At 42.1% G+C, this 258,845-nt stretch overlaps 13 protein-coding genes across 16 annotated transcripts; 9 read left to right on the top strand and 4 right to left on the bottom strand.

The window, feature by feature from the left end:
* Positions 1 to 36,630: 36,630 nt before the first annotated feature.
* On the top strand, positions 36,631 to 50,452 carry npffr1l2 (neuropeptide FF receptor 1 like 2). The gene is made up of 3 exons (XM_076731206.1): positions 36,631 to 36,964; positions 48,503 to 48,602; positions 49,525 to 50,452. The coding sequence occupies exons 1-3, from the start codon at positions 36,631 to 36,633 to the stop codon at positions 50,450 to 50,452; spliced, it is 1,362 nt and encodes a 453-aa protein (XP_076587321.1).
* Positions 50,453 to 63,360: 12,908 nt separating this feature from the next.
* Positions 63,361 to 96,687, bottom strand: hk2 (hexokinase 2). Its single transcript, XM_076730902.1, has 18 exons — positions 96,407 to 96,687; positions 93,834 to 93,996; positions 90,881 to 91,029; positions 89,945 to 90,064; positions 87,321 to 87,416; positions 85,144 to 85,243; positions 82,877 to 83,060; positions 79,353 to 79,514; positions 78,595 to 78,828; positions 75,798 to 76,102; positions 75,532 to 75,680; positions 73,426 to 73,545; positions 71,173 to 71,268; positions 70,662 to 70,761; positions 70,302 to 70,485; positions 67,091 to 67,246; positions 64,399 to 64,635; positions 63,361 to 64,161 (listed from the first exon to the last, which is right to left on the bottom strand). The coding sequence occupies exons 1-18, from the start codon at positions 96,467 to 96,469 to the stop codon at positions 64,017 to 64,019; spliced, it is 2,763 nt and encodes a 920-aa protein (XP_076587017.1). The 5' UTR covers positions 96,470 to 96,687; the 3' UTR covers positions 63,361 to 64,016.
* Positions 96,688 to 102,048: 5,361 nt separating this feature from the next.
* Positions 102,049 to 111,359, top strand: figla (folliculogenesis specific bHLH transcription factor). The gene is made up of 5 exons (XM_076730473.1): positions 102,049 to 102,237; positions 103,281 to 103,427; positions 103,548 to 103,637; positions 105,372 to 105,524; positions 111,291 to 111,359. The coding sequence occupies exons 1-5, from the start codon at positions 102,052 to 102,054 to the stop codon at positions 111,357 to 111,359; spliced, it is 645 nt and encodes a 214-aa protein (XP_076586588.1). The 5' UTR covers positions 102,049 to 102,051.
* Positions 110,933 to 128,993, top strand: add2 (adducin 2 (beta)). Of its 3 annotated transcripts, none has more exons than XM_076730064.1 (15): positions 110,962 to 111,360; positions 116,055 to 116,252; positions 116,803 to 116,944; positions 117,559 to 117,710; positions 117,891 to 117,971; positions 119,662 to 119,811; positions 120,150 to 120,293; positions 120,592 to 120,690; positions 121,200 to 121,376; positions 123,201 to 123,446; positions 124,728 to 124,844; positions 124,945 to 125,031; positions 125,143 to 125,269; positions 126,499 to 126,582; positions 127,579 to 128,993. In XM_076730064.1, the coding sequence occupies exons 2-15, from the start codon at positions 116,106 to 116,108 to the stop codon at positions 127,833 to 127,835; spliced, it is 2,010 nt and encodes a 669-aa protein (XP_076586179.1). In that variant the 5' UTR covers positions 110,962 to 111,360; positions 116,055 to 116,105; the 3' UTR covers positions 127,836 to 128,993. The 3 variants fall into 3 exon arrangements, with proteins under 3 accessions (XP_076586181.1, XP_076586179.1, XP_076586180.1); XM_076730065.1 differs by lacking the exon at positions 110,962 to 111,360 and adding an exon at positions 114,852 to 114,997; XM_076730066.1 differs by lacking the exon at positions 126,499 to 126,582 and having other exon boundaries at positions 110,933 to 111,360.
* Positions 128,994 to 129,604: 611 nt separating this feature from the next.
* snrnp27 (small nuclear ribonucleoprotein 27 (U4/U6.U5)) lies at positions 129,605 to 133,225 on the top strand. Its single transcript, XM_076730068.1, has 6 exons — positions 129,605 to 129,781; positions 130,929 to 131,061; positions 131,324 to 131,436; positions 131,580 to 131,659; positions 132,473 to 132,537; positions 132,891 to 133,225. The coding sequence occupies exons 1-6, from the start codon at positions 129,745 to 129,747 to the stop codon at positions 132,943 to 132,945; spliced, it is 483 nt and encodes a 160-aa protein (XP_076586183.1). The 5' UTR covers positions 129,605 to 129,744; the 3' UTR covers positions 132,946 to 133,225.
* A 926-nt stretch (positions 133,226 to 134,151) lies between these two features.
* mxd1 (MAX dimerization protein 1) lies at positions 134,152 to 150,793 on the top strand. Its single transcript, XM_076730692.1, has 6 exons — positions 134,152 to 135,083; positions 135,747 to 135,846; positions 141,850 to 141,879; positions 146,278 to 146,392; positions 146,640 to 146,799; positions 147,136 to 150,793. The coding sequence occupies exons 1-6, from the start codon at positions 135,017 to 135,019 to the stop codon at positions 147,330 to 147,332; spliced, it is 669 nt and encodes a 222-aa protein (XP_076586807.1). The 5' UTR covers positions 134,152 to 135,016; the 3' UTR covers positions 147,333 to 150,793.
* Positions 150,794 to 158,250: 7,457 nt separating this feature from the next.
* On the top strand, positions 158,251 to 167,314 carry neff1 (neuronal intermediate filament family member 1). Its single transcript, XM_076730877.1, has 4 exons — positions 158,251 to 161,375; positions 163,555 to 163,872; positions 164,304 to 164,428; positions 165,157 to 167,314. Exons 1-4 carry the CDS (start codon positions 160,629 to 160,631, stop codon positions 165,563 to 165,565), a joined length of 1,599 nt encoding a protein of 532 aa, XP_076586992.1. The 5' UTR covers positions 158,251 to 160,628; the 3' UTR covers positions 165,566 to 167,314.
* Positions 167,315 to 173,956: 6,642 nt separating this feature from the next.
* cds2 (CDP-diacylglycerol synthase (phosphatidate cytidylyltransferase) 2) lies at positions 173,957 to 184,964 on the top strand. Its single transcript, XM_076730625.1, has 13 exons — positions 173,957 to 174,169; positions 178,535 to 178,677; positions 179,124 to 179,220; positions 179,738 to 179,835; positions 180,305 to 180,444; positions 181,224 to 181,282; positions 181,941 to 182,023; positions 182,262 to 182,349; positions 182,534 to 182,602; positions 182,957 to 183,109; positions 183,443 to 183,562; positions 183,728 to 183,831; positions 184,691 to 184,964. Exons 1-13 carry the CDS (start codon positions 174,098 to 174,100, stop codon positions 184,824 to 184,826), a joined length of 1,362 nt encoding a protein of 453 aa, XP_076586740.1. The 5' UTR covers positions 173,957 to 174,097; the 3' UTR covers positions 184,827 to 184,964.
* Positions 184,965 to 188,904: 3,940 nt separating this feature from the next.
* Positions 188,905 to 200,617, top strand: arhgap25 (Rho GTPase activating protein 25). Its single transcript, XM_076730624.1, has 11 exons — positions 188,905 to 189,119; positions 192,170 to 192,372; positions 193,769 to 193,856; positions 194,298 to 194,411; positions 194,805 to 195,009; positions 196,118 to 196,250; positions 196,392 to 196,465; positions 196,707 to 196,828; positions 197,782 to 197,936; positions 198,872 to 199,395; positions 199,817 to 200,617. Exons 1-11 carry the CDS (start codon positions 189,056 to 189,058, stop codon positions 200,016 to 200,018), a joined length of 1,884 nt encoding a protein of 627 aa, XP_076586739.1. The 5' UTR covers positions 188,905 to 189,055; the 3' UTR covers positions 200,019 to 200,617.
* A 2,033-nt stretch (positions 200,618 to 202,650) lies between these two features.
* Positions 202,651 to 205,024, top strand: bmp10 (bone morphogenetic protein 10). Its single transcript, XM_076731272.1, has 2 exons — positions 202,651 to 203,448; positions 203,943 to 205,024. The coding sequence occupies exons 1-2, from the start codon at positions 203,040 to 203,042 to the stop codon at positions 205,022 to 205,024; spliced, it is 1,491 nt and encodes a 496-aa protein (XP_076587387.1). The 5' UTR covers positions 202,651 to 203,039.
* Positions 205,025 to 208,992: 3,968 nt separating this feature from the next.
* On the bottom strand, positions 208,993 to 213,240 carry ch25hl3 (cholesterol 25-hydroxylase like 3). Its single transcript, XM_076729874.1, has 2 exons — positions 212,545 to 213,240; positions 208,993 to 210,926 (listed from the first exon to the last, which is right to left on the bottom strand). The coding sequence occupies exons 1-2, from the start codon at positions 212,982 to 212,984 to the stop codon at positions 210,551 to 210,553; spliced, it is 816 nt and encodes a 271-aa protein (XP_076585989.1). The 5' UTR covers positions 212,985 to 213,240; the 3' UTR covers positions 208,993 to 210,550.
* Positions 213,241 to 213,997: 757 nt separating this feature from the next.
* On the bottom strand, positions 213,998 to 226,800 carry erlin2 (ER lipid raft associated 2). Of its 2 annotated transcripts, XM_076729871.1 has the most exons (12): positions 226,716 to 226,800; positions 225,068 to 225,175; positions 223,704 to 223,785; positions 222,274 to 222,320; positions 222,016 to 222,077; positions 221,694 to 221,819; positions 220,602 to 220,675; positions 219,285 to 219,343; positions 217,296 to 217,387; positions 217,116 to 217,205; positions 216,832 to 216,911; positions 213,998 to 216,729 (listed from the first exon to the last, which is right to left on the bottom strand). In XM_076729871.1, the coding sequence occupies exons 2-12, from the start codon at positions 225,172 to 225,174 to the stop codon at positions 216,550 to 216,552; spliced, it is 999 nt and encodes a 332-aa protein (XP_076585986.1). In that variant the 5' UTR covers position 225,175; positions 226,716 to 226,800; the 3' UTR covers positions 213,998 to 216,549. The 2 variants fall into 2 exon arrangements, with proteins under 2 accessions (XP_076585986.1, XP_076585987.1); XM_076729872.1 differs by lacking the exon at positions 226,716 to 226,800 and having other exon boundaries at positions 225,068 to 225,379.
* Positions 226,801 to 243,907: 17,107 nt separating this feature from the next.
* znf703 (zinc finger protein 703) lies at positions 243,908 to 247,464 on the bottom strand. Its single transcript, XM_076731749.1, has 2 exons — positions 246,821 to 247,464; positions 243,908 to 246,249 (listed from the first exon to the last, which is right to left on the bottom strand). The coding sequence occupies exons 1-2, from the start codon at positions 247,085 to 247,087 to the stop codon at positions 244,741 to 244,743; spliced, it is 1,776 nt and encodes a 591-aa protein (XP_076587864.1). The 5' UTR covers positions 247,088 to 247,464; the 3' UTR covers positions 243,908 to 244,740.
* Between the last annotated feature and the right edge of the window lie 11,381 nt (positions 247,465 to 258,845).

The following is a 258,845-nucleotide window of genomic DNA, read 5'->3' as shown; positions in this document are numbered from 1 at the left end:
TGTGTGTGCGCGCGCGCGTGTGTGCGTGTCAGTGTGTGAAAATGACACAAATGCATGGGTGTGTGAAAGAGAAGAGCCAAAGAGAGAGACTATTTGATAGCCTGGATAGAGTCCCTCGAGTCATTTTTATTTTGTCTCCATCAACCGTGTGACCATTTGACCGCTTCAGTTCAAACAGTCACATGGTTTATTTACAACATGTGTTGAAAATGAACGATAGAACTCAATACAGGCTGACTCCTGGCTGCTGGGTGGTTGTTTGGGTCGAGGCCCCGGTCATCTGTGAAAGACCCTGTTACCTCTCCCGAAGGTCTCCAGCTCTCTACCTCATGCTGTAGAGACACTGGTCACAATCACAACTTGCTACTGAGGGAAGAGAATCATGCATATGTCCATTTGTGTGCTCTAGGTCTCCACACTCATTTTACCTTGCTTTTTTTTTTTTTTTTTTTTTTTTTTTTTTACTCTTATTTATTACTACATGGTGATGATGATAATGATTGTCTTTGATGTTATTGCTCTTTTCATCTTTTTTTATATAGCTAATACAAATTGTACATAGAGAAGAAAAGATTTATAAAAGCACTTTTAATCTTGATTTTAATGACAAAAAGAAAGAGCCGATTATTGACAACTTGAAGCTTAAGTTTTTTTTGGGTTTTTTTTTATTTTCTCAAGAGAGAGATAAAAAATGTAAATATTTAAATATTTAGGTAAGATTATTTAACTGGTGAGGATAGTAACTAAACCATGAATGACAAGGGGGTATTGTGGAGTCTCTGACAGCCCTCAACAACAGTGAACAACACTTGGTCCCCAATGTGTTGTGTGTAAATGTGTGCTTAGTAACACTGCTGTTTTGCTTTCGTAAGTACTGTACCCCTTGTCACTGACAGAGACCTGTCACTTTCTAAAAACAAATTCATTTGTCCAATTATGTACCAAGAAACTACACTTGACTTTCTCACTGGCAGTCAAAATAACTGGAGGATTCCCCATGTTGCAGTTCTCTGACCAAAACCTCAGATCTACAAACTTTAAAGTTTAGAAAAGCTTGAATATTTTGACCTTGTACAATCTGAACTACGGTCAGTAAGCTAAGGACTAATCTAAAAAGGAAGCCATAAACCTGATCTGTGCTGTTTCTGGTTTAAATGAATAGTTTGACATTTGGGGAAATAAGCTTATTTGCTTTCTTGCTGAGAGTTAGACTAGAAAATTGACACCACTCTCATGTCTGTACTCTAAACATGGAGCTGGAACCAGCAGCCGGTTAGCTTAGCTTAGCATAACGACTGGAGACAGAGGAGAACAGCTGGTCTGGTTCTTTCAGCAGGTACCAGCACCTCTAAAGCTCGCTAACACATTATATTTTGTTTGTTTAATGTGTTCACGAAGCGACATCTAAAAACATCAAGCTGTGTGGTTTTACTGTTGTAACGAACCATTTCAAGAAGTCAAGTCAAGAACTGATCCAGCACAGAAACTCCTGTAGCTAACCGGCTGCTGGCTGCAGCTCCATGTTCAGTGTACAGAAATGGTGCAGTATTAATCTTCTCATCTTAGTCTCAACAAGAAAGCAGATTTTCCCAAACTGTTGAACTATTCCTTTAATATCAGTAGAGTTGCCCTTGATAAATTTAACAATAACCGTGTGCAGGACCCCATCCACAGCGGGTGGTGGTGGTGGTTAGGAACATACTGGTAGAGTCAGAGCCAGTCTGAGGTGAATCAGTTTAGTGAGCAATCTTTGTCAGTTGGTGTTAGACTATCAGGTAAGAGACTGCTCCCTGCTTGTTTAGACCTATATCATTATTATCCACTCTAGTTCTCATAATAGTGAGTATGCACTTAGCATTCATAATGCCCCTGATTAATCAGATGGTACACACATCATGGGCAACAGGTGCATGGGCTGGGGCTGGTACAGCAACAGGGCCGATTTTACTTTTTAACCATAATGCATGGCCCACATAACACACGCTCACACACACACACACATACATACACACACACACTTGCCTAATAACGGGTGCTGAGGATACAGTGTACATGATATCTTAATAACTTTGTAAATTTCTAAATGTGTCACGAGTTTGGTGGATGGTTCTCATGAGAGGTGCCGCCTCCCAAGCACGTACCAAAATGGGGGGGTTTGGTCCGCTGGTGCTACGATGCTACACCTTAAAATTCACTGTGTAATAATTGCGAGGGATAAATGATTACCACAGATATTTTTCTGAGCTCTTCGAATGTCAAGAGAACTATACTTTTGATTCAAGCAGTTTCACAGGATGGGAAGCTGCCCTGGTGCTGACTTTATGAAAAGTCTTTTGTTACAACTCTACAAATTTACATCTCTTTTAGAGGGCAGGGGGGCACGCAAACAGTTGATTACATTCTCTATGAATATTCATTCCATATTGTACTTGAACTCATTAAAACTAGGGTGAGATATAGAATCATATTATATGAAGACTGTTATCTGGGTTTCACATTTGGTACAGCGCAAGTACCAAAGGCTATTGAAATGATCTTTTCAGTATGTTGTACATGTCGATGGTAACTGAAAGCTAAGATACAAGAAGAGCAATTGTGTACTGCCTCCCTCTTCCTCTCCCTCGTCATGCACTTCCTTTTACTCCACCCCTCTTTTTCTCTGAACACCTTGTATATTTTGTCTTTCTCTCTCACACACACACACACTCAAACATAGATATACATATGCATCTCACTGTGTATGGCCCTCTTTTAGAAGTCTGTTGAACACCTCATTTAAGTAACACTCTCCAAGTTTGGGATAGAGACTTGGACCCTGGCCCATACAAAAATAAAAACGAACCTACACAACTGGCAGCTACATTCCTTTTTGAGTTTTAGGGTTGTTCTTGGTTCATTATTTTCATGTCAAGGATGCAGTATGTAAAAAAAAAAAAAGTGTTTTTGTTCAGTCTCTCTCTCTTTGTAGCTGTATGGTGTATTATGTGAATACATAGTGTATGTGGTAAAAATCCCACAATATTGTTTTATGTTGCGCGATAAATAAAAACATTGAAGTGAAAACATGTTTCGGTGAAGTGACTTCATTTCAAGCTGTCTCCATTTTGATCAGTAGCCGCTGGGTGGTCTCATCACAAGGATGTGAACAGTGGCTGGAGTGGAAGGCTGCAGAGAGGGCGCTGACCAAAAAAAGCAAGGCTGACGAGGAGAGCGCTGGACTGAAGAGAGGAAGTGGAGGCCAAGTTAGAACATACGGAACAATGCATCAGCTTTCTACTGTCTCCAAAGGGTCTGCACAGTGACACACTGGCAGTACTGTTAGCGTCATGGCCGACTTGTCTGTGAAAGGCCTGCGTCCTCTCCTGAGAGTCTCAAGCTCTGTGATTCAAAAATATTTCCTTTAAGTGGGTCAAGGTGTCTCAAATAAAGAATTTGTAGTGTAATGTAAGTGGAAAGACTGTTCCACAGGTATATAATACAAAAACAAAATGGCCTGAACCGGGTCATTTTCTTGACTACAATGAGGAGAGGGCTGTGCAGGCTCACAGTTAATGGTGTAATGTGGTCTCAAAGGAAGCCAGACGCCCGTCCATTCAGTGCTTTGAAAGCCAGTAATGGGTGCTCTGAAATCTTCTCTCTCATGTATGGGAAACCAATGCAGGTAGATTTTTCGGTGTGATGCGTTCATATTTTCTGGGTTGGATCGCAGCAGGTGTGTTTTGAACAATATGGATGAAAGAGAGAGGCCAGACAAGAGGAAATTACAGTAGTTGAGTCTGGATTATCAATGTCTGTTCTGGCTATGTTTAAGAGGTTTTGAAAAGCTATCTTGACAACAGAAATTATGAAAAATACCCTTATTTGCTTTCTTGCCTGTGAGTTTGTTTGGCTAAGCATGAAAAATTAACAGCTAGTCAAGTCAAGAAATAGAAGAAAAAAAACATGACTAAGCAGAAATGTCTCATTATTCTTTTAATGTTGGATTCAAATGATAAACACAAATCCAATATGCAATGAATATTTCAAGTGTAACCTTCAGAGAAAACATACAAACACTGGTTCAGTGTGCAGAGAGCAGTTGGAATGGTTTTTCCAACCATCTAGTTATACACAAGAAAACCAGATTTTTAGCTCTAAACACCAGAATCAATGCAGAACCACTTGCCAGAACAAGAATATCTCAAGAAATTGAGACATCCCAAGGTTTTCTAATCCTTCTCTCTGTCAGTCAGTCCGGATCCAATATCATGCTGAAGCGTGCACAAAGGTTACAGTGAGCCTTGAAGGAACATAGATGCAGTAAATTGCTACAGCAGTTTTGTTTTTCATCTTTGGAAGAGAAAGTAAGCGTATATAGACGGAGTAAATTCCTGCAGTGTGGATGTGGCCTGCCTGCTGAAACAACATCACTGAGTTGTTTTGCCAGCCTTGAGTCACAACTGCCACGAGCAAAAGGCGTCCATTAAGTCTTTGTCGTACATTTCACATTTGTGAAATACCTTAAACCTCCCTGTTTCATGGTAGTGTAACCTATATAGGTGCTGTACAAATATACTTACAGTACAGTACCACCCTTCCTCTAAAATTGACAGTATTTTATTACGCAGGATGTTCTTGCTCTTCTTGGGTGTTGCTTATACTTGTTCGACTGTGTGTGTGTCTGTGTTGAGAATGTGTGAGCTTGTACAGTTTAGTCAAATATTCTCATTACATGTCCAGTTCTTCTCTGTGCACTTTGGTTTGTCACATGCCTTTTCTATCATCCATGCAGAAGAAACATACCTAACTGAAGGGATTATTTTGCAGTTATCAGCACTCATTACACACTGCCCTTCAGACACTGGTACAGTGTATGTATGAGTCATCCATTATCTACTGTATACCCACTTATTCTTTGGCGAGGGGGCACAGAGGGGTGATTCTGGCTGACACTGGGTGAAGGCAGGGTACACCGTGAACAGGACTTGCTCCCAAGGAAAACTGCATGAATGCAGGAAAATACCGCCCAATGTCTCAAATCTCAATATTTGTACTGTGGACATTCAGTACTCAATATGGTTTTTCTGCACGCGTCTAATATGTCTGGCTGAGTTTTTTGTGCATGTGTATAAAATGATGTTTCAAACAAACAATTTAAAAAAAAACTGTAATGATGCAGCTGCAGCAAACAATCAAATAATCAAACTGTTTGTGTCAGGAATTTCTGGGAGGGGTCAAATGAAAACTTTCTTTGTGGGTCACTGCTCCAATAAAAGGGGACATTATAATTCAAAGCAGTTAAAATGCAGTTTGGAATGATGGGTTATTTTATTCTCTGCTTCCCCCGATAATGTTAACCCTGTCCAAATCGAGCTCAGCCTTTGTCTTTGCTCCTTTACATTGTTTTTCTACATGTTTCCATGACAACAGCTCTGGGTAATTTTCTGAAGAAGACTTGTGTCACCTCATTAGCGATGTAAATAAGCCTACAATGACATGACTAATAAAGAGCCAACATGCTTCCAATATGCATGTTAATGAGCACCTAGTCAATGGTGAATAGGTGTATCTTTGTATGAAGTTATGATTTATTGTATTTTCAAACATTATTACTTCCTGCTCTCTTACACAGCAGACATTTTTCTGATTCTCTCAGCTTTCCTTACATTCTTTGGCTGATACCTTTGTTTTCTCTCTCTCAAAAGCTTTGGAAAATGCATCCTGGATACTCATAAATCACTAGAACTTAAATTTATGAAAGATACAGAAGGTTACCACCATGTTCTTTATCACTGTTATTACTTCTTCAGTACAGTGCGAGTGTGACCGCCAAACGGCACAAGCCGTGTCTGTGACTTGAAACATGGATTAGGAAGGAGAAAAGACTGCAAAATCTGTGAGCTGCACCGACTGTGAACAACTGACTGTGAGAATGGCAGAGCTTGAAAAGAATAATGAAATGCTGCATCTGAGAATGAGCACTTCATTCACTCTGGAGTCAGCTACTGTACAAAGTGATGAAAATGGACAGCCTTTTATATGCGGGACCACATCAGCTGTAGAGCACGTCCGAACGCCACTGAATCAGCTGCTGAGCCTTCCCTAATGACGATTCTTACTGCGCCAGAATGAGTGCATCCACTCCAGCCAGGATTTGGTCTGACGTTGTGCTTCGTAAAGGTAAATCCAGCAAGAAATGAAAAAAGAGGGCACCAACGCTCACCACCGAAAACTGGCATGGACCACTGGCTCTGAATGATGAAACATGTGAAAATACTAACAATGCTGAGGCATGGGAAACTAATGACACCACTAGCATTAAGCCTGACTAAACCCCAAGAAATAGCCCCAAAACCACTAAGCTGATGGCCAGAAGTAATACTGCTAAACCCACACCTCATAAGCCAGACACCGCTCTGATTGGGGACTCTATAATCAAATATGTAAGAATGGCAAAGACTGAAGATCTCACCATGGCTGACACACCAGCCATTCTCTCCATATTATAAGTCACGTGGGATCTTTAGACATTCTGCAAAGGGAAACTGGCTCTGAGGTCCTGAAAAAAGACTTTTGTCTGCTACTGGAGAAACTGATCGACTGTCAGTCAGAACATGTCTTCAGACCGGGCCCCATTCCAACCTTGGGGAAAGACAGCAAATCTTTCAGCTGACTCCTTCCCTTGAACACATGGCTGACTTCAGAATGTCTCACTCATGGGATAAAGTTTATTGACAATTTCAATATACCTTGGAGCTAAAAGGCTCACTTAAGGCATGATGGTGTACATCCAAACATCACTGGTTGCAGACTGCTCAGCACCAACCTGTCATGCTCTCACCATGCATGCTAAGTTAATGCACAGATGCACTAAGGTCAGCCTGCACAGGCAGAAAGCATCACATGACCCTCTGCTTCACATCACACATGGCATCCAGAGGATGTTTCTGTTCCAGTCAGGGATCCAACACACCTGTCCCCCACTTCATTGCAACCCCCCTTCCCACCTATACCACAATCACCAATCAAAGAGTCAGTTAAAGCTGCCTCACTGAAGCTCAGTCAAATTGATGAACTATTGAACAACAATAGCCACAGACATCATCACTCAGGTATCTATTAGAAATCAGACAGACCCCATGCTGCTCCCTCAAACACATCAGTGATCTTAGACAGCCGGCGGCATGGTCAAACTCATCCTAGCAATCGCAGACACAGTTACCTGTCTCAGTAATCTCAAATTTGTCATTGTTCAGCCACAGCCAGTCTCCTCTCCTGCTGAAATGAGCTCTTCTTAATGTCAGATCATTGGCTAATAAATCCTTTTGGGTTAATGAAAAGAACAGTGAAAAGAATTTGCATTTTATGTTTTTAGTTGTTTGTGCAGAAATTGTCAGAGCTGATCACACTTAGTATAATTAAATATGACAGACCTGAATATCCATATCAACAAAAAGAATGACCCCAAAGCTATGGAGCCTGTGAATTTACTGGACAGCTTTGAACTCACACAGTATGTAAATGAAGCCACTCATCAGCTTTGGTAACATTCAGGACAACAGAGTTAAACACTGACAATGTTTCAGTATCAGAATGATCCATTTCTGCACATCATTGTGTGTTTTTTGATGCCAAGCTCATCTTAATAAAGACCAGAGGGGGATTTTTGGTTCAAAAGAGATTCCTGTATGGCAAGGCTGAAGAAAGGTTTCATAATATGAGATCATTTGAGTCACACAGCTATGACTGCTCTTTAAATGACAGGGTTGAACAGGTGGTTAAACAACAGCAGTGTTGATGTGATTAAGACAATCTGTTGAGCAGCTGAAAGAAAATGGAGGAAAACTGGGCTCACAGTTCACTGTAATGTATAAAAAGACGCCAAGGGAGCTGTCTCGGCCCTATTACTCACTAGTTTAAGTTAAATTAGGACAAAACTGAAATCCTACTAGATGCCTCTAAACAAAGAGAGAAATGCTGTTAAATTATCTGGAAAAATGAACTCCCTGGATTAAATCTGAGGTTACAAGTGTTGTTGTTATCCTAGATTAGGATCTAAGATTCAAGTCCTGCATCAACAAGGTCAAAAAAACAAATTTTTCCACTTCATGTACAACTATGTATAAATCAGAGAGATGCTGAAAAACTGATTCATGCCTTCATTTCAAGTCAACTCGATTACTGTAATAGACTATTTACTGGCCTCCCAAAAAAAAAAACCCCACAGAGACTTCTGCCCATTCAAAACTCTGCAGCTCGGCTCTTAACCAGAACCACGAAGAGCGAGCATGTTAGTCCAGTTCTAGCTGCTCTGCAAAGGCTGCCTGTAACATTCAGAACTGATCTTGTCTGTCCACGTGCTACCATGAGGCCACAGCTTGGCTGGCTGTGTGCTTTACCTTGAAGAGACATTGTACAGTGTTTGAGTCATGATGGAAAGGGCAAGGATCAAATTGATGTAACTGAACCAGATGTATCATATAATTTGAAGAGAATAGAGTATAAGCACTGTTGGGTTGTTGTGATTGCATACTGTGCTTATTCACTGACTAGACCAGAAAACCAAGCTCTTTACTGAACATCTTTCTTAGAAAAAAAAAAAACAAAAAAACAACCCAACTCTATATTCTATGCATTACTTCGTAGCACTGCCTCGTAGCACCTATGAAACCTAAGAAACTTGTTTTAGGGCACTTACTCTGGTTGTTCTCTCCTGTCCAGAACCTTGCTTGTGATGTATGAAAATCTCATATGTACGTCGCTTTGGATAAAAGCATCTGCCAAATGACAAATTGTAATTGTAATTAGAATTGTAATTATTCCATGTCATGCAGGTCTCATTGCATGGGTGCAATGTGGTCTCAATCAAAAATGTAAAATGCAATTCTTGTTCCAAAACATTTGCACCTGCATCATGTGTGGCAATTCATCAGACTTCGAGCAGCTCCATCTTGGGCCACAAAAGGCTTTATAAAAGCTTTCTTCACATATGCAGTAGTACCTCCACAGACCTGTAAAACAACTGTGATGTGTAAAATCAGCAGATTTCCCCTTTAATTCACAGCAAATCAGCTCTGCATAAGATTGCCAAGAACTGCATGATGGTGTACAAGTGATGAAATCCAGTTAGTTTGAGCAAAAATTACCTTCACTTTATTCTATAATTATAGGCTTTTAAACTTGTCTGATTGTCTGTGTGTTAGTTGAACCCCTTTGAAATCACATGTTATTCTTTTTCAACTGGTTTCTTCTCACTGGGAGCGAGCATAAAGCCAGATATCATCGATGGCTTCTGAAAATTGGAGTCCCAGAATAACTTCTGGTGCTCTGAATATGGGAGAAAAAAGAATTAAATAAAGAACACATTTTGTCACATTTTAACAATTAACAGGCAGTTACTAACTAAATAAACTCATCAGTATAAAATAAGTATGCAGTCCTGAACTGAAGGTGTCTCAGTTTTGATAATGATTAGTGTTTCTTACTGAGATGGAGGTGTCTGCAGAACCTTCTCCTGCTTGGCTTGAAACCTGAAAATAGACGAGCCAAAATCAGCTTCACTGTGAAGGGCTGTCTCAGGTGATCGATCATCACGATGCCGTCGCATTTCACATCCACACGGAGTACAGCAAGTATCTTCAGGGCACCAAATGCTGTGGCCATCTGCAAATAATAACATAATATTATTATTATTGATGGGATTATAAGAATTCTTAATATTATTAAGCTTTTTCTATTGAAAACTGTTGTTAGGGAAATGTTTATCACATAAAAACAGTAAGTAAGTAAAAGTTACTCAGTGCTTAAGCCACAAAAAGAATATTGTAGAAAAACAGATGATCTCTCTGATCTTTCACTCAAATTGGATTTATTTAGAGTGAAGGAAACTTGGTGGGTGCTTTTAATGACTGACTGATAAGGTCCTAATATTGTTTAATATTCTATGTCTCTCCTTCTTCATGATCTGGTTGGTAGTTAGAGGATATCTGAGCTGAAACACATTTATTACATCAAAGAGAACTTTTGATTTGGTTTGGTTTACAGGTGGATGTTGTTGACTCAAAGCTTGATTTAGTGCTACTTGTCTGTCCAGTTGAACTCAGCGGACTGAACAGACCACCAAAGGCTTTTTGAGTGACATTACAACCCCATTTCCTAACTGGAAGCAGAGTGTGATGATATGGAAAACATTGAAACTCCATATTTAATTGAAAATATCACAAGAACAGCATGTCAAATCTTGAAACTGAGAAATGTCATTGTTTCTGAAAATGATATCCTCATTTAGAATTCAGTGCAGTTTGATTATGTTTGGTACTCTGTTGCCTCACCTCGCCTTTTAACAACACTCTGTTAGCGTTTGGGAAGTGAGGAAACCGACTGGTGTCATTCTGAAAGTGGAATATTTTCCTGTTCTTTCTTCATGTACAATCAGCTGCTCAACAGTTCACACCCTCCTTTGTCGCATTTTACATTTGATAATAGGCCAAACGGTCTCACAGGGTGACAAGTTGGGACTGCTGACAGGTCAGTTTGGCACCTGAACTCTTTCACTACAGAGCCATGCTGTTGGTATACGTGCAGAATGCGGTCTGGATGTGTATGCACCCCTGCGTGCTGATCACAAGCCGTCCCTCTCCTCTTTAGCCTGGAGGACTTGATGTCCATGATTTCCATCAAAAATGTCCAATTTTGACTCGTCAGACCACAGTGACTGCACTGTCCGAACTTCTTTGAAATGTTTTGCTGAGATCAAATTCTAAATGAAGACATAATATCCAAAAAACCATGAAAGTTTCAACATTTGATATGCTGTCTTTGTTCTATTTTCAATTGAATATGGAGTTTCAATGGTTAACAAATCATCACATTCTATTTCTATTTACACTTTTTACGCACGTCCAAGCTTCTTTGAAATCAGGTGGAAGTTCTATGTTCATGTCATATGCAATTCTAAAGAGTCAAATATAGGCAAGAACTTCATGACAACAGTCCTTTACACAAGCAAAATGCAGTGAAGCATTTCTGAAATACGTGCATTTATCAATAATTTATTTTTTCTTTCATATCTGTGAAAAAAATCCTGGAGTGGCTCCTTAGGGGCTCTAGTGCATCAGTACAACATGCAAACACACTCTTATGCTCTTGTCCTGCGGCATGTGGATTATTTTTGATGAAACATTTTTACAGTCTATGCATGTAACAGGCACTGCCAAGGCAAGGGAGCAAGGACTCAAACCACAGTGGAGTCCTACCAGCTGTGTGTATATGTGGACGGATTATTGAAAGGGCACAGACTCAGCGGCTCCAAGGGATCAGAGAGCGCCTACTGTGTGACCCAGAGCCTGTGTAATGAGACTATTAATATTTCTTGACGGGCAGCCAAAGGATTCAGTCAAATCTTCCTGAAAGATATTTTCAATAAATGCAAAAAAACAAAAAAAAACCACAAACAGCATCACAGACATTCACACACATCTTTAAAATGTCTTAGACTCAGTATTAACCTGTACTGATGAGCAGTAGTTTCAAATTTGAGACGCAATAGACTGAGGCAGCTTGAGAGGGAGACATTTGTAAACAAATTATGATAGTGTATAGCCTTCTGGTTGCTACAGCTCCAAAATAATAAGCCACGTGAGAGTACAGGATATCTCCACAATCACACACGATGGCCAATGGTTCTGTGTCCTCAAGAGAAAAGCTGGCTTTACTCTGACTACAGGAACCTCGTTTTTGTCATCAGATTATGTGTCAGTTCACAGTTCAAATGATGTTGCTATCTAAACAATTCACAGATATTTACAAGGTTGAACAACATCAGTTTCTTTACCACGGGTTCTTAAGAATAATGCACATTCTGTCTCTTGCTGTCTGTACAGGCTCTGCAGAGATGTTCATAGAGCAGTGATGAAAGACACTGTATGGCTTGAGTTGGAGAAAGGCCATGTGCACAGAGGACGCATAAAAATGACATTAGACCATCAGCACAGATCTCTATATCATATCATATTATATTTCTATATCAGAGAAAAGCACGGCGTCGCAAGAGCTAATTAGTTGTATTTACAATCTACACGAGTCCAATTTGTCCTTCTACCGTCATAATGTATTTCAATCAGGAATGAATGAATGAAGTAAATGTAATGTGGCAGATGATGTGTGGTCATTTAGTCTCATCAGAAAGTCTTTGTTGCTTAGACTCTACAGGGAGATTTTCTAATTAAGGTGCATCGCCCTAAGCAGCAGCAAGATAAATCCCCCCATGGAGTCCAGACTCTGGTGGTAGTGGTGGCTGACGACTGAGAGGCTGATGAGGATGATGAAATGATGAAGCTGAAGTGGTGGGGAGGTGGAGGGGCTCGCATAAGGGCAGCATGAAATAACCAAAAGGCAGAAAGAGTGATCATATTTCAAAATACAGCAGCTCTCAGTGAAGGTGTGTCGCTCTGCTATTGGATAGATGTGACAGCTGATATCTGAATTGACAGCTCCAGACAATGACAGCGAAGAAATCGTGAATGAGCGTGCGTGAGAGGAGTGAATGCACGGTGTATGAGAGATAAACTACAGGCCGAAGCATGCCAAAGAACTTTGGCTGGAGCTTCATTAGTCCAACAACAAAACACATCCTTCATTTAGCTCAAGATTTCAGAGGCTGTTCCATTTCATGCAAATACAATTATCAATCATATGTGCTCAGTTTGTGGGATATCTGTTTCTACCCCCACCCCAATAAAAGGGAAGTGAATGGAATTTGTTTTTCTTAACGGCTCAAAGCATTTGAATACCCCATCGTATGTTATTCTTCGGTCACAACGGCTCGTTTACATGGACACCAATAATGAGATTATAATACGATTAAGGCCTTGGTGCAACTATGATGGAGCTCATGTAAATACCATACTTCAATATGTGAATGTGATTAAGCTCATAATCAGTTTAAGATTAACCACATTAAGATACCTTGAGTACTGCGATTTTACTCGCATTATTAAGGCATATATACGCCCTAATCACATTTCTGATCACATTGCACATGTACAGGAAGTGACACGAAAGGAAGTGAAACGTCACGTGAAAGATGGTGGCGGGACTGAATAAACAGCAGAGTACAGCACATTTGGTCCTTGCATGCCCCTGTCATTTTCATCTTCTTCACCCTTTTCATTGATAATAGAAGTATAACTTGCCGCTGACGGATGTAGAAATTGGTACCCACAATTCCACACTAAAGCCAAATAACAACAAGTAGCATGTAAACAGGATTTCAAAGAACTGCAAATCATGTAAACACCTTAATCAGAGTAATGCCTTAATCGCATTTTTGACCATAATCGCATTATTAGTGTCCATGTAAACGTAGCCTATGATGCGTCTGGCTGCCCTTGACTGAAGTATGACACATTCCCACAATAAACACAGGCCAACCCTGGACATTTACCAATAAGTGTAGACTTGAAGGATGGATGGATGGAAGCGTGTGCCTGGGTTTCCCCCAAGAAACTGATTATGATGCTACTGTTAAACTGAAGAACACCTTTAGGTAGTTAAGCCCTGATGTCCAAACCAACCTTAAATTCCATTTGTATAGACAAGGGGTTCTCAGACTGATTTGTGTTGGGCAATAACAACATAATATTTGATCAGTTGATTAACATCACATGGCTCAGACAGTTCGTCCACATTGCTTTGTGATTCAGGCATATTCTGATACACTTATACTCGTGATTGTGTCCTTGAGAAAAGGAAACACATTCTGCGTGTACGATCTAGAAGTTAATAAGAAATTGTCAGGTGTGACGTTAATGTGTGAACTCAGCAGCAACAACACCCTCTGCAGCAGGTAACGTCACCATGACAACGATGTCAATGATAGGAAGGTAAGCCTCATTAAAACCATGTTTATCTGTGGGTTGGAGATGGTGACCTTGGTGGAGTTTTAGTGGTTGGAGTTGGTGAATCTTCACGAGCAGTGGCCCCTGGTGGAGGATATGAGACATCCCCATTTTTGCTCTAGCATCCCTCATGGTTAGAGCATACAGGCGGGGGGGAGAGTTGGTTCTCCTTCATGTTTTGGTGTTTGCTGCTTTTGTTTGGATTCCTCTTGTCTCTTGTCCTTGGGAGTGGGAACAGTGTTACGCAGGAAGAAAGATAGGTTGGAGGCAAAAAGTTTTACTCCTGACTTGTTTAGGGAAAGTGTCACAGGGCGTGTGTGTGTGTGTGTGCGCGTGTGTGCGTGCGTGCCGGTGGCTGGGTTGCGGGTCTGCTCCTGCTCCCCAGTTGTTACTAAGGGCACCGATTGAATTGCAGTGATTAGGTGCACCTGTCCACAAAAACGGCAGCGACTGCGATTGGTGCACGGGGGGTTAGTTTTTCCCTTAAAAGACACAGGTGTGTTGCATTAAAAGGGAAGGGAGTCAGACCACAGGGCGATAGGCAGCCGCGGAGTCAAGAAGGAGCGCACTGGGGCGAGAGAAACGGAGCTGAACGGTGGCAGCGGGAGGACACAGTGACGACACACCGCAGGTAGAGGGACCAGCGCGTGGTGGACCCGAAAGATCCGTGCGGCAGGACCCGAAAGAGGAACCGGCGAGAGAGAGAGGGAGAGAGAGAGAGAGGAGGCGCCGTAAGGATGGTGGAGGAGTGAGGCACGCTTCACTCCTCTTCTCAGCTAAGTAACCTCTCTTTATCTTCATGACGTCAGGGGCACGCTGATTCCCACAACCTATACAAGGGGGACATTCATAGTTGTGTCTTCCTTCCCCCCTCCCTTTATCATAATTTATTTAATTAATCTGTCTTTATTAGTTTGGTTGGTGTGGATATTTATCCAAGAGTGTTTTCTTGTTTGTTTGGAATTTCTTTTGATGCTTGTTTTGGAGGGGGAAGAGACACTATGACTGTACCCCTGTTTATTGGATGGACCTACTGTACAGGCGGTTATCAGACTCTGAAGTAATTCAGCCCTTTTTCACATAGGCTCCTCGCTGCCATACCTGTGGATGCAGCCACAGGGCTAGCTGTCTTGCAAGACGAGGCTCCCCAGGACCCTGAACTCCTAGCGGCCGGTGAACTGTGGGCTTTTCGGGAGGCTCTAGCCCTGGACTATTTTAACAATCTTTTTTATGTGTTTTAATTTAAATAAATGTTCCTACTAAGGCTTCCTCTGTGTGCTGATTAGCAGATTGCTCCCCAGTAGAGCTGTAAAGAAAACAATTAGGGGTTTCAACCCCGTTACAAAAGTCCGTCTGCTTTGAAAAAATGTCTGCGGTCCCAGAAAAAGTTGAAATTGTCAATTAAATGCACTGAGTGGACATCACATGCAGTTGAGAGCCATCTGTTTACTGCCAATAATCTGCTTAATCTCTCTCCTCCTCCTCTGACTGGTGGTAAAGGTCCACTGAAGAAGACTTCAGCATTCAGAGAGCTCACTGCATTTAGCAGTTTACCTAAATCTTGCTTGAGCGCTTCAGATTGTTGTTTCGCAAAATCATTTGCCCCTGTGTGCAGTACAAGGTATTTCAAAGTTGGACTTGCTGCAACAATACTGAGGATTCTGTTGGTCATGTTGGAGACTGTATCATCAGGAAAGCACAACACTTTTGTGTTTCTGCTGTACATGCTTCCCACATCTTTAATAGCAGAATCACCAACAACCAGAGTCTCAGGACCAGTCAGTAGCTTTCCTTGTAGCTTTCTAGCTTCTGACTTCCTGTCAGGCCTTACCCTTCTCTGTGAGTCCGAGGAGTTATCCAGGTTTTCAGTTGGATCCAGGGTCCTGCAGTAGTGGAGCAAACCGATATTGTAACTGCACACTAGCTGGTTTGGGAGCTTTGTTGCTCATCTTCTCTTTAACTATTATCCACAGCTGTGTCTTACTCTGCATAGGTGTTGAGGAGGATGATAACGCAGGCCAGCCTGTCACATCACAGATCTCTGGACGCTGGGTTCTACCTGTTGGACGTCTCCCCATATCAGCTGATTTACTCTTGGGCTTTGCCCCGAGAGCATTCCAGGGAGGACTAATACTGGCAGATTTATTACCCGGTACACAGCCCTTTTGTTTCATGGGAGCTGTATCAGAGCTAATTAGCTGGATGTTAGTATTCTCCAGTCCGCTGTTTTGAGTCAGTGGCAAAGTGCTGTCATTTCCACAAGGTCCGTTCACTTCTGCTTTTATTTCCAGACGCTGAACTTTAGTTTCCAACACTGCAACCTGCTGCAGAAGTTTGTAGAGGTCATCTGTGGAGAAAGGAGGCATCTTGGTGCTAGTTAGCTTTAGCTGCCAGCAGGCTTTTTCTGTTGGTAGACCAGAGCAGAGTGTATCCGTGAAATATCAGAGGTCGCAAGGGTCATCCACAACTTTTACATATTTGTCCATAAAATATGTCTTTAGATGTCCAATTCAGCCAAAAATTAAAACTTTCAAGTTTAAGGAAAATTAAAAGTTTAAGGAAAATTAAGATAAATACAGAAACCAAGATGGGAAATCACGAGCCCAGACAGAAACCAGCTACCAGAGGAGGAGGAGTTAGAACTTATTTAAAAGGATTTTTATTATTGTAGCTACAATAAGGAGCCGCACATTAATGTAAAGTAAAAGCTAAGGTCAGGAAAAGTCGATCACAAGCTGCAGTCTCAAAATGTTTTCCACAAAATCCAGTTTTTATAGACTCCTTCAAGACAAAAAAAACTTTCTTCTGATTTGCTAACATTTCAGTGTTATACAGAGTTACCTTATGTTAAAATGCTAACTGTGATGCCAACCCATGGACAAAAGGTTGTTGATTGTCAAAGGTCATTGCACTGCATAACCTCACAAATACTGTGTAAATGTGTGAGAAAGAGGCTGAGTGTACCCTGCGTGTTCTTGGACAAATACATAAAACATATGCAGCTTGCATGGCTGAAAAAGGAACTGAGCTGGACTTTGCTTCTGGGCAGTATAGCCTACAGTCCTTGTCTATATGTGTTGCACCATCTCCAGTAAAACATTTTTCATCCTCTCTTCCTTTCCTTGACAATAATCATAATGACAATAGAAAAAAAGATTAAGAGAAAGATGTCTTGCAGATGTGTAACATCTAAATGTTTAGTGCCAGACTATGGATGAACTATTGCCTCCTACGCAAGCAAAAACTGATGGAGGAGGTGGTGAGAGGGCCGGGTATCACAGATCATGATGTGCATGTGCAAAAATGCTGATTTTGCTATTGAGTGTTCTTTTTTATTATCATTATTATTACTGATATTGTAGGAAAAATAGGAAACTCCAATAACTATATTATTTAAAGAGAAAAACATCGCACTCAAACGTATTTTGGAGAAATGTCCGAGATCAACATTCTTATCTGGGCGCACGGGCGTCATGGTTACATGCTTGTAATTACAAATAACTACATTACTTTGCAACAATAATGTCTAAAATCCCTGTTTGACTTAGAGGCTGTTTTTTTTTTTTTTTTTTAATTTCAAATTGATCATGCTGCCTGAAGCATACTTTGACTGTTAAACAGTCACTGACTGCCAGTATTAACTTGATGTATTGATTTGTACCACAATGCCTGAGGGGGGAATAAATCTGAGGCGTCTTACCTGGCAGCTGGTTCCGTCAAATAACTTAGCAGTAACAAAAACACCTTCCGTCGGCTGGGAGTGGGATCAGCACAGTTGAATAAACCTGATAATGAGAAGTCACACAAGCGCAGGTTTAAAAACCATCAATCAACGGTGCTCCACCACTAGCTGAGGCGATTGCAGCGATTCAAAGAAGCAGCAACAAGTCACCAACTAGTCACCCAGAGGATCAAAATGCATTTTCCTCTCTTCAAGGCTATTGTAATAAATGTGGGTCTTTAGCAATGTCTGCCAAACAAATGTCAGAGTCCTTGAACACACACACGGAAATGAGGGCGGTGTACAAGAAAACAATCTTTATTAGCAAGACTTAATATTTCATACAATGAGTGGGGAGCTGCAGCCAGGTAAAATGAAGGTCACGAGGGAATTCGCTAGACTCCCTTAAGGTTGCATCGCACGCACACACCCTTAAGGCACGCTATTTAATCACAGCATGCAAGTTGAGGAAACCACTGCACACAAGGCTAGTCTCACTAGCTTCAAGGCATAGCTGCGAACACGGCACGCTAAGTTGAAGGACCACTGCACACACGGCTAACCTTTTAGCATAAGGCAACACCACCCAGTCACACTAACACCATTGGCTGGAGGCACCTTAAAAATGAGGACTATACAGCATCCAACCCGTAGACACCCCCCCCCCACACACACACACACACACATAGCAGCTCTCCCACTTCACACTAAAGGTTAGGTACCACATATGCACATACAAAAGGTTTATAATGTTCATAAAATGTTCTTAGCTCGCCTACTCGGCGAGACCCTCCCCCGGGGTCTGAGCTCGTGTCGCCGTCCAACTCCCCGGGGAAACGGCTTTGCTGGACGGCGAGAACAGGAACTGGCTGGTGGCAATGTTGACGTTGCAACAGGCAGCAGCGATAGCGGCCCTGCACTCTCTAAAATGACCCCTGGCCTGGCTACAGGAGGCGCCCAGCCTCCCCTCCTAGCATACACACGATCTACTCCCCTTACTACCCATCTTCGTCGCCGGCAGCTCTAAATAACTGCGAACGACAGCCCCCCTCCTAACAGAGTGCTGTGCCACCATAAGTGTTGCTCCGACCCCCCCCAGCTGCATCTGCACCCTAACCCTAACCCTAACCCATTAGGGAGTCCTTGCTCCTGATGTCACCAGCTCGTGAATCTCAAGTCACATCACACTATCTTACTTCACCGTCTAGCTAAAGTTACACAAACGTCAGTTGGGTTGAGAAGCAGTAAAAGAGGGTTTTGCTCCTTAATGTATGCATTTTGAAAAACTGCTCTCTACCACTCTGCCATGAGAAAGCCAACAAAAGACTGCTCCTGAGACAGCACTCAACACCCAAGAGTCGACATAGGCAACATTAACCTGGAATCAAAGCAAACTAGGGAGACTCAAGAGCAGGTGGGCAGCTCAGGCAATATTTCATTGTAGCAGAAGGTGCAGTTTTACTGAGCAGCAAGGAAAAAAAAAACATTTGTCTTTGTTGAAGGTGTAACACCACATCATTTTGAATATTGTTGACATCTAATCGTTGTTGACATTTATAATTAAAAATTTAATCTGAACTGAAAAGGTGGCACAACTGAAAGACTTACAATGCCATCGCTAGTGTGGCCAAAAAGAGAAGAGCACTTGATGGATATCATATCAAGGCCTGCAGACGAGAGAGGGACTGAATTAGAAGGACTGAAATCAGCAGTTAACTGGAAACAAATGGAATCATGAAAATGTGGCTTGATGAGCTGGACATCGATTTTGGGTCATCGACCAACGTGCAGTAGAAAAAAGTCACTAACAATAACCCCATCACTCCTTATGTGTGCGTTTCATATGATTAAATGTAAGTGTGTATTAAATTGCCCTCCAGACATTTGGAGCAGTAAATCTCATTAACACCTGCAGTTTCAGAGGGTCAAAGGCAACAGTTTAATCTCCCCTTTGTGTCAACAGTTTGGCTGCCAGAGGCACTTAATAATGAAATAAAATATCCACATTGTATTTAACTGTGTGGTCGAAAAGACATGATGTATGTCAGCAGGTAGACTGTGAAGAACAGGAGGTAAACAAGAATTTAATGACAATGCGGTTGCAGATACCATTTTAAACAATAGTTCCCTTAACATGGACTAACTTTTTAGTCAACTTTCTACTTTCTTATGGTGTCTGGTGTGCTTAAGTCTGCCCCAATTCATTATTTTGGCATTAACAGAATACAGGAAACAGAAGGTGGTTAAAAAAAACCCAAAACAAAACAACTTTATTGGCCAAGAATGTAAGAGCAGCTGGAAAACAAATATATTACATCTATAGGTCCAGGTTCCTCGACTGACCCCTTCGCTTCAACCCCTAAAGCCATCTGTCCTTGGAGAAAGCAGCACAACGTCACAGAGTCAAGCTGGAGACCACCTCAGCTGCACTCATTTCACCTCCAGCTGCAAGGCCACCAATCACCACAGGCCCCTGCCTTGCATGAAGTTGGCTGCTTCTCTTTCTTACAAACTTCCTTCCTTCGCTTTCCATCCTGTGAGAAAACCAACATAACTCTTCCCTGGCCAGGCTCATCGGCAGCTGGTGGTGACCTTGACTCTGCATCTGTTTTACACGTGAGCGGAGACATGTGGCCAGGTTTCAATCCTGCTCCACTCTATCCATGTGAAACAGTGTGTTTCTAATGCTTCAAGGCGTTCACTCATTCTGTACTGTATTGATGTATGGAGATATATATATTATAGATTGACTCTCGATTTTATTTATTTTTTGGAAAGCTACATAATTGACATGCAGTGTTTCTCTTACAACAACCCAGTACCATGTTTGATGCTGTCTTATGCAAAAGGGCCTGCAATTGACTTTTCTTCTCCTCATTAAAAGCTGTTCATATTCATATCTATATTTCTTTGGGCTACTGGGTCAAGCCCGTGGGAGTGGTTCATAGGTTCTCCATCTTTTGTTATCTCTGATCTGCTCTCCAGTTGCGCAATATGAAAATCAACTCCATTCCGAATTCCTCCTCCAACAGGGGAAAGTTTAACGTTAAGCACATTAAAAGTCTTCTCAGAGACAGTCAAACAAATTAAATGTCAGTGGTGGCATCTGCACTTTGTGTGTGTGCGTGTTGGTCCTGTTTGCTCTTCTCATGTCACAAGATCAACTTCAGTGGTCCTTTCTAGTTGGATCATGGAAGGCATGGACAGCCATGTGTGTGAATTTTAAAGAGAAACTGAACACCAGACTGAAAAGAAGTGTTTCACCTCGCTGTGTTTTCAAGTCTGAGGCTGTGTCCGAAGTCACTCCTCTGTCACTCATTCACTACAATACACACTCAATAGTTCGCTCTATACTGAGCAGTTAAATGAAATTTCAGACACTTATTAATCATCATTATTTTGCATATAGGTATAGTCTCCCAAATGTAATTTCTGTATTTATAAAATGCAATGCGCAACCAACAGTGATGTCTTGGTGTCCTGACAGACCCTTGATTATCATTCTACATCACTGCTGCAAGGTGACATGGTGAACCACTGGAGGTCAGTAAAAACAAGGACGTCACCTGCTGTTCAGGCACATCGTAGTGTTGGAGTCCTAGTTTCCCAACAGAACGCAGAGCATCTGTCTTTCAGCTGTATCAAATGTGATGACTGATTTTCTTTCCACGTAAAACATTTCCAAATCCTTTTTGTTCGATATTTTAAATCTTACTTTGTCTACATCCATGTTAGTCTTCTTGCCTTTTGCTTTGGCACATTACGAAGTTTCTTTTCGAGTGACTGAATGTTGATCAATGCAATGGTGTGAAACCTGCGGCAGGACTGTGCATCCCGTCATTGGTGCACTCGATGGGCTGCACAACACAAACAAAACTGACACCCGATCATAAAGACGTGTTTCATAGTGCTGCTGTCCTCAGAAACACCACAAGCTAATTTGAAGTTCACCCTTAAGTAACTCTAATGTGGTTTCTTCTTGCATTGGCTTGGACCGACACATTAAGTTTCTGCTCTGTAAATAGAGTATTCACTCCTTCCTCCAATCACTTCAGCAGAAGTCTCCACTAGGAAATTTAAGCAGGAGTTTCCTGTTTTGGTGTAATTTCATCCAACTTTGACTCAGTCAGAGTTGATGCACTGTGTGTGGAAATATACAAGTCATTATTCTATCTTAAGATATTACACTGCCTGACCACTGCAGCATCACTCAATAAGTCTGATAGCCAACAGGACAAAGTGAGCAAATCCCTGGAGCCTCTGGGGAAAAAAGTTCCAGGATCACTGCATGTCTACTGGTGTAAATAATTAAATGCTTATTTTGTTAGCAGATTAGCATATTGTCTGGGGATGTCTTGAAGAGGGATCCTTTGTTAATATCTATTTTTAAGAGCTCCCTTATTTTAGTTTATATTGTGCTTACATGGTGCACATTCCAAGTGTTAAATGTTGTGTTAAATAACCACAAACTAACAAAAAAAAAAATGTATTTCCATTATAGAAATACTGGAGGCACCAGCCCTAATAGGGATGCACAGGAAACAAACTGACACACACATTGCACAGAGGGTGACACGTGTGGTCAGCAGGGGCCCAGAACTTATCTGAACAATAGTGTCACACAAACCTTTCAAATGTCCCACAGACTCTTTGGACTATGGGGATGCCTTGAACCAGCAGGTCTCTGTCTGCTGTGCATTTGAATTCCCTGAGGCACCCTACATTGCACTTGGCTCAGTTGTGTGTTACAGGTCATTCAAAGACGACAGCTAAAAACACCACACAAAAGAAAGATGGAAACAATACATTTGCAAGAAATTTTCACAAGTGCTTTGCTGCGCTGCTACAAAATATGGCACACATGTCTGGATACATCAGACTGGTTAGTTATAACTAGTATTTTAGTGTAGTTTATGCAGAACACCAGCTGTCTTCTGTTCATTTCCTTTACGAATATGCAGCAGATGGTAAGCATTTCTCAAATCAAGTTTCAAATCAAGACTGTCACACCCCCTGGCTCAAATGCAGATGAAAGAAGTAGCAAGTGGTATTTGTTTTTGATGGTTGTGTTATTTAACCCATGGAAATCAATACAGAGACGGAGCATTTTATCTTTCTTGTCAGCAAAGAAAAACCCACCACCGAGTGGAGAGGAAGAGGGCTGAATGATGCCTTCAGCCCAAGACTCACCTATGTTCTTCTCCATAGCTTCCTGCTCGGGTCTTGACAAACTGTACATACGAGTGGAAGGCGACAGAGCTCCCGGCAGGAGGTCTACGGAGCAGTCATAAGGTCTGTGTTGCTTGGCAGGGCGTCTAGAACTCTCCGCAGCCAAGGCTCGACTTCCTTTCTCACGGTGGCGCTCATGCAACCGGTTATCTAACCTAGTGGCTAGGGTCATCAGTGCCTCCAAGTCAGCGGGATCATCACAAGACATTAATTCATCTCTAACCTTTTTGCTGATCCCCTTAACAAATGCCGCCCTTAAAGCTTCCTCGTTCCAGCTCACATCGGCTGCCAGCATCCTGAACTCCACGGAGTACTCCGCCACAGGCCGAGGTCCTTGACAGAGATCCATGAGTTGTGCCGAAGCGTTGCCGAAGTGATCCAGGTGATCAAAATTGACTTACATTGCCCGACAAATGTATCAAACGATAGAACCCTGCTGACTGCACTGTGTCTCTGCCCAAGCTAACTCCTTACCCCTGAGTCACCCAACCAAAAACAAAATCATCGCCTGATCGGTGGCAAAAGATTGGGCACGTTGGGAAAAAATGAGTCGGCACTGTAACAAAAATCCCTGACATTTGTCTAATTCACCAGAAAAAGGTTTGGGGTTGGAGATGGAGATATCTCGAGCTGGGCTAAGGTCTGCCAGGGCTGAAGATTGAACAATCTGGCAGCGAGACATCTCTGCCATGCTGCTTAAATGGGGAGAGAATCAGTGGATGAGGATCAGGTGCGCCGTCTGCCCGCCGAACAGCCTGGCCACACCTCCACTGCAGAACTGGAAGGGAAACTCACACACAACACATTAAACAGAAAAACACAACAAAATAATAAACAACACACTGCTTAACAAAGGCTCAGTTCACAAGCAAGGATGGAGCGAGTGTGTGCAATGATTGCTTTCTGTTTTTGTTTATATTTCACACAATCTGAATCTGAATATTCAGACACTTCTGACAGTAGTTAAGATCCTCAGGAATTCGGTCCTTGAATGCTTCTCTCATCTATCTCGTTCCCACTGGATTGTAATATTGTTGGTAGCAGAAGTAACATCATACCAGACTTTTTTTTTTTTTTTGCTTAAATCAATGGGTCATTGAGGAAAGTGCAATTGAAACCTACCATGGGAGCCCTTCTCTTGACACCTACATGTCAGACATGCCTGCTCACCCAAGCCAGACAGTGTCTGACTCCAGTACCCACCAAGGGAGGAAGGTGCCAAGGTCTGCAGGTCTGATGATCAAGTAACGCCATTAGAGCAACCACAGATTTCTATTTGATGTAGCTGCAGTTCATTAAAGATCAAACATCTGACAGAATCTGAAGTCATTAATCAAGACATTAAAAACTATCTAAATTAAACGACATAATTAAGTGCGAGTGAAAGTGGAACTTCAAAGAAAAACTCCTCTTTATTGTTTACTAGCCTTGTTTATCTAAAAAGCGAGGTGCTTGCTGGATACCCAAATAGCCCTGCAGACTCTCACAACACAGCCAGTCTCTCCCAACGGTGAGAGGAGTAAGCGGAGGAGACCTGATAGCCCCTAGCATGCTTTCAGCTCGAGGACACACAGCGGGAGATGAAATCCCTGTCCTCATTAAAAATAAAACCTCCTGAAGAAGTGCCACTACTGCTCCCTAATGCACCTCATTTCCTCACCCACAGCAGCGTTAGAAATAACCCCCGTGGACAACTGTCGTCCTGATCCAACGTTTTTTTTTGACAATGATGTCATGAGAATCTGAAGTGTGGCTTCGTTGGGTTGCTGTCTGTTCACCATCTTCTCATCTCGGTCATGATTAGGAGGGCGGGTCGTGTCTGCGAAATCCCTCTTCTTCAGGATAATTGACAATTGAATGAGGAACCATGAATTTAGTACTACTTCCTTTTCAATCAAACTCTCACTCAAACAAATATTCTCGGTCACTTATCCTCTCAGTCTCTCTTACATTTACTTGCACGTGACGTTTCTCATTCACATGTACTGTTAATCTCTCTACTGTTTTTTATTTTTTAAATGTATTATTATCTTCTATTTATATAATAAGAGAACATGGCTTTTTGTGTTGTTAGTATGAGAGTATGATGATGAGTATATTGTTTTGTGTGTTGGAGAATAGTAAGAATAGTAATGTGCAGGGGAGTACGCTGGCAAATAAATGAGGTGTGGGGCCTCTAATAGAAATGTATCAGAGTTTAATTCATGTTACATGTAGTCATATTCACAGACTTCCTACTTCAAGTATCATCTGCTGTTTCCTGTATTTCCCTGGAAGTTATAGCTACTGGAGGAGTTAAAGAGAATAGGAAGCCACTGACAGATGCCAAAATGAAACGCACCTGTGCCTTGAATGATCACATTTTTCTGAGTTTGAACACTGGAAATATTTTGGATAATGTAAGTATATAATTCACCAAAATATATAAGACAAGTGAAGCCATTTTTATGTGGTTTAAGGATGTGTACATTCATTGTGAGGCTGGGAATTCAAAAGAGCTGTCTGGAGCATCCTGTCCGGGTGTGTGCAGAGTCAGAGTCATCGCTCCAGCGTGTCTGTGGACTATAAAGGTGTTCGACGCACCGTGTGACGGCTGTGCCAGGTCTCCCTGCACGGAGCCAGTCGGAGGGGAAACTGTGAGGCGGCGGACCGTCGGTCTTCACCGCGAATTCTGCATCAGCTTATTTTATTTAATTATGATCTTAAATTATATTTACACACTATTTGTTATGAGTGTTCATTGTTGAAACGCTGTGGCTTTATCCACAAAGGCGCGGACGGCATAGAACACCTGTTGCTTGCTTTTTTTTTTTTTCCCCCCTCGACTCCGGACATCTGCAAGTTAAAGACCATCTGAAGAGTAAAGGTAAGTGTTCTCATGTCCCACATGAATTCACCTGCGTCGTAGGAAATGAAATATATGATGAGCTATATTGTTCTTCATACCTGAAATAAAACGTATTGGTTTTAATTGTTAGGTTGTGTCAGTTTGGGAATGACATTTTCTAATTTCCTTTACATCGGTTGAAACTGTTTTATTAAGCATCAGTTCCTTCATAAATAATTGAGGAAAATAATGATGTTGTAGAGAGGACACACTGATGCATTTGATCAGAGTATCTATTTGATCTAGTTTTTAATCTAGCTTTTGTTTTACTCTATTAGAGTCTCCACTTGTTGTGTGTTATTATCAGCTTGTCAGTCATCAGTGAAGCACTAACCTAACTAACTAATGCACTAACCTCTATGAAAGGTGCCATAAGAATGAAGTAAAGTTGATTAATTGAGTGAAACTACAATTTTGTAGGATTAGTGGAGTGTAGCCCTTTTGGTATAGCACAGTCATAATAAGTGGCCCTGAAGAGGTTCTGGGTGCATTCAGATGTCCTGAGCAATGCTTCAGAGTCGCAGATACTTCACATATCAGCAGTCGCCATCTGTACATATACAGACAGACACACACATACACATTTTAATACTTAATGTTTGACCACATTTTTGAATAAAAAGCACAACATAAATAGCAGAGGACAGACTATTTGTCTGACACCCGAGACTCAATGTCTCCAATGAACACAGCAGCTTTTGTCAAATGTGCAGGTAGCAGCACCTCATCTATAGATGGCTGTGTGGCTGTGCTTGAGAAAGACGTTACAGTATGTCTTGACGGCTATACAGTACATGGCTAACAGGGTTCTCCTTCACTGTTGATGTTCAAGTTCTTTACTGTTATATGCCCAATAATTACACTGAAGTTGTTAGTTGCAGACTCCCTCCATCAATTCTCATATAAAACAGCAAGTATAACATGAAAGTTGTGCCAGCAAAAATGAGACTATAATACATTAATGCATAAAATAATGCAGTTAAAATATTGAAATCTAATACATATTAAATCAAATGAACTGTAGTATGCATATGCTTAACAAAGTGTCATAGTGATGAGCTTGGTCTGTGATAGTGCTGGTCGGTACACCAGTTCATCATTCACTTCACATATAATATGAATTTTTCATGTACTGCCATACCAGTGCGTAGTTGAAACAATTGCTGTAACTCTCAATGGGCAGCAAAAAAATAGAATATTGTTCACCACAAAGAGCACTATGGTTGGGGCAAGCTGTGTAGAGTGTATTCAGAGGGGCCCTGTTACGGTTTAGGTAAAGCAAGGCCAGGACCCAATGGCAGAGACGTCAAAACCAAAAATTTATTAAAGCAAATTTCAACCAAAAAATCACCTGAACCAGGGAATACTGCTTACAAGCAAAACAGAAAATCACCACAACGGGGAAAAAGGCACAAAAAACAAGGCGATAAGAAAACTAAGCGTTTGCAGGAAAGTAACAAAATAAAAAAACTCAAAATACACCAAGGCTGGGATGAGCAATCTACTAACGCTGAACAAAAGGCGACTGTGAAAAAAACCACAGTGAGAATAACTAGAGACAAGAGATACACAGGAGGCAGGAGGAGCGAGATGAGAGGAACGCGAGGAATACTCTGTGCGAGCTGCATGCGACCTGGAACTTCGGGAATAGTCCGGCACCGGGGTAGAGCATGAGGCGGCTTAAGAAGCCGAGCCGATGAGGTGATGAGGTGCAGGTGTGTCTCATGAAGCTCGCTTCTAGAGTAACTCGGCCCTGCCTGCTGAGAAGAGGAAAAAAAAAAACATATCAACCGGGAGAGATCACCTCGAGACCACAGCCCTAACAGGCCCTTTTTATTAACTTTTTAAGACTCATAATTTTACATTCACACAATCACACCGCCAAAGGGCATGCTGGGTACAGCTCTCTAGCTAACCAGGTAGCACAACATCTGTTAACAGCTGGGAGAAACAGAAAAGAGAGATGGAGGATGAAGAAATGGAGACTGGAGATGCACCAACACACTGATGAAAGCTGGAACTATGTATAGTCTCCCAAGTTGCAAAATGGAACCATACTTCAGCACAATGGTGCACTTCATTAGTTATGACTTGGTGTTGCACTGCCACTGTTGGCAAATGTTGAATTTCCCAGGTGACCAAAAAAGATAAATAATTGCACAAGCCTTGAGAGAGGTGCCTGATTCCTGGGGACGGGGAGAGGAGAGGCAGGTTGTAACAATTCTTCCTACTCATAAGAAAACCTAAGCGGAAAGGCTACTACGCTCTACTCTACTGTTGAACTCATTGAGTAAAGAAAGTGTTTCAGACAGTTCTGATTCCAGAATTTATTAATGAAAATCAAACTTAAATTGTCGCTGTGGGACAGCTCAAACAAAGACAGCGTGGCGCCTGCAAACAATTTCAAAACAAAATCAACACATACACTCAGTTAGAACATTAGGGTTTTCTACAGTTCGTTTATATAAATAAATCTCACCAGATACGTCCCGTTGGCAACTAGGTCCCGCTTGTGATGCTGCACAGGCCCACTTCAGACCCCCCCCAAAACAATCGATACCTCGGTTTTAATCCACAATTCAAGAAAAGTAGGTTGATTGTCCTGCTGACCTCCAAACGCTCTCCTCCTCTCCTTCTCCTCCACGTCCAATGTCACTTCCCTTTTTAACACTTCCGAAGCACTCGTAAAAATAAAATAAACAATTAATAACAAAGAGTCTCTTTCATAGTCCATTGTGCCCATGTTGCAGCAATATGGCCACTGATAATATTCATTACTTTGCATAAAGAAAGCCAATAAGAGATGACAATCAGAGAAAAAAAATTCCAAACATTCGCATTCTTCTCCATCTCAAAATACCTTCCACAAGGTGGACCTAGGCAACCATTACATGGTGGCCCAAACAACTGACAGGGGGACCAACATTGTAAGGTCAGTCCAGCTGAATGGTTGGAGAAGATTCCAATGCTTTGAGTAAATATGAACATTTGTGTAAATTAAACAATTTTTGAAGTAATTATTAGCAGCTGAACTTGAGGTAAAAAGAAAAAAGAAATTGTCCACCTTTTTCAAAAAGAAGGCTGCCAACAGCACAGCTGAGAGCAGAGCCACCCTGTCTGATGAAGGGACTATTGAAGTAGAACTGAGAGGGTACCTACAGTCCAAGGAAATTGACAGTGACGCCAGCCCTTTGAGCACCTGGGTGAACATTGTCACCTACCACACTGAAACAAGATGCTGTGGACCAGCTGGTTTCCCGGGCACAAAATTTGTAATGTGTTGTGAGGGAGATTTGTGCAAGTGATGTTCAAAATGTTTCCTGCATATGTACCAAGATGCTGGCTTCACGGGATACTGTTACTGTGAGTTTAAATAAGGATTGTTTCTTTTTCCAATGGAAAACCAAAAGAGCCGTTTTGATACTTCAGTACTGTAACTTGAAGGACAAAATTAATGCACGTTCACATTTGAAATGTTAAAAGAAGAACCAAGGGAATTGTGACCGAGCAACACAGATTTCAGTACTTGATTACCTTGGCTTGAAGGACAATAGAATGTGAATTCTTAGGCTCACTAACATCTCTCTTACCCGTTTAATAAATTGTTTGAGAGAAATATTTCTGAATAGTTAGATACTACAGTTTGTAGTGCTTATATGATCTTAAAATATTTTGTTTTGAAAAGGAAGCAATATTAAAATTGTTGGCATATTTATTTATTATAAATATCTGTATTTATCTATATATATATATATTTAAGTTCTGTTTTTACGATGTTGCAGTCTGCACAATAAACACTGTTTACATTCTTGAACTCTTCCATGCATTCTGATTCTTTCATATACTGCATCATTTTGTGGGGTCGATCAAACCCTAAACCCCAAGTCATCAGTATATGCATGAGAAAACTAAAATCTTTTTATATTTTATGTACTCCTGACAGTAGATGTTTGACAGTCAATGTTTAGGCTGCTTAGCCTGCTGAGTGATGGCATCAGTGTGGTGAGTCCAGGTCAGGTACTTGCTGATGTGAACCAGCAGGGGACCTCAAGCTGCCAATTCCACTGGAGTGTTGGGCAAGTTCACAGTTCACACGAGCTAGCTCAAAGTTTTCACATTCATTTAATCCCTTTTGTTTTTTTTTTTGTTTTTTTTTTGCTTTTTTTTTAATGGGCTGCAAAATCATTTCCCAATAAGCAGACAGACAAGTAGGTTAGAGAGGTAATTGGTCCTTTACAAAATGACTTGGGTGGAGGAACTTTGCGACTGTTTGCTTGTGGGTAGGACACCCTTTCTTGTGATTGTCATTCATTTGCAGATCTAAAGTATTTCCCCAGACTATTCAGATGCTTCAACTCAATGAGTTGCTTCAAGTTTGTTGCTGATGTGGCAGAAGTTCTGACTTGTTTTTCAGACCTGGTTTGGGCGGGTCATGCCTTCGCCATCCAGCATAAAATACAGCACATGACTGCAGTAAACACTTGTGGGGGTCAGCGCTGCTCACATTCACATTCGTTAGTTGTAAACAAATATGTTCTCTTCATCATTCACCAAAAACAGGAGCATGTTCATTGAACACTCTCTTAGCACATCCCTGTCACTTCCTGCCATCCACAATCACCTCCTTTGTTTTGCTGACATTAAGATGGAGGTTGTTGTCCTGGCTCCAAGATGTCAGGACTCTGACCTCCTCTCTGTAGGCCATCTCATCATCGCCAGCATCAGGCCAATGACGGTGGTGTCGTCACAAACTTGATATTGATGTTGGAGCTGTGGGCAGCCTCACAGTCTCACATGAACTCTGAGAACCGGAGAGAGCTGAGAATGCAGGCCTGAGGGGCGCTGGTGTTGAGAATGAGGACTGAGGATCTGGTGGTGCCTGTCCACACAGCCTGGGATCTGCCAATCTGGAAGGTCAGGATCCAGTCACATGTTGAATCCCAGTTCGCCAAGCTTGGTGATGAGCTTCGAGGACACAATGTTATTGAAATCTGAACTACAGACAGTGAGCAGCATTCTCACATTCTCCTTCACAGTCTTCCTCTGGTCCAGGTGGGAGAGGACAGTGTGGAGGGTTAAGGTGAAGGCATTGTCCATTGTTCTGTTTGGTTTGTATGCAAACTCTAGTGGATCCAGTCAGTCTGGAAGAGTAGATGATGAAACGTTTGACTAATTGCTCAAAGCACTTCATGATGGCGAATGTGAGTGCTGCTGGGCAGCAATTGTTCTTCCAGAGGACTTTGGTCTTTTTGGGGATAAGGACAATGGTGGAAGTTTGAAATGTGTGGGGACAACAGACTGGAGCAGTGACATATTTAAAATGTCTGTTAAGACACCAGTTGATCTGCATACATTTTGAGAGCTGAGCCAGAGAAGGCATCAGGTCCAGGTGCCCTGTGTGGATTAATCCTGTTGAAGGATCTGAATACACCTGCCCTGCATGGATGTTACTAGTGGGCAGGGAAGTTACTCTCAAGATACTGAACTGAAAGTAGGTTATGCAGCTTTAAGATGATATTCATACTTATTACGCTTTTTATGTCTAGAATGCCTCATTTCAACAGGCGTCGTGGTCAAAAGAAACTAACAAATGTAAAATGTGCAGATGTTTCAGTTGATGTGATTGCTTGTGGTAAGTCTCTGGTAAGGGATGAAATAATTCATCAAGGAGTACCTGCAGTGTGAACAAATAACCGCCAGGTGGCACATATGAGTGGTCCAGATTGAGTCTCTCTCTCTCTCTGTCTCTGTGTTCTTTGTTGATGTGTTTTAAGCATAGGATTTTCAGTCATTCTAAAGTGAGGTTTTTAATTAGGGAAAAATTAATGTGGGGTCTCAAATTCAAAGTCGAAGTTAAGTGACATAGTTCCTGTTTTACATGACGTTGTTTGTGTATCATAACTGCAAGTATAGACATGGCTCTTTAAGAATTGATATTGGGTTTATCTCTAAGTCATGAAGATTTTCTTTTCTACCATCGTACACTGTACAGTTGCTTCTCTCCGGTCCTCATTTACAGTGTATAACATCACAAGGACCTGACCTCAGCTCCCAAAGGCCTGTATTTTCTTCAGGTGATGCTGGTGGAGCAGGAGGCCTAAGACTTTGAGGGCTACACCTATGCTCATAGTATATGGAGTTACAATGCGTAACTAAAGTTCCATTTTGTGGGTTTGACCTTCTAAGAGCTGTTGCTATTGGATTAAGGGTGAAGGTAATCAGTGACCACCAAGGTCCACAAGCAGATAACATATGACAGTTCACAACCCAATAAACAGAAAGCAAGACATGGAAGCACCAGCTCTGCCATGTTGAACACCATGTCAGTCCTTTGTGCAAAAGGGGACGACATTGATTACATACCCAATGGTCCCCCATGCAGCCCGCTAATCCGTGATAATGGGATTAGGGGTGCATCATTTGGTAAGTGTGGAAAAAGAGCCAGATCTGACAACACATCATCTGACCCTCAGCATGTTAAAAACTGAATCACTGTCATCCCTCTGGGAGGGCTGTGGATAGGGATAATGCTCTCATGGAGTACATCAGGATGCCCTGTGGTGGCTCCACTCCCGCTGCACTGTAGGCTTGTGTGCTCTGTATTGACAGAGCCACACCTTGGGTTTGCCTTCTGTAATGAACACCTGCTGCGTCAGCCTGATGTTTGCTGTGCACAAAACATACTGAGACAAAGTGGGCAGAGTTGGTGAGACGCTTCTTCTACCTCATTTCTGTGAGGCGGGAGGAGGAACCTCTCGAGGGAAACAATTAGCAACCAAAAGGAGTTCGTTAGGAATTCAGGTTTAATGAGAGATTTGGCTTTAAAGGTGCTGCACTCCCATGATCTCTAACAGAAAGGCAGGACAGTGAGTCAACAGCACACATAGGTCACTCAATCTGTGAACTGACATCAGGGCTAGAGGAACACTGCTGTAATGGACGGAATCTCAGCAACTCATAGACTCAGTGTTGTCATCTGCGCAAAGTTTAATAGTATCTCTGTGCTGCTGTCATGGTAACAGTGTTAAACACTGATGTGGAGTGTATATGTGAAATCTGTGAACACTAAATTTCCATTTCAAACAGTCATTTATCAAAGACCTTTACTGTTGGATCAATGTACAAGTACCGTTTGACTGTTTACATTTTCAATTTCATGTTTTTAGGGCTACAAAGTGTATACAGTCAATTTAGCAACTCTGTGGGCCTGTAATAAGGCACACCAGTGGTTTGAACTAAATACTAACATCAGCATGCTGACACACTCACAATGGCACTACTGACTGATTTTTGAAAGATCTTATGTTTACCATGTTCACCATCTTGGTGTTAGCAAGCATATTAATATTTACTAAAAAGCACTACGATACAGCTGAGATGGTTAGGGCATATGATTAGTTTTGTTAGTATTTATTAAATTAGAAATTAAATTAGAGATTTGGACGTGACGATGGCGCCATGAAAATTCAGGTGATCCCTAAAATTACAATGAATCCTGAGGGAGACATGAATGTATATTATATATTCTCAAAGCCATATTTTGTTATATATAGAGTTATTATTTTAATCAAACCAACAGGGTAAGCAGGCCACAGGTAGGCATGACCCCCCATTCTGCCTCTGATTGGCTTACCCTACCCTAATCCTAACCAATCATCACTCCTCATGCCTAAACGTAACCTCCTCATGCCTAACTAACGCAACCAACAAAAGCAACCAGGACTAGCCAATCAGAGGAAGAGTAGGACAGGTCATGCCTTCACCATCCTCGACAAAAATTTGTTCACTGCACACCACTGCATGATGCGGATGGGAAGTGGGTATATGTAATGCTGACTGAAAATGATGCAGGTATGTGTCATATACCTGCGTATACCCTGCACTACACCACTCAAAGGCATTAATTGATATGGGTAAGATATTTATTTCTGCGTGATCATCTGACACAAGAGTGTGTGCAAAGAGAGAGTTTGTAAAAGTGTTTGTTTTCACATATTATTAGCACAAAGGCAGAACATTGTAAGTCACCAAATTAAGCTGCGTCTGTCATTTCGTTCTCCTTTCATGTTCCACAGGAAGCCATACATCAAGATCTGGTTGTCTCACAAAGAGAAAAATCAAGTGGCTCAATACAAAGCACTCCGTCACTCTATTAACATCTCTCAGTCTGAGCCTGAATCATAGCTTTATTCTTGATGTCTTCTTGTGACTGAGGAGCTGAACTAAATGAGCTATTCATGCTGTTTTTCTTAAAACATGAGCTGGTATAATTAGCTACCAGTTAGGTATATATCTATGAACTGGATGACCAGCATCATAAACATGCTTAGAGTGGCAGCGCTTTTGACTGTAATGAAAATGTGCCTTTCCTACTGTAGCGGAAAGTAAGAAAAGGCATCACAACCTCCCAAATTATGTTCACAGTCATATCTCGCATAACAACCAGCACTGTAGATACATGGTAAGTCCTAAAGTTCCTCATGGAAAATGTAGCTTTAATATTGATTTCTTCAGAGAGCAGTGGAAGAGAGGCATTTGATTGTTGGGGGTTGACAGTGATGAAAGGAAGGGCATGACTTGAAGGATCAACTAATGGAGCCACTCATACATCACAGTTGTAGTATAATCATGGCATTTCACTGTCTATTATGGATTCAGTATGTATAGACTTCCATCTGCTCAAATGTTCTGGAAACACATTAGATTCACTTTAATCTCTTTGTCCAGCAGACAGCAAATTATTTCTCCCATGAAAACATGAGCAATGTAATGTCTTTGAAAGCCTAGATGCTACAGGAGGAGACAAACTGTATGTGAAGACTGGAGCAGTTGATGCAGTCCATGAAATGTATAAATACATACGGACTGCTCATTACGCAGTTACCTGAAAGTCTCATCTAAAGTCTAGTCTAATACTTTCTTGCCATAATTGCTGATGAGCGTTAAACTTTGGGAATAACATTTGCAAAATGATAAACCAAACAATATAATTAAGATGTGTGAGCTAATATCTTCTGTTTCAGTTGAATATTTTTCAACTTTAATAATATAACAGCATTGCAGGTAATAAAAGTCCTTTACAAAATAAAACTAAATTGAATTAAAAGATGTGGACTAAATTCTTCAGTAAAGGGACTGATGCTGATGAACATTGCTGGATCTTCTCATATTGTGCCGTTACTGTAACAGTAGAGAGACTGAGGTTTGACAGCCTTTGACGCAGGAGACATGAATTATGCAGTTATTTACAGATGATCAGGGGTGAAGCCGGTTTACTGGTCACATGGATCAGAAACACTCTTAGAAATTCACCAATCAGAGCAACCAGATATGTCCATTTTTAGCCCACCCTAAGGAAGCCTTGCTGCCAGAGAACAAATTGCCTGCAGGTAGTGTGCCACCTTTGTGTGTTTGCATTGCCAGGGTGTTTGTGCACCGATATTTTGCACAGGAGTTGTGTTACTCCGTGAAGTGTGCTCTGCCTAAAGCACAGACTATGGTAATACATGCTTCTGAGTTTTTTCTGGCAGCGTTTGCTCTCCACATGGGTTGGCATTTACCACACGTTCACCGTCGGGATTGTGTATCAGTGATCAGTGTATCAGATCCTCTTAATGCCGCAGCCTCGCTCTCCAGTAATCCATGCTACTGATGTCTGTATGTACAGAGGCAGAAGATCAGTCATCATCGCTACTGCAACAAGTCTGAAATAATCAGATGTATTTGTGTTGTTCATGTTGCAATGAGCCTTTTATTGTTGAGCAGTTTCTGCAAGACCTTTAAATGAATGATGAAATAAATCATTATCTTCAGATATTTGGTGTCAGTACTAGTTGAGTCAGGTTTTCAGATTGTGTTCATCTCGTGCACTGAGATCAGTGCATCTGAGTCTGTATGTAAAATAACATGTATCACAATTATATTGCAATCACTTGCATGTATCTAATGTACCAAAACTGCACTGAATCATTGAAAAGGTGAATGAAGATACATGTTTTACTGTAGAGTTTTGTCTTACTTCCAGGAAACAAAATGCACTCTATGCAGATTTTATCCCTCAGCCTTATGCACACAATGAATGCATTTCCTACCTCCTGTTTTCAACCCTGCATTAACCAACAGTCTCCTTCTCCTCTCTTACTGTCACATTGATATGTTGTAGTAGATATAGTGCAGGTCTAGTTTCCAGCGAAAGGAAAAATGTCCTAAAACTATAAAAGTGGGAGGTAAGGGGCATATCGGGGACAAATTGGTTGAGGTGTTTTCCATGCACAGTAACTGCTGATGTCAACTATAGGGTCAAATTAGGGTTGAATCATCCCTGCCCAACACTGAAAGACCTTTCTTGAGAACTTCGGAATTTGCATGTGAACATAGTTGTCACACCACGAATGTGTCAACTTCCTTGTTTTTCACACACAAAATTGCATGGCAGAACAAGTTTCTCTGCCACTGAAAGTTCTTTAATTAAATCTCTACTCAAATAGATGTGACTGGCTGATGCAACTCAAGGTACAGTAAATAGACCAAAAGTCAGTTACAGAGCTATTTCCACTGTGAATGTTCAAACTCTTTAAATTACTGTCACGACAGCCACATGCACGCCACTTTGGCATATGAAGCAATCCAAAGCTTGACACGCTTGACATTATAGTTACGGTTGCTAGGTTATTGTACAGTTGCTATACATAAGGGGAGTCAAAGTAAGAGTCAGTTAACACGAGCTTTTCCAAATGAGACATCCTTGCTGAGTTAAGTGTTATTTACAGAAAAAAATCCGTTATATATGTTGAATGTTTTGTTTCAAGTGTCAAGCAATCTGGTGATATTTTTGGCACTATTTGTTCCAAATGTATTATAAATGATCTCTTCTCATCACTGTTTGATTTTCCCTGCAGTGTTGGGTCATCTAAAGGATGGAGATACTGGACAACGAGGACAAGGAGGAGATGAAGCTGGAGGGATCAGCAGCTCTTACAAACACCAGCATAGATTACGCGACAAACGTCACCAACATTACCTTTTTCCCCTATTATCAGCACTCTCTGTATGTGGCTGCCAGCTACATCCTGGCCTACTTCTTCATCTTCCTGCTGTGTATGGTGGGAAACATACTGGTGTGTCTCATCGTGCTGGAAAACCGTCGTATGCGCACAGTCACCAACCTCTTCATCCTCAACCTGGCTATCAGTGACCTACTGGTGGGCATCTTCTGCATCCCTACGACACTGGTGGACAACCTCATCACAGGTACTGCCCCGTCATGCATCCTCCCCTCTGCCATAACTCCTTACTGCCACAAGCACGTTGCAGGAGAGTCAGCTCTCAAAGGCATGTTGAAGAGACTTTTACAGAGTTATGATAGACATTTTGGCTACATATCAATGTTTGACCAGCTTTCATTTGATACTTACGATTACTACTACAGTGGGACAAACCGGTCACATCTAACTATGATGCTACAAAACACATGTTATTCAGGCCTCCTTTGGCTTTGGTTTAATTTACCCTTCTGATGTAGAAAAAGCAAAGTTACAGTAGTAAGATCATACACTGTCACAATTAGCTAATAGCTGCTCACCACATTTCAAAAACCACTGTAACAAAACATGTCCAGCCCCCTGCTCTCCATCCTCGTGAGCTCTTCAAGAGTTTCTAGCTAACTTTAAGGGGCGATATATAATGAAATATGAATTCTTTTCTGTGTTAATTTTAGAATTTAAAATTCTGAACAATTGATAACAAGACAGCAAGGTTTCATTACAAAGTTAAAAAATATGTTTTATTATCCAGTTAATTCATTTTTAATGTTTTTTTTCCTCACAATTTCATTTCTATTCTAACCCCTGATCTTATTGTTTGATGCTTGTCGAAATTTATTATGTATGCAAGTCACTGAAACACACAGAGTGGAAGGTGAACGAGGGGCTTTTGGTGCTATTCAGCACAAGACAGTCATTTGTTATCATTGCAAACCTATGTGTTATCATCAGTCAGACACACACACACACACACACACACACACACACACACACACACACTGTGGAAACCTTTTTTTTTGTCTCACATCACCCTTGACATTGTTTTCTGTAACAAGATTGCAGGTTTGATACCACAGAGCTGTTGGCAAGGCAGGCTCATTAATAACATTTAGAATTGATTGTATACAAATCCATTAATGGGCTAAGACCAAAATACATTGATAAATCCCCTGTTCATTATCTACCTTCAAGAACACTGCAATCATCTGCTGCTGGCCCATTGGAGGTTCACAGCAACAGTAGAAAGAAAATCGGCCATGCAGCAATTGCCAGTTACACCCCAAAGCTATGGAACATATTGCCTATAGACAGGGTGCAAACTATGGGGGAGCCAGGGGAGCTAGCCTCCCCTTAAAGAGACATGAGCTCCCCTGAAAGCAGGATTTACGAAATTTTGAGGGGGTCTCTCAAATATTGGCAATATGCTATTTTTGCCATGCATTTCGATCCCTCTGTATCATCATTGAACATGCGTTTAAGTAGGCTATTATTGATGTATGATTCATGCATGAGGTTGATTCACTGCTATTCTTGCAATCACCAGCGAAGCGTGGCGGCACAATATAAAATTTCACTCACGTTAACAGGTAAACTGAAGCTTCAGGAGCTCAATGGTGCAAAAGTAGTCACTGTACATAAATTGTACACTTGTGCGCTGAATTTATATTAACTGATTAGTGTACATCAGATGCACAATCACAGTAAGTCCTCTCCTTGAGGCACGCGCAACAACCCCCCCATAGTTTGCACACTGCCTGTAGATATCAGGGAAGTCAGCTCACTGCATATTTTTAAAAGAAAGCTAAAAACGTATCTCTTGACTTTAGCCTTCAACTAGATATGACTTCCCTGATACAGGCCTGAAACGTTTGTCCTTTCCTCACTTTGATGCACTGCTGCACTTCTTTTAAAATGTTGTATTTTACTTGATTTTATGCAATATAGGTACTCTATTTTTAACTTACTGTTATTCAGTGGGCGGCACGGTGGCACAGCAGGTAGTGCACGTGCCTCACAGCAAAAAGGTTGCTGGTTCGATCCCCGGAGGTTTGCATGTTCTTCTTCTTTGCATGCGTGGGTTCTCTCCGGGCACTCTGGCTTCCTCCCACAGCTCATTAGGTTAATTGGTGACTCTAAATTGTCCTTAGGTGTGAGTGTGAGTGTGAATGTCTGTCTGTATATGTGTGGCCCTGCAATCGACTGGCGACCGGTTCAGGGTGTACCCCGCCTCTCGCCCATTGACAGCTGGGATAGGCTCCCCGCAACCCCGAAAGGGATAGGCGGTACAGAATGAATGAATGTTATTCAGTGGTTTTATTTTCCATCTCATGTTCTACATTGTCTTTATTTTCTTTTTCCATATCATTATCAGGTGGGTTCTGTTCTGTTCCATCTTATTTTACATTCATTTTCTGTTCTTGTTTTTGATCATTTTTTTTTTGTCTTTTTTATGTGAAACACTTGGTGCACGTGATTTCCTTGCTGTATAGCACATTGATCTATGTTTCTTGTATGAAACGTGCTACACAAACAAAGTTGCTGAAGCTTATAGTTTTGCCATCTTTTATATCCAGATTTATATCCATAGATACATTTACACAGTTGTAAATACACTCGAGTGCAGGGGTGTCAAACTGAAGTACGCAGTGGGCCAAAATTAAAAAAATTGTTCCAAGTCATGGCCGGACTGGTTCAATGTTTATTGAAAACTGATTGAAATGATCTTATTGCACATATTGAAGCTTGAACTAACACAGCCTATAAAACAACATTAATCATTAAATAAATGAGAAATCAGTTGCATTCATTTCTAATGGCTTTATCTGCAGCTTTTCCAGAGTAATTTACCTGTCACAGTGTTTTGTTTCATAGTGTCTTCTTACGTTATATTCTTATGAAGGCCTTGAGTTTGACATATATGCTCTAGTGCATCAAATCCACTGCTGAAAATATAAAAAAAAAAAAAAAAAAATGCTTTATCCTCTCCAGTTTGCTAAATCTACAGCACCACAGCTGCTTGCTAAACCTTTTCTTTTATGTAATAAATATATTTGTGACCTATTTTTAAATATGTGTATCTTCAGTTGGGACCAATGGCCTTATGGCTGAGAGCAACAGGCAGACTGAGCAGCTGGGACAGGACTGAGTGATGAGAAACACAATTTGTTTGTCACTGTTTGGTCTTTTCATGGGAGTTTTTCACAATAAGAAAAATATAGATGATTTGCTGCCTTGTCATTTGAGTACCCTGTAATTTTTCAGCAACGTGAACATGAAGTTCAGGAATCAGAAAACAAGACAAGACATTTTTAACTCATTGAACAATAGTTTATTATGAAAATATGGGAGGTGACATGTCTCCCTGTCGACCCCTTAAAATAACACCTACAACACGGCTACCCACGTAATGACGCCTGTGCCAACACAAAAGGGCCTATCACACATACTTCCTGCATGTGTTTGAAATGTGACAATTAACAATTAACCCTCTGCGAGTTTGCAGTGATGATGGCGGCAGTAGTTTTTGAGACACTAAGTCTTCGATTCCTCACAGAAGTAAACAAATGCAGGCTGCTCATTTCTGGCTGACAGCTGTGGATTTTGTCGGCTAACTGTGACTAATGTGAGCTAATGCTTAAACTCAGTGAATTAGCTGAGAGGTTCGTCTCCAGCTGACATGTGACACACTGTTTAAAGAGAGGCCCATAAAAGGGTCTTAAATATGTGCTTGATATGATATAATGTTGAAAGAGTGAGGCTAAAGCTACATGTCCCAGGTATAACATCAGCATGTATGTATGTTTGCAGTGTTATTTGTGTATTTTATGTTCTCCCCACAGCATGGTATTAAAAATAAAATGCAAGAATTATAAAATATTGGCGAATTAACAAGTTATACGTAGTTGAGAAACAGAGCATTGCTCCTCTCAGAGCCTCATGGACACCACAGCAACATGCAGGGAATTGCAGTTTGTAGGTGGGGTTTGGCGAAGGATCAGTTGGGACATCAAACTTGTCCCTTCCTGACAACATTGATCTTATGTATTGATTTTTCCTCCCTGCTGCACACCAATATACGGCATTTAGGACAGAACAGGGGAGGTTATTTCTAATGGTACCCATGAGTCAGGGATTCTGCTCTGAACTGTGTGATTTGATAAACAAAATGATAATTAAATCCCTTCACTCATCTGCTCACACATCAAAGAGCTATAGTTTTGGATGGATCTTGCATCCTTTGCTGTACTAATGTGTGGAGTTCACACCAGCATGCAGCACATTATTTTTTCTCTGTTTTCACACACAGAGACAATTCAAGTCTCAGCCTGTCATCGGTGTATGGAACGGCTCTTATGGTTTCACAGCATTGCCTGAGATCTGATCACTGTCTCCCATAGCTCATCTGAACAGATTTGAACTAGCTTAAAAATAGACTGCATCAAGACCATGAGTAAAGTGGGAAAAGATCATTGAAACAAGATATGTGATACATGTAAATCAATATATTTTTCTGGTGTGAATACAAGACAACACATTACATGTACACAAAGAAGACAGATGAGAGGAGGAAGCAGCATGGAAAAGGTACCAACTGCCGCTACTCCATAATTCCAAGAAGCAAACAGAATCAGAAATTGCTTTATTGCCAGGTACGATTTTACACATACGAGGAATTTGTTGTGGGGAAGTTGGTGTATGACACATTTACTAAAAATAAGAGTACAAAATATACATATACAATATAAATATATATACACAAGTCTGTTTTTTGTTTGTTTTTTCTGGAAACGCAGTCTGTTTTTTTTTTTTTTTTTCAAGTCCAAACCGAACGTTAATGTAACGCATAGAGTTGTGTGTGTCAATGTGGCGGATGAGGCAGAGGTGGAGTGTGAAGAGTGTCGGGGGGGTTCCGGGCCTTGTTGATAAGGCTGACAGCAGACGGGGAAAAGCTGTTCTTGTGGCGTGAGGTTTTGGTCCTGATGGACCGCAGCCTCCTGCCAGAGGGGAGTGTCTCAAAGAGTTTGTGTCCGGGGTGAGAGGGATCAGCCACAATCTTCTCTGCACGCCTCAGGGTCCTGGAGGCGTACAGGTCCTGGAGAGATGGGAGACTGCAGCCAATCACCTTCTCTGCAGACCGAATGACACGCTGCAGTCTGCCCTTGTCCTTGTCAGTGGCAGCAGCGTACCAGACAGTGATGGAGGAGGTGAGGATGGACTCAATGATGGCTGTGTAGAAGTGCACCATCACTGTCTTTGGCAGGCTGAATTTCTTCAGCTGCCGTAGGAAGTACATCCTCTGCTGTGCTTTCCTGATGAGGGAGCTGATGTTCGCCTCCCACTTGAGGTCCTGGGAGATGATAGTTCCCAGGAAGCGGAAAGACTCCACAGTGTCAATGGTGGAGTCACGGAGGGTGATGGGGGCTGGTGAGGCTGAGTTCTTCCTGTTGTCCACAACCATCTCCACTGTTTTTAGAGCGTTGAGCTCCAGGTTGTTCTGGTTGCTCCAGGTCACCAGATGGTCAACTTCCCACCTGTAGGCGGACTCGTCGCCATCAGAGATGAGTCCGATGAGGGTGGTGTCGTCCACAAACTTCAGGAGCTTGACAGACTGGTGACTGGAGGTGCAGCTGTTTGTGTACAGGGAGAAGAGCAGAGGAGAAAGAACACAGCCCTGGGGGGATCCGGTGCTGATGGTCTTAGTGTCGGAGAGGTGTTTCCCCAGCTTCACGCACTGTTTCCTGTCAGACAGGAAGTCTGTAATCCACCTGCAAGTGGAGTCAGACACGCTCAGCTGGGAGAGCTTCTCTTGAAGCAGAGTTGGGATGATGGCGTTGAAGGCAGAGCTGAAATCCACAAACAGGATCCTAGCGTAGGTTCCTGCGGAGTCCAGGTGCTGGAGGACGAAGTGGAGGGCCAAGCTGACTGCATCGTCTACAGGCCTGTTGGCTCTGTAGGCAAACTGCAGGGGGTCCAGGAGAGGGTCAGTGATGTCTTTGAGGTGTGAGAGCACAAGGCGCTCAAAGGACTTCATGACCACAGAGGTCAGGGCGACGGGTCTGAAGTCGTTAAGTTCTGTGGTCCTTGGCTTTTTGGGAACAGGGATGATGGTTGAAGACTTGAAGCAGGCTGGCACATGACATGTCTCCAGTGAGGTGTTAAAAATGTCTGTGAACACTGGAGACAGCTGATCAGAGCAGTGCTTCAAGCAATTTCTGTGACCTTGTCAGATGAAAACAAATCTCTTTAGCAACAAAAAAAGGAGAATATTGTGAGCAGAAGACTCTCAGGTGAAATCTGAGTGGTACTAAGACTCCAAAATCATGCTTTCTGTGTGATAGTTGTGTGAAAATGACAGAGAGGTGTGTGAAAAGAACCAGAAAGTCTTAAAAGTGAAAGTCTGCAAAAATGTTTTTATTCACAGTAATCATCAGAAGTTAAAGCATGACTGGAACCAGCTTTTTGGGATTTTTCTATAAAACTGTTCTATTTTATACTTTGAATTCAATTTAGTTATAGTATATTCAGTGTTGGGAGAAACATGTTATAAGGTCAAATGTTACTATAATTCCACTACTTTTGGTTGTAACTAAAATGTAAGTCTTGACCTTTGCAAACGAAAAGTTAATCAACAGTATGTTTGCGGTTGTATTTGATGAACCTTTGATGAGAAGAGTTATGGAACTGTGTCAACTGAATCCGTCTCTAACTCACTATCCAGCATCTCTATCAGCCTCTACACGGCGACGAAGCACTAATTATCTCTGCCCTCGGCTCTATGGAGCATGTTGTTCTATCATTTTGATTCGGTCTCACCACTCTCATTAGTGTTGTTTCCAACAGCAGCACACCTCCGCCCTTAACACACACAAAAGGATTGGTGTGACTAGCTTGTCTGTAATCTATCAGCACATCCAAATTTCTGATAAGAGAAAGCACAGCTGTCGATGGCTGCATTTGCAAATATACCTAGAAAAACTATTATGAGGATCCTAAAAACTATCAAGCACTGCTACAGAGAAGTGAAGTGTGCAGAAGCACTTCGTAGCGTAATAATGGTGGCTGTGATGTGTGTGAGCTATTTTTGGAGAATGGTCAACTTTCCTAACAAGTCACAAGTTGGTGTACAAAGGCCTACATAACAGCTGAGTCACTGAATGCATTTAAACTAATTGTAACATCCAGTGTAAGTAATAACAGACTACACTTTGACAGTACGGAGGTGTCATGCATGCTTTTGACCGCCACATTGTACCTATAATTAGAGCTATATTTACTGCTATAGTTCTGCTATTCAGAAGAGTGCAACAACAGATACAGTCAAAAACTGCCCTCCACCCAAATATCACCTGTGTTGAAAAACCATGGAAACATCTGTTTTCTCTTTTCGTCTTTTCTCTCTTATGATTGATGAGAAAGAACTAAACTCTTAATGACACCCTCCATTGGAATTACTGATGGATGTTTGTTTCTGCTAAGTTCAGTGTCATGCATCAATTTGTTATTTGTTTTCTGTTGCTTTTTGTTGACAATATACATATTTATTCAGTTGGTTGCATAAATGGCATATGAGATGAAAAAAAAAAAAAAGTACAAACATCTGAAACTTTTGTTCAGATTGCAGCCAATGAACAGAATGGACGATGACTGTAGAGCAAAGTATCATTTAATATACAGCCACATCCTGAACTACACTTCACACATACATGAAGATGATGCTCATTTTTTATGTGGTCATGATGAGCTTCATGTGGAAAGGGAACTCCTCAGTCTTCCCTATAACAATTCACACCTGTCCTCAATTACAACTACACCATAGCCATTGGCTCACAGCAGTGAAGTCCCTCCACCGACACACCACTGCACACCCAATCAGTGCCCCTACACACACACACACACACACACAGGTCAGGTAGAATACAGGTGCTGATACACACTACCCTGTTACACCCCTGCTGTGCTTTCTGTCATCTGCTGATCCTCTATAGGGCTGAGTTGCTATAGTAACACCATAATCATGAGCATAAACCTGCTCACCCCATTTGAAAAAAGTGGAAGACAAACTGTATGCAGAGCCTTTACTGTACTTCAATAAAAGTATCAATAACAATTGACTACGAGTGGTGGAGGTAACAATACATGTACAGTCTGATTTAATGCATTTCAGTACAGCAGCTCTGCAATACTCCCCATTATTACCAAACCTCACTGTCTGTTCACCCCCCCCCCCCCCCTTTCAACACATGTTCACATGTTGAAAGAAATTACTCTTAGTTTCTTTTTTTTGTGATCAAATTTTTATTGAGCAATTGCACATCAAATTACAAAAATACAAAAGTGGGTGAGTAAGAAAAGCGTGAGGTCATCCATTTGTCACAACAGCAAGCATCCAGATTCAAAATAAAATACAGCACAACTTGAAAACTTAAACAAAACAATGACCCCTACCCACCCAACCCAGACAAAGACACAGACAATTACTCTTAGTTTTCGTACTTTCATACTACTCTGTGTGGAAGCTATGAGCGCACACATGAGCCATGAATCCTTGTAATGTGTGTAAAGCCTTCTGGTGATTTTAAGTGTTTTAACCAATACAGAAATATTATACAATGAAAATAAGAGTTCTCAGAGTTCACAGTTGGTCACTGGGAAATGTAGCTTAAGAATTCCTGCAAAAACATACTGTCACGAGTGGGAAGTAATGAAGTTGAAACTGTTTACTACTTTGACTGATGGGGTCATTTACATATCAATTTCTTGAGGTTATCGTAAACGCACACACACGGATAATGCATGTTTAATGTACTATAATGAGGTCCAGTGACCGTTTTTGTAATGCAAATAGTCATTTATGTAAGAGTGGGTCAGGAATTTTTGCAAAAGAGTCAACAACCAACAGTAACTATAGCAGAATGAATATATTAGTACTATTACTAATAACAATCTTATTAACTGTTGCTAGCTCTTCCGAGCTATCAGTTGCACTTCATGGTCTTGTTCTGTGAGTGGTGGTCTCAGTACTTCTGCATACAACACCAGAGGCACGTCAAGGCTGCAAGTTCATAGTGCTGTTCATTCCTGCCTGTTAACATGGCTGTTTCTGGACATTTTCGTGCTCCTGGGACAATTTTACTCCAACTAGAATAATCGTAGGATTTAAAATGTAGTTGTATTCATTCGGCTTCTGTGTTATCAGCATCATCTCACAATTAGTATCTTTACATGCACACTAGACCCTGTCATTTCTGTGATGGGGTGCAGGTATTTTCAGGATGGCACTTTTACTTTTGGCTGTTCTGATCATGTTTTGTGATCCAATATTTGTGTCTTATAGTGATCTCTCTAATAGACATACGAAGAGGATGTCAGTGGGAATTTGTCGTGGCAGGAAGGTCTGGACAGGATTTAGGCACTTGTTTACCTCGGCATGAACAAAATACTTAAAAGTACAACCAACAGCAGCTCTTCAAAGGTGTGGTTCACCTATAAAATCTCACTGACGTGGAAGCGAAATGAGCACTCTGCTTGCATCTCTCACTGCTGCTGACCATGATTAACTGAGCTCACTTCTGCTTAGAGACAGCACTGCCTGTTAACTTCCATCTTGTGACTTTATTCCAGGTGACAATCATATTGTTTGAATCATTCCCATCATGCACTCTGTGATTGGCAGAGCTGTAAAGGAAGGTGTCAGACAAGTAACGTGATTGGCTGAGAAGATGATAAATCATCACCACACCACATCTATTCTGTGACACGTTAAGGGCAGACATATAGATGGATGTCATGAAAGAATGTACTGTTGAAAGAATGTATTCTTGAAGTCTATCCTGCATGTCTTCAGTCTGACCGCCTCTTTAGCGCAGCAAAGTATCAAACTGAATGCATTGTGTGTGCACACAAAGTCTTTCGCTTTCTTTTCTGTGAATGCTATGAGCATGTGAGCCCCTCCTGCAGTGTTTCAGAGAACATTTTGTGCAGACCTGATGTCTCCTGCTGATTTTTCTGATGACACATTATTAGACACTGACAAATAGAGCAGATTGAGCCTCACATTTATTGGTTACCCCAGAGGCTGATGTAACAGAATGACACAGTGGGATGGAGCCACCTACAGCACAGGTATGCAGTGGAATTTATAATCTCAGATTTATTCAAAACAACTACAATAACTGGTAGAATAAGTACGTGAGGTCTCCTATTTGTACTCCAATGACTCGCATTCTGTTTATCAAGGCATGTATGACGCAAAATTCTCAAGGTGTTTACTTTGAAGGGATTGGCACAGCTTTGTCAGCAAGTGAGATTGTTATAAGATTAAGATTTTGAGTGCCATGTTTTACTGTTTTGCTAATTAACCAATCAACTAAACAAATATCATGAGGAAAATCAGTTGGATGCCAATCAACACCTGTTGGCTTATAACTCCTGTTCAATATTGGCCATTAGAGGAAATAAAGTCACACTAGTGCACAGTAACTCACTGAAGTTACTGAAAGCAGCTACAATGACTTTTGGACTGTTCACTGTCACCGCTCTCATAGTGTCATTATGGGAGCATTCAGAGTGTTTTCAGTGACTGTGCTCTACTTGCTCTGCACCAAAGAGCAAAAGCTGTAATATTATGTAAATATAAATATGTAGTAAATATGTTAATAGACAAAATATAATTCTTATGGTCTTTAAAGGTATTTTTGAGAGACTACACAGTAACACTCAGTAACCAGCGTATGACTCCATATAATGTCACCCAGGTATTTATTGTAGCAGTAGTTAGCAATGCAACTAGGAAAAGTGGTATATCTGTATTGTGGTGAGCAACTATTTTAAGATAATGGTTTAAAAGATAATGGTTTAATTGTATTGTTTCTGCAGTACATGCAGTTTGAGTTAGAGCAACACCATTAAATGAGGTGAGGGAAGCACAGAACAGCTGTCTCAACAGACACAGTTAAGCATATCTTATTGGAATATTAAACACTACTATCATATTTAGAATTTCTTTGATTTTATGATTATATTATCTACCATCTCAACTGTTAATGACAGTATTTATGAGTATTCTGAAATTTTAGGCCAACCATTTCATTGCCTTTGTTGGCATGTCACAATACTGACTGCTGCTTCTTTACTTCTACTATGTTCTTTTTAATTCTTTTTCATGTACAATATAGCTTCAAATTTTGACTGAATGTTTTTGCCGGAAATCCTGCAGTTTTACTGTGGCTTAGGAATGGGTGCTGCTATTGTCGTTGTGCTTGCAGAAATTAAATACTACATCATTGTTTTGCACTGTTTATAGATTGTTGCTGCAATCAGTAATCATGCTCCAGGCTTCCTCTGCATGGCAGTGCGTAGGGGAATTAGGAAGCTACTATATTATCTTGTAAGCTTTGCTATTGTGCTGCAATTGTCCACCACCTTGAGGTCAACATTCATGTTCAGTTTTTTTCACAGTGCCTTCTGCGACAGTCCTGTCATGGTCTATTCAAGTAATTTTCCAAGGGTATACTCAAGACCCCCTTTCCGCTGTGGCGGCGATAATGGAACAATGATTATGTAGAAAAAAGGGGAGTAAGGTGTGAAGTGACAGGTCCTAAGCTTCTCCCTGCCACAATGTCATCACTCTGTAACATATTATGCATGTTAAAGATGTCTGAAACTCTTCAAAGAATGACAAATGCCCCTGTATTAGTGCCACTTGCTTGCGTACCACTCTGTTGAGTGTTTGCAATTTTTTCAACAGGTTGGCCCTTTTCCAACACCGTGTGCAAGATGAGCGGCTTTGTGCAGGGAGTGTCTGTTTCTGCATCAGTCTTCACCCTGGTGGCCATTGCTGCTGAGAGGTTAGTGTATGTGGTTTAATAGCTCATGCTAAGACTAACCTCTGAGACACAATAAACTCAGGTTGATTGATTTTAGTCATTGTCATTTAGGTCATTTCTGTAACAACACTAAGAAGCTGTGAAGCTGTATTTAGGTACAGCAGTGCTTTGAGCCAAATGCTAATATTAGCGTGCTAACATGTTCAACATGCTGATGTTTAGCTGGCATAGTGTTTACCCATGGTTGTATTGTAAGACCTGACTCAAAGATAGCACACGCTCACTTGCATAAAGCCTCTAATTTCTGGGTTTGCTTCAGCAGACATTAATGCCTCTGGTTGCAGGTATTTGCAGGCACTGGATAAAAATTGAGGAATCACCAAGTTTAATACAATTTATCTGGATGTCTGTACCAAATTTCACAGCAATCCATCCAACAGTTGTTAAGACGTTTCACTGAAAACAGCAAAAATCAAGCTCATAGTGGTGCCGCTGAAAGTCAGAGGATCACCAAAGTCAGTATGATTCATCCTGCGGGGACAGTGAATTTCTTTTACGAAATTTCAGCTCAATGCATTGCGATGCAAGATATTTCAGTCCAACACTGCCCTGCCTAGAGCCACACCACTAGCATGGCTCAAAATTCACCTTCAACTTTGGTGATTGCAGTTTCTCACATAATACATAATCACACAAGTGTTTGCTTGTTTTACTTTCACCCACTGCATTTTTTGACTACTGATCAAACAAAACTTGAAACTTTAAAATATGCCTTGAGGCTCTGTTAATTTGAGATGGGAATTGTTCATTATTTTAAAAACTTTAAAAGATTCATGCAAAAAATAATTGGAAGATCAGTAATTATGCATGTATGTATGTATATATGTGTGTCTAGCCACACAGCTAATTAGTGGCAGTGCTCTTTTTTACTCATCTACTGCAGGTTTCGCTGCATAGTGTACCCTCTACAACCCAAGCCAACTGTACTTGTTGCCAAGGCAGCCATCGTATTAATCTGGGTGCTAGCAGCGGTGATCATGTGTCCTGCTGCTGTAGCACTGACTGTGGACAAAGTTCCCTTCCACTACATGGTGTACAATGACGACTTCAACCACACATTCCCTCTGTACACCTGCTATGAAAACTTTGCCAACCCTCAGATGAGAAAGGTCTACACAGCGGTTCTGTTTGTGCACATCTACCTTGCGCCCCTCACCATCATCACGCTGATGTACGGAAGCATCGGTGCCAAACTGTGTTCCACTGTGGTTGCTAACAGAGAGCCACAGCTGGCCAACGCAGCAGTCCAGGTTGGGGGTAGAAGGGGTGCTCAACCAATGATATCCCAGAAAAAGATCAGGGTGATAAAGATGCTCATCCTGGTGGCTTTGCTTTTCATGCTGTCCTGGTTACCACTCTGGACCTTATTGATGATGACAGACTACGCAGGCTTGGACAGGGACCAGCTGGACCTGCTGACCAGCTACATCTTCCCCTTTGCCCATTGGCTGGCTTTCTCCAACTCCAGTGTCAACCCCATCATCTACGGCTACTACAATGAGAACTTTAAGAGGAGCTTCCAGGCTGTGTGCAAGTCATGGAGGAAGATGACCAGTTGGGGCAAGAAAGAAAGGTCTGCGCAAGCACATTGTGGAGGTACTGCTTTAAGAGATGCCACTATGAATCGAAACCATCTTGTCTTAGGTCTGAGAAATCGAGTCCATAATGACAACAAACTCACTGACATAGCAGAGGTGAATAGGAGTGCAATGGTTGGGTGTGTGGTGGTCCACAGAGAGAGAGGTAATGGTGAAGAGTCACTGAGGGTTAACTCATTGGCAGCTTCAGTGAATCAGGCATGGGATAACTGAGTGTTCACAGTGAAACCCAGAAATGAACCACACAAAGCCATAGTATGTTGCATTCTAGTCCACAGAAGGAGAAAATCTGAGTCTAAGCAGTGCCTCATCTTTAGTGTTAAGACTTAAAATTGCTAATGCTCATGCTCAGCCAACCAGGAAAAGCAGAAATGACACAATCAGAGGTGGCAGATGCACCTTGGGGGTTTCTGGGTATTTTCTGACAATATTGCTTTGCTGCAGATTAGTATAGTACTGTGCACATCCCTACCACTGCAGAGACAGCAGACATGAGTGCCCCATTGGACTTCACCTTGGAGTCCAAGGAGGGCAAGGAAACACAATCCTTGGACAGCAAAGCAAATCCCAAATCAGCCCAACATTTAACAGCTGTTCTTTGAGGCAAGGAGGTCAAAACAAGAGTGAACATTGAATTCCCCCAATATATGTTGACCTGCACTCACTGCTGGCTTTTAACCAATGACAAAAGTTGGTCCAAATCTACATTTGGATCTTTTTTGCCCATTTAGTTAGTTAATTTAGTTTAGATTAATTTAGTTAGTTAACAGATTTATTTCACACATTACCATGGTTAAGATAAAAACTAAAGATGCCAATTTCATAATGGGCGAACCTCCAACCTCCAACATAGATGATTAAGGTTAGCAACAGGTTGTCGTTACCGCTCTCCTCTCGCTGTCAGCAAAACGACTGGCTGAGCATGTGCATGCATGTGCTGAGAATGTGGAGGCACAGAGAAAGTACAATAACATAAGCCTCCACACACAATGTCCAGTCAGTACTGATCAGGTTGTAAAGACAGATTATACTGAAAATGGACGTACTGTAGTATTAGACAGAGTTCATGTTCCCTGCATGTCATTCATCTCATTGTTTTATATTTTGTGCTTATTAAAATGCCTGAAAAGAGTGACATCCCATTTCACTGGACTTCAGTGGTGGTCTAATGAAAGGTCACTGACGTGTGCTTTGCCGCTGCTGTAGAAATCTCCTCCACCACAGGACCCACATATTTGGGTTTAGTCCTGTTTTAATGAAATCTGGAAGCATTTGGAGATTACATGTAATTCTTCTCAGCATGCCTTTGCTCATCATGTTTATGTGTGTTCATGCTGTTGCACTGAATGACATCAACAGGTGGCAACCAGCACAGAAGCCGTACCACGAAGTCAGACTATGTTATCATGTGCTTTTGCAATATGTATCAGATTTGACGTTTTGTTGATTGTTGACCTCAGTGTTAAGTTTATTAATGTTAATATTATTAATCTATAAATCTATTGGTTGACTTACAGAAAGTTAAAATGAAAGAAAATCAGTTTGTTTAGGTCAGTTACAGTTTTTCTCAGTCGCTTTGGTGCATCTCTCACATCACTATTAACATTTGCACAAAAGTTAGTGCATTTTTCAAAACATATAGTACAAACTGCAAAACCTAGTTGATAACCTGCGAAAGCATGTCACTTTCTCCAAATGGATAGTTCATTCCTCAAAAGCAAGTATTTATGTCAATGAAAGTGTCATCAAAATTAAAAGTCCTGATACCATTGTTTATGAACAAGATAGTCAAATGGCCTTGTCATGTTTTCATTATGAGTTTACTCTGTAAGTCAGATCTTGGAGACACTACCTGAAAATGCTCAAGATAGCACTAAACACTATTTGCACAGCCATTTGAAAACTACTGTAAAGTTACACATTACTGTATTTAGTGAGGTAACCAAGTACAAGACACTGAATAGATATGTTTCACATTTTTACTGCATATGCTCTTTGCAAAAAAAAACAAAAAACAATTATTTACAATAAACATAAAAAACACCATTTGGGTAGAGCTGTGCACAGCTGTAAACAATATTGCAGTACATCCTGGAACTTAACATAAACATACAGAGTACTATAAATCATCCATACACATCCAGACGTTCCTGTCTGTCTGGCCACATATTTTCACCTACATCACAACGAATATCATCCCTTGCAATGCAGCGAGGAAAGTATCTCCTCAAGTGGCGAATCCACCCTCTGCAGGACTCTGCTGTGATGTCATTGCATGCTGCATCCAAGGCCACTAGCAGGGCCACTTGAGTATGTGGATGGTGTTCATATACCTTCCACCTCCAGGCAGAGAAAAACTCCTCTATTGGATAAAGGAATGGGGAGTAGGGAGGGAGATATTCCACCAGCATCCTTTCATGTGCTGCAAACCACTGCCTGAGCAGATCTGAGTGGTGAAAACGCACATTATCCCAAACAACAACATACTTGTTCAGATGGTCTCCAGTTTGACCCCTTCTCAGGGATTATGTCCCTGTAAAGAGTGTCTAAAAAAGTCAGCAGATGTTGTGTGTTTTTATGGACCAAGGCAGGGGATATGGGTGAGGATGCCATTTTCTGAGATGGCTGCACACATTGTAACATTCCCTCCTCGTTGGCCTGGGACATCTATGGTTCTCTGTCCAATGCGATTTCTTCCACGCCTTCTACATCTTGCCAGATTGAAACCTGCCTCATCAAGGTATATGAATGTGTGCAGCGGTTCCCTGGCATCCAGCTCCAGTACACGCTTTATCCCAGAAAAGAGAGAGAGAAAAACTATAACAACTTTTCCTGTGTAACATAATGCATTTTGTCCAACATATTGTACAGTATGCACTGAGTACACATACACAGAACTGTCATGTAAGTGTATTGCATGGCACTACTCAAAGTAAACAGTTTGCAGCACTGATCATTAGAGTATGCATAGAACACATTCATGTTTTACCTGTACATACTGGTGGCGGATCTCTTTCACTCTGTCGCTGTTCCATTCAAATGGCACATTATACAATTGTTTCATGCACATTTCATTTCTCCTGACCACTCTGTCAATTGTAGTGATTGACACAGATTCAGTATTCCCAAAGATATTGTCATCCTGTATAACAGCACTTTGTATGTCTCTCGACCTTATGGCATTGTTTGCAATCACCATTGCACAAATGGCTTCCTCTTGTTGTGGAGTAAAAAGGGGCCCCCTTCCACCTCTGCGAGGTTGTCTTGCAATCCTGTGTGGTGCAGAGTAAAATTACAGTAATGCACAGTAAACATGAGATATACTGCATTAACCCATATTACTGTAGTGTATACAATAACAGTGCTTCCCACCTGTAAAATGCTGCAGCACAGTACCATACTGTAAATATGGCAAATCTTTACTGTAACACTACTGTACACTACAATACAGTAAATCTGTGCTGCAGCAAAGCTGTTAGTCTAAATGTAAAAAGTAACAAGTTCTTGTCCCACTGTAAGCTGTGCCGCATTTTAGGAGACTTTTCAGGAAACATGATAAAAAAAATGTATAAAATTTGCTTGACAGATTTTGACAACTAGTTCAACATTTTTGTACGTAGTGACTCAAGCAATGAAATGAAGACTATTAGTTTTATAGGGAATGACTATTCAGCATTCATAAGTATAGGTCATTTTGACTGACATGACATAAGCAAATGATAATGGTTTAAAACAGCAGAGAATTGTATGAAAGCAGTTGATGAATGTCCAAAAGCATCTGCAATTTGTTGGAAAGAATGAGAAACTGCTGCTATGATGTGCACAAATGACTAAATGTTGTGGATGTTGAACTAACAGTTACGAGAATTTTAATTCTGTTCTGAGAAATGCACCAAAGCGACTGAGAAAAACTGTATTAAGTGAAGACACAAAGATACATTTTGAGACCTGTTTTTCTGTCGCTTTGGTACATTTCTCAGAGCAAAATTGAAATTCTCAGAACTACTTGTTCAACCACATCATCTAGTCACTTGTGTGCAGCCATAAAAGCAATTTCTCCTTTTTTTGAACAAATTGCAAACGCTTTGGCACATTCATGCAAATGATTATGCACCATCGTTTGCTGTTTTCTACATTGTCACTTGCTTATGTCAGCAAAAAAACATCTAGGCATAACTTCATTGCATATGTCAGTACATGCGAAATGGTTGAACCAGTTGTAATAGTCTGTCAAGCAAGTTTTCTATCTTTCTATTTATGGCTTTTTTTTTTTTTTTTGAATGTGTCCTGAACTGATGAATAGCTCTCAGGTGAATCTTGACGTCACTAATCAGAGGGAATGTGTGAGGCATTAAATCAACCAGTTTGCTAAAACAGTGTAGAACGTGAGGACATTACATCAGACGCCTGCAGAGACATTCCAAAAGATCCCACACTGCAGTGGAAGATAAGATGGTGTGATGTGGATGAGAATCTGTGGCCTAACACAAAGGAACATCACATGGTGTAGATGGAAAGACTGCACTGTAGTTCTCCATACAGTGCTGTGCGGACAGTTTTGTCTCAGTGGTGTGTCCTATGTTCACATTTTGTGTGTATGTGTATGTGATGCAGTGCTGTAAAACAGGGTTGTCTTCTTCTTTGGCATGGTCTGTCAACAGACTGCATCACAAACAGTAAAGGTGAATTTGTGAATCCTGTGCAATTTCTTGCTGTCACTCTCCCACATGCAGGACAGTTATGTGTGCTATTTGCAGTGTAGATAGGTAAACGCTACACAAAGCAGTGCAAAGCATTGTCATTCAATGGCACGGACATGTTCGCTAAGGATTATGAGCCAGCTAGGGGCTTTTGCAGGTAATCCATTGTGTGATGTATGAATTGTTTCAAGAAATGCACTTAGTGTTTTGGAAATGTTTGGGGTGATTTATCAAATGTACCAAAGCGACTGAGAAAAACTGTAAGGTGATATATCTGACTGGATAATTTTATGATATTATAATATTTTATGATGCTATTTTTTGTACTTGCCATAAATTGTTAAGTGAATGTATGTTCCTGTCAGACTATCTATGAAAACTTTAACAAGAAAGCATATATACACATTAGAAAATAGAGCATACAGTGGAGCCACTCATATCTGTCATTTATCACATAATCACCTCACTTTCTTGTGAGATTCGTACTTCCTACTTCCTTCTTACTTCCCATGTAAGGAGCGCTTGAACTCCTCTGATGATGCACTTGAAGAAACGTGCATCAGAGGCGAGGTTGCATTAGGATGGAACTAAAAGAGCAACCAAGACACTCATTATTTGTTTGCTATACATGCTATCAAATTATTCTGCCTCTCACTCCATAACAAAAACTCCATTGTTATGCAGGTCAAGATTGACCCCTCACTGAGGTGTTCATACAGGAAAGACATCACAAGGCAATGATACCATTTCATAGGACATCTGACTTCTGATTTCAACTGTGTACCCCAGATTAGTTTGTACAGTGAGGTTGGAAACCTCAAAGGAAATGTAAAGCAAAAACACTTCTACCAATTGATGCCTCTACAGCAAATTCCTATGATGGATATTGTAATATAAGACATTCAGTCATTAAAAGCTGTGCCTTCAAACACTGATAAAAAATCTACCTCCAGAACATTGCAAACATACAAACTTACCATATTTTACATTTTATTACACAATGTAAAATAATTCAAACAAAATGTTGGCAACTACCTCGATTTACATCAGCATACACAAGAAATAACCTCCAACTGGATAAGTGTTTGGCTAAAGGCATATGCTGGAAAAGCACTAGGTCACACAAGGCTTCACCATCCTATTTTAAGCACCCCTGGCCATATGGAGATACTGAACATATATTTGACACTAACCTCTGCAATGGCCGGAACTGCTTCTCTTTGGTGAGGTATCTGATGTCAAATGGTAGTGATGATGATGATGATGATGATGATGATGATGATGATGATGCTACTTGCAGCTGGTTTTCCAGGTTTGGGTCAGTCAGTCTTGAGCTGAACTGAGCTGCTCTCAGTAATCTTTGAATTATTGCAGACAAACTGACACTTAAAAACAGTTTTACTTTGTCTGCTAGCAGCTCTGACGCAGCAACAACACACTCCTTCACAAATTCCCTTTCTGAATGAGATTTCAGCATAGCTATTATCTTGCTCACCACATAACCTGCTTGCAGAACACTGTCTCTGTCAGAATGTGGTCTTGTTAAAGTCGTTTGTTGGGCATTCAGACTCTTCCATTAACCTTCCAGTGTTAACGACATCCAAGGTCATTTGATTTTGCAGCTCATGCACTTGGCATGTTTGTCGCTATAATAATGCTCAAGATTAGCTTTCTTTCATCAATGCGAGCAGATCCCCACAAACTATCGATGGCTTGCCTTTTACTTGAGTTTGTCCATTTCTCTTGGAAACATTATCATCTGTCCACAAAACCAAACAAAATGTTGGTTCAGCATTTGAAAAGCAAGGCCAGCCTCAAAACTCATCAATAATGATAGAGCTGCAATCATATTTGCTGATCAGGCAAACAATAATGTTGCTAGCCATCTTTGTTACCGTAGCCTAGCAAACACCAGGTCATCATAACACCGCAGTCAGTTGCTCTATTGCAAACATAGAGCAGGATTCTCATTTTGCTCTCTCTCCGCAGGTTTGTCAGTTTGTCGGTTTATAAAGGGGTAAAGTAAGCAAAACTGTGAATGTGAGGCTTGCTAACTGTAGTTGTTCCTATTAACTCCAGGGTATATATACTTAGCACTGATATGATAGGGATGAAGGTTTTCCCATGATTTCAAAGTGACTACTTTCCATTTTCCTGGAAAAAAAGAGTCACCATTAAGGAAATTTCATTGTAAAGGGACATTTTATGCATGACGTTAACTATCAAAAGCAGTACCACTCAGCTTGTGACAACAGTTTTCAGTGACTCTGCAAGGAGCTTTACAAAATGTTTTAAAATATCAGCAGGCAAATCTTGGCTTGATTTTTAACAGAAAGTCTGTTACAAAATACTGAAGGTGTGGGGTTTGAAAGAAGTGGGCAGTTAAGAGACAGGGGAGGTCTAATGAAACATGTTTTGAGTTGCATTATAGCAAGCATAGGATTCAGGGTTTTTTGGAACTTGACACATAATTTGATGCTTTGATGCTTTGCAAATCACTTTAATCACAAAACTGTTTAACTGTGTACGTTGTAATTTTTTTGTTTTGTTTCTGATTTCATGCTTGACATTATGTGACATTTTGAATTGAACAACAATCTTTGAGGTGGAAAAAAGACAATGACAACCACATAAATCTTTGATTTGTCTGATTAAACCTGTTGCCTGCATAGTTCAGAATTTAAAAAATTACAAGGGGGGAGTAGATTTTGGTAAGAATTTCCACTGCAATAAAATTCTCAGTATCTACAACGCACATCCTCAGGTCTTACCTCTGCAGTTCTCTGCCAGCTGGCCAACAGATGGTGAGTTTAAGCTTTTGTTAGTGATATCTCAATATGTACTTAATTTTCAAAGCATTGTGGATGAACACAGGTTTGCTGTTGTTCACATGGCTGACAGGAAATATACTAAAGAGTCATAGCTTACTAACGGCACAACCTTGACTGGTAGTACATTTATGCCCAAAACCTTTGCTTGTCTCAAGCTGTTGTGTTGGTTGTAGATTAGAGGTGTGTGGTTAATGATCGTGATATAAAAAAAAATAAAGTGCATTTGCATTCAGGAGCTGTGGAAAGAATCCATCAGTTCTACATAAGATACAAGACACAAAATTATATATACGCAATATATGTGCTTTCTACAGATTTATCTAAGAGCCACAATGAAAAAAATGGATATAAAAAAAGAAGAGTTTACCTCTCTGCATAAAGTGCTTTGGTGCCATCGCTATTGATAAGCAGTCAATGGTGTAGTGTAACGTCAACATGTTCCTTAGTTGATGCCTTGTCAATGTGTGCAGCATTGTTATTGTACTTTGGCCGAGCCTTGAGCAGACCTATCGCACTCACTGTCAATTACCTGTTATATTTATGCCCTGTTATGCAAGTAAGCTTGCTGTTGAACTACTTTTCTGTGCTCATTCCAAGTGTTTAAATTTGCATTGACAGCATGTAGCATCCCAATTCAGGTTGCTAAGATTGTTAATTATGCTTTTATCATGCCGTGTAACTGGCTGTAATACTGTAGTTCTGTTTTTATATACGTATGTACACGGTTTGGCTGACATGGGTTTATTGAATGCTAATTCTATTAATTTTTTCCAGGGTACTGAAGCGCTTGTGAAAAGAATGTATGAGAAATGCACTGAAGGAAAGAAAACTCTTCTCTGTTCAGGTGCAACCTCAAACCAGCAGCATTCAGTTTTCCTGTCTATGTTTTAAAGTGATGGACGACGATGAGCCGGCTAGTCTTTTGACAAAAACCATCATAGTAAATTTGACTGCTGCAGTTCATTGGCGGAGCCAATAGCTAATGAGTATTCCACCAGAGGAAGACATTTCTGAAATATGCAACCTAAGTGGGTAATGCAATCAATAAAATACTGACCTCGATATATTTCATAAATAAAACAATCAATGCATAGAAATCTGGGCTGTGGTGTGCTGATTGGCAGATAGTGTTGCTGGTTGGACCATCCCATTCTATCTAAAGTGAAGTGCAAGTAAGGCCATTGTGTATGAAGATTATCAGCCATCCAGGTCATGCTTATGCAAGCAGGGCTGAATCTAAAGCAAGTGGATTTGGTTGTAAGAACTTGGAAATGTTTCGCTTCTCATCCAAAGGGCTTCTTCAGTTCTGTCTCGACCTCTGTGGGGTCATTATTACAGTCATTGAACCACTTGAATGTGGCTGGCTGAGTGAATGACAGTTGTTATGGTTGTTGGGAGGCCAACCAATTTCTACTGAGAAGGGAAGAAACGACAACAATGTAGGCTGGGGATAAGTGGTGTCGTAGACCTGCTCCAGTGTTGAGGGATGGTCTCTCTATTTTCACATTCATAGCCTCCTTCACTCCTCTTTCAATTCATCTGTCCTCCCTGTCCAAAATATGTACATTGTTGTCCTTGAATGACTGTTCCTTATTGTTCATAAGTAGGTAGACTTCTTAGTCTTGAGCTTGGGAGTTGGCCCTCCTTTGGCCCCGACCTACAATTAAGGCCTCCTTTGATAAGTAAGGCCATTACTTTTAATTCTCCTTAGTCACCATGTGAGCCCTTGCAGCGCACACTGGTTCAACTCAATTGAATGGTAGAGACTCTGCTCTCACAGCGGTGCATAGGCTAAATGCTACCATCAGCATGCTAACATGCTGACTATGACAATGCTAATATTATGTTAATCGGATGTTTAGCAGGCACCATGTTCATCCTGTTTTAGGACAAAGTGCAGCTATGCAGCTAGCTGAGGCTGATGAAGATGCCATTAGTTTTGACCTCAAACCAAAGTAAAGACGAACCTAAGTAATTATCAAAACCACAAATGTCAACCTCATGGTGGCGCTATAGGATCAGCAATGGGATCACCAAAGTCAGTAGATTCATCTTCTGGGCACAACAAATATCTGTTCCACAAATATCTGTGGAAATGCATCGATTAGTTGTTGAGGTATATCAGTCTAGAATAATCACGTAACCGACACCGCCATTTGCAGAAATCATTCTTTATGCGATGGCCATCATACTCTCTACCTTGTAGTATGCATGCATGCACATCAGCTGTAAAAGACAGGCACACTGCTGCATTTGGTTGTGGGTGTAGCTGAGGAGCTGGAGCTAAGTTATGTGTGACACAAATGGCGGTTAACCGTAAGCTGCTGTATTGGTAGATATAAACTGTGCTATTTCACTTCTGTGTTTCTGGGGATTTTCATGTTCATGCATATATAGTGTAAATTGTCCGTGTGTGTAATTGCTTGCAGCAACCTACAGCTGTGTTCATGTTTAATGTGGTAACTATTTGTGTTGTTTTGTATGCTTGTTTTTTTCATTTTCTCGTGTGATGGTTACCAAATAAATGATTTGCTCAAAGGACTTTTTGTTCGTGTGTACTCCTTATATACTGAGGCAGGTCAGATAACTCTACAGCCTGTTGCCTTCTGAGTAAACTGAACTCAGACTAACATTTGCAGGTCCTTACAGAGCATCATCAAAGCTCAGTATGAAATGTAGTTAATACACAGTTGGAAACAGGGTAAGCATTCTGGTGGTGCAAATATTTGCTTTGTATTCACTGTGAGCTGGGTTGACTTGGACTGTGCTCCATGCCAGGCTGACATGCTTACATTTACGAGCGTCAAAGGCACATCTGTGGCAACCCGTGTGGGTGCCTGACAGTCAATATGTCCTCCCAGCTTGTAATATGCCCCTGGCTCTTTAAGAACCAATCATTGCTGTTTATCAAGGCATTACATAGGCAGGACTTATGATGTAACAAGCACTTAACTTTATGTTTAACACAATGTAGTGATGTACAGACAGAGACTGAAAAATTCATTTCATAACCTTCATTGTAAGAGTGTTAAAATATCGTATTAACCCTTTTGTTCTGTCACCTTTTTGGTGACTTGGTTACTTATACCATTAAATAATTCATTAAAAATAAAGTCAATACATATTTAAACATAGTTCTATAGTTAAACTACATATATGGAGGTAATGTTGCTTTTTACATATGCTAGTCGACATTCCACGACAAAAGGCTCATCTGTTTTTATGCGTGAGATCTATGTAAAAAAAATCTAGCTTCATGAAATGTTTTGAATTAATATTTCAAGATTTTTCCATGACTATTGTGTTGAGATGGGATTTCTAAAATGAAATTTCTAATTTTGTTTTGTGTGTGTGCAGCTGTATAGGATGGTTAACCTCACTACTTTATTTCACTTCATTACTGTACTTGACAATACACAACAATGCATCAGAGAGTGCATTCAACTGGTACATTTTTCACACTCTAGGCTTAAAATCTATACTTAAGAAGGATAATATGACTAGAAGAAAGACACACAGGAACTCCCTGCTCATCGTTATGCATGCATTAGAGGTGTATATAGGCGTACAATTATATGTTAATCTTTGTTAAATAGTCATCATGGTGCACTGCTGCAATCATGGATGGATGACTGAATTAGCATAATAGTGCTTCTCTTCATCTTCAATATGAATTAGACATTAAAGTTCAGTTTTTCAACCAACAGCACCTGAAATTTCTGTTTCACCTACACAATGAAAGAAACACAGAATGGTTAAAAAAAGAGATGCAAAATGTCTGTAATAAGATGCAAAACAACAACAACAAAAAAGAGATGCAAAATGACGACAAAGAGACATTAAACCACCACAGAGACACAAAATGGCCAGAGATCTGAAAAACTTCAGACATCAAAGAGACTCAACACCCCATCAGAGCAGCATACAGAGAAGAAAAGGTGTAAAGTACTGTCGTTGTTTTGCCTACCCCTTGCCTCCAGATACAATTGTGTCTGGAGGCAAGGGTAGGCAAAACAACAGACACAAAAAACTACAGCTGTTTTTGTCACCTTGCACAGAGGCAAAAAGCAACAAGAGAAGAAAACAGACTCAAAACGACCACAAAGAGGTACAAAACAACAACAAAGCGACACAAAGAGACACAAAATGACTTTCTGTCTGGGTGTCTTCTGTACTGTGACCCCTCAGTGTGTATGGCTACATGCAGTTCCATCATTGGAAATACACAGCTACACAAAGTGTGGGGAGCATTCAACCACATGTGTTAAATTCTTTCATCTACAATTGGAGAGGCATGTAATTCTTTTTTTATGATGTCTGATAATACATTTCCTTTGTGTGGCATGTGCCATTCATAGAACTGAACGCTCATTATAGAGGTCTGCATAGTGGTTATGGTGTCAGGTAAAGTACAGAAACATTAATTAAGCTGCATATTATGCACTTTAAAATCAAAGGAATATATCTGAATGCATAGCACGCATTGTTGCTTGTGAATGTTTTTGTCTGCTCTATCAAACAGACTAACAAAAGTACAAATTATACTCAACATAAACAGGAAAAGCATACATAAATAATAGAGCTGAGGGTGAAACCAGTCCTTCCTTTTACCCTCTGTATTCCCTTAAAGCAGACACCTCCAGGAGTGCCACTAATGCTTGCTCTTTACATTTTTTAATACTGTGTCTTCATTAACTCCCCCCTCCGGGTAACCAATTAAGGGGTCCCTGTGTTTTCTCAAACTCTTGAAATCCAACACCAAACAAATGTAATTCTCTTTAAAAACAAGTTGGCACAAAATAACCAGAGATTCTAATCTGTATGTAGCAGATTTTGATGATGTCTTTAAGTTTCACATTTCGCTCATTCAGCTTGGCAGGAAAGACTTTTTGCACCCTCAAACAAAAAAACATGTTTAGTTTGAGGGTGCAAAGTTTAGTTCACTGCAAATCAGCCCTTTGGCTTCGGTTGGTGTACTGCTGACAGTGTCTACTGCTGAAAAGGGAGGTGAGGGTGGTAGCTTGTTAGAGCAAAAAAACAAAATGGGGGCACTGAATGGAGCGAGCACAACTATAAACTGACAATAATGGCAATTCAAGTCTATTTTATTGTGTCAACCCTTGTTTAATGACATTTTTGATGACCGCATCACTGTTATTTAGGTAATAACGATCAGACTTAGACACAATGAAACAGCTGTTGGTAGCTTGTCTCTAAGGCAAAAAACAGACAATCTGCTGCTGGCTGAAGAACTCTTTCTTTTAATAAATGTAGGATATGTTTTTTAAATAGCAAAAAGCACAGCTTAGTTTCAGAGCACAGGAAGGTTCATATGCTAATCAAACATTACGCTGTAATCAGTGGGGTACTGGATGCGGTAACTGGATATTTATGGTGTTTGTGCACAACTCAATAACACTTTGTTCCATAAACTACAATTGATTGTGACTGTATATACATAATATTTCAAGGAAAACAGATGTACTTCCTCTGAAATCTCTCTGAAGCTGCAGACATTGTTCAGACACTCATAGGACTGCTGTTTGTCATTTTCTTGCTCAAGCTCTACTCGCAATGAAGAGACAAGGAGTATAACACATTAATTTTTAATGGCATTTTGAAATATTTTACATTAATATGAGGATGAAATTGAAATTTGAAGTCAAGGAAAAAGTAAAAGTTCACGACTGTATATGAAGTGTTTCAATTCAAACGTTGTGTTTGATCGTTCTTTTTGTGAAACCAGAAATTCACTGTCATAAAATCCATTTTATTCTGGTTTAACTAAGAAAAGCACAATAGAACAAAGTATTCTGTATGCAAAAATCATGCAGATGTGTTTCGTTGTTGCCAAGGTCAACACAGATCACAGGCTTGGGTTCAAAAGTGCAAAAGAAAAGAAAAAAGGGGAGTGTAAAATGTGAAATCAGCATCACAATTTGTAACAGTCATTATTTCATAGAAGGTCCAAAATCTGTAGCGGTAATTTACCCTCCTCCTCTTCCATCCAATGTCAGTTCACACCATAAAGACGTTTGTCTATTCAAAACACAAACCTAAAACTCTAAAACTTAAATATAGGCATGGGGACACACATACACACAGAAAATGAGCTGAAACATTTCAGTACTACAGTAAGCTCTAACCTTAGGTCGAGGCGTGTGTGACTTTTTTTTTTTGATGACCGAGTACAGAAAATCAGTCATAGTAACTCTGGTTCTACCTGTCCTCCACTGCTCTGAGGGTTCACTGCTGCCCTTCGCTCCTGATCCTACAGGCCACAGCTGTGATCAGTGCTGCTCCCTTCCCGCTTCCATCCTCGGACTTCTGGAAAGTCACCTGACATTGCGGTGCCAAATCCTGCAACGTCTCTTGCATGATGCTGGAGAAGCTTTTGATAGAGTGAAGAGGAAAGAGGAGTAAAAAGGTTCAGTGTTCAGCAGTTAGTTATAATGTATGGATGAATATGAAGCGGCTGTGCTAAGTCCAAAATAAAAAAAAATATTGAAAATATCAGAATGCTTCTGATATGGAGGTCTTGCATATGGTCTATCCTTTATGATGACGCCCACTGTAAGTGTCTGCCATCAGAGGAAAATATTTGTGTTAGGGTGTAATTGCTGCTTACTGAGGATGTGTTTTATAAAGGGTGCCATCCACTCCCACGGTGATGGAAAACTGATTGAGGTTGCGGTTCTGTCTCATCTTGTCGACGACAGCAGCTAAACCAGCACCGCAGAGCTGAGCGGCACGACGGGCAACCACACTACAGACCTCCTTCACCAGCACGCTGTCATCACATGTGGAGCTGGTGAGGCCCAGGTGCTGCAGGATTGAGCGGACCTGCCGCATGGCCAGACGGTCACTTTGGGATCAGAGAGAATTGCGAGGGTTATACACAACGAGATATGCGTCTTTCAGCACTAGCTCACATACGCTGCAGCCTGAAGGAGCACGAGGTTCTTTTGTAATAGAAAAACTCGTGTGATGACAAAGGCGCTGATTGGATCTTCAAGCTACAGCTCATAATGCTTTACAGTAGAGCTTTTCTCTCAGGTTTTCTGAAACACCTACAGCTATCACCTTTATGTAAAGGTGTTTAAGGTACCTGCAAATTACACTGAAAGGTCACACTACTTGAGAATGAACCTGCTGATGAATTCATTTCTGCATTCACGACTGACAACATATCAGATAATGATTACTGAAACATTTCTGTTTGAAAGGTTCTGACTGCTGATCGAAATATGTAGCATCAAATGATTTACATAACGAACATGTTTACAAATGTGTCTGAGAGTAACACGAGTCATTAGAAACAGTACAAATCATATTGACGACCAAGGCTTACTTGACTGAAGACACCTGTACTTCTGTTTGAATTCTATGTGAAGGTCACATATTATTGTACTGATGCAGTCCGACAGAACAGCAGTTTTTCTCTGTTTCAAGACAATATCTAGCTGCAGAGACACTACAGACCACACAGTGGGTTATGGGTTACACACCAGAGACAAGTTTAATCTTAATGTTGGAAGTCCGAGTTTTAAGCACACAGAGATCTGTGCGTCAGCTGCTGTATAATAAAAATATATATATATATATATATTAACAATTTCCTTTTCATTATGTTCATCTTTTCATTTTCATATTTCAGCTGCTAAGTATCAGCACTCAGATGTGTCACTGGAGAGAACCTGGAGAGTGATCGGTGCTCGCAGCTGCAGGACTGTAACAATCAGTGGCTTGTTCACTGTGAAATATTACCCCTTTCAAGCAAGCTCTGTCCTGTCCTGGAATTAGACAGTGAAGGTTCTCCAAAAAGTAAGCCAGGATAAATCAGATTTGGACAAACAGTATGCTGACGTCGGCAGAGACTTACATTTCTGAAAGGCCTACTTAAGTGTGCACTGAAGCATATTATGTAGGAAAAAATAAATATTCGAGTAGGTTGAAGTATCAGCAGATACAATAGAAGTAATGTCATGTGGCCTTGGTCTCGCACACCCATCCTCCACCTCTCCTCCCGCTCTCTGCTCCTCATCCATTGTGTGATAAATGTCTCATATGGTTTTTTCTATTCTTAATACATGGTTACCAAGGTGAACAGGGGTAAGCTGTGGAGAGACACTGACTATGTTTACATGCACACTAATATGCCACTGATTTTCTGAACAGGACAACATTCCCAATTCTATACAGCTCATGTAAAAAGTAGATTGTGTTTGGATAATTTAATCAGGCCTTATTCCAAATGTAGCATTTTCAGAGCATTCAGAATATATGTCTCAGTTGGGATTTTTACCACATTTTGGCTTCTTGCTTGTTTACGGTCAGTTCTGTGTGTTGCTCAGCCAACAGTTTGCAGGGCTGGGGTGGAGATGAATGCACAAAAGAAAAGCCCAGATATTCACAGATTCACACTTTCTGGATCAATAACTCTTACGCAAAACATCGTTAAAGCACAAATGATGGCTCTTTCCAACTGCTGTTACGCAATCAATGAGCTACAACCTAAATGAGCCATCCTCCAGGACACATTACATCGACCTCCACAGGCAGACGGCTTTGAGAAGAGACTGGACTGTGCAACACTGAAAAGATACTACAAAAATATTCAATAACCTCACTGTTATACAGTGTAGTGTCCATCCAGTCCAGACTATTTTTCAGGTGAACACCCAGGTACTTGTAAGATTCCACCATCTAAATGTCCAAACCTGTCAGTGGCAAAAACAAGCACTTTTAGTGGACGTACATGGATGGTGCACAAACACCCAGAGGGATTACACTGCAGCCTGCTTCATAGCCACAGGCTGCAGTGCTCTCGTTCAACAATGGACCAATTTCAATACTTGTGGTCTGCGTTATTCAAAGACATTGAAATCTTCCAGGACACAACTGACTAGGAAGTGCAGTCCAGCGTGCTCCTCAGCACAATATTAACTGTTAGATGGTTGTTGGGCTGTGAACAGCAAAGTCTGACATCCCTGTGTTGCAGTATAACCAACCAGAGACCACTTAAGTCTGAAATGATTTTGGTGAGACTACTTTGTGTAAGAGTGAAGTTACTGAATGTTTTTCTCAATAAAAATTCCCTGAAATTATGCAGAAGCTTTTTTTTCTTTCTTTTTTTTTCAATTCAAGTGTTGCAGTATCACCAACAGGAGGCCAGTGATGTGTGGAGTGGCTGCAGTGTGGATGGTTGAATGTCTTTCAGCTGAGTGGGAACATTGTCTTTTTAAGAATAAGGGCAAGAATTAGACTATTCTGTGCATGTAAAGGGAGTCAGTAACACTTGAACAGTCTGTAATACTCACGTTTCAATCTGTGACAGGAACTTGGTCTCAAAGATGCCCCGGGTCTTCAGTCGCTCAGACAGTTTGCCTCTGAACAGCAGGCCCTTAGCAGTAAAATCCATCAGCACATTCCTCACTATCTCCCCGAGATACATGCCACTGATCATCTTCTCATACCTCAGAGAAAAAGACACACAATCTGAAAGCTTAGATACACAGAATAAACATGTATTTTACTGTACTGTCAGTACAGTACACCTTTAATCAAACTGATGCTTAACTGGAAATAAACATCAAATACAAAAAAAACATAAAAAAAAAAAAAAATCTTAAAAAAAAAAAAAAAATACAGAATAACTCTGATTTATTATTTTCAGGAATGAAAGCTCAGAGAGCAAACAGGTGTACAAAAAACCCAGATGTAACAAAGGTCATTTTAATTGAATTAATTATTAGGATGTGTACATAGCCTAGTGCAAGAAAACAGATGGAAAATTGGAGGGGGCCAAAGAGCAAGCCCTGAGGGACTGAACGTGAGAGGTACGTGGGGGTGGAGGATGAATTATTAACAATGACAGAGCAGGTCCTGTCTGTGATAGGAGAATGAAACCAGTCGAGAGCCGTGCCAGAGACTCCAACCGAATGATGCAGGCAGTCAATAAGCAAAAAGCAGTCCACTGTTTCAAGGGCAGTGCTGACAGGAGGAGGAGTGACCACCATCAGCTGTTACAAGGAGATCATTGGTTTCCCTCAACAGTGCAGATTCTGTGTCGTTTTGTGCCTCAAAACACAACTGAAAGGGTTCTCAAACATGTTACATGTGTAAGGAACGGTAGCAACCGCTGAAGGACCACTTTCTCCAGTACTCTACTCAAAAATGGCACCTTTGAAATAGGTCTGAAGTCACTTGATGTTAGTGGATCAAGACAAGTTTGTTTTTTTTGTTTTTTTTAAGTAGAGGTTGGGCCACAGAGTGTTTGAACCAAAGTGGGACATTCCCAGTAAGAAGAGAGCTGTTAATAACATTGAGTATATTCAAGCCAATTTCTCCTTCAGTATCCTCCTTCAGCAACTTATCTAACAACATCAAGGCAGCTGATAGTGGGCTTCATGCTGGTAAGAATTTTATCCAGCTGGGGCAGAGAAATGGGCTGAAAAATATCAAGCTGGTGGACTCCTGTGCAGAGCGACAACAGCCTCATCGGAGGTAGAGTCATTCAGGCTGATGTTTTCAACTTTGAAAAAGAATCTTTGTCAGTCCTCACAGGTGACTGTTGAGGGGTCAAGACTAAGTCTAAGAGGGGGGTTTATAACAGAGATACTAGTGGTCAAGAAATATCACAGGAGATCTGATTTGATCTTTATACCACTTGAGCTCTGCTTTGCTGTCCCTTCTAATAGATCTTGTTTGGTCATTGAGTCACACAAATATTTTTGTTTTGCAAGTTCTTTTTGTGAGAGGGGCAACTGAGTCTAGAATAAGGCTGCGGTTGATTGAAGAGAGTAATTCCTCAGTGATTGATAACAACAGGAGGATTCAATTCGGCAGGTGATTGGTGTGGAAAATAGACAAGCAGTACTTGAGTTTAATAAACGAGAGCATACAGGAGGAGTTTGTGAAAGAGCAGAGGGAGAAAGCTGTACATTACATGAGACTGATTTATGATTCGAAACACAGACATCACTCAGTTTAAAATGAGTGGGGGAGAGATCCGAGGCTTAACCGAAGTTCAGAATATGGTTTTTGTTGTGTAGGTGTGTGCATGTGTCATAATCTGCTTACCACGACCATGACTAACCCTAACCCATGTATGTTATTATCTACTGATTAAATGAACATTTTGTCCTGATTGTACAACACATTATGATGTGTCTATTGTGCTGACATTGTTCTGATGGTAAAACAAGTTCATCCTGTTCTGTGCAAGATATTGTATTGTATATAAAATAACAACTTCTCCTGCTCTGCAGCTGCAGTAGGTTAGCGTTAACGACAGACAACTGACACAAAGAACAGGCCAGCCAGGGTTCGTCTTTGGGAGAAAAAGAAGAAACAACATTTGGACACACTTTCATTACATAGAAGTGGAAAAGACAACGGAATGTGTTGTGGGAAAAGATGGGGAGAAATGCAACCACAAAATCAAAGGAAAAAACATTGACTAAAACTAAACTAAAATATCATCAGTTTTCGTCGACTAAAACTAGACAAAAAATAGTCACGGATAATTCTGACTAAAATAAGACTCAGACTTTTAGTCGACTGAAACTTGATTAGACTAAAATGAGTATAGCATGACTAAAACTAATAAGAACTAAAATGACAGCTTGACAAAAGACTAGACTAAGACTAAAATTAAAACAGGCCGCCAAAAATAACACTACTGATATTGAGACAGAACTGTGCACAGTTCAAAGGCAATTAAAAAAGATCAGCTGCATGGTCCTCAAAGGTCTGACAAACAATGAGACTGGAGACCAACACACATAAAATTGCATGTGGGCCCAAAGGACAAGCACTTCCTGGACTTGCACATCATTATTATTATTATTATTATTATTGTCATTATTCCTGCACAACAGGCCCAGGTATTTATGCAGCGCTTTGAAAATGCACTGCTGTAGCTCTAATTAGAGGGATCTAATATGCATGACTGTGTGAGCATATATGGTATATCTTACATGAATTTAAACTGGATATTGATAAGACAGTATTTCACTGTCTCACCAAGAACTGATATTGTGCATTGACCATGGAAGTTGGAATTTAAGGAGCGAGAAGAAAAGACAGGCAGGGAGTAAAAACAAAGTCACTATTACCAACATTTTGAGAGCATTTCAATCTGCAAGTACTCACTAGGCAGTGTAGCTTTAAAGGGTAAGCAATGGCTGGCAATGTAAGCTTTACTTGCCACAAAGGTATTTGCTTAAGTACTGTCATTAACTTGGTGTGAGACAGCCACTTTCAGGCTCTGTCTATAACTCACAAGCTACTCAAAGAAATGTCACTGCTGAACCTTTATTTCATTTGCTGCACAATTCTTTTTTTGTCACCAGTATTTTTGTCTCTAGACTCTCTCTTTGACCATCTGTCCTTGGCACCCTCTCACTTACCAAATTATACTGTATTTGTGACTAAATATGACGCTGTTTGATGCGACTTCTGACACTTTTTGGTTGTTTGTTAGACATTACATAGTATAACGAATGTCAAAAATCACCCATCCAGTACCTCTGTTTCCCAGGGTTGTTCGAGCATTCGTCAACAATGCGATCAAACTGGGTGCAGAAGTCATCAAGTTCGCCACTGTCCCCAAATGCTCCCCACTCCATATTGACACACATACGACCGTCATCACCCTCCACCAGTTCAATGTTCTGCATTTCCTCCATGTAGCAGGCATTGGTGCCTGTGCCTGAGTTAAAGACAAGTGGAAAGGTATTACGAATAGATTAATGGAAGGAAAAACATTTCAAAATATATTTAAATATATATACTCAATATTTTCTGACAGTAAATCAATTTCAATTTTTAAAAATGGGACAAAGAGGCTGAATTCTACAGAGGAAGGTGGGGGGTGGACAGACTTACCTACGATGAGCCCCACTTCACATTTGGAGTCCTCGTAGCCGCAGGTCATCATGGTTCCCACTGTGTCATTAACCACCGCTATGAAGTTCAAATCAAATTCCTGAAAGCAGTGACAAAAAATGTATTTCCAACTGTCCATTCAACTAAACGCATTCAAACTATGACAAGTGGTAAGTACAGTGATATCTTAACAAACCAACAGAAACACTGTTTTACACTGAACAAATGACACCAGAAAAAATGCCCATTGCACGCTCCCTGAAAACACCTGTGGCACTGTGCATTTTGATAAAATTAGGAAATTACTACTCAGTTTCTACATTATATGAAATAAAAAGCAGATCATTGCTCTTCTGAGTTCTTACCCAAAGACGTTTGTAAGCCAGTGTTTGTAAGTCAGCGTTGTTTATAAGCCGCTGTGGCAGCTGTGGGTATACTCTTTATTGTGTTTTTCAGGTTTCAACATTCACACGACACATTTCTTTATAAAAGTTATGATGCGTGCACTGACCTGTGTGCGGCGAACAGCATCTTTAAGTAATGTAATGACATCTTGTCCTTCACAGCCACTGGCTTTAAAACCCTTTGTCCACTTCAGAAGAATGCCCTGGAGAAATGACAGCAGTAACTTGTGCGTAACTGTGTGATTTTGTGTGTGTGTCAACGAAAAACACCATTTTCCTAAAGATACATGGAGGTCACTGCAATAGCGGCAGGGGATCGATAAAAGTCAATTGCAAAATACATTTTGTCAGCACATTCTTGTATTATCTTCTCAGAAATCTATAGTAAATCTGAAATCTTAAGTTTGTTGGAGCAAGTATGCAGTTTTTGAAGGACACCTGTCCATACATGATTGCACTCAGTGTGCAATCAAAATTTAGCGGTACAGAGAATGAAATCACTTATTTTGCCTGATGAGAGTAGTGCATCTTAATGAAGTGAATAAAAAAAAAAATCACCTTCTATCAGTCATACTTTGCTTCTGTACATTAAACCTGAACAGAAATGACAGTACGACCATCACAAAGCAAAACTGTGATTATTAGAGCACTCCTGCTGAAATTTTACCTGCACCCTGTGATTTTATCGTTGATAATTTTAACAGCATACTGAAGTCCACTCTTGACTCAGTAGCTCCACTTTTTACCAAAACAGTAAAAAGAAAACCTATACCCCCGTGGAGAAACAACAATAAAATACAAGAACTGAAAAGACTTTGCAGGAGTGCCGAGAGGTGATGGAGGAAATCAAAGTTAACAATCCACCTTGAGACTTTATGGCAACAACTCAAAACCTACAATAACGCAGTTAAACAGGCAAGAATTTCTCATTTCTCACAACTAGACCACAAAAACAACCCCTGGTTCCTCTTCTCCACCTTTGATATTTTAACAAGCACAAATGTTAATAAAGCTTTTAACATGCCATCAGACACTCTTTGTGAGAACTTTGCAGACCACTTCAGAACCAAAATCAAGGACATCAGATGTAGCCTTTTATCCCAACAACTTTTATCTGTTAACACACCTGAATTGTTGTCCTTGCCTGAGGAAACACTGGAGAGTTTTGCCCTGGTTGATGCGAGGACACTTGGTCCAGTTTTCTCCCAAGTAAACCCAACAACCTGCCTTTCAGATCCAATTCCACCATCATTTCTAAAATCACTTTATGGATTCTTTGAGGAACAGCTTTTAAACATTATGAACTGCTCTCTTCAGACGGGTGTCTTTTATCCATACCTAAAGCCAGAACTAAAACCCAAAGTGAGGCGTGTGGACGGCCCCAAAGGTGGCCTTTTCCCTGATCCTCAGTGCCTTGCCATGTCTCACTACTGTGTATGTGTGCATGTGTGTGTGTGTGTAGTCGTGGGTGTGCATATGTACATACGGAGGGTAGGAAGGATGGGTTTTCTCTGTTTTCCTTTATAATGTTTTTAACTGTTGTAAAGCACTTTGCGTTGCATTTTATCGTGTATGAAAAGTGCTATATAAATAAAGTTTGATTTGATTTGATTACAATGACCCTGGGAACTCAATGCACTGCACCTGAAGAAAATATCTTCACCAATATGACACGTGTGTGTGCATCGACAAAGCAATGCTACAAAGTGAGAAAACACAACCAAACAGAAACGATGCAGGTAGCACAGATGACAATGGAAGCGGTTTCCAAATGACACGAAAAAATTATGAACATGCCCGGACACAGCTAGGACACACTCCTCCCACCAAAAAAGCAAACAAACAATAAAAAAAAAAAAAAAAAACATACTTGTTAGATTGTATTCCTGCCATGTGCATCACTTCTTAGTGTCCTCTGGAAACAGCTTCCACTGTCATCTGTGCTACTTTCAACGTGTTCCTGTGTATTTGGTTGTGTTTTCTCACTTGCCAGCATTTTTTCTAAACGCTGCACATGTTGTCAAAATGGTGAAGACATTTGCTGTCGCAGTCTTATGCTGGTTTTGGCTAATAAATACACACTTCTTCCTAACTCATGTTGATGAAAGCCGTAGGGTTTACTTGACTGTAGATAAAATAGAATCTATTCCATGGTTGGGGAAGTCCACCAAAGAACAGGAGAGAGAACAAATGCAGGTGTTGAAGCCCTGGGAACAAATGCTTATCATTTCTGCCAACTTAATGGCATTCAAACCTAAAGTCCGGGCAAATGTGGAAAAATGCAGGTACTCCAGATTGAATACGTTATTAATATGTATGATTAGCTTTACACTTAGAATGAATACTGAGTCAAACAGTACCTGATCCAGTTTGCTTTGATGGCAGGGGAATGAGAATGTAAATCCCAGAGGTAAGGATGCTCCTTTCATGCCCATGTATTCCAGAAAGTCGGCAATGCAGTACACAATGTGGTTGAAAAGCTGGCACAAGAGACAGAAAATGGAAAAAAAAATGCACAACAATATTAAGTTACAAACAATGGATCATCTCCATCATGTATATTATCCTCGGCTTTGCCAGTATACATTAGTATTTGGCAAGCTTTACATAGTGCAAATGGAGAGAAAGCCTGTTTCTAAACAGTGACTACTGATTGTGTTTGTCTCTCTCTCTCGTTTTACTCTTGTGTATTGTGTGAAGCAAATCATAGCCATAGTACGAGAGTTCAATCTTTGCAACACTACAGAAACTATACAACATCCTCAAGGACATGTTACATATCCTCATAAGGAAACTGCACGCAAAATTACATGTAACAATAATCAGACTTGTGTTCAATGCAATAGATTGTTTGCAGTCACATGACATTATATTCAGACGGATGGCCAGAAGTGAAAACTGCAATGGATGAGAAGAAGGAAAGTTCTACTGGGCTAGTTTAGATGAAATTATGAGAGAAAGGTATAAACAGAAAATCAGAACATGTGTTGGATGTGACCCTTATTTCTCAGGGAAAGTGCGTATTAATAAACATTATTTATTATTGTAAATGTCAGAATTAAGCAAGAGACTAGTTTTTAACGGTAGTCCACAGCCAGGTGTGAAGCTGGCAATCTAAAAATCAGCCTAAAATCAAGAAATAAGTTTAAAGCAATAATCATATTGGAAAACATGTCAACTGCAGTGAACGCAGAACACAGGCAGATATAAGCAGAACACAGACATGGATATTTACAGATATTTACAAATACGACAAGGAGGCCAAGAATAACACTATGAACACTAATCTGATTTGTACTTACTCATTGCATAGCAAAGCAACTGAGTGGGGGAGATGATTGATCAGTTTTCCCCAGCTCAGAATGTTTATATATATATATATATATATTTTTTTTTTTTTCCCCTACTATGTGACAGTGGTGAAAATTATTAGATTTCTTCAACGGTTCAAAGGTTTTCATTGTTGGTTTATGCAATAATTCTAATAGCCTCAAGGTTGAACAACTTGCCCGAGCCCAGCTAGTTACAGCAGGTTTGGTGCGATATGACAATAGCATTCATGTACATTCTAGCAGCCTTGGTTGACATCCTTATCAATCTTGAATTTGCTAGGTTGTATTTGACCTCGTTGCAAACCTCCTCAGTCTGAATTCTGAATGAGAGATTGAGTCTGACGCCATCCCAAGGAATTCTTATCTTTGTCCATGTACTATCATGTGCAACTGTATTGCTAGCTTTCTCTGTGAGATGCAGTGCATGCTTGTGGTTTTTGATACATTTAGCTGTAGACAGCAGTGGTTTAACCATTCAGTAACATGGGTCATGGCCTTAGTGAGGATAGAGGTACCTTGGCTTTTTGCACTGCTGTGTGCATATATGTCAGTGTCATCAATGTGCATTTGAGTCTCTATCTTGGGGCATTCGGATCGCAGATCATTCAAATAAGCTAAATATAAGTGAGCCCAATATGGATCCTTGCGGGACACGAGTGGAGGAGCTGAGAGCAGTGGACTGATGGTTATCAACTGACAATTTGAGATCGGTCAGAAAAGGACTCTATGCAGATGAGGGCATCTGGAGAGAAACTGAAAGGTAGCTAACTTAGCCAACAGCATGATTTACAGTCTAAAGGGATTTCCTCAGATCTAAAAACATGCAAACACAGCACTAACATCACCACCCTTCTCCAAAAATGATTTAACTTTCTGTATAAAGAAGCAGTTAGCCATCTCTGCAACCCATCAAACAAAACTTTTCACATATAAAATGAAAACTTGAATAGATGCTAGGTTTTGAATTAAAATTTGCTTGTAATCATTAATTGAGACATAAACTTATGTCAAAAACCTTTTGGGGGTCAGTTTAAAGCAGAGATTATTCAACCTTGCAAACAGGGCCGAAGTCCCTCAGTGTCATCTTTTCAGTTGCTGTTATCACTTATGCGAAACACTAAAGTGATGTTTTACCTCTTCCCCTGTGCTCTGCATGGTTTCCTGCGGGATACTGTAGATCTTGTGGTGCATGTTCACATTGCGTCTCTTTCCACTTTGCACTTGCACCAGCAGCACCCGAAAGGTGGAGCCCCCAAGGTCCAAAGCCAAGAAGTCACCGTGCTCTGATGAGGACAATAAAGACAAGAATCCTGACCACATACATAGAAGGACTCTAGAAAAGACAGCATTTAACTCAAAAACGAGTCAAGTGGAAGGTCCCTTTTTTCTCTTAAAGCTACCTGTTCCATCTGGGGTGGATCTGACATAGGTGGGAAGCATCTTGACGCTCGCCTGCTCGTGGGTTTGCTTTGACAGGCCTCGCACCATCTCCTCACTCATTCGGTTCTTCACCTCCAGCAGCTGTTCACGGCTCAAACGCAGGGAGTCGAGGATGCGCTGACGCTCAGCATGCTGAGCAGCAAGACGGTAGGCTACTGCTGTCACCATGGCTGCACCCTTCCCACTGCCACACTGCGACTGCAAAAAACGCACATCACAATCTGGCACAAGTCTGCGTACCATCTTATGGAGCCTCCTGGAAAACCTAGAAAAAAGGAGATACGTTTTGTTAAATCACTGGTTTCGTTATCACTTCTGTTCCCCCATTTCTCTTGTACAAGTTCATTAAAGCTTAAAGGTGCAAAAATACTGATTCATGTCGTAAACTACCTACAGTGTCTGTAAGTGGATGTTATTTGCCCACACTGTGGGAGGTGAAAAGGAGAATGAATGAATAAACGAATGAATCACTGTGTTAAACTGTGAAAGTAACAATCTACTGGGTAGGTTTTATGGCCTTGTCTTTATTTGTTTATGCTTTCTCACTCTTTGTCTTAACTACAGTAAAAACCTTCTTTGTCTGGTCATCTCTCTCTGTCTCTCTCTCCAACATTCACTTCATACTTCATTCATATTGGGACAGAGCAAACTAAATTATAAAGCTGTTGTTTTAGTCAAATATCAGCTGCCCAGTTGATACTGGGCAAGTAGGAATGGTAAGCAACCACAACATCAAAAACAGCAGCCAAACAGACCAGCCAGGGGAATATGGAACTTAGGCAACTTAGCTGACAGCAATTTTCCATCAACTACAAGGCTTAGAAATGATTCACCTACCATGGATTTGTATGTGCTACTTTGTTTTTTACCACTCCAAGTCAAAGGATAAGGATTAATACTTTCTGGCTCCTATTGCTTGATTGTCTTCACTTCTAATCATTCAGGGAAGCTACAGAATGTATGTATGGACTTTCATGGGTTTCATGGGTTTCCTTTGTGTGATCTGCTTCCCTTCTTCAGTCCACATATACTCAGGAACATGCAGGTATACAGAATGAATAGTGAATGTGTCTCTCAGCAATGTGAATTCACACAGTCACTGTGACTATGCTATTAAGCCTGACAGGGTCAGCAGTAGTTAACGTTAGCTTACTTTAGTCAGATGCTACTATCTATCCATCAGGGAAATCCGTCAGTCCCTGTTAAGTTAATGCACTGCCTGTTGACAAACTGGCTTTACAACGTTTAATGGCATCTTAATGACAAGTCCAAAGTGGGCCACTGTAGTTGAGGTGAAGGAAATTATTCATGACAGAGTTAGAATTCATTACAGCCACTGTCAAAACCAAACCATGTAACGTCAACACAGAGCTAAACAGTTTCTATAAGTTTGATACCTTGGCCTGCTATGGCATGTTTATGACTCATTACGTTGTCTTGGTTAGTATCAAGTTGTTGTGACATGGACATCTCAAACAAAGTTAAAGACACTTGATGACAACAGTGATAAACATTCATAAAGACTCCTTCATGTTGAGGACAGCTGTCCTGTCATGGTTATGACAGTGTCATGTCAGTCTTATGCACACCCCTTCAAATAAAGCGCTACCATTAAACTTCCTCCAGTGCCTTGGACAAGGTGTCAGTTGTATTTCCCTTCACACTGTTGGTTAAAGCTGTACAGAGTTCCAGAGAGATAACGTCTAATAATGAGAGAATCCACTGGCAAATCTGAAGTTTATGGGGAGGCTTCCACCTTAATGCTAACAACTTTTCAGCAGTTGTCAAACCTAAAAGTAGAAGTCTTCTGGGATGTGATAACATTAACTACCGAATCATTATTTAGAAGTAAATCTTTAGGTAAACTAGGAATACTAGGTCTTGTTACATCAGACAGACCATGTGCAGCTCTAGACCAAAAATACTTCACTTGATAGTTATAATTTCGTGATGAGTGTGCCACATTTTCAAAACTCTTTTCCAATTGATTGCCTTTCAAATAAGTGCCTGCTACCATCCAAACAGCTGACTACTCATTTAAAAGAAAAACAAACGTAAAAGGATCCAGCTTGAGGGAGAGTGGCAAGCACCATGGAGCAGCTCAGCACAGCACCTTTTGAGCTGGGCATGGACTGTGATGATAGTGAAGACTGTGATGACTGAGATGAGGATGACTAGATGTTGAGATGGGTCAGTAGATTCATGCGATTTGAGTCAAGAGATTCATGTTTTGTTACTTTAAAGTGATTTTTGCCATAGATTTACTTTATAAATAATTGAATTTAAAGCCTATACATAGGCCTGATAAGACATTGAATTAAAAATACGTTCCCCCTTAAAATAACCATGTTTATTTTGTTGAATAAGAGTCCACTTATGTGTCTAGTAAAATGGTAAATGATAAATGTATTTTATCTATAAAGTGCTTTTCAGATCTTCCAACTACTCAACTCACTATATGTTTAGAATTGGGTAGGCAAACTCATTAAAATATACAATAATTAAGATCAGGGTATATGATGGGGTAGTAGCATTAGAGTGTCCTAGAGGCCACCAAGTTTGGGCTGTTATGGTCACCCCCAAAACTTAGTTTGTGGGGGATACACTGGCAGTGTTGAAAAAAAATCATCCCGAGCATCATTACAGCATAAACATGAAGAATGTGGAATTCTGGATTCATCTGGAAGAATCACATCCCTCATGTTTGCATTTGTGAGGTACACCAAGACAAATGTAATGGTGCTCAGGAACACTTACTCTGGATGATTCTTGTAAACAGAGCCATCTACTCCAATAGTGCTCCGCAGCTTCTCAGCTGCCTTGTTATCCCGGATTTGCCGCAGCACTGCCACTAGAGTGGCAGCACACAGATGTGCAGCCCGTGTAGATACTATCTGACACACCCGCTGAGTGGCTATGCAGTCCTCAACTGAAGGATCCAGTCTCAATCCCCGGAGCACCTTTTCAGCACTCGCCAGACCTTCCTCATCTCTGCAGGTAAAGCAGAATACAAACCACTATAACTTCAGGGAATGAATGGGTGAAAGAGAGGAAAATTATAAGGCTCTTTGGAAAAAAATGTTATATAGATATAGCCATTTACCATTTGACATCTGGTGCAGCGACATTATCAAGGACACAGAAGTGTTACAATTCATTTGTGAAGTAAATCTGAGTGTCATTGTAGTTCTGCTATACAAGTTGGTATTGCTCTAATCCCCTTTACTCATACATTTCTCATTATTCTTGATTCTTGAAAGTGCTGGTATGCATGACAGTATGACCTGTCTGCCTGCCTGCAATACTTCACTGGCCGACAAGTCAGATAATATAATTTCAAAGGTAATTCAAACTCATATTTTCAGCAAATGTCTGTTCTTGCATATAACGCACAAGGGACAGAACAGATGAACCTGTTCTTTGTGCAGGTTGGTGCACACTATTTGTCTACTGCTTACAATACCACTGTACTATTACTGCACTGCACTGAGTATCTCAAACACACACACACTAACTTGTCATTATCAATGGCATAGATGTAGCTTGTGTTGAAGCTTCCAGTGGTGAGTAGCTCTGCTGTCGTCTTGCCCTGGAACAGCAGCTGCTCTTTGGTCATCCTCACAAGGATGAGCCGCACTAGTTCCCCCATATACATGCCGCTGATCATCTTCTCAAACCTACACACCAATGAGAAAAAAAAAGATATTTAACAAAATGTTGCCACACCCATTTTTACAAAAGAGTCTTCAGTTTTATGGTTTCATTTGTACCTTAAACCGAACTGCCACAGTACTGTTTCGACACATGCACATTCAAACACAAAGGAGGCTAAATGAAAGCCTTGCTGGCACCAAACTTTTGACATATAAACTCTGGAAACTCCCTCTGTCTAGATGAAACTTTGAAATAAGCCCTTGTACTCTCTTAGCAAAGACAGAGATCTGAGAGTACTTTCAAGTCGGGTACAAACATGCCACCTGTGCGACTCACTGTCAGACTGCACTTTTCTTTCCTTCCTCAGTATCAAATGATGCATCAGAACTCATGAGCGATATTTTACACTCTGATAGGCCTACAACTATAAGGAAGACAGAAGACAATGAATTTGACAGGCAGTAATTAGACAGCTCAGTGATGATATTCATTATGCTGATGAGAACTGCCACATCTTTGCTGACAATCACAGGCTTGTCTGATCATTTTGTCAGTATTGCTTGATACTGAGGAACTACAGAGATGCAGATGAGGCAGTTTGTAATAATATAATGAACATTTTATAGATCTTGCTTTTGTTTCCTACTGTTTTTATATCTAAAAGAGATTATAGTTTTCTGTAACATTTTCCGGTCATGCTCTACTTGATCTGCCTCTGACATTAGGTGGTAACAGCAAGTGATTATGTAGAATAAGTTAATATACAGCATTTAGATCTATTCTTATTATTATCATTCAATTACTTGTGTGAATGAGTCACTTAATTTTGTGTCAGTCAGTGAATCCTCACATTGGACTGTGTCAATCTAATCTAATCATCTCTAATCTGTTTCATTATCCTGCACAAAACTGGATTTTACAGCAACCCTGTATTTCAAGCACCTTTCTAAATCTCCTTCACCCAGCATCACTTTGAATGGCTTCTGTGCAGTCCAGCTCTCCTCAGTTCAGTTTGTCTCTAATCTTAATTGTCCCATAAGAGGTATTTTTGCAGCAAGGCAGCAAACAAACATAATACATTAACACACTCAATTATCGCATTAATTGAAAAAGGCACACAATTAATACAAGCATGAACTCAATCAACTTGTATTTATTTATTCGTTCAGTCTATCCTGTGTGGCTGTGCAGGCAGTTATAAAGGCACAGAGCATTCCGCACACATGGCACATCTACAGCTAAATAATGAATTTGCTTGCCCAAGGATAGGAAAACCATTAGTGAGGTGGCTGTTGCATTTCTTGGCCCCAGCTGTGCTTTGCCACTGTATTCAAGAGCAAAGATAAGAATTGGGCTCCAGCATAAAGCCCACTGATGATAGTGTGATTCTGAAAATTAACTCATGTTTGTACATGTATGCACATACTGTACAAACACATACAGCCTTGGTTCACCAATGTCTACAGTAAAGGCAGACTGCATTTAGAGGTTTCACACTGACACTTGCTGCAGCTACTGTATGTCAAAAATGGTTCAGAAACAAGATGGCGCACTGAAGAGACATTTCTTGTATCTGTGTCACATGGGTGTCACCATTCACCCGCCCCTTTAGGAAACTTGGTCCTGAGTTCATCACAATAAACTTTGGATTGATCAAAAGGAGCTTAAGAGGAAACTGAGAGGCCAAGAACAAGCACAGGGAGAAATTTTTTTGAATAGCTTCAGCTCAACCTTCACCTTTGTCAGCTCAGACAGTGTCTAGGTCCCCACCCTGTGGCCCCATTCACACCTCTGCTGTGGACCCTGCTCTCCTCCCCATCAAGAACATGGCTACCCCTCCCTGTTGCAGTAATCACTACAGGAAATTCACAGCTCACTGCTCACCCCCGACCCTTACCACCTGCCATGAAGAAAAGGAGCTGTCCAGGCTCAAAATAAACAAAGCCAGTGGGCCTCACAACATCAATCCCAAGATACCTGAAATGTTTGCTGTGCAGCTTGAAACAGGGGACCCCCGGGGGCACTACGTTACAGACTGTTGAGTGCCTAAGGTATGACACCCCTCAAAGGGGTTACATTCTAGCCCATTTTGCAGCTACGACTGCAGTGGTCTCGCTCAATACTGGACTAATTTCAAAAACTGTTGTCCTCATCAGTCATTTGGAAACAAAGTTACCCTTTAAGTTTCTATATTTATCTGTACTTATTCTGTCATTGTGCTGCTGTAACAGTCAGTTTTCTCCTCTGAGAGTCAATAAAGGATTATCTTCCTCTAACTTACAAACATGAACACTGCTTTAACATGTAAATTACAGGCTAATGCTAGCCATTAGTTCCAATATAAAAAACAATTCAGCTCATTTAAGCAAGTCAGTATCACCGAGACAAGAAACTATTACTAACTACCTAATATATCCGAACCAAAGCCGATTCACTCCAAGGACTCACTTGTCCGCAGAGTATTCAAATTAAGAAGAACCAAACATACCAACCATCACATATCCATATCCATCACAGCATCAATGGACACAAAAAAGGCTTTTAGTAAGATAGACTGGATATATCTATTTCTTTGCAATACTGAAAAAACATGGTTTTTCAGGTGTTAGCGCACATGTTAGCCCTAACAGTGATTATGACCTCTGAGCTGCTGGAGGGCTTAATGAGAAATATCAGTGCACAAAGAGTTCAATTTCGCTGACAGTGACTTAATAATGGAATCCGCAAATGAGAACAGCATCTGTCTGTGACTCGGACAAATTAGAGTTACAAAGTGGTGAATATGGTAAATGGGCTGCATTTATATAGTGCTCTTCTAGTTTTACGACCACTCAAAGCATTTTCACAACACAAGTCTGCATTCACACATTCACATATTCATTCACACGATGGTGGCTAGTCCACCTGCTCCACCTGTGTTTTTTAACCAGTCACACACACTCACACACCAATGACACAGCATCAGAAGCAATTTGGGGTTCAGTATCTTGCCCAAGGATACTTTGACATGTGGCCGAGGCCAGGGATGATCCACCAACCTTCTGATAGAGAGAAGAGCACTCTACCCACCAAGTCGAGTATGGCATGACAATGTTGTTGTCTTGATGAAGCTTTGGAATGCCATGGAATTGTACATTTTGCTGAACTAAGCATGACAAAAGGTACACATTTTGGATTAGAAGCAACAGAAAATGAAAACGGGAGCAGGCCACCAGGGAGGGTCCTACTAAAATATGATAAAGTGATACAAACAATGGAAACATGGAAACAATGAGAACTTTAACAAAAAAGGGGTCTCCAACACAAGCCTGTCTGCAGCTAAGTGAAGCCACTACGAAGAGATGATTTATCTGGTACCAAGTCAGACAAGGTCATAGACACTCACAACTGCTTGCCAGGGTTAAGAGAACCCGCGTCTATTTCCCGGTCAATGTCAGTGCGGAGGTCCTCCAGGGCACCATCGTCACCAAAAGCACCCCACTCTGTGTTGACACACATCTGTCCCTCATCACCGTCCAGCAGCTCAAGGTTCCTCATCTGCTCCATGTAGCAGGCATTGGTTCCCGTTCCTTGAATGAAGGCATGTCAGCATAACAATTACTGAGCAGTTGTCATCCAAAAAAAGACCCAGAATGACATAAAATGTTGCTTTAGTGTCTATTAGTCATATTTGAAACAAATGAATCAAGCACACTGTCTCTAAACTAGCCATCACTTTCCACTCATTAACCAGAATCTTTGTTTGTATCTGCTCTTTTGAAGTGTTACAGTTCTGGTTTGTTTCATTATCAAAAAATGTATCCTGTGTATACGGTTTTGTAGTATGGCCTACATTATGTTAACTAAGTCTATGCTGCATACCATACTGATTTGAAGGAGTATGATTACTATTATGATGGAAGTACAATACACTCAAATAATCTGAAATTACAGGTTGTGTAGCGTATGATACTTTCAAGGACATTAAATCATTGTAGCAAATAACTATTTTGCTGGGAGGAAGCAGCTGATTTACACTCACTTTCGGCTTTTAGAAATAGTCAGTATGTATATCAACTCACAGAATTTAACTTTGTTAAATTTATCTCAGGACACCACCCTCCAAAAGGAAAAAAATGCTAGACACTTAATTAAAATAATCAGGATTAAACACTGAAATCAGGCTTCAGGCACTGTTCAGCAGCTGAGAGGGATGAGCCAAAATGGATCACAGGAAAAGTATTTGTTTCACCTGTTACTTTGGACGACAGGGGAGAGGCTGCTCTGGAGAGGAGGAGGAGCAACATCCTCCCCTCCAGAGCATCAAAGACTTGACCCAGATGTCTCACTAAGAATAACAGGGAAACCAAGAGCAGCAACAGTCAGACTGACAGATTATGTTGATGCAGGTGACATTTCCCCTTGAGCTGTTTTGGACGTAGCTGTAAATAAACATGGGGGAGACCTTTACTGAGTTTCTACAAGATTCTAAATGCCGTGTGATTAACGGGAGGTTAAACCCAGAAAATGATACCCGTCTCTGAGAGGGGTAAAGCTGCTGTGACACATGTTGACCTAAAAACATGTCTTGAATGAATGAATCTAATGTTTACACACCCTATGATCTATCTGAAAGAGTTAGATATAAAGGTACTAATTTGATTGCTGATTGTAGTAGACCACTCAGTGCTGTGTCTACAATTCCAAACAGGAGAATTTTTTAATAGCCGTAAACAGTGTAGACTCCGAGCAGGAAGTACTGTTGAACTTGAATTAATCTGAATGAATTTAAATGCTGTCAATTTAATTTTGAATCAAGTCAGTATCCAAATGCTGTCCTAACGGGCATGAGAGAAACACTACAGTCGTGTTCCCACCAAGCAGTCCAGTCTAGTCGAGTTCAGTTTGTTACACATTAGTATGGTTATTCTCATGTTTCCAGTGGCAAAAGTTGTGTATGGTACCAACAGAACCACTCCATTTTGTCCATTTTGTCCAGTTTTTTGTTACCCCTCTGCTAAGGTTCCAAGCAAGTTGAGCCAATATTAAGAGGTGCAGTTAAAACACTGCAGACCACTGACTGGTCAGAGAGAATCTGAGCAACCAGAGTTATCTCCTCCTCTGTGCTCTGTTGTAACTTCCAAACTACGCTGTATTTTTCTGCAATCTTTTTGTCTCGCTGACTTCAGCCTTTTCTCAAAAAAAGCCTGTCTCCTTGCTGTAATAGACAACCACATGCTGAGTGGAAAGAAAACTGCACATCCTCCAATGTGTTCTTGTGATAAGAGCATTGCAGTTCTGTATTTAATGTGTGTGCGTAGCGAGTGTGTAGTTAAGCGAGATAAAGAGAGTGAGTAGCAAAAGCGGAGCAGAGGAAAAGGTTAGCAGTAAGCTGTCAGTCTGGCAGTAAATGTACGGCATAGATCACAGTGCATCCATTAATAAATGCTGCAGCTTCTCAAGACCGACAAAAGTTTTGTCTGTGAAGGCCCAAAACCACAATAACAAACCTGCATACATTTATGAATTCTGTCTGTGATGAAACAGCAAAACAGAACAGGGGTTAGTGCACATGTAGGTATGGGTTAGGGTCAGGTTTCAAGGGTGCTGTACCGAAAGTGCAGATGGAAATTCTGATTTACTGACCTTCACTGATCGATAGACTGAACTTACCCACAATGAGGCCAATTTCACAGTGGTGATCGTCATATCCACAAGTCATCATAGTTCCCACTGTGTCATTGATCACAGCCAAAATGTCAACGTCAAAGTCCTGCGATGAGATTGAATTTACACATTAAAATGTTTGAGAAGTGTCGTACGTGGCGGAATCCTGCTTCACAGATACTGTGGAAAAATATTAATTTAACAAACACTGTTTTCCAAGTCTTTCAAAATATTTCACTTCACTAGTTTGTACCATATAAGCTTTGTTTTGAATGTTGAGTGTTTGCATCTTACCACGAAACTGTTCTTAACACAAGTGATAATTCTTACATAGGATCGAACCATTTGAATATCTTATTTTCACTTTTTAGATCTTATGCTCTGTCGACCTCACTGAATATGCTCCAAAGGTCACACCTCAGTGCTGGTAATCTCACTGGGTTTCTCTCTCAAGTGTCTTAAGAGCATAAAGCTGTCGTTTTTAACAATCCATTACAGCTCTCTTTTCCTAGTCCTTCCAGATATCAGGCACTAAAATGAAAGGCAACAACCTTTACTATGTGCTTGTGTTCAGGTCTTTTTTTTGGCCAACTTGAAATATTTTCAACTCACATGGTAGCGGCAACCTTCAGGGCAAGTTTCTTTTTCCGCTCACTTTGTTTGTAATAACACAACCTCTAAAATTCATATCACACAAGTCCAACACTCAAAGCCTTTTACTGTACAACAAAGCTGTATGCAGCTGAATGCAGACCTGGGCTTCCTGATGACAACCCAGTCTTAAAGCAAACAGTGTGAATAAGCACCTAAGGTGCTCGTATCCAGAGCAAGTCAGGCTGATGGCCTGTATTAGGAGCATTTTTTGTTCTGGGTATGACTACCAAGAACTACAGTTAAACAAGACTCGGTCAGAACCTAGTATATGGCTAGACAGTGCATGGTGAATGTGCTAAATTGTTACCTGGATATTAAAGGTTCATCTGCATTTTTCTGTAGTGGTCCCAGTAAGATTTGTTCTTAAAGTGCAATGAAGTAGCAGATCACATTAAGCTATGTTTGAGTCAAATTTTTTTATAATGCAGTTGCAAGAACAAATATATTAAAATGTTTGATTTGAAAGAAAACTTGTTATTTTAATTTTGTAATTTTAATGATCAATTAATGCCCCCTGCTCTTTTAGGTGGCACGGTGGCAACACTGTGGCCTCACAGCTAGAAGGTCCCGGGTTCGATTCTCGCTGCGGGCACCGGGGGCGTGTCCTCCACCATGCCTTTGATGCCTGCTGCTCGAGGAAAAAAGGGGCCTTTCTGTGTGGAGTTTGCATGTTCTCCCCGTGTTCACCTGGGGTATCCTCCTTAAAAACACCCCCAATAAAAACATGCAAGAAGATCACCACCTGACCAATGGTGACAAAGGAAACTGGGTCCCCTGGGCGCCGGTTGGATGGCAGCCCACCGCTCCTGGTCTGCCACGGAGGAACAATGACCAAGATGGGTTAAATGCGGAAGATAAATTTCACCAATTGCATGGCGTGTTCGCATGTATGTTGTGTGACAATAAAGGGGATTGTCCCTCTGATTCTTTCATTTGTTTCTGTCTGAGGGATATCTCAGTTTTCTTGGCTCACTCTGTATTGAGTGTTTTGTCAGACTGTTATTTGGGGTGCTTTAACTTAGCGCTCTCCCTCATGCCTCTCGCACGGAGTTTCATTCCCTCACTGTGATTATCAGGCAGTGGACTGTCTCGTTCAGATCTTCTTTTAGAGTAATAGTCAAGATTATCAGGTCAGACGTGACTCATGGTGTGCCCTGTGTCTCTTTGGAACTCATTGTACAAATTTCCCTCAATAATTTCCTCAATATAATTTCAGAGGATTAGAGCAGACTGAGGCTGTCCATTGCGCCAAAGAACATTTGTTCTTTCAGGTCTCGCACTTTGGATTTGGGGCCCAAATACAATATTTTTGTCATTGGCATTTGTGCTCTTTGTCATATTTCAGTTTGCAGTGCTCATAGTTTTGGGCTGCTATCATCATTTTTTAGCTTGTGTTGTCACATTTCTTTGGATTAACTTTATAGAGGAAACAAAAAGATTTATAGGTCTTTGTAAGTTTGCAGACATGTTTGGAAATGTATGAAAATGGTATATATAACATACCGTGAAACAATCACTTGTACACTTACCCCTCGTTTTTTGATTGATTTCCTCAGAAGGCTGACCACATCCTTTCCCTCTACTCCACTTGCCTTGAAGCCTTTGGTCCAAGACACCAAAACACTCTATAAATAGGAAAGAAAAAGACATAGAACAAAATCAAGATCAATTGTCTGACAACATTATAGAAAGGATCCATTCTTGTTTAACAGTAAGAAGAGAGACAGCCGTCGCATTGCTCTCACCAAAGCCACCAGACTCCATTTACAGAAGCAGTAATTTTATCATTGTACAACACACTTCATTCAAACTAAACAGAGGCAAAATAAAACTCACAAAACTTTCTCCGTATTATAATAATAAGAGCTTGTGACAATTTTTTTGTATCATGCATAAATTGTGCACCTCCATGAACAATAATAATGGGCTCCAAAGCTGAGACAATGTCTCACTAAGTGCTGTGAAATAGAATATTATATATTATATTATATAAAAAAAGTGCACTATGCAAACAAAAGCAAAATCTGCAGTATGTCAAAAATCCAGTATGCATCTGACCACTGTATCGCCTACTGTATCCCAGTGAAAAGTGCTGGAGTTGTCACAACAACCAGCTGGGCCAACAGTGGTTTTCTTTAATAATTTTCCTGAGCCATTTCATCACTTAATTCACTTTTTGACAATTTATGAGATGAGAAAGCAAAGTGCTCCTAAGTTTTCTTAGTTGAGAAGCTTCAAAAGCACTTGCAGGGGCAGCTAGCTACCCAGCCGGCCAGTCATACCCCCAGACCCCTCAGTCAAACAGACCACTGCAGCCAACAGAGCAGACTTAAGCAACAATGTCAGAGGAAAGCCAGACCCACAACCAAAATACATTTTTAATTATTCTGTCATTTTCCTGAAGTCATGCAGCTGTCACCAAGGGGGAAATGATCACAATATGGCCAAACCTGCATGGGCATTAACATAATACTATCAATCAACAAGTTTTATGAAAAACCATCCAGTTTGATTGAAGCAAGGATAATAAGGATAACATTACACTTCCACAGCAAAAAAAAACAATACAGGGAATACTAGCTGCAACAGGTGAATCTAGTTCCTTCCAGTCATCAGATAGGCATTACCCATCGCTCAAGTGAGTACTCGTCTTTCAGAAATCATGAAAATCCACCTTTATGACTTCTCTTTTTTAAGAGCATAAGGGGATGCTACACGGCGGTGGTGGATTGCCATTAGCCGTGCTATTGTTTACTTCTGCTTTCAAAAACTGGGAACCCACTAAACTTAGCCTAAATAACAGCAAAATAAATCAATTTAACACTTTCATACTGCATACCACTATGATTTTCTTTGCTATAAGTAAGTTCCACAAAGATGTGAAAGGTAACACTAAAAGCAACACACACAAATTTCTCTTTTGTTGGCTGGAAGAACCAACACAAAAGTCTTCATCTCCTTCCACCATGCAAGGAAGTGGATACCCAGTGGATTAACTTGATCGATGGAAATGTCCCCATAACAACCATAACAACAACAACAACAACAACAACTGCAAAACTCTTAGGCTGGCGTGATATGTATACACCACTCACTTTAATTAGGACTGCTTTGAAGTCCAACAGGATGCAGGATTAGCTTCAAAACTGAAGCTGAAGGATGGATCAACACGACTTCAAACTTAGATCCTGCAAGTTTTCTGATTTTTATGTTGCTTTCATGTTTATTCTCTTGGTTAGTCTGTTGAATATGGCATTAGCAAATTCCGCAGCTAATTTGGAATTGTAGACTCACATGCTGGAGCAATGTTGGCGTATTTAATACTGAGAGACAGTCAAGTCCACTGTGAACGTTAAGCCTCATTTCAAGCCAATTAAATAACCAGAGTGGTAGCTTGGGTATAGGTTACTATTTTTTCTCGTTGCTGTTTGTGCAGTCTCACATAGTCAAACCTGACCTTATCTCCACAATGGTTTTGTTGGTACCCTCTCTGTTGCATGCGTGTTGGTATGCATCGGTTGCTGCTGTATGTAAATGTACTTAATAGACATGCCCAACAGTACACTGACTACTGCACTTAGATCATGTGCTTTGGGTTTTCTTCAAAAGTATATTACATTATATGGACACAGACGTGTATGGGTGTCTGTTGCTGCCATATGTTATTATTATCATTAATATTATTAAAAACCTTTTGGCTGGTAAATTTACCAGCCATTAGCAGCATTAACATTAATTTTGAACCCTGGGTATGCTCACATGGTCTACTGGTGCATTGTTCATTGTTTCACCATTTTGCAGTAAAGTAAGGAGGACGATTCATGTAATCTCATGTTTGACACCTGATGTCCATTAAGAAGCATGCATGAGCCTGTGCCTGATAAAAAAAAACCCATGAGCTTCTGGTCAGTTAGATGGGTTCAACAGCCAATGTGGTTGGTGAATTCCCTCCCTTCTTACAGACAAATTGGCATCCATTTCTATTGTTTTGGACAAGGCTAAAACAAAGCTGCACTGAAGCTCACTGTGTATTATACTGACAAACTTCACCTGTGTTGTCACAGACATGAGGTTTACAAGATAATGCCAACCAAGTTTCACTTTTGGCAAAAATATTACTTGAAGTAGACAAAAGAACGACTAAATTACTCACCTCATCCAACTTAGTCTGCTGACAGGGAAAGGAGAATGTGAAACCCAAAGGAAGCTTTTTATCCTTTATGCCCAGCTTCTCCAGGAAATTCGCCAGACAATCAGCTATGTGGTCAAATAACTGCAGGAGAGAGAAAAGGTCAGCTGTCTTTTCAAAAAGGTTCAAAAGTTCCAGCTCAAACACATGATCCACAATCATAGGCAATACATGGTTTTACATGCACTTCCCCAGAAAAAAACAGTTTTGGCATCAAACTGCAGGCAACATTTTGGGACAAAGAAAAATGGTTTGCAAATGTGTTGTTCTAATTACTATTTGCTAATTTATTATTTAATGAGCAAAGTTGACCGACAGGATTCAGGCTGACTGTGGTTTGCTCTCCAATTACTTACAAAACTAAATACTGATATCTCCATTGCTTTCAAAATCTTGGCACACAAATTTGTGTTGGAACATTTGTGGTTGAGATAGTCAAGTGGAACACACTTTAGGTGTTGTCAGTACGAAGCTACAAGTTGGCTCTGCAAGGGTTGGTGTCGCTGATGACATCTGTCTGATTTAAGTCTAGGAGAGGAGATCGTCACCTATTTCAGACGGCATTTTCCTCTCTTTTTGCAATCTGCATGTTACCTTTTGCAACCCTGTATCTACAGGGAATGGATCGGATGATTGTTTTATTGTTTTATTCTGTGTGCTTATGCTTTCTTGCTTTTATAGTTTTCTTGTGCTTTTGCCTGTGTACTCTTTAAAGCACTTTGGGGTGCCTTTGGGTATGAAATAAATTTGCTTTGCCTTGACTACATCTACCGTATATATTCATTCACACGTAGCACAACACAGCTTTGTCTCTGTAACAAGGGCCACAGCAGTGCACTGACCCCACTGGCAACAGGCTACAGCAATGCTGTTAGCTGCATAATGTTTAATGCCTCTTACCTCAGAGCCACTGCCTCTCATGAGGTGTTCAGGAATGGCGTATATCTGATTTTCCATCTCCACCTTTTGCTCTCCATCAGCCATTACTTTGACCAAGAGCACTCTGAAGACGGATCCACCGAGGTCAAGGGCCAGGAATTCACCTTGCTCTAAAAAAGACACACACACACATACACGTAAATCTATATATCGCACAGAATATCAAGTGTTTTTATTATATCATATGTGTGTCACACATACACACATGGAATTCAAATGCTAACCAGTGTTCCTTCCTCATAAAATTGTCAGGCCATCCACCACTTTGGACAGGGAAAACAATCAGGAGGAAGACATATTTGGTAAAAGGGAAGAGGAAGTAAGAAGAGGGAGTGAAATGGTGGCCGGTCACAGACTCGACCCATGATCAGATTATCATATGTTATAAACTGCAGCGCAATGAAGCAGCAAAATATATAAGATTTACTGCGAAGAGCGCTACATTCAGAACAAGCTGTGTAGGGTGTACAGAGAGAGGACCCCTCTTACTTATGGTTAGAATTTTATAACACAAGAACCCACAACTAACTCTTTTTTAACAGTTTTAATACTTGATAACCTTGGCTTGAAGGACAACATAATGTGAATTAATTTATCTTTTTTTTCTTACTTGTGCAACAGAATGTGAGAAATATCTCTTTGAATACTTTAACACTTAAAGTGTTTTAGGTCAGCTTATAGCATTTATAGAACTATCTAAAAATATTTTGTTTTGAAAAAGTTTTTCCTTCAAAAACTGCATCATTTTATTGGGCCAAGCAAACCTTCAGTATCTTCATGATATGATTAATTCTATATTCTATATTTCATGTATTCCTGACAGTAGAGGAAGCCACTATACACCTATATAAAGGCCTAGTCGTGTAAAAGAAAAAAAAAGATATATCATGACCTACCATGAAACCGACAGAATATTAAAAAACACTGTGATACAAATGTTTGCTCATACCACCAAGCACTAAACTGGAAGAAAGGGATGAAAGATGTTGACCTTTTAACTTTGACTTTATTTGACATAATTTTATGGTTTTGCAGTGGTGCGTACGGAACTACAGTCACAGACCTGAGTGTTAGGATCCTGTTATTTTGGTAGCCTTGTTCCTGTTTTACTTTGGTAGCCTTCCCTTGTGTGTCTTAGTTTCTTTACTCCCTGTAGGTTTCCCGCCTTTGTTAGGTTGATTGGGTCCACCTGTGTCTGTTTAGTTCCCCCCTCTATTTAAGTCTGTAGGTGTGTCCCAATTCAGGGGCTGCATCCTTCGGAGGACCCAGCCTACGCGGTCTCCGGAGGCTGGGTCCTTCGGAGGATCCTCCGTCGGCCGCATCAACTATCGTTAAATGGGACGGTCTAGCCTTCGGAGCATTTCGTGATTGCGTCACGACGTCATAACTTCTTCCCTCCTAACCCGGGAAAAACACACGTACGGGGTGCAGAGATGCGCCCGTACAGCTCCCATCGCTTGTAAGAGGCGCGAAATGTAGCCTATTATACAACTTACAAATTCACCTGATGTGAATATCTTCACAGCTTCGCGTCGGACGGTTCACGCCTCCGCGTCGTCCATTCATTTCTGAAAATGGACACCTCGAAGGGCGTTATCCCGCTTTTACCATGGTCACTTACGAAAGAAATAATATTAAGTCAATTATTAATACGTTAATCTTGTTTTTTTTACCGTTAAAATCGACTGAGTGGACTATTTAATATCGCTCGTTGTGACGCGTTGCCAAGGTAACCGGCTCTGGCCACAGAACCTGCAGCTCGGTCGGCGCAACTGTTATATTAGACCTAATCAGTGGAGGGAAGTGACATGATTGCTTAACGTTATGTTACGTGATACAAAGTATCGTTTCAGAGGGCAAGTGCACCTCTTACCACTTGTGTGTGTCCAGAGGATGATGCCAAATTTTGTTTCAAAGACTCAAAGTCCACAGATAGTTTCCTAAATCATTTTTATTGCAAGAAATATTATCCACCATTCACTCTGATCATTAAATGTGGTTAAAGGAAACTATAAAATCACTCATGTTGTCTACTGTCTTGCCGTTGTGATAAATAAACTGTGAAATAACGTATGTTCTGAGTTTCTGTTGCCATGGTTACCAACTAGCGTTTGAGCCAGCGCAAAAAATTTAGAACAATCAGGCTATTTGACCGTAACTTTTTTATAGTTGTGCTACAACACTTTTTAACGGAGACCCTGCAGCCAATCACAATCGAGTATTCACCCAAAATAAGATATTAGTTGACATGCGAGCTTGTAACATTTGTAAGTGAAGAGTTTTAATAAGGCTAACTGTTAACTGAGCTCCTCATATCAACAGGTCGCCATTATTAAAAAAAACAATCGGTGCGCAAAGCATCTTGGGATATGGGAGGCCGTGAAGGATAGTAGCGACGCATCCTCCAAATACAGGGAAAAGGAGGACGCATTTGTCGGCTGCATTTGGAGGATCCTTCGAATTTGGACGAATTGGGACAGCCTTCGCGCAGCGTTATGACGTAATCGGCCTTCAAATCCATCCTCCGAAGGATGCAGCCCCTGAATTGGGACACAGCTCATGTGTTTCTTTTGTCTTTGTGGGATCATCCCCTTGCGTGTGGTTTCCTTGTTCCCCGTGACTTTAGTGAGTATTCTGGCCTAGTCCTTGTTCTTCTAGTTTGGTTATGAGTTTGTTTTCCTAGAACTGCCTTTTGTTTTTTTGGATTTTGTATGTGGTGGATTTTGGTTGCCTTTATTTTTTTGGCTGAATAAATTACTTGGACTGCCTCCGCTCAGCTGTTTGTCTTTGTCAAGTCTGCACCTTTGGGTTCACTCCTTGTTTTTGCTCAACGACCACTAACCGTAACACCTGAGTCTCTGTGTTCAGTGGACCTATTCTATATATGGACTTCCTATCTGAAAAAGGGTATTACCTGTTCCATCTGGAGTGGAGCGCACAAATGTGGGCAGCATCTTGACAGAAGCTGTGGGGTTGGTGTCTCTGCACAGGCCTTTGTCCATCTCTCGTCGAAACCTTAGTGACACATCCATCAAAGTCGCATCTGAAAGTTGAAGATGGTGCAGGTATTTGTCCACCTAAAACATTTCAAGAGGAGAAACCATTACATTCGAGCTAAGGAGTCATATATAGGAAATAGGAGTAAAGCAGTGATTAAATAAATAAAATAGTAAATGTACGGTCATTCAATTTAACAAATTACATTAAAATTAAACAGCTCTGCATTTAGAAAACATAACCTACATGGCAGTTTTCTTTAAAAGGGCAGTATGTTAAAGGCATGGTACACCTGAAATAGATGCAAAACAACTTTTTTGTTTGCCCAGAAGCAGTTCTGCCTGTATTGCTGGCTGACATGCACTGTCAAAGAGTGGATAATGATCATGTAAACTGCTGGCACTTGCATTTAGCGCTGTCCTCTACATTTGTCCAAGGACAAGAATTTTGCCAAGCAGACGTTATGGGGGTCAGAATTTCTATTAAAAAATAAAAACTATTTAAGCCAAGTAGTTTAATATTTCCACTTTCTTACATATTAATGTTATTTCAATTAGTCAAGCAGACTCCTAAAAACATGGAAAATCCATCTTGATAACTACAGACTTAACTAGAATGTTCTCACACCTCCAGCAAAGAGGCAGGCATACTCATACTGATGAATGAGCTCTTATCTCATCCAAAAACACTTCCTCAGGATCCCAGGTAGCGAACACAACTATTCAGTTTCAGACTCAATACAACAGTTGGCCAACAGAAATAAACCCAAGTGACGCCTCTTGTGTCCAACAGACAGGCTTAGTGATTCTCCAAAAACTCTGTAGTAATCGCTCACAGTCCAGCCAGTGCGCTGCTCTCGCTCCAGGGAATGTCCAGACAGAGAGCCGAGCGATTTGATGGTGTGTCCGCGAAAGCACAGAGGATGGAGTTAGAGTGTAATCTGTTTCGGCAGAGTGGCTGAACTATGAATAGAGATTAGTGAGCATAAATTACTCCTTCCCTTCTTTTATCCCTGCTCTTACTTTCATAAGTCACAGCCAGACTTTTCTGATTGACTCAAATTTGCAGTGTTAAGAGCTGGATTCCTCTGCTAACACAGTCACACTTATTATAAAATAGCTGCAAAACAGAAGAGAACAGAACAACAAAGCAGAAAGGCAAACTCATCCACTGGCACTGGGAAAGGAGTCAATCGCCTATTTTTTGGGGGGGGTTACCTGCATTAAAAAAAAAACACCTGCTTATCCATGCTGATTCGGGTGTAAAAATGATATAGGAGAATAGGAAACACACTGAATATATACTTGTATACTAAAGAACGTAACATTCTCGCTGACAGGCATCATCTGTCTGTACTATATTCATTTGAAACTGGAGATAGTGAGGAAAGCGGAGTTTAGCTATAAATAGCTTGATAAAATTAGGTTAGAAGGCCTCTCCTGAATGACACCACGAAAACCAGATTCTCTCGTCTGATGTTATGACGTTGAATTGGCCATGTTTCAGGCAAGTGACCTTCATCACAGCATGGAGGAAAATGGGAGTCATGTCATTGATATACAGGAGTGGGCAGATGATTGGGTTCCTAAATACTGTCAATTAAAGGTGTATATGGGACCGTAACCAGTTGCTAACTCCAGCATAGAAATGAATATTTTAAACACCTTTGTGCAAAAAAAGATGAGCGTTCTTTGTCTATCTTTCCTTACCGTACCATGACCCTGCACTGTTTCAGTGTCATAAATCTCCTTTTCTACAGAAACATTTCTTTTTATCACTCTTGCTATCATAATTATATATTGAATACGAGTAGAAGGCCACAAAAAAGCAGCAGTCATCCACAGCTGTATGATGAATGTAGAGGAAAAACCATGATTACTTTAATCCACCTTTCAAGGGGGAATGGCAGCAAGAAACTGAAAGCAACAACAGCAGCAACCAACAGCACAAATCAGTAAATGATTCCCATTCAACTAGTATTAAAATCAAAAGGCCCTTTTCCATCTTGTACTTATACTTCTTGTACTTGTCACAGCAGGAAACGTAATGGCTTCTTTGATTAGTGTTCCAGTAAGTCATGACAGCAAGAAAACATTCACAATACCGTAACCCTAAAACCACGTCATTTTAACTGATGTCAGCCACCTTTACTTTGTTTGCACGTGAGTTTTTCCTACTGTGGTTTCATAAATACGTAGCTTGAGTGTTATGTACGTTGTGTATACACATATACATGAACCGAATCTATTTACTTAGATATGCAATGAAGTACTGCACATACTCAAGCATACGATCACACAGGTGATGTTGATATGGGTCGGTTATTTAGACTGAGCGAGAAGTGACGTGGAGTCGTCACCGAGGTCATACATGGTAGGAGTCCGGCGACCTGCATGACCCCTGCTTTCGTTTTCTCACAACAGGGAAAAGTGCCCTGTCACGAACAAACCAAAAAAAAAACCTAGTCGAGCGTTTCACACCAGTACTCACTTTGAGCGTCTGGTCATCCTGGACTTCAGTGCAGCAGTTTGCGAGCAGACCCGAGGCTAACATCTTAAGTTAGTGACTTTAGCAGTTATGTCCTGCTCGTCGTACTGCTTTACAGTTGGTCAAAGTTTATCGACAAAGACAGCTTCTTTAAATAACAAGTACAAAAACAACAATATTTTCACCCGCCGCCCGGCTTCCTATCCGAAAGTGGTGAATTTAAAATTAACGTCGTACTGAGAAACTTCCAGCTTCCTGGAGTTGGTAGTTGGCTGACGTCATTCAGAATCGATGGCGCTGATTGGCTGCAGGCAAAGCGCGACGTGATCTTCTTTTTTCTATTGAAATATTGTCCAACACGTAGGCCTGCCATGAGGTGGAGGGAGGAAGAGGCCTCCTTCATGTCACCAAAGTGTTGATTTAACTCTTATTCATCAAATACTGTACCCGAGCACAATTTTGAGGCACTTAGGCATTTCAGTTCTATGCTACTTTACACTTCACGACATTCATATTCAATTCAATCTAGTGCTTTTTACTCCACTACATTGATTTGACAGCTGTCGTTTTGAAATACTTTGGATATTGTGACTTTTCATACAAAATACATAATCATCTTATAAAATATGATGTGTTTAGCTGTAGGTTAAACTACCCAACGATACATAAACAGTATATCCACCATCTGCCAATGCACCAATGCATCGTATATGTCTTATATATGCCGTATGTTGCTTCCATGTGTTTATATATAAGACACAGTATGTTATTATCATCATTATTATTCATTTATTGTTCAAAAAAAGTCAATCTTCATAAGGCAATTCTACTTTCTGTACACTTGTATATAATATACATATATGTACAGATGATTTTATTTTGTATCCTTTATTTATTTATTTATTTATTTATTTATTGGTCTATTTGTTGTTTTATACTTCTTTTTATTCTTGATGTCTGTAAGAGGTAAATTTCTCCGGCATGGGATCAATAAAGTTTTGTCTTATCTTGTCTTGTCTTGTATACTTCATGTCAGTCTTGGTGACTACAGAGCACACATTCCCCTTGATATAGGAGATTATATTCCCCAAACATGCTCATGGCGCCTGGAAGAGCTTGTGGCCGAGGCTTCTATCATTCCTAACCAAAGTTCAAGCAGAAACTCCTCGTTAACACAGTTTCTCTGCATCTGTGCTGGTTACAATTATGTGCAAACACTTGAATGCATGACAAGCGACACCCTCTGTGTTGAAATAAGCGGTGTTCCAAGCATCAGGTGAATAAGTATTTATAGCACGAGGTTTAAAGTTATGCTTAGTCACAGGGAGTCATAGTCTAAAAGAAGAAATAGCTGGTACATGACCAGAAATTTAAAGAAACTGAGCTGTCTGCTTCTTAAATAACAACAAAATGCATTAGGCATGAGAATGATTGTCTTCCATTCATGCACAGGACAAGTTATGTTAAGATTTTGTGCAGCACTGGTGCTGCTTAAAGCAACTTATTATCATTAAAGTCTAACAAAACAAATGGAACAACCATGGGAAATAACAGTATCTAGTTATCATATCCCTCTGTGTGATAAAGTGATAAAGCACTAAAATTGTGTATAGGGCAAATGACCTATTTTGTCATTGTGGCAGAAAACAATGATTAGGTATGAGGTCACTTAGTTACATTTGTCATTGTTAGGCAACACCAGCAGCCTCAAGGGCCCGCGTGGCCAGCTGTGTGTGGGAGGATGCAAAGTATTAATCTACAAGGTATGATCAGAAAAACCTTGAAGATGTGTTCTGTTCCCTGCATCGCATGTACACACTGGTTCTATCTGGTACATGGAGACAGTGAGTGTAACCTCTTCAGATATCCCATATGACATGCCATGCAGTTGAAGGATACGAGCAGAAGAAAGTACAACTGTGTCCATGTATACATGCTGTGCCAACAACTTCTCTGATCAGACCTGTTTGAATAAACCCTATATGTACCTCAACTTGTCCTGGTCGGTGTATGCTTCTATTCATCAATGTGAAGATTGACCAGAAAGTTTTCTTCATCAGTCATTTTGATATGAGGACTTGTTGGAAAGTGTGGCAGGTGGAAAAAAGATGACAGAGCAATCATGTACAGTAAAGACTAATGTAATATCTTGAATGTACACTTTGGTTAACAATAGTGTCTCTATTCTATAGAAACTTTGCCCTGTCTGATAACAAAATGCCCACGAATTTAAGTGGACATTAAAATGAAACCACACAGTTTACAGGATATTGAAAAGTTCCCACCTGCTTAAATTATTCACCAACTTAGGTGAAAAATGACTACATAGAGCAAGTGGGTTGATTAAGTTGAATAGCATTTAAAATACAGTTTGTGCGGGTGGAAAAGGTGTCAGGAAACAGGACGGCCATTGCAAATGATTCTTTGATTCTAAACTACACTATGGTGAACTTCATAGCCATTTGAAGGCTCTTTCAGCAGCCTATATTACTCATTATCACTATCACTGTAGCAGGAGTATCCCACAATGCCTCTACATCCCATCTCTGTGGGTATGAAATGATCATTGGTTGTTTGGACAAACCTCAGCACGGGAGGACGCCCCACTGCAAACAAAGGAATTTCCTACTTGATATCACTGTATTATTGAACAATGTGTTCTTACAGAGACTGTCTGTCAGTCCAACTCTGTTCCAGATCGGAATGTCTCAGTGACTATGAACAGATACTCAGAGAGGAAGAATCTTGCTAAAGTGATCCTCTGACTTTTCCTGCAGTGTCACAGTGAAGTTGACAGTTTTTTGGCTTTTAGTTGAATATCTTAATTATTAATGGATGGATTGAAATTTTGTATAGACTCTCGGTTCCCAGGGGATGAATCCTACTGAGTCCGGTGATTCCCCGACTTTTCCTCTAGTGTCACCGTGAGGTTTATATTAGTGGTTTTGAATGAAATATCCCGACAACTTTTGGATGGATTTTCTTGGCATTTGGTTCAGGTATTCATGTCCCCCTTAGGATGAATTGTAATAACTCTTGCAATGCCTTACCTTATCTCTCTGGAAACTTACCTTATCCCTTGCACCATCATTACTAAATACCTGCAGAACTAATGACATTCCCATCAGCCTCAGCTGTACTTTCCTATTGCTAATCAGCAAATGTCAGCACGCCAAGATGTTAAGCTATGATTGTAAATGGTAAACATCAGTAAATGGTAAGCATTATACCTGCTTTGCATCAGCATATTATCCTTGTCATTGAGATCATGTTGGCATTTCACTCAAAGCACCACTGTGCCTGGGCACAGCCTCACAGAACTGCTAGTGTGGCTGAAGACTCCTCTTTTTATTCTAAGTGCAGATTTGATAAAACATTTGTTAATGATTAGGTCTAGCCATTTTTTGGGACAGTATGACAAGATGCATTGGGTGATTTCTGGATTTTCAGCAGCAGATTTGTCAGCGCTCTGGCTGAACCTGGCACTGGCAGACTAATTAACAAATGTAAATGAGTCTGAGACCTGTCAGTTCATTTTCGATTTCCAAGGAGTGTGAAAGATGATGAAGAATATCTATATTTGATAACATATGCATTTTAAGTAGAAAAACTTTCATGTTACTTCATGAATTAGTGTGATAGATATATTTTTCTCATGCTTCCATGTCTGCATTTCTGCACCATAGAAACAGATGTATCAAAACAATTGGTAAAGTAGTAAGGTTTGTTTAAAAAACTGAAATCTCCCAATGAGATTGAAAGTGAACACTGAACAAGTGTTCAGTCACACAAAATTAATATGACTCAAAAAAAAATCCCCAAATATTTCAATCCATCATCCATCCATTACACTTACATGCATAGATGAGTAGAAACCAGCAATGCAGTGATGACAAATGATGAAAGATGAGGAGTGAAGACAAATGAGAAATGCAAGAGGGTCCAGCAGCAAAAATGTCTAGACCAACATTTTCATTAAACCTTGAAGTTATGTGTCTCTAATTCACACAATGCCTGAGTAGGTATGAAACGTTCATTCTACATCACCTGGGTCTTCAACGTGCAACCACTGCCATCAGGGGAAAACAGGATCATGTTGAGCCACCTGGAGAAAATTAAGCAAGATGTAGAGCATTTATGGCAGTAAAGTACACACTCCTTAAAATGTGTGGTATCAGAGACCCCAATATTCACAAAGAAAAAAAAACCCACTAAGAAAGAAGATGAGAAGAGAAGAAAGGGAAGCAGTAACTGCAAGCAGTTCAGAACAGACTGGCCTGATCTAGCTTAAAGCTGCACTGAGCGTTTTTCAACTAGTAGAGGGTGACAGAAACTGCAGCACATTTGTAAAATACATGAAAGTAAAACAACTGAGATGCGGACGCCCTGAAAAACAAACTGTGCTGACAGGCTAATTGAGTGCAGAAAGTACATTTGTGCAGTAAAGAACAAGAAGTGGAGGGTGAGGAAGAAGAAGAAGAGAAAGAAGAGGTAAAGCATGAAGAACAGGATGAGGAGGAGACAGATGGCAAATACATGAGGGTCTGCCAGCAGAACTGCTCAGATCATACTTATTCAAAACCTTGTAAATTAAAAAAAGATCTTTGAAATGACATGTCTCTAATCTACAGTGTGATGCCTGAGTATGCATTAGTATGTCCATACAAAAAAAAAGATGTTTCCCGCTGACTGCAATAGTTTACATGAGGACAGAATTCAGAGTAAATTAAAACTGAATTCTGTGTTTGAGATGGAATACATCACCCTACATCTACCATGACATGAAAATTCATTTATTTTCATGGACACAGGAGATTTATGCTGCAAGAACTTGCAGTATCTGCACATAAAATGCTGGAGGAGATAAGTTTAATTAGTTTTACCGTTTCTGAGAGAGAGATGGTGATGGACTTCATGATCCCTGCCAGCATCTGATCATTTCTGCACAGTGGTCCTACGTGCTGGTGAAAGCTATTCAGTCGTAGCACATAGGAGTGATTTGGGAAGAAGGTTTTGCTGTAGTGCCACTGTCAGTATTATTATCCTGCAATGCCAGGTGAGGAAGTTTAGCACAGGACTGGACCTCCGTGCAAAGTTTTGCTTACTTTCATACACGTGAAGGCAAATTTTATTATTATTCTTCACAACAACAACAACAACAACAACAACAACAATGCAACTGCTACTACTACGACTACTACTACTACTTTTGATGATGATTTAATTTATGTAACCCTAAAATATGAGAATTATTCAACTTATTCAACATCCTCATCTTTATTCCTCTTCTTCCTGCACTGTCTCCTTCATACTTCCTTTCTTCCTTCTCTCCATTACTCAGTTCGTCATTTTCTCGAACACATTTGAAAGCAACTTGAGCTTTTACTTTGCCAAAGCAGGTGGTTGTAAAATATCCAAATCGTATTTAGAAGCCAATTAAGCCTCCGTAAAACCGTCTTTAAATTAAAAAAAGAGGCGCTGCAGCCTCTGCGGACGCCCAGTTCATATGTAGTACGATTAAAATCAGCCCACTCTGTGATTGACAGCTTCAGGTGGCCGCAGAGGCCTAATTACAGCCGTGGCACAGGTGTGATGTACCGAGCCCTTGTTTCTTATTTATTTAACACGCAAACACGCAGCTCGCTGAGATGAAGGTGCCAGAGGAGGAATTAATGAGCAACATTTTGAAGCGGCTGACAGGCGAGTCTGCGCTCCCCGTTTACAGCAACATAGAGAAGTTCAGACGAGGGAGGGACGGCTTGTACTTCGTGGCCGAGGACTTCAATGAAACTGTGAAAAAAAGAGAATTGGTCAACGCCAAGGAACGCCTGAGAGTGAGTGTTCACCGGAAATACACCGTATGAAGCATTATGTTTGAGGAGGGTAGTCCCTCAGAGGAAGTCGAACTGGGTTACTTTGGCTAACGCTAGCTGGCAGCTGTTCCCTTCCACTGTTTATCCTGAAACAGCTACCTTTAAACGCTGTAAAGGTTATTAAAAACTTGGACGAATCTGATAACATGTCATGAAACCAGTAATACCAACTAGTTGCGGCGCAGCAGTAATGCATTTGCTCAAACTGTCCACAGTTTTTCTCTTTTGGGCTTAATAGGCCAACCACAGTCTGCTAGTGCAGGTTTATTTCCATGCCTTTAATCAACACGGTATCAACATGATTATTAAATACACAGAATTCTACTCATGGTCAATTTTAGGTAAAAGTACAGGCCAAACTCTTTTTTTAAGACGTCTGTATTTGGTACTAAAGCCAGGCCCTTTTAAATCTCATGATTTGTAAATGGAGTTTTGAATGAAGTGGGAGAACGCAGACTAGGTTTTCATAAACACAGTTACACTTGGAGGGGAAAAAATGAATGGATATCAATGTTTCATGATATAAAAACAGCTTTCCTCCATTGTCATTTGTCAAACGTGTTAATGTGGCTTCTGGAGGATATTAGGCATATTTACAATAGTATTGTGACAGATAAGGCTTGTATAAATATTTTGAAAAAGTTTTTGTGACATTCAGTTACGTATGTGGGTTTGAAAAGCACCTCTCAAAGGATGAGTGAGTCCTGAATAACATCTAAAGACCTGTGCCTGCTTGGGTTTCAGTTTCTTCAAATTAGGCCCGAAAAGAAAAGGACATCAACATGGCCTTTATTCCTTTGGCATGATGTACCTGGTTTTACAACACCGTTGTTTCTCATATTGCCAGCAGTGAAGAATGAAGTAAAGACAAATGCCACTGCTTCTTTAGATATGTGCTCCTTTCCTTCATCTTCTCTTTACTTTGTTTAAATTCTGATTACATAACATTAGATATCATTTTATTATCTAATCTAGCACGCAGTTAATGTGAAACTTCTGTGCAGATCAGGAACTTGAACACCATGTTCTCCCGCTTGAAGCGCATGGTACCGTTGATGCGACCAGACCGGAAGCCCAGTAAAGTGGACACACTCAAAGCTGCAACGGAATACATTCGATTGCTTGTTGCAGTTTTGCAGGACACAGATAGTGTAAGTAGCCTACTGCATTCATCAGGACTTTGTCAAGTGTCAAATGTCCTCTGTTATTTTCCAAGGACAGCGCTGTCACTTATTTTGAAATGTTGATTGGTGTTATTTTATGTTTTTCAGGATGATGGCAGTGGGACTGATTTCATAAAGAATGCAATCACTTATGGTCAGACTGAAGGCTTGGGCAGTGACCTGTGGAGAGTGGATGATGTGAGTGTGTTTTTTTTTTTTTTTTTTTTTTTTCCTCTGTGCAGTCATGAGAGGTGATCAGTTTAGTTTATGTAAGCTAGAGTCGTGGTTGAAGAGAAACCATGAGATTTCTCTTTGGAACTAATCCATATCCAAAGTGTGTGGGTGGGGATCTCATCGTTGTATGGGCAGATGTACTGGCTTTGGGGTTTGACCCCTAACAATATGCCTGCCTTTGTTACCGGTGATATCCAACACAAAGCAGCAGCTCTGGGAAAAATCATCTACTGCCATAATGACAATCAAATGATTCTGATATACAGCGTTGTTGCACATTAGGGTTAGATATGAAATAAAACAGTTGCTAAGAGGTTTAAGAGCTTCAGAGTGTTTGTTTACATCTATATTACTGAACAGTATAACAATCACAACCCTCTTTAGCATACAACACAGCAGCACAGTGATTCCTGCATTACTAATCTGAACAGCATTGTGCTCATAAATGTATACTCCCATGGCAGAATTTGTAAGACATGTACCATTCTTCTAAAAACCAGTGATCAGCCAAAATGCATCTTTTATGTTTTCATTCTTTTTGGCAAAAAGCCTCCAGGTCCTTTAAATTCTTGTGTCTGCTCCAGTATTTTTGATAACATGCTGCAGTCATCTTTCTACTAATTCTGACTACAGTCCCTGTGCCACTGTAGCTCACACACTCCAAACACATCAGAGCTCTACCTCAACCTTCACCTCATCAATATTCCTAAATGCAAGTTTTTTACATCATCAGATATATTCTCCAAGGAATGGGGGATATATCCCAAATTTTCCAGGGGTATGTAAATTTATGAGCACAACTGTAAAACACCCTCAAACAAAAGGTCTCCCACATTTGATTTGAGGGTGCCCTGGAAAATCACACTCACTCTTTCATCTCAAATGCATTGAAGTTGAATACAGAGGCGGCACAACAAAAGCGTTACTGCAAGTGGATTTTGAATTTCTTCTTGCATGTGTAAAATGTTTAAACTGTTGAACTCAAATTAATGTAATCTGTGCATGGTCCATTAGTCCATTAGTCATTTTCTGTCCACCAGCAAGCTATGGGTTACGTCATAAAGCTGTCTTTGGTCACGGATGTCCTGTACATCGTGACGAGGATCTGTGCTGCTGCCTCTTCACATGCCTTTCCTGATTTTGGTGCTTTCTAAAAAGAACTGGGAGTACAACATTTTTAATTAGGTGAAAATGATTTATTGATATTACATTTATTCTGTAACGGGTAAATAAATAGAAAGATCCTTCAATAGAAATGTTCAATTTATGTATTGATTTCAAACTCTTGGATTAGGCTTGTACGTAAATTATTATCTACAACTTTGAAATAAAATTCTTTAATTTCTTTGAAATGAATGTCAGTCAAGTCTCAGCTTTTCATCTGATTTCTATGTTCCAAGTGATATTAATTGGAACAGACTGTGTAGAGTGAAGGTGAGAACCTCACAAATTAGATTTTGTTTGGCCTTGTATTGATAAGCCTATCAGTGTATCACTCTGAGCAGATGGCTGTATCAGGAGGTTTTTGTGCTTTTTTTGTCTGCTGTAAAAAAAATATTAGCATTGTATAAGCATGACACTGTTTATGTATTATATATTTTCAATTTATTACAACTGTCAAGGATTCACATTTCAAGCCAAATCAGATATTTGATAGTAGAAGAATATATTTCATCTTGCATGCTTTTTTCCTTGCAGTTGCTCAACATGTCAGAGGAGCACATGGAAGATGGATTTCCCATGCCCCCAGAGACGGTAATAGAGGACGGAGATATGACGAGATTGATGTTGCAGCATTGTGGGTTGCCTGCGTACCAGTTCATCATCCAGGTAGAACCTGATCAGGCTATGGTAAGTCACTTCACGTTCTTAATATTATGATAATTCAATGCTTGGTGTTTGTTAGCTACACTTTAGCCGTGTTTCTGGAGCCATTTTCACGCAGCAGTAACAAAGATGGAATGTTGATGTTGGTTAGGAATCACTCTCCCATTTATTCCATCAGTCACAGGGAAAAGCTGCAGCCACGGCCCAGAAAGAAGAATTTAATGAACATGTGTCATGGTTATATGTTTCCACCTCAAGTTTTTACACTGAATTTGTGCATTTGATTAATTTTTTTTTCTACATACACATATAGACAGTATGGACATACTAACAAATAGGGTGGTGTGGATCCATTTGGTAAGGTACTGTGGTTGATTTGATGTAGCATGAGAGCTGTCTAGATATATTGGTGAGATGGTGATTAGGTTGACATAACATTGATTTACACAGGTGTCCATGAAGGGCAACAGGAGCTCAACTTTTCACTGAAATGAAATTCAAAGTAAATTTCAAGCTAATTTCTTGTCACCTAAATAATTAAACTAAAAACATGGTGTTAAATAGGTGTTTTCTAAAATTTTTGTTTGTTTGCTAATGACTGCATTCTGTTTTTATTTATGTTTTTCAATGCGTCCCAACTTTTTGGGAATCAGGGCTTACTACAGGCTTGAACTTATTATGATTTCCAGTGTTTTGATGAGACTGTACCAAGAAGGTGGTGATTCAGCTCTGGACATTTTTGGCCATAGTCTGTTGTTATGTAATAGTTTACCTGACTGTATTGTATGTTGTATGGAGTTTGTGTCCACCATCTTTAAGTACAGTAAGGGCATCAAAATGAGAGTAATGCACATTACACTGAAATAACACGGACCAGTCATGTGCTGCAGTGGTCAGATGCTTTGATTCCACCCCTGTCGCGTGTATTTCACCACCCTAAGTGGCATGCAGCCCCTTCTTTTACGGAAGAGGGCCCATATGTATTTAAATGAATTCTCCAACTTTTTCACTTTCATACCACATTTACAGTCAGGTTTGAGCATAACAAATTGGCTGTTTAAGTATATGTGATGTGTTATGATGGAAATCTATTGTTTCTTATGTTTAGAAGTGAATGCAATATTGTGTAGATAAATGTTGTAGCCTTTCAAGCACGAGACAGGCAGCCTTCATGTTCAAGTCTAAAGACAGAGCCTTCAAACAATAGGCAATCAGCCACACGTTTAATTCCTGGTAGGAATACGTTACAATTACATCTGGCAATCAACAGTCCATTTGTCTTCAGTGTAACCTAACATCTGTGACATTCAAACTGTCCTTGCAAGTACCTCCTTATCTGATTGGATAATTCAAAGGTGAAGAGGTTTAGATCAAGGCATTGAAGCTTTCCTAGCTGTCCTGGAGTAACTGAGCAATGATTTATTAATAGCAAAATAAGTGCTTCTCTGTGCTTTTTATTAAATGTCAGCCACAAAAAATACACTATATTGCCAAAAGTATTGGCTCACCTGCCTTGACTCGCATATGAACTTAAGTGACACCCCATTCGTAATCCATAGGGTTTAATATGACGTCGTTCCACTGTTTGCAACTATAACAGCTTCAAATCTCCTGGGAAGGTTTTCCACAAGGTTTAGGAGTGTGTTTATGGGAATTTTTGACCATTCTTCCAGACGCACATTTGTGAGGTCACACACTGATGTTGGACGAGAGGCCCGGCTCTCAGTCTCCGCTCTAATTCATCCCAAAGGTGTTCTATCAGGTTGAGGTCAGGACTGTGCAGGCCAGTCAAGTTCATCCACACCAAACTCTCTCGTCCATGTCTATGGACCTTGCTTTGTGCGCTGGTGCACAGGCATATTGGAACAGGAAGGGGCCATCCACAAACTGTTCCCACAATGAGCTCAGTGTGCTGGAATTCACTGAGCTCCTGAGAGCGACCATTCTTTCACAAATGTTTGTAGAAACAGTCTGCATGCCTTGGTGCTCGATTTTATACACCTGTGGCCATGGAAGTGATTGGAACACCTTATTTCAATTATTTACATGAGTGACTGAATACTTTTGGCAATATAGTGTAGCATTGTAAGAACTCAAACATCATCACCTTCTTCTTTATTCAGCAGATGTCTCAACCTTTCTGAGTGATTCTTAGAGCAGATGGCTTGGACCAGGATTGGAAAACTGCCAGGTTGGTTTTAAAAAGAAATCAGTAATAAGAAATACATTTTCAGGTAAAATCCAGAAACCATTCAAGAAGGTGCAAAGTCTTTTAAAGGTCGAACCCTGAAGGGTGTAAATGATTGTATCAAACTCATACTGTAAATATCAGGCAGGTTATATCAGAGGTTATAATTGTATGAATATTAGAATTACTGTTGTTGCTGATGATTGTTATCATTGTAATGAACTGCAGTAAACCCAAGTATGAATAGTGATCTAAGTGTACAAATGTTGCCCCCATGTGCTCTGAAGGATGAAATTTCCGATTGACAGTTGCTACAAATTAGGCACATCAGACATTTTGCCATGTTACATTAAGAAAAGCACAACAGAAAATGAGTGATGGCTAAATTCCATTTGTCTGCTTCAGTTTCCTGGCATTGTGCATGCTGCCTCACTGTCACATGGTCATGGCATTTACTGAGACCCTTGAATAGAACGAAGCCATCTTTAATGTTATCAGCACCTGTGCTTTTCCTACTGTGGCAAGCGAAAGTGTCTGCTGTGACATGACGTCTTTTCAGTGGGCTGCTTAATTCAGTTTTCCAACCAGAATAAATGTTACTTTAACTGACCTCCATCACTACTCTGACACTGTGCTTACAGGCCCAGCACACTCAAACACTTATTCTGGCTGATTAGACCTCTGCTAAAGTTGCTGAGCTTGCATATAGAAGTGATGACCACTCTTTGACTTTTTCAAGCTTTATTTTTTCCTAACACTGGAGTGCAGCAGCAAAGACCTTTTCAGAGGACGTGTTCCCACACATTTGAGATGCACGGTGACAGTGCCATCTTCTGGTCACTCAGTACCACATCACTGAATGTAGTAATTATGGTAATTGTGGTATATTCGATAAAGTAATTCTTGTTTTATGTTTAGGGGCCTGTTGCTTTGAAGAATGGATTGCTGATTTTTCTTGAAGAAAATGCACTTTTATTTGTCTTATTTAATGAAACTTTTGAAACTTAAATTTTGTTTCAGTAAAGCTGAATGTGTTTTTATTTTCATTTTACAAACTCCATCCTTGGCAGCTCTAAAACAAAATTGATGTGACAGCTTCTGTTTTTAACACTTCTGTTTGAAAGGCTTTTTTGTTTTCTCAGTTGAAATCGATGCTTTCTTATTCAACTTCAACAGTGCGTGGTACCAAGTCTTATGTTTGCTAAATATTCAGTGAATATTATCAGCTCTCATGAATTATACAATGAAGGAATAAATTTGTACTTGGCTCTTATGATTTTTTTAATTTGTTCATGTAATTGAATGGTGTGTTTGCCCGTCATGTTTTTAAAACTTTAATAGGTGAATGTTGATGCCTCTCACTTTTTGAGGTAGAGCAGATTGTGTGAGAATGAACATGCTATCCAGGCTGCTGTTTGTCTTCCAAGCTCTCCTCATCTCACCACTAAAAAAACATGCTGCTAACTTAAGATCACCTGATCTCCAGGTTTATTAGCCAAGACGTCCATGGGTGAGATACGAGGTCTTGCACCTTCCAAAAGATGCCCCCTGACCTCAGGCATCACTGGTGGGCCTGTTAGTTGAAGACACTGATAATCTGCGTTAACAGATAAAAGAGAGACAGTGTGGTTGGAGACTGAAGTCAGCCTATGCAATCATTCCCTCGTCAGAGGTCTTATTCACTGATGATAAATCCCAGAAAGGAGGCCTTAAGTACATGGTCCAAAACAGCTGTTACAGTATGGAGACAGCCATGGAGGGTGTTTGAAAGGAAAGCAGAAATTAGATCAATCAGGACCTCCCTCGACATGGTATCCAGATTGAGCCCCAAGCAAACAAGTGAATATTGGGAAATTGTGAGGATTGCAGACCATACACACAGATTCTGGACCCAGTTTTGGAGTGGAATATTCAAATTCCTTGAATTCCTTTGTTTGTCACGTTTGGGGTGTTGCCTGGAGAAAAAGAAATACTTACTGCCGAGTGCTGGCAGCTGCCAAGAAGCAATAACACAAAGCTGGCTCTGGAATGAACCTCCATCCCAAGACAGATGGCATTCAAACAATCAAAGCAATTTACTCAATGGAGGAAAAAAAAAAAAAAAAAAAAAATCTTTTTTTGACTGCAGGGAGACCAATTTACAGAGAGATGGTCAGTTTAGTTGATGGCAGGCAGAGAAAAATGGCTCCAGATTGACTTGCCATGGAGACAGAGAGGCCTACACTTGTGGGTGGAGCGGTCACAGACATCAAAGTAATCATACATTCTTAATACTTTGAACTTATCCTAGGTGTATTTGTTCTTGTATATGTTTTTTTTTTTTTTAATTGTGCGTATGTGTATATACATATACACACATTTTTAAGATATTACAGCATGAATAGATGTGAGAAACAGATTTAGAAGTAAGGAACAAGGAGTGGTAGAAAAGAAGCAGTGTGTGGGCAGGACAGCAGGCTGGACAGCATGAGAGTGAAGTATCACACACATTGGAGCATAAGACAGACAGACTGAATATAAACAGGACGAGTGAATGCCAGAGGTCAGTGCAGTATGGGTAGGACAGTAGAATGACTCTCCTGCCTCATATGATCTGAAGAGGAATAAGTGTGATTGTGGATTGTATATTGAAAACTTTGATTGATAAGCAATAATTTGCAGAAGAAAAATATTTAATTTCAGGTTAAATTTGGAAATATTAAATTGAATTTAAAATTGCAGTTTTTATTTAATCCATTCTGTCATTCAGGACAGATGCCCAGATTAGTATGTGGTATTAGTGGTGTGGTGGAAGAAGAATGTTCTGTTATGTACAAGCAGCAATAACACAGTATAAGAAAAGCCCATTACAAGCAAAAGGCCTGCTGTCAAATAAGCTTTTAAACATGCTCAGCCACATTTAAGGGTAAAAATTTCAAACTGCTCATAATGCCGAGTTGGCCCTTTCAGAATGTTAGATATGTTAAATAACTGGATTATAATTAGGGATGCTTTAACATGTAAGAAACATTTTAATAGTTAACTGTTAGAGGTGATCAATAGCAACAGTATCTCAGATGATCACACTGTGTGTTTTGTTGGACAGATCTTTATTTGCAAAGGTACAAGTGACCACAGCGGTCAAACCCTAACATCTAACTACAGTACTTGTGAAAATATACTGTTACCTTTCCACCACTGTTTCAGATGTGCCACAGCCATCTCGGATCTGTTCGATTTTACAGTGCACAGGCTCTTTTCCATTAGAACAGCAGGTGGCGTCTGTTTGATGTCACACATTTTGTCCGACTTGAACTGGGCCCTGCCAACTAAACAACGCTTTAGGAGACAGCATTAGAAATCCACCAGGGCTGCGCGTAAGCTTTAGGAACACAGTAACCAAATGCATCGCTAAGATTGATTCCCACAGTAGGTGCCCGAGTGGGAGCCCTTCGGACTGTGGACAGGCGTGGCAGTGGGCTGGTCCAGGCGCACTGAGCGATGAAAAACATCAGGGACCATTGATTTGGTATCAGCTGAGGCCTTGAAATAGTCTGACAAAGGGACCCTGGTGTCGCAAGCCGATGCTGAGAGATTTGCTGTGATTAACCACATCTGCTCAGTGTGAGGACGGCTCTGAGCTGTGGGTGTGCCGCACCCACTCAGAAGACACGGTGCTGAGGATGCACTGAGGTGAGTGTACCTGCTAATTTCTGTGTTAAGTTGAATGGAACAAGGCGATCGCGGGGAAATGGCTGGGCGTAGCACACGGTCCTCCCTGACGCGTGCATGTGCGGTGTGTGCGCATTTCACAGATGATGTCTCAGTCTAAACCCGGTTCTGTCCTTGCTGCCTGATGTTTACCCTGTTGTTCTCGGTCATCCCGGATGCGCTGTAGTAGATGCTTGTAGAAAACGATGACATTCGCCGTGTTTGTCTGCGCACAGCACCCTCTCCCTCCTGCCCATGCTTTCATTTCTTCATTGTGCTCTGCAGGTACAGGCTCGTGATGAATGCATGGTCCCATATGTGCAGCCTGTGTCGTGTATTCACATATTGAGGCTGTGTGTGATGTGTGTGTGTGTGTGTTGGCGGTGCCTCCTCAGCGCTTTAGCCACGCAAGGTCTAATCTCGCTCATTAGCGTGCCAGTGGTGGCTTGTTGTTGTTTTCCAGTCGTTCAAGCGATCTGTGTTGCGGACGGTGTCCGGAATAACATGCGGGGAATGAGCTAATTCGGCCATTTGAAATGTGATGTTTTTTTACTGCGAGTTTGCTCGGCTCTTCACAGAGCAGCGCCGTGCAGCGTTGTGGCGCTGCTGGCCTCTGTGTTTTGCGGGTGGCCATTAGCGCATCCTCCGCTCTGCTGGTGCTGAGGCTGCAGCGCGTGCGAGTGTTGCTAGGCAGCCATGCAGAGCACAGGCCGCTCGCGGGTGGAGGATCGGAGGATGCCGAAAATCCATAAAATAAGATACTGTGCGTTCACGTCGAAATATGGTGCCTTGGATGCACAATACGGGGCCCTGCACTCACATGACTGTCCGACCCATCGGCCTGTCCTCCTCGTTCTTTGGCAGCGGGGAATGCAGACATCTCCACCGCACAATGGCCGATGATGAGCCCAGGGTGCGTTCATCTCATGCACAGCAGTGTGGAAGTTCATGTCACTGTCATTGGAAATTAGTTTCTATTATTAACCCTCTGATAATAGATGATCACTTCCGTAAAATATGTCAAGTGTTGAATTACTGAAGAGTGCCTTACATAAATCGAGCATTTATTAATCCTATAAAAGGATTTGCTTCTAGAAATCAAGATTAGATGTTGAAACATGGCTTGTGAGGACAAATCACGGGATTTTGGTATTTTTCTTCAGTCAAAAATAACCTTGATAACAATTTGTAGTTTCTGAAAATTAAACAAAAAAAAAAAAAAATTTAACGATTGGTGGATATGTAACACTTATGGTCTGTTAATTAAGATTATATGAGTTGCAGTTTGCTGGAGTTCTGGCATTATTGATCTGCATTTTCACTCACATGAGGAGTAATAATCCAATAATATGTAGTTAATGGAAAGAAACAACTCTAAAGTCTCCCTTGACTCTCATGGACTTCATCACTTGCCTGTCGTCTGTGTATTTTGATATTGTTTATTTACATTTGGTGTGGTCTTCCACGCTTTCCCATTAGGGGCTGTAGAGACTGGACTGTCCACCTGCACAGTCAGCAAGATGTATTTTACCTCTACATCATTCATACATTAATGCATTTTCATCTTGTGTATCCAGCATTTCTACAAAGCACTCTGCTTGATGTTAAGAATTAATGAGTCCATTTATTCAGGGGTTGAATACAGCAAATTTGCCCTTGTACGTTATATAAACATGCCATAATAATTAAGTGTAGTGTAGGATTACCTTTGTCTTGTTTTGTGTTGGGTTAGGTTGGATTTTTATGTTGAACGTCCTGTGTGAAGATTAATTATGTACAATAAAAATGTTTGGTGGGTGCATGCAGTCCAGAGGTGATGAGGGTTGAATAGCTAATCAGAAAAGCTAATGTGTGACATCTACAAAGTTTTACAATCCATTTTGAGTTGTTTTGTTGAAAACCCTTCTCAAATAGGTTTTAACATGGTCAAAATATTCAGCTTCATCTTATTTTGAAAAAACCTGCTAGTACAGGTATGCTTGTTAGAAACTAGGTAAGTAACTGGTTTGGATCCACTGACCAGCCATTATGACATAAACCTAATGAAAGCGTAGTAAGAGAAAATCAATCCAGAGTTACTTAAGTAATTATATTCCAACCTGCTTCTCTGCTACTGAATGTCAGCGCACAGACACAGACCTCCTAAATCCACTGCAAGTGGGTAGATTTACAACAGTCAGGACAGACATGTATGGGTGCAGATAACATGTACCACATTAGAAAACTGATGGTTTAGTTCACCACTCTCTTAGCAGTGATCAGGCCAAAATGTCAGAGTGCCTCACAGCAGTGCAGGACACCACAGTGAATAACATTTATATTAACTGAGATTCTGCAGGGAGTTTGGCAAGAGCCCAGCTCTAGAAGAGGAGAGAAGTGCAGGAAAGCTGTTCCCCTACTTCCTGAGATTTTCTGAAACAAAAGAGAGGTAATGATGCATCATGGTCAGCCATCACAGAGGAGGAGGCAGTGATGGTGGGCCAGCCGCCAGATCTCTATGTCTCCCCTTAGTCATTAGGACCCTCCCTGGAGAGAGAGGCTTTCTGTCTGCTGCCTGTCAGCAGCTGGGCCCCCTCTACCCCTAGAGAGAGAGAGAGAGAGAGAGACAGATACAGTGTGAGCCAGCCTCTGTTGTGAGAGAGAAGGAGAGAGCTGCTGCCTCAAATTCCAACTTTTACACACTGACTGCTGCTTAGAGGTGTGACATAAGCAAGTGGTTGAAAAGAAGAATATTAGAACTCGGATAACAATATCTAAGTTTGTGATCGCTTAAACCTAAAGCTGACCATTTATTTGAAAAGTAAATATCTTATATTCAATAGCAGTAGTTTTCCTTAATTATCAAAAGACAGTTGTTATGATCTGAGGAGTCAATATAATGCTTGTATGTCCGTGTATGTTTATGGAGATTAGTTAATGCTTTAGGAAATGGCTGATGTTTTTGGATAGCTCATGCAATGTTTCAGTGCTTTAGAGCTCAGGAAGCCTGATGTTGTCAGGCTAAAGTGCACGGTTCATCCAGAAATGCCATTAAAGGTTTAGTCATCTGTCAGAGTTTATCATGTGCAGTGCAATGAGATTTAGTAAAGCACATGGATCCGATGGGACTTTCTTTTGTGCTATGGGAGTGAGCATCTTAAAAACTCGCCCTGGACGTTAAGAGGAAGAGGGACGGCAATGACGATCATGTGATCAGAGATGCACAAATAGTTATGTTACAGTGATGCACCTAATTAAGTAAGTAATTGAGTCAGTTGGTGAGATGTAGCACAGGAGAGAGGGTGTGGTGTGTTTGGGACCTTATCTGCTCCCTGCAGCACTGTGTGTGTGTGTGTGTGTGTGTGTGTGTGTGTGTGTGTGTGTGTGTGTGTGAGAGAGAGAGAGAGAGAGAGAGAGTTGAGTATGTTTCATTTGGGGAGTGGCCAGCTGCTTTCTGAAGATCTTTACGGTAACTCTTTCTCCAATTACTGAGCCATATCACCGGCTAAGCTAACTTCCTGCCAGTGGTTCTGACGCTGCTGTCTGCATGTGAGCAATTACTGCTAATGCTGCGTTTTCTATAGCTCTGCACTTCCACCGGCCAGAGTGCCCTGAGGAATACAGCATCCTTCATGCGAGGGTAGGTTTTTCATCATAATGCTGCCATTTGAAAATACAAGGAAATTGAGGCTTAGTGTGCAGTCCAGTATACGGTTTGTTGTTGTGTTTGCCAACACAAAGCTTTTGTTTTCATTTTAAGGTACAAAGGGATTTTCTTGGGTTTGAATTGTGCATAAGTGAGTTTATTGATTGAACTGACAATTGTTATTTAGTATTGGATCATCTCTGTTGGATCTCTTCATTGTATTTAAGTCCCTTCCTTAGGCAGGCTGTATGTGGACTCTCTAAAGCACATGCTGTGGGTGGTTAAAAAATATTGTGCTCACTGCACTTCTTCCACTTGCACATTTACTTACTTTATTTCCTAGGATAATCCATGATAGCAATGACTTTTTCATCCTCACAGGATTATGGCTGCTGCTTTAGGAGCATATGGCGAGGATGATTAGAATTGCTGTTTTACTAAAACTTAATTTCATAGACTTGCTTCTCGTGATTATTTGAACTTGTTATTCTTTTCCTTCTTTTATCTTTAAATCATGTCTCCTCCATTCCCGCAGTGCACGTGATTTGGCTGCAAGGGTAATTTCACATTGCACATGAACAGGAAGTGTTAAATTGAAACGTATTTTCAAAATACATCTGTGTCCTTATAAAAAGCTAAAAAAAAAAAAAAAAAAGAAAGAAAGAAAGAAAGAAAGAAAGAAAGAAGGAAGAAAGAGAAAAAATTGTGTCCAGCTCATGATGGTAGCACGGATCCAGGATGTTACTGCTCCTGGTTGAGAAATTGGCTGGTACAAAACCTCCCATAAAACTCACCACTGTTTCCACTGCTGCCTCCAGTCTTTGTGCTAAGATACAGGAAGCTAACCTGCTGCTAGCTGTGGTTTCATAATTAATGGACGGACATGAGTGTTCTTCTCATCTAACTCTCAGAAATAAAAGCAAAAAAGCATATTTTCTACAATGCCATTGACAATCTACAATGTGTAAATGACCTCTTATTTGATTGTTATGGCAGTTCTCTAAAAGGTGTTATTTAAGCAGCATTTATGATAGTTTGCTTTGTTTTACAGTTCTCCCCACCCACCCCTGGTTGTAAGACATCCACTGCAAAATTATAGAAGATGAGCAAGTCCCCTACCCCCAAAGGCACCCCGGTGCAGCGCAGCCCCAGTGATGGGGTACCAGAGGGCCTCCAGTCTCCTCAGCATTCCACACCTGGCTCCGGACCCCAGCAGAAGAAACGCATCTCCAGCCTCCTTCAGAGTCCGGTGAGATACTGTCCGCTCTTCCTTTTTTTTCGTTTCCTCTCCTCTAGATGTGGTTATCTCCTCATATTAGAATAAGTCTGTTCTCAAATGCCACTTGACAGCTTGGGCAGCAGTCAGCACTGGAGCCCATTCTGAGTGCATGACTGTGTGTTTCTGCATATGGAAGGGCAACAGTGAGGCTATGTGATGCTGGTGAAGCTGGTGGAGAGGGTGACCGTGAAGTCAAAGGGCTGATGGAGAAAGGCTGACTCATTAGATATGTTTACTCACCCTCGCCACCATAATGAATGAGTGTTTGTTTATCAATGAGTGTGTTCAAAGCCTGCGTGATTTTTATTATGTGAGTGTTGCATCTTTCAGTGCATCTTTCCTATTAGTGTTTCCATGTGGAAAAATGAGACAACCCAGAGGTTGACAAAGAGAGAAGTCTTCAAATCCTACACATAGGGCCTTTAACTGGGTATTACTATGAAACAGAAATTATTTAGAACACCTGGTTTATGTATTCATGTGTGTGTGATAATATGTTAATGACTGTGTTTGTGTGTAGTCATTCAGGGAGGAGCTGGATGTGCTGATCCAGGAACAGATGAAGAAGGGTGGCAGCTCATCCAACCTATGGGCACTGAGACAGCTGGCTGATTTCATGGCCTCACATGGCTCTCCGGCCGCCCTGCCTGTCTCTCCTTCTAGTATGTGGACAACACTTTCAAATAAACCTCGAACATTCAGCATAAACTTTAACCGTGACAGCTTTAGGCCTGGTGTTCTGTTATGTTCCTCAGTGTTTCATTTCTGCCTGAGCAAGGTATTTTTAGAAATAGTTTACTATTGTTAGCCTGAGTAGTAGCTAGTCCGAGTGTTACACTGTTAGCTTCAGCCTGAATGCAAAGTGAATTTGCACCTGCGTGTTGGCCCCAATGTAAAGTTGCCTGGAGCAAAAACTGTACTACCTCTAAAATGTGCTCAAATGTGATTGGTCAGCACTACTCAGACTACAAAATATGCAAATATCTGTTTATAGAGATGACTTCATTGTTCACATGCATGCTCCATGGTTTGCTTGGCTGTTTTGCCCTGGTTAATCCTCTGTAGTGTATCTATCTGCTTCATTGTTAGCTTGATTATTCGGCTTCCATTGTAGCCTTGTTAGCCACACACATTGTTTACCACTGACAGACTTGCTCTATAAACACAAGGAGGAAGTCACCTGGCAGTTTTGCCTGTCAGTATGTTACCTTTTTGCCATTAGTTTTCACCGCTCTCACTCTGTCTCTGCTTCTGGTTTTCTCTCTTCCTTCCACAGACATGATGATGGTGACACCCATCAATGACCTGCATGGCTGGGAGCCTGGCAGCATGGTGAAGGGGGAAAGGTTGATGCGCTGCAAACTGGCCAGTGTCCATCGTCTGTTTGACCTCTTTGGCTGGGCCCAGATCAGCCGCACCTGTCTCACTGTTAGTTCAGCTACCTATTCACATTACATTCCTGACTTGGTCTTTGTTTGTCCTTTTATTGTATGGCTCAACACACACTTACTGAAGAGGTGACATCAGTGGTAGGTACAGAAACCGGGGTCTGGCTTTACTTCTTCATCTGTGTGTCTATACTAATCTGTGTGTCTTCCTCCCTGACAGCTGCGTGTTAGTAAAGAACAGGAACACTTCTTGGTGCTTCCAGATGGCCTGGCCTACAGTGAGGTGACTGGATCCAGTCTGGTGAGTAAGACTAACGCTGCCCTCAACTGGAACTCGTGAACTTGTAGTTCGGACATGGGATGCGCACATTTTGAGTGTATATGTGCACATTTTGAGTGTATATGTGCACATTTTCAGTGTGTGTGTGCACATTCTCACTGTGTGTGTGCATGCATTTTAGTGAATGAAAATAGTCAGTGTGTATGTGCACATTTGCAGTGAGTGTGTGCATGCATTTCAGCCTAATCGGCCACTCTTAGACAAAGGAAAAGCATATGGCTGTTGGGAATATCAGCATTTTCCTCAGTCATATTATAAAATTACAAAGAAAAACTCAAATTGAATGAACTTCCAGGGCCATTCATGCAAACATTAGCACACACATCACAACTCATGAATTCTCATGACCACGGTAAACACCAGCCCATTTGAGGGCAACATAATCCTGGTCAGGATAAAGGTTATGCATTCGGGGGGGCAGAATATTAGAATATGAGAAGCACCTCTTAGTATGATGCAGTCAGGTTTGACACCATCACTAACTCTGACCTCAGCACTCAAATACAACATTGACTTAAAATCTTCTTAACATATAATCGAAGTAACTGTCAACAGAAAATGAATGTTACACAGTAGGTATCATACAAGTGGATTTCATGTCAGAACAGTTGTATTGGATTGCATTAGATTGCACAGTGGTTCATAATAAAGTGGGCTCTGAGTGTATGTGGACTGTTTACACAAAGGTGTATTTAGTCCTCTAATGTTATTGATATGATGCTATTTTTGATTGCGTTATAGTATAATTGATCAATAATGCGCTGGTACAATGGTCTGTGTCTGTGGGATTGTCTATTTGATCATCTGCATTAGAGTGTAATGGACTCTTGCTTTATTATTGGTAATGTACTGACCGATGGATTTAAAATATGGATTTTTTTTTCTTTTAAATGATTAATCATTTAGTCTTTAGTCAGAAAATAGTGAAAAATACTTGACTTAAACGATCAATCAATTATCAAATTGTTACTGATTAAATGTCTGCCAACTGACAAACAGTTTTTCAGTGAGTCGTTTCTGCTGTAATTACTGATGTGCATATTTTCTTGGGTTTTAATGTCTTCAGTGTTTGATGCTTTGCATGCTGTCCCCTTGAATACAGACAGTAGAGAGAAACGAGTGAATCTGGGCAACTATCATATCATTTCACAACATTAAAATGTAGTTTTTGTATCATAATAATTGTGACTAATATTATGTTATATTCTAGAATAATATTATATTATGATATAGCTACAACCACTAGCTGCTGTCAGTTTCATCCATAACTGATCCATCAGTCTTCAAAAAACCCACATCAAGGAAAACAAAAATTGTAATTTGAAGCAAGTTGCATGAAGTCCAAGAAAAGATGCACAGCATTCAGTCAGGGAAAATCTGCTTTTATGCACAAGTTTTACAAGAACCAGTGTGTAGGATTTAGTGGCATCTGGCTGTGAGGCTGCAGATTGAATACCCGTTGCCTCACCCTGCCCACAGTGGACCTGAACCTCAGCTGGTTTGTCTGATCTGGGCTGTATTCAATCTCTGCCAATAGATCTCCTATGTCTTGCACACTGGGCCTTTAAAACTGATTTTATGACAAATGCTGCTTACATTTACATTACATTTTACAGATTTGATGATGACTTTTCTTCCCAAACATTTCCAGGTGAAGGTAAACATCCTGGGTGAGGTGGTAGAGAAGGGCAGCACCAACCTGGGCGTGGACACAGAGAAGTTCAGCCTGCACTCGGCCATCTACTCGGCCCGGCCAGATGTTCGCTGTCTGCTTCACCTCCACACGCCGGCCACGGCTGCGGTGAGTCAGCCTGGCCTCGGGCCAAGGAGAGGTTGGCGCTGGCTCACAGCTCTGTCCTGTATTGTTTAAAGGAGACGCCATTACACTGGTCACATCCAGACACACATGCAAGAATGAGGGATTTAGCAACAACACAGGATGACATTACATACACATTTGAGATCATTGGTAATTAACTAACTTCAGTATTATTGCACAGTTTATCAATTGCAGTCTCTGAGCCTGATAACATGATATCAGTGTCCAGCAGGGATCTGCTTGTACAGCACATTCATCATGGGGAATATGAGCCTGTTTCATGACCTTTGCTGCCACGACTAACAGCTGACTGTCTCCAGGTTTCTTCTATGAAGTGTGGCCTCCTGCCACTCTCCCATGAGGCTCTGCTGGTTGGTGATGTGGCTTATTACGACTACAATGGGGTCATGGAGGAGGAGGAGGACAGGGTGGAGCTGCAGAAGAGCCTGGGTCCAACCTGTAAGGTGAGCACACCACAAGAGTGACGACCTTTAATCTGACACCTGATTCGTGGGTCGTCCTGCTGTGCCTCCCACATGGGTTGTTTCAGCTTTATGAAGGCATGAAGAAAAGACTTACGGTGATGTGGTCTTACACCAGATTAATTACTGAAGCTGGTGCTGATGTGTGAGGAGTAAAACTGGGGAGCTGGTCTCCGTGTGCCTTCTCATTCTGAAGTGGTATTTCTCAATAACCTGCAGCTATCATGAACTAGAAATAATGATTTTAATCCTGTGTAAATGTTGACTTCATGATGTGTAGGTTCTGGTGCTGAGGAATCACGGCATTGTGGCTCTGGGGGAGTCTGTGGAGGAGGCCTTTTACACCATCTACCACATCCAGGCTGCCTGCCAGATCCAGGTGCTACACACACACACACACACACACACACACACACACACACACACACACACACACACACTATACTGACTAACAGCTGACGTACTGGAGACAAAGTGCTGCCACTGTACATGTGTGGGTGTGTGAGCATGGGAGAGTGAGCTGGCATGTGTACATAATATAGAGGCACCACTTTTACACCTGGGCATTTGCCCTTGTCTTGGTACCCTTTTACTGTAATTCAGCCAGCAGCTCTGCACTGCAGCATAATACACTAAAGAGTCTCGCGTGCCAAAGAGACACTGCAGTAATCCTACAGGACCAACAGTGGCCTGTAGGCAAGCAGATATGTCACTGTAAGGTCATTGATGTTTTATGCTTTCCCCTCTCACAGTAAATATAGTTATGATGTTTTTGAGCAAGTGTGTCTGTGAAGTAGAATTTGGAAAAGCAAGAAATGAGCTCAGTAACTTTTTATAGAGGATAAAGAGAAGCTGCAACTTGTTCTAAATCTTGTGTTTTTGTCCAAGGTGTCAGCTTTGTGCTGTGCCGGCGGTGAACAGAACCTTATTTTGCTGGACCGGACCACCCATAAACCCAACCCAACCGGCACTGTGGGCTGGGCTGGCTCCACCTTTGGACCCCTGCACAAGAGCCGCATCGGGGAGCATGAGTTTGAAGCCCTGATGAGAACTCTGGATAACTTGGTACGCAGCATTTACAGAGAGTACTGCAGTGTATGAACGCAGTTTTATAATGTCTTCTCTGGCTCATGAAGCAGCTTTCTAAAGACTTTGAAAACAACACTGATCAGGGACATCAAGGACATGGAGCATGGTGTTTGAAAGGCATTTACCAAGCATGTGTAATGAGCTATGCTTGTGTAGGATCCCATACTAAGGAATATAAAGTCAGGATATCTCATTCTCTGCTTCATAGATTTTAAACGTTCTGTTTTTTTCTAAATGGGTCTCTTGCGATTCTCCCAACATTGTGCTAATTTGCTAGATTATCCCATTTAAGATTTGCCGGAATTAAAAGGGTGGCATGCTAAAAGGTTTCACTTGCCTCGATGTGTGTGGGAGGTTTGCTGATTCACACGAACTGCAGGATCTCTGTCAGCTGCAGTCCTTCATCTAAACCCGCTCACTGTGGCGGCTGCTTCTCTCACCACTCCTCCCATGCAATATTAAAACTGATCTGCTAGCAAACAACACAAAAAATATTCACATCCTGCTGTGTAGACCAAGTTTTATGGAACATTTGCTGTCAGACAGTAATGACAGGCTCATTTTATATTGAAAGTGAAAGTTGGCAGAATTATAACTACCATTCATGTCAACATCCAAGTCATTCAACTCCGGGACACTGGTGCTTGATAAGATTAAAGTGACGGAAAGACAAATATTAATGCCTCAGATGAAGTCCTTCAAGGTAATTCAATCCACATGTTACGGGTACCGTGCTATGTCCTCCGTGCACAGCATTTTTAACCCTCACACGACCAACTTTGCGATCCTGCAACCAACTTGTGTTGTCTGATGTTGTGAACACTTGCTAGTCATAACCTTGGGAACATCTCCCATTTCTACCCTCTATCCGGCATCATGTGAATGCAGCCTAAGCACTGTGACAAATACACCATTTCCTGTAGGCGCTTCACACTAACAGCATAAAAGCCTTCCTGTGGTTTACCAATAGAAAGCTTTTAATGTAAAGCAGCAACAGTAACTAAAGAGCAGATACAGTCACAGCTACAAACTGCAGAAACTTCTGTACTACACAAGAGACTTGGTGAGACTTTTGAACACGTGGCTCCAGCTCTACACAATCACACGCTTCAGTTGATAAGATTGATCGCTCTCGTTTCTGCTCATTGAATTTAAGACTTTATCCATCAACCAGTTAGCTTAGCTTGGCATAAAGACAGGAAATGGGGAAACTGCTGGCTTGGCTCTGTCCAACATTAACAACATGCACCTACCAGCACGTCTGAAGCTCACTAATTATATATTTGTTTAAGGAGCACAAAAACAGAACTGTAGAAATGTCAGGTTGCGGTTTCACACGGGTCTTTGCTGGTTGTCTGGCAACAGTGATGCGAACACTCTAGAAAGTCACAGCCGAGATATAGTCCCCAGATATAACCCCACATAAAACTTGTTTTTAGAGTTCACCTTATTTTTACAGATTAAGCAAACATGGTATGATGTGTTAATACATGTTGGAGGAGCTGGACGGCAGATTTTGCTTCTGTTCTTTAATTTGTTGAACTGTTCCTTTAAGTGCAATAACATGGCTTGGTTGAGGAAAGAGAGCATAAAGGTTAGGCTCTGCTGCCAATCAGGATCAGTGCTGTTATTCCCTGCTGTGGGACCACAGTGGATCCGATTACAGCTTCACGTAACATGGTACAGCTAAATTGTTGCTGTAGTAGACCAGTGGAATAGTTTGTGCTTTCTGGACAGAAATGGGCGTGATGTCTGAAGCACGCATACACCCTCAGACTTCTTTCTACCGTTGTATTTCAGGGCTACCGTACGGGCTACGCCTACCGTTTCCCTGTGCTGCTGGAACGATCGCGGACACGGAGGGAGGTGGAGGTGCCCGCAACTGCTACAGCTTTCCACCAGTTTGATGACGACGGAGTCCACCCGGCTCTGAGGCAGCACCCCTTTGCCCAGCGCCAGCAGCAGGAGAGGACTCGATGGCTCAACACCCCCAACACCTACCAAAAAGTCAGCCAGGAGCAAGCCAGCCCGGGACACCGCACCACTGTGAGGCTCAGGCAATCATTCTTTTTCGTTTGGTGAACAGATCACACTGTCAAAGGAGTTCAAGAATTGTCTAAAATGAAGTTGCAGACCAGACATGTTTGAAATGTGATGCTCCATAAACATTTCTCTGCTAGTTGTTCAACGTAGTTTCCACAATGTTGTGCAGACTATGTTACATTGTGGCCATCTTCTGTGTGTCAGTTGGGGGGATAAGTGACAAAAATGCATCCTACTTGTTATCCCCCCTCTCCATCCCCTAGTAGCAGAGAGAGTGCAGGGGCAGAGGGCCTGTTTAGTTGAATATGTTTGAATCTGCCTCACTCATTGATACATTATCTGAATCAGCCACAACCATGGCTTTGAAACATGAGTAGCCTCACTGTTCTGTGTATTGATCAGTTCATTGTGCTGTCCATGGTGCTGAAGCAGCAGACAGATATGGAACTGTGCCTTTTTCTCTGAGTCCTGCCCTTCAGTTTCATCTTAGGTCTATAATATTCTTTAGACTATGTGCTATAGATATTCACTTCCATACTATATCGTAGGCTTAAGGTTATGGCTGAGCCTCCCCTTGGGGGAAGGGGGTGCTCCCATTGGGCCATCCTTTCTGTTAAAAATGAACAAATCACTGACTGATCATTCAGGGAGGGATAGATGGACTGTCTGTATTGAGATGTACACCAGGCATGAAAAAGAGATGTGACTTGATGCTTGCTAAGGTTTGGAGCTATATTTTAAGATGAGTGATGTGAGCAGGAGTCAGATGGATTTGAAAAGAAATCGATGTATTTGATGTGCTCTCAGCCAAAGCTATTTCTATATCCAAAACCAACACGTTTCCCTCTGATTCACATGGAGGTTGAAGAACACTGCAGAGCATTTGTTATTGTTTCTACGTACTTTAGAGAAAAGAAGAAGCAGAGCTGCAGTGATGAGTCCTTCAGAGATGAAAACAATACCAGACTGGTTGTCTTACATCAGTGGGAGGAGCTCGGCTCTCCCTCTCTGTTTTCTCTCCTCCTCAGTCCCTCCCACCCTCCTCTCTCTCCTCTTCTCTGCATTGCAGGTGAAAGCCCACTGCTCTGTGATGACTACTGCAGTGCAGAGTCTGCCCTCTGGTGGACAAACACCCATATGAACAAAGCTGCTTGATAAAAAGATGCTTTTCTAAAAAGAAAATACAACTTTTTTAAGGAAGCAAGTGCCTGTTTTCTTATTAGCACAGACAGGATCCTCTATGTGAGATTGGTTTGACTTGATTGTTGGTTTTCTTTCCCTCAGTGGTTGAAGACAGAAGAGGTGACACAAGCTGGCAGCACAGCCATCAAGATAGAGAACCCAAACCAGTTTGTGCCTCTTTTCACCAACCCTCAAGAGGTGATTGAGACACGAAACAAGGTAAGAACTTCTTGCGTTTGGCCTTTTCTGTCCCCCACAAGTCCCATCCTTGTCCTCACCTGAATCAGAAATGTTACACAGATGTTTATTTGCTCCTCAGATCCGACAGCAGAATCGTCAGGACATGAAGACAGCAGGACCACAGTCTCAAGTCCTCGCCAGCGTTATAACAGTGGACAGTCCTCCGGTAGACTGCAGTCTCACTGCTCACCAAGCATCTGTCCCTTTTCCCTTTCTGAGTCCTCCTCTTGAGCTGCGGAGTTAAAAGCTGTGATTTTGTGTCTCTGCTTGTCTTTAGTCTCCAGTCAAGCCACCTGAAGTCCCACCAGAGCCAGAACCTCCCAACCCCTTCAACGAGCTGACAGACCAGGAGCTGGAGGAATACCGCAAGGAGGTGCAGAGGAAACAGGATGGAGGGACCAATGGTATGATTCATTCAGCTCAGTTAGAGTACTGTACTTCACTCTTATGATTTATCCTTAAAGCAGTATTAGCATATAGTGATTCAGATTATTTTCACTTGCTTTGTGTGGCTAAAGGTTTATTGGTGGACATTACACACATGTGATAGTTGAACATGTCATTCCAAATCCATGAGCATTAATCTGTTGCTGCATCAACCTCCACCCAAGAAAGACCTGCCAGCAACTGTTGGAAGCTGGCTGCAGGGATTTGCTCCCATTTAACCTAAAGAGCGTCAGTCAAGTCATGTCAAATTCATTTCTGAAGTACACTTCATACAGTGCAGGATTAATGTGCTTGACACACAACAAATATGAACCAAAATATAATACAATATAGATACATGTTTAAATGCATATATACAGGAAAATATGTCCTAAAAGACAACCTGGACGGATCCCTGGCCTGATGTACGTAGACGTGCTCATCATGTTATCATGTAAGCACGTGGTAAGGGAAACAGGAGATGCTACAAAATAGGGAACAGATAACTAATAAAACGTATGCTTTTAAAATCAAAGAAAAAGAAAAAAGTAAACAGAAGAATAAAATAAATTAAATATTAATTTATAAATTAAGTATTAATTTATTTTATCAGTTAATTGAAGGTAAATGAAAAATAAGAAGCTTTTCTCATTTTTTTTTACCACCTGGCTGGAGGTTAAGGGAATGCCATGAAGCTTAATATATCTACTTTAATTATTAAATGAACTGCATTTATTATTGATGTATTCATTTAGATTCATGTATTCATTTAGATTCATCTGATAGCCTTTCACTGTCTTTTACTGGTGCCATCGGGGTGTCCATACAGTAGTGTAGTAAAGGCATCTTAATATGCTACCCCTCACTTTCACTGTTAGTTCATCGCACACTTTCTTCTAACCTCCTTAAAGGTGCTGTGTGTAGCATTTTAAGTATCAGTACATACTTTCAATTACAAATCAAGCATATTCTACATCTAGTGATAGAGACGATCCTTGACTACTGTTTGAAAATAACAAATGATACTCACTTTTGAATGTAAAATGCTACACACAGCCCCCCGACACAAGCTTGTGACTGTCATGTAAACTGTGTTCACTTCTCTTTGCCTCACAAATGGAACTTCCTGCACAGTTGAACCCTCACTGTTACTCACTGTGTGTCACTGTGCGTGTGTGTGTGTCACTGCGTGTGTTTGTGGAAGTAGGGGAGGAGGTGGCAAGTGACAAGGAGTCTCCCCCTGCTACCTCCCCCACAAAGGGCCCTCCGCCCAGCCAGCCTCCTCTCTCAGGTGAGGCTTGGCAGAGCGCTGACTGTCTGCCCTGCTCGCTGTGTTCACTGACCAGCAGCCTGCTCCAAGCCTTACGTACACTCGTGCTTCTGCCCTCTCATGCTTCAAATGCTCACTGACAATCGTGTTACACCTCCTCATATGCAGTTGATGCTGTCTGTGTTCAGTTAAAACACACATTCAGAAACAACTAGAACATCTAATGCCAGTTTTCTGTATATTCACACAGAAGATTTGCTCTATAGATTAGAAGTATACTTCGTTCCTATGGTGGTGAACGTCTGGGCTTTGAATTATTCAGGCTAGCCATAAATTATGGTCCAGTTTCAATCCAGACTAAATGTCAATCAGACAGATGAAACTGTGAGACAGGCTGTTCTGTGGATTCTGTGGATTAGGATGATAACTCAGTCACCTCTGGGGCTCTTAGTGATGTTTGTAGATACCTAAAGGTGTAACATGGTGGTCAGGGTTTGTTGGCGTGTGCAACTGATCCTTGTCGTGAAAGACATTTTGACTTGACATAGCAGGAAAACACAGTTTCGGCTTCAAGTGTTAATAGCACATGTAGCTCTGGCAGTGAGCCAGCGTTGCTCTGGAAATGGACCACCTGTGTAAGTCAAAATGTCTGGAACCATTCTGTCACCTGAGCTGTTGCTGTGTGATTTACATTTGCCACATTTCATCCCTCTGTAGGGAAATCCACCTGTCACTGTACCTACTGTATCTGTTGTGCTCTCTCCCTCTGTGTCTGTCTGTCTGTCTGTCCTTTTCTGTGTCACTCCACACTGATTCGTAGGGCACACTTCTGGTGCTTTGGTCTTGTCTCAATAGTAAGTACAGAGAAACTGTATGACAACCCACATCTCATTTAGCAAGCATGTTCATTTGCAGTGACATGTCTTGCATGTAGCTTTGCAGCTCCACCCCACTCAAGCTGCTCTGTCTGGTTGCTAAATGTCCTTTGTTCGTTTCATTCTTTCTGACTCGGAACAGAGGAGGCCAAGACCGACTCTCCAGCCATACAGAATGGAGGCGAGGAGGAGAAGCAGACAACAGAGGAACTGGAGAAAGGGATGAAGGCTCTATCAACCAACGACACCTCCTCCACACCCGCTGCTCCGCCCGCCAAACCGCAAGGTGGCACCCCTGAGGGTTCGCCCTCCAAGTCCCCTTCCAAGAAGAAAAAGAAGTTCAAGCCGCCATCGTTCCTGAAAAAGAGCAAGAAGCAGAAGGAGAAAGCAGAGACCTGAGGCGCTCAGACACACCAGACCTCGGTGAAATACTACTGTGAAACATTTCTTAGTGTATGACGGAGTAGCAGATGAGTTAACCACATCAGATCTATTCAAACGCTGTCAGTAAAGATGTCATTCACAGACATGGTGTGCTAAATTGACCTTCAAATACTTTACTGTAACATTCGTACTCACTGGTTTGATCTATGTGGTGATTCATCTTAAGCAGGTTAAAAAACACTGATAATTATTTTCACATACTATTTGACCCAGGTCGGCTCCAACATTTTGACACACTACTTCTTGTCTCTCACACACACACAAACACACACACACACACACACATACACAGAGTCCCTGTATTGCTCATGTCTTATTTCCACCTGCTGTGCTATCAAACCATGACTTCACTTCACTCTATAGGCAGTCAAACATGTTCCTTTCTAAAACTGGGAGTACTAGTGTGAACCTGTGCACTTACAACTGTTTCATACCATTTTTTGTACCCACAACTTTACAAGACACCGTGGAAATTTAAGTTCCCTTGAATTATGCACCCCTTGTTCATGTATAGGCACTTATCATATGTACATTGGCATTCTACTATGTTGCATCTGTTCATCATCATAGGCATCTTCTAGTCATGATTTGGTTCTAATTATCAGATAGATGTTGCAGGTATACAATGTGAGCACAGGTGCAGTACATGTAGAAATACACTGATAGCTACTGATTGTGCTCTTCTGATGGTTTTGTGTATAAAAAGATCAGCCTATTGACATTAATACAGCAGGGATGAACAAGGAAAAAGACGGCGGGGAAAATATACTGGCTCGCGACAATACACAAACCGCTATGAATGCCACTATTACCCAAAAAAGGATAATGCATAAAGAACTTGTTGCTTGTCAATGCAGTTTGAAACTCAGAAATAGAAGATACTGAAGGTACTAAACATTCCACTTTTCTCATTTTCTTTGAAATGTACGTGTGCAGAATACCTCTTGACAGTTGTAATTATTTTCTGTTTTAACCAGTAGCTGTTATCAAAATGCTGATGTGTGATATTTGCTCATGGTTTTAATTTATTTTATATTAGGATGTATAAGTGAGTGTTGCAAGGTTACCATGTATCAGTCATTAAAGATCAAGTTTGATTTAAAACCAACTGGACATCGAGTTTGTGTGTTGTTTTTTTCTCCTGTGTTTACCACGTGCCGCATTGGTCACTTGTGTCACTCTGCATGGCAACTTCAACATTTTATCAGACTGCCACAAAAATGTGATTGCAACCAGATGTGCGCCTACACTGTGAATGTTTGACAGTATAACACGTTTTTGAATAATGCAATGAATTGACCAGGTACTCAAGACAGTCACACCTACATAAACTTTATAAAGTCTAGGGTAATAGATGATTACTGCTTTTAATTTAACAACTACTGCACAGTGTTTGTTTCAATGCTATAAAATAGTTTTTAGTTTTAGTTTTTTGTATTTACCAAGAAAGCACTAATAACAGGCTGAATTTTATGCATGAAGGGCATCACAAATCACAGTGCAGGCCTGTGGGTGGGGGTAATGCACACTGTGATACCTCAAACCACCGTAAAACAACAGGGATAAAGATGTTTGATGTCACCTGAATGTTTTTTGAGTTCAAATTTTGTACAATAAAGAATGTTTGGGGGGGGGGGGGGGAACAAACAAAAAAACGGCTCTTCTCCAGAGAGATAGTGGGCGCTCTTCTGCAGAAAGGTCACCGGAAGCTCACATATTAACCGGAAAACACGACACTGTCATGAAGTGGCAGCCATTAACGTGAACGAAATACAATAGCCCACTGTTTGTGCATAATTCTCACCTCATATTGTTTGTTATTTCGTACTTCACCTACGAGGGTAACATTTGATATATTTGGAAAATGGGCAGGAGCAGGAGTCGTACTCCTCCTAGACGAGGTAAGCAACAAGAAGTAACCAGCTAAGCTAACGTTAACAGTACGTATGGTTAGCTGGCTGTTTTAACTCCGACAACGCTTTTTCCAATACTGCTACACAGGGAAATAGCAAATATACATACATAAATACGCAAAAATGTTCATTTATTTTATTTTGTTAGCATTGACTTCACGTCTTAAAATGTGACTTATTTTGTAAGTTAATTTCACGTGTTCATAAATACATTTGTGTTAGCTTACTTATTCAACATGATTGTGGTTGAATAACATGGTGGTAAAAGCGACGTAATGTTGAATACCTAACTGTGTTTTGGAGTAGTCTTGAGTATCTTACTAAATGTACATGTTAATTAGCAGCAGAATAAAGCCTGAGCAGCTTAACCTCTTTGGTCCCTGCATTTGTACCAGATTACTATCACATATGTGATGTTTTCATGTTGTAATACAACTTCGTGCATCCCTGTTTGCCATTTGAGACATGCTGACATCAAAGGCTGGTGGTGATAGTCGAGGATTAAATCTGCCAATTATGCTGAGATAAAGTGTGTACACATGTCAGTTTTCATATCAAAGAGTTTGTTATTGAGTGTTACGCATGAACAGTGCCGTTCTCAACCACAACCTCGTTTAGCACAATACTGTCTGATGTGTGCATTATATGGGAAAAGACATTGGTTGAGATCAGAGCCTTATCTTTCATGTAGAACTGAATGCATATGTGTTTTTGCGAACTCGTGTGCCAAGTTTTACCTGAAGTGATCAAAGGTTAAAGTATCAATGGTAAATGTATAGCTAATGCATTGGCAGTTTAAGAGCATCTTGCTTCACTCTCTAAATTCTGGTTTTTGGTAACCATGCTAAACCTCAGTTGTCTTATGTCATATGTTTGAATTCAATATATACTTGTGAATGAAAACTGTATCCCCAACATTTAAGTAGGGCTCAAATTGTGCCAGCGACCTTTTTACATGTTTAATGAACATCAGGTGTATCATGTATAAAGCTGACAGCAAGTACAACAAAATAAGGGAGAAAATCTAAATGCTATGCATAGAGGGGGTGTTACAGTGTGTGGATGTCGATATGGTCTGTTTCAAATCCCCCAGTTTACTGCTGTTGTCATGATCTCATTTCCTTCTTTCCTGTAGAGAGAAGGCGTTCCCGCTCGACTTCACGGGAGCGTGAGCGAAGGCGAAGGGATAGAGATCGCTCTCGTTCTCGAGATCGCGACCGAGACCGACGGAGAAGTCGCTCACGATCTCCTCACAGGAGGCGTTCAAGGTGAGGAAGGAGTTTTTTGGGCACTGGGTTCTATGTCTTTTTGCCACCATGTCTGATTTACTAGAAAGTGGTTGTTTTATTTTATGTTTAGAACTATGATAAAGGTGATACTCTTTGCCCTTTGAGAACAAGCTCATTCATCTGCAACCTAAAGGGACATAAACACACCATGAACAATATTAATCACTCTAAGTGGCAGAAGTGCCTGCATTCAGTAGTCGTGGCAACCCATCCTGCAGCCATCTTTGTTTTCCCTCTGCAGGTCTCCCAGACGACATCGCTCTTCCTCCCTCTCTCCTAGTCGACAAAAAGACAGACGTGAAGATGAACGCAAAGAAACTAAGGATAAGACTGCAAAGCCCATTCAGATCTCAGGTATGCATCAGATGAATAATATTTGTCTGTTTGCTATATTCTCATAAATGAATGAGGAAATTTTGTTTGTTTGATTCTTATGTCATTTCCAAGTGCAATATTTATGTTTATGCCAAAATTCAATACCATCATTTTTTTGGCAGCGGAAGACATGCAGGGCAAAACAGAGGAAGAAATTGAGATGATGAAAGTGATGGGATTTGGTTCCTTTGACACCACCAAGGTGAGAGCACGAAGCTGTTGTGCAGCCACAAGGTGGTGCAGTTTATCACAAATAAAGTTCCTCGCATTGTGCAGCTAAACTGAATATGGGCATGCTGTTTGTTTGCATTCATATCAGTGGACCTGCTCTGTGCACCAGTTTTAATCACCATTGTGCTCTGAATTTCCTCAAACACCCAGTGAATGCCTACAGTTTCAGAGAAGCCAAGGTTCACAGAGTAGGGTGTGTTTTTTCCATTTACCATGCTTTTTTTGAAGCTATGATGTTCATGCCTCTATGGCAATATTGATTGCCTATTGACAAAGAAAAGTGAAAATCGTACAAGTTTAAATTTAGAATAACTTGTGACTGTGAAGCAGCTACAGGCATGTGATGTTGGAGGAAATGTTGAGTTAGCCTCTGAGCTGTAACACCTGTACACTTCTCGGTACTCTTCATGTGGATTAAAACACTTCTGCATTATGAAATACATGTTGGATGTTGACAGTTTGTAGTTAGTTTCATCTGTCAAAATTGGACAACTTCCATCATGGGTTTGTGTACCACCAGTACAACACACTGTATAGTATCTTTTCAGCCTACAGTAATTCAGTCCTACTTCTCAGTTGTGTGTTTGCTGCAGCTTAGAATAGATTTTCCAGGTTTTGCACAAGCTCATCTTCCAAATTGTCCTCACAAATTAGTTTTGTGAATAAAGGGAGCAATGGAAGTCAAGCAGAAACCTCTACATTTTGTATATTAGCAATATGTCGCAATTAAACTTTAATATGTGACGATTTGCATGTGCAACGCAGTAACATTGTTTTCAAACAGGGGAGGAAATCTGACGGATCAGCCAATGCACATGCTGTCAATGTGACCATGAAGAGAAAATACAGGTACGTCCGCAACGAAGAAAACATGTGTTTCTGCAGTTTGTGTGATGCTGCACGTGCCATGGACCATTTTTTTAAGATGTTTCGTGAGCCCTGGTCTTATTTTATATTGATCATTTTGAATCTGTTGTTGGAACCCCAGCTGTTGGTCAGGTTACTGAGTTAAAACACCAACTTTTCAGTTCCCTCACATTGAGCGCTCCCAGTGTCAACCACTGTTATTATAGCCAATCACCTAGCAGGTGTTTCTATGCAGAGATCCCGGCTCTCCCATTGGTGCTCGATGATGTAATCTGCAAGTGTTGCGAGGGTAACAGTGATGTAATGTGTTTTTTTTATATATTTATTTCTTTTAGGCAGTACATGAACAGAAAAGGTGGATTCAACAGACCACTGGACTTCATCGCTTGAAAGTGTCAACAACTGGTGATACCCGAGAAGCTTACCTCCATTCTCCCCTTACAGTAGTGGATGGTGTGCTAATTCCTGTTCTTTCAAACCTCTTTTGTGTTATGCAAGAATTCTGTATAGTTTTTTTTAACAAATGAACACATAAATGTAAATACTAGTGCTTGTAGTACGCCATAGTTGAATATTGCTGGGAGATCCACTGTGGTCAAAATGCATGGAGCTTTGTGTTGTTGGGGTGTGTGGGGTTTCATCTGAAATAAAAGCATTTTAGAAATATGAACTTGCAGCCCAGATTGTGAAAAACATCTGTATTTTAAAGCCAAATTTGCCTCTTGCATTTGCCATGATGTGCAGGAACATTTTTGATGCATAATTGTGGTATTAACACTATGACATTTAAAATGTGTAAGCCGATCAATATGATCATAGTACAGAGTCTAGAGCTACTGGCTTTCTAAATATAACTCATCCTACACTCATATTACTTGGGTATTCTTGTCTAGCATGCTTGTAAATTTTTCTTCTGCCACAAAATGCAATTTGGTGTTCTCTCCAAGTGCAATGCTATGGGCTGGTTTGTCATTCAAGGATTAAATTTAGCTCTACACGTAGGACGTTTTACAGCGTTCACACCCATCGCATGTTGTCTTATGCAGAGGTCCTGTGTTCTTCTACTGCTTTAAAATGGGCATCCGTCTCATTTTGAAGCAGGCTTTTACTGCTATCATGTTTCGGAAAGCTGTGGGCGTGCGCCTGCGCGGATATATCTGTGATAGGGGAAACAAGAGACCAATAGTAAGAGAGCATGTGAATCTGGCCAATCCCTGAACATGAAATAAGACAACACCACGAGAGCCAATCATTGCCATACACCGCGAAACAGCATGGCAAAGAGGCGTGTCTTCTGTTGGAAGCGGGCGTTGTCGCTTTAGCTCGTGTGCATTGCGGCCAATCAGCAAAAAGTTTATCACTAAACAACCAATCACAGCGCGCAAGTGTATAATGCAGAAACACTCCATTGCGGCTCAAAATAGTGAATAATAGCCAATGCAAATTAGAACCAAAATGGCCGAATCAGTACCTCAGTTGCAGTGAATGCCGACCCCCTCGACGATTGACGGCTTAAAAGCCCAATAGGAGCTGGAGTTGTTATATCTACTGCCCAATCACATCGCAGACCACAGAAGCTTTGTGGAGAAGTACAGTAGTGAGCTGTCGTCCAGATCAACAAGCCACTATTTTGGAAGCAGTTTGATAAACACTCAGTGTGCCTCAGTTGATGTCAGTCGATATCTGTGTTCCCAGCGAGACGCATCACGCGTGATCAACGACAAACCAGCACAAAACTAGCCAGCCACTTAGTCCCGAAACGATCAGGTTGGATGACATCGTCGGTTTTTAACTTTAAGAGAGCTAGCTCGTTTTTTTTAGCCATTCACATCAGGCAAGTCTGTGACAACTGAGGAAGCCAACGCTGTTGTTTTTTTGATTGGCTGAATCTTTACAAATATTTAACCGAGTTAGCAACAACTTTCATCGGTAATTTGACAACTTGTGACCAGCGCTAACGTTAGCAACACTATTTTTTTGTTTGTTTTTTTGCCAAACAGAACAATACTCGACTTATTTTCAAATGTCAAGCAGCTGTCCGTTTTGTTTTTGTGAACAAGCCGCTTTTTCTCGAAGAACTGCATAGAAAACCAACGATATTTAGCGAACAGTTTGCTTAAGAAAGAGGGCAAAGCAACCTTAGCTGCTGAATAAGTGTTAGCGTCAGCCTCGACCAGCCAGCTCCCACCAAGCCCTCACCTGAACCACTGAACAGGAAGAGACTAGTGTGGCGTTTAAACCTGACCGGTGCTGCGTTCACGTCCTTTAACTTTTAAATATCCCGTTTGATACGCTGCAGGAGCGAGTCTTAAACGCCACCTCTCCTGTTTTCAATTAATAACTGACAGAACAGCAAACCACCTGAGCGTGAGAAGGAGAGCAGTGGTAGGACCTGAAGCAGGTTGTGTACAGCTACGGAATCCCTCTTCGGATTGTTATATTATCGGTGTTATTGTTGAAAATGGCGGCGATCGGACTGGTGCAGATGTTGATCGAAGCAGCCGAGTACCTTGATCGCAGGGAACGAGGTAAAGTCTAAATGCACTGTTTTCTACGGTCTGCTGTATTGCTGAAAAAATGACAATGACACCCCTCCCCCCAAAGCACGCTAATTTATGCGCCTGTCATTTTAAAACTGTCTTAAATCCTGTTGCTGTCATTTACTTTTTACACGAAATAGTCTGTCCATGCATTATACACAGAAACGCTGTCGGATTTTGCACAATACTTCAGCAGAATGCATCGCCTACTCAAAGTGGGTGTAAATCAATAATCTGCCATTTTTCAAAATACACAGCAAATGTGCAAAAACACACGTGCATTTCTTTCCTAATGAAAGAATGAATGCATATGTGGCAGATGCAGTCAGATGTGCAGGGAAACATTGTTTTCGTGGAGGCCCCTCCTTTCCCGCTGTTGTGTTTTGCTGGTGGGGTTTATTCCAGTTCAAGATGACATCATTGTCCTGGCTGAGGGGAGAAAATACTGTATAAAGATTCTGCACGGAGTCCATTCATTGCATGCTTGCTCTTCAGCACACCACATTACTACTGAATTCCTCAAGGCTCCAGATCAAACGTAGCACATTTTGCAGTCTTCCTTTTCTTGGTTTGGCTCCTTTTCACTGTGGCTATGTTTTACATTGCCAGATATCTGGACATGTGACCACTATGTTGTTTATTTGCTTGCAGAAGCTGAACACGGCTATGCCTCCATGCCGCCGTTCATCAGCAGCCGAGAGAGGGAAAGCCTGAAAAGGAAAAGCAAAAGCAAGAAAAACACAAGTAGCAGGTAAAAGCCATTCGGCTCCTTGTGGCCAGAAATTATGTACTGTATCATTTTCCAGCTCTGCAACAAGGTGCTCATCATATCCCCGCTTCAAGAGTTTCCCCACAGAGCGCAGCAGGATTGGTCCCTGTTGTTTTATTTTTGGGTTTTTACAACTCACGAAAGCACCTTTTTTAATTATTTTTTTGGTGCCGAACAGAGAAATACATATTTCAAACCAGAGTAATATGAAATTGAACTCACCACCCACTGAAATGGGTGGTGGTAGTGATGGGGGAGGGGTTTGAAAAGGTTTAAAGATCGCACATCATTATTGAGGTATTTATTGTATATAGTCATGATGCTTAAAAAATACCGTCTGTAACGCCAGTTTTTGGTGAATTCTGAGTGAACTGACAGAGATGCAGCAATCCTTTCTGCTGATGCAACACTCAGCATTTGTTTTGGAGAAAATAGAGCTCCATTAGTTAGCCCCGTGCCCAATGTCTTGACACCGCAGACAGGCTCCTCTGGCGTTCCACACTGTGGCTGAATGTGAACGCGTGTGTCTGTCTGTTGGGTTCAGGCCATGCTGTAACTTCCCCTTGTCTTCTTTAAAGCGTGTGACTGACAGGAGCAAACATCAGTCTGGCTTAAAGCGAATGGCCACTCGGTAAGGCTAACTGGGTCAGTCAAGGTGACTGCAGAAGACATTTCAGTGAGGGGGGGCATGTCCTGACAGCTCCAGTCACCCCAACGGAAACTACTGCACACACATAGTGTACATTCAGAGTCCGTGACCAGAATTCCACAAACCAGTCATAGTCAGGACAGATTGGTGTTGCATCCACATCCGTCAGATCAACGTGCGATCTGTGCTTATGTTGAACTTTGCATTGTATAATCTTGTGCGCGACAGTATATTCCATATTTGTGTTGTGAGTTAGGGCCTGTACAAGCTGCGCACTGATGAAGCAAGATCCTGAGTGCGTTGATGGTTTCGGTGGAGAGGATGAAATCAGTCCATGATCAAAGGTGGCAGCACTGGTGGAACCGTATTCTATATGATCAAAAAGATTTCCTGGTGTATGTTTATATCCACCTGTACTCATGCACATGAAAAGTCTCGAATAGAAACACCAGGAAAAAAAAAACACCTAATTAGTGCTTGGCTGAGGTGGAAGAGTTGGCATGCCGACAAAATAGATTTTTCAGATAAGCAGTGACACTGCTTCTTCAGGAGACACAACAGTGGCATACTGCTGCCACCCACTGTTACGTGCCTCCTTTTCATCAAACAGGCAAAAAAGTAAAGGGGGAGAAAGGGTAACTGACAAAAACCCCCGCTGCAGCGTGGAGAGGGAAGCAACTGATTCTGTATGTACCATAAATGCCATATTAGATGGGAAGCATCGTGAAATGGCGCAATGTAGCAGAGTTACAGAAGAGCAGAGTGGCCGCCAGGACATGTAATACACTTTAAGCCATTCAGAAAAACTGTAGACTCGGTTGAACCCGCATCAGGTGTATCGGCCATGAGGGCACACTAGTCCACGCTGTCAATCTTTCTGGAATGAACGCCGTCCTCTGCCAATCTGATGTGTGGAAATGAACGTGCAGATCACTTGAGGTGAAGTATGTAAACAAATGTATATATAGGTCTCTTACCTTGTGTAAACCCTGTGTTTAGGCAGCATTAATAGCTGCCAAACTAACGTTACAAGACTGCTATACACAGACATCTGAGTATGCTATATGTTGAATGAGCAGCGCTCTTATCACAGCCTGATTTGCACCATCTTCATGTCAGCATGTCGACTACAATTAACCGTTATTTACTTCATTAGTGAATCACTTGATTTCCCAGAGTCCAAGGTGATGCCTTCAGATGTCTTGTTTTGTCTGACCAATAATCCAAAATCCAATGATACAAGCGATGATATATAAAAAATCCTCACAGTGGTGGACCTGGAGGAGTATGCTTGGCACTCTTTCTTGGTAAATGAACTGAAAGATTATTAGAATAGTTCAAACGGCCAATCATTTCACCTCAATGACGTTTAAGAAGTCAGAATAATTACCTGCTTTTACTTCAGTATACTGAACAGGAAAAGACCGTCATTCATTGTGTACACGCTTACTGTATGTAAGCAGAGCAGACTGATCTTTAAAGGGAACTTGGTTTGGTGTTTGGCAATTGTTTGGTTTAGCCTGTTAGCCAGGATTATGTCTGTCGGTCTTGACAACCTTGTCAGTGACAGTGACAAATTTATAGTGTTCTGCCATCGCCTCTGTGTGGTTAAAGACGCAGGGTGTGGAGTGCTGGTAGAACATACAGCTCCGAGCATGTCACAACATGCTTAGCAGGCACTACATTTTTAGACATGCGTATTGAAGAAAAGGTGGAACTATCTTTGTGTGGCAAATTGACTACAAGCTGCTTTGTCCCTGTTTCCAGTCATAAAACCTTTTAGCTTACCAGCGTTTACTTTGCTTTTTAACGCCAAGGTTATGTTAAGCTGCAGCGACTCCCTCATCAGCTATTAGCACTTCATCAGCTATTACTCATTACTGTTTAAGGGCAGCAGAGCTGTGCTTGGTATCAGTGAGGGTTCCTGCTCAGCCTCCATGGTTTGATAGGGTCTAATAGGATGTTGGCTCTTGATCATTAATAGGCAGACCAGCTATTTGTCTCTTGGGAGGGGTGGGGGTTGATTTCTGACAGAGAAGTGCGGATCATTAATTGATCAAGCATAATACGCTTGTTTTTTCATTGCTTTTGACACATGGTGAAGTGTCGTGCGGGCAGCCGTGTATGTATTTGGAGCCATTCAAAGCCAGTATGTACATAGCCCTCCAGTTACTGTTGTTTCCCCATGGCATGGATGTGTGAGTAGTGGGGGAGGGGAGCCACAGGCTTTCTGGCTTGTATGTGTGCATGTGTGTCAGTAGTAGCGACTCCCCCCTCCCCCTCATCTCTCTCCTTCTCCCTCTTGTGTTTTCTCTCTCTCCTCACCTCCTCCACCCCTCTGTGTCTTTCCTGCTCTGTTCCTCACTCTTGGCAGGCGGTGGAGAGCACCAGATCCTCCATTACATAGATGGAGAGTCCTCCCCCACCCTGCACACTCACACATATACACACACACACACACACACACACACACAGTGCATCTACAGTGCACTATGGAAATCATACAGTGATCTTGTCATCCTTGTTGAGCAGGCAAATGGAGTCCTTCCACGCTCTCCACCCTGTTTTGTTTTCCAGGCTGATACGGTTGACTCGGCTGCAGCGAGGCTTCAGAAGTGAAAGTACAGGTTAATGGTGGATTAACGAAGAAGAACCTTGTTGTAGACTGAGCCGAAGGAAAGGTGCACTGGTGAATCACCTTTCTACAAATCAGTGATCCAGTTTATTCCGAATAACTCTCTCTGTCAAGGACCCCCAAAGCCCATGAACCCCATGCAGTAAAACTTTGTCCAGAGATCATTGTGGGAGCATTGAAGGTCTATACTGCATGTGGATTCCTAAGACTGAAGCTTATTTTTAGAATAGTCATTCATTTTCTTGACATCGCCCTGACCGGTCAGTAGCAAGTGATGCATTCATCTCATCGCCATCTCCTTCAGTTGAGCTGCGAATTGTAGCTGCCAGGAGTAGTTAACGTTTCATAATGATTGGAGAAAAATGCTGATTTAAGATTTTTACATCCTGAAGTTTGACTTGCGAGGATTCAGAGGACTGGAACCAGGCTAACCTGGAACGCTCTCAAAAGGAAATTTGGCTTTCACCCAATCTGCGCCTTGGGTATTAATTCTGTCGCTGATATTAACTCAGGATTCACCAAGTTCACCGTTCAAATCTGGGAGTGCGGTCACATTGCTAAAAAGAAGATGGACAGGGCAAGAAATGCGAGCAGTCAGACATTTTTCCTGTAAAATCATGAGCCAAAATGTCCATTGTAAACATTCATGACAGTTGAAAGACCCACTTCACCTTTGACCTACTTAACTACCAACCTACCGAGGGATTACTGGCCGCCTTTCAGTTGTGCTGCTTTCTGTTTTACCTCCACACTGAGGGGTTCAGATAATGTGGCTACACGGTTGGCGTCTTTCCAACCTGTCTGATCATCTGACTGCTCAGGTGTTTCCTGCATCAGACTCTGTTGTCAAGATGTCGCCATGTTCCATGACACGAGCACTTCCTTTGCTGAGCAAAATCTTATCACACCTGATAGAAATGAAATGTATTGGTCTGCTGATAGGTAACAAGAAATTTAATACAGAAATGCCAAAGTGGGCTTGAGATCTTTTAGAAACAGTGTCTCCATGACATAGTTTGTCCACCAGAGAGCTCTGACAAGTTTATTTTTACACCATAAAAACAATTATGATCAGCCAATATCTGAAAATGTGACTGTTCTCTTGAAGAACCCAGCATCATTTGAGCTATATTGGGAATCTTTGGGAATCTCACTATCAGATTTGGACTCTTGCTTGAGAGCATTTCCTTTTCTGCACAGAATCAGAGCTTCAGAGTATATCGATTATGTAATATTATAGTAGCACGGTGATTCAGTGTATTATTATGTAATCCAGCGTAGTGACCAAGTGTGATGTGCTCCATGTCCATATTTGGTGGACGAGGGATTGAATGTAATGGGTTGATATACAAGGTACAAGGGTCATTTATTTAGCATTATACAGCACAGGGCTGTAGAAAAGAATGCTAGTTGTGGTCCCTTTATGCTCCTCACAAACAAAAAAAGATGTAAATGGATGAACAAATAGTAACCCTTACCCTGATGTGGGTCTCCTGTCTCCATCTCTGAACAACATGTGCCACATGGAATTGGGGCAAAACATACACTGCTCCACTCTGCTCACAATGGAAATCCCATCATTGCTCAGTGCTATTTATTATCAGCTGTTCCTTGTCGCGTCATGGGTGCCTCAGGTGGCGGGGTAGCAGGTTATGGGGCTAGAGCAGGAGGTTGGAGGTGTCCCAGAGCCTGAAATCTAACCTGAATAAGTGGGATCATTTCCCTGCGAGCCCTGTTATGTCACCAGCGGCTGTCTGCCCTGCACAGGAATGCACACTGGCTAAAGGGGGCCAAGTGAGATAGAGAGCACCCAGTGCTGGAACAAGATGATACCCCGCACCACACACACACACACACACACACACACACACACACAGGCATGACACACATTGTTGTTCAAAGGTTGCAAATGTGGATAGTATTATATATATAGAAGGCAGTATTTTTCAGCGATGGGAGAGAGAGTTCCCTCAGGACCTTGGCCATGACATGGTGACAGTGTCGGGCCTAGCAGAGCTGAAGGTGCACAGGCTATTTTTGGGACCTGGCGGGGGACAAGTGGAGGTAGATGAGAGTTCAGGAATGCTGAGGGGATCTTCTTTGCCCCCCCAACCCCGTTTCCACACAGGGGTCAGACTAGCACATTCCCTGCAAAAACTGGACTTAACCCTGTCTCTGCATCCCCTCGGCTCATCTGTCTGTGCATGTGTGCCACCTTAACACTGCAGTGCAGGAGCCATGCTGGCCACCAGCACACCTCCATCTCTCAGTTTACCTTCAGTGTCTTCCCCCACCCCCACATCCCTCAGTGCTACATGCTCAGTGAATAATCAGGCAGTATGAGGGGGCATAGTCCCATCTACTCCTGCTCTTGGCTTCTGTTTCTAGTTACTGTTACTATGTTTACCCCTGGCCTCCTCATCACATATCTGAACGTGGTCCTTAAAAAAGCAGCGTGTCCTCCGTGGAACAAGCCTCGGGCATCATCAGCATATCCAGCCTGTTCTTATTTCCTAGAATCTCATTTTGTCAGCCGTTGTGACTGCTCATAAACTCCCACACAGCCTTTTCTCGCTCGCTCTCATTCCCCTGCAGTAAGGCCTTGGACTGCATTGATGGCACACAGAGAGGAAACCTTACCCTGTTTAATCAGCGGCTCTGTTATTGTGTGTGTTTTCTCATATGTGTTTTATCTCCGCAGGTCTACTCACAATGAAATGGAGAAAAACAGGTATGTCAAAATGTCTTTGTGTGTGTGTCTCTGTGTGTTTGTGCGTACTTGTGAATTGTTGCTGTTGCTCAGTCCATAAGAGTCCATCCAGCTCACACCACCCCACGGTCACCATGGAGAGCGTCAGTGTAAATTAGAGGTTGCCGATGGAAAATATTTTCTTACATCAATTTGTTAAGAATCGTTGGTATGTATGGAGGAACATTTCACCCAGATTGAAAAGTGAAAATGCTTAATAAGTGATCATTATTTTAGTATTCAGGATAAATGGAAACTTCTTCTCGAAAAGGAAAATATGGAAGAGTGAATTATTCTTAGTTTGTTTCCACACACACTTGTGAACTTATATCTCAACACAAGACTACATTTAGGAGAGGACACTGTAAAAAACAGAGTGCGTTGACATGTGCTCTTGCTCAGTCTTCAAACAACAGAGGAATGACACTGATAATAATTGCAATGATTAGTTGATTATTGATTAGTTGGTCAAAAGACAATGAATCAGCAACTACTCTGATAACCGATCAGAATCTCCAGATTCTCAAATAGGAGAATTTGCTGTTTTTCTTGGTATTTCGTTCTAGTAACCTGAGTGTTTGAGGTTTGGACTGCTCTCGTGTGATAAAGCAGCGCATTGGATGATGTCACGTTATGCTCTAGAAAACTGTGACGGCATTTTCTTACAGTACATATTATAGAGGAATGATTGACTGAGGAAATAGAAATTCATCTATAATGGAAATAATCATTAGTCACACCCTAATAACATTGCCTTTGGTTCAACGCTTTGAGAGGTTAATGCTAATAACATAACTGGTTTTTCAACCCCCTCTGAAACTGATGAGACAAATGAGGAATCATGGTCGTATCAGGTGACTCACTGTGCCCTTTGGCACCTGAGAGCAGCTGACCACGTTTCAATAATTTACAACTGGGCTGTTTCAACAAAACTTTATCGAGGTGGTTCATTCACTGCTCTGTTGAGTCCATCAGTCCATTATTACTTTTCCTGTTTACTTCAGTAGCTAGCGAAGGAGTTGCTATCAACAAATGAAATAGTATCAGGGACAAAAGCGAGCATAGGTAGATCGTGACAGTAAGGTGCTTAATGTGTGTTTGAAGACAGATGTGAATATGAGACATATATATTGGTAGACTTTAGTAGAGTTTAGGAAAAGGTGTTTTCAGAGCTCAACACTGAGGAAACTGATTTGTTACAGCAGATTTTAGCCATGTCTCCAGGGATGCCACTGACAGTTGGTTGATCCACCTCTTTGGTCCAGTCTGATGAAGTCTAGGATGGATTTCCACAAAATTTGGTTCACGCATTCATAGTCCCCAGAGGACAAATTTCAATCACTTTGGTTTCCCCCTGACTTTCCCTCTACTAACATTCAGCTCCAGCTGTGCTTTGCGTATTGCTGAGTAGCAAATTTTAGCACTATAACATACTAAACTAAATTGGTGAGCGTGGTAAACATTAAACCTCCTTAACATCAGTGTGCTAGCATGGTGATGTTAGCATTTAGCTCAAACAGCCGCTGTCCAAAAGTACAGCCTCTCAGACCTGCCAGCATGGCTGTAGACTCTTACTTTAGCTATTAAAGATCATGTCAGCTGCCTGAGTCCAGGTCACTCTCAGTGCTTCCATCCTGCCTGTGCTAGTTGAGCCAAACCAGCAGCTCAGCGTACAGCCTGAATAATATATGGCACCGAGGCCTGTGCTTGGGATTCAGCCCTCTGCACGTGTGTGCATGAGTGTATGTGTATGGACGCCTCATGCTTGGTAGTAAGTCAAAATTATGACCACAGCCCGTTGCATTACACTTGAGGACATTCAGAGCCTTTAGCCAGTTTCTCTCCCCAGTAGCTTGATGATAGCAAGCCGTCATAGGCAGATAGTAAATTACTCATGGTGACCCTCTGCTAGCAAAGCCAGGGGAGTGCAACGAAATCCATTCCCCGCCTCCAGTCATATTGGCTCAGTGAAATCTCTGTACACACATTCAAAGTCCTGTTTTGTACAGGACCCACACACACACACCTCTGTCATTGTGCACAAAACCAAGAGTAAGCATGTGTGTATGCATGTTTAAGTCCACGTAACATGACTCTAGCCACTGCCACACCTTTTTTACACCTAAGTTTCTCCCAGCTGCTCATGGGCAGTTACTGTTGGGGGCCAGAAGGTGAGAGTGAAGACAGTGCGCTGATATACTGCTGGTCAGGCTGAGTGCATCGTGCTGCCCTGGTTGTAGTTGTTAGCTGGATGTAGGTCTAGTTTTGGAGAGGCTGCTTCAAGAGAAGCCATTTTGGGCTGCAAGGGACGACTTGTTTGCATCTGTTTTTATGCAGCAAACTTGACTTGTGCAGTCACACGCACTTAAACAAAGGACACAAGTGTGAAATTAGGGCATAGCAATGTAGATTTCAGCCTTAGGCTGACAGCACACAAGCCTGTGGCTCCACATACATACTCACCTATTGACACACTGCACTGATCCAGAGTAACCTGTTGCTGAAATAGGGCTGTGTGTTAAAGCCACATATTTTTTTTTTTCTCACTCAAATGCCATATGACCTGTGGTGTTTCATGAGTCTGCTGCTCGTCAGTGTTGTTCAGCAAACATTAACTAGCCCTGCTGATCCCTTATTATGTCAGAACAACACAGGCAAGGGTACGTTATGTAATGTCAGTCTGCATGCCCTTTGGACTGAGTCATCTGAGAACCCGGCACTTGGTCTCAGCTTCTGAATACTGCTTTGAATGTGCGTGCGTGAGATTCACTTACACTGTTTGTGTGTTATTAAAAGGGCGAGGGGTGAGAATTTATTTGTTTGCGTCCTCTGACCACAGTAAAATCAGCGTTATCCTCTCTCCATGTGTCCGCTTTGAATACGCTCTCTTCCGGCTGTGACGCTCACATCAGGATTACCTGCAGCAGACAATAACAGCTCATCCAGCCAGCCCTCAGCAGTGAAAAACATTTTTACACTCACTCTTAGGAAGAATGTGACGTACACACGCCCACTCGCTCAGGCACACACTGGCTCACAGACACGTACACACTGCTGAGGCTGAAGCTGGAGGTGTGTGTTGTGTAACAGCGAGGTCAAGTGGTCGCAAACACCCACCAGACCTTAGCAACTGCCAAGGCTGCCAGCTTAGAGTGGCTGAGAGCAGGGGGGGGGGCGGGTGTTGGGGGGTGGGGGTGTTATAGGACAGGTGACATTAATAATGAGCTCAGATCTGAACATATGTCACAGATGATCTTTGGATTTCACCATTTCTGTCTTCTTCTAGTCGAGGGAGGATCTGCACACTGTTCAAACATCCTGTGTCGCGCCAGCGTGTAATAATGTTACAATGACTTCATGAAACGTGTCTCATCACTTCATATAGAAGCTTACACACGTGCAAACCTTTTCCTCATCACCTCTTAATATGAATGACTAACGCGAGGATTTGTATCAGAAATCAGAAGGACCAAAACTCGAGTGGAGCTAAACAGGAATAAATACAGATACCTCATTAACATTTACGTGTTTCGTTTCTGTTATTTTTCTCCCTTTCATTTGAAGAATGATCCTCCCTGTTTCCCTTTTGGATCATATTTATTTTCATATCTCTTGATCCCAAAGTTGTATTAATGGTCTCTTACAATAGGCAGAGGACTTATAAATGGTAATTTTCTTACTTGTAGTTTTTATTTTTTTTATTTGGCACAATTAAAGTAAAAAAATCCCATCAAAAATTAAAAACTAAACCAAAGTGAGAAGAATTCATCATCAGGGGATCATGACTTTCATAGCAATCCATCCAATAGTTATTGAGATATTTTGGTATGGACCGGAGCGGTGGACCAACAGACCAACAGACCGTCCTTCGAGCAAAGCCACTAACATGGCTGAAAAACAGGTTCTGTTCCTCAAAGTAAGGCATCAAAAAAGGTTTTCATTTTGGTAGCAGTCCCACCTCTCTGGTATCTGACTGGGACGAGTACTGAAAAATTCAGATTCTAGGTTTTATGCAGCATTGCATCAAATACAGATCACATTCGACAAAATAAATCTTGTTCCATTTGGTTGTTTTTTCTGAAGCGTTCAGTCGCAGCTCATGGTCTTCTTCAGTGGATGGGGTCGTCATGAAGGGATGGCTCGGTTGTTACCATGTGACTGAAGGTCAAGACGTGTAGCTGAGCAAAGTCCCTCCCTGATGAAGACCAACAGATGCAGTTGAAGTTCTAGTTTTTCTTTTTTTTGTTTTGTTTTTTTTTGTCAAACTACTGTTTCCAAGGCCAAGAGTAAACTGTGATTCTCACATGTCTGTTTTGTGTATCTGATGTGGAAAAGCTAAAAGCAGTTTCTCTCTCGTTGTTTCTTCTCTCCTGTGTTCAGACGGGCACATCTACGGCTGTGTCTAGAGCGCTTGAAATCCCTCGTTCCCTTAGGACCAGATGCTAACAGGCACACCACCCTCAGCCTGCTGATGAAGGCCAAAGATCATATCAAGGTGCGTGCCCATACGTGTGTACATGTTTGGTATTCACCTAATCAGTGTGAAGAGGGCATTGTGGAGGGGTAAGTGTGTTATTTTGTGTCTGAGTGACTAAAATGTCACAGATAAACCTCTGATGGAACACACACACACACACACACACACACACACACACACAGAGCAACATTTTAGGGCAGATATTCTCTCCAGCGTTAGCAGCTCCAGCTTTAAGTGTTGTGTTTTTTCTCTTCCCACCTCGCAGAGGTTGGAGGAGAGCGATAGGAGAGCTCAGCACACCGTGGAGCAGCTACAACGGGAGCAGAGACACCTGAGGAGGCGTCTGGAGCAGCTGGGGGTGGAGAGGACCCGCATGGACAGTACCGGCTCCACTCTGTCTTCCGACAAGTCCGACTCTGACCAAGGTGAGGCTCCACACAGGCTGTTTTTACAGGAAGGACTGGTCATCGTGCTCTGGAGCCAGCTGTAGTCTTTTTAGAGAAAAGGTCGCTGAATATGTGAAATCAGTTTCTGTCTGTGGAGTTTTTATTAAAATATGTCAACTTTTTCTTTAAATGTAACTATTTACAAAACTGTTTGTAAAACTTAGTCAAACTAGTAAGTAACATAACCCTTAGAAATAAGAAATCAGTGTCCTTTGCAGTGTAAATGATGAGTATGCAGCATACAGTTTTTCTGCTGATTGCAAGATCACAACAGATCAGTGATAATGTAACACTGTTGTCTTTGTGTTCCCACAGAGGACCTGGACGTGGACGTGGAGGGGACGGACTACCTGCTGGGTGACCTGGAGTGGAGCACCAGCAGTGTGAGTGACTCAGGGGACGAGCGAGGCAGCCTGCGCAGCAGCTGTAGCGATGAGGGCTACTCCAGCGCCAGCCTGCTGCGCCTGCAGGACACTCAGGAGAGGGCCAAGCAGCTGGGCTGCAGCCTATAGACAGCAGAGCTCAGTGACCCAGCGCCCGCCTCCTCCCCTCAGCCAATCCTGTCCAAGATTGTCTCAGCACTCCCTGGTACCGCTGACCTCAACCCCTTCCCCTCCCCTCCCCTCCCCTCCCCTCCCTCCCTCCCTCCCTCCCTCCATCCCCACCAGGACTGACCAAGTCTAAGGCCCCTCCTCCAGCCAGGCCTCTGCGTACTTCTTGTCCCCACGGTGACTTCCATTCAGACTCAAACGCCTCCGAGACAGCCGCCCACATCCAGCACATCATCAGCGGTCAGTCTTTAAGGTGCCGCCCGCCCCGCTCTGCACCAATCAAACGAGGAATTGAAAGACACTCCACCCCTCCGTCCGTCCATCTGTCCCTCCGTCCTGTCAGAAACACAACTTTCAGCCAGAGAATGTTACCACACAATGTCCCACTGCCTCTTTTTCTATGCCTCAAGAGCCATGGGAAGCACTTATGAGATTTCACCCTTCCTTCACACACACTTAAACACACATACACACATGCCCCTCCACCACTCCTAGATGTCCAGTGCGACAGAGTCCTCCCAAAGGTGTGACACTGACATGATGTGGGGCTTTTTTCTGCCCCGCCCACCAGTCGACCATCTGTGCATGGTATTTTGCACTTATAATTGCTTTTGTAAACAAAAATGCTGTCATTTAAAAAACTGCAGCTGTTGCCGTAATGCTACCGGGAGCAGTGAGTGTTTGAAAGCCACGCCAGTTGTCTGGCTGTGCTGTGCGGCGTAGCAGAGTTTGTGGACTCTAGAGTAGACTGCGTGGTGTTGGACCGTCGGGGCAGACAGCAATACGGCCCTTAGTACCCAGGCTTTGTCGGGCAGGCTCCTAACTACCCTGTCATTTTCTGTCCACACCTGCCATTTAGAGGGAAAAGTAACAGAAAAACAACAAAAAAAAAATATTGTGCAGCATGAGATTGTGAAGGGGCTGGGGGATATGGGAGGGTTTTGGGTTGGGTTCGATGTTTTCTGCATCTCTCTGACGACGGTGGCGTTTTTACAGCATCCTTTTATCGTAATGTGTGTATGTCATGTCTGAGCCTGGCGACAACGAGGGGTCACGAGCAGGTTTGGAAACTCTGAACACCAGCCACCAGGCCGAATGCTGGCATATTTTGGCAGGTGCTGGTTTTTGTACACTACTTCTTCACTGCCCCGTTCACCAGGTACTACAGGAAGGGAAGAGCCGATCTGGAGCACATTCCATTATACAGAGAGTACAGGCAGGTGAGACTGAGAGCATTATTTTTTTTGCAAGTGGATGTTCTTGCCAATTATTTATGAAGGGAGCGTTCAGTTGGAGACGAGCCGAGTCACCCTGAAACAGAACGACTGGCTTTAACTTTTCAGTGAGGACACACGGAGAGAGGCTTGACTCTTCCTCTGTGTTCGCATGTGAAAAGCACTAAAATGTTCAAACCACAGATTTTCTCTCCTTTGCCTTGCCTTTATAGCTATTTATTGTTTCTGCAGAAATGTACACCTTTTATTGTAAATAGTTTACAGAAAGATCTCTATGTCTATCAGCAAATGTATTTATTAGATATGCGAAATATATAGATGAATATATATAAATCTATTTAATTAGTCATAGCCTATGTTCGTGAGGTTTATTGAGAGTTTCCTATGTGTAGTTTGTTTGCACAGCCTAGTCAATCCATAGAATATTTAGAATGTTTAGAAACGTCTCTTGTGCCTCGAGGCTTTTGTGTCTGTTCAGAATTCGGCACGGTGCTCCTAGAAAATGAAATGTTCTCTTTGTGATTGATCATAATTTTTAGCTGTTTTCAAAGCCGGCTTGCCCTTTAACGGGGAAATAAAAGGACAAAAAAAATCTGAATAATTTCTAAAAATGTGAACTAAAAAGTATAAAAGCGAGAGGAGCTGGGGGCCGGGTTGAGGGTGGTGGCGGTTCCTCTGGCGAAGCTTTTCGCCCGTTGGCCCGTCTCTGTGCCTCAAACAAAATGGCCGCTTCCCATGTTGACATTTTAGCCCTTTTGTTTTTGGATCAAAATCATCACGGGCAGGGAGAGGATTGCAGTTTTCTTGAATGTAGATATCCTCCGCCCAGCAGTGCCAGAGGAAGCCCCCCACTCCTGCAGCCACCCTGCAAATCTCAGTTAAAGCATGAAGATGAATCTGAAAATAGATATAGGATTTTCTCGTCTTTGAGTGTGGAATGCTGCTTTTTTTGTCGAATCGAAACCTTTTCAAACGGAGAGGAACTGTGTAGCCACGCTATAAGGGGGACTAAAGGGGAAACGTATTGAAAAGTAGGTGTGAGTGGGCAGGTGTGTTCACTGAAATGCCATCTGTCGGTGTGGGCATGTGTGTACAGTATGTGAGTGTGTGTGTGTGTTTATTCCGTCACTGTCTTCAGAGAGAGAATTTTGGGGTGGTAGAGGGTGGGTGGTTTCAGGAAAAAAAAAAAAATTTGTAAGGCTATGTTTCTGTTCTGGTTTTCTGTTCATTCGTTCACTAGTACAATGCAAAAAAGCCCACTTGACAAAGACGTCATGTGTTAACCTAAGCATTAATGTCTGTCTATGGGAGTCTCCTGTTTCCTCCTTTTTTCCATCCATGGCTTGTTGTCTGTCTTCCGCCAATCGATGTGTGTGTGTGTGTGTGCGTGCGTGTGTGTTTCCTGTATGCCTGCATGTCCTTGCACATGCATGCATATGTGAGCGTGACTCCCTCCTCCACATGCTGCGTTGGCATCTGTGGTGCAGGCGGGGCAGGGGTGTGTGGCGGAGCAGCGTGTGTGCTACTGATCATATGCAACTATTGCTCCTCACCCAACCCCCCCACCCCTTCCTCCCCTCTTAAAAGACCCTGGTGCTCTCAGCATCTGCCTTAAGAAGCAGGTGTGGAATCTCTCAAAGAACAAGACTACAGTCAGACCAGTTGTTTAAGCTACAGGTTTCAGCATCAGGGGAAACTCATGTTTATGTGTATCTTTGATTTTTGCACATCTCGTCCCCGCATACAAAGAAGTGGCTAATAATGCCTTAAAACAGAAAAGACACGTACTACCTAACAGAAGTATGTGACGTGTTTGAGTGTGTACGACATGTCGACGTGTATCACAAAGGCCATTCCTTTCCATTGTGACGGTCTCAGGCGTGGTGCTTTCATGCATTACACAGTAAACACACAGACACACCGCGTCATTACTCCATGAACATTGTTGTCGCCTGCCGCCTTTCTCCTCAGAAAGGTCAGACGTCTGTTTATTGAACAATAACTTAAAGGAGGGCGTTTTGTGCACTTACTTTTTCAGAATTGGAGAAATTGGACACTGTCTTCTAAAGAAATCACTTCAAATGTGTGTGTGTGGGGGGGGACTTTGAAAATGAATTGTCGAGCAGCAATTTATATTTGCCATTGATATTAAAGGAATAAAACATTTGAAACCCTTGTTTACCTACCTATCACTTTGTCATTGTCTTCATTTGTGGTACAAGCCACAAAGCCTGCACAATAACTATATTCTAAGAACAAATGAAGGCTTTAGCGGAAGAAGCCAACCCACCAGTTTCTCATACAATGACTAATCTTCTTGTAGAGGTTGAATAGACAGTAATGAGAAGGTTTTTGCACAACAGATGAAAGAGCCTCCACGGGGGCTTGATCCTCGCCAGCCATCCAGTGTGTTTCGGAGTAATCTGCTGGCCAAATCCCAGGTTTGTATGATCACAGCCATCTGACTGCTGCTCAATAACCAACACACACACAGAACCAGAGAAGGAGAAGAAAGAGGGGGATGAGCATCTTGAAAAGCATCCCACATCCCTTCTGGAGCTGTCTGGCTGCAGAGGGGGAGGGGAGCCATCGGAAAAGACCGTGTTTCCACCACGAGCAGCCCTCTAACGCCTTATTTGCTCTGATACTATTCCACTGTATTGTAGGTCTTGGACCAGTGATCTTAGGACTTGTTTCAGTGTAAAGGAAGCAAATAAATCTGTTCAACTGTTCAATCTGTCAACTGACAGATGACGTCTCAGCCAGGCAGAGTTCCCCACAGTGATCTGACAAAAGTTTTTATCTCACATTTAGTGTACAATTAATTTCTGCAGCTCTGGATGTTTATAGCAACGGCTCCCAACCTGGGGGTCAGGGCCCATGATGGGGTGAAAAAATAAATGTAAGGGGTTGTGAGGGAAAAAAAAAAGACTGGATAATATGACCTCTCCTGGATTGCAGCAGCTATTTATAGTTAAATCTGTCTCTATGTTTGTGTCCTTCCTCAGTTCTCAGTAACAACAAGCTCTCTAAAACCTTACCAATGTCTGAACTGGTGAAGAAATTAGTAATGTGTGCATCTGTTGCAAGGAAACGTCTCATCGTCCAGTAAAAAGCAATTAACTATCTAAACAGGAAGTTCTAACATCAATAGCTGGAGCACAACATCCAAAAGTTAAAAGTTTTAGTGGGGGAAATTATAGCCTTTCACAGTCAATGTATTCTTTAGTTTTATTGATATATGCATGCATTCACAGAGAAATAATGTATGTGTGTCAGAGTTCAGAGTTATCATTCATGCAGTTTAAAATGAGTGGGAAGCATCCAGTCATATTCATCCAGCTAACATTATCAGGTCATCGTCTGACATTACAGGCAAAACACTGTGTCATTTCAGATATTTGTGAAATGTAATTTCTTTAGATCATTATTAAACAGCATTACGATCAAGTGTCATGTCGTCCATATCTTTTAGTCTTTACTATTCACGGGTCATCATTACATTAATCAGTCAGTTCAGTGGCTGGGAGTAAATATTTAGTAACAACTAGTCTCTGTGGAACAACTAGTGTGGTTCAACCTGGTTTATAGTGCTGATAACAAGGTTAAGTCTGAACTTACAAACATCTGGTACCACAGGCTGAAGGAAAATACTTCAATAATTACCTTTTAACTGACTTGCTCATAGCACATAGACATAAAGAACTGCTGGCCATGGATTGCAAGGCCTGTCACAAAAAACAAAACACTCAATTTCTAAGATGCTCCATATCAAAACTGTCAGCGGTTGAAAGGTATCAACTAATATGTGTGCGCAGTATATAGAACTATATCGTACATATAACATAATAGGCCATGTGGGAACCACAGTTGAGAGCAGAGCTGTGTGGCCGAGCTGTATTCCTGGAGACAGTACAGTGACGAGGTCATGAGAACGAGTCCGCTATGCGGTTGGGGAGGTGCAGCGGGGTCACGGCTGTCAAGGAAAGGCTTGCGAGAGGCTCAGCACAATGAAGTGGAGAGGACGGACTCTGTGTGCCTGACTAAAGTATGTGTACACACTCTGGACACTCTGGGGTGAATTGTTTAGATGACCTGATGTCCTTTCCCGCAGACTCAAGACTCATCTTACAAAGATGTTGATAGAGTTTCACTATCTATCTATCTATCTATCTATCTATCTATCTATCTATCTATCTATTTATTCATGTCAGTGTTGCTCTGAATTAATCCTTTAGTCACAGCCTACTGTAAAACACTTAAAAAAGCATCCAAAGACACACCTTTTGTTTAATCTGCACATGAAACACGAGACAGACACTGCAATGCAGCTTAGCCTGAGCCAAGCACAACACGCTCCAGCTGAGTGTATTGACATAGCCTACCTGCTGGTGTGTGGATAGAAATGTTATTGACAGAGTTGTGTAAGTGTGTTTGTTTGCAGGTGTGTGTCAGAGTCACAGGCCTGCTGACCCACCTCACCACGTCCGCGCTTGTCAGATTAGTCAAATCCAGCAGCTTATCCGTGACCTGCACACCCAGCTTACTTTGACCTTCGCCTCCCAGGATGGCCTGACCAATCATGCACATACACACCTTGAAACAAACAAACATTTAGACGTGCAGACACCCCAATGCAGGGAACACACCCGCCTGACTGACACGCCAAAGCACTACAATCAAACAGCAAATGACTTGTGTCATGGAAACACACAACAAAACCAAGCCCTTGGGAGCAATTGAGTGCGTAGTGATTCACTCACTTCTAGGCATTTTGTCATCAATGGAGAGCACATAATGACTCCCCCCACTCCCTGACTCTCCCCACACTCATGATAATTGTACGATAGGAGGCTGTTTTAGTGTTTAATTTGATTGTTGTTTATCTCATAGTTACCTGCATTTTTGACATTTTGTAACAAGAGCACAGATGGAGCCAATAGCATGAATAACGACTGCATCGCACTTAGGTTACGGTATTGTGCATGCTGTCTCATTGATATGGCTTACTACAACGTTTAATGGAACTCAGCCATCATTATCATCCTCATTACTTACAACTGCATCTCTGTCCAGAAGGGAGAAGAACAAATTCCTCCAAGAGTGGATAGTCAGAGCTGGCTGGAAGATCGACCGTGCCTACCACAAAACTTGTCTGTCATATCTGCCAAAGAAAACGTCCAAGTGCCAATTAAAATGCCAACTGCTTTAACAATGTTGGACAAACCATTTTTGTTTTGCACTGTGAGGTTTACATATCAAGAAATCAAACAAAAAGTTAAAATGGACTCAATAAAGGATTTGTAAAATAAAGCCATCAGTGTGTTGTTCACATTAAAAGTGTTGGGTCTGTGCAGTCTCTGCAGGCACTGTCTGCAGTCTGCAGATGAGCTGAGCTCACGGTTTAAGTTCTTGTCGACCACTGTTTCCAGGAAGTTGGAACACTCCAACAAGTTGGCCCTTAGTTACAGTCGGGGAGGTTGAGGGGGAGGATTTCCTGAAATTGATGGCCATGTCTTGTTTTGTGAACATTTAAACTTCAGGAAGTGGTTGACACACCACTCTACAAAGATGCCACAATTGGCCCATTGGCAACTGGCAACCTCTCCATCCTACAGCACACTGATTAAGACAGTGTGAACTTTGTATATACAGGATTTACAGTGGGGACAGGACACAGCCCGGGGCTGAGCCTGCAGATGACAACCTGCCTTTAGCCTACATGTTAAAAAATACACTACTGATGGACAGTGGTTTGCTAACTAAAATGTGTTGTTGGATTGCATCAATTAATCCATAAATGAAAGCACTGAATGAGTTTTTGTACCCTTGAGATGCTTTGCAGATAATTAAGCAAAGTAGTGGTAGTATCATCCACCCCTCTAAACCAACCCCATATGCAAATTGCACTGGCTTGAACCTTATCAGGATCTGCTGGACCCGATGAGATTTGCACAGGACCCAAGGCTCACCTGCTATACTCACAGTGAAACTGAGAACAAGATATGCAACACACTTCTTTATTTTTTGTATCTGCCTGACATTTGCTGACTTAGGATCATAGTTTTATTAGTTAGGTACGATGTATAGTGGAATGCTGCATTACCATTGCTGGTCTGAGGCTGTGTAACAGAAATTATTTAGAATATGTTGAACAAGCATGTGCATAAAAACAACAGCAATTTCAGAAAATATGCAGAATATGCAGGTATAAAAGTTTCTCAGTCAGTCTTGTACATCTAATCTATCCAACATGATGAACTTGCTAATTTAAACCTTGCCACCATTAGAGGGCTAATGCTGGCATTAACAATGTGTCAGCTCCAGAGATTATTGCATTGCAATGCAGCACTTAAGACTGCTATTAATCATGTGTTTTACAAGTCAAAATGTCTGCTGTGGTTACGGTTTCCTCTGACCAAGTGAAAGGCTCATGCAGCCCTGGATCATCATCTCAGTGCATATATTAAGTTTGACTAGTCTGAATTACAGTTCAACAAATGAGAAATCTTCTTCCTTTTAACCATGGAACACAAAAACTCATTATTTTTGTATTTGCTATACAATTTGTATGTAATCAGTCAAACTGTATGATCCATCATTTTGAAGGTGGCTCACAGCGTCTTTCTGGAAACTGAATGAAAAAGATCAGTGAAGAGTAGATGGCAAATGTCATGTTACGTATTCTCATTCACCATTCAGTCAGACAATTTCCATCCAGACTGAATGAATCTATCTTAGCCTCACTGGATTTCATCACCTGAACAGAAATCCTGCAGTCGGCAGACACAGCGTGGCTCAATGTGTGATCACAATGTCAGTGCAGGAAGTGGCTGAGTGACAACAGCCTTACATGATCATCCTCCATCACAGCCGACAGCTCAGATCAACAGATAGAGATTTGAGTGTGTGCGTACGTGTGCTTTGCACATGTGTGTGCGTGTATGCAAGCAGATGGAGGAGATCGTCTGCCTGTGGGAAAGAGGGGTCCCGGGGGACCGGAGTGAGAAGTGCACATCAGACGAGATCAGTGCATCCAAGACAGAACAAAAAGCGAGGGAGCTGAGTGGCCTGGACGTGACATCTAGTAATGCTCTTCACAGAGAGCTTTGCTTAGCGCTCGTGAATAACACCTGGCATATCAAAGCAGCAAAGGGAGAAGAGTTTCAAAGGAGCAGGGCTGCTGGAGGGTGTTTTGTGCTGGGGCCTCCATGGGGAGCTGGGAATATCTGAGTTATTGGATGCCATTAAACACATACAGAGAAAATAATACCACCCATTGATTAAAATACGCAGAACATATGGTCAAGTAACATCTTAAATCCATCACCATAGCATCACCAATGACTCAGGTGGATGTTTGGTGTACAATGTTTCCCTTGCAGTACTGACTGCAGTAAATGTGTAATCGATCATGAACAGAGGTGGGCGGCACAAACTGAGCCATATCTAAAATTCACCTTCGGTATATTTTGTTTTAAATGGACTTCAGATTATTTCTGCTCATTTTGCTGCAGCTGAACAGCTGGAGAGGACTGGCCTTCCAGTGTTTACAATGTTTACATGTCTATTAGATGAAACCACTGGGAGGACAGTGTGGCTGTGCTGGTAGCAGCAGTGGTTGGGACAACAGAAGGAGAAATGTTAGAGTAGCAGGCTGGTGGAGGGAGGGTCACTATGTTTGACAGGGTAAATAAACAGTTTTCTTTCCACACCCACAGCACATGGGATGCAGAATGAGGGACTTTGTATGTCTCGCTCCCTGCCAACACAAGCTATTCATAGCATTTTAAAGTTGTATTTTGCATTATACGTGCATTATTGCGTTACTTGGGATATGAACTGGACTATTTCTTGGCTGGGAGCAATGACTTACATGAGTCTGCGCTGTTTGTCTGACGACCACATGTTGACAAGAATGCAGAAAGTTACTGCACCAAGAAATAGTTTGGCACTGGCTCAAGTTGTCACTTTTACATTTATGTATGTCTCTGTTCCAATTGAAAACAGAACATAATGTCAATTAATGACTTTTAGAGATGATAGTATGTGGATTTTGTTACTTTTGGAAAGAGCCAGGCCAGCTGTTCCTCCCAGTCTTTATGCTAAACCAAGTTAATTGGCTGCCGGTTGTAGCCTCATATTTAACAGACAGATCTGAGAGTGGAATCAATTTTCTTAACTCTTGGCGAGACAGCAAAAATGTTATTTCCCACAGTGTTGAATTACCCTTTATAACATCTGAGAAATGGTTGTGAAATTAGTTACGTAATATCTGTGAACAAATGAGACCAGAACTGAAAAAAGTGGATATCACAATCTTACACCAGACCAGGGTAAATACTGTGCTGTCGCTTATTAAAGGTTTCCTCTCATTGCTTATAACAAAAATGAAATTGCTCTCTGCCCTTCAGGGCTTTTTCACAGGCATAACAAATAACTTTAAGATGGCTCTGTTCCATTTCAGTGGCCCAGTAAGCTATGCTGATGAACCATTATGCACAATATTGGCCCCAAATCTGACTGATAAATGGAGTGCAGCCAACAGGATTAGCCTGTGCCTTTCCTACAATGACATATCAAAATGTCTGCTGTTTAAAAAAAGCTGTATGGCCTTGCATTGCTCTGTGTCTGTGTCACAGCCACAAAGCCTGAAAGCTTCTGCTGGAAGAACAGCGCCCTCTTCCTGTTGTTTGTTGTAAGGCACACATTTCCTGTGAAATGAGACCAGCGGCATTATCTGCATGCAAACGGTGATGCAGGGACTGCTCCAGGCTGCCAACTGTGAGCTTGTTTGTTTACAGCCATTACACTGTTGTCTCTGTATTAATGTGGTAGTTGTTTATTGATGCGAAAAACACTGCACATTGCACCTGTGCACTGAACTTAAAGTCACTTTATGATACTGCAGCAAACCCTGCAGTTTTGTATTACAGGTGACGGGATGCATCAGTTGACTGAGTGAATGAAGACTTGATACATTCACATGTACGACTTTAGCTACTGACTGACGTGATGCTTTCAGTAGAATAAATTAAAGGTGGCATTTAGTAACTATACAGGGGCACAGGGAGGCTGAGCAAGACACATAATGATAGAAATCATGTCTGGCTACCTGTTATTTCCTGCTGAGTCACTGGCATCCTCCCTCTTAAATAGACCCTTTTCTTACCAAACACAGGGCAGCCAAGGTAAAATGCTACAGGCTCTCTCTCTCTCTCTCTCTCTCTCTCTCTCTCTCTCTCTCTCTCTCTCTCTCTCTCTCTCTCTCTCTCACACACACACACACACACACACACACACACACACAGAACATACAGTCTGTCTGTATGAGATCCACTGATGGTTTCTCAGCCTTGTTTGAGTTTTTCCAGCTCACTGTGAAGGTGAGCATGAAGTTTAAGCAGTTTGCTGTCATTGTGTGTTGTGTTTATCGGATATCATCAGTGCTGCCCTGCAGTTTTACATCCAACTGACTGGAATGAGTGACCTTGGGGCCGTGACCAATACATCAGGGTTTTCTTTTATAGACCTGCAGGTCGCTGCTTGGCAGGCTTAAATGCATGATTATATATCCACATTATAACCACAGTCATTTGCACAATTATACACTGAGTTGTCAGTTGATTAGGTACACCTATCTTAAACTAATGGAGTCAAATACAAAAGATTTTGTTACAGCTGTTGGTGTTGATTCAACTGTATGATCATTTGTGAGCTGGATCATATTATATTTTCCGGTTATGTGGCCTTCTCTCATTGATTTATCCTCAATAAGCAGATTTCAAAAAATACTAGAAGCCCTGTCAGTATCACGCTATACAGTTCAATAGCACCACAGACTGCATCCTCCAAAATGACCATACAGCTGAAGCAACACCTCTCCAAAACTGACTGAAAAGACTCAACATTAAAGCCTTGTGGATGTAGGACTTACAGCAGGACTGATGCGTTAGACTTCATTCGTTTTAGCAATGTATACCTAACAAACTGTCAACTGAGTCTATGTGCAAGGGAGTGCGGTGATGTCAGTATGAAGAAGTTAGAACATCAAAGTGGTACTGTAACAAGAGGGAGGGTGTGCTGCTTGTGTACACGTGCACAGCATCAGCTCAGGTTTGCAGGACATGTGAACTACCACTTATGCTTTAGCACCTCCTAGTGGTTAACCTATGTAAGTAAAGATCAAAAGACTTTCCAATGTCATCTATCTATCTATCTATCTATCTATCTATCTATCTATCTATCTATCTATCTATCTATCTATCTATCTATCTTCCATCACAACACATGGCAGACATAACATGCATACATACACACATGATTCAAAAAATCCAGATATTGGACCACCTGAAAATGACTCTTCAACAAAGAGAAACTGACTGATCTGCACTGAAATGAACTGCAAACACACTATTTCACACATGATGAAGGAATGTTTTAAAAACATGTGTTTAAAGACAGGTTTTGTTGACTGATGTAGTGATTGGGTAGGTTGTTGCTGAGCAAATACTTTCTTCTAATACCGCTGGCTAAAGGCCAAATAAAGTAACTGACTACTGGAATCAATATAGCCACTCTATTTGCACTGCAAAACAATTGTCCACACTTCCACTTAAAAAGCATTGTATTAAGTTATCTTTTCTTTAACCATCCGTTTATTCCTATTGTAAAAGTAACATAATCACAAATGATCTAAGGGCATTTAGGATGACTTGGCAGTGGCTGCACGCTTTCACTGTTTGGGCTGTTTGCCAGACTGACAGTGTGAACGGGGCCACAGGCGGCGTCTCGTGTGGTGTTTGGAGGCGGTGAGGCTGCAGTCCTGTGGGTGGGTGCTCTCTCCTTTGCAGGGGCGTGGTCCTTCTCCTGGTTCCAGCCTGGATCAGGACCAAGGCCAGCGACAGCTCTGCGCAGCGCCTAAACACAGGCCAGACGTGACTTTTTAACAACGTTGACTGAGAGCTACAGCATGGTGACGGCTCACTCTGACTCAGGACAACACTGTGCATCTTACACATTAGTATACAATGCAAACCCACCGATGGATCAACTTGATCTCACGAACATTGAGTTTATATGGGCGCAGGGGGTATAAGCAAACTTAAATGGAGGACTGCAGAGTTTATGCGTGGAAACAAAACATAATGAATTTACATAATTCCGTGTTTGTTTGTTTTTTGTGATGCAATATGATGATGATGATGATGATGATGATGATGATGATGATGACCGTTAGCTGTTACTAAGTGACCAATCCATCACTGATGTTTCCAAGTTCAAGGGCTGTAGATGAGACTCGATGATGTGGGAATGCAAGAATCAGGCCACTATAATGAGTCACATCCCCTGGTCGGATATTGCGGAGGTCGGGGGGGATGAAGGCGGCTTGATACAGACTGCAGCACCAAAACACACTCTGGCGCACAGCTCCACACATCGATCCCGTTTACCATTCTGCTGGGACAGCAAAGAAAAGCTGCAATGACAGTGGACAGTATGGACTAAGGTAACATGAGACAGTCCAGGGGGATAATGCCTACTGGGAAAGTGTGATTTTATTATGTTGTGACATTATTTCCCTCCCACTGAATCAGACCATGAAAGGAAAACACGAGTTTAGAACTTTCATGAAAAGTGAGGATCATTAAACGTGTAAGATCTCAGGTCAAACGGGCTATTATAGAGCCCTTTAATTAAACGTGATCTTCATTTAGAGCTGCTTTGTGTTGATGCCTGAGCTACAAGGCAGAAAAAAAAGGAGCCGCATGAGTGAATTCGTGTCTCCCCAGAGGGTGGAGGCGTTCTGCAAAAGCTTGCAGGTTTCCCCTCATCCTCTGTTGTCCCTGCGTCAAATGATGCGCCGGCGCCTTCACTATAAAAGCACCTGTCCTGGCCAGACATCACTCGCATCTCACTTTCTCTCTCTCACACACACACCTCACCCTCACACACTCCTGATCTCCACACACACTCTCTCTCTCCCGTTCAGAGTAGTGGGACCGGACACCAGCAAGGAAACATGAGTTACTCCAGCGACATTTACAGCAGCAGCTCCTATCGGAAGATCTTTGGAGATGCCCCCCGGTCCGGCCGTGTGGGTCTGGGCAGCAGCAGCAGCCCGTCCCGCCTGCACTCTGCGGGATACCGCAGCAGCCATCGCACCTATGGTTCCCCCTCCGTGATGTCCTCCACCACCTACCGCAGGACAACGGCGCCCGGCCGCCTCCTCTCCTCCATGCCGGAGTCGGTGATGGACCTGGCCCAGTCCACCGCGGTCACCAATGAGCTCAAGATCATCCGCACCAACGAGAAGGAGCAGTTGCAGGGCCTCAACGACCGCTTCGTGTCTTTCATTGAGAAAGTGCACAACCTGGAGCAGCAGAACAAAGTCCTGGAGGCAGAGGTCATGATGCTGCGGCAGCGCAACAACGAGCCCTCCCGCCTGCACGAGCTGTACGAGCAGGAGATCCGCGAGCTGCGGGCGCGCGTGGAGGAGCTGACGCACGAGAAGAGCCAGATGCACCTGGACTGCGTGCAGATGAACGACACGCTGGAGCGCGTGAGGGAGAAGCTGGAGGAGGAGACCAGGCTGCGCGAGGAGGCGGAGAACACCCTGAAGGGCTACCGGAAGGACGTGGACGACGCCACCCTGGCGCGCCTGGAGTTGGAGAAGAAGGTGGAGTCACTGCTGGACGAGATCGCCTTCCTCAGGAAAGTTCACGAGGAAGAGCTGCAGGAGCTGCAGGCGTCTCTGCAGGCCACACAGGTACACACCCCTCCATGTCCTGATGACCCGGAGGTCCATTCACTAACAGGTGGCACTTCGGTCCACTTGTCAGATTCATTAGAAGCACTAGTTTTCACACTCCCACCTCAGTACTCATCTTATCCAATGTCACATCCAAAAGCCAACATATCACCATGATATTATGGACTGACTTTACAAACTTGATGTGAGGCTGTATTCCCTCAAGGCTTCACTGTACAAAGCAATATTATGGATTCACACGATAAGATTATTGATTTATTACACATTGTCTATTGTAATTGCTATACTAATAATATAAGGCAAATGCGAAGGTCCACTACAACTGTTTTATAGGCTACTGTTTATATATGAGCACTTTCTCCGCAGCAGTTCAGGAATTTACAAGCCTGCTACAACAGTAGAGTTACAGTTTTAAAGTATAATGGCGCTCTTGGGCCGTTTTTCCTCTACGAACGCAACGCTGCTTCCATCTCCAGCGCAGCTCTGCGCACTGGATAATTGATGGCACTGCAGTTCCGTTTCAGCACCACGCGCTGTCCCTCCCTCCTCCTCTCGAGCGTCCCTGCAGCGTCCCGCGCGCGCGCTTCCTCACACCCCCTCCAAACTTTAAGACGTTTGAGTTAAAATAGTGCTTCTGTTGCTTCTTCCAGATGAGTATGAGTGGGCGATGCCGCTTTGTGCAATGCATGTCTAAACTATGGGAATATTATGTGGGCCTACTTTGTTACAGGGGCCTCTTCAAATATAGATAAGCTGAGTGCAACAAGGTCATTACAAACTTATGGTAGGCTACTGTAAGCCTCGCCATTAGTTCCGTGATATTTTGGGGATAATGGCGATGTTTTCATTCCAGGAGGTGGGGACTGGGGGCGGAGGGGGGAGGGAGGAAAATGCGGAGAAATAACCTAGCGCATAATCCAAGGGTGTGGTCGCCCCCAGGGGCAGCAGGCAGGACCGACCCTGTGAGGTACGCATGCACATTTCAAGCTGAAGTGTTTTAGCTGCAGCATCTACACTGAAAATACTGTTACAGCTGAAAAAAAAAAAAGAAAAAAAAAGAAAAAAAAGAAAGAAGTTTGGGTTTGCCTTGTCCTGCGCGCACAGGCGCACCATCAAGAGGCAGCGCTGTGCTGCAACTTCAATATCGATTCGTGTACAATCCTAGAAACTCCTGAAGGAGGTCTGCGCTCTGAATGGAGCCGTTGTGTATGGAACAACACTGGAGCTCGACATGTTGCAGATGGAGCAAACAAAAGGAAAGAAGAGCAAAGATACTGCAACAACTTTCAACTTTCAGCAGAAAACCATTCATTGAACGTGCAGTAGTATTGAACAGCTAAGTCACAGAGTGGAGTGATGGCCGCTGGGTAGATTTCTCCAGGGTTTCTCTTCTTCCCTGCAGGGAATATTATTGCCATGTAAGCTATTGACAGCACAGCCTTCTCCAGCAGAGAAGACTGAGTCAGCAGTCGATTCATCAGTCCTGCAGCAGTCCATCTCAGTGGACTGCAACTCAGCTCATCTCCACCCTGCTTACCATATACATATCTGTGTATGTCACCAGAACAAATTCAGGCTCACTGGAGCTGAAGAAAAAGAGTGAACACAGCTGTGAGCAACAGAGACAAGAGCATTCACCCACAGGCAGTTCATACATTTTATAATTGTATACAGTTAGATGGTTTGTTTGCAGGGACATCACTGTTTTTATAAGGCTGGGCTGAAATGCTTTTTTGACATTTATGGTCAAATTAAATAAGTTCAGTAGACTGGTTTGTCTTCAAATTACAGTCAATGCTGTTCATACAACAGACTCAAATAAAGTTAACTGGCCAGGAGAACAGAGGAGCAGTAAGCGGTTCAGGTTCTGTATTCAGGGCACAGAGTTTTCCAAAATGAACCAGGGATTCAGTCTGGTGACTTCCTGGTCACCAGCCTGCTTTTCTGACTCTTTTTGACCATTTCTTAGGCCACTGTAAACTTCAGCTGCTCTTGCTGACAAATGATATTGTTTCATTGTAAAAATTAGCATAATTTATCAGGGTGGAATCAACTTAAATGACTGAAATAATTTATAAGCAGTAAGCAAAAAAGTGCAATGAATAAAGCATTTAAACAGAATAACAAACACATATTCAAAAACCATCTTCCCATGTTCCCCCTCTCCTATGTTCAGGTGTCTGTGGAGATGGACATGAGCAAACCCGACCTGACTGCCGCCCTGAAGGATATCCGGGCCCAGTATGAGAACCTGTCATCCAGGAATCAGGTCCAGGCAGAGGAGTGGTACCGTTCCAAGTTTGCCAGCGTGACCGAGGCGGCTGCCCGCAACCAGGACGCCATCAAGCATTCAAAGGAGGAGCTGAGCGAGTACCGCAGGCAGGTGCAGGCCCGCACCCTGGAGATCGAGGCCCTCAGGGGTCACAACGAGGCTCTGGAGAGGCAGCTTGCCGAGATGGAGGATCGCCATAACAATGAAATCGGAGAGATGCAAGTAAGTAAATGAGATTTTGTTGGTATTTTGTTGGGTTTTACATTTTCATCAATGGTTACTGAACTGAGTCTCACTGAGATTGGAAACCTGTGTGCAAAGCAGGCCTGGCCCTTATACAGACGATTAACAATGGAGTCATTTACCAAAGAATTCACAATAGTCTTGAATGCAGCCAGAGATATCAGACGCATCAGTTTAGATCTAAAAGACACTGCATGGTGGACACTGATGAAGGACACCACCATGTGATCACAGGAGTGTCTTTTATGAATCACTTTAATACTAAAAATGGGAACACTCCTTGTTCAGTGTGACAAAAGTAAAAATCTCTATTTAGATGTTTATCAGCACATTTTCAATATATCTCTGTTGATGAGAAGATGACAAACTGATTAGTGCTTCATCACATGATCTTGTGTGTGTTTGTGTAGGATACCATTCAGCAGCTGGAGGGTGCCCTGCGCAGCACCAAAGGGGAAATGTCCCGTCACCTGCGTGAATACCAGGACCTGCTGAACGTCAAGATGGCACTGGACATTGAGATCGCTGCCTACAGGTGGGCCACATTACAAACAGTACAGCAGTGATACAGACGTCAGATTGGGAGATGGAATTTATTTGTTAGCCTTTACATTGTGCAATACGAGGTCTCATCCTTTGCTTATTTTAGATATTCATACGAAGAAAACAACAGTGATCCAAGTGCTGGCCTTTTCTTGCCTTTATTTGATAGTGACAGGTGACGAGGCAGACAGGAAACAGGGGAACATCAAAGGTTGCTGGTTGGAAGTGAACCAGCAACTGTTGCAGCCATGCATGCACTGTAACCATTCAGCTACCAAGGCGCTCCCAGGGACAAGCAGCTGATGCTATCTTTACAAGTGTTAAAAAGTCATTCAATACTTCCACACCCTCATTTTTTTGCAGCGTTTTTAGAATTAAACTCCTGTGGAGCTTCCAGTGGCCTAGTTACTAAGATGAATAGTATGTTGACCCCAGTTTGATTAGGCCCAGGGACCACTGTTCCATGTAACGCCCCTCTGTCTTCTCCCGCTGTAATAAGATAGATGAATGGAGGTGAGTGTGAAACCTTACAATCGAGCTCAGCAACAGGGATAATGTTCTGGGCAAATATACCAAAACAGACAGCAGAGGTGTTGCCACTGATACTCCAGTGACACTGGATCCCTCAGCGGAGACACACTGAGATAATAATAGAAACGAAACCAGACTAGAGGAGACGTCATCTCTTGTCCCCGTCTGCGTCTCTCTCTGTCTCTGCAGGAAGCTGCTGGAAGGCGAGGAGTGCCGCCTCAGCTCCGTCGGCGGGGCCATGGTCCAGTCCGGATACCCGGGCTTCTCCTACATGTCTGCCCGCAGCTACACCCTTGGGGCCTACAGAAAGTCTGGAGCCAAGCCTGAGGAGGAGGAAGAGGAGGCGGAGGAAGAAGAGGAGGAGGGAGAAGAGAATGAGGAGGAGGGTGAGGAGGGTGAGGAGGGCGAGGAGGGAGAAGAGGGAGAGGAGGGAGAAGAAGGAGATGACCAGGAGGAGGGCGAGGGTGAGGGAGAGGAGGAGGAAGAGGAGGAGGAAGAGGAAGAGAAGCCAAAAGAGAAGGAGAAGGAGGAGAAGGAGGAGAAGGAGGAGAAGGAGAAGAAGAAGGAGAGCCCCACCGGCAAGAATAGCAAGAGCTAAAATGCTTGTATCATTGTCTTCATCATTATCAATAACACATTCCTCATCACACCAATCACATCTATGGATCTGGTTCCTGTTCACATCATCCCTGACACACACACACACACACACACACACACACACACACACACACACACACACACACACACACACACAAACACACACAGTTTGCACACTCCAGATGCCTCACATCTTCTGTGTTTTCTCTGTTTGCTCTGGAGTTCAGGACAGATTAGTACAAACTTAGCTAGATGGAGAAGGAGCTTTAGATGGGAATGGATGGATTACAATGGCAAAGGAAGAGTTTCAGTCATTTCCATAACTCTGCAGTGGTTGTCATGATTTTACATCACATAAAGTGCAGAGCGATGTGCAGAAAGCTAGCATGATGTCACAAAGTTTCTCAAGTTCATATAAGCAACACTAAAGGTGCCATTAACGATGATCAATATTCACAGTAAGAGCAATCAAAACCTAGAAAGTAACAATACTGTCAGCACACAGACTTTAAGATTAACGCACAGATCTTGGAGCATGAGTAACAGCCAGTCCAACTTTTACGGTGCTATTTGATTTTTACATATAAAAGTTGGGGAGTACTGTAAGTAAAAGATTTTATCACAGACCGAAGGTCGACCAGCGCATTCCTTAATGTGGGCTTGTTGCACAGGAACGTTTAGAGGAAAAGCTGCTTCTATTTGAACTGTGAGTCCAACCCCACATTTCCCACAGCAGGTGAATGCGTTCCACTCCCCTCTTTCTGCCACTCCATTCCGCTGCTCTCCGCTAAGTTCTGCATCATCATCCCACCACGACAAAATGAAATGTACCACTAACCATACAAGCCCTTTCCCATTCTCTCTAAATCACTGCAGTGTCACAGCACGGCAATAATGGCAACTTGGAGCTCAGAAAAACTGTATATACCAATGTGTTGGGAGGGTGGGTCGTATTTGGGAAAGGAGGAGTGCATCTCTGGGAATGAAAAATGTAGAGTTTAAATTGTCGCTATATATAATTTTATGGGAATATTAATTATGCCCTCTTCGATTGATTCATTTGTCAAGGGGTTTACCGACCGTCTCACCTGTCGGAGTTTATTATTTATCTGCAAGTCTGCTTCACTCATTTCTTTCCCTTCATCGTTAGAGTGAACCTACAGTTTTTCTTTCTCCTCATACTAATGTAGTAGTGCTTTTGTTTCGTTTTGCTAGATAAAGGAGACAAGGTGAAAGTGAGCGTGGCTGTCGGTGTCAGGCAGCTGGTGATGACACTGACGGCCCTCAGCTCAGACTGTAAGTGGCAGGTGGGGCAGATGCCGCAGGGGTCATGGCTATATCGTACAGAGACGCATATAAGGGCTATTTTCACCATAACCCCTTCTATCACTTTGCCCTGAACGGTTTAATTTCACTGTTGGCCATCATTTCATCCCCTGGGCTTTTCTTTTTGACAAATGAATCAACCAACGGGCATGAATGCATGGCCTGACTCTTGGAGCTTGAATATCTGCTGGATGGGATAGACTTTTGCTTGTTGTGTGTTCAATTAAAAACTTGCCTTAACCATGACTGAAAGTTAAAATAAAGCATATTTTCACCTGCATCCCACTTGTTTCTGGGGAGATTGAGGAGAGCTGACATTTTCCAGACCTCTGCTATACAACTGTGACTGTATGTGCTGCTATCTCATGCAGTGATATTCCTCTCAAAGCCAAATAAAGACATTTATTAACCAAACCTTCACAACATTGCTGTGTCTTTAGCGTCACAAACTAGGCCTGACATTTGTGAATGAAAATAGGTAAAATAATATTCTTCCTCTACAATAATGTAAATAATAAAAAAAGACAATTAACATTAATTTTCTAAATATTTCGGTTTTCAATGAGATAAATGTTAATATGTAATGATAAATGACATGATGTTTTACTCCATAGCTGTTCAGTGCTTGCAACAGATGTCCCAAATGACCGAACATGGATTTACAACAACTTCATTCAGCAGTATTGAACAGTGTTGTGCTTGTGTCAAGTGCAGAGTTTGTATAGAAAATGAACAGGAAGGGTAAGGTATGTAGCAATGGAAACTATTTGTATGCACAGTGTTGGACAGATTTCTCTGACATCAAACTGTGCAGATGAAAGGGTTTGCTAAAAGTGATGAAATAAGATGAAAGCCTGTCTTCATTCATGACGTGATGTCTTCCTTCATACCTGTAGCTGCCTGTTGCTGTTGGACCTGAACATCCCTCCATTTTCTGAAGCCACCTATTCATGTGTTGGTCACTATCCCAGCATGCCTTTGGGTTCAAACCAGTCTCAAGAAGAAGAAGAGGGACAATCCCCTTTATTGTCACACAACATACAGGTGAACACACCATGCAATCGGTGAAATTTGTCCTCCGCATTTAACCCATCTTGGTCGTCGTTCCTCTGCGGCAGACCAGGAGCGGTGGGCTGCCATCCAACCGGCGCCGGGGCGCCCAGTTTCCTTTGTCACCATTGGTCAGGTGGTGATCTTCTTGCATGTTTTTAGTGGGGGTTTTTTTAAGGAGGATACCCCAGGTGAACACAGGGAGAACATGCAAACTCCACACAGAAAGGCCCCTTTTTCCTCAAGCAGCAGGCATCAAAGGACAGAAGACACACCCCCGGTGCCCACAGCGGGAATCGAACCCGGGACCTTCTAGCTGTGAGGCCACAGTGTTGCCACCGTGCCCCCGTGCCAGTCGACTACCCGGCCCATGTTACCGTGAAGAAACACAGTCATGGATTCTGGGAATTTAAAGCTTCCAGTTCAGCTGTTTTCAGCACTTGGACTGACACGATATCTCTGCTTGCTGCTGCGCTTCATCTGATGTTTCTAGTTACGTCAGAAGACAACACACTGGCTACATTTGGACATGTGTTGCTGTGAGTAGATGCATCAAGGTAACAGCAATTTGTGTGTCTTCAATTGACCCATGCAACCCTCCCTCAGCACCAAGACGATAGTGCCATTATCTGAATGAGTCTCCATATTTTGTCTATGCATGAGTCTGTGTCCAGTGAATGCACCACTTCTATGTGCACAGCTCTGACTGATGAAGAGCCCACCATGTCTTTTCACACCACTGTGTCCTCTCTTCATTGCAATTGGCCCAGAGTAGTCCAGACCTATGTCACTGAAGGGTGGTTGGATAGGAAGTTCTTTTTCCCTCCAGCCTTTCTGTGCAGCTTGTTGCACACAACACAATTGGAGAGCAGTTTCTGTGTTTCAAAATCAACCTCAGGTTAACCTTAATGGGTGGTGATGGATCCTGCAACTGCAGAAGGTGGGGCTTAAAAAACTGATGGGGTGGAGCGTAATGCATCCCAATGGGCAGAGTGGTACAGCCACTTAGGGTGATGCCTGCTCCCGAGACAAGACGTGGAGTTTTAAATGCTGTTAGGGACCTTACACTGCCACACTGGCCAGGGTCAAGGCACACCTTGCTGTGGAGCCTGCTGCCATAGAGGGTGGAGAGGGAACTGGTGTTGCCACAATGGGCAGGCCTGAGACTATCACTCTAGAGGGGATGGGGCCATTTGTCTCCACAGTGATGGGGGAGAGGCACTACTGAATTCAGGTTATGAATGCCAGTGGTAATGCCACCCAAATATGCAGCGCTGGAACACCACTTGGGGTGGGACTGAGGAACTGCGAGATGTGGTGCCAGCTGCTGCCACATGGGGGTGGAACTGGAAATACTGCTGGGGTGGTCCTCACACTGCCACTGGGTGGGGCCTCTGTACTAGGGGGAATTACCTTATATTGGCCAGTCAGGAGGCTGAGGCATCTCTGTGACAGGAGCCTGCTGTCAGACCAGAATACCTGAAGCTGAACTTAATTTTATTATTTGCACCTTTGCTTTTCCTGCTGTGAGGCGTTGAAATGGCTTCTGAGGAGTGTACTGATTTCCACTAACAAAGGTCTGTAACAGTTAAAGGTTCCGGGCCTCACTCAAAGGCACTCAACAGCATTTTTACTGGAGGACTTGTCCACTTATTTACTTTCACCCACACAGAAGTCATAGAAACCGTCTCCTTCCAGCCTGCCTGCCCGTCTCCTCAGCCTTCAGGCTGCAGGAGATGCTTTTCAATAATGGGCGGAGCTGCAAAATGTCTGCTGGGTGTTACTATCAGCTCATCTCAGCCTCTGCCTACACCCAGAGGTGAATGATGGCGCTGGCTGTGATGGATGGCAGTTGCCAACATTGGCCCACCAGCACAGCTGTCACCAGCAAGAACTCCATCACAGCCTGAGACTATTGGTTTCCCTGCTCACCGCCATACATTCCTCTTTGTGTGTGTGTGTGTGTGTGTGTGTGTGTGTGTGTGTGTGTGTTTGTGTGTGCGTGTGTATGTGTGTGTGGGAAAGAGAATCAGCACAGAGGCTCAAACATTATCAGCACTAACAAACAATCAATAAAAGTGTCTGAAAAGCAGGGGGAAAGTAACATGGACAAATGTTTTTGACTGAGGTATTAGATGAAAAGGAACACATGGAAATGCAATATGATGCAACAAATTAAAGGACTAGAGCTGCAAACGCTTCTCTCTATGTGCTTTGGGTAATCAGTGAGTAGTTGGACCCCTCCGTCAATCTGTATCTACAGCGTTACATTCCAAATGTCATAAATTGGAATGTTTACTTGTTTTCTTGCTGAGAGTTCGATGAGAGACTCTGTTCCACCCTCATATCTGTTCTTTAAAGGTGAAGCTGCAGCCAGCAGCAGGAAGCCTTCCTTGAGCCTTCCTCATGATTGATGCTCTAGCTTTCGACAGTGACACAAGAAGAGTTATGAGTCGGCATGGACCCCTCTGTGATGGAGACTCAGACAGGGAGCGTGTCAGAGGGCATATTTATTGAAAATTCAGGGGTCCGATCAATCCCACAGCTCTGCGGGGCCTTGGCCTGCTGCTGGCCGAACAGTGGAGTTGTCCTTGATTTGGCCGTGCTGCTGCTGCTGTGTGCGTGCTGAGCTCTGCTGTCAGCAGATTCTGGTGTTGTGGAGGTGCATACATAATTGAACTGCTTTCTTCCTCTTCCACTGCCCTCCCGAGACCCTTTGAGATAGAGCAATAAATACTCAACCTCAGCATTTAACAACCACCCTTCCCTGTTCCTGTTGCTGGGAGTCCACAAGCATGTAATTACATTTCCTCTTTTAAGTGAGTTAAACAGAGAGATACTGGCAAACACACTCCACCATGACCTTGCCATGTAAAAGGAAGGTGATGACATCCTGAGTGGACACTTGTTTTGGTGGTTGTGTTGCAGTTTGCCCAAACTAGGGATTTAGTTTTCATAAGATGTGAAAGTTAGCATGTGGCACAGGAGAACAGTTTACAAAGCTGCTCTCTATATTCTCCGGCTCGTTTTCAGGTCAAGACTCACTCTTTTCATTCTTTGTTTCTCTCTGTCATATCCTTCCCCTCTCTGACTCTCTTCATCCTTCTGTCTCTTTGTCTGTCTGTATCCCCCCCCCCCCCCCCTCCCTGTAACTCCATGGCTATATATAGACTTCTGCATTGCAGATGTCCCAGAGCCCTGCAGTTCTGGAGGAGCTGCTGAGGAGACCCAGCCAAAATTTTGGCTGCCTGAAACACACAGAGCCCAGGCCAGCAGAAACAACAGACTAACTTTGAGGCAGGAGAAAGGACAGTTAAAGCATGACAGGACTCTACACAGAAGCAGTGTGCATGTGCAGTCTGCTGTGCAGCACAGCTGAGCAACGTCCGAGCGATCACACTGCAGCAAGGATGAAGTGCCCCCCCACAGAATAGAGTCAAAATCACTGCAGTCATAATCTTTAGGTGGGTGGATGTGTGAGTGTGTGGTGGGGTACTCTTGTTCTCATGCTATGCTCTTTCATTCTTGCTTTAGAAGAGCTGCTGTGTCATGGCTCGTTTTTTAAGACGCTTTAGATGCTACAAATCCTCAAGGACACACAGCGTTAATCACACTGTATGTTCATTCAAACCGATATATCTGTGATAATCATACAAAATTATTGTAATTAATCGTTCAGATGTAAATCCGGTTATAGATAACTTGTTAATAAAGTTGGTGGAGTGGACATATCCACTAAACCAAAGAAAAATGCAGCAATACATTAAATTATTTACAGATAACGTGTGGGATCACTATTAGTGCAAATACAGCAAAGCCAGTTATTAAGTCATAGCATGCTGACAGAGTAGGCAGACAAATGAAGAGCTTTTCAGACATTAACATCGGCGTGCGGCTGTAATGATTTATAGGCAACAACATCAGTTTATTCTTACAGAAGTGACAGCAGCACTGACAAGTATTGTTTCTCAAGTAATTAATCACAAAAACAGCAATCAAATGACGGGAAGAATGGAGGAAAAATCATGCTTAAAGGAGTGTGTCACATGAGACATCACTGTACTGACAATATTTTTTTGTCAATTTGCCACTAAAACTAGAAAGCTGAATGAAAAAATCTGTAATTGCAGCCTGTCTATTGGAAGGAAGTAACAGATGTTCTTTATATCCACTTGGTTTTCAAGGCAAGGCAAGGTTATTTGTATAGCACCTTACAAAAAGGCAGTTCAAAGTGCTTTACATAAAACATAAAAAGCTTTAAGACAAGCTAGCAACAGAAAAAAGGGCGTTTAATATAACTTTAAAAGATTAAACTACAAAAGAAGCTGGCATAGATGAAATAAGTGAACAGAAGAAGACTCTATTGGCAGTTTTCTTTACTTTGTTTAGTCAGTAATCTGTGGTTTTCAGTGGATTCAGCTTCACCTGCACAGTTTAATTTTATCTCTTCTCCAGGATGCAGTGAAGGCCTGGTGAGTCATGAGTCTGTGTGCACAAGCTGTGTTCACTACAGACAATACCAGCAATGCATATTGAAAAAATGTGTGCAGAAATCACAGAAAAACAGTCAAATCTGTACAGAGGAGTGACAGTGGTGCATTTCTGAAAACATTTTCCACATAGTTTTTTGACTCTTGTGATGCATAAAAACATCGCCCTCATCTTTCATTGGTGCTTGTTGCACTTATCCAGCCCTGTTAATGCGTTTCGTCACTGGCTGCAGAGAACGTGGACAGCCTATAGTGTGATGTCAGATCCGACTGAACTGTTGTATTTTGGTTGCAATGTTCACCCCCCTTTCACTTCAGCGTCAACAGCGGTGGGCCATTAAGTGTGTACCAAAAAAAAAAAATGTGAGCTTTTGCTGCCACTTGGTGTTAAAGGTGCATATTACACATAGTTTTACAAGCAGGAGAGCCTCAGTTATATCATTAGGTCTGCACAGAATCTTGACTGGCAGGCAATACACTTACTAATCAATGATCCTCTGAGATATTTATTCATTTTAAATGAAAAGTACCGTGACCATATTTTAAAGTCTTGAGGAGGAGGGAGCATTTTTGTTGTTTGAAGATTTTTTTTTTTTAAAGTGTAACTTGTACTGTGGCTGGCTGGGGAGGTGAATGAAAAAGTCAAGTTTTTGCTATTATACACCCTGTCATCATATTTACAGTATGAGTGAGTGAGTGAGTGAGTGAGTAAGTGTAAAACATACAAAATGTGTGTGTCATAGTAAAACTTCAAATGTCCTCATTTACCCAAGGCTAGCTCAAAAGGGAGCCACTGCTATATACTGTAATGAAAGGATAGGACACACATAGGAACAACTAATGCTGTTTAGTCTTTGTTTTATCTACAACTGTAGCACTCCAAACACATGACACACTATTTGTCTTGAATATAGCCCACACCTCCAATGACATCAGAGGGCTCTGATCGCAATGTCAAGTTAACGAGAATGCAACTAAAAATCAGTGACCATACCTTCAAAACAAGACGTTCTTTTGACACTTCCGGACACCCGATCCAGGTTCAGAGCTGCACACCCCCATGCCAGCCTCTAAGGGTTCAGGTGGATGTGTTTCTGCTTCTCAATCCAACATGCAGGAAACTAGATTACTGGATACAGAGAAATTACACATCAGACTTTCTCGTGCCAGTTTCTGTATCAATTTGAAACCTATAGCTGTGTATAATTAGTGAAAAACATCCCAAACCGTATTTGACCTTTGATGAAAGCTTCTCCTTTCTTGTGACAGATACACAAGAAACATTTCTTATATTTATATTTAACATTTCTTATATTTTTCCTTGATAAATTACAGTTTCCCAAGCTTCCCTCTGCATTCTGTGTCGCTAATTCACTGCACCCATTGTCAAGTAATACTGTGCAGAGCCATTTTTCATTTTTATTTACTTTGTGTCATGGCAACAGTATTACGACGCCTCATGCAACGACTGTGGGCATGATTTTGAAAACCGGAAGTTGTCTTTATCTTTGATTCCAGCTCACTTGACACTGATTGGGTTCTTCGAGTGAAAAGTGTTACTGTGTAAAATCGAGCTAGAAGCTTAGCAGATCTGTCAGTCCAAATAACGACTGTGTCGGAGCCACAGGACCTTCGCCGTTGTCGTTAGGCTCCGATCTGCTAAGATGACAGAGCTGAGGCACCGTGGAGCCAGAGACACCGACCAGACGTTACAGCAGCAGGCGTCAGAGGACAAGGTAACGTTAGCCATTAGAAAGCGAGGCTAACGCTAGTTAGCCAGCAGGCTGTTTGAGAGTCTAATAGCGATATCCTGTGGCTCGTGTAGCTACAGAAAAAAAAAAATCCTGTCAAAATGATTAAAATTCGGCACTTAACGTTGCTTTTCCTTTGGGTTCAGCAGCTTGTTTTTAGCGAAATAACAAATGAAGCCGCTGAAATACGCCATACAAATCATCCGCCAAACTGCTCATATTTTAGACTTGATTGGCTGATGCTGCTCACCGTCTTCCTGGGTGTGCTTTCGTCGTGAGAACAGGCAAACCAAATGGAGAGGCTCGTTTTTTTAATCGAAATTAACTTTGCTTTCTTTATGAGGCATGCTCTTTATGTAGTAAAGACATGAAGTTATATTTGAATCGGTATGTTGTAGGAAGCTGTAAAATATTATGTGGTGGATGTTGGTGAGAGGTTTTGCGGCAGCCTCATGCTCGGTCTGCATCAGCGCTTCACAAAGCTTGAAGGGAATCGCTCCATGTCGCCTCCTGCTGAGACACATCGCCTTATTGCCTTTATGTATTTTATTTGTCCAGCAGCGTTAGGAAAAGTCAGCTGTGTACTCCAGCGTGTTTACAGTTACTGCTAAACGGCGAGGGTCTCTGACATCGTCCCTGTCAGTGTAGCGACATTAGCTTGGCTGCTCTCACTACAACAATAACAACAACAACAACAACAACAACAGCAACAGCAGCTGCTTCAGGCATACTCTTGTCTCACAAGTTCTCCTCATTACTGTCGTGAAATAAACGCACTGTGTGTGCTGTAAACATGGATGTCACAGTTGTTTCCCAGTGAATAGTCGGAGCCAGGAAAGGGGCGTGGTGATGGATGTAGGGGTCTGTTTAGGACACCGAAAAGCGGAGATGGAAAGAGTTGAGACATTAGTGTCCCCTCAACAAACCCCACAGGAGAGTGGTCTTTTACCACAGAAGCCTTTCAGACCTCTCACTTTTTCTCACTGTCTTCTTCTGTCTTCGTTTCAGAGCAGCTTGGCACAGAGTTTTTAATGAAGTTGCCTTTGTGGAGTGCCTGTCAGGTTATGTAATCAGTTAATTCATTTAATTAGGTATGGTGCTATTTAGGTGCTCATCCAACTGTTTTAAGTAGGTGTTGAATGTCAAACTGACCATATCTCATGTCTCTCTGACAACATCTTTTTTTTCTTCTTCATTATCATGTGTTTTAGTAACTTTGAAGTTTCTACCAATGCAGAATATCTAGCCAATATTTTTTAAGTTAACCCTTAATTTGTCAGCAGTTTGTGAAGTAAACCTTTGAATGCAGACGTGAACCTTACCTGTCTACGCTGAATACATTTTGTGAGGTGAAAGCCGTTTTTACGTGTTGAATTAATAGCAGTCTTCCATCTGGAACAAAAGCTGGAGCAGACCGGGGATTTATTTAGTGTGGGGCGAGCAGGGCAAACTGTGAGATCAGTCTGCCACAATAAGTGTCCCGTGTGGATGTGGAAATTCAGGCAAAAGTAAACTGACATGTGGTAAATGTGAGGGAAGACCATAAGCAATTTCACCCACAAGACAAAGTTTCTAAATCCCATAAAGCTGCTCTGGATGATTTCTGCAGCAATCACACCAAGTGAACGGTGGGGAAAAAAGTTTGTAAAAAGGTGATTATTAAAGCTGTTCTGGCCCTGGCGTGACATTTTTTATCTGGATCAGCTTTATGAGAAGAGCTTTAAAGTATTTGACATTGGTTTATGAATTGAGGACGAGGACATTAGTCAAAGTATTTTGACCAGGAGTTCACTGAAATTCAATTCACTAATTCATGAATGAGTCGCACTTTGATCAACGTTCAGAAACATTAAAGATGCATCAGCCTCCAGCTGCAGCACCCTTCCTGGATGTCTGCACGATGCCTCATCTGGTTGTGTATTCTTACCAAAGACAGTGTGGTTGTTCGGGCCGTGATGGGAAATCACTTTCTAAATGACCTTCTGAACACACGCGGGGTCTTCAGCTGTGGATGATGAAGGCGCAGCACGACACAGCTGAAAACCTGAATCACAAACCTCCTCTGTGTATTTTTGCTGTACCTCTGAAGGACCCTCACTCCTCTGGGTTTAGACATCTTCATTTTAAAACAGTAAAACCTCAGTATAGACACACATTGCATTGCAGATTTAGCTGTTTCCGTTGCCGTTGGTCTACCAGAAAGCATGAAAGGGGAGGAGTGTGTGTGTGAAACGAGCGCCTATTTTTAACTCAAGCATCCTGAATGACGGCTGCTGTCTCCATAGAAACCAGCAGGCGGAGAATGGGCCTGTCTGTGTTTTCCTGTTCATGCTCCTGCTTTCATTTGGTGGGTTTTGACGGCTATTGACAGTGCATACCATTTTGTGTTTCACAGTATGTAGTATAGAGTGTTGCGTATAATTTGAAGGATGGTCAATGAAGTTTTCCAGGTCATGGAAAATGTTCTCCAAAAGAAAAGTTTTGCTTAGTTTTTGCTGAGTTGAAAGCAGAAAAGAGTACAAAGCAGCTCCACGATGCAGTGTCACTGTGTGAATGGCTGTGTGTAAATATGGCTGAAGGGACAGCTATCAAAATCATGCACGATCTTCAAACTCAAAGTGTTAAGTGCATATTTTCAGTCAGTTTAAGTGTACAACGTGCAAAATCCATTTCACAGCACTTTTATACTGTGGAATTCCAGTTAAACAGTGGCAGAAGTGTTCCCGCCTGTCCTGTGCAGTGTGTTTGCTGTCATCATTGTAAAGGTAAACGTGTGGAGAGGGGCACAGAATAACAGAATATATCCAGCTGCAGTAATGTAGTATTGTCGTCGAAGCCCGAGCGTGAGACTGAGTGGGCGTCACAGAACAGCGAGCCGACCATCTGCTGTGGGAGTGTGAGGTGAGAGCTCTGCTGGTCACCAGCAGCAGAGATGTCAGCGGGAGGTGAAGAGCGAAAGGACGAAGTGACCTGGAGAAACCTCTCCGTTTTCATCAGACGAGCTTTGGGGGGGTGTAACTGCCACTGTCTGATGACACCCATCCTTTGATTGTTGTTACCATGGAGAGGCGGAGATCAGCGTGTTGAATAGGCTGTCAGTAAACAGATGGTTCGGAGAAATCAACAATATGGATGGAGATGATTTGGCGCAGTGTTTAGCCGCCCACACGGCCCTGCACTGGCAGTCCTGCTGATATTTGTTTAATACTGATGAATCTGCTGCTGTTTGTTCAGCGGTTTGTTTGACAACATATCAGTTCACAAAATATATGCTTTTTGACAATGAAATGCATACATGAGGTGTTTATGATGGGGCTGGGCTGACACAGGTTCTGGGCTTTAAAGGTATTACACCTCTATAATCCACCCACACTGGTGTATTTTGGCTAATTAGACCTCATTAGCAGTGTGCATGGGTGGTGTATTTTTTGAGTCACTAAACCGAAAACCAGCTGCGCAAAAGCAAAAGTGTTCGGAACGGACAAAGCAGTGCCTTTGTCTGCTCTAACGTCAGCTACAAACGTTAGCATGCCAGGCTAACTAGCGTACTTCCTACAGCCATAACTTAGCGTCATTTCAAAGCTAACTGCATAATTATATTGATTACAGGTTACGTTAGAAAAATTCAGGACTGACACATCCACTGTGAGGGAGCTAAGATGCTAGTATCTGAGAGTTTAGGCTAACGTTTGCAGCTCTGTCCTGCTCTATGTTTGATTTGTGAAGGAACATTGTAATTATCTTTTAATAATTTGTAATGCTTTAAAATAATGCTAGAGCTCAGAAGCTTTACCCTGCAGTACAACAATAATGCAACTGGTTGAGTGACTTTTTCCTCTGAGACTTGCAGCATATATATATATATATATATATATATATATATGGACACTTGTTGGCTGTAAGTAGGAGAGACGTGCCTTTGCTTTTGTGTGAACTGAAGCCCCGTTGTTTCTTAAGAACTCTGGATGGTAAATCTGCCGCTATTTTGGAAACGACGTAGACACGTCAGGATGAATTTCTGTATCCAGCTCGGTCACATGACAGTTTGTTTCCTAATAAGGTTAAGTGAAACACTGAGAGATGTATTTTTAAGGAAATTTTTATGCCAAGACAACTGACATGTTTTCTGTGGGGAACCAAAATACCAAGAGACGAAGCTAGATATCATATCATGTGTGATTTTGTTTGAGGCTGTCCCTGTGGCAGTATTTGCTTCCAGTTTGATGTTTACACTGTGACATTCCTCCAGCTGCTCAGGCCCCGTGTCGCTGCTAATATGAGAAATGTTGTCCGATCAGATCTTTGCTAAATGTCACTGTCTCTCTTCTCCTCTGTCTGTTTGGCTCTCAGGGTTCAGACGGGGAGCTGAAGTCGGAAAAAGATGGAGTGTCTGACAGCGAGTCCAAGTTGGACTCAGGGGTCCCAGAGGTTCCGGTCCCTCCTGATGACACCCCTGTGGTTCTGAACAAGGCCCTGTCTGGACTCTCTTCAAGGTGCTGTCACTGTTGATGAGAAAACCATATTGTTTTGTCTCCAGTAGTGAAAGCTCTCTGTCCAGTGTTGATTGTAAAGGATGGTGTTGAGCATGCTCAGTGAACTTCCCCTGATAGATGATCTGTTTTAAGTTTGACACCTTTTCTTTATTGAACTGTTCTTTCCGCTGTGTCGTTCTGGGAGTCACTACATTGTTCTGTATAGAGCTACCAACCTAAACAAGAGGCCCTTTGAACAGCAGATATGACCCCCTGTTGAACTGTTTAACCTGTGGTCCAGCAGACACATAATTATTCATTATCACCGAACATATAAATGATAATATACATCAGGGTGTCATGAAGGACGAGCATGACAAATGCTTCATTAAATTCATTTACCTCTGTGTTTTGTTCATTTTTAAAAGGATTTTGAACTGAAGTGTGTGTATGTGTGTTACCTTCAGATGGAAGAACTGGTGGGTACGAGGCATCCTCACCTTAGCCATGATCTCCTTCTTCTTCCTCATCATCTACCTGGGCCCCATGGTGCTTATGATGATTGTGAGTGCGGCCGCTGCTGATGGTGCTGTGTGAAAGCTTTGTTCTACAGAAAATGTGAAGTCATTTTGTTGTGTTTCACTTCAGTTGAGTGAAACACTGGCAGGAAAATGATTTCCAGCAAAGCCTGATAAAGAGATGTAACAGTTCACAACAGTAATGGTTTAGCATGTAATGTTTGAGTCACAGTCTATATATCAGTATATTTGTATTGGTTTCAGTGTATTGAGGTTCATAATCACTCTCTGCGCACATTCAGCTGAACTTTATCACACAAATGGAAATTGTACTCTCGTGGATTAATGGGATCCAGGCTCTCTAAGAACATGCAAGATTGCTGCTCTTGTCATCTGGGAATTCCCTGAAAATAGGCCTGTCAGCCATTTTATGTCACTAGGACACCAGGACACACACACACACACACACACACACACACACACACACACACACACACACACACACACAGAGTTGTGATGCTCCTGTAGTTTCGTCCCTGGTGACGCAGTGTGTCTCTGTGCAGGTCCTCTGTGTTCAGATCAAATGCTTCCAAGAAATCATCACCATCGGTTACAGTGTGTACCACTCGTACCACCTGCCCTGGTTCAGGACGTTGAGCTGGTGAGGACACACACAAACTCAGTAACACACACACACAATAACACACATTTTCTCGAGGTGTCATGAACACAGCAAATGTCCTCGCTTGCTTCTTTCTTATTGTGTTTTCTCCTGTTTCGTTTCGTTGCAGACTTCCTGAGGTTTGTTTTGTGGCCTGTTTAAATCTTACCTAGAGTGTAGATCATAAAAACCAATCAGCAAAAATAGCAAAGAGTCCTGTGAATCATCAGTGCTGTTTGATTTTAGCAATAGTGCTGTACAGTATAGTTTTGTAGATAGCAGCGCCCTGACGTTCAGTGTGCCATGAGTCTGAAAAATCAAAGCTATCTCATGCACACTTAGTGGTTTTGAACTGGCAGATTGAATGTCTCACTGGTTTTTCTGCGGGCATTCTCCAATCAGTCTGATGAGCTGCTGCTGTCATTAAGCCATGAGACGTGTACATTTGTTGCACCCCTCCGCCCCACAGGTACTTCCTGCTGTGCGTGAACTACTTCTTCTATGGTGAGACGGTGACAGATTACTTCTTCACACTGGTGCAAAGGGAGGAGCCGCTCCGCATCCTCAGCAAATACCACCGCTTCATCTCCTTTGCCCTCTACCTCACAGGTACAAACACCGAGCCAACTGAAAATAAAGCCTGAAAGTCCTCATGGGGGGGGGGGGGGTCTTCACTGAACAATAATCACTTCCTGTAACGTGTACTGAGTTTCCACATTTATCTTTTCAATATATAAACTCCATCTTTGTACTTGAAAGTGTCTGTACGTTTTATTGTGGCCTAACACAAAGATCAGTGTTATTATTAGGTTAGATTGTTCAAAGTTGGTTATTTCAGGCACTGTGCTCACTGGAGAAGTCCCACTTCCTGTACTGCAGGTTGTCAGTTAGTAATTCAGTGCTACTTAAGCAGCTGGCTGGTGCCAAACAGGATGTGGAGAGGAAGGAAGCGCCCTGACTGTTTCTGCCGAATGCCTTCTTGGTTCAAGGTGAAACTGAATGGTCCTTTCTCACATTGCCATCGAGCAAAGGGCCTCTGAAGATGCTGGTCTCGTACCTTGAAGTGCCAGAGTGCTCAAAAAACTCTAAAACTTTAAAGATCTACATTATGTCTGCCTTGATTTCTGTTCACCCTACTAAGAGCCCTTTCTGTCCGACTGTTTGGCAGCATCCTCTCCTCACCTCAGTCTGAAACAAAAGGCTCCAGCAGTCTTGAGCTATTCACTGCACATTAACTCTGGCCTTTGTCTGAAGTAGGTCAAGCTAAATATAGTTGTGTTTGGCCAAAGATGACCAGAACATAATTAATCCGTCTCCTCTGTGAGACCCTTCAGTCAGGATTATGTCCCTTTGATGTATTTCACACAGTATTCGTCTTATTGTTGCAGGTTTCTGTATGTTCGTGCTGAGCTTGGTGAAGAAACACTACCGCCTTCAGTTCTACATGGTAAGTGGCCCCCTGCCTCCTCCTGGCCTCCAGCCTCAGGCAAATGTATGGAGAAGTGGGTCAGAGGGTTGCACTGATAGAAATGTCTGGCACACAGTCATGTCATTAATTAGAAAACCAATGGTGCAATAAAAATGTTGTAAAGAGTATCTAATCATGTAACACAGCATCCATTCTATGGGTAAGGTCCACTGAGAGCACCAAGGAAAACAACCCAGGCATTTAAGGAGACCCGGACAGAATAAACATGTCTTAATTCACATACTGTGCTGCCTATGTGAACATGTCAGGCTCGGGAGGGGAGCTTTAAGCTGTGAGTAAGTGAGAAGCACAGCTAGTTTTTAATATGGAGGAACAGTCTCTTCCCCCACCCATGTCTTCCAATAAGTGTCAGTTCATCAAGTGATTATCTGGTCACAAGATTCCGTCCTGGGAAATCCCCGTCTCTATACAGTCACTGTGCACAGCCACCTCAGGGCGGTGCATCAGCAAGACACCATTTCAGGACACGTAGTTACGATATGTCCAGTCTGTCAAGAACTATTTCGAGTAAAGACTCACCATCACAGTCATGAGTGATGAGGTTTGAATCGCAGGCTAATTTAAACTTATCCTCTTGTAAACATGCTTGTTTCATCTTGTCGTGTTGTTTCCACAGTTTGGTTGGACCCATGTGACTCTGCTGATTGTGGTGACTCAGTCTCACCTTATCATTCACAACCTGTTTGAGGGGATGATTTGGTAAGTAAACAGGCCAGTTGAATTAAATCAGCTGTAAAAGGGCTTCTTCTCTTTGATCTCTGCTCCACAATTAAAATCTAATTATGTTGAAGTCTGATTCATATGTCGGCGTTTTTGTATGTACAGACAAGTAGCCAGTAAAATCATGACTTTTTCAAACAGCCTTGCTGCTCACGTCTTCTTTCCTAAAGCATATTTCACTTGTGGCTCTTGTGTCATCTCTTCTTCGTATAAATAGGTTCATTGTGCCAATTTCCTGTGTGATCTGTAATGACATCATGGCCTACATGTTTGGGTTCTTCTTCGGCCGCACCCCTCTCATCAAGGTTGGTTATCTCGCTGTTATTCTTAGCTTTATGAATCATTATTACAAGCGCCAGATGTCCATTTTCATTAATCCAACTCGTGTTTCTACTAAATTACTACACAATGTTTGAAGATTGTGATGTCAGCGCTGCGTGGCAAACATAGTTGGCGTTGATACGTTAACCTCGACTCTGTCCTCTGCAGCTGTCACCTAAGAAGACATGGGAGGGATTCATTGGTGGATTCTTCTCCACCATCGTGTTTGGCATCATGGTAAGATGGGAATTTTTTTCCTCACGCCTTCATAGAGAATTCTGCATTTGGTCTGTTTTGATCTGCACCATGGTGTTTACATTATCCCACAAGTTTTAAGAAATTAAAAGATTTGCGCTAATGGGGCCGGGACGTGGCGTTTACAAAGAAATCATTCAGAGCGACATTTCATAAACAGGCTTTGATCCTTGATTTCCTGATTTCTTCGGATGAAAGTTCTGCACTCAGCAGCTGCAGCCACCTATCTTTTAAGAGTGTTTTACTTGTTGTAAGTTCCCAGTTGGTGTGCAGACATACTAAAATAAGGAAAGCAGCAGGCTGAGGTGTAAACACTGCTCTATCCTCTCCTCCCAGCTCTCCTATGTGATGGCTGGCTGCCGCTACTTTGTGTGTCCGGTGGAGTTCAACAACGACTCCAACAGCTTCCAGGTGGACTGTGAGCCATCTGAGCTTTTCCAGCTCCAGGACTACGCCCTGCCCAGCATCCTGGAGTCTGTCACTGGATGGGTAAGACTCCCCTGCTCTCCTGCTCTTATCATTTTGGCTCCACTGTGTCTCTTTGCATCATGGCTCCATAAGTCACATTCAGACTAATGGGAATAGGTATGAGTAAAATATGTGCAAAAGCCAGTATGTTGTGCCAATATGCCAAAATACATGAGGGATCCAAGATTGTGCAGAATCCCCTCCAACATTTTGGACAATGCCTAACTGATGCAGTCTGTGTCAAGTTAAGGAATACAAAACTTAAAAAAAAGGAAATGGGTAAAAAATGTAGAGGAACCCTTCATTATGCAGTCCCTCGTTCAAGTGCTGGTCTCTGTTCTGTTCTCTCCACAGACAACAGTGCGTCTCTATCCGTTCCAGATCCACAGCATTGCTCTCTCCAGCTTTGCCTCCATCGTGGGACCCTTTGGTGGCTTCTTTGCCAGCGGCTTCAAAAGAGCCTTCAAGATCAAGGTAGAAATGAAGGATACCTGTTCTTTTCATGTCTGTGAATTCAACTATATATATATTGTGTATCTGCAAAGTTTAATATGTTACGTCTGTTAATGTCGATTTTGTTCGGTTTATATTCTGTTTGTAAGAGTAGTCCAAGCTCAGTACTGTCCTTTGTCCTTTCAGGATTTTGCCAACACTATCCCGGGTCACGGTGGCATTATGGACAGATTCGACTGCCAGTACCTCATGGCCACATTTGTTAATGTCTACATTGCTAGCTTCATCAGGTGAACACACGTTTACATGAAATAATGACCCTTGACATTGTTAATTATCAGGTATTTGGCCTGTCGGCAGATTTTGTCTCAGGCACTGCACATATGCCGTTTTCAGTGATAACAGAGGCAAACAATGGGTCCTTGACTTCAGACAGACAAAAGCAGCTTCTCATTTCTTTCCCTTCTGTATTGGCAGCTGAAACCCAAACTGTTGGTGGCACATATTATCAATGATAGCTAGCTAGCTTGCTAATTATCATTGACTCAGTGACATGCCTTTGACGGCTACATGCATGATATGCTATAACAGTACCATGTAATGATGCAGCTAAAGCTGCAAAAGGTCCCAGGTACTGCAGAGTAGCCAGTCAGCCTTAGTATTACAGCACTTCATCATAGGAAAATGTACAATTTGTTCTTATGTAACACTTTTTGAATGCTTGTTATAGAATATCATACTTGGACAAGCAACTATGTGGTCTGTGTTATGCAGACCAGACAAATGGTTTTGAGAATGACAGTTTCAGGAATGAGCAGAAGCAGAGCATAGGTGCAAACATTAGCCTGAACTCTGTTGTAGTAGCGTCCAGGCCAGTCTGCCACACAGGGATGTGCTCGTCCTGAACAGGGCTTTTGCTAAAATAATAATGTTAATGCCATCTAATAATATGCTGATTCTGAGCCTGTGGAAGTGTGTGTGAGGAGGCCATGCTAATGACTGCAGCTCACCTTGAAGTTTAATCCATTCATTTTAAGCCAAGTTACAGTTGGTAAGCTGTGATTGGACAATCACCAATGTAGTAAAAGTCCATTCTGATTTCATTTTGGATGGAGGATGTATGTTTGACTATCTTCTTCCTCCCCTCAGGGGCCCCAACCCCAGCAAAGTGATCCAGCAGCTCATGGCTCTCCGTGCCGATCAGCAGCTCCACATCTTCAACTCCCTGAAGGCTCACCTGATAGAGAAGGGCCTGCTGCCAGCGCTGGAGGAGGCCGCCGCCTAGAGCCACCCCCACCCCCACCCGCACCGGCTCGCCCCGAGAGGGAGACCAGAGAGGAGGGCAGCACCGGAGGGCCCTGCGCACCCCCAGAGCTCTGGGAGACTCGCAGTGCTTCGTGTGAGCGAGAACACATCCAAGAAAAAAAAATCAAAACAAACAAAACCTTCAGCCTTGGGTCATTCCATTTCATTTGGGTGTGAGAGTGGAGCATCTTTGTGTTCAGACAGTGTGTGAATCATGTTTCTGACACCAGTGTTTTCAGGTTGAGTTAGTGAATTACTGTACTGTTACACATTTCCATGACAGCCAACTTCTATCTATTCACACTGTTGAACAAAGCGTCGGTCAGCTGTACATTTCTACTTGTGTACAAGATAACCTCTATATACCTATTAATGTGTGTGAATATTTTATTGTACTTTTTTGTTTTTGTTTTAATGCACTGCTCTCAACCCAGTTACTCACTGTATTGTTACCCCAGCTACACCCCCCCTCGCCGAATTTAGGTTTTAATTTTCTTTATTGTGATTGTCTCTATTTATACATAGATGGTTTTTATATTTGGTATGTTCTAATATATCTTAATGTCTGTTTTATTCAGACTGAATCCATCTTCGCCATCAGCCATGTGCATTTCTGCGTGCGTGTTTTTCCTGTGTTCACTGCCATTCATAATTTCAAAACCTCTCTTGCTCAGCCAAATCACTGACATTATGAAATCAGGTACTGTCAAGCAGTAATTTCTTAAGATGAACCATTATGTTACCCTGGAGTATTTGACAGGAGCAGTGCATCTTATGAACACAGAATCCAGTCTGGGAGTTGGTTGGGTCACACACCAGCACCTCTTTCAGCGTGATAGTCAGTCTCCCCTCACCTGGTTGCAGCAGAAAGGCTCTCAGAGATGGAACACAATCACATTTTATGTATTGTTAAAGGACCCATTCTGTGTTTATACTTTTTATCTCTAACAACTGTTACAGGTTTTGCACATGTTCAGGACGGTGGTGGGACATTGTGACATTGTTGGGATGGGACAGTACATGTAAGGCACGGCGATGGTTTCTACACTGCCAATATCTGCTGTTGTGTGTTGTAATCTGGCCGTGTTCACAGCTTCAGAGCAGAAGCCCTGAATATGTGATCACTGGTCATTTTGACCCGTGTGTGTGTGACCGCTGCTGTGCCAGCTGTGGTCTCGTGCATCTGATGCTGGAGTTCGTCGATGCAGTCAGCTACTGTATACACAGCAGTCAGTGTTCAAGAGGTCGTGCTGTAGGACTCTGACGCCGATGCCACTGGCACATGTTTGTTTCATTTGGTGGCAAAATATAAATTCTGAAGGTTCTCCGGTGTCGACTTCATTTCTGTCGTTATGTGACCATCCGTTAAAGGGCCCTCCATTTCACACGGGAAGATGAGTTTGTTCGTTAGTGCTGCTCAGCTTGTTGTCTAGGAAAAGACATGGGATGTAATTTCTTTTTAGTGTTCCACCACAGCCTAGGAGTCAGGACATAATTTTTAAGAGTCTCCTTTTAATCCGTCTCTATCAAAGTGCAACGCTGAATTGCTGGAGGGTTCCTTCAAAGCCGCAAACACAGTCTGCTCTGTTCATTTTTATTGGGTTGGATATTTTTTTTTTAACTAGTTTTTTTTATTAAATCTTTTAATTTTTATTGATTTGATTTAATCTCACGACTTATTTATTAGTTATTTATAATTTACTCTATACAACTGGTTGGCAGCAAATGCACTTGAATTTAAAGAAAGATTTGTAAGATGTTTTGTTGGTATTGTTTCTGAAAGCTCATTTAAATTGGATTTACGCTTAAAATTTCCTTAAGATTTCAAATGTTTAGATGGTTAAAAGTGGCGTGGCCAAGTAAATCTGCTAATGGTCATTAGTCACAAGTGTCTGGCTTGTTGTTCTGTAGAGGTGTTCAGACATCACAGCAGACATTAGATATTCAGTGTACGTGGGTCCAACTGTGATCACATCAATATTCAGCTGACCATACTCATTGATGAACCAATCATCCAGGCTGGCCATCGTGTTTGTGCACACTCATCATTTTGTTTCTATCAGAAAAGAATTGATTTCTCCTTGTTGATTGAAGCCAAATGAACTCTGGTGGTGTTCACCTATAGCTCTGTGTGTAGGTCTTCACAGGCACAACTATCAGTGTTACAGGAGGAAACAGCAATATGAACATTGATACAGTAGTCAGTGTAGCAGGGATGTGAAGGTCAGTATCTAGGTGTCTCTATATGGTGGTAATCATATAAAACAGCTTGTAAAAGTGCTGTTGCTCCGGGGTTATTTTGGAAATGGTCTCCTGCCTTCAGTTTCCTCTCAACATTCTGTCTTCAAACAAATTGACATAGATTTTGAACCAAAGGACAAACAGGATTTTTTTGTAATCCAAACTTCGCTTTTGCTTCATTGTGGCAATCAATTTGTGAGAGCTGACGTCGATATTTTTTCAGATGGAACGAGCCGCTGTATAAACAAGCATGACTTTACATGTTTCCCCCATTCGTTTCTTTACTGATGTCACTTCATTCGTCCTCGGTTCGACTTGTGTGACAGCCAGCTGGTCTTACACTCAGCTTGATCGTTCTTAAAGTAATTATTTTATTTACTGTAAGCAAATGAAACCTTTTCAAAGTTACTATATTGTACATGTAAGATGTTTAGAAACATGTTGAGTGTTCTTAAGTATTTTTGCTTAGAGAGGAATATTTAAAGAATTATTATTGCCATATAGGAGAGAGAGTGCTGAGATAGCAGAGAAGTATTTTCTGTCTTTTCTTGCTGTGGCTTTAGTGCAGTTGGTTGTCTTCTAGGCTCTTCCCTGCTCGCTGTTGTGTGTCAACTTCTTTGTCGCAGTGCAAGTTGAAGCAACGCAGATACTTGTAGCGCTGCGTTGCATCGTCTCCCTTTGAGTAGACAGGAAGTTTCCAGAAAGTAGCGAGAGGCCGGTGCATCTCTGGTGGTTTGATGTTTGAGGTTCTAGCCCTGCAGCTCTGTACTGCCATTTCTCTGTCTGGTGTCACAGACGGCCACTAGAGAGAGCTGGAGCTCCTGTGGTCGGCTGATCGAGCGTGACGCTGATGCTGCATCTGAGCAGAAAACTGCTGTTTGGTACATTCCAGTATCCCAAAAGTTCAAATTAGCTCACAGGGAGGCAGAATATTTGGGATATTACTATTACAAAAGAAACCTGGTTGTTTCCTGTTTTGTTTCGTGGCACCCAGGAAACACCTCTGTGCCATTTTTAATCAACACGGTTGTGTTGTGAATCCTGCCCAGCCTGGACCCTGCAGAAGGAATGTATGGGAGTTGTGACTGTCCCCACATACTTTAGGCTCCCCCTTTGTGTACATTTTATTTTGTGGTTATAGATTCTCTTATAAAGCTGTATGATTTCAGTATATTATTCTTAAACTGTGCAATGGTTTGTGTTGAGTTATACATATGTCTAGAAAAAAGTTGTACTCCTTGATGCTGAAATGTGCTTCACCTTGGTTCAAAGACAATTAAAGGTATATATATATATATATATATATATATAAAATCATGTGGTGTGGTGTGGTGTGTTTGTGTGTGTGACCTGCTTTCTTCCCTCTTGCTCTTCTTCCCCATTTTGAAATTGACTTTACATGTACAGACTGATTTTGTCATAGTGGTTTATTTCTTTAAGGAGAAGGGGAAATTGCAATATTCGTCGGTTAAAAGAGCATTTATAAACACGGACTCTGTGCTGCACACTTATTTTTCTCATGGCAGCCTAAGCTGTGAAGTGGCATGCTCACTGAATAACTCAAACCAGGAGGTGAAAACCATTTCCTCTCTGAAGACACCCGTGGTTTTTTCGTGACACCAGTCAACGTTAGTCACTTCAAAACTCCCCACTACATGAAACCCTGCAGCCTGACACCATTCAGTGAATCAACCTGGAAGCCGTTCATACAGCATTGTATCAGAACAAGTATGAACATGGAAGTAAAGGCAACATGAGGGGACGCGTTTTGATGGGCTGAAAGAAGAAGACAGATTAACACACAGGAAGTAGGAAGTGTGATCTGCGTTATCTCCACTTTGTGTGTGTTTGAGTGTGTGTCTATGTGTGTGTGTGTGTGTGTGTATGTGTGTGTGTGTGTGTGTGTGTGTGCTCTGGTGGGGTGCATGTATGAAATGAAACACTGACCTGTGCTATGAATTAAGGACAATGTCTCTGAAACTACCTCGCAACTGGGACTTCAGCACCTTCAAGGCTGAGACAGCTCGAATAGGTAAGGCAGTGGCCGTGCTGCATTCACTGTCAGCAGTGTGGATGCAGTGCTTTCATTCTTCCCATTTTAGGCACTTTACAGTTTGGACGTTTAGCTGAAGTTGTACCCTAAAGGCATTTAAACTGACTAACAGTAAAATAAGATACAATTCTTCATTTTCAAAGAAACCAGGGATGGTACAGAGTAGAAAATGTACAGCCGACAGTCCACTTTTTGAAATTTGAATTTCAAGAATATTATTTTTGAAGTACATATTAATAGTGTATACAGTATAATTGAGGCACCATCATATTGGTCAATTGAAATGGATCTTATATTGTAAATTTCTAAGCCTGAAAATAACTAGTGACTGATTGTGTAGTTTGAAAGTGTGGGTTTTTGGCCACGTCGGTGGCTGCTTGTTTGGTGGTGATGGTAACCAGAGCTGTTTTAGACCTTTTTGTTGGCAAATCACTGCCGTCCCTCGTATAGGATGAATTGTTGCTATGTTAAGACTTATATCGCTTGACATTTAAAACTTTAAAATGTTTCTTAAGTCACTTAAAAGTGACTCGAGTGCAATAAGACTTTGACCAACCTACATCTTGCATAGTAATGCGTGTGTGTACATGAATATGTGCAGTTAGTATACATGAAAAACCATGTGCAGTCATGTATTGTAAAGATACTGTACAGCAGTCTAGACTTATTAATACAGTACTTACCACCGTGCTTTGCATAGGGTGGAATCAGTGCAATAACGTGCCTGGTTTCCTCTCGGGCTCAGATGGCACAACAGTTGCAACATTCAGATGAAAGAGGTTTGCATGCAAGCAGTGACTGGATAAATTCCCTACAGTACAGTCCTGCTATTGTTTGCAGTGTGCTTCATTTTTGCTCCAGATCTTATCACTTTTACAATCAGCGATGTTCATTCTTCAGCACTGTGGAGGGAAGTTTCTACCTGTAGTGCATTTATTTTACCTGCTTCATGGTGACTGAATATTAGCTGCTATTATTAGTACCTTTTTTTTTAGCTTTAGTATGAAAGCACAATGTCCTGAAAATGTATGACTCCCTCACCATTCTTTTACCTTGAGATGTTTTGTGGACCGTGACACATGACAGACTATACTCTGGAACTGGAGTGATGCAGTCTTTCAGCAGGAAACTGATGCAAGAGCTCTGACTTTGTAGCTGTCTTTATGTAACTGTGCCTATACACATGTGAATGTGTGTATGATTTGTGTGCAACGCATGTGTGCGAACAGTCATGCTACATTGGCCCTTTCATAAAGATATGTAACAACAACCACAAATCTGTCAGTGTACAGGTGTGAATGTTGAGTTTACGGGTGACAAACTACCTGACCCTGACTCTTGGGGAGATATATTTGCTTTCTTTTCGACAGTTAGAAAGGGAGATTAATACCACTCTCATGTCTGTAGGTTATATGGCTGCATTTAACAGCTTAGCTTAGCATAGACCCTAAAGACAGGAAACAAGGGGAGAGAGCTAACCCGGCTCTGTGAGGCTCAGATGTAGGGATGGTGCTCATTCTGGGTCAGTCTCCATCATCTCGTTACAGGTTGACCTGCAATGCCCTTCTCTTTTTTTGTAGCTAGCTATAACATTGGACAATACCGTGGAATATTACAGTCTTAACCAGACCACATTAATTAATTCTGTAATGTAAATGCAATGTAACGTATACTTGTTTTTTTGTCTGACAATGTCTTCTTATCAGTCAGCTTAGAGTAATTCCCTTGTTTCAAGCTTTCTTTAGTTATCTTAATAAGATTTTGCAACTTCTATATGAGATGACTGGTTCTCTGTAATATAATGAATAACTAACTAGAATTTCTGTAATTGTAAAGCTATTTGATGCTGTTATTTGACAAGTGCAAAACTGCTTTGTCGAAGTCTTTGTCTGGGATTTTATTTGTATCAAGACAAATGTATTTCTAAGATAACTTTGAAAGCAGATTTTCTTACTTACTTACTTAAAATCTTCTGTTAGCAGATAAAATTGCTTATTTTGGGTCACTTCCCCTTTGTATTGCTTTTTTCAGCCGAATTCTCTCCTGTATCCTTAACACGAGTTGTAAATGTTGCACTTGACGTAAATTGCTTTTGATCGTGGGTGCTGAACACGTCTTTGAGGTGCTGTGGGACTGTAGACTCATCGTGAGTTGAGGCCAGTTTCAAGGAGCTGTGTGTTTGTCAGCTGAGGGTGTGGTGTGACATCGGCCTCTGTGTGTGGGCTCACAGTTCCTCAACAGCATTTTAACTTTCCACAAATCAAGGGAGGGTGATGCTATTGAAATTAGACCAAAGGACTGTCAAACCTCTAGGTGGAGACCTTCAAAGTGTCGCCAGCCCTCTGGCAATGATGTGACAGCTTCCTGTTTACTCCGGTGTGGCCCGTCTTCTTCTCCTCTCCTCTATCATCTTGCTTAACAGGACACAGTGAATTTAAAAACAACTGAGCAAGTGGGCTCAATCTCAATCCAGATATCTCTGCAGCCCCACCACTCTGTGTGTTACTCAGACTGTCTCCATCTAACTCTGTCTTCTCTGGGCCACGTAGACCTCTGCCTCTGCTCTTTCATCACATCATGGCCTCTCACATGCGCAGAAGTCGAACGTGACAAGTGTCAGTCAAGGGTGACATTCTTCAAAAAAGTCAAAATAGGATGTGTCAGTTTCAGTTCAAGTTTTTAATTTCTGACCTTTCTATCTCATTGTTTGACGGTCAGTCTTTGGCATCAGTGTTATTTGTATAGAACAATCACAGCCGCATTCATTCACCCTCCACAGGAAACTGGTCAGTTCAGACCAGCAGTTTCCTTTCAGTCTGAAACTGTATAAGTGACAAACAAAAATAGACTACACTGAGCAGGCCCCTCAACCTTGATAGGCTGAGGCATACTGATATAAAAAAAAGAGGAAGTGTTCTGCAGCAGTTGAGTGTAGCGCTGATGTTTTACTAGTGTTTCACAGCTCTGGCTGTGACACAGCAGCTTGGGGATTGTTGTTCTTTTAACTGCTTTCTCGTGGTGTTTGGCAGCTCGATCCAAGAGCGTGATACCTGGAGAGGGAGGCCCCAGCCTGGGCTCGCCGCGCTCCTCCAGGTCCATGGAGAGGCCTCTGAAGGCTGGCTGGCTCAAGAAACAGCAGAGGTCTTTAGTCAAGAACTGGCAGCAGCGTTACTTTGTGCTGAGAGGAAGCACTCTCACTTACCACAAGGATGATAAGGAGACCACTGTCCAGGTGAGACACTGGGAATTTAGTTTGTCTTAGCCTTTACTAATGCTATTATTTCACTTATACATTTTTTGTCCACTGTTTGTTATTTATTGCCATAAACCACATGTGCAAGTTATTTCCAAAGCAATTCATACATATTCCAAAACATAAAGGCTGCAGTAGCTTTTTAAATTTGGCACATGCAGTTACTTAAAAGCGAGGACAGGACTGTCATCAAAATCATGCCTATATCTCTACTGCATGTTGATGTTCTACTTCTTTCACATTCAGTGATGATGAGTAATAAAAGCAATGCATAACAACAACATTTAGTCATGTAGAGTTAGTGTTTTTTGCATTAAATGTTGTGTGTTTCATAGGTTCATGGGTTAATAAGAAATGTGTCCAATATCATTTTCAATCAACACCACAAACACTCTGTGTGTGGCTAACTTTGCACACTTCCTGTGAACAAAATAAGTGATGCTTGAAGCCTCACAAGACTTGTTGTTACACTTTATGTCTGTCTTTTAATCCACTGCTTTATGCTTATGCGTTTAGCATTTAACAGCCCCCCATGCTATAGTCTTTGATAGCATGCTATAGATCTGTCTCTGTGGGGCAAACAGAAGCCATTCATACATGTAGTACAAAGTGTGTCCAAACTAGCAAAAGAGGTAATTACACTGCGATAGTGTCATTGTTAGCTGGAATTTCAGGGGTGGTTACATATGTGAAGTGCTGTAACCATCTATGCAGGGAGCAGAGTCAAAGTTGCAAACCAAAAGCAAGCAAGCAAGCAAGCAAACAAACACACTGTGGCCTTTAGTTATGAAAGGTGATACGATCACTTGATCACCTCTCCTCTTTCATTTGTTTGTTTTTCACCCTTCTGTCCGAGTTACTTCCTGTTTAGAATTTACTCGTAGTGTCACAGGAACTGAGACGAGCACTCGTGAAAATGTGACAAAATGTATTTCCAATTCAGGAACGCTGAAAAGGCAAGAGCATCCCCCCACCCCCCCACTCACATCATTTAGTTGATGGATAGGCTTCAAAAGTCACAGGACTATAAGGAATTACTATATCTACTATTGTTCTTAAAAGTGGAAGAAATGAGTGGGACTGTGGGTGGACAATGGGAGATGGAGGGAGTGGGCTGCATGCATGGTGAACTGGGAAATACTCATAGAGCAAAAGTATACAATAAGACCAGATGATGTTAGATCAGCAGTGAGTATTTATTTTTTTTTGCCAAAGGAAAAGAACCAATGAAAATACCCACTGAGGCCTTCATTATATTAACAAAACATAAACGAAACGTTAATGTAACTATCAGTGGTTGTTTCTAGACATCAGACTTTGAATTACATTAATATGTTTTTTTCTGTGTGCTTGTGCTCATATATCTGGTATCCAGGGAGTCATCCAGCTGCGTTTCAGTAAAGTTAATGAATTGCCTCCAAACTCAGATGACCCTGGGAAGTACCTCTTCGAGGTCATACCACGTAAGTATGGAATCAACCCTATAAAGAGAGCAGAACTGCCTTTAAGTGCTGTGTGGCATGACTGTTCCAGCATGTAATGATGGATTTCTGTGCAGCAGTGATACATTCATGCTGTCTTTGATGAAGTTCCTTCGTTGCCTTGTGTTATCTTTGTCTTTTTCGTTCTCTTTCATGAGTTACAAAAACAAAAGCAACACATTTCTCTATGCCACTCTTTTTATTTTATTGGTCTTTCCAAATTTGGGTACATGCTCCTTTCTGGTATCTGTCTGTATAAGACAGCCCTTAACTGTGCAGCAGGAAGTCAGAAACTACCTGATAGCAATCTTGATCTATATATATAAATATTTATATAGATTTCAGACTTTCTGACATGCCCATCTGTCCTTGGTTTCGCTTCACTGTGATGCATTTTTTCCAACAATATCCATGATTTGACAGGTACAACTGGAGACAGAGAGCGATGTCCCTATGTGTTCATGGCAAACTCCCAGAGTGACATGGAGGAGTGGGTCCGCACTCTGCGCAGGGTTATTGGAGTACCAACAAGCGGAGGTGCCATAGTCCCTTATATTTTTAGACAAACCGGCCTTATGTGTGACTCTGCAACCATACTATTTGACTCGACTTTTCTAGAAATGAAATGCTTTGACATTTTGGGAAACACACTAATACTCTAATACTCCAGTGCACAGCCGTGGTATCGATGTTCTCATCTAACACAAGTGAAAAACACATTCTTCAAACTGTGAAACTATTGCTGTCATTGAATAAAGATATCAAACCAAGTGTTCAAAGCATTACTATAACTATATATATACTATAACACATTACTATAAAGACCATGTGAAAAGGGACAACAATGGTGTTCATTTGAAAGTATAGAAATGATTTCTGACATTACTGTCACCCTACAGACATTAACGTTACCCGTCTGCCTCTCTGCAGTGTTTGGAAAGGATCTCATGGACACAGTAACGTATGAGCAACGGTTTGGGCCTCACATGGTGCCAATCCTGGTGCAGAAGTGCGTGGAGTTCATCAAAGAACACGGCCTGAATGAGGAGGGCATCTTCCGCCTCCCGGGTCAGGACAATGCTGTCAAGCAGTTCAGAGATGCCTTTGATGCAGGAGAGAGGCCCTCCTTCCCCAGGTAATGCACTCATGGTTGCCTTAGTACAGACTGCAGCTATGTGAGCCATTTAATAAAGAGAAGTCATGGCTTTAATATTGCACCTCAGTATTTGCTGTTTATTCATTAGAAGCCCTAACCGTAACAGCAAGTATACGCCAGTGGTAGTAGTATTGGTATGTACTATATATGAAATAAGGTTGTTCTGGTTATCAAAATAAACAGGAAATTCAGAATATAAAGTGGTTATAAAGTGGTTTATTCATTACACATGTTTTGAACGTGCTTGGTAAATGTTTGAGCTTAGCTTAGATAGTCACTGCTATATAAGGAGAAAAGTGTCCTAACCTCAATCAATCAACAGCATCATCAGCTTTTTTCTGAGAAGGCAAGGAGAGATGAGAGAGATGCAGAGCGGCTGATAGACTTCTGTCTGCTCAGACTGTAGGCGATACCACATCCTGTTCTGGCAGGCACTCAGGTGGAACCCTGTGTTACTCAACACCACAAGCTCCTCTGACAGAGCGCTGTTGATTAAAACATCCATTTACTCATTTGTCTGTGTGAGCAGGGTCAAGGGGCAGTCAGTAAGTGCTGCCGAGAGATGCTTTATGTCACATTTCAGGCCAAAAATAAAACAAAGAATACAAGAGCTAGAGTTTCCTCTTGAACTGTGTTCTTGGCAGAGGCCAAACAACAAAACTGAATCCAAGTCTGCTGAACCAGTTCGTATGAAAAAGGCTCAAAGGTTCAAAATCATTAGAATCCAAGAGGACTTTGTTAAACCAAAAAAAAAAACCAAAAAAAACCTTGTTTATATAACATCTCCCGAGGAAAAAGCTTTTTATGAATCCAGTAAAATATTTACACTTGTCAAGGTGGAAAAAACTGATAAAGCTTGAATCTTATGAGCAGAGTAAATATTTAAAGGCCACTATTAATAAAAAATACAAGATTTTAAAACTATAGCAGCAATTTATTCGTGCATGTATGTGTAGAATGCAGTAAACATATTGTATTAGATGTAAGCAAGGTCAATTACTACCACATACAGCATGTAAGCAAGCAAAGCTAAATGTTAGCTATACTATAAGTGGATGACCATTGGATCTTGTGTCATTGCCCGCAGTGACACAGATGTCCACACAGTGGCGTCGCTGCTCAAGCTGTACCTGCGTGAGCTGCCTGAGCCCGTGGTACCCTGGACCCAGTACCAAGACTTCCTGGACTGCACCAACCTGATGGACCCAAGCAGCAGGGAGGTACGCTTTATTTCATTTAAAAAAGGCCGCAATCTGTCTGTAAATCAGTGTGTGTGCTCATGGCGTATGTGTGCACATGAAGAAGGGCTCCTGTGACATGTTGTGTGTGTTTGTCCTTTAATTTCTCATGTGTCCTCTCAGGGTTGGGAAAAGCTGGAGAAACAAATTGCTCTTCTCCCCAGAATCAACTACAACCTTCTGAGTTATGTCTGCCGGTGAGTAGAAGTGGGAGCACAAAGCATTATGGGACATTCCAGAGCAAAACCATGCTACCTTGGTGGTTCAAGAGGACGTCCCATGCTTGTAAAGATACTTGTTCGCTAACATGTCCTAGAGCAAGACACTTAACTGTACATCAAACAGATGTGACAAAGGCCTTCTGACTAAAAACATCAGTTAAACTGTTCTGAGAACAGTTTGACATGTATCTGTGAACTGTGCTGTTTTGTTTTGCAGGTTTTTGTTTGAGGTGCAGCAGCACTCCAAGGTGAATAAGATGAATGTGGAGAACTTGGCTACAGTGATGGGGATCAACCTGCTCAAACCTCAGATAGAAGACCCCATCACTGTGATGAAGGGTAAGAACGCTCACTTGTGGCTGCTGAAGCAGCGTCTGTGTTCTCTTATGACCTTGAAGCTACACTGATGTGTCTGATAGTCTGGTCCAAAACAGGTGAATCAGATTCATTCCTTTGTCTGTGTTGGCTGTGAAAGCTATGGAAGCTCTGAGAATCATCAAACAATTCTGGGGAACCTCTTTCTAAGTCTGATCTAAATTGTTTTCCCTCCTATGTTTATGGTTTAGGTGAAAAAAAAGGGTTTACCAGGATCTTCTTTCCAAATTACCATTTTGGCAAGTAAAAAAAGGGGGAAAACATGTTTGTTGTTGTTGTGTACTTATGCACCAAAACAGAGTTTGTTTTTTGGTTTCTCTTCAGTGTTTTCTGCCTGAAATTCCAATATTTTTTCACCTGTTTTTTTACACATAAAAAGATTAAGGAACTTTGAAAGATTATCCTGACAAAACCTTTTTTCACATCTTTAAGTCATAAACAGATCAGAAAATGGATGGTCAGAATTTGTTTTTCTCGCTTGCCTCTCAGGGCTTCCGTAGAAGCTGTATTGTATGTACCAGTCTTATTAAGCAATGGCATGTGGCAATACTGCAACATGACTACATCCTTCTCTTTTTCAGACTCCATGTCTAATGAAATAAAACAACCTTTTACACAAAAGTGCAAAAGTCGCAAAAACCATGTGCTACTTCATCAATTCTGTAAACTTTACCTCCTATCTCAGCAATGCTGCCGCTACTCTTTTTTAAACAACTGCTGACATACAGTATGTCTGTGCCAATGAATCTGAACTGTGTGAAAAAACATAAAAAGAACAAGAACAACAAAAACAGTCATGGAGCTCAGCTGAATGTTCAAAAGACTGAAGAAAGTCAATCAAGACGTTGCACAAGAACCTGAAGATTAAGTTGTTTTGATCCTAATCTTTTCACATTTGTGTTTGTTTGTCTTCGCAGCGACTCCTCAGATCCAGAAGCTGATGACAGTGATGATCAGACAGCATGAGACTCTGTTCCCTCTCTCCAAAGACGTGCTTCCCTCCCCTCCCTCCAAAAAGGCTGAAAGCCAGAAGAACACTCCCCGAAGCTTTGTGGGCTGGGAGTCTGCAGAGGTATGAGCTGCGGACCACACATGAAAGCCTCTGTCATATTTTTAATTCTTGCTCTTAGGGCATGAGCTGGTATTACACAAGCACAACATCACAACATATCCTAAAAACAGGATGAGATAACAGCCAGTGGAGAAAAGCACACCAGAATATCTGAAACAGTTTGTGTCAGTAGGAAGCCTTGTATCCAATGTAGAAGTTAGCTACATGTCAAACAGTGCTAACTCCAATAGCTGTGTGGATTTTTATAGACACCATGTGTGGATGAAACATCCCTACAGTCACAAACAGTTGTTAAACTTGGTGATAAATTTGAGAAGTTTTCAAAAGTGTCAACAGTTGTTAACAGTGGTTAGAAGACAGAGGTGGCAGAAATGAAATAGGCTCACTTCCTTGCTGATCAATACCACTCTCATTTTTACATGGTAAACATGTGGTTGAAGCCAGCAAACCGTTAGCTAAGATGAGCTTAAAGACTAATAACACTAATAGGGGGGAGAATTAGCACCTGCTGGTACAGGCACTATGCTTTGGGTGACTGTGTGATATATAAAATGCTGCGGGGGGGGTTCCAACATTAAATCTAAATATTTTGGTGTTTTTGCACTTATTTTGGACCAGTTTCAGCATCTCTGAGAAACACCTTCCTCTTACTGATCGATTCATTTGACCACACTCCATGCCACACTCCATTTCCCAGTAATACAAATTGTATTGTAGTTTACTGCATGTATAGATATATATATATATATATACACACACACACACACCCCGCAACCCCGAAAGGGATAATCGGTATAGAAAATGGATGGATGGATGGATGTATATACACACACACACACACACACACACACACACACGTACATATATATACGTAAATATATATTAAATATGTATTAGTCTTCTGTAATTAATCTTCAGCCATGTGTTTGTCTCAGATGGGTGATGCATCTTTGTCTGAGTCTCCAGAAGAGGAGGAGGACAATGACAGTCCAGGTCCAGACAGAGGAAACTGCAGCCCCCAAAACACGCTTCAGGAGTCTCTCTCACCCTCTCCCCGCAAACGTACTCAGACCCTGCCCACCTTCAACTGCCCCCTCACCGGGATGGCAGCCAAGGCGGACGCCCTCAACCGGTGGAGCTGCATCCAGGAGACCGTGGAGGAGAAGAGCGGGACATTGTCTGAGGATATTTTTAAGATCCTGGACCTCCGGAGTTCAGGGTCATTATTCGGGGGGTCTCAGATCAGTAAGAAGGAGGAAGAGGATAGATTAATGGTCCGGAGAGGAAGCGACAACACAGGTTCTTCTGCTGCTGGCTCCCAAACACCCAAGAGTGACCTCCGGCCTGTCCCGGTGCTGTCTCATCAGAAGAGTGCAGGGACCCTGACAGTGAGTGGTTCAGTTCAGCAGGTCAACAGCAGGTCTGAGCAGAAGAAAGACAGCCAGCAGCTTGTCGACAGGTGAGGAATCACAGTGGCTACGTCACAGACCCTCACCCTACATTTTACTGTAATATCATGCATGAAGTACTTCATCACCGGAAAATTAAAGCTGTAGTGTATCAGTGCATTTTGAATGTGTTATTGGACACTTGATACCCGAGAAGGAGAATGCAGTCACACATGGGAATCACCAGGATTGGAGGGAAACACTTGAAAAGTGACAAGGAAAATGATATTCAGGATTTGTTTATTCCTGAGGGCCTGTGGCACATTTGATCTTGCACAAACTTACATCTAATTTTGCTTCATATTCAGCCACATGAAAAAAAAATGCCAGTGGTGGATTAAATTGGTTTTGCAATGATGTGCAGAACTGATTGAATTGTTTTTTGGCTTTTTTACTGTGTCTGAACTCTCTGTGTCTCTCACTTGCTTGCAGTCTGCGGCAGGAAAACAAGGAGCTGAGGGCCACAGTGGCTGAGCTCCAGTCTGCTCTGGAGGCAGATCGCCGCCATGTGGCTGCTCTAGAGATCTGCCTGAGAAACGCTGAGCGCAGCCGAGACGAGGCCCAGAGACGCAACAAGGAGCTACAGAAAGACATTCAGCAGTTCCTCACCACACAGCCACAATCTCCCACCTAACAGTCATCTTCAGACTCACTAGTATATGGACGAATGACTTTGTTAACCTCGACAGAGCTAATTTCACATGAACTGGTTATGGGAAATACTAGCGCTCTCCGTGGGGACACTGGATTGTTTCCATTTGAGCCCGGTTTGGTCCTCAAGATAAATTATTTGCTCATTTATGCCTGTGAGGAAAGTTTGTTAAGAAGAGATCGAGATATATCACTATTCATATTAAGTCATGTGAGTCATGTCTCTATATATGAGCTGTCTTGATCTGTTGAGCTGTTGTACTGGGTATGCAGGAAAAGACCCTTTAATCAAGAGGTCAACTGGACTGAATGATGTAACGGTGGCCAGTATGAATAGTGTATGTCATTTATGGAATAAATAGTTTCATTTCAGTAGTAAATTAATAAAGCAGGACAAATTTAAGTATTATACCACATGCTGTATTTATCATACCAATGCATCTGTATGCCTTTAGTATTTATACATCATTGCTGAAAAGCTGCCATGACTGTCTTTCAGATACAAATGAACTGATTTTTCCGGAGGAAAAGTTTAATGAGGCATTATCCTGTCAGGGACACGAATAAAATGATACAGGCCTGAAGCAGTGGACATTGTGCTTGATGGTAGAAATCACTGGCAGGGTTAAACTGATATGTCATGTACATTGTAATGTCAGCATGTTATTCTATATAATTAGTCTGGCCCAACTTATCAACTGAGCAACATTGCCATCCAGACAGCCACGCTGCTAGCTCAGATACCACTATTATTCAGTTCTCCACATCCAAGAAGCTAATTTGTTAAATTAAATACAAATCAGTATTCTTTATATTAATAAGGCTTTAATGACTATGTATAACATTAGTTGCCGCTCATGCTGACAAACCTGGAAGCAACCAGTTTCCCTCAGCTCTGATCAACGGAGCATTTCAGTTTTTCATTTTAGTATTACAACCTGCAACTTTATTGTTTAGGTTTGCGCTTAATAAACTTGTTTCCTGACACAGAAGGCAGCTCATTTCCGAAAAACAAAAAACAAAAAAAAAACTGCACTACCTGCCCAACAAACAGCACACTGACAAAAATAGCAACTAGCAGGTGAACATAGTGGAGTGTTTAGCTTCTCAGCCTTTTCCCTTTTTTTGGTGACCAAATCCGACAGTATATATTGGATAAAAATTTGTAGAGTGGCCAGAGGCACCGAGTCCAAATGAATGCTAACATTGCTCTGTGTCTGCTTTACGTGTAATAAGGAATTGTTTGCTAACACATTTGTCATAATGATTTTGTAGAGTGCTAATGTCAGTCAGTCTTCCACTGCAATCATTTAATGCCTCTTGGAATATACCCAGTTGCTGGTTTCATAGAAAGACAAACAACATCTGAAATAATTTTATCTAAATAAAACACTGTGGCTGACACATTATAAGATCATAACATTTGAATATTGAATATAACCCAAAACATTTTCTGCTGAAAGGATCAATCTAAAAATAGCAAATCTGGCCTTCATAAATCTACATTTGTTACACACTGAGGTCCATAATACGGACCATATGGATGGGACTGACTGTGTGAATGTATGTGTGTGTGTGTGTGCAAAAGGACATTGCCATTATCAAGCCTTCTTAGGGCCATCAGGAAGATGTGATAGTCTGTTGCAGCAGCAGTTTAAGTGTGACAGATAACAGCATGTCTGTCAACTGTCAGCCTGGCAGATGAGGCAGGAAAAGCTCATTCTTTCCCATCTCTGTGACGCACCGCAATCAGGAGTGTATCTGCAGGTCACACAAAGAAGCTCAGGAATGACAGCTGTGCAGTGGAATGAGGGTTCAGGTGATGAGCGGAACAGTTATTCAATTCGCTGAGGAGCCAGTGTGAGTCGTTACTAATCTCATCAGAAAATGCCAGTCTGCCTCATCATAAACAACATATCCTTATGTTCAGTAATGATGGTGGAAGTTTCCATACCCATCTCATTTGACTTGTTGCTGTCTCTCTAGTTGAGAGGAACGTTTCTAAAAAACTTGGAGAATGTGCCTCATCTATTGTACATCATTGCTCTTGCATGCTTTAAGGAACCTCTTTTCAGCTAACACACCACGAGGTGACTTTGTTAAGTGAACATGAAGAATTACTTCATTGTCCTCATGAGCAGCTGGAAAAGAGTCAGCTCGGTATCTTTCATCCTCGACCATTAAGGCCTCACACCTCATTGCATTTCAATTTCATTTGGACATGGGATTGTCTAATAGATGTATCCCTTTACATTCAATGATATCAACAGACCCTTGGAGTATTTTGTTAAAAAGAAATGGTCAATGGAGCCTAGACAGCAGCTCGCAGAACTAAACCATTTACAAAGCAAATAAACAAATGAAGAATATCAAGCCTGGAGCACCCACCCAAACAAAATAGCACTTCCACAAGGAAGAGGCTACAGGACAGTGTTTACAAAATGCTCATTAAGGAAGTTGTGAGATAACACACGCTCATGTGCATCACACAAAGTTGAAGGCTTGCATGCAGGCACGCACACACACACCACTGAAGAGACCATAAGCACTGAGCAATGCAGAGCCTACCATATCATAGATAAGAGACAGAAAGAAAGAGCTGGGGAGAAGAGAGCATAGCACAGAAAGAGACTGACAGAGGAGAGGACACAACAGAGATGACTTGGAGAGACAAAGCCAAGCCTCGGCCACCCTGTCATCGGAACTGCAGCCCTGTCGCAAAGGACATCAAAAGGTGTGCATGAGAATAAATGCTGGAAGGGAGCAGCAGGAATACACACTCCTGTAGAGAGGCTCACACTGGTCAGTGCAAGGGTCAACAACACGACTGTCTACTTCAAGGGAACCAGGATTTTCTTAGCCTGTAGGAGAACTGACCACAATCTAAATTGACCTTTGGACTACGGCATTCAGGGATCACAATCATTTTGTCTTACTGTTGCATCAGCCCATCCATCAACAATCCCAGAAGGCATAAGGTAGAAAGTTGCAGATTGTATTTCTCATGGCGTGCATTTGGGTCTCTCAACTGGGAACCATCTGCAGCTCCAAGACTTTGCTTTTGCTGCTTTCCATCCTGCTACTCGAGCAGCCTTTCTGTGGACAGAGCAGCCCGATCTCCAACACCCATCAGAGGCATCGCCCTGCTCCAGGGCTGGGAGACGGGCATGGAGGGGTGGTGGATCCATCTCTGCTGGAGCAGGACAACAACATGAGCATGCAGAGCCTGCTGGAGAGCCTGAAGGAACAGTTCCTGCGGACTTTCAACCTGTCTGGCTTGGGTCGCCCTCCCCTACCTCCTGGAAGCTCTCGAGAAGAGCCACCTGAGTACATGATGGAGCTCTACAACCGGTTTGCTAATGACCACACTGCCATGCCCACTGCCAACATCATTCGCAGCTTCAAAAATGAAGGTAAAAATCCTCTGCTCCATATGATGATGCACTGTGATCATATAGATCAATTAAAAGTGAGAACTACTTTTTCTGTCTTAGTTGCTGCCATGTTTATTGAACATTCTTGACATTTTTCATTCAAATGTTATTCATATTTTCCTCATCATTCGTATCACACATCACTGCAAATGAATCTGAGAACAAGGATTGTCTTATATATATGTACAGTTTTAAGCAGCGGCAAGTATGTACAAACACTTAAATCTAAGCCTGAGTAATGATCCAGTACCTTTCTTCTGCTCTTTGCAATGCATTGTTCATACCAAACTACCATTTTTTGTCTTAAAAAGACTAAATTGCAATAAAATTAAGATAATAGTTAAATATTTCCCAATTAGGGACAAAATCTTCATTAGGGTAAGGTTTGAAATTTGTTGCAGAATTCCAATGACCTAATTAAAAAGACAAGCTGAACAGAAGTTTAACTTTGACTATTTATTTCTTTTCTCCAGATTCATCTGCCAGTGTCGTGGGTGCTGGAGGAGTGAGGCGTCACCCACTCCTCTTCAATGTGTCAGTCCCCCATCATGAATGCATCACAGCAGCTGAGCTTCGCCTCTACACCCTTGTCCAGACAGACCGCCACCTCTATGCTGGTGTTGACCGCAAGGTCACTATCTATGAACTGGAATCGCATGACAGAGATGACAACATGACTGACGAGAACACAGTGAGAGGTGATGGATTCAGAGGGGAAGGAGAGCGGATAGAGCTGGTGGAGTTGGCTTCACGGCAGGTCTACGGCACAGATAATGGCTGGGAGGCCTTTGACCTCACTGCTACTGTACAACGCTGGCGCAAATCTGATACTGGCACTACACACCGATTGGAAGTGCACATTGCCAGCATGGTTAATGAAGACACTGTTCACGGTATGACAGAGGACAGTAAAGACAGGGATCCTCCTGAAGGGGACATGAAGATTGACACCAGCCCTGAGGAAAAACACAAACCTCTGCTGATTGTTTTCTCTGACGACCAAAGTAGTGATCACCGTGATGACAAGCGTGAGCTGAATGAGATGATTGACCACGAAACTTCTAACATGGTTCTCCAGGACGATTTGGGGACAGACCTGAATGGTCTGTGGGGGGAACTGGAGAGGGGCAGGGATGAGGGCGATGAAGCAGTTGAGCCAGATGAAGAGGACCTCATCCAAATGCGCTCCAACATGATCTACGACACAGCATCCCGCATTCGTCGCAGTGCCAAGGGAAACCACTGCAAGAAGCAATCCCTGTACGTAGAGTTCAAAGATATTGGATGGGATAGTTGGATCCTCGCACCCACTGGTTATGATGCCTTTGAGTGCACTGGCATTTGTTCCTTCCCACTGACAAAGCACGTCACTCCCACCAAGCATGCCATTGTCCAAACGCTGGTCAACATCAACAGTCCTCAGAAGGCAGCACGAGCTTGTTGTGTGCCCACCAAGCTGGATCCCATCTCGCTGCTGTATCTGGATGACACAGGTGTAGTCACCTACAAGTACAAGTTTGAAGGCATGGTGGTGGCTGAGTGTGGCTGCAGATAGTCCATGCTTTGACTTTTACTCTTTGTAAAGTCTTACAGTAAGCGGAAAGACACAGTACACACAACAATAAGCTGAAAAAGGAGATAAGCCAATACTGTCTTCAACAAAAGGAAACTTGCTGGAATCTCTGCAAAGGTTGTGCAGTGATATTGGAAGTGAGCATTCACTATTTATGACACTATGCACGTTCCAAATGAATGAGTGTGGACAAATATATGTTTTAAACTGCAAAACAGAAACAAGTGCTCCATCTTACATGGCCAAAGGCATGAATATCAGTTGCCATTAGACACACAGTGGAGAGACAGTGTGCTGCAGATCTACAGTCAACATGTTGCCAATAGTGATGCCAAGGTGTGTCCTCATACTCACAGGATTAAAAACGCAGATTCAAAGTACTGAACTGAGCACATCTTACAGAGTGTGCAGCCTGGTGGGAACTAGTGGGCCAGTTGTCCCCCACCCTCTCCTTCCCCCTGACATCTGTCTTCCTCTACACTTATCTTTCTGACTTCCCCAGTCGATGCAAACACTAATCAGCACTTCATGTGTCCTGGTGCAGTGAAATGACCTCCCTTAGGCAACCTGACAAGACATGAACTCTCCAGGCCCACCTCCTGCCTCCTGATACGTAGGTGCTGTGCAAGGGTCTTAGCGGCAGAGTTATCTATCCCAACCCTGTTTCCCACTTCACATGCCTCTTTTCCACTCCCCCGAGCTACAGCGATAGCAAGGTGTGGGCAGTTGAGAAACATGTATGCCACCACTCAAGCTTGGAGAACTGGACACCATTCTGGGCAACATCTGAGGTGGTGGGATGGGGGAGTGGGACTGGGCAAGAGGCCACATTGTCCACATTCCAAGGCAACAAACAGAGTAAACTGGCTCAACTCACTGACCTAGCATCATGTGCCCCAAACATATCTCCAACTACTCTGTTGTCATACCTTACTTTTATGGAAAAACTGCCTTTTTGGACAGTTGTTATATGAAGGCTAAAATCAAGAGTGGAAAAAGAGACACCTTGTTGTATTCTCTTTTTGGAAATATCCAAAGGAAATGCACTTTCTTGTGCTAAAAGCCTCTTGATACCTCTGCTGCTTCTGTCAAAGAAAAGACTATTTATTGCTCTAATTTATTAATTTTTTCAACAGAGTAGATAACTATATATGTACATTTGTAAGTTACTTAGTGTAGAGCAGGTTTTGTATACGTGAAAATGCATTTGCAGCACAAAATTAATTTTGTTGGGAAGAGAAATGGTAACAATTTCTAAAACAATAAAGAACAATTACTTAACAAATCCTGAATGAACAGTGTCCTTAACTGTGACTTAAATCCTGATCCTTAGTGTTTCAAAAAAAATGTATACACCATGTTATTCAAAATGTCATTAAGATGAACTCAGATGAAGATGAACACATTGTTTGGAGCTAAAATGCTACATTGATGTTGTTTTCCACACTTAATTGTACATGATCTGTTTTCTGCATTACAACGATGAATTATAAATTGAAGCATATTGGTCTGTCAACTTTGCATTATATTAGGACGAAGCTCCTCCACCAATTTCTGACACTCAGATAATTAAGTCCAACACTATCAGCTTGCAGGTCATAGTTCATCCATGACACACAAACAAAGAACCATGGGAAACTGAGTGGAAGGCCTGCTAATGAACAAAATGGATGGCCTGCTGTTCACACTGACAGCTAGCAGATGCAAACAGCTGTGATGAAAAACCTGTTCATGAGGAGAAAATATGAATTAAAACCAAATAAACATCTGGACTCCAGTATCTCTTGCTATAACATTAAACGAGATCACAAGAGCACTGTGCTGCTCATATATCAATGCACACCGCAGAAAAATAAAGGATACAGATCAGATTCATCCTCTGATACGCTAAGCTTCTATTACTTCTTTGTTGTTAAAATGTGGGTCATACTAATGTTCTCTGAAAGGTGAGACGGCTGTGCCCAGGCTGGGTAAATGCCACCGCTGCAGCCACAGAATTGATGTGAAAGATGATGGTTAAGAACTAAGATACAGAAAGATACAGACGTAGCAAAACATACGGCAAAATATGGACACTAATGTAAAGATTGTAGGCAAATGACTACTAGTGCTAAAGTGCTCAAGTACAGATCTAAGAGAAAACATGGTCTGTGACTCAAAACTGAGTGAATGTCTGCAGCGAGCTAATATCCACTCATGGCAGGCTACTTTACAAACTGGTTAAAGTTCAATAAATTGGGAAAATACGCTAATTCGCAGAGGCTACAGCCTGGAGACAGTTAGCTTAGCATAAAGACAAGAAGCAGGAGGAAACAGCCAGGCTAGTTTTGCCCAAAGGTACAAAACTGAAGAGGAAAAAACAACAATTTTACAACAGTTTTACAGATGCTGGGATAGTTCTTTGCCAGGTGCAGTGACCTCCTGGAGTCTAGTCATTTCTGTGAGGTTGTCAGACAGCTGGTAGAGCATTATTGAACTTTAGAGGTACTGGCAGGTGGACTGTTTTACCTCTGGACAGAAACAGGCTGTTTCCCCTGTTTCTAACCTTTATGCTAAGGCTGTAGCTTCATTCTTAATGGGTAGAAATGAATGTGCTGCCAATCTTCTCATCTGCCGTTTACTGAGCAAATGAGCACATTTCCTTTAAGAGGCTTCTGCAACCCATAAGCAATTTAATGCACTTATTATAGAGATTCAGTTAGTGACAGTTTCTAAAAGTGCAAGTGAGATGTATGTCTGGGGTAAATAGCACTTATGCAATCATAACACCATCTCATTGTACAAAATCATGATTCTACAATGCTCCTGCTAAATCCTAGTGTCCTGTTTGAATAAAATGTTTATTTTTGTGGATCACCATACAGAAAAAAATCATTCAAACACTGTTTCGTAACTGATCTTGCAGTTCTAGAAAGTTATTATTATCATGTTGGCTGTTCAAAGCAAGTCTTTGGCAACAGTCCACTATTGACAAGTGCACTGAGATGTTTCTGAAAGCAAACAAGTCGCGTACTCTCATGTTAGACAGGAGCAGAGGTCATCTAAAAATGGCTCCAGACCAGAGGGTAAGAACCCCCAACCAGTTACTGTGACAACAGGCAGCTTCAGCTATGTTCAGCTCACTAATTAAATATTTACAGAATGGTGGATGAAATATGAATCTGGCCTTTGTCACTGAAAGGCAAACTTTCTGGAAATATGATGAACTGGGAGGTTTTTAGCATGTGCTCTGATGATAAGGTCTGGTGCAGAGCGCTCTGTGCTTTTTCTCCATCTTGTTTTGACATGGCTCCATTTCTCAATGGAATTCATGTGACTTCTTGTTGTTTTGCTGAAGTTTGCAAAGGGTTTAGCCTACGTGATTAACTTAGGAGCACACCTAACAACAAGTAAACAAACGGACTGTACACACAGTACAGAGTGCTTCAAAATCCTGCAATGCTCCTGTGCCTGACATCATGACGTCAGCTGCAGGAAGTCGACTGCGAACGTGTGTTTTGGTGTGTCATCCAAAGCTGCATGACTCGCCCTGACGTGGAGTCTGTAATGGGGCCTGATTATTTCCGTTTTGGGTCACATGTTTATCATTCCATCTCTTGGCAATACCACCACCCAGTACTCATCCCTTACTCTTTCCTTGAGTCTTTTCCTTTCCCAGGAAAAGTAAAGCTTACTCAACGGTTACTTCATGACCATATGCAAAAGCGCCTCCAACTGTGTAAACACCTTTTAACAATTTATGTTTGACCATGATGTTGCGAAATTTCAGAAAGCCCATTGAAAGAGTCAGTAATGAAAAACAGATGTCCAGTGTAGTTCACATGCTTATACGGTCCAAGAAATATTACCCTCAGACTCATTTCTCAGCAAATGACTTCAGTGCAAGTCAGAACAAAAAGAACCGTACAACTGTCATTATTCATTCACAATAATGACTTTCACTACCCACAAAGCCTCAAACTTTTTATTATCAGCTGTTCTTGTGTCGGCTGCTGTGCATGAGAAAAATCGAATCTGTTGCACTATTACATGTTTAAATCATGCTCAAAAAGACACATCGTAAGTCTCTCTACAAGAAGTGCATGCGGCTCCCCGTGGTGAGTCATGAAATGTTAGACCCCATGTCTCGCTGTGATGAAGTGTAGGAAGCTTGAGCAATCTCAAGCTTTTTAATACCCTTTTTTTTTTTTCATTTGAAAAGAGCATGAGTGCCAACAGAGGTATCTACAAATGATCTGACATGATTCCAGCTGAATTCTGCAGAAAATAAACCCTGATAATGAGAAAAAAAAAAATGACAAAGGTTACAACTGCAAATAGTGACTGAAAGACTTCTCATCTTGAAAAACATGTGGCTTTGATTGTTCAGTCCAGAGCACGGTGCAGAGAATGTAGACAGCTGAGAGGCCCATGGCATAAAAATGACTAACCACAGCAGTACTAAAGACACTGAGGTGAACAACAAAACTCCAAGTCCACGTCCTGCTATTCTCATGCTTAGAAAGCCCAATATTTGTAAAGCTTTTTGTGTAGAAATAGTGATTCATGAAAAATGCAACAGTCTTTACAAATTGTTCATCAAGAAAATATGGTACAAATTATACAACAGCTTTGGCTAAAAGAGGAATGTCCGCTTTAAATATTTACTTTAACATTGTAGACAGTTCGACTAAGCTATTGAGGTTTTGCACAAAGGACTCACTTTCCTGCCAAGAGACAGATGAGAAGATACCACTCTCATGTCTCTGAGTAGTATCAATCTTCTCATCTAACTCTGCAAGAAAGCAAATGAAAGTAATTCCCAAAATGTTGAACTTAAAGCAGTTTGTAAAGAAGGCTGGTATGAGTGAATATCAGATCACTGCTGACATTCATTCAGATCTGAGGTTTTCCCTTTCACTGCACATATGATCAGCAATGAGCAAAATGAATCTGTCACATATTATCGTCCTTATGTCTACAACATGAAAGCATTTGAATGCATCCAAAGACACACCCATGTCACAAGCCCAAATTAGTTGCATGTCAGTTCACGTATTTGTTCGCTGTTTCATTAAAGTCTTGATTTATTGCATCACCCCTGCACTCTCTTCATCTCGTGCTGCATTCACTTGCTGTACAACAGCTGTAGATATGTGCATTAAAATGGCATTGATGGATGATGACTGGTGCATGTGAACAAGATGTTTGTCTGTGAGCTTAGTGAATTCTGGTATCACCGATAGACATATAGTGTTTAGTCTTCTTAAGGGCTTTATGAAGATTTTAATCATTTTTATTATAAATGGCATTTTGTGGTCACAACTCTCAAAATGTCTTGATATTGCAGGATATGTGACTGAAATGGCAATGTTGATTTGCTGTAAACTGTGGGATCACGTCAGTCATTAAGTGCATGTATTACAAGCTGATCAAAAACTACCAAATCTACAGAAAACATCCTTCATTGTATCTTCATAGTTTTGCAGGAACTTGAGCAATCCTCAGTTTGCTGTATGCAACATTTTGTCACCCTGTACGTGAATACGGCACTGATGCATGGTATGTGCCGAAGAGGTGGTCCCAGTGGGTGAAGTAGGGGGCATAGTTTCCACTGTGGCGACTATGGTGGGCTTGGTGGTAAGGAGCTCCCCCCAGACAGGGCAGCAGTCTGTGCAGAGCCCAGGGCAGGTCGTAACCACAGTGGTCCTCAACCGCCAGCCAGCTGTTGATGAGGTGGAAGAGGGCTTCGCTCAGAGGGTGGCAGCCCACCACCCAAGTGCTGCTCAGAGCCAGCAGCAGCAGAGACAGCAGCTCGGCCGAGCTGGCGTCCTGAGCTGCCAGTGCGAAGGGTGTGTGGTGCTGGTGGTGCAGCTGGTGGATGTTACGGTAGAGCCAAGGAACCCTGATGAGAAACAGACAAAAAAATGGTTATACTGTTACAATATTGGATAATCAATCCAATATTCCCAGAAGGGCGTAATGGCAATGTGTTTGTGGTAGTGTTCTCAATGTAAAGTGAATTCTACTAATACTGCAGTACAACTACTACTGCTACTACCAATAATACAACTATTACTAATATTGTCGCATGTTATTAAGAGAACAGGACATCTATGGTCACCTAGCATGTTCATCTTTAAGGGGCACGCCACTCATTTTACACATGAGGATCACTTTACTCATCCCTGGTGATGTCACAGTGATGTCATCAGGGTTATCTCAGATTGGACCTGAGACTTTTGAAATTTTGAACAGGCCGCCTGCGTTACAAAATGGGAGAGTACAATTTGAAAGGTGTGAACATTTACCAAGCACAAAGGCACTAAAGAAAGGCGCAAATTGGTTTCATTATGGGATATGTAGGATTCAGTATCTTTTCAGATTGAAATGCTAAAGTCAGGATATTTTGGGCTTTGCTGCTTCAATTTTGATGATTCTTTTTTTGTCTGTCTCTCACAAGTCCCCCAACTTTATGTAGGTCCAATACTGAATCTCTTGACTACACCTTTAAAAACAATGCATTTAAATATTAAGTACTTTAATTGTGATCTATGGTATAGAATCTTCAGCAGTCTATGGAAGTTTGTTATAAGAAGTGGTCCTGAAAGATAAAGTGAATTCTCAAAAATGTGGAACATGTTTATTGGACCACAGAGCTCACACGATCACACGCACTCATTGTGTTCTCCCAGACAAGGATATGGATTTCAACAAATGATTTTGGTAGGTACTACAGTATACAGTGGTGAAAGAAACTGTCAGATCCATTATTTAGCATTCACTTATATTTACTCAAAGTATACAAATAAAAGTACCCACTATGAACACAAAACGGTCTCTGACAGAATATTAGTATATATTGAACTGCTGGATTATTACTAGTGATGCATTAACAGGTAAGCATCCTTTTAATGTTGTAGCTGGAGGAGCTGATTCTTATTAAATATATTGGGAGGTTAAATGAAATGATTTTGTATGAAATTAAAATTTTATAAGGTCATTAAAGGTTTTTTGTTTGTTCATTTGTTTGTTTTTAAAATCTTATTAACAGCTAACAACTAACAGCTGTCTGCTAAATGTAGTGGAATAAAAAGTAGAATAAATATCCTCTTAAGTTGCATTATGGGAAACGTAGGATTCAGTATTTTTGGAGATTGAAATGCTTCAATTTTTTAGCATTCTTTTTAGGTCTGTGTCTCAAAAGTCCCCCAACTTTATGGAAGTCCAATACTGAATCATTTCACTACAAGTAACTCAGAATTGTACTTCAGTACTTAATAATAAATAAATGTACTTAGTTGCTTTCAAACACTGAATGATATGGTCTATATTGATAGAGACAATTTGGGAAATAATAAATTATATCAAATATTTTAAGACTGAAGGAACACCACCAAGGAAAATAAATAATAGCAAGATACAAATTTACAATTCAAGTACACTGGACGGATGGATGGATGGATGGATGGATGGATGGATGGATTAGTACACAGCTATGATACCAGGTGCGTGCTGCTTACCTGTGCATGGTTAAGTGCCATATGAAGAAGAGCATGTCAAAAAGCAGAAAGCATGCGAAGACCTCCACAAAGAGCTGCCAGCAGGACGGAGCCAGTTCCGGTAACCTGGGGCTCCTCAGAGTCTGAAACAGCGCGGTGGCGGGGAGGACGGAAGTCAGGTATCTCCACAGCACCCTCCTGAAACACTCAAACCATTGCTGGGGGGACGGCGGCGGACCTGAGCCTGCGGCGATCCTCCACAGCCGGACCCGCTGACAGACGCCGCCTAGCGCGTCCAGCGCGAAGAAAGGTGCGCAGAGGATGACGTGCGTCAAGAATGCGTAAGACGCAGGCAGGTACGGAGAGAGCAGGATGTGCTCCTGCTCTGCCCTCACAGACTCCCATAGCCCCTGGAGAAGAGGCGCGCATGCCGTTCCATGTTCTGTGGAGGGTACATTCATCACGGCTTTCACCTCTTCACCACGACCCCCTACATCACCAGTTCTGACGAAAGAAACGTTTTTCCTTTCAAAGCTAAAATCCTCATATAAGTAGTGCGTGTCTACTTTGAATATACCTGCTCCAGTGGATCTATCCTGGATAAACTCTAAAATTCTTACAAAAAGGTCATTTAGGAGTTTTTCCTCGACTGCTGTCCCACTTCTTCCAGGAGGCGAATCATGCTGCTGTGGTTCCTGCTGAAGTCCTCTTTCCTTACGGTAGGAGGAGGGGCCCCGCATCCACACATGTGTAAAGCTGATGCCTTTCTCTCCTTTTTCTTTGATGTCAAAGCGAAACTGAACAGCAGATGTAATCTCCCTGACGGCACTTTTTATCTTCACGCGCTCGTGCCACCTGAGCAACGCTGGCTGGGCGCTGGAAATGCAGGGGATTTCTGGGAGAGCGTAAATTTAGGGGACCATTTTGTCAGATTATGATTTGACACTGGACCAACTGGTGCTAACTTAAATTTGGATAACGTTTCACTCAATTCGGGGATTTTTCAAGAAAAAAAGAGACTTCGGCCACGACAGAACAGTGTAAGTTCAAACACTGGCAGATCATGAACGAAATGAAATGATGAATCATTCCGAGGAACAGAAATGAAACTGTTTCAACCCGGTTGATTTTTCCTCAGAAGAGAGAAGACGCAACACATTGAAAACATGAGATGAGTCACTGCAAATGTCAGAGTTATTGCTTAAGTACCATTCCACTGAAATCAACTGGCCTTAAAGGTAAATGATCCAAGTATTCAAACTTATACAGGTTATCATGTGCAGCCATTAAAGAGTAAACTGTACGGAGGCTTTCATTATGCTCATATTATTACTTATTTTTAATAATCTAATGTGACTACAACAGCTGTTTACATACTATATCATTTATTGTCTAGGACTTTTATTGATAACATCCATCCTGCACATCATGCTGGACTTGCAATGTAAGTAAAAACTCTTAGGCTGCTGATCTCTCAAAGAATAACCCACAGTTTATTTTACTTTGTCAGATGACAGTATCTTGATTGCACATTCACAACTGAAATCAGTGCAAAAACATTTGACTGTCAAGTCACTGTAAGTCTCAATCAGTCACAGAAATTCTTATTAAAATGACAAATGAAAGTCACCTCGAGGGCAGACGGGACAGACTTTAGACATCAGAGAGCAGAGCCGAAAACACTTCATCACTGTCACTTTTATGTTGTGAAATATCTTCTCACCGTGGCACTGTGTCTGCTCAACCAATAAAAAAAAAAACAAGACAATTCCCCGAATAAACCTGCCTACGTTCTTCCTCAACTACAATATGAAGCGAGTGGTTCTTTGGAAAGCCCATCGTTCGGTCACTCTCTCACTCACCCACACACGCATTCTGTGCCGTGGAACGCCACATTCCCCTTGAAGTAATTCCACAAAAGCTTGTTAAATGCTGGGAAACAAACTGCTTCAGTCACCTTAGAGAGAACACAGGAAGTCACACGTCAATGCTGAGTTTTTGGTCCTGATCAAGGTTTCCATGAAAAGGTTTTGAAGTGTCCAAAAATGAAGGACTCAGACAATTCTGACATACATACAGTAATTCAGTGAGTCCCTCAGTATCAACCTTTATACTGCACTTCATACAACGGCTTCCTCCTCCAGGGAAATGGGTCATGTCGCCAAAGGCTCGAAGGCAAATCACTGCTATTCACATCCTGTAAAGATTCTTACAGGACACACATGAAACGGTTAGATGAAATGACTAAAAATAGCTGAAAATGGTCCATTTTGAAAACCTGATGTCACATGTCTGGAGCTCTAAAAACTTTGAGTTCAAAAGCTGTTTTCTGTTGTCATGTCGTGACCTGATACAATCTCTTCAAAGTGAGCACCGTTTCAAACTAAACACCTAATGTCAAACAGATACAAACAGTTGCACAAATATAATCTTGCCACTAAATGTACAGTGTGAAAAACAAAGTGCTACATTACATACAAATACAGCAAAATGTGGTCCGACTTCATACAGCTGCGCAGATTCAGTTAATATTCAATAGGTCCCCTGTGCTCAAAAGAAAATTTACAAAAACGTAAAAGAACAAAAGGAGTGATGATTAAACCTCTGACAGGCAGCAGCTAGCACACAGTACATTCATCGCCCCTGTTTCACCAGCAGTGACAAATCTGCTCAGGCCCGTATTTTTCAAGCAGTTCAGATTAAGAAATCACTGCTTATCATCCTCAGAATGACACTTATCTGAACCGCACAGTCTGGACTTGTGGGAATGTGGAACACGTCATTGGGGAAAACAAAAAAAAAAACAAAAAAAAAAAAGGATTTACTGGATTAAAAGAGCTTCTTTTTCCGGGCACTGCTAAACCCCCTCCACTGAGCAGCGACTGTCCGTAAGTGGTGCGCATCAGGCTGAAGAGAGAGAGATGGTCTGCACTTAAAAAGTCTGTAGTATGGTGTGTATTTTAATCATCCTGTACCAAAACACATGGGCAACAGTTTATGGAGGGTGGAAGATGAAATAGTTAGTGTGTCCAGAAAACTAGCTCACTACCAGAAATAACCCAGCGTTACCTCCATGACCAATAGTTAGTTCATTTCATGAACTAACTACTCTTTGTGAGGTTCCAAGTTAGATTAAAAAAAAAAAAGCATCATTCATGATCAGCACACACTCTGTGCAGTTTTCCCACACTGAGTGAAGGCTGGCCCACGTTAGCAGCTGTGTATTGGATTCTGGGAAGTTTACACTCCAGCGACCTGTTGCCCAAGATAGATAAATGTTTGCCGAACAAGCTGATGTTAAAACCAAAAAAATAGTTTGATTTTACAATTTTCCTATCATACTTAAAATACTAGGACTGACTAGCCCTAGTTGTTGGTTTATGTCCACGTCTTCTACTGATCAGCTGGTGAGGACGCTGACTTTTTGCCTGGGACATGCATGTAATCATCAAATGCAAGTTTGAGACCCATTTACAAGACTCCTGTGAAAAAGGACAACATTTTGGCCTCTTCTTCTTCAGTATCAACAGGTTGCAAACATCACTGCTTCATCTGCTCAGTGATGGATATGGACAGCATGAACACGTAAGCAGTAACGGACATATGATCCTTGATGTTGTGGCTAAACGGACAGAACGCGCTTGATGCACAGACCTCAAGCGCTGAGCAGCAGAAGGGCCAGTGCCTTCAGATGATTGTTTTGGTCAAAGGGAGCTTGTTATACACCCACAGGTGATGCTTTTCTTCCACCTAATTTACAGAGTGAATTTTCAGAGACTAAACAATCTGAGTCTCTCCTTCCAAATAACTCCAGTCCTCTGCTTTGAGGAGGGAGAAGTTTACAATCAAACTCTAATGTGATTTCTAGTTGTGATTCAGAGATGTTTGAGAGATACGGGCCCTGGTCAGCAGAGCTTCTCTGGGCCAGAGGGACAAGCTGCCAGTCAGCCTGTGGGCCAGGCTCCTGCCCTCCAGCAGACAGCCCGCCACCCCTGGGTAGTCCTACTGGTTTTGCTACTTTCCTTGCTAATCCAGGTCCAAGATCTGCTCACCAACAATGTCCATGGCTGCAGAGGCCTTGATGGAGCTCCCTGCAGAGCCAGAGTCCACAAACATTTGGGGTATGTCGTTCCCAAAGTAGATTTTGCTGTTGGCTGCGATGGCCTTGTACTTCATTAGCTGCAGGTACTCTGGTGTTAACTTCAGCTGCAAGAGGGGGGACCAAAATTCAAATTACAACAGAGTCTGGGCCTTCAAGTCTGGATGTGTCCTGGCTAAGGTGGGGGTACATTTGCGTCATCTCTTTACCTTATTGGCCTCAGCAATTCTCTGTGCTGTATAGAACTCTGCGTCTGCCTTGGCTTTCTGCCGGGCCAGGAAAGCACCATCTACGAATCGGAGAAAAACACTGTCAGAGTCAACAGCAGGAGGCCAGTTTTAAAAAAAAAGTCCAATCCACTTGACCAATCAGAAAGCAAGAAGCTCCTTAAGTAGCATTTGGAATGCAGGACTTTTACATGTAGTTGTGTGTTTTTACATTGCTGTATTGGTATTTTTACTTAAGCAAAGGATCTAAGTCACTGGACACAAACCTTCGATTTGAGAGATCTTCTTTTCGGTTTCCTTCTCCATGACTTTCTGTCCAAACTTGATCTCTGCCACTTGTGCAACTTTCTCAGCCTCTATAAAACAAAAAGAAACATCAACCTGTCGTGTGTGCAAGGTCCCTGAACAACAAACTGTGACCACGATAGTCAGATTTTCATTCTCACCTATCACAGCTTTGATCCTCTCCGTCTCCGCCTCCTTCTCCACAACCTTCTGTGTCTGCTGAGAGATCAGCAGCTTCGTCTTCTCGCTCTCCCTGCAGACATAAGCGCACACTTTATTAAAGGCTTCTCTGCCTCTCCTCAGGGCTGTGTGAGCAGAGCAGGCCTGATCAACATCTCACTCACTATCCTATTCATATTGTTTCGGTGGATCAGTGAACACATTTTCCACACATCTTTAGAAGCCTAGTCAGTATTTAAATAGTATTCTGAGGATCTTTAAGCTGGAGGGTCGTGATGGAAAAGCTTCCCATGTTGATGGCTTGTGTGTATTCATGTCGACAGCTCAAGTCATTGTATGACTGGAGAGCTGGTCATGTGAGGGCTCATAATACTATGCGTTAATGTAGAACTCTATCCAACAAATTTGAGTGAAATTCAGCACTGGACCTACATGAGGCATCCAGAATTGCTTTTTCAGGCACTTTTTGTAATTAAGCACCGAACTGTGAAAAGTCACAGTAATCATGTCTAATCATGACTTGGATGTTGACATGAATGGTGCTAATTTATGGCATGTTGCAAAACTGGTAATTACAGCAACTCCCATATCAACTGAATGTAGCACAAGCCCCAAGCACCGCACACTCACAGACTTCATATAACAACCCAGGCATGGTCTGGATGGGGGAATTTTCTGTGATGTTCAGGACTTTCTTTCTTGGCAGCTCTTTAGTTTTATGTGCTTTTCTGCCATCATTTTTAACATTACAATGCAACAATTTTGAAGAAATACTTTGAAGAAACTGCAGTATTGCTTTTCCAAGGAAAGTGTGCAGAAAGGGTTCGGAAAGTCCATGAAACAGCCCTCGAGCACAGTGAAACAGCCCTGATTCTTGGCAAGCTTTTTGGAAAACACACTTCAAAGTCCGAGTCCACCGGGACACTGGGACTGGGCCTAAAACCTCAGGATGAGTCCTGTGCCATCATGGACACATGAACCAAAATGCTTCGCCTACACACTAAATCTTGGATTTGCATCGTCATGCAAGCCTTTGCAATGAACCATGTCGATCAGGGTCTAAAGCTGGTTGCTCAGGTCCGTCTCTCAACAATATAACTACTAATTTAAAAGAAAATGTTACAGCCCGGGGCTTATATCCATGGTCTGAACCATCTTTTCTATAATCACATTTTAGCCGCTGACACCTGTTGACATTTCTGGAGTCTAATTGGGTCTCACAGACTGTAAAAAAAAAGAATTAAGCTTAAACATTCTGAACCCCTCATTAGAAAGAGAAACCAAGAGCATGCACATCCAAAGTCTAATTGCTCATGCCAAAATCCCATTTGACAAAGACAACAGTAACTGCAGTAGGTCAAATTTCAATCAAAACATGCTTCTGCAAAATCTAATGCTGCTTTGCAGGCCATAAAATGGCTAAAAATAAAAGTGTTAACACAGGAAACAACTTCCGTGACTGTCTGACTGCTCCTGTTGCTGCCTGCTGGACCCCATTTACAGTAAGTGATGTCAATGCCTCCTCAGATCTCAGCAGGTGGCGAGTAAATGTTACCATAACCCACAAGAATGACGGCAAAATCTACAAACTAAGACACAAGTTGTTATGTAACAACAAAGGCCATCTGACGCAGGCATGATGTGTGGGTTTTGAGACGCTGCCTGAACTTAAAATGATTAAAATTCTGACTGTTTGACTTGAAGACGGTGGCTGATGCCTCATGGTGCTTACTGTACGCCCTCAATCTGCTCAACCTATCACAGTTGCTGTGGCTGAGCAGCAGATTGGTGAAGTCAGACTTGGCTGTTCACAGACTGACACGAAACAGCACAGTCTTCCTTCTTTACAGTGCTTGGCAGGGGGAGCAGGATGAACATAAGGTCCATCCATTTGGGAGAGAAAATAAATACACCACAGAGGGTTCAGGGATCAGTGAACATTCCTCGTTGGGCAAAAAAAGAAAACTTACATGAGCTCGTAGTTCCTGCGAATGCTCTCTGGGATATTGGGTTTAGTGACACGGACCGCCTGCGGACCAGCAAGACAGACAAACAATGACAGATTAGTAAACAGTCGACTCTGAAGTCGGCAGATAAAGACAGCAGGAATATAACAAGAAACATGACTTTAGAAAGAGGCTTCCGCCACCAGGGAGGATATCGAAAAAAGGCAGTTGGAGAGGAGCCCTGAGAAGAAAGACAGTCCTGTTCAAAGACCCCCTGAACTGGAAGATTATAGTTTCTCAGGAAAAGCTGCACAATTGTTATTTCAACTGTTTCACGACATTTACAGGAAACATAAGGCCAGAGTACTAAAGCCCAGCGGAGCGTCTCTCACTCTCACTCATGAATGAAATGAGTGTATGCTTGTGTGCATGTGTGTGTGGTGAAAACCACTAAGGCTCCTTTTAATCTCAGCCATAACATTGTCCCTTATTAAATTTCCCTGAAAAAAGACATCTTGTACTGTTTTGATAAATCCTTAAGTCAATATACAGCTGCAAGGACTCTGTGTGTGTATACAGCCTTTCACTAGGTTGACATTACAGCTCATAACTTCAGTATCCTGGTTGTGTTCTGCTGTCCAGTCAGAGTTTAGAAGTCTTTTAGAAGTTTTTAAAGTAGAAAGTGAGCTCAGATTACGTTGTTACATGTCCATGTGTGCGTGTGTTTCACAGAGCAGTCAACTAGCTGACTATCAAAACCACACTGTGCATCACTGCAGACCAGTCACTCATCGGTGGTTTGGGCATGGTGCAGTAATACAGCAGTGGCAATCCACTTATAGCAGACATGCAGCAGGGGGCGCTGTGAGCAGCTGTTGACAAGTCATAGTTATCAAGCATGATTTTAACACTGTGCAGTGTGGTGTGCTAAAGCAGCAGACATGCACCAAGAGCAGGAGGCAGATAAAAAAAACGTGTGTGAGTCCAAATGCTCGACGACAATCAGCAGCGTGGAGACATTTTCTCAGAGCAGACGCAGACTTTGTTTGAGCAATCATTTTCTATGTCATGCCATGTTAAATAAACAGAACTGAAAGGATTTAGAGAAGGAAAGCCTCCCACTGCCCCTGCAAGAAAGCATCTGCCAGTATCTCCGGCTCACAAAGGCTTGCTGAGGGTTCGTCCAATCAGATCGCGGCTCATTTGTAAACAGCTTCTCAGAGCCAAGTGAAGACTCAGGCTGGTCCTGCCTACACGAGAGATGCCTTCACCGGTTGTACCTGAGACCTTTTTGACGAGGACTTTGTGTTGGCTGCAGCATTTCTGGTGCTCTTACTTTACCTGTATGATAAGTCCAGGTGCCATGGATGTTAAATCCTCTTGTAGTGTCAACTTGAGGTTTTCATCGATTTGGTCTGTGGGGGTAAAGTACGACAGACACGAGGCGGTGAGGGGGAGCCGATGAGATTTAAAAAATAAATCAAATAAGATAAATCTCGTTGTCAGTGTCATCATTATGCCACGCTGCGCTTACCTTCTGTGACCTGTGCTTTGGCAGACAGGTTGTGACATTCAAGTGTGGATTCACTTTAGCAATGTGAATGAAAAGATGAGCTAACGCTAAGTCAACATGCCAGGGCTGTGCAGTACGGCATGTATGTGTCGTACTACAAAGCAATCGGTTTGCGTGAAATTCACTGCAGGCGCGTCTGCGTGATACAGCACTGTGACAGTCTGAAAGAGTGACAAAATGCTAAAACCCACCCTATATGTCATTTCTAAATCTGCAATTTCTTTTAAGTCACACATTATGTAATATAGTGTATCGGCAGGCTGTTTCAGTGTAACGGCCATAATGCTGGTAATTGGTCGGCCACGACAAAATCGTCTCAAAATCGGGCCAGATTTGTGTCGTCTACATTGATACAAATTTACTGAGATCTGAACTGCTCATTTGAGGTGGAATATATGGGCGTTTTGTAGAGCATGAGGTCTCATGTCCCTGCAATTTACCTTCACAGATTAATGAAGAAAATGTCTGAAAACGTTTCTTGTTCAGCTGGGGCTCTCTATGTAACACTTATGTGCTTGGCCAGTCACATGCTCTTTTAAGTAACAAGCCACACTACTTATGGTGGTTTTTAGAAGATGGTAACAGATGTTCTACACTTAGAGAACAATTCTGTGGCCTGGGCTGAAAGACTTTGAACATGTGTAGCGCCGATGGTATGTGCAAAACAGTTAATGTATAGACCTGATTCACAACAGATGTGTGCAACTGGGTACTGACCACCGAATGAGACAGACCATAAAACTAGCGTGTCGTGAACCCTCATCTGTTCGACAGACTACATGCTGTTTATGTAGATGTAGAGATGAGATGTTTCAAATTAGGAACTAGTTTACACCCTGTCTGCGGCCCACCATGCTTACCAAACAGGCCGATGTACACCTCCTGCAGTGAGTGAACACTGCAGAACTGGTTGAGCTCATGATGAACCTTGTTGAATATCAAAGCTTTGTCGTAGTCTGCTGTGAAGTTCCTCACTATGTCGTATACTGCAGAGAGGAAAACAAGTTTTTCCATCAAGTCAGAAATGACAGCCAGCAAAAGACACAAATATTTGCCTCTGCTGGAGCCAGCTGCAACACAACAATGCCGAATGTGTCTGCCGGTGCCAAGTTATCTCCAGATGTGGAAAGAAATGAGGGGGAGTTGAGGACAGATCCAGGAGGTGAACACTGGTGACTTTACCTGCTGATGGAACGAGGTAGTTCACCACTTCTATGCGGTCAAAGTAAATCATCACTCCTCCGCTGAAAGAAAGAAAATACTTAACATTAACACTTTCATCTAAAACACCAGGACAAGAGATGAATGTCTGACTCCAGCAGTGTTGGTGTAACACTCTATCCAACGGGCTGTGTGGGAGGTGTAGGGTACAAGGTGAACACTCGGTGTAATAAATCTGGGGACCACATCTGATACGACTTAAGCAAACAGCAGGCCTACCTTGTGCCGCATGGTACGTTTTTCACCTCATCTGTCTGCAGCGTCGTCTGCGAGACAAAAACAAAGATTCGTCATTATGGATGTCAGGACCACAAAAGCCTGCCCCTGACGTCATTAGAAAAATAGCAGACGCACAGTGGTTGGACTGGGAGCAAACCCACCAACACAGGATTCAATGACATGAGTCAATACGTTAAATTGAAGTAACCTGGATTGCAGTTGTACATACAGGATACACACAGTTTCAGGAAGTCCTGGTCAGCATCATGAAATGCAATCCAACACGACTAAGAGCTGAATCAACATCTTCAGGACACAACCAGCCCATTAACAACCAGTGCCACAATGGGATCTGTACCCAGGTCACCTCTCCAAATAATAAACAATCTGCTCTTGCCTTTGCGTTTGCACCTGGTATTTTTCATGCGTTCTCGTTATCCTCACTGAGATCGGATCTCTTTTGGTGCTTTCATGGCACAGAGCAGTCATATAATCAGCCTGCCTCAGCCTTCTCGCTTGCTCACTCTTTAAAATTGAACAACCTCTATTTTATGTTAGCAAAAAAAACCAAACATCTGTATCAATGACATGCTGTATACGGATGCCAGCGCATTGCACGGATTGCACTTACACCTAACTAAGATCCAGACACAGTGCGAGCCATAGTCATAGAGTGCTGATAGATGAAAACCTTGTTCAAGGTTCAAGGTCCAAACCTATCCTTCCTTCTTGGAAAAGCAGGATGAGCACATACATTTGCTGATATTTATGTGACAGAGGTTTGCGCACATTTCCCGATGTTCAAACTTTCATCTTCCTGACTCCTCGTTTTCTTTGATCCGCGGTTGAGATCAGCTATGAGCTCGACTCACAGACCTCTGTCTCGTCTCCTGTACAGCACGGGTCAATGCAGATCAGGTCCTAAAGTCCACTGGTCAGTACGTACTCAATTTTTAATGAAGGCTTCTTACAGGCCTCTTCCTTTGAACACTGCTTGGAGAAACAACATCCAATCAATCAGGGATATCTATTTTTACTTTTCCTCACAACCCTGGCTCTGTTCATGACAGATGACAGAGCCTTCAAAGCTAATTACTCAGCAAGAAGAATACAGTTTTTCTCATGAAGGACAGACATTCCCAAGAGTGCTCTTTGTGTCAGTTTTATAATGGGATGTCCGTGTAGTTACGATATTGTCCAGCAGCCTCTTACAGAAGGTAGTTGCGACTATTTTAACAACAGTCTTGGCCAAAACTATCACATGATCATTGTCATTTTTTTTACCACTTCATGACACTTCTTCACTTAGTCTGTCAGTTAATGAAGTGTTTAGTACTATTGTTTTGCTTTTTAAGAATAAGTTTTAGTTTGTTTAGAATACAGGGCGTCACATGCCGTACAGATAATAAAACTGACTTCACTTGACTCACCTGGACAGACTTGTAGGTGGTGATGAATGGAAGCATAAGATGGAAACCAGGGCTGCTGGTGGTGGTCAGGAGAGCTCCTCCCCTGCATTTTACACACACACACACACACACACACACACACACACACACACACAGACTTAATCATTGTATCTTTGACTTGACTTCAGAATAGAACTCCCATCTCCGCCTTGCGGATGTATCCCTCCTCCAACCAGTCAAGTTGCCTTTACATTCATGTCTGACTCATTTAATATATGTACTGAAGACTTTGAAGGAATTTTTTAAAAGGCATTATGTGTATTTTGGGGTGAAATGGACGTTCTCACTATATTGACATTTATGATTCCAGTGAATAATTTCTAGCGAGAAACATGCTGTCTTCACTTAAGAGACTATTTTTCCAGAGGAGTCCAGAGGACTGACAGAGAGCTTCATCACATGGTGCAACAACAATCAGCAAAATCAGGGAGCTTGTGGTGAACTACAATGCTTCAGATATGGATGTTGCTGCAAAGAAGCTACAGATTGTTAGACACGGATGCTTCACTCACATCTTCAGGCCGACAGCACAGAAGATCTGTACAATCAGCACAGTTTGACGGTGGATATTCATGATGAGTGTCACCAACTCAGTATCTGACCAAATGTGAAATATGGTCACAACGTGTCCTTCTGTTCCTGAGTGATGGTGTTGAATAATGTCCAGAAAAGTGTTTTTACAGAATCTTTAATGACTTTATCGTTTATCCTATAAGACATTTGTGTAAAATTTTGTCATAATTAGTGTATGAATTTTTGAGTTATGGTCTAAAATGTGTTGTGTAAAGTCACAGTGACCTTTGACCTCCACAATGTAATCAGTTCATCCTTGAGTCCAAGTGGACATTTGTGCCAAATCAAATTATTGAAGAAATCCTCTCAAGACGTCCTGAGACACCATGTTCACGAGGACCGCTCCAAATCATAATACCTCCAGTCACAGCTGTTGCCGGTGCGGACGCATAATAAAACTCTCAGGCTAATTTTAGCTTGTAGTGAAAAAAACTACTCTGCTTAATTGTGGAAAGACAAATTAAAGATTGAAGTTCAGAGATAAAGAACTTTCCCAGAGGCACACCTTCTCATGAATCAATCTTTATTAGTGTGCCTCAGAAGGTACAGAGGCACAGGCCCATGGCTTTTTTGGCAATCTTAATGCTCAGGTATTTACACTAGTTACTGTTTAACAGTTAAGTTGCTTAAGGCAAACACCTTTGAAGCAGATGCTCCGTTCTTTATTGTGTCAGGTTTACAGCAGAGCAGTTTAACACTAATGTCTCACACACAAAATAAAAAAAAAACAACAATGTGTACTGCTGTCTCACCTGTAGTAAACTCCAGTGTGTCCTTCATCGATCTTGTGCACGGAGGCTAAGAGCGCTGCTCCTCCAAGAGCAGCAATGATTGAGAATATGGCACCCCACTGTGCCATCCTGGCAGGCAGACAGGGACGACAGCATGTGAAAAAGAGCAGATGTGAACAGAGTTTGTCTTTTGCCGTTGACACAATGTCCTGCTTTAATTACAAACAAATGCTCCCATCCACAAGTACAAATAATCTCTGTCTGTCCATTCAGTCAGCAGGACCTGCACTCAGTGGGCGCCCTGCATAGTGCTGTAGTAACACGTTTGGAGTTGGCTTGTGGCTCACTGGTTTATCTCCTCTCAGCTCAGGCTTAGCCAGGCATCAGCTGGGACTCAGTGACCTTGCCTCACTTAAAGAGGATTGAGGCTAAAGTGCGAAAACGTTGTAACCTCTCGTCATACATACAACAAATCTGCCGGTACCATACCATTCACTCATACCTGACGACGGCTATTTTAGCTCATTTAAGCTGAAAGAGTTGCACGAGGAGCTGTCTCAGCTTTGGTTAGTAAGGATTTGCAGATACACAATCTGGTGACCTTAGTGTCAACACTGGACTCTCAGTGTTTATTCAGCTGTGTTTGTATTGTTCCCTGTTGTATCTGTGAGCACATCAAATATACATTTCCCTGTCTTGATTCTGGTATTGTTTGTGTTCTGACTTTGCTCTCTGAAGGACACTGGGCTGCAACTTCTTGTTGTGAAGCTGGTCATGTTTTAGAGGGAAGACATTCTAAATTTCGAGGGAAATGAACGAAAAGACCTTGAGACGATCTTGACTTGGATTCAATTGATCTGCAACAACAACTGTATGCTCTGACAGTGACACGTTAGTTTAGATAATTTGTCTTAAAGTGTATCTGTACTGACACCTCGCAAGGACAGACCGGAAGTAACCGTCGCAAATCTGCTAGAGGTGTCATTGCAAAGGCAGAAAACTGCGGTAACGGTGTTAAACATCAGAGAGGGTTGATCGTCCAAACACAAGCTGTCTGGATAGAAAAGTGGCTGAAAGTGGAAGACCCCCCTTCTCTGCTTCACGGAAACGACTACCGTTAAGTGTTGGAGCCTTCGAGCAGTTCAAAGTGAACATTTAAAATAAGAAAATAAACATCCGGAACAATATTTCAGATGACACATGTATGCCGAATGAAAGGGGTGAACCTGGATATTTGTTTGCGGTCGTTAAGCAATCATATTATGACACGTGCGTATGATTTCTGAGAAAGACGACTAAAAATATATGGGCATCTGAACTTAATTTGGTTTCGAGCGCTGCGGAGCTAACGGTGATAGCGTGAATGTAAGTTACTATATTATTGTTGCCTCTTAAAGAAGAGCCTCTTCCAATAGCAGATCGGTTTAGCGATACTATCAGTTATCTAGATGTCACGACCTAGTTTAGTTACACTTTGCGTTTGGCGTCACAGCACAAGGCCAAATATTGATTAACCTTTGTCCATGTTACAAGTTAGCATCACAATCTCAGCACGTTTTTCGTCCGTTTAACATGGTACTGCCATATCAAACCAGGCCGGGGGTTCCACAGACTTGGTTCAAATAGAAAACATTAGTAATACACGTTGTTCTTACTCGGCAGGTCTTACCTGTAATTTCGTCAGAGGGGACTGCCGATAAGAAGCAGGCACTTCTGGCACCTGCCACCTTCTTCTTCTTCGTCGGAGTTAAACTGTTCGGCATCCAAATTGTTGTATTAGCGCCCCCCCGTGGGAGGTCAGCTCACAGCTTCTGACGTTCACGTACAGTGCTCGGTGGCGTACAGGGTTCCTACTCATTATTTGCTCGTTTGGGGCCCCTGTTGGCCACGATGGCCAGAGCAGCTGCTGGAGCTGCTGCAGGAATACAGAGGAAAATATAATGAACTTGTTTATTTAAATTGAATAAACTATTTACAGTATTTACAAAATAGGAGGGGCAATATTTACTTCCCACTTCACCTATATGTCGTATGTGGGAAGAAATTACCCTTTGGTCAACAGGGTCAAGGACACATACTCCTGTGGCAACCTTAAAATTTGCTTCAAAGTATTATTAATACTATAATACTATCTCCTCCTGTGTTCCCTTTTCCAACACTCTTGAATTTCATCATAGCTCACCTGCAAACTTTTGATTTTGTTGCCTCGGGATGGAAGTAATTTGGCACTTTTTCTTGACTCAGAACAACTGGTCAATCAGTAACATTATCAATATTTTTGTTTTTTTTATCAACAATCTCTACTTCAGGTATTATAAATGTAAAACTCGGCAGTGGCTCCACCTTCACAGTGTGAACAGCAGATGGCGACAGAGACCAGCTTAGATGCACTGCTTAATTTTCATGAGAAAATTGTAGAAAAAGCTGAATTATCCCATTACCTCGCTCTGCCATGATTTAAACATTTCAGCATTTTAGGCTTTCACTGCTATCATGCAGCAGATGTTTTTTTTTTTGTTTTTTTTCTCCTGTTCATTAATTTGCATTGGATATGGTAGGCTGTTGGCAAAAGCCACAAACAGAAAGTTTGACATTAATTAAAGAAAATTAGGCCACAATCTCGCAAATTTAAAAGGGCAATCCCTGAAAAGCTCAAAAAGTAGATTTATTTCATGTTCAATCAGCAACAAGTCCCTGAAAGTGACACACAACTAAGGGTCTTGACACAAAATTGGCTGTGGCAGTTTATTTTTAGACATTGGCCTCCTGAGAAATTTTCAAAGGACCAGAGCTAACCCCTAGGTGCTGCAGTGGCAGCTCTGTGCCATGCATTTTAAACAGGGAGGGGCGGGGTGGTGGAGGAGAAAGGGAACAACAGAGCAAGGGAAAAGAAGTTTGTCAGAGTTCATTAAGTATCAAGGGAACATCGCTGGAACTGGCAGCGTAAGCCTCGCCGGGGCCCTAGTGCCATTAATCACGACTGACAAGAAACCAGGGGCCGAGGGAGGAGGTGGGGAGGGGAGGCAGGGCAGCTCTGCCAGAGACTCTGGTACTGATTATAGAAAGGGGTCCAAGCAGTCCAGGCCAGGGGTGTCGAAGGTAAAACACACCACAGCCAAGGCTATAAAGTTCAGGTGCCTTCACACAGATCACACTCACATAATCACAGATAGACTGAGGAGACATGTGACTCCAGGCTCTGAAAACATGACAGGGTAATTGTAGAAAGAGTGGAATATTTTGGTTTGAGAAGAAAAGTATAGTGCAGTGTAGTGGCTGGATCTCTCCCTTTCTGTATTTCACCCTCTCTCCCTCATTTATATGAGCTGAGCCTCTGGCTTAATAGCATGCAGGAGGAAGAAAGTGGAAGTGCGGCAGTAACAGAGAGTCGCCCATATATCTCTGTCGGCCTGCCTTATTTTCTCTCCGCACTCCCAGAAATTTCGTGGTAGCTGGCCACACCACTGCCACCCTGGAAGAAGAAATAAATGGGAGAGAGAAAGAGAGGGGAGAAAAGAAAGAGGAGAGCTCGTGACTCGTGAAGATGGAGGCCTCTGTTAAGTGCTGTGCTTGAAAGCCCGTCCGGCCTCATTAGCTGTCAGTTGTAACAATACTGAGCTGGCAGCGAAGACTGCTCCCAGTCTCGGTGCCATAAATCACAGGCTGACAGGGCCCTGACAGGGCTGGGAACCAACACACATGCAAGACTTGCTTGCTTTCTGTCTCTCTGCTGTTCCTTTTCCTTTCTCTTCTCTCCCTCTTTTTCCACTGCACATTCTTTTTCTGTCTTTATCTTCCAGTCTCTCTCTCTCTCTCTTTCTTTGTCCGCACCACTCCCTTTCTTTCCATTTCTCTTTCTCTCTCTTTTATCTGTCTCTCTCCCTCTCTTTCACACACACTTAAAGCACATTGCAGCATGTCAGCAGACAGTCTTGGACACATGTGCTCACACACTTTTGCAGCAGTTCTTTTTTTTTGGCAACCCATACATGAGTGTTTGACAGAATGGGTTTGGAAAAGTCTGCGATTGTTTGATGGATGAGATGTGTTCACTGGGCCTGTGTGTGCATGTGCATGTTATGCAGTTATTTTCACCAGGCGTAAGCCGTGTGTGTGTGTGTGTGTGTGTGTGTGTGTGTGTGTGTGTGTGTGTGTGCGCGCAGAGCTAATCTTGCATACTATTGGACCCATCAGCCTGATATTTTTTGTGCACATTTATCACTGTGTGGTCAAGAACCTCTTGTGTTTGCAGTGATTCACAAATTCTGGAAAACCTATTTCATTGACTGCTCTGTTCTATACAGCCATTAACTGCTGAGAACACAAACAAATGGGCAAACATACTATTGGTTTATTTTAACACTGTGATCACATGATTCAAATATTATTCAAGATATCTGCTTTTATACTAGCCTCCGCCTTTTGCTTGTTATTAGCTTGTCACTTCAAATAATCTGATGGAATACACACAATTAATTGTGAAATGTTGTAAAATTGACAAAGAGGTTTTCTTAATTTGCTTGTGTTTTGTCTGTTTGCATGTGTTTTCTTAAGTTGCAGTGCAACAGAGGAACAGAGGAAACAGAAGTAATCGAGTAGCTTCTGAAATAATTTTTTTTAGACAAGACCTAATTAGCCTATTATTTATTTATTTATTGTATTTCCTTACAAAATGTAAGTTATTTATATCAGTCTATATGTGAACAGACTCGTACAAAAAACATGGAGAAGCCATCATGATAACAAGACAGTTACCTAGAAGATGCTCAGACCTCCATCAAGGAGGCAGTCAGCGCTCAATACACCAAAGAAATTTGGGAACCGAAGATGCAAACAAAAATATACAGTCTGAGACTCAATACAACAGTTGGCCAACAAAAACAAACCAAAGTGATGCCTATTGTGTCAGACAAGACAGACAAGCTTAGTGATTCTGCAACAACTCCAGACTCACTTCCTGTAGTCCAGCCAGTGCGCCGGCTCCAGGGAATGTCCATCCAGCTGGAGAATAATAATCTGATTGTGTAGAAAGGGTGAACTATGAATTACAGACTTGCTGGCTTGTGCCAGGGGTTGGCAAGATAATTGATGATCTTCTACTGGTGAGTAAATGAGAAGATGTGCATATTTTCTGAATTCATTAATATTTTGCTTGCCAAATGTTGGTCAGGCCCCCAGCGGATGATCGCAGAAGAACACAGAGCATTAATTAACATTAGATCCTGTGTTAGGAGATTTAAATTGGTCTAATAAATGAAGTTAGGCAGCTGTGCACCCACCCACAACCCAGCCCTATTAATCAGAATATTGATTTTTATGACACGGCCTGCCCGATTCAGGGATTGTCTGCGACGCCCGTGGATATAACTGTGATCCAACTATCACTACCCCACACACACCTGCGCACTTCTAGCTTGTACTTGTAGCTCTCACCAGAACTGAAATGCATTGTATTGTTAAATCATCAGTGGGAAATTGTTCCATGGGTAACATTCAAATAGAATTATTAAAATTGTGAAAGCTGCACTGGTAGAGATTTTACTAAAAGATTGTTTCCATATCAGCTTAAATTCTGAGTGAACCTCGACCCCCCATCGAATACATTTTTGAAGTTGAAAGTTTGTAAAATCAGTTTATTTGCTCTCTTGCCAAGAGTGAGATGAGATGATCGATACCACCCTCATATTGCTAAATATTTACATGTAGAGCCAGCTGGCAATTAGCTGAGTTTAGCACAAAGACTGGAAGCTTTTTGTGTGCATCGGAAAAACAAAATGTAATGTGACTTCTTGATTGGCAGCAGTGACCTCCTTAAGTTCTGTCATTACCATGAGTGGAGAGTTCAGTCGGGGAGATGAAGGCCCAAAATGTTATTTATCTTTTATTACCTTTAGAGAGAGTCGGACAAGCTGCTTCCTCCTGTTTCTTTAAGCTAAGTGAAGACAACCAGCTTCTGGCTGTAGTTTAATATGTAAACCTGTACCAACTGAATTTTGATCTTTTCAGGTCTGTGTTAATACACAGATGCAGATTCATGGGATGACTTTCACACCGTCATTTGACACATTATCATGATAAAAGTATTGATTGAATTGAATAGATTTATGGGTAGATCTGAGAATGGGACCGATCTTCTTGAAATAAGGTGTAAGACATGAAATAGGTACGCTTATTTGAGCTGAATTCTCTGTAACATTGGCCTTGCTTGCTGTAGTTGAGGATTTTAAGAAAAATGAAAATGTAGTTGTTGTTAACCACACACATTGTATATGCAAGCACCATAAAAGCCTATCTTTGACTCCTGTGGTGTGCTGGACAGTTTGACAGAAGAGAAACTAAAATCTAAGGAACATACATAGTCATACTGCAAAACAGTTCAGTGTTACAAAAGCAAATAAGCATATTTTCCCTAAAGTGTCAAACTGCTCCTTCAAGATGCTGGTGTAGCTTCATTTTCTTTATCTAAATGAGATTCTTCCACCTCAGGTATAGACACTCCTCAAAACACAGCACTGAACCAGCAAAGTATAACATAAAAACTCTCTTAAAGTCACAAAGCTGACCTGTGTTCCAGGTCACAGGAGGACGCAGTTTACTGATGTCACATTATACGGCTACTGACACGTAAACTCTTTCAGTGCAGCTTTTGTGTAAATGTACGAGCGTATTTGCAAGTGGAGGATGTTATGGTCTGTTTGGATCCATGAGGCCGAGCAGGAGCTGCTGCAGCCGCCTGCCGCCGTCCATTATGGTGACGCGTGATGATGTGTGTGACTGGAGAGGAAGGAAGTTGAAGAAAGCAGGGCTGTGGGTCATTAATCACTGGTCGTTGACACATGAACACACACACATACATATTTCTGCACACATAGCTTTGAGGCTTGGTGCTGATCTTGCAGCTGGAATAAACCCAACGGAACATGTATACAAACATTCAGTGAATATATATACACTATGTGTGTATACATATACAGTACATACACAGTGAATGAGCTCGCAGCTGGACCACATACCTCCGACTCGCCCTCCAAGCTCCCACAGTCCTCCTCCATTCCAGAGCTGTGTGCTTGTGCTAAAACACAACATTACTTAGCTGGATTTAGCAAACTGAGCACGGCTTAGGTGCACAAATGTTGATGACAGTTACTGGCAATTTAACGTCAGTGTTATCAGCCAGTTTTGGTTTCACTTGTGTTCCATATCACTAAATGCTACCTAAAGTTTGGCTCTGATTGAACACATGTTGAAACCACGACTGGGGAAAACGCAAGCTAATGTGTATTGCTAATAAGTTCCCAAAAGCAGCATTGTAAGCTAATGTTTCAACCTACTATAACTGATTTCTCTGGGCAACATTGACCTATTCACTTTCCTTGCAGCTCTGTTTTGGTCTCCACCAGCTCCTGAGGGACACATGTAGCTCTTTAGCAGCTTAATGCTCCACCACGTTCACAAGCTAGTGGCTAATTTGGTCTGTCTGCTGGTTGGTGTTGTGCAATGTTGTTGATATTGTTGATAATGAGAGCAGCGAGACTGAAGCAAAACAGTTAGGTTTTATGCCAAAAAACAAAACAATGAGTTAAAAATGCTATAAAACTCTGCAGAGCTGAGAGGAACTTCAGAGCCACGTGCTAATTCTCTGCGGATTTGTCACCATGAGTGGCCTGTTTCAGATTAGAGGTAATAATATGATTCCTTTTTATTACTATTATGATTACAGTACCACTAAAGTAAAGTGAGATAGTCATCCAGCCTGTTGTTCAGTTGGTTCTAGTTAGAGGCCAACATGTAAATCATGACACCAATATGTCACGATATAAAGGCTTGGACACCCTGTCTCATTCACCTCTCCTCTCATCTTTTTTCCCTGGTATCATCTGTTCCCATTACTGTCGAGAGGTGAGTTTGTCCTGCTCTTCACGGTGCGGCAGAGTCCTCGAGGAGGTCCCAGCACAAAGTTACACAACCGGCCTCTCTGTGCTGTGTTACATTAATCTTCTCCTGGTTGCAAAAATCTCCCTTTAACATCTTCCTCATGGGTGTATGCCTGTGTTTGCTTCATGGTGAAATTTATTAGAGGACACGTACGTGTGTGTGTGTGTGTGTGTGTGTGTGCATGATTACGCGTGTGCATGCCTGTGTGTGCATGCATGTGTGGGTGGACAGGGTAATTGGTCCAGTGAATGTACCCGGGTCTGCTCAGGCCAAACGATGCTGCAGTGTACATACAGTGTGGTGCCGTGCTGAGCTGCGGGGGTGTGGGAAAACGATCAGAGTGGACTTCAGAGGGAACTGAGGAAGAATGAGGAAATTGCAGACAGATAGGCCTAATGGTTGTGCTGAGGGAAGAGGTTGCAGGGCCAACAGCTGCTAGTCATCCATCTGGACCAGCCTGGAGAGCTTGACTGGGCCGCTACTTAGTGACGTATTCGCCTTCTGGAGACGAGTGCACTGGGACTTTCCATCAGAGGAGGGTCAATAAGTATTTGCAATGACTTCACAGAGTTTGTTTTAAAATCTCTTGAATTGCCAGTTTATTCACAGGCAATAACAGGAAGCTGATAGGGGCGCAGAATCTGCGATTGTTGCAGCAGTCAATAGCAGGAGGATGCAAAAAGGAAAAGCTAAATAAACAGAACAAATGGGTTTTGTTCATTACCATTCAGTTTTATCTGTTTGATTTACTGTACATGGTGCTCCGTGGTTTGTTTGTGGCGCTCTTTGTCATTCAAGAAATTACATTCAGAAATTCCTAGAAAGCAGATTTTGCTTTGAAAAATGAACATGTCATTGAATTTTTCCCCCAGAATTTTCACTGAAAAAAAGTTTCAAAAAAGTACATGCAAAATATTTGAGGATTATAATATTTGACATTATTTATGTCAGGGGATGATACAGAGTGTCAGCACACACCTATATGTCAACATGTTTTGGTTTATTACTGCAAGCCATGCACAGAATGCAGTACATCATCTTAACTGAGCAGAAAACTTGGAAACTGTCCACTGTAAGGAAAGATTGTGGACAGGAAAATGTATCACAGTCTCTCACACCTTTGACAAATAAGGATTCCCTCTGAAACAGAATATATATTATCTTTTGGACACAAATCGTGTGAAGACTATGTAGCTTTACCAGAGAGTTACATTCAACAACAGAACACACACCATTTTCACCTGTTTATCGTGTAAAACAGGTCAACAAACAGGTTTGGGCAAGAGAAGGAACTTTGAAGGTTATTAAAGTTCCGGAAATTCCACAGAGATGAAAACTTTTCTCATTCTAAAAAGGTACTCATACGAGCTGGAAATTACACAGAGAAGCTCCTGGCACAAAAGAGGGAGTCCATGCAGTCTATGAATAATGTTAAAGGTTTTAATTAAGAAATTAAGTAAACAGCACAATAGAGTGTGTTTGTCAGCTGATCAGTGTGAATACAATGTCTGTGTGAGCTGGTCAGGAGTGGGTGTGAAAAACAAAGTTCAAACAGAAACAATGTCAGTCATCCTGCCAGGAGGAAGACGATGACAGGACTAGTTTATAATCTCCGGAGCCCAGCCTGCTCAGGTGTGCTGCATTTTTGATCTCAGCTCCACCCATCAATTTCCCAAAAAACAGGGACAAGCAAGGCAGCCAACATGGAAGGATGAAAGAGGGCCAACCCTGAGGCTGTCACTGTTCTCTGTATGCACAAACAGTCAAAATTAGGTATGAAGCTCAAACCAGCGGCCAATTAGCTCATCTTAGAATAAAATCTGGATAAAGGAGGAAACAGCTAGCCTGGCTCTGTCCACCAACCAGCACCTCTAAAGCTCATTAATTAACATGTTATTTCCTGCTTGTTTGATACATACAAAAGACAAAGTGTAAAAATAACATGTTGTGGTTTTATAAGGACAGACTTCATGCTCGTCACTGGAGCTAGCGGTTTGTCTGTTAAAGCTACACTGTAGCTTTCTATTTTCGGTGCACACATGAGAGCGGTATTGATCCTCTCATCTCTCGGCAAGAAAGTAAACAAGCACATTCTCCAGAAATGACAAACTATTCCTTTAAATTGCAAATAACTTGCTCCATGCGTGCAAACTTTTCCCACCTTGGAAGGAACAGGCAGTAGTTTGATTTAGAAATACCACCACAGATTTATGGGCATATACAGCTCATAATTTTCTTTTCCATGGAAGGTCCTGCATGTGTTCCTGTGTTTGTTTGTCATTAGTACTGGACTAATGACAAACAAACACATTCACTGCAACCTCAGCAAAAGTTCCTTCATTTGTCCAAACCTGTTTCTCATGTGAGTCTTTATGCTAAGCTAAGCTAAGCTAACCTGCTGCTGGCTGCAACTCCATATCAGCCTCACAACAAGAAAGCAAATAAGTGTGTTTCCCAAATGCCAAGCTGTTCATTTACAACATGTCATGACACCATGTTGTTTATTAAATTCTAACCGACTATTGCCTTGCCCTATAAAGAGGTGTTTGGGTAATGTCTACAATACAAGCCAGATAAACATCAGTAACAGCTGAGCAATGAGAGAAATATTGCTTATTCTGTTCCAATCTCATCTGTGAGGAGGGATATTGGCAAGTGACAGATGAAGGCCTAAGTACCTCTGGACAGCTGTTTGATTCATTCTGGATGGAACATCGATCCTGTTGTTGATGTTCAATCATGGTGCCATAAAATAAAAAAGGGCTCAGCTAACCCGGTCTGGTTTGTGTAGCTGGTTTGTCAGACCAGAGGCTGAAAGCTGATGAGGAGAATTCACTCACCGCTTTCCTCTGTTGCCTGATCCCTCCTCAACTCTCCCCTGGCCATGTGGACCAACATGCTCCTTCCTCCCTCCACGCCACCACAATATGCATACGTGTGTGCACACAAGGCCAGCAGTTTAACATGAACACACACATGCACTTGCACAAGTAGGCGTCCGTACACATGCATACAATCAAGCATGAATGAGTGCACACACAAACTCACACACACACACACACACACACACACACACACACACACACACACACACACACACCCTCTAACCTCACTATGGTCTCACACAGCAGGCCTGCCATAAATCAATGGGCAGGATCGTGTCTGCCAGTTAGACTAAACAAGAGCATTTGTGAGGATTTGCTCTCACCCATTAATCATCTTGACAGCTTGAAAAACACATTTCCCCTTTAATGACTGTATTTGGATAATCAGCTCTGTTTCCCTTCCCGCCCTCTCCCTGGCGCGCCCTCCAATCCCCTCCCCAGTTTCTTTTTTTTTTTTTGCCCCAAGCACCATCACAGGCATATGGGTAACTCACTCTAAGGTGGAGGAGGGACTGTAGAGGTGAAGGAGGGGTCTGTCAGTGTCTAAATGGCTTCTCTGAAAAAAACTAAAAATAATCACGCTGCCTGTGGAAAAAAGTTTTTTTTTTTTTTTTTCAGCCTTGCTCAACAAACCGCAAGGTCTCTGCTAATATAAACTAGAGTATGTGAGTGCACCCTCACACTGACAGTGCTGCTAAATTAACCACACAGAACTCATGGATGGTGAAGAACCACTGACATGAACCATGGACGTCTTTATGTGTAATGGGTGTGAGGATGCGATGTGAAGATGTGGTTCAAAATATGTGTGGTGAGAAATGTATTTGATTTGACTATGAGCTGCATGTTGCAACCAACACACCCACCAAAGCAAGATCATGTTTGATTAATATTAAAACAAATCATATTGCAAAATGATTCCTGTCTAATTTCCAGTGTCTATCTTTTCATCTGCAAGGACAGAATCTCAGACCACCTTATTATATTCACTGTGAAGGAATCAGGCCACTGTGTCACACTGGACCAACAGTGTCCAGCCACTGTGGAACTGTCAGTGCAGCACCTCAGAGAGACGAGGGAAGTAGAGCTGAAAGAGGGACAGAGAGGTACTTAAAATCTCCTCACTGCAAACAGCCTCTTCTTTGAGTTCTAGCTTAACATATGGAAAGGATGTTTTGATGTTGTGCACAATGGGTTTTTTCCGTGCTTTTTGGCTGAAAACAGTCCTCTGCTGTGGCTGAGAACAGGAGGGAACCAAAACAGTAAAGTTCCGGCCCTGTTAAACCAAAACAGTGAGCAGAAAGATGCTAAAGCACTCCAAAGACCCTTCACACACAAGTAATCATAGTGATCCATTATTTATCAAAAAAAAAACTTGAGTTCTCTGTCTCAAACACGATGACTATATAGCAGGTGGAGTAATGAGAGTATATTTACTGTAGAACTGAACACTTTCATTGGAAACAGTTGCACCAATTTTACACATCTAGATTATAATATATGTTAGGTTACTGCGCGTGGGGAGCACTATTCAGCCTCTAAAAACAGCCGTGTAAAGTCTTCTGTGCCTCTGGAGGAGCTTAGTCATGTCTGAGAAAATAATAATGATGTCATCAGGGTTATCTTGGCTTGAGCTGGGAGATTACAAATGTATAACAGAAAGTCTGCATTACAAATGTCGGGTGCATGCAGTTGGAAATTTGAGAGCAAGATGTGTGGGCAGAAGCAGGGGCTAATGTTAAGGTGTTATCAAGCTGCATTATGGGAAATGTAGGATCCAGCATTTTTTTGAGCTTGACCCACACTGGGGAGTAAAGTCAAAATATTCCAGCCTAGTCTGCACTGCTTTCTTTCCATTCATTATTAATTTGTCTCTTGTGAGTCAGCCCAGCTTTATGGAGCTTGAGCACCTCTTTAACCGTGATTGATTGGAATGCACCATGTTTTATGACCTTCTAAACAAATCTTCAAGAAAAGGTTTATACCCTTTTCATGACAGCGATATGACATCAATCCCTGATAACATTGATGAGTAATAACATTTATGGCTCTGTTCTGTTCAGGGGGGCTGGTCCTGGTACTGCACATGTGGGCTCACTGGTGTGGTTTTACAGGGCCACTTAATTCAACTGAGCCATCTCTTGTTTTTTTTTTTGTTTTTTTTGCACATATACTTTCGCTACAATGACATGTCAGAATGTCTGCTGTGAAAAGCTCCATTTACACTAATTTTATCATGATGATAAATAATATAATGGTATTAGAATGTATTAATCATTCCCGTTGGAATAATGGAAAGACACAAAATAAAAACATTCACAGCCCCAAAACAAGCTGATCATTGGTACAAAATACTGGCTAACATTGATCTGTTTAAAAAGATCAAATCCAGAGGCATTACTCAGAGTATACAGTAAATATCTATTGTTTTGTACATATCAATAAATCCAATTATTCTTACACAGGCTGAAAAACACTCCCATATAAAGGTATTTTCAGAAAGTGTAATCTGCCTGAATGTGGCTGCATTCATCCTGTAAGAAAAATTTTGCAGCTAATACAGAAGTGTGTATGAGATGTGTAGCCTGGTCTGCAGTGCAGTGGATAAGATGAGTGTAATCATCATAATGGCAGCCTCTGAGTCTGGGTGACCATCTAAGGGAGACATAAAACAGACATAAGGTCTGTGATGCTTAAAGTGAGTACATTATGACCACAGGCCGTCCCAAAGTGGAAGACGAAACCAAGTTGTCAATCAGAGCATGAATCAGGATGTCAGAGCTGCCTCTCGATCCCTGCCAGGGCACGTTCAATGCCGAGCACTCGTGACATCTTCTCCGGTCTCCCAGCACGCCAGCAAATGGAATCCAGCTGGACACACGGTCCAAGTGCTATTAGCAGTGCACCATACTGTAATTGAAACGTTCATTTCTCCACTGGTGGTTAGGGAGGGTATGTCTATTAACGGCGCTCACTCACACTACTGGAACTTTGGAGAGACCGCAGCAGCTCTGGGCAGTTTTCCATGTCGAGGCCAAGTGAGGTTTGCCAAGGTCAGGGCTGGCTGAAAATTAAATCAAAGCACTATTTCTCTATCTGAAACTACAGCTGAGCTGACAGCCCATCTTACTAATCAATAAATAAATCAACACAAAAGCAGGAATTAGACAACCATTTCAATTTTGGGTTCACAGATTTTAGACTTTAAATATTTGTCAACCTATAATACCTCAAACAAGAGCTTGAAATTTTTAGATGTGCATCTAAGTATGGAATGTGCAAGTTACTTTTACTGATTCACATAATTTATTGCCTCTTGAAAATTTACAGGCACTGTTCGCTGCTGTCATTGTCAAAACAATGGCCGTCATGGCCTGTTACACCGTCATAAGCCACCACAGCAGCCATATATGTGGCAGCTCACCTTCATAAGACAAGTTTGTCAGTGCTGCTGCTGTGGTTAGAGTAAGTACTAAACAACCAGGAATTGAGTTTTGAATTTTTCAATACATTTGTGTATTTAAAGTGTGACAGTCATGAAGATGTTAATACTACAGCTTTATGCTAAGCTAAGCTAACGGCTGCTGAGGGTAGTTTCATATTTGACAGATGTTGGCATGATATCAGTCATATTAAAGGAGGAGTTCAGATTTCTTTTAAGTGCCGTTGTATGAGGTCGCTACTTATCAATAGTCAGTGTATTAGCTACAGCAGATGGCGGTTGGCTTGCCCCCAGTTTGGAGAAGCAGAGTAGTACTGGCACAGTTGAGAGGATGTAGTGCCAAAGGAAAGGGCTGTCTGACAGGAGGGTAAAGCAGAGAAAATATTCACAATATAGCATACACCTACACTGATATGTATTATTTTAGGTGAGCCTGTCCACAACAGCACATTGCTTTGCTTCTGTGCGTGTACTGACTGCACATAGTATCTCATATAACCCCACATCAAAAACCCAGTCTACATCTTTAACCTAGCTGTGTACCATCACTGTAGTCGCCCCTTAAAACCGAAAACTACTGGTGTTCGCCTCTGTCAGCCAGTCACCACTGTTTCCATAGCGTGCTCTTCAAATTACTGAAACGTCACACAATCACATAATTACAGCAGTGCATAAAGACAATTGATGTGGGAGGTTCAAAGGTGGTTTCTAACCCCTTTTCAAACTGAAATTATGATGCAGTCAGATTGTGGTAGGAAAATGTCAAATCAGGTACATCCAGCGAGGACACTTGAAAGAAAAAGGCAACAAAATTTAGAAAAGAAAAGCCCAAGTGTAGCGCCTTCTTGTTTCCTTCTTTAAACCTTAATTTCACATTCCCATTCCTGTTATGTGACAATAACACAAGCTAATCATATTCATGTATACAACATTTTGTGTACATGCACATTTGCATTTTCCACCCCTGACAGAAAGCAGGAACCAGCACTATGAAGTAATGTTTGCAAGTTTCAAAAACGAGTTTGCCGACAACTGAAAGGGAAGTTTAGTTCTCATGATCCACTTTTTCCTCTGATCAAGAGAGCATTACCGTACTTGGAACTGTGGCAGGAAGTTGCTCCAGCACACAACCTGCTAAACAACCTGGAAGTCTTTAATGCGGCCGTTACTGTTTTTTGCGGCGAGCATTACAGCATGGCTGAGTGCAGACGCGAATGAGAGGGGAGTTGAAGCATGCATGTAAAACAGTCAGTCACAGGGTTTATGTGGAGAAATAAAGCAGAGATTGTGTGACAGGCCCTGATGAGGGATGTGTTCACGCCATCTGGGTTGCTTTAACACTGCGGTCACTGTTGGATGCCGAAGGCTCTGTATTGTGTCCTGATGTTAAACACAGAGGTGGTAGTCATGGAGTTGAGGTTAATGTTTTGTTCTGGAGACACAGAGAGAGAGAGAGAGACTGAGCACCCTCCACTCTCTCTCTCTCTCTCTCTCTCTCTCTCTCTCTCTCTCTCTCTCTCTCTCTCTCTCTGTCCTAGCTGTCAGCAGGGATGGTGAGCCGGGGTAGAGCTGGCGTCTAATTGAAGAGCAGCTCCACACCCTGTCGTCATTAATCACCAGGCCTGTCAGCCGGCTGCTCAGGACCTCACAGTGGCACTCTGCACCGTCTCAGCACTGACGCACAGAGGGGAAAATATTAGTCCCCTCCATCATCATCACTACCTCCACTGATACTACGACTACTTCTTTGATTACTACTATCATTCTTGTACTATTGCTATTGCTACTATTGGTACCACCATTACGCTGACAGACTACATGACCAACACCAAGTGTACTGTATTTCTGCTACCTTAAAGGAATAATCCATCATTTTGAGAATTATATTGATCAATAACATTATTGATGTGTTTACATTTAAGGATTTGCATGGGTTAAACAAGCAATATATAAACTACTTATTAATGAGCTTTAAAGGTGCTGATGCGCTGATTTCATTATCTCTGGGCAGAGCCAAGCTAGCTGTTTACCCCTTTTTTCCAGCCTTAATGCTAAATTAAGATAAGATAATCTACTGCTGCTGGCTGTTGCTTCATTATCTAATGAACTGATATGAGAGAGATATTGATGTTCTCATCTGATTCTCAGCAGAAAGGTGGAAGACAGTAAAAGGACAATAATAATTATATGAATAATATTGTGGAAGGTATTCTCTTGTCAAAGTGGAGGAATTGAAGAAAACTAGAAACAGGTGTAAAAGAGTTCAGACTGATAATCGATTATCGCTGTTGCTGTCAAATCCTTGTTTTCCTTTAAATAACCAGGAGCTGAACTATTTCTTTGTACTTTGCTCCTTTGATAAAAACAAAAACAAAAGTATTACTCTTTAAGTGTAGTGTCACTTTGTGCTGTGGCTTTAGATATTGTCATTTATTTCAATACAATTGAATGTGATGAAAAAGTCCTGTACACCATCAGAATAATGAATTTGTGTTAAGGAAAAAAAAAGATAATATAATATGAAATTGGTATTTTGTTTGGTATTTTTTGCAGTGGACTACCACTATCAATATGCACCCAAACCAGAGTCAGACAGTGGCTCAGAAATGTTTTGAGATGACGATATTAACTCCTTCCTTTCTGCAAATTGATGATAATTTGGGGGTTTAAGTCTCCACAAATGTCCCAGAGGTTTGGTGTTGATTCAAAGCTTTTTAGGATGAGTACACTTAAATGTTAAAACTAGAATATTCTCCATGTTGCAACATATCATGAGCAGCTTTTGCACAAAATAACATTCGTGTTATTCTTCTTGGCCTCACAGACTCAGGATTGAGCCTCACATGTGTCACCCTCCGTGGACAAAGGATTGGGGCTGAATACACATACTTACACACACACACACACACACACACACACACACACACACACACACACACACACAGCCTCACACAGGCGACATAAATGGAGTGTGTGGGTGTTGACTCAGCTGCAGGAGTGTGTGGGGGAAGAAGATAGATGCAGGAGATTGATGAGCGTGGAGCGAGGGAGAATAGTGAGGCATTTGATGAACGAGTGTAAACTGGCAACAGTGGAATTAATTCCACCTCCCCGACAAGATTGAAAGTTCTCCCCTCTGAATGACCTCCGGTGTGAATCATCTTCAGATTCAGGCCAATGTAACCAATTCTCTATCTACGGTTTGTAAAACAGCATGACGAAATCCACTTTCACACATATCAAAAGCAAGATAGCACTTTAGGTGTGTATTTCACCCTATGTGTAACAGAGGCACCCACCCTGCTTACACAGGTTTCACCTGTACTTCACCAACAGAGCTTTAGGGGGCAACACAATCCAGAGTATTTCTAGTGGCACAACTCTGCAAGTCACAGAGAAATATGTTGCGCTAAATACATACGTACAATACAGCAGTAAAACCAGAATATCCTTGACCTATTTTGTCTAGACTACATCATAAACTCCATCAAAAAAAAAGCAGCAACTCGAAAGCATGTCTGTCCTGTTCCAGAGAAGTGCATGGCTCCAGTTTCTAAAGAAGAAAAATAAGCATAGCGTCCCAAAGAGCTACCCAGAGCAGTGATCAGGGCGCCGTGACCTTGCTGGTGTGGCAGGGGCTGAATGTGGTTTGGGAGGGTCATCCATTTTGTTAATGGTCCTGTCAAGTGACACCTGTGCTCGCCTTTCCCCTGTCTGGAGTGCTAATGAACCGAGAGAGTAGAGGAGTCTGGGAGTCGGGGTCAATAGCCGCCTCGGAGACTACAGCCTCTTCACTCTGTGCCACCTACACCCTGTCAGCCAAATAGAGTGCAGACACAGAGACATTATCAGAGCCGAAAGACTCTAATGGTAGTGGTGTGGCTTTAAGATAGACCGACTTCTTCCCTTCAAATTAGTATCTTACAGCTCTGAGTCAAGAACTCTGACTTCAGTTAAACCACAGCGCAGCAAAGAGAGGCAAAAAAAAAAAAAAAAGGCTCCTCACATCAGGACAGAGGCCTCCATGTTTGTGGTTCCTGTAAGAAAACCCGCTGTCCTCTGGGGAGGTGTCAGGACTTTGATGAATATTTCTCTATTAACCGCCTCCCATTGTCAGCTCTGGCCTTTGTGTTGCGGGCCAATCCGTCAGACTGTGAGGAGATCCTGGGTCGACACCTCCCTCAGGTCATTATTGAAGTCCCAGTGACCCAGCGGCCACTCCGCACCGCCATCCACTCTGCTGAGGAAGCTGTTTTCAGGCCTCACAAACAAGAATCAGCCATTAAAAGCTGCACTCGCAACAACAAAAGCAATGTGGGTGATGGAGAGAGGAGGACAGTTGGAAGTCCTCAGAGACTACCTAAGGGAGCTAATGTGACCTGGCCTGCCCTACTTGGGACAGCCCTGTCAGCTGATATGAGCCGTGAAATATTACACATAGCCACATATAGCATAGCTGTAAATGCCGTAATGATAGATGGACCTAGATAAGTGCAGTGCAGCAGTCTGGCAAGATTTACTCCATCCTCTGACGCTTGTGACAAAAGCTACTTCATGGTACTATATTTAGTAATCAGTAAGGGAAAAAAAAAAAACAAGTTAAAATGCAATCATGTATCATTTATTTAACAAAATAAGACCTTTGCCTGTTGGTTGGACAGCACAGCCATCATTACTTGTTTTTATTTATGTCATCATTTCTTATCTTTGTACCATTTGACCCCAACTTCCTGACCCCAAGTAAACTTGAAAAAATATTACATCTTTGCATATTTACAAATAAAAATAATGGCATTGTTCAAGATCATTCTCATGGACATGCAATTCTCCAGAGTCTGAATAAGATGAAGGAAAAAAACAACAGCAGAGAGAAAAAAGAGATAAAAAGAGGTCCCCAGAATAAAGCCTCACAGTCCATCTTCATCGTGGTGCAAGATTTTTATTTTTAGAGTGTATGATAGGCATAATGGTACTATACTTAAACCATTCTTTTTCAGTTAGAATACTTCAGAACAATTTATTTGAACAGCAAAATTTTCCCCCCAGAGGTGAATACCAAGCGCTTGAGTGAAAAATAAATACAGACTTTCAGTTCTGGGAGACAGATATAAAGAAAAACAAAAACAAAAACAAAAAAATCAAGACTGTTGTAATAATCCCACAAATCCATCATTTTCAAGCTCTGTGTCCCACTGTCTTTATTCACTGAAGTCTGTTTGTTCTGTGCTGCAGACCATCCATCACAGGGTCTGTTGCCTTTTGAGCGCCAGTCACAATCCTGAGGCTAACAGGTGGCATTCCTGGCAGGCAGGCCATCAGGCATAATGCCCTGTACTGGTGGTGACCCCAATCTCCAGAATCCATCTTCAGGGCCGCTCTGGAGAATCCAAGCTGGTGTCTGCAGTATGTGGGCATCAACGCTATTTCTGATATCACTGGTAGCCAAGGGCCGAAGCTGAGCCCAGTCTCTGACTGTAGAGGGCATAGGGTGAGTAATAGGCTGAAGACGAGGGGAGGGATGGCATGGGAAGCCCTGGGGCTCCGGCCAGGTGGGATTTGCTGTAGGGGTGGTAGCGAGCCAGGCCCAAGCCAGGAGAGCCTCTGAGGGAGAAGGAGCTGGGCAGGGTACCTGGGCTGCTGGGTGGGGGCAGGTGGAGGTGGCAGGAGGCTGTCGATGAAACCGAAGAGGGATAGGCAGACAACAGCTTACTGTCCACCATCCCAGGCAGGGCAGTGTGTGTGCGCAAGTGGGCTAATAGCTCTTCTGATGTGGCAAAACGCTTGTCACAGGGACCTCCGACAGACACCCAATTACAGGCGTGAGGCAGTGGTTCATTGGGGAGCATGAAACCATAGGTGTAGAGGGGGTGGGACAGGGACGGGGTGGTGCTGGAAGACAAGGAACTGGGGTGAAGGGAATGGAGGTGGTGCGAGGGGTAAACCAGGGGGAAGCCAGACTTGAGGCTGGAGGGATCGTGGACGCAGGTGGAGCAGTTACTTCCTCCTAGGTGGGGTGCATTGGGATAAGTCAGACAGTATGGGTCCCGACACAAGCCCTGCATCAGAGATGGAGGTGAAGCTCCAGTGAGCGGGCTGGAGCTGGGATGCTTCCCTGGAAGTCCTAACCCCAAACTAGACTTGGTAGGATCCAAGCCAGGTACAAACTGGGAGGGGTAGCCAGCGTAGGCCCCCACAATGGAGCCGTGGTAGCCCATGGTTGCAGGAGGCAAGGGGAAAACAGAATGTCCTGGTTTAAAGGGGGAGACGGGGGCGATGTGGCCAGAGCCCAAGCCAGGCTGTGAGGAGGTCTGCAGGTCAGCCTTGCTCTCCGGCCGTGGGCTGCTGGCAGAGCTAGCGTTGCTGGAGTTGGCGCTGGCCCGTATGTGGCTGGAGTTGGCTAACTGAGCCCCATCCATCCCTGACTTAGCTGCATCTGAGTCTTTTTTGCCAGCGCTGTTGTTGTTACTGTCCGAGCTGGCCTGCTCCGAGCTCCCAGGTTTGTTGTCCATGTGCGAGCCCTGGGAGTGTGCAGGGGGCTGCGTGGAGGGGGAATGACTTTGTCTGTGGGGCTGGCTCTGAGTGTGCAGGGGAGGAGAGCTGGAGCTGGGTGACTGGGAATGGGGAGGAAAGGACGGACATGAAGCAGAGCCACTGCTGGAGCTTCCATTTGGCACCCTGAAAGCTGCTTTATCTGAAGGTCCCTTTGTCACTTGAACGTCCTTACGACAGTCGCCTGGTGACTTGGAGTAAGGCTTGAAGCTCGACTTGTCCTCCAGGGAGTGGTGTTGTTCTCCAGATTTGGAAGATCGGTTAGACGGTTCCTTGTCTCCCAGATTGCCGGAGGAGAGGGAGGCAAGCTTGGAAGAGGAGGACGGGTCTGGTTTGCCAATTTGAGAGCAGGTCTGAGCCAGCAGAGCCAAAGGACTCTTCTTGGCATCGAGCTGAAAAGAAAAAGAGAGCAAGAAGGTGAATAAACTGTTTAAGGTGATTAAATTTTAACATCATAACACATACCAACTCTCATTCGGTTATACTTAAAATACAGTAATAATTAAATGCTAACTTAAGATAATGCAATTTTACTGATAAAAACAATGTTCTAAATATGCAGTGGAGTAAAATAAAAATAGCACAACCCAACAAAATCCACATCGTGTGTTTTTATCTGACATGAACATAGGAAGTCAGAGAAGTTCAAAAAAGAAAGATAAAAAGAAAGATTTGGAAAGTGAAAATGTACTTAAATTATCTCCGTAACATAAACTGGTTATGTTACTTTCCAAAGAGTATATAATCTTCAGTAATTCTACATTTGTGAACTGTGGTGTTTTTTTGTGAACTTGCCAATAAATCGCTGTGCGTAAAATGGCGCATATGCTGGAATATTTGTCAGATCACTTATAGCAACCCACGTCTTTTACTTCATATTATGTAGTTACTATCGGGAAAAAAGCATCATCATCTGATACCAACAGAACTGTGACAAAACGTCTCTTCTTTTTATTTACTTACTTCAATGCTGACTGGCGCGGACGTGAGGGGCTGGAGATACTCCGGGTGCAGTAAGTGGCCGCTGTGCGCCGTCAACATCTTTATGATCCGGATAGGAAGCCTTTTAGCCTGGCGCAAGGGATCCGTGGGAGAAGGACAAGACGTGTGTATGGAAACGGACGGTTTTCCCGCTCCTGTGCGGTGTGGATAGCCGCTGGCGTCGGCGGCGCTGCGCTCCGGGGACTGTCTGCGTAAAAGCGGTTCAGGACCACCGGGGGGATCTCTCATCTGGATCGGCGCTCGAAATGGGACGGCGGCATTTAACGAGTGGACGCAGGATTGAAACTCATTTACCAGCACATTTCATGATGATAAATTCAACAGAAGAGAGTGCTGTAATCCAGAGGGGCACGTGCGCAGAGCGCGTCCACCGTGTCGGACCCAAGATTTCTCTAAAGAGGAGAAAATCGTCCAAATGTCATCCTATAATTATTCCTAAATATTCCTTTAGCAGTGCTGAAGAAAGAGGACCCACGCCAAAAAGACCAAAAACACCATAAATAGTCACTGCTCTTCAAAATACGGGACAAGTGGAATAAATATCCCCGCAGAGGTTTGTGTGCGTTCCTCCGCTGTGCGTATCTCTCTCACTGCTGCAGCCTTTCAGTACCTCACTTCTTCTTCCACATACTAACGACGTGAGGGGAGGGATTTCAAAGCTATGAGCCGCCGTCCAATCACAAGTGCCCGCATTCATAATCAGAGGCGGGACAATGGGAGGGGGCGCGGTTTGTCATCCGGCCTTGCCCTCATAGCCAGGCTGTAATGTATGGGTGGAAATCTGTGTCAGTGACCTCCAAAAGCCACATGAAAACTAAACAGAAAGAATAAATGCTTTATCACACATTTGATGTTAGACACTGTGTGACTAAGCACAAACATCCATACCAAGAGTCCACAATGGAGAATCTGTATCGTTGCATGGAATGTGTCCATGCATTTCTTCTAAATAGGTGCATTAAATTCAAAGCAATATCTGACTGTTCAGGGACATTTCTGGTATGTTAATGGTTTTATTGCATTAGAGCAACCAAAGCACAGCTGCTGCTTGATTCAATTTTTGTAAATAAAAACAAATTGACATGATGCAATTTTCATGTGTTTTGCTGTGACAGTGAATGACATCTTCAGTTTCTGCATTGACAGTCACACACTTTTAAAACTCTCCACAGCTGTTTGTTTACAAGCTCTACAAGCCCCCCCCCCCCAGCTTGTACATTTAGCATAAAACAGAAAACAACAAGAAAGGATGGAGTTTGGTTACCACATTAATAAGCTCAGTAACTTAATTTTATTTTCCATAAAGAGCAACAAGCTGTGCTTTATGGGGATTTCCAGTCTGGTTGGAACGCCTCTTTAGCTAATCAGATGGCTTGGCCTGAGCTACGATCCATAATCCAACATATTACAACACTGATGCATTCAGTCTGTTAAAGTAGTGTCATGGATCATTGATTAGTGGCTAAAGAAACGCAGAAGAAGCCTTTCTTGTGAGGTTTAATAGGTTAACTTGTTTGACATTTCACAACACAGGCTGGCCTTATCAAACTGTACTGCCATCAGCCTGCTCCTTGATCATAATGGCTGCTGCCATTTATCTGCAGCTGAGAGGAAAGGCAGTCTGAGGAGGATGAAGTCACTTCAGCCTCACTCAACAGCATCACTGTTTGACCTGTCATCATTAGGCTTAGCCGTCACTCATCACCCACACACTGCCACTCACGCTTCAATGACCCGCAGGGATCCAAGAATATGTGAATGCAAACGTGGACGCCGCTGGGCTAAGTGCGGTACAGTCTTCTTTTGAATCCGTCTGTTTGTTTAAAACTGTCTGTCACCACCTCGGCCTGAGACACGTAAACACGTGACGTGTAACAACTGCTTTCTCACTGTGAGATTTAAAGGTAACCGCCGAGAGCTTAAAGGGGATTTCAAACATTTCTTTACAACGCAGACTGCTAGTTAAGTTGTGAGGTTTCCGATTGTGCTTTTGTTTATCACACAGTCATCCACTTGTTAAAAGGGTGAGTGGGTAAGTCGCTGCAGTGTGGGTGGAGTTGCATAAGGAAGGGGGGCGTTTAAAAGGAGACCAAAGAGGAGGGCATTGGGAAAAGCCAGACAAAGGCAGCGAGAGAATGAAACAAGGGAGGGCTCAAACAACAGGGAGCGACTCCTTTCATGTGTCCCCTTGATGTAGGCTGGCAACAGCTGTTTTGGCGTGTTGATGACTGATGGCTGTTTCCTGTTGTGGATATTTTAAGGGGACAGCTTTCCCGTTAAAGAGGGTTCTCAGCATGTCCAGGGCCCGCTGGCCCTCGGGGCATTTCCATGCCTCTCCATGGCTGTATCAAAGCAGTGGGTTTGGCTGGAACAGCAGTCAAACAAAACCCCCAGGATGAGGCTGATAGGAGCTGAGGAGGAGTGAGGAGGAGCAGACCCCACATGCCCCTGTGATCCTGTGATTTATAGAGCCACTGAGGCCTGTAATGGACGCCATAGCTCTGCGGCGAGGCCTAATTCATCCCCGTGTTGAAAAGCTGCCGTTTGCCTGACTCCAGAGTAAATATATAATGCTGACATTAGGCAGCGGAGTTCTTCTAACCTGGCTCAAGCAAATCCTCATCTGCTCGTTTGTCTTTTGCTCTGTGTTTGGAAGTGCTGAGGCGTTTTGTGGCGCACACTGGGATCAGCGTTATGTAGATGCTCTGTGCGATTGTTTAATGAGGGGCTGACATTGATGTGAGCTCATAAGAGTCTTGCTTCTTTTTTCCTTTACAAGTTCTTATACTTCTACAGACCTTCGCTGGTGTCAGCCAGACTTTGACAAGGTCTGGCTGCATGTCGTACTGTACAAAGAGAAGGAGAGAGAAATGATAAAAGCGCCAGAGAGGCAAAGGAGGGAAAACGAGTGTAAATAACTCCTATTTAATTATCTGTGACTGACTTATGGGGTGTGTGGAATGGGAATAGAGGCCTGAGGCTGGGGCTCTGCTCTACCCCTAGTGTTTTCTCCAGCAGTAATAAAACCAAGGGAAAAAAGTGGATTAAGACAGTTTCATGGGGTGTAGCAGACATGGCATTTAGACCCAAACACTTAAAAAGAGCCTCGCAGGCAACATTCCAGCCAGGACAGAATGTTGAAACAAGGATTTCCTTGAGCTGAAAGGTCCACAAACAATATCTACACAGTGTACTTAATGTATTCACACTTCCTCGTTTATCTTTCTGTGGTTGCCTCTCCCTCTGTCTTTGACATACACATACTAATCCTTTCACAGTTGAATGTGCACAAGTGTAGCCCATGCACACAAACACAAACAGACAGGCTGTACTGTGCATGATACCATCTTAAAAGAGTGTGTTTTTGTAGGTCTTACACAGTATCATCTATCTGACTCTGTGCGTGCGTGTGTGTGTGTGTGTGTGTGTGTGTGTCAGAGTCAGAGCTGCGGCTGACAACCTTATCTCTCCAGTTTAGGAGGGAGATTGTCTCTCTTGTCAGCTCCTCACGTCTCGCAAGCTAACGCTCTTATCCACTCTGCCTACCTGTCGTCTATCTGTCTGCATTATAATCACACCGGGATAATAGGCTTCCCTCTGTGTTCGCAGATTGGCACTTTTATTTCCGAATCCCGCGCAGGGTTCTGCCTTGTCGTACTCGCTACACCTGAAACGCATTCGCAGACAGGCACGTATGCTGCACACCGCCCACACCCGCACAACCTCAAGTCCTCTCTCCACACTTGGAAACAAAAGCCGCTATTGTCCTCCACACGGAGAAGTTATCAAGAGCACGGAGAGAGGAGGAGGAGGAGGAGGAGGAGGAGGAGGAGGCGAGGGGAGTATGTGGAGGGAGAACGGGCCTGCGCTGCCAGACAGCGTCTGCCTCAAATCAGATCGTCCTACATTGTTGTGTGAAATTTCAGATGACATCAAAAGATTTTTTTTTTTTTTTCATTGGTCTGACGCTGGAGGGGGGTCATTTTGATAGACGCACAATCAAGGTATTCATAAGCTGGACCCGTGACAGGTCTGGTAAAAGGAACAACAACAGGCCCTGCGAAGAAAATCTCTCCAGTACATTCCTCACGCTTGTTAAAGTCAATGCTGCTTCCTCCACTCATGGTCAGAGTCACCGCCTCTGTGTCTTCATCATCCAACCTTTGTTGAGGGGGAGGCTGCTGGGAACATACATCCTGTCTCTCTGTCTTTCTTTGAAACCACTCCTATTTTGTCATAAAGTCAAAACCACAACACATTTTCTCATCAGAAAAATGAAGTTCTGAAGAAGAAAGTTGCTCAACCGAGCTTCTCGAACTTAAACTTGGGCCCTCAGCCTCTTTAAAAGAATGACTCTGTCTGGCATTATGGCCTGATAAACAACAGAAGTTACTGAAGGTCGCAGTAGCCGCAAAGTTCCTGCCAAACATAACAGGGGATGATGATGAGAGGCGGGACATGTCAGTCATCACAGCAATGAAGCAGAGTCATGTCAGCTGCCATAGCTTTGACGAGACCAAGGATGGCACCGCTCAATTAAAAGCCTATCAATGTGTAAGTAAATCAGCTCCTTTCAGGCTTGACACATCAAACAAACGGTTATTGAAGCGGCCCGCCCATGTCATTATTCTCTCTGCATGTGCTTGCCAGCTCTGGGTCACCGCAGGAGCAGAAAAACCTGCAACAGCCAGAGTATTAAATACAGGGAATATGGCAGAGTCAATGCATCAGACCATTAAAGGCCCAATGGAAAGCAACACATATAGTGGCAATATTGCTTTACTGAACTGAAGTAAACGCGTCACAACAGAAGTTGGGATTTGCTTTTATGAATTCTCCTTAAATACAAAAAAGCGGGTTTGAGAGCAGGCAGTAATGGAAAACGCATTCCAGACACAGACCTCGTGAGGCCAAAATATTTGTCTCAACTGAGTCCTTGTGGTGACAAAGCACCATGCTTGTCCCTGGCAGTAATTCACTGGCTCAGATGAATACATGAAAGTGAAGCACTGCCATATATCATGCGTCCTCCCCCCCATGTGCTCCATGTGAGCCTCGCAAAGTCACACACGGCCGTTTGTTATGCGACCGTGCATTCTCATTTCGAACTCTGCGTTGAGGGCCACGGGCCAAGCTGACACTTATGAAATATTTCCCTTGCTGACCTTAGCTACTGCCTCAGCTGGGGAGATTAATCCTCTGTCGGCAGACACTGGGAGCAGACTGCAACAGCAGCAGCACGCACACACACACACACACACACACACACACACACACACACACACACTACTCTTGGTGACTGCAAAACTAGCAGCACCAGCGGCATCCACAACAGCTCTGTTCTGGTAGGAATAATTAGTGCTTCTGTTGATTTATTTCAGCTTTACTTGATAGTGTGCCAGTTGCAGGGGAGGTGGGAAGCGAGTTAGATGGCATGCATTAAAGGTTGTGAACCATAATCATACGGCGAATATCGCACACACCCAAATGAACAAGGTACAGACAGTACGGGAACACAGCAGCAACAAATAATGAAAAGTTGTTGCACTGTAGAAGCACTCCTGTGTAATTTAGTATGCAGCGCTTCACACAGATGCTTCTTTACCCTCAGAAGAGGAGCAAAGAAAGGCAAATCAGCTTAATATTAGCTGAAAACACCACTGAATACTTAATGTTGGAGTTTAAATACAGCTGAATTTGTAGCACTGAAATATTTTATTTTTTATCTGTCTATCTAAATCAAGTTTTAGAAATTTCTGCAAATAAAAAAATAATAATAAAGTTGATTTTAAGTGTTTTTAAGATTCACTTAAAGTTAATGCGTCCAGTTTTCAAATGTTGGTGAAATCTAATTCGCCATTTTCAGATACACAAGTTCAAGTCGAGTCAAAAAAACGAGTTTGCTCAAACTCGACAGGTGAAATTCAGACAAAAATTCAAGATGAAAATTGTAAACTGAACCTTCAGGTGACCACAGACAATCGGCTGAGTCTGAGTGGAAATGATCAGACCTTTGCCTGACCAGGTTACAGTGAGTCATATGATCCAAGAAAGACAAGCTCAGATGAGCCACTGGACAGTTCAGACATTTGATTTTTTGAGCAGCTGATTTTTTTTTTTTTTTAATTGCAAAACCTGAAATGGTATTTTGTGAATTTCACAGAAAGCAAAGAAAGGCTGTAATATTTGGACTTTCTATAAAAATCTAAAATCATTATGGCCTTTCTCTGCTTCCATATTTCCATTCGCTAACTCTGTTAAGGATTGTATCCACATTAGCCACCAGGATGCCACCCTTCTCTTTCTTCCTGTATGCTGCTGCAGTCTCTGTCCAGCTCTGTCCTGTCTTAATGTGCAGCAGCACATGACTTGGCCAAGTTTGGTCTTTTATAAAAGGTTGTTTAGTTGCCAGGAGAGAGAGAGCAAGCCACTCTTGCAGTTCCTGCCAGAAGGTTGCACTACCGGTGTATCGTAAATTACTCAGGACAGCGTACAAGAACAGGGTAGGGGGTGAGGAGGGGGGAGAAGATGGGAGAGGAAGGGGTGAAAGAGTAAGTGCAGTTTTCTTTTTGGTCCATGGTGATGAATGAGCTTCTGAACAAGGCAGAAAATACATCATATCACCTTTAATGGGTACACATTTCTGCAGCCATAACTCAGTGTTTAAAAATAGGGAGGGGAGGGTGAAATACGACATCATATATTCCTCCCAACGACACTTTTACGAGCCCTCCCTGCAGTATAAAGGCATTGATTGCTATTTCAAAGCTCCATGTTAGATTCAGTGCTGAGTACCTCCAGCTGCCAGCAACGAGGAGAGACAGAGAAACTTCTTTAACATATGGAGCCCAAACTGTTGCCTGGTTCTGTTGAGTTAAGTCGTGGTTTCTGTGGCTCACATACAGGATTTCTATATGGAAAAACTCCTACTTGAGTTTTCTTTTATCACACAATTTGAGTATTTCAGAGAGATTAGGTGTTTTTGCTATTAACCATGGGTGGTCATAAAGTAGGAGAATGGCGATAAGTTGGGTAAAAGGACAGAAGAAGAACATTCTGAACTCTCACAGAGGCTATTTTATCCCATCTGTCACCTGACATTCAAAAGCTGCCTTTCCACTGCTCGCTTTTGTTTCCAGGTACTTTACTTCATTTTTCACAGCAGATAGTACTCCTTTAACATAGGTGGGATTCTTAGGTGATTGCCATAGTGACGCCATGCCGCTTTCACTTTTCCAGCGGGGAGCTTTACTTGGGTTTTGAGAAGCTGCAGCCTTTATTCACTGACAAACTGTAACCTGCTCTGTACATTTACTGATAAACTGACAACTTCAATGCTAACCTTTTCCTCACACTCTGCAGCTCATTCACTACACACACAAAGAAGCTGCAATACTTTTATAACAGAGAAGATTGATAGATGGTGTATCCACGTTTTGGTATCAGCTCAGCTTGTACAAATGTGTTGAGTGAGTACAAAAAAAAATAAAAAATTGCACTTGTTGTTGTGGTAGCTTGGCTATTCAAAAATGCTGAATGTCCCATGTTGTTATTACAATTCATCCTGAGGGGAACACGAATGTCCGTTCAAAATGTCATGGCAGCCCATCCAATGGATTGAGATATTTCAGTTTGGACCAGCATTTCCATCCCTGGACCTTAGCTGCTATGCCTCATTTATGCCTCATTTCCACTGCATAGTATGGCTCCGCTTAGTTTGACTCAGCTCGACTTCCTCCAGAAACGTTCTGCTTTGGTGAAAGTTGTGGCTAGTACCTGCTACCTAGTCCTGTGTTCTGGCACCGCTTTGGTCGAGGTTCCAAGCAAGCTGAGCCTGTCCTAACAGGTGGAGTGAAAACATGAAGACCACTGATTTGTCAGAGGAAGTCGTGACGTGGAGCAAAAGTTGCCTTGTGTAGGATTACCCAAACTCTCCTGTTTTTTTCAGCAGTTTTTTTATGTTGCTGCTTTTAGTTTTTTTCTGAAACAAAGTGTCTCCTTGTTGTGACAAACAGCCATGCATGAGAATCAAGAACACCCTCCCTTTGAAAAACTCCATTATTCCTGTGTTTCTACATTAAGAGATTATTACCAAACAAGTCTGGCATGGATGGACATGTGCAGGTTAAAAACAGTTCTGTGAAAGAGAGAGAAAGAGAGAGAGTCGCTGATCTACTGAAGGAGTGTGAGAGAACAGGATGGAGACACAGTCAAAGTGAGAGACTGCTGACTGGACTTACGGCTTTGGCAAATTTGAGGTTCTTTTCAGTGAGCAGTTCCCAGCTGTAAATTTACAGTGTTTGTGCAAGCTGCTATTAAAACCAAATCCATGGCCTGGCCAAGGTCGTTCATTTCAGCAGGCCTGCAGGGGAGAAATTTTTCTCCTGACAGATTGCCTGTCCTTTCAATACAGGGAAATATGACAGACAGGGGAAAATTAAAGTGTATACATGTGTATATATCAACCTGCCCTCGCATCAGATTTATAGTTATACTTCCAGAAAGTAATGTAGTGTAATTTCACATTATATCCGACAAATTGAGTGAAACAGGAGCTGGAGCTCACAGAACTCAAACAGTGGTTTGACAGAAAGTACAGAAGTCAATATAATGGTGGGTGAAGAGGTGACCTGTCCTTTTCTTCACCTACTTGTGTACCTCCTTACCTCAGACTACCACACTGGGTGTGTGTGCATGTATCTACTTATACAGTATATGTGTGTGTTTGTTTATGAAAAGCACATGGCCGTGTTTGTCTTTGTGTTTTTGCCCATATGTCTTATCAACAGCATCTTGGTGATCTAAGTTTGAGTGACTTTCATTTTTGTTAGCAGTCTCAACCTTATAAGGCACATTTTGGGAATGTGTGCTCATTTTAAGGTTACCTCATCCTATAACAAAGCTATAATATTGTGTGTGTGTGTGTGTGTGTGTGTGTGTGTGTGTGTGTATGTATGTGTTAAACGTGTATTACTCATGTTGTGGGGACATAAATCTGTTTCGTGCCTTTCTTATGGGAACAAAACACAAGCTCCCATAATGTAAAATCATTAAGTTTTAGGGTGAATACTCGGGTAAGGGTCAGGCAAGTAGTGGTTATGGTGATAGTAAGTCTCCAGGAAATGAATGCAAGTCTATATAATATCCCCGTAAATGGTGGAAACATGACTGTGAGTGTTTGTGTGTACTTGTACAGCTATTTTTGTGAGGACCAATTTGAGTTTTAGACCTTGAGAGTGAAGACACTTTGGCTGATCCTCACTTTCAGACAGAGCTTCAAAGGGCTGTTTGAGGGTTCAGTTTTAAGGGTTATGCTTGGAGTTAGCCATTAGTTCTGCTGGTTAAGGTTAGGGTAAAGAGCTGTCAATGAGAGTCCTCACAAGGATAGAAGTATGTGTGTGTGTGTGTGTGTGTGTGTGTGTGTGTGTGTGTGTGTATACATGCACACACCTTGAAAGTAGGCAGCAGCCATTTCATCACTGATTATTACACAAAACATAATGAGAAACATGGACCTCGTTCCCTCACTCACACAAACAGAAATCCCACTACTCTGGAAATCATCTGAGGCATTTTTTTTGTAAACTCTTCCTTGTTCGACTGAGACAAGGCCTTGCATTGTGTTTGTATATTGTCAGTTTGAGTTGGTGTATTGTAGCTGTTCATCTGTAGTGAGTAGGGAGAATCTGGCCTTCAGCAGCCAAGGGCAAGGCCCAGAAGGCAGCAAACATACACTCTCCTGAAGTGCCCCCGAGCAAAGCGCTGTGGGTAACTAGTTCTGTCCTGCAGAACAAAAAATACGCCACTCCTTTTGTCCCTGTATCTTCAGCTAGTGCGAACGCCAGCCTCTCGGCAGGGACTTAGTTTTAGCCTCAGCCTTTTAACATGATAACATTGAAGCAATTCATGGAGCCATTCATGATTAACTTGCTAGCTAGCTATGATAAAACATGCTAGCAACAGCTCTCATATCAGCTGCAAAAATTGATGTCGTCAGCTAGAAATTAGTAGCTTGCTTTTGTCTACCTCAGTGTGAAATCACTTTTTGTCACAAATTACTAAGAATTTCGAGAGGTAAATTTGCCACCATTAGCACTGTAAGCTGCATCTGGTGCAAGAATGGAAAACTTGACAGGCGTAGCAGCGTTAATCACGGGGTCGGAGCTTAGTGAACAGTAAATTGTTCTTTCAGTTTACCCTTCACTTTCACCTGCATTCATTGCATCAGTGCACGTATGCTTCTATAGACAGATTAAGATAGTGGGATAGGGTTGAGCAGACAGAGCGATCCTCTTGTGTCTCCATTTTTGGTGCTGAGCAGTCATTGCCGTTGCTGCCAACAACGTAAACTATGAATTTAAAAACCATCATAAGCATTGTATCAATTTGTCCTAGAAGACTGTAGCAAAGGAGACATGATTTATTTAAAAATGCATTATTACGTCCAATAAATGGAGCCTCAGAAGAACTACAGCCTCCATTTATAGACTTTGTTTTGACATTAAGTAACATGATCTCATAACATCCCATTTTTGGGATTAGGTCTCCAAAAACTCATGGAAATGTCAGCCCTATTCTGGACGCTTGCATCAGGCACAACATTTATTTAAGATGAGGCCAAGGAGACTTATTGTTGTGTAAAATCCCAAAGCCTTTTAGAAGGTAGATCAAAGTTCCACAACAGAAAGTTCATCGTTCCACATCACATTTCCCTGCAGAGCACTCTTAACTGCTCTTTTTTCTCACCTCAGCACACATGAGGATACATGTGGCGCACATGCACACACACACACACACACACACACACACACACACACACTGAAAAGCATACTGCACCTACTCTCACAATGCCACAAAGATCAAACAAAGGTGTACATAAATATCCCTCTAGCTGTGTTTGGGGGGAAAAGGGCCATAAGCTCATTATCTAATACCCCTGTGATGTTGAGAATTCAATGTGCGATGATGAACCAAGACATTTCCTATGGTACAGCCTTTATTTTTCACGTGTACTTTACATACTACACAACCTTTGACTTTGTTCTCAGTGATAGGCTACCAGCAAACCACATCAAAGATCCTCCTTTTGTGTTCTCAACTTTGCTTCCAACCACCTCTGCCTTATCATTTCTCTGCATCGATCCTCTCTGCCCTCCCGTTTTGCATCTTGGTCACTTCCTTTATTGTTTTCGCACTTCTTGACACCCCCTTGTCTCCAAAGACATCATCTGTATCTGCAGAAGAAGTATGGTGGTGGATCTGCTATAAGGCTGCTGAAAGGAAGTTATTTTGCAAAGAGATTTACTGCCTGTTTGACCCTAAGGGAGAAGGATGTGGGCATTACGCCCTGTGCAGGTGTATGAATGATTTCTCAGGCTCACCCTCCTTTATATCCAGTGCTGAATAAAAGATTGGCAGGATTTACCTCTTCATCAGATGAGGATTTTAACATCGGAGGGTAAAGGTTCTAAACAATGAAGAGGAATCGAGGCACTCTACTGTCTTTATTCTCGTTCTTTCTTTCTCTATGCTGGATCAGAGTCATCCCTCAGGCCAACCCATTATTGGAGGCACAGCTTTCCGGAGTAAATCATCTGGTTAATTCCTCGCCTTACTTTCTCGCCGCCTGTATTTGTCATCAGCGTTGCTCTCTTTGATCAGCCAGCCGGGCTGACTTGTTGTGCCGTTTGCCGCGAGACTGACAACAATAAATTACAGTTGCTTATCATCAGTTATTATGTAGATATGGTACAAAACATGTTCCCCATTTTTAATAGAGATAATTGACTTGTAACAGGTAAATTATAGGGGCAGTTCACATGCTGTCATGGCTGTCAATGCCTGTTTATGGTTGTTAGACAGTTTTCACTATAGCTTCTATTATGCTTTTGTGACAGTCAGTTTAGCACCTCTTAACAAGTCAAAACATCTTTTATTTAGACATACATTATTCTTAATTTTCATAAAATGAAAGAAAAGTGCCAGT

Source organism: Chaetodon auriga, chromosome 5, assembly GCF_051107435.1.
Source record: "Chaetodon auriga isolate fChaAug3 chromosome 5, fChaAug3.hap1, whole genome shotgun sequence".
NCBI classification, from domain to species: domain Eukaryota; kingdom Metazoa; phylum Chordata; class Actinopteri; order Chaetodontiformes; family Chaetodontidae; genus Chaetodon; species Chaetodon auriga.
Note: the sequence above shows the minus strand (reverse complement) of the source record. Positions and strands in the feature narration are given on the sequence as shown.

Coding starts and splice junctions, on each gene's coding strand:
- npffr1l2 (XM_076731206.1), top strand. CDS start 36,631: ATGGAGATACTGGACAACGAGGACAAGGAGGAGATGAAGCTGGAGGGA. Junction 36,965..48,502: donor GGTGGACAACCTCATCACAG/GTACTGCCCCGT, acceptor TTTTTTCAACAG/GTTGGCCCTTTTCCAACACC. Junction 48,603..49,524: donor GTGGCCATTGCTGCTGAGAG/GTTAGTGTATGT, acceptor CATCTACTGCAG/GTTTCGCTGCATAGTGTACC.
- hk2 (XM_076730902.1), bottom strand. CDS start 96,469: ATGTTAGCCTCGGGTCTGCTCGCAAACTGCTGCACTGAAGTCCAGGAT. Junction 67,247..70,301: donor AACAACCCTGGGAAACAGAG/GTACTGGATGGG, acceptor TTTTTCTCTGAG/GTATGAGAAGATGATCAGTG. Junction 64,636..67,090: donor TTCCTGTCACAGATTGAAAC/GTGAGTATTACA, acceptor CTGATCCCAAAG/TGACCGTCTGGCCATGCGGC.
- figla (XM_076730473.1), top strand. CDS start 102,052: ATGAAGGTGCCAGAGGAGGAATTAATGAGCAACATTTTGAAGCGGCTG. Junction 102,238..103,280: donor ACGCCAAGGAACGCCTGAGA/GTGAGTGTTCAC, acceptor ACTTCTGTGCAG/ATCAGGAACTTGAACACCAT. Junction 103,638..105,371: donor ACCTGTGGAGAGTGGATGAT/GTGAGTGTGTTT, acceptor TTTTCCTTGCAG/TTGCTCAACATGTCAGAGGA.
- add2 (XM_076730064.1), top strand. CDS start 116,106: ATGAGCAAGTCCCCTACCCCCAAAGGCACCCCGGTGCAGCGCAGCCCC. Junction 116,945..117,558: donor CCTGCCTGTCTCTCCTTCTA/GTATGTGGACAA, acceptor TTCCTTCCACAG/ACATGATGATGGTGACACCC. Junction 117,972..119,661: donor AGGTGACTGGATCCAGTCTG/GTGAGTAAGACT, acceptor AAACATTTCCAG/GTGAAGGTAAACATCCTGGG.
- snrnp27 (XM_076730068.1), top strand. CDS start 129,745: ATGGGCAGGAGCAGGAGTCGTACTCCTCCTAGACGAG. Junction 129,782..130,928: donor TCGTACTCCTCCTAGACGAG/GTAAGCAACAAG, acceptor TCTTTCCTGTAG/AGAGAAGGCGTTCCCGCTCG. Junction 131,437..131,579: donor AAAGCCCATTCAGATCTCAG/GTATGCATCAGA, acceptor TTTTTTTGGCAG/CGGAAGACATGCAGGGCAAA.
- mxd1 (XM_076730692.1), top strand. CDS start 135,017: ATGGCGGCGATCGGACTGGTGCAGATGTTGATCGAAGCAGCCGAGTAC. Junction 146,393..146,639: donor AGGCCAAAGATCATATCAAG/GTGCGTGCCCAT, acceptor CCCACCTCGCAG/AGGTTGGAGGAGAGCGATAG. Junction 146,800..147,135: donor CAAGTCCGACTCTGACCAAG/GTGAGGCTCCAC, acceptor GTGTTCCCACAG/AGGACCTGGACGTGGACGTG.
- neff1 (XM_076730877.1), top strand. CDS start 160,629: ATGAGTTACTCCAGCGACATTTACAGCAGCAGCTCCTATCGGAAGATC. Junction 163,873..164,303: donor ATGAAATCGGAGAGATGCAA/GTAAGTAAATGA, acceptor GTGTTTGTGTAG/GATACCATTCAGCAGCTGGA. Junction 164,429..165,156: donor ATTGAGATCGCTGCCTACAG/GTGGGCCACATT, acceptor CTGTCTCTGCAG/GAAGCTGCTGGAAGGCGAGG.
- cds2 (XM_076730625.1), top strand. CDS start 174,098: ATGACAGAGCTGAGGCACCGTGGAGCCAGAGACACCGACCAGACGTTA. Junction 178,678..179,123: donor CTGTCTGGACTCTCTTCAAG/GTGCTGTCACTG, acceptor TGTTACCTTCAG/ATGGAAGAACTGGTGGGTAC. Junction 180,445..181,223: donor CTTTGCCCTCTACCTCACAG/GTACAAACACCG, acceptor TTATTGTTGCAG/GTTTCTGTATGTTCGTGCTG.
- arhgap25 (XM_076730624.1), top strand. CDS start 189,056: ATGTCTCTGAAACTACCTCGCAACTGGGACTTCAGCACCTTCAAGGCT. Junction 189,120..192,169: donor GGCTGAGACAGCTCGAATAG/GTAAGGCAGTGG, acceptor GGTGTTTGGCAG/CTCGATCCAAGAGCGTGATA. Junction 195,010..196,117: donor GAGAGGCCCTCCTTCCCCAG/GTAATGCACTCA, acceptor CATTGCCCGCAG/TGACACAGATGTCCACACAG.
- bmp10 (XM_076731272.1), top strand. CDS start 203,040: ATGGCGTGCATTTGGGTCTCTCAACTGGGAACCATCTGCAGCTCCAAG. Junction 203,449..203,942: donor TCGCAGCTTCAAAAATGAAG/GTAAAAATCCTC, acceptor TCTTTTCTCCAG/ATTCATCTGCCAGTGTCGTG.
- ch25hl3 (XM_076729874.1), bottom strand. CDS start 212,984: ATGAATGTACCCTCCACAGAACATGGAACGGCATGCGCGCCTCTTCTC. Junction 210,927..212,544: donor TGGCACTTAACCATGCACAG/GTAAGCAGCACG, acceptor GTTTCTCATCAG/GGTTCCTTGGCTCTACCGTA.
- erlin2 (XM_076729871.1), bottom strand. CDS start 225,174: ATGGCACAGTGGGGTGCCATATTCTCAATCATTGCTGCTCTTGGAGGA. Junction 222,321..223,703: donor CCACCTACAAGTCTGTCCAG/GTGAGTCAAGTG, acceptor TTTGTCTCGCAG/ACGACGCTGCAGACAGATGA. Junction 219,344..220,601: donor CACCTGGACTTATCATACAG/GTAAAGTAAGAG, acceptor GCTGGTCCGCAG/GCGGTCCGTGTCACTAAACC.
- znf703 (XM_076731749.1), bottom strand. CDS start 247,087: ATGAGAGATCCCCCCGGTGGTCCTGAACCGCTTTTACGCAGACAGTCC. Junction 246,250..246,820: donor CCGCGCCAGTCAGCATTGAA/GTAAGTAAATAA, acceptor TTTTCTTTTCAG/CTCGATGCCAAGAAGAGTCC.